Source organism: Choloepus didactylus, chromosome 2 (assembly GCF_015220235.1).
Source record: "Choloepus didactylus isolate mChoDid1 chromosome 2, mChoDid1.pri, whole genome shotgun sequence".
Lineage (NCBI taxonomy): Eukaryota > Metazoa > Chordata > Mammalia > Pilosa > Megalonychidae > Choloepus > Choloepus didactylus.
The window spans coordinates 115,382,108-115,622,281 of NC_051308.1; the positions used below are offsets into that span (position 1 = coordinate 115,382,108).

Below are 240,174 nucleotides of genomic sequence, written 5' to 3' on the forward strand. Positions count from 1 at the left end.
ATTATTGTCCACAAACAAGCTGCACCAGGACATGGACTGCAGTCCCCACAGGTGCTTGCTATGTGGTTGCGGGATGATAACTGCTATACAGAAGGAAGGTGAAATTCACAATACTTTTCATCCCAGCTCTCCCTGGATGCTGCAAGTGTTCCTCTAGTCTCTAGAGTTTCAAAATTCTTGTATCTCAGGATAATATCTCTACTGAGGAATCTTGATAATGAAAATGCTGATTCCTTCTCTCTATGCTGCCCTTATATACCACCTGATGTTTTCTGTTCTGATAGTGAAGAGCCAGTTATTCCTTCTGATATAAAAGCATATTCAACAGAACTTTCACCTAAAAACACTGAAGTACAATTTCCAAATGATAAAAAGTAGAAAAGCCTTACTATAATAACAGGGACAGATGATTCATATCCTTCAAGCCCCATATTAGAAGATTATACTGAAGAAGCTAAACAGTTAAAAAAGCTGTGAATATTTTTAAGAAAGCATAAAAGTCCTCTAGATCTTCTTAGATATAGATAACATGTAATCACCTGGTCCTCTGTAAAAACAGGATGGGGCTGCAGCTGTTACTTTAATCATAGAGAAGTCATAAATAATGTAGCAAGGTTGAATATAGTCCTAATCAAATGTATGTTTATCAATATGATGTAATGGCTAATCATAGAATAAAATAAGAAAATTATATTAACAAGTTAGAGAACAAGTAATAGTAATCTCTAATTTTTAGACTTTATACAAGTAAAATTATGTTACATTGCTTATAGAAATCATAGCTTAACTGGTAAAAATATTATCAGTCGAGTTTTACAGACATTCAAGGCCAAGTCTCTGATAATGTGGATACCCTCCTTTGATCTTGAACCACTCGTGGATCAAGACACTCTGCTTCATGAGTCATTCGTGTTCATGAAGCATCATTTAATGCAAAAATAGAATATGACTTAATTAAAGGTACGCTAAAACAAGGGGCTATAAATTTTCTGTAACTCAAACAAGGGGGAGCTCTCTAATCTCATATCCAGCTGCATCTGGAAGAGTGGGGGGTGGGGCTCCCAGGCTTGGTAATGTATCAATTAATTTTTACATTGTAAATTTGTTCCTTTTACCTTAAGTTCTCCTTTAGTAAAAGTGTGTTAAAGTTGAATTCTTATCTTAAGTGCTCTTTACTTTTAAACTATTGTCTGTCCCTATACTCTTAATTGAGTGGGAGGTTACCTGATGAACCCCAAACCCATCGAATCACGACCTGATAAGGCTCAGGCCTTTTCACTAACAGAGATCATAGGTTTGAGGTGTAAAGAGACGAACCCGGAACACTTGATTCAGACAGCTCCTACCAGTTCAACAGTACTTTGGTGGAGGGACTGATTCCTGGAGCTTCCTACTCCTTCATTTTCCCACAATCCCTGCCTCTTACACCTGAATTACTAGTTTAAGCAATCTGGTTTTTCTTTTTCTATCCACTCTAATATTTCTTCAACAGATTAGTTTCTGAATTATTTTGTTTTGATCATATCCTACTTAGAAGTTGCCTATAGTTTAAAATAAAAATTCCTCAACCTAGCACTCTGGGTTTCCAATGTTGTCTTTATCTTTACCTATTTCAATATTCACACTAACTCTCCCTCCACAAATGCTTTCACCATGATCTCTTCCTTATTCTCTAAAACATACTATTCTTAGGCCTGCAGGCCCTTGTTTGGATGTGAAACTTTCCTCAACACTTCCACCCACAGTAACCTCTAACCTCTAATTTTCCTCAACCTTTATGTTCTGTACCACTCTTTTGGAGAACTTATATCCTTAACTGCGTCACATCTAACATGCTACTTTTGTGTAGGGGGTGTGTGTGTGTGTATTCCCCATACACTGTAAATTCTTGAAGAGCAATTACTTCTTTTGAAATCCAGCTGCTGCAGAAATATCTACAGAATTATCTTAACTGGAATGGGGGGTAAATGTATAGAAAGAAACAATGCTTAAATTGCTTCTCTCCAATGCCCCACCGCACCCCACATGCCTTGGAACAAGCCCACCTTGTCTACTTTCCCACCACAGTAAAACAGCCTTAAACTCAACCTCTTAAAAGGGAAAACAGAACTGAAGGAAGCAGTCTCTATGCTTCTATGTTTTTCTAAGAGTAATACTCTACAGTCAGGTCAGAGAAAGGAAATAAAGAGAATCCTAGGAGCAAGCTACCTAAAGACGGCTTCTCCCACTATCCTCCTTAAACCTGAGTAAAATTTTGACCTTCGGATCCCTAAATCCGAGTTACACTGGATTACAACTTGGCAAGGGACCTAAAGTAATTCCCCTCATATTCAATCACAACTTTTCTTTGCAAGTTCATCTTGCTAAGATGGTGGGGGTGGATGGCTGGGAGGCAGGTGATAAAGCCATTTCTCTCATCTGAGTTTCACTGAAACTGGAAAGGATTCAGCTTTTGTTCAGGGCAACGTGAACAAAACTGAGTCTGGAGGCATCAGGGAGGCAGGTGGGGCAATAGCATATGAAAAAAAAAAAAAAGAAAGAAAAAGAAAGAAACAAGAGATCTAAATAACCGATAAAAGTTTAATACATTAAATCCAGATATTTTTCACTTTTGTACTGCATTTGCCACTTCTGAACAATACAAAGTAGAGGCAAATAGTGACACTTCATAAAAATGCTAATTCCTCATTCTCTTTGCTAAGACCCAGCCCTCCCTCAAATACCACCCCCCAGAACTCTGTCCTGAATAAAACACTTAAATACATCATAAATAGTAAATTATGAAAAAAAAAAATAGCAAGAACTGTTTCTTTCATTCTTGTAAAAAAGAACATGGCAGCAAAGACAGGCAGCCAAAAACTGGCTTGGGGTGTCTAATATAGACAGTTACTTGGGGTATGGACTAACCTACTATTAAGGTAGGGTGGGACGGAGAGGGCAAAGTATGGAAATTCAACAATATGCCCGAGACACCAGGCCCTCTTCTCTCCCTGACAAGAGTGGAAAGATGAGATTGAGAACCACAGTCCTTGGAGAAGAGGGCTTAGGTTGCCTCTATTTCCCACTTCTCTGCATAGAAAGAGAGGAAGGGCATGTGGTACAGCAATGACTTCACCAAGGCAAATATCTGCTGGCTCCTCATGAGTTTAAGAGAATATTCTCTAGCCTCACAGATATGGACTGCCTGTTAAATAGTCACTACAAACAGCAAAACACCATTGGGAAAGGTAAGAAGAACAAAGAGGAAATCTCCTTTGGAGGATCCATTTGATAAGCCTTCATATTTAGAAAAACAACCAAAATACGTATCAAATTGCAAAACAGTAATAATCATTATGGCCTGGCAGGAAGGAGGGTCCTGTCTAGGAGGGGCTCTGTTTTAAGCCCCATGGTTGCCCTTTTTTTTTTTTCAACAAAAGGGTAAGGATTACCCAATGTCCCGCTCTCTCTATTCCTTCAGCCTTAAGAAATTCATCAAGAGAGGAGGAATTAAAAAGGAGCTGCTCCTGGCAGAGCAATCACCACACTTCTGCTTCATGAACACCAGGGCTCTTCTGAGGGAAACCTATGAATAGGCACCTCTCCACCACTTCTGAAGGTTTGATGTGAAATTGTCTGACTTGAAATTGTGTGCTGTGCACTGTTTCTTTTCCTTTTTTAAAGGAAAAGAAAAAAAAAAGAAGAAGGTTGGCAGGTGGTTAAATACACTTACTCCCTGAAAAACCTTTACAGAAGTTACGGGGTCTTCTTCCAGGGACTGGAGAGAAAGAGCTTAGGCAGGGATACTGTGCCAGCAAGTATGTCCTGAGGGAAGCGAGTCCAGCTCCTGTTCAAGGTAGATGAGGGGGGAGAAAACCACCAAGTCCAGCAACCCGACTTCAGCATGGAGAGTAGAGGTTTGAAAAAACTCAATGGTGGAAGCCAAGGCTCACCAGCTGAAAAGTCATGCCACCCAACTCTGACATGGAGGGGATGCTGCTGTCCTGTCTGAGGCACAAATGCCCATTCATGAGGATGGGAAAGGAGAAGAGGGTCTTCTTCAGGAAGGAGACAGAGAGCTTCCCTAGCCTCCATTACACTCCTTTTCTGATGAGTAAGAAGGACATTCAGCATTGCTGGGTCAAAGACTGATGTCTTGAGATCACAGAGATGGCAGAATCTTGTTCCAGGTCTTCTGAGGTGTTCTGCTCACTGAAAAGGGAAAGGGTATAAAATTAAGGGATGTGGGGCTATAAGATAAGAAAGAAAGAATGGAACTCAAGTTAATTTCAACCTGGCTGGCAGAGTTCAGAAGTTTTCTTCTATTTCAGTATCAGTTTCCAAGTATAAAGGTCCCAAAAAACCCAAAATTTTTAAAAGGCAAGGTTTACGGGGGCAATGAATCCCCCTAATCTTGCCAATTAACTCTTTATTCCATTCCACCAGTGATCTTCTTTATACTCTTCAAAGCATTCACCTCCCCCACACCCAGATACACGTATGAGTGACCTCTGATTCTGCAACTTCAAGTGCTGAACTAACGGAGAGGAAAAAAAAAAATGGAGGCAGAGAGGTGAAAAATTAGAAGATCAAAAAGAAAGAGGACTCTCCTCTCAAGTCAAATATCTCATACTCTCTCCAAGTTTCATTTTAAAATCAATCAGGGGAGGCAGGGCAAGACGGCAGACTGGTGAGCTGTATGTTTTAGTTACTCCTACAGTAAAGCAGATAGAAAGCCAGGAACTGCGTGGACTGGACACCACAGAGCAATCTGACTTTGGGCATAATTCATACAACACTCATGAAAATGTGGAACTGCTGAGATCAGCGAAATCTCCATCAGTTCAGCAGACTGGGAGCCTCCCTACACAGCCCAACAGCCCAGAACCGCCCTGGGGGGACAGCACCCACATGTGACATAGCACAGTCATCCCTCAACAGAGGACCAGGGGGTTCACGGCCTGGAAGAGGAATCCACTTGCAAGTCTCAGGAGCCATACTCCAATACCAAGGACTTGTCGGTCAGTGGCAGAGACAAACTGTGGCAGGACTGAACTGAAGGATTAGACTATTGCAGCAGCTTTAAAACTCCAGGATCACCAGGGAGATTTGATTGTTAGAGCCACCCCCCTCCCTGACTGCCCAGAAACACGCCCCATATACAGGGCGGGCAACACCAACTACACACACAAGCTTGGTACAGCAATTGGACCCCACAAGACTCACTCCCCCACTCACCACAAAGGCAAAGCAGGGGAGAACTGGCTTGTGGAGAACAGGTGGCTCGTGGACGCCACCTGCTGGTTAGTTAGAGAAAGTGTACTCCACGAAGCTGTAGATCTGATAAATTAGAGATAAGGACTTCAATTGGTCTGCAAATCCTAAAAGAACCCTATCAAGTTCAGCAAATGCCACGAGGCCAAAAACAACAGAAAATTATAAAGCATATGAAAAAACCAGACGATATGGATAACCCAAGCCCAAGCACCCAAATCAAAATACCAGAAGAGACACAGCACCTAGAGCAGCTACTCAAAGAACTAAAGATGAACAATGAGACCATAGTACGGGATACACAGGATATCAAGAAGACCCTAGAAGATCATAAAGAAGACATTGCAAGACTGAATAAAAAAATGGATGATCTTATGGAAATTAAAGAAACTGTTGACCAAATTAAAAAGATTCTGGACACTCATAGTACAAGACTAGAGGAAGTTGAACAACGAATCAGTAACCTGGAAGATGACAGAATGGAAAATGAAAGCATAAAAGAAACAATGGGGAAAAAAATTGAAAAAATCAAAATGGACCTCAGGGATATGATGGATAATATAAAACGTCCTAATATAAGACTCACTGGTGTTCCAGAAGGGGAAGAAAAGGGTAAAGGTCTAGGAAGAGTATTCAAAGAAATTGTTGGGGAAAACTTCCCAAATGTTCTAAACAACGTAAATACACAAATCATAAATGCTCAGCGAACTCCAAATAGAATAAACCCAAATAAACCCGCCCCGAGACATATTCTGATCACACTATCAAACACGGAAGAGAAGGAGCAAGTTCTGAAAGCAGCAAGAGAAAAGCAATTCACCACATACAAAGGAAACAGCATAAGACTAAGTAGTGACTACTCAGCAGCCACCATGGAGGCGAGAAGGCAGTGGCACGATATATTTAAAATTCTGAGAGAGAGGAATTTCCAGCCAAGAATACTTTGTCTGTGAAAAATTTAAGCTCTCCCTCAAATTTGAAGGAGAGCTTAAATTTTTCACAGACAAAGAAATGCTGAGAGAATTTGCTAACAAGAGACCTGCCCTACTGGAGATACTAAAGGGAGCCCTACAGACAGAGAAACAAAGACAGGACAGAGAGACTTGGAGAAAGGTTCAGTACTAAAGAGATTCTGTATGGGTACAATAAAGGATATTAATAGAGAGAGGGAAAAATATGGCAAACATAATCCAAAGGATAAGATGGCCGATTCAAGAAATGCCTTCACGGTTTAACGTTGAATGTAAATGGATTAAACTCCCCAATTAAAAGATATAGATTCGCAGAATGGATCAAAAAAAATGAACCATCAATATGTTGCATACAAGAGACTCATCTTAGACACAGGGACACAAACAAATTGAAAGTGAAAGGATGGAAAAAAATATTTCATGCAAGCTACAGCCAAAAGAAAGCAGGTGTAGCAATATTAATCTCAGATAAAATAGACTTCAAATGCAGGGATGTTTTGAGAGACAAAGAAGGCCACTACATACTAATAAAAGGGGCAATTCAGCAAGAAGAAATAACAATCGTAAATGTCTATGCACCCAATCAAGGTGCCACAAAATACATGAGAGAAACATTGGCAAAACTAAAGGAAGCAATTGATGTTTCCACAATAATTGTGGGAGACTTCAACACATCACTCTCTCCTATAGATAGATCAACCAGACAGAAGACCAATAAGGAAATTGAAAACCTAAACAATCTGATAAATGAATTAGATTTAACAGACATCTACAGGACATTACATCCCAAATCACCAGGATACACATACTTTCTAGTGCTCACGGAACTTTCTCCAGAATAGATCATATGCTGGGACATAAAACAAGCCTCAATAAATTTAAAAAGATTGAAATTATTCAAAGCACATTCTCTGACCACAATGGAATACAATTAGAAGTCAATAACCATCAGAGACTTAGAAAATTCACAAATACCTGGAGGTTAAACAACACACTCCTAAACAATCAGTGGGTTAAAGAAGAAATAGCAAGAGAAATTGCTAAATATATAGAGACGAATGAAAATGAGAACACAACATACCAAAACCTATGGGATGCAGCAAAAGCAGTGCTAAGGGGGAAATTTATAGCACTAAACGCATATATTAAAAAGGAAGAAAGAGCCAAAATCAAAGAACTAATGGATCAACTGAAGAAGCTAGAAAATGAACAGCAAACCAATCCTAAACCAAGTAGAAGAAAAGAAATAACAAGGATTAAAGCAGAAATAAATGACATAGAGAACAAAAAAACAATAGAAAGGATAAATATCACCAAAAGTTGGTTCTTTGAGAAGATCAACAAGATTGACAAGCCCCTAGCTAGACTGACAAAATCAAAAAGAGAGAAGACCCATATAAACAAAATAATGAATGAAAAGGAAACAGCATAAGACTAAGTAGTGACTACTCAGCAGCCACCATGGAGGCGAGAAGGCAGTGGCACGATATATTTAAAATTCTGAGAGAAAAATTTCCAACCAAGAATTCTTTATCCAGCAAAGATCTCCTTCAAATTTGAGGGAGAGCTTAAATTTTTCACAGACAAACAAATGCTGAGAGAATTTGCTAACAAGAGACCTGCCCTACTGGAGATACTAAAGGGAGCCCTACAGACAGAGAAGCAAAGAAAGGACAGAGAGACTTGGAGAAAGGTTCAGTACTAAAGAGATTCGGTATGGGTACAATAAAGGATATTAATACAGGGGAAAAATATATATGACAAACATAAACCAAAGGATAAGATGGCTGATTCAAGAAATGCCTTCACGGTTATAACGTTGAATGTAAATGGATTAAACTCCCCAATTAAAAGATATAGATTCGCAGAATGGATCAAAAAAAATGAACCATCAATATGCTGCATACAAGAGACTCATCTTAGACACAGGGACACAAAGAAATTGAAAGTGAAAGGATGGAAAAAAATATTTCATGCAAGCTACAGCCAAAAGAAAGCAGGTGTACCAATATTAATCTCAGATAAAATAGACTTTAAATGCAGGGATGTTTTGAGAGACAAAGAAGGCCACTATATACTAATAAAAGGGGCAATTCAACAAGAAGAAATAACAATGATAAATGCCTATGCACCCAATCAACGTGCCACAAAATACATGAGAGAAACACTGGCAAAACTAAAGGAAGCAATTGATGTTTCCACAATAATTGTGGGAGACTTCAACACATCACTCTCTCCTATAGATAGATCAACCAGACAGAAGACCAATAAGGAAACTGAAAACCTAAACAATCTGATAAATGAATTAGATTTAACAGACATCTACAGGACATTACATCCCAAATCACCAGGATACACATACTTTTCTAGTGCTCACGGAACTTTCTCCAGAATAGATCATATGCTGGGACATAAAACAAGCCTCAATAAATTTAAAAAGATTGAAATTATTCAAAGCACATTCTCTGACCACAATGGAATACAATTAGAAGTCACTAACCATCAGAGACTTAGAAAATTCACAAATACCTGGAGGTTAAACAACACACTCCTAAACAATCAGTGGGTTAAAGAAGAAATAGCAAGAGAAATTGCTAAATATATAGAGATGAATGCAAATGAGAACACAACATACCAAAACTTATGGGATGCAGCAAAAGCAGTGCTGAGGGGGAAATTTATAGCACTAAACGCATATATTAAAAAGGAAGAAAGAGCCAAAATCAAAGAACTAATGGATCAACTGCAGAAGCTAGAAAATGAACAGCAAACCAATCCTAAACCATGTAGAAGAAAAGAAATAACAAGGATGAAAGCAGAAATAAATGACATAGAGAACAAAAAAATAGAGAGGATAAATATCACCAAAAGTTGGTTCTTTGAGAAGATCAACAAGATTGACAAGCCCCTAGCTAGACTGACAAAATCAAAATGAGAGAAGACCCATATAAACAAAATAATGAATGAAAAAGGTGACATAACTGCAGATCCTGAAGAAATTAAAAAAATTATAAGAGGATACTATGAACAACTGTATGGCAACAAACTGGATAATGTAGAGGAAATGGACAATTTCCTGGAAACATATAAACAACCTAGACTGACTAGAGAAGAAATAGAAGACCTCAATCAACCCATCACAAGCAAAGAGATCCAATCAGTCATCAAAAATCTTCCCACAAATAAATGCCCAGGGCCAGATGGCTTCACAGGGGAATTCTACCAAACTTTCCAGAAAGAACTGACACCAATCTTACTCAAACTCTTTCAAAACATTGAAGAAAATGGAACACTACCTAACTCATTTTATGAAGCTAACATCAATCTAATACCAAAACCAGGCAAAGACGCTACAAAAAAAGGAAAACTACCGGCCAATCTCCCTAATGAATATAGATGCAAAAATCCTCAACAAAATACTTGCAAATCGAATCCAAAGACACATTAAAAAAATCATACACCATGACCAAGTGGGGTTTATTCCAGGCATGCAAGGATGGTTCAACATAAGAAAAACAATCAATGTATTACCACACATTAAAAACTCGAAAGGGAAAAATCAATTGATCATCTCAATAGATGCTGAAAAAGCATTTGACAAAATCCAACATCCGTTTTTGATAAAAACACTTGAAAAGGTAGGAATTGAAGGAAACTTCCTCAACATGATAAAGAGCATATATGAAAAACCCACAGCCAGCATAGTACTCAATGGTGAGAGACTGAAAGCCTTCCCTCTAAGATCAGGCACAAGACAAGGATGCCCGCTGTCACCACTGTTATTCAACATTGTGCTGGCAGTGCTAGCCAGGGCAATCCGGCAGGACAAAGAAATAAAAGGCATCCAAATTGAAAAGAAGAAGTAAAACTGTCATTGTTTGCAGATGTTATGATCTTATATCTGGAAAACCCTGAGAAAACGACGATACAGCTACTAGAGCTAATCAACAAATTTAGCAAAGTAGGGGGATACAAGATTAATGCACATAAGTCAGTAATGTTTCTATATGCTAGAAATGAATGAACTGAAGAGACACTCAAGAAAAAGATACCATTTTCAATAGCAACTAAAAAATCAAGTACCTAGTAATAAACTTAACCAAAGATGTAAAAGACCTACACAAAGAAAACTACATAACTCTACTAAAAGAAATAGAAGGGGACCTTGAAAGATGGAAAAATATTCCATGTTCATGGATAGGAAGGCTACATGTCATTAAATGTCAATTCTACCCAAACTCATCTACAGATTCAATGCAATCCCAATCAAAATTCCAACAACCTACTTTGCAGACTTGGAAAAGCTAGTTATCAAATTTATTTGGAAAGGGAAGATGCCTCGAATTGCTAAAGACACTCTAAAAAAGAAAAACGAAGTGGGAGGACTTACACTCCCTGACTTTGAAGCTTATTATAAAACCACAGTTGTCAAAACAGCATGGTACTGGCACAAAGATAGACATATAGATCAATGGAATCGAATTGAGAATTCAGAGATAGACCCTCAGATCTATGGCCGACTCATCTTTGATAAGGCCCCCAAAGTCACCGAACTGAGTCATAATGGTCTTTTCAACAAATGGGGCTGGGAGAGTTGGATATCCATATCCAAAAGAATGGAAGAGGACCCCTACCTCACACCCTACACAAAAATTAACTCGAAATGGACGAAAGATCTCAATATAAAAGAAAGTACCATAAAACTCCTAGAAGATAATGTAGGAAAACATCTTCAAGACCTTGTATTAGGAGGCCACTTTCTAGACTTTACACCCAAAGCACAAGCAACAAAAGAAAAAATAGATAAATGGGAACTCCTCAAGCTTAGAAGTTTCTGTACCTCAAAGGAATTTCTCAAAAAAGGTAAAGAGGCAGCCAACTCAATGGGAAAAAATTTTTGGAAACTATGTATCTGACAAAAGACTGATATCTTGCATATATAAAGAAACCCTACAACTCAATGACAATAGTACAGACAGCCCAATTATAAAATGGGCAAAAGATATGAAAAGACGGTTCTCTGAAGAGGAAATACAAATGGCCAAGAAACACATGAAAAAATGTTCAGCTTCACTAGCTATTAGAGAGATGCAAATTAAGACCACAATGAGATACCATCTAACACCGGTTAGAATGGCTGCCATTAAACAAACAGGAAACTACAAATGCTGGAGGGGATGTGGAGAAATTGGAACTCTTATTCATTGTTGGTGGGACTGTATAATGGTTCAGCCACTCTGGAAGTCAGTCTGGCAGTTCCTTAGAAAACTAGATATAGAGTTACCATTCGATCCAGCGATTGCACTTCTCGGTATATACCCGGAAGATCGGAAAGCAGTGACACGAACAGATATCTGCACGCCAATGTTCACAGCAGCATTATTCACAATTGCCAAGAGATGGAAACAACCCAAATGTCCTTCAACAGATGAGTGGATAAATAAAATGTGGTATATACACACGATGAATACTACACGGCAGTAAGAAGGAACGATCTTGTGAAACATATGACAACATGGATGAACCTTGAAGACATAATGCTGAGCGAAATAAGCCAGGCACAAAAAGAGAAATATTATATGCTACCACTAATGTGAACTTTGAAAAATGTAAAACAAATGGTTTATAATGTAGAATGTAGGGGAATTAGCAATAGAGAGCAATTAAGGAAGGGGGAACAAAAATCCAAGAACAGATAAGCTATTTAACGTTCTGGGGATGCCCAGGAATGACTATGGTCTGTTCATTTCTGATGGATATAGTAGGAACAAGTTCACAGAAATGTTGTTATATTAGGTAAATTTCTTGGGGTAAAGTAGGAACAGGTTGGAGGTAAAGCAGTTATCTTAGGTTAGTTGTCTTTTTCTTACTCCCTTGTTATGGTCTCTTTGAAATGTTCTTTTATTGTATTTTTTTTTTTCATACAGTTGATTTAAAAAGGAAAAAAAAGTTAAAAAAAAAAAGAGGGGGGAAATATGTAGTGCCCCCTTGAGGAGCCTGTGGAGAATGCAGGGGTATTGGCCTACCCCACCTCAATGGTTGCTAATATGACCACAGACATATGGGACTGGTGGTTTGATGGGTTGAGCCCTCTACCATAGGTTTTACCCTTGGGAAGATGGTTGCTGTAAAGGAGAGGCTAGGCCTCCCTATATTTGTGCCTAAGAGCCTCCTCCCGAATGCCTCTTTGTTGCTCAGATGTGGCCCTCTCTCTCTAGCTAAGCCAACTTGAAAGGTGAAATCACTGCCCTCCCCACTACGTGGGATCAGACACCCAGTGGAGTGAATCTCCCTGGCAAAGTGGAATATGACTCCCGGGGAGGAATGTAGACCCGGCATCGTGGGATGGAGAACATCTTCTTGACCAAAAGGGGGATGTGAAAGGAAATGAAATGAGCTTGAGTGGCAGAGAGATTCCAAAAGGAGCCGAGAGGTCACTCTGGTGGGCACTCCTACGCACAATTTAGACAACCCTTTTTAGGTTCTAAAGAATTGGGGTAGCTTGTGGTGGATACCTGAAACTATCAAACTACAACCCAGAACCCATGAATCTCGAAGACAATTGTATAAAAATGTAGCTTATGAGGGGTGACAATGGGATTGGGAAAGCCATAAGGACCACACTCCACTTTGTCTAGTTTATGGATGGATGAGTAGAAAAATAGGGGAAGGAAACAAACAAACAGACAAAGGTACCCAGTGTTCTTTTTCACTTTGTTTTCATTTTAATTATTATTCTTGTTATTTTTGTGTGTGTGCCAATGAAAGTGTCAGGGATTGATTTAGGTGATGAATGTACAACTATGTAATGGTACTGTGAACAATCGAATGTACGATTTGTTTTGTATGACTGCGTGGTATGTGAATATATCTCAATAAAATAAAGAAATAAAATAAAATAAAATTAAATTAATCAGGGATCAGAAAAAGAATGACTGTGAAACAACTTATTAAAACCTGGGAAAGATCAAAGTTGGTGGCTGAGAATACCATTCAGTCATATAAAAGGCCATTCAAGGGTGTGTCAATTGAACAATAAGGCATCTAAAAAGCTTAGGATTCATCAAGAAGAGATTTGTGGGTGCAGCTTTTGTCTACTGGAGTTAATCTCAATGAGAATCACAGGTGGACCACAAAAATTTTCGAGAGAATTATATCAACAGAAACACTGCCAGACTGGACTGAAAGGGACAGAAACAGTACAAAATGAAAAAACTACTGCACCCCAAATTCTACTGGTAGGAAACAGGCTGAGAAAACTAATTAGCTACAAACACATTCTAGCTTTAATGAAAAAGGAAGATTCAGAGGGCAAAACCAAGAGCCCAGGGGGTAGAGTCAAGAGCCACTGGAGAATTATTCCCATGCTTTGAGACCTAACCAAAAAACTTCCAACATTTCCTGGATTTTGGAATAGCTATGGAGCAGTTTCCTTTGTGCCTCCTATTTCCCCCCCTTTGAATAGGAATGTATCTTACGCTTGTCCTACCATTGTATGTTGTGTGTCTGGGGAACTTAGATAACTTTTCTCTCCAGATTCACAGGTCCCTAGATGGAGAGGACCTGCACTTAAGGAGACGTGTTTAAGGAAATATACCTGGGTAGCCTCATCCACACCTGGACATGATTTAGATGACAAAATTCTGGACTTTAAGCTGATGCTGTAATGGGATAAGACTTTTGAGGGTGGGGGTGGGGGTGGGATCCAAGTGTATTTTGCATGTGGGAGGGATGTGAATCATTGGGACGAGAAGGCAGACTTTGAGATAAGCAATTTCTAAGATGCTCCCCAATGATCCTTGTCTCCTGGTATTCAGACCTGTGTATAATCCCTTCCCTTTGAGTGTGGGCTGGATTTAATGAATAGAATGCAACACAGTTGATATGATATCAATTCTGAGATTTGGTTACAAAAAAACTGTGGCTTCTGCTTAGGTACATGTTCTCTTGCCCATTATCTCTGAGGGAGGCCTCTAGCCAATAGCCAGCAAAGAACTAAGGTCTTCAGTCCAACAACCCACAGGAACTGAATTCTGTCAATAACCACAGAAGTGAACTTAGAAGCAAATCTGCCCTGAGTTGATCCTTCAGATACAACCTTAACCTCGGCCAACAATTTGATTGCAACCTCATGAAAGTCCTTGAGCCAGAGGACCTAACTAAACTGCACCCAGATTCCTGATCTACAAATATTATGCCATCATATGTTTGTTATTAAGCCACTAAGTTTTAGGGTGATTTATAATGTAGCAAGAGATAACTAACACACCAGGTAACAAAATTAAATCACAATTTTTAAATCAGACACTTTTGAAAGATTGACTGTTCAATGTCTTTACTATCTAAGGATCTTTCAAGACTTAAATCCTAAGCTGAGAATTCTCATTCAACTCACCAGAAGATGAAGGATTAACTGGGGCATTTTGGTTGAATACCAGAAAAGTCCACACACAAAGTTGCCCCTACCACCTAAAGATGTAGAGCTATTAACACACTTTTCCAAATAACTAAAGATGAGCTCTTGGGAAAGTGAACTTGTACACATCTAACAAAGAGCAAAAGACAATATCCCTTGGAAAAAACATTATAGAGGTGTCTTCCTGGAGAATGTTGACCCAAGGACCTGACAAAATGAGATTACATGGAGACAGGGGCCCAGGAACCAACCTTGTACTTAGTATTTGCAAAGTCTCTCCAACTACAGGTGTGAAGCTGGGATCAGAAGTGAGTGAGTCCTCACTAATTTCCTCAATAGGTGGAGTCTGAGGTAAAACATCAGGGCGACCAAGGTGGACACCTGGAAGGAAAAGGAAGGTACAAAATCAATGAATAGAAAAGAGAAGAACATGGGGTGAAGGGAATACATGTTAAAATATGTAGCAACTTGGCTTTTCCTGGACAGAAAAGGGTTCAGAATAAGGGAAGGCGTGCACAATCACATGGGGACCCCAGCCCTTGCGCTGACCTGGCTCCACTTCCGCCTTTGTTGTCACTTGTGCCTTGTGTTCCCCAGAGACCGATGGCTGGCCAACGTAGGCGTTGCTGCTGGGGCCTGCCCGCCGAGAGAAAGATGAGCCAGACCGAAACTTTTTGGAAGGAGAGGGCTTCACTTCAAAAGGGAAAGAAAGAGCCTACTTAGCTCCCACTTCAGAAACCATCACCAAGACATAGATAAAAATTGCTAGTGCCCACAACACACCCAAAGTTGTTGTTCTGCAAAGCAGGCAGAGAGTTAATGTCAATAGAGATGAGCTCTATGAGAGAAGAGAGTCTGAGTTCACTTTGGAAATAAGCAAGGGACCTAGAGGAAAGGGGACACATACATGTCTCCCACCTCCTACCCGCAACCTTGATGTAGCTTCCAACTGATGAAATGTCCTCTATTCTATAATTTCCTTCTTCTTTAATAGCATTCTCCAATAAAAACTGACAAAGATGACCCTTTTGATTTACATCTTCTTCGCACAGAGCAAGTACTATGATAGTAATTTACACTTGTTTATATATCATTCTGAAAAACTTTGAAAGGATTTTTCTATGTTTCTTAAGACTGCCAGGCAGGCCTAAGTCCTCTCGCCGCACTGAGGGACAACTTGTATCTATGAGGAGGGGATGGGAAGGAGGAGTTGGAATTTGCTAGCAGCAGCAGCTCGGAAACAATGGATAGAAGAAGAGCATGGGCACTTCCTAGAAGGTTGAGAGAAGAGACTTAAGAACACTTTGCTAAGCAGAAATCAGTAAATTCTTCACTACCCACTTGATCCTAGTCTGAGAACTCCTTGGTAACTTGGGAAAGACTCTGCCTACCTCATCCGGATCCTATATCCACAACTATACATTTTTTGCAATCCCATCAGTTCCCCAGAAATGCCCCCTCACCTCAATGACACATGTAGGGTGAGCCAGGGGAAAAGCAGCAACTCGGAAACAACTGGGATAGAAAAAGCGACTGACACAAGGATGCACGGCAGTTCTCACAGGATGTGGGTAGAACAGGAGACGCCACTGGCCTTGGCAGCTCCCTGACAGAGGTGTCCTGCCCCCCATTTCTTGGGGTAAGGGAGTCACTGAGGGGTCATCTGGTAGAAGCCACTTACAGGGGATCTTCTTGAACACTGTGCTACACATGAAGCGCTGGAACCGTTCAGCGTAGAAGCCTGGGCGATGCACCGATACGGTGTCCTGCAGAGCAGAAGGGATGGCTGCAGAGTTAGGATGAGGTCCAGCAAAGGGACCTCCTGTCCAAGGGACATTTTCCCTTAGGCCGAGACCCTAGCAAAAGGATAAAACCCACCAATGAAATAAGTAATAAATGGAAGAAACTGAGGGGGAAAACCAGAAATGAGGGAGACAGAAGGCAGGAGGACAGCCTCCAGTTGATTGCTACTCACTCCATCATGTACCAGAGCTTTCCATGAGTGTTCCAACTTCTTAATAAACCTGCCAAGAAAAAACATATTAAGCATTCAAGAGTTTTTGAATGAATGACCTTAATATATTTTTTTTATTTTAGGAGATAAAAGAGGCAATGGTAGTAGAAAAACTTAATAAACAGAAGCCGAGAAAGCTTTCCTACTAGGGTATGTTGGCTTTCCAAAAAAAGTTACGGTAGTATTTGTTCTGTATGGAGACCAATGCTGTTTTTCTAAGTAAGCTGAGTATCCCCTCATGGAAAAATGGCAGTCAATATGTCCTTGGCAAGTCAGGGACAAAAATAATTATTGTAAAAGGAGAGGCAGAGCGATCAAAAGTAAGGCAGGAAGATGGTGGAGGAAGGAGATCCAGGAATCACTCCTTCCTCCATAACGGCTAGTAAACAGGCAGGACCTGTCTGAAATAACTGTTCTGGGAATCCGGAGGCCAGGAGAACACTATACAGCATTCAGGGAAGAGTAGGAGGAAGAGGCAGATAAACTGCGAAAAAGAACTATGAGTAGCTCGCTCTGCAGCAGCTACCAGTGTCCACTCCCCACTCTTGAGGTAGGATGACAAGGGATCCAGCCCCCTGGCTACCTGCTGCTGTCAGAAAGGGACATAAAAATCCTCTTCCACAAGAAGAGGGGTGGGGTGAGGGAGGGGCACAGCTGAGCACTGATCATAGCTTTTGATAAGCAAATTTGAATTCTTGGGCCCTGGCTTTGAGTTACTGTTTCAATCCATCCTAGACAAAAGCAGCCAGCAGCCACCATTTCAACCCTGTACCCCAACAGGAGCAGAGGCCATGGAGACTTAAAGACACAGTGCCTCCTTAGGACTTCAGTTTGCTGAAGGGTGTCATCTCCTGGGCACCAGGAAGGTGCAGTTTTGGGGAGGTGCTTCAAAGGCTTTTTGGTGTCTTTCCTGACCCTCTCCCTAGGGCACTTCGGAGCTGGTCTGCACCCCCTTCGTGGGTCGCTGGCCCTGTTTTGGATAGGAAATACTGACTTGGGAAAGTCCTCTCCAGGGTGACTTTCCTCCCAGAATCTGCCCTCCAGGCAAAAGGAGTGTAAAAAAAACTACAGAGGCAAAACAAAAACAAACAGAACAGATCAAGATTCCCAGAAAAGGAACAAACTTTGGAACAATAATCAAAGATATTTAAACAAATCTCCTAAATCAATTCAAGGAAATGAAGGGAAATACGGTTAAAGAGATAAAGGATATTAAGAAGACACTGCGTGAGCATAAAGAAGATTTTGAAAGTGTAAACAGAAACGTAACAGAAAGTATGGAGATGAAAAGCACAACAAAGAGATTAAAAATACACTAGAGGCATACAACAGCACATTTAAATAGGCAGAAGAAAGAACCAGTGAACTAGAAGAGAGGACAATCAAAATCTTACAGAGAGAAGAACGGAGAAAACAAAGGGAAAAATGAGCAGGTTCTCAGGGATTTAGAATGACAGCACAAAGGGCACAAACATACATGTCATGGGTGTTCCAGAAGGAGAAGAAAAGGGAAAAGGGCCAGAAAGAATATGTGAGGAAATAATGGCTGAATAAATCCCAAGTCTTATGAAAGACATAAATATACATGTCCAAGAAGTGAAATGTACTTCTAACAGAATAAATCCTAATAGACCTACTCTAAGACATATGCTAATTAGAATGTCAAATGCCAAAGATAAAGAGAAAAATCTGAAAGCAACAAGAGAAAAGCAATTTGTTACATACAAGGGAACCACAATAAGACTAAGTGACAATTTCTCACCAGAAACCATGAAAGAAAGAAGGCAGTGGTATGATATATTTAAGGTATGGAGAGAAAAACTGCCAACTAAGAATTCATTATCTAGCAAAACTGCCCTTCAAAAATGAGGGAAGTTTAAAATAGTCACAGAAACTGAGAGAGTTCGTCAACAAGAAATTCTAAAAGGAGGTCAGTAAGCTGAAGGGAAAAGACAGAAGACAGAGACTTGGAGAAGAGTGTAGAAATGAAGATTATCAATAATGGTAACTAAAAGACTAAAAAGAAAGAAAGAAAAAAAAAATATATATATATATACATGAGAGCAACTAGCAAATAGCCAGGAACAACTACTAAATAGTCTGTAACAACTGCTGGGGGACAACCGTGATGGTCCACAGATCATACACCAGCCTGGAATGGGTGGAATGGCTGAGATCGCGGCATAAAAGCTGTAAGTAAAATCTGCAGAACCGCAGGCCTCTCCCCAATGGCAGGCTAAGCTGCAAAACTTCGCTGTGGGTGAAAGAAGCAGTCCCTGTTGGGAGCAAGTGAATATAGCTCACCCTAGCTCCAACTGGGGTTTTAATTAACAAATGTGGACTGCTGAATACAAGCTACAAACACAGACAAACCCCTAACAAGCAGCAAAGTACCGTGAGGTTGCTCTCAGTGGAGAGGAGGTGGGGATCACAGGAAAAAAAAAAAAATACAGAGGCTTTTAGAGATGGCTGAGCTTAGAATACTGGAAAATGGCTATGTCCCACAGCCATTAGAATACCGGAAAATGGCTATCTCTGGCTGACAGGTGAAACTGGGGGGCCAGGGACTGGCTATGAAAAGGGGCTTTCTTTCCCCTTTTTTTCTCTCTCAATCTGAGTGGCTCAGTGGAGAAAGCCTCAGGCATTTTCACTTCTCAGCACTCTGACCCAGGCAGGGGTGGAGTTAACAGAGTCAGAGAGACAAAAGGGTAATTCAAGTGCAGAAGATAACTCCCTGGGGGGTGTATCTTCCCTAAGAGGAGGGAGGTGGGGCCCAGCTCAACTGCCTGCTCTCCCTTCAGAACTCAGACCCCAGGGCCTGGGGAAAAACAATCAAACCAGAAACAACCTAGGCTGAGAATTAAAGGGACCACATCTCTTTACACCAGTGGGGAAGGACAGGCAGACAGGCTGACAGGCACCACCTGCTGGGCAGGTCAGGAAAAGCACAGTAGTTAGAGGCCTCACAGGTAAGTCTGTCAATCTTCTAAGACACACCCTCAGGGAAACCTGATACTGAACACTGCCCCCTTCTGAGACCTGAGCCCATTCTGGTCTGGGAAAACCTGATTGGGGTAATCAAGGAAACCAGATGCCTAGACAACAGAAAACTACAAATCACACTAGCAAAAATGAAGATTTGGCCCAGTTGAAGGAACAAACTTACACTTCAACTGAGATACAAGAACTGAAACAACTAATTAAAGATCTTCAAATAAATATGCTAAATCAATTCAACGAGTTGAGGGAAGATATGGCAAAAGAGATGAAGTATATAAAGAAAACACTGGGTGAACATAAGCAAGAACTCAAAAGCTTGAAAAAACTTGCAGAACATATGGAAATGAAAGGCAGAACACAACAGATGAAAAACACAATGGAGACATACAACAGCAGATTTCAAGAGGCAGAATAAAACATTCAGGAACTGGAGGACAAGACACTTGAAATCCTATACACAAAACAACAGATAGGGAAAAGAAAGGAAAAATATGCGCAAGGGCTCAGGGAATTGAGTGACAACATGAAGCACATGAATGTACATGTCATGGGTGTCCCGGAAGAAGAGAAGGGAAAAGGGGCAGAAGCAATAATAGAGGAAATAATCAATGAAAATTTCCCATTATGAAAGACAGAAAATTACAGATCCAAGAAGTGCAGCGTACCCCAAACAGAACAGATCTGAATAGACCTTCACCAAGACCATTAGTAATCAGATTATCAAATGTCAAAAGACAGAGAGAATCCTGAAAGGAGCAAGAGAAAAGTGATCTATCACATACAAGGATGATCAATAAAGACTGTGTGTGGACTTCCCAGTAGAAACAATGGAGGAAAGGAGGCAGTAGTGTGATACATTTAAGATACTGAAAGAGAAAAAATGCCAACCAAGAATTTTATATCTGGCAAAACTGTCCTTCAAATATGAGGGAGAGTTTAAAATATTCTCTGACAGACAATGAGCGAGTTTGTGAACAAGATACCTGCTCTACAGGAAATAATAAAGGAAGCACTATGGACAGAAAGGAAAAGACAGGAGTGAGAGGTGTGGAACATAATTTTGGGTGATGGCAGCACAATAGTGTAAGTATACTAAACAAAGATGATTGAGTATGGTTTAAAGAGGAAGGTTAGTGGCATGTAGTACAACAGAAGGAAAGAGGGAAGATAAAGACTGGACTGTACAACTTAGTGAAACCTGGAGTGGTCAACGATTGTGATAAAATGTACAAATATGTTTTTACAAGAGGGAGAACAAAGGAATGTCAACCTTGCAAGGTGTTAAGAATGGAGTGTGTATTGTATTAGGGAAAAAATACAATAAATGCAAACTAGAGTCTATAGTTAACAGAAACATTGTATTATGCTTCCGTTAATGTAACAAAGGCAATATACCAAAGCTAAATGCCCATAAGGGGGGGATATAAGGTAGGGATATGGAATTCTTGGCACTGGTGATGTTGTCTGACTTCTTTATTGTATTATATTTTAATTTTGTCTTTTCTTTTTGCTTTTTAGCTATAATTTTTTTTCTCTTTCTTTTGTGTTTCTACCTTTTTTTTTTCTTTTTTTGACTCTTCCTCTTTCTTTGTGGAAGAAATGGAAATGTCCTTATATAGATAGTGGTGGTGGTGGTGAATGCATAACTACAAGATTATACAAGGAACCACTGATTGTTTACTTAGGACAGAATGTATAGTGTGTGAATGAAACCATGTTAAAAAAAAAATGAGTTGATGGATGAACCTTGAGGACATAATGCTATGTGAAATAAGTCAGACAGAAAAGGACAAATATTGCATGATCTCACTAATCTGAACTAATTGTAATACATAAACTCAAAGACATGAAATATAGGTTACCAGGATATAGAATGGGGCTAAAGAATGGGAAGCGGTTACTTATCATGAGCAGCATGTTTAACTAGGTTGAACTTAAGTGTTAGAAAAATGGACAGAGGTGATGGTAGCATGTCATTGTGAAAATAACTAACAGTGCTGAATGGTGTGTGAATGTGGTAGAAAGGGGAAGCTTAGAGTCATGTATATCACCAGAAGGAAAGTTGGAGGTTAAAATATGGGACTGTATAAAACAGTGAATCTTGTGTTGGACAATGTCCGTGATTAACTGTACAAATATTAGAAATCTCTTTCATGAACTAGGACAAACATATGACACCATAACTAGAAGTTAATTGTAGAGGGGTATATAGGGAAAAGATATACCTATTGCACACTAGGTACTACAGTTAACAGTATTTTAACATTCTTTCATCAACAGTAACAAATGTACTATATCAATAATATAAGTCAATAATGGAGAGGGGGTGGTTAGGGGTATGGGAAGATTTCAGTTTTCTTTTTTGTCTTTATTTTCTGGAGTAATGAAAATATTCTAAAAATTGAAAAAAAAAATGTATTGTGGTGATGGATGCACAGCTGTATGATGATACTGTGGGCAATTGATTTAGCACTTTGGATCTTTGGATGATCATATAACATGTGAACAATCTCAATAAAATTAATTTTAAAAAATCAGTAGCATTTCTATACACTAGTAATGAGCAATCTGAGGAGGAAATCAAGAAAAAAATTCCATTTACAATAGTAAGTAAAAGAATCAAATATTGAGGAATAAATTTAACCAAGGATGTATAGGATTTACACACAGAAAACTACAAACATTCCTAAAAGAAATTAAAGAAGACCTAAATAAATGGAAGGATATTCCATGTTCATGGATTGGATGACTAAATATCATTAAGTTGTCAATTCCACCCAAATTGATTTACAGATTCAATGCAGTTTCAATCAAAATTTGATCAACCTACTTTGCAGAAATGGAAAAGTCAATTATCAAATTTACTTGGAAGTGTGGGTCCTGAATAGCCAAAAACATCTTGAAAAGAAGAATGAAGTCACACTTCCTGACTTTAAAGCATATTATAAAGCTACAGTAGTTAAAACAGCATGGTACTGGCATAAAAATAGATATACTGGCCAATGGAATCGAATTCAGAGTTCAGAAATAAACCTTCACATGTATGGCCAATTGATACGTGACAAGGCTGCCAAGTCCACTCAACTGGGAAAGAACAGTCTCTTCAACAAATAGTGCTAGGAGAACTGGATATCCACATGCAAAAGAATGAAAAGAGGTCTCCTATCTCATACCATGTACAAAAATTAACTCCAAATGGATCAAAGACCTGAATTTAACGAGGACCATAAAAGTCCTAGAAGAAAATGTAGGGAAGCACATTCAAGATCTTGTGGTAGGCAGTGCTTTCTTAGACTTTACACCCAAAGCACAAGCAACGAAAGAAAGAAAAGATAAATGGGACCTTCTCAAAATTAAAAACTTCTGCACATCAAAGGACTTTGTCAAGAACGTGAAAAGGCAGCCTATTCAATAGGAGCAAATCTTTGGTAACCACATATCTGATAAAGGTTTAATATCCAGTATACATAAAGAAACCCCACAACAACAATAAAAAGACAAACAACCCAATTTAAAAGTATGCAAAAGACTTCAATAGATATTTCTCCAAAGAGGAAATACAAATGCCTAAAACACACAAGAAAAGATCCTCAACATCACTTGCCATCAGGGAAATGCAAATCAAAACCACAATGAGGTATCATTTCACACCTACTAGAATGGAAACTATTAAAAAAACAGAAAACTACAAGTGTTGGAGAGGATATGGAGAAAAAGGAACACTCATGCATTCCTGGTGGGAATGTAAAATGATGCAGTTGCTGTGGAAAACAGTTTGGCAGTTTCTCAGGAAGCTAAGTATAGAATGACCATATGATCCGGCAATACCACTACTATGTAAATACCCAGAGGAACTGAAACAGGGATGCAAACAGACATCTGCACACTGATGTTCACAGTGGCATTTTCACAATTGCCAAAAGACGGAAGCAACCCAAGTGTCCATCAACTGATGAACGGATCAACAAAATGTGGCATATACATACACAATGGTATAATGTAGTATATACATAAAATACAATGGAATATTATTTAGCAGTAAGAAGGAATGAAGTCCTGAAGCATGCAACAACCTGGTTGAAACTTTAGGAAATTACATTGACTAAGTCAGACACAAAAGTACAAATATTATATGATCTCACTAAAAAGAATTATAATATGTAAACTCAGACATAGAATATAGAATATAGGGTGAAAGAATGAGGCTAGAGAATGGGGAGTGGTTGCTTAAGATGTGCAGAATTTTTAACTATGTTGAATTTAAATGTGCAGAAATGGATGGAGGTGATGGTAGCACTTTATTGTGAGTAAAATTAACAGTGCTGAATTTTGTGTGAATGTGGGTGATAGGGGAAGTTTAGAGTCATGTATGTCAACAGAAGGAAAAAAAGAGGTTAAAACATGGAACTGTATACCACAGTAAATCTTGTAGTAGATGATGACTGTGATTAACAGTACAAATACAAAATTTCTTCCACGGACCAGAGCAAATGTACAAAACCGTTACAAGGAGTTAATAATAAAATAGTACATGGGGAAAAACAAAACACACCTATTGCAAACTATGAATTAAAGTTAACAGTAATATCCCAATATTCTTTCACCAACAATAACAAATGTACCACACCAATGCTAGGGGGTCAGGGATAGGGCGGGGGAGGTATAAGGGGTATGGGATGTTATGGGTTTTTTCTTTTTTTGTGTGTATGTGGGTAATTTAAGTGTTCTAAAATTGTGCTGAATGCTTTGTGATGATACTGTGAACCACTGATTGCATACTTTGGATAGACAGTATGGTGTGTAAACGTATCTCAATAGAACTGCATTAAAAAGAAAAGGAATGAAGCCCTGATGCATTCTGATGCATGCAACAACAGGGATAAACCTTCAAGATATTATGCTGAGTGAAATAAGCCAGACACAACAGGAAAGATATTGTGTGATCTCACTGATACGAACTAATTCTTACAAGCAAACTCAATAGAGTTAGATCTAAAATACAGGTTACCAGGGGATAGACTGGGGGTAGAGAATGGGAGCTGATGCTTAATTTGTACAGAATTTTTATTTAGGTTTATTGTAAAGGTTTGGAAATGGATGGTGGTGATGGTAACACATTATTGTGAGTATAACTAACAGCACTGAATTAGGTATGTGAATGTGGTTAAAAAGAGAAGTTTTGCCTCTCTATGTTACTAGAATGAAAGTTAAAAGGTAAACATGGGACTGTATAACAGTCAACTCTATTGTGAATGACGGACTGGGGTTAATAGTACAAATATAAGAATGTTTTTCCACAAGTTATAACAAATGTACAAATTAAGACAAGGTGTTAATAATAGGGTAGTATATGGGGAAACATAAACCTTATGTAAACTATGGACTTTAGTTGACAACACTATTTTAAAATTCTTCTATCAATTGTAACAAAAGTATCACAGTAATACAAAGTGTCAACACTTGGGGGGGTATATGGGAAGGTTGTATTTTTTACATGACTTCGGTAAGCCTGCAACTTCTCTAATTAAAGAAAAATAATAATAATTAAAAAGAAACAAATACACATTAAGTTAAAGAAACCGACACAGAGTACTATATATTGTAGGATTCCATTTATATAAAATACAAATATAAATAAATCTATAGAGATAGAAATGGATGGGGAATGACTGAGAGGTGACTGCTAAGGGGTATGCAGCTTTCCGTTTTGGGGTAATGAAATATTCTAAAATTGATTGTGGTGGTGAATGCACAACTCTGTGAATATACAAAAAGCCAATGATTGCACACTTTGGATGGAGAGTATGGTATGTGACTATATCTCAATAAAACTGCTTAAAAAAAAAGAGAGAAAGAGAGGTGAAGGGATGGATGGGGCAAGCCTGAAAGTAGAAGTTAAAACTGGATGATAATAATCCAAATCAGTATATCATCAACCATACTCATTACTACCTGATACGTTACAGGAGCAGAACATTTCTAGGTTATCCCTAATCACCACTTCACTGCCTCTTTTCCATAGACAAATATTTTTTTACAGATCACAGTCACCCTCTAGTTTTTCCACCACAGAAAAGGAGAATATGTTTCCAGCTATATCCCAATGTGAAGTATGACTCATCTCACAAGTTTTTCACAAAGGAAGAGCCAGATAGATGGTGTATTTTACCCTGGCGCTTCTGGGGACTGACTCAGCTTTACATAGAAGGTATATATTGTTTGGGGAGATGGTGGGGTGAGGAAGCCAGGGAGAGAGACAAAAATGAGGAAATAAACCACCATTTGAAACCCAATGAGGTAAGCAGACAGACTGCAACTAAAGGTCCTTGCTTCAGGAAGAACTGGAGACAAACTCATTGAAAAGAGAAATGTGAGGGGCTACCTGCATCACCCTTTTCTCCTCCCAATCTGATATCCGTATGTTCCTTACCTGTAAGACTGCAGAATGTCAATAATGCCAATATAAAGCAGCAGCCTTTCCCCTTTAATATTCCGGGCAGGGATGCCACCCATACTGAAGAAAACAAGAAGGAAAGAGTAAGGAAATATTTTGATAAGCAGGTAGAGGCTACTTCTAATCTAAGTCTAATCAGGGAACAGAACTAAAACTCAAATACAACTGTTCCCATCTTCCATAAACCCAGAAGAGTGGGACCCTTTTCCCAATCCCAAGAACCATGCTGCGGTATATATTATAATCTCTTTCCCGTCAAATCTCATTTGACTGCCTCCTCCACCCCAATTCCACCAAACACAATCTAAAATCACCCTTACACAGCAATATTGGGAATGCTCTCCCCCAAATTAACTCTCAACTTTCTATTTTTGTATCTTATCTTAACTTAATCCCACTATCATGCCATGGCATACCTTAAAAATGAAACTACCTAAAAGATATCTGTGGTAATTCAGTAACTACATTTCCCTGGCAATCCATGATGGTCCTTCAATCAAGAAATCTATAGGAAATAGATTTGGTAAATAGGCTCTGAATATAAGCTTTTTTTTTTTTTTTTAAAGTCTTTTAATTTTAGATCTCTCTCCTTCCCAGATGTATGACAAACCCCAAATTTAAAACATTTCCCTTTCTTTTGTATTCCTAAGGAAGTTGTTTCCACAGTTCTGTAAGCATTAGTGTTGACTTTGCTGTTGAATCAATCCTACTTTTTTCTGGAAGCTAGGTCCCTTCCTCAAAAGAAAAGAGCTCTGAGCCAAAGCTCTCTTTCCTGTTGCCCGAGCCCACTCACTGGTCATCGGTCTCCATAGTGCCACCCCGCCGAGCCTCCCCTTGGATGGATTCCATGGCTGTGGAATAGAGAGCCTTTTGAGGGGCTGGTCTCCGACTGTCAACTGAGTATTGTGCTTCATTGCCTAAGGGTTCTCGTTGTGCATGATCTATGTTGTGGATTGACATCAAAAGGCTATAATCCATTATCTTGAAGCTCTGCAGCACCTAAGGAAGGAAAAAACATGATCTGAGCCTTGGGAAATATAAGGATTTTTTTTCCAGGATCTCACAGCTTTCATGATCTTGAACATGAATCTCCAGCACTAATTAAAGGATTAGTCTTTGTTCCTCCTACTCCTTGGAGAAGAGCATATTCATCTTCCATGGCCTTTCTTTCTTTACATCCTCCTAGCAATGTCTCATTTAAGGAAATACAAATTATTTTTTCAAGTCCCACTGCCTAGCCCACAAGACCCTCTTTATTTGTTCTTTCATCTTTTCAAAAAAATAGCAATATATTCTCAAGGAAACAAGGAATATTTATTTGTGCTGTATAGAATCCATAAGGAGGTTCTGAGAAAAGTACACTTCATGAAAGAGCAGTTGTTGCAGGATCTTATATTAGCAGCTTCAATTCAATATTTACTGAATCCCCATCCACTGAGCCCAGTTATGGGGAAGGAAAAAGTTTCTGTTTTCAAGGATATTATAATTTAGGAAGGGGAAACAAATATAAAATAAATACAGTACAGTCATATATGTAATGATGGAGGCATGTACATGAGAAAGGAATAATATAGAGGAAACCAGAAGGTATTACATAAACAGGTTAATGAAGGATAAATTGGAGAGAAAAGAAGTCCAGGTAAATTAAGGAAGTTAATAATACTGACCTGTAAGTGTGAAATGGCATGTCATGGGCAAGGAAATATAATTTGGTATTGCAGGAACATAAAATGTAAAGGGTAGGTAGATGTGGTAGATTAGAGAGGTTGGCAAGGGCAAGAAAATTACAGGCTTAATATGTCATGTTAAGGAACCTGGACTATACACTGTAGTTCAAGCAACCCTCTTCCCACTCCAAAACAGAGTACACTACCATTAACTTCAGTATCTCAATTTGGTGACACAGCTCAACCACAGGTATTTTGGTAGGGGGGTAGCACGGGGGATAAAGAAAGCACAGGACTGATTCTTGGGTACAGTTTGCTGAATATGGCTAGTTCTTGTAACCAAAGAAGCCAAACAAAAATAGGCATTATCCTGGAAGTAAATGTAAAGCGTGCAAGAAGGGGAGAGATTGACAACACTAAGGAAGGAGCAGACGAAGATGATCCTGTAAAAGTAGTCTGAGAAAGAACAAACAGAAATGCAGAGAAATCAGTAGGGAAAGGTGTCAAAAAACCCAAAAGAAGGTATGTTGAGAAGGAAACAGTCAACTGTCAAACACTTTAAAAAGTTCAAGGAAGGACTGAGACATACTCTCTATTTGGTATCTAGGTGGTCACGGGGAAGAGTAGTTTTATTGAAGTGGCAAGAAGAAAAGCCAGTAAACAGCAGGCTGAGGCAGGAATAGGAGTTGAGAAAGGAAAAGAAGAAATAGAGCTATCACTAGACAGAGGAATTCTTTTTAAAAAATCCTCTCCTAGATATACAAATGGCCAATAAACACATGAAGATGCTCAACATGATTATTCATTAGAAAACTGCAAATCAAAATATGAGATACCTACTTCATACCCACTAGGATGACTATTATTAACAAAACAGAAAGTAAGTGTTGGCAAGGATGTGGAGAAATAGGAATCCCACCCACTGTTGGTGTAAATGTAAAATGGTGCAGCCACTATGGAAAATTTTGGCAGTTCCTCAGAAAGTTAAACATAGAACTACCATATAACCTGGCAATCCCACTTCTAGGTATACACTGAAAAGAATTGAAAGCAGGACCCCAACAGGTATTTGTACACCAGTGTTCATAGCTGCATTATTCACAATTGCCAAAAGGTGGAAGCAACTCACATGTCCATCAATGGAAGAATGGATAAACAACATGTGGCATAAACATACAGTAGAATATCATTCAGCCAAAAAAAGGAATGAAGTTCTGATACATGCTATAACAACATCATGTTGCATGAAATAAGTCAAACACAAAAAAACAGATAACGTATGGTTTCACTTATATGAAATACTTAGAATAAGCAAATTCACAGAGACAAAAAAGTAGATTACAGGTTACCAGCAGCTAGACGGGGAGAGGGGAATGAGGAATTACTGCTTATTGATACAACTTCTGTTTGGGATGATCAAAAAGTTTTGGTAATGAACGGTGGTGACAGAATATTGTAAATGTAATCAAAGTCACTGAATTGTAATGAAAGGGATTAAAATAGGGAATTTTGTGTTGTATATATGTTACCACAATAAAAAGAATTCTTCCCTAATGCAAAGATAGAAGAGATAAGCTATTTGCATATAGAAAAAAAAAAGAGCTAGTAGAGGCCAGAGGAGGAAAAGGGAGAAAGTGATGGAACAGGGTCCTATGGAAACAGAAGGAAATGGATCCAGAGCACAAAAGGGATTGATCTTGAATAAGCCACCAAGTTGGGAAGAAAGGAGATTAGGGATAGCTTTTTTTAAAAGTGTAGATAAAATTATAGACTGTCAAGCAAAATGGGATGGGGACAGGATAGAAAGTTGAGGATATTTGCTGGGAAACAAAAGAATTAGATAGGAGTTGGATAATGGTTTGAAGAGAGTGACAAACATCTGAAATGCTGCTGAGAGAAATAGGAAATGGATTGTTGAACAATACTGAGGGCCTAGGTAGAGCAGGATATCATAATCTGTAAATTTATGCCAGTATACACAGTTATGTGATTTCTTCAGCAGCACTCAGTTCCTAAGACACAAGTCTGGAGAAGGCAAATAGGACCAACATCTGATGAATTATGGTGCTGGTACAAAAATAAGTAGGACATCTGACTTCAGGCCCAGGCTGGGTAGAGAAGGAAATGAAGTTAGGTTGGGGGAATGATGAACAGGAAGAAATTTAAAAGGTTAAGACATGGCAATGAACTAATGTAAAAGTTATTTAAAATGAGGACTGGGACATACGGAGCTAAAGAACAGACTTAATACCCAAGAACAACCAGGCTGTTTTAGTGATTGAGATTTTTGGTGTCTGAGAGGAGGGAAATATGACAAACTCACCAAACAGTCACGCTGCAGCGTCTTACATAGAGCATTGTACATGTCGGCATCCAAGAAAAGACCATCAGGGATGTCTTGTAAGAAGTCCAGGTCTTTAAATGTGGGAAGATGCTTCTCTCGCTCTTTTTGGGAAGCCCGTCGTTTGTAGGTTGAGCCCTTGAGGTCATATTTGACATGCATTTTAACTGATCGTGGTAAGAGATTGTTCATCACTACGATTCGAATGTTCTTACCACCTGCCTGCACACAGTACAGCCCATAAAATTTAGGCAACAAAGTCCGAGGATTCTGGTTGAGGTTCTGAGAGTACAAAAGTAAAAAGCAGATATTTTATGGTGTCATTATATGAAATATTTGGAATAAGCAAATTCATAGAAACAAAAGGTTAGTGGATTTTCAATGAAACTCAAGGGAAGAGTTACCCTTTAGGTTGCAAAGTCTAAGCCAAATAGCACTTAAAATAGAAAAGATAAACAAAATCCCTTTTAGCCATTGAGACAATAGAGATGGGACAAAAAGTACAAAAACAAATTATGTCCTCAAGACTCCTCCCCAGCATTGTTCCAGAAGCAGTCTGACCAGGCTTTTCTCTGCCTCACCATATAGTATCCTGGAAGTAGCTTCTGCAGAAACTCCGCCTCTTTATGCTGGACTGTCTTAATGATGAATTCGTCATCACTGGACACGTAGAAGAGGGAGCCACTCGCCCCAGAGCTGCAAAGTTCAATCAGCGGCTCACTGCAGAGAGAGTACTGGGGCCCAGAGAGAAGACAGTAGTAAGAGGTTCAGAGACACAAGCGCCTGCCCAACCAGAAATCAACTAGGGATATATTTCTTTCTAAAAAAAAAACTAGAGAGTATCCCTCTGATACTGGAGTTACAGGATCCTTAAATCCAGAAGCTCACCAAGTAATCATCAGGTCGGATTCCAAATAACTCCCGAAAATAGCGAAAGGCAACAGGTGCATAGGTCTTGAAACGAAAGTCACTGTAGTGATGAGCAGGGGTCAGGTTGCTCCCTTCGCTGTGGGATCAAATAGAAGTCATAATTGCCAGTTCCTAACATCCAGGGAGTCTATCACTGGCAAGATACTTAAGAGTCACCAGGCATCCACAGGCAGGCTAATACCTCCCTCCTGAGAGAACCAGAGGGATCAGATAAGTCAGTTACTTTGTGAGACAGGCACAATGTGGGGATTAAGACATGGGCACAGGAAACCCACATCACCCTGATTTGCCTCGCTGGATTAAAACCAGGATAAGGATGGAAAGGTGACCACATTAGTCAGTCCTGAACCCCTCAAACTGCCCTGGGACTGATGTGAAAAAAGCCACACTTTTCAGGACATTTCACTGAACATTAACCTCTGTACCTGGGGAAGAATATACTCTCCACAACGTAGAAGTCTTGCATGAGGACATCCCGTTCTGGTTTGGTACTCAGGCTCCCCACAGTGTGAGTGATGCCTAATTGGATGGCACCTTTCAAAGCCGATGAGGTTGTCTGAAAAACAGATGAGAAAGGAGAGGAAAGTTTCTAGTATTAAGTCTGACCATAAAAGCAAAAACCCAGGAGGAGCTAGAGGGAACACTTGAAAGCAACACTTCCTAGTTTAGACTAGGTTAGGGTCATCCAATTTCTCCATCTTAGTGCTTTACATGGCAGTTTACACCTGGTAAAGACTGGAAGGGCAGTGAAGATACAAAATGGCAAAGGTGAGACAGTCTGAGACAGCCTCAGCTAGGCAACGTGTTCCCTCCTAACAGCTTGCCTAAACAAGAGTTCCATATCTATACTTGGAGGGTACATTGTATTAACAGAAAAATCTCAGGTCTCACTCCTAAAGTGAGTCTCCAAATATTTTATTCATCTGACATAGAATGTCATGAAAATTAACCAATACTCTGACTGACTACCTGGCTACAGAAGTTTCAGTCCTCTAAGGCAAGACCTGATTAATGTCCCAAGGACAATGAAGTAGCAAAAAGAGCTCCTAACTAAGGAAGAAAGCATGAAAAACTCAAGTTATTTCTGAGAAAGAAAGATTTAGATTTAGAATTATCATATTAAGATCAAAACACAAATACAACAGCCCCACTTTCACAATCCATGGAAAAATAGCACATCATCTACAGCAGCCACCAGCCACATGTGGCTAGTTAAATATAAGTTAATTAAAATTAAATTGAATCAATTATAAAAAAAATTAAATTTTCCCTTCCTCAGTCTTACTAGCCACATTTCAAGTGTGGCCAGTGGTTACTACATGGGACAGCACAGATACAGCATATTTTAATCACTGTAGAAAGTTCTATTGGAAAGCTTTGCTCTAAATGATTTCCCTTATTCCCATTTAGACATGACTTATATTTCTACTTATTCCTCACTGGGCATTAAAATTATAACTCTCCAATAAAAATTCATCTGTTTTTTTCTCAATGTTCAGCATATAAAAAGAGCTCAATTAATGTCTGTTGAATTGACATGAGTCTCACAACCTATTCCAGAGGACAGTCAGGAACCTGACTGAGTACACTTCTGCTACTTGGGACAATGCAATGAAAGCAGAGAACAGACACAAGAAAAATCAATGTGGGCCAGAAACAGTACTCCAAGAACTCTTCAGGCTCTGTATCAGACAAGGTACAAATGCTAAATGGGAGGCTGGATACCATCCCTAGGGAAGCCTAGGTATCTCTAAATTTGTCCAGAACTGAAAAATCAGGATCACCCCAAGATACCTCTTCACTGTTTTTCCTTCACCAATTAAACTTTCTCTCCTTGGCTATTACTACTACTTTTCCACTCCATTTGATATCTATAGCTCAAAAAGTATTTCAGGCACTATTCAGCAGCTGAAACTGTACTCTTATTTAAAAAGAAAGAAATAGTGAGACAGAGACAAACAGAGAGAGATAGAAAGGAAGGGAGGAAGGGAGTAAGGAAGAAAGAAGAGGAAAAACCCTGACCTACTTCCTATCCCTGTATCACCAGTCTGGGATATGGCCTTACTTTCATGTACATTCAACTCCAGAAGATGAAAGACTTCAAGAGACATGGGTCTCTGTGGCAAAGTAAGCAAGGCCTCATGGGCCTAGTTACATGTTTATACTTAATAGGGAAACCTAGTTTACCTAGTTTCTTCAGTTCAGTAAGAAAGCACACAATACCAGATTTGTCCATTGAGAACATTCTCATTTAAATACACATACATAGATGGGAGATGACTCAATATTTGCAAAGTAAATTCTGAAGTTCAAGTTGTATGATGACTATTGTGCAAAGAAATGGGATAGAATGCGGGGAATAATACCAAGGGGATAGACAGAACTGTCCCTGCCGAGTTCCTGTAGTAAGATGAGAAGGTGCCACCCAGACACACCTTTTTATATGTTGTCTCTCCTGAGGAATCAACACTTCGGTGGCCTATTTTCTTGATGGGCATGCCAGAGGCATTAGACACCTAGAAGAAGAGTCAAGATTAGTATATAATTTCCACATAATACAACAAACAGCAACTGTGATGGTACAACATCAAAACAAAACAAATCAAACACAGCCTTTCTAGGTCAAGAACAGTTTATAAAATCTTCAACAGTTTATATAAAACCCAACCCATGCATGCACATAGCTATAGTGCTACTTCTTGACACATTAACTGGCTAAAAAAAAGAACACAGAAGGGACATGTGAAAAATGCCAAAGAAAATTAAAAATGAGTATCATTAAAGAAAAGCAGAAACTGAGGAAGTAGGGAATAACAGCTCCAGAAGAAAATGTATATATCAGCTTACAAAAGCAAGACTAGCTAGAAACAGCTCCACAGATGACTCCTTTCAGCTTCCTTTCAGAAATTACCACCCCTTTAGCCCTCAACCCAACTTGAATGCATCTGCTCAAACTGAATTCACCAACAGAAATTATCCAGCTGCTGGGAAATGCGAGTAATTCTATAGTCCAGGAGTCATAAGACTGAGGCAATAAGATGGCGCCTCTGAAATAGGGGCGACACTGCCTCGAAGAGATTCTTGACAACGTGACAACGCTTTGTCTTCCACCCACATAACCACCTCTGAAAAAAGGGAGGAGTAAGACTAGTAGAGCGGAGCCTAGAAGGCTATTTCCAAGAATCAAGATGCCAGAGCCATAGACATGAAAGCACTCTTCATGATGTCAATGCTCATTAAGTTAATAAACCAGAAGTCAAAAGGAATAGTGGAAATAGTATACTACAATTTTTTTAAACTTTTCTTGCCAAGGCCCTTAGTACCAGAAAACCTTCAGAATACCTGACAGATCTCCCAAGATCTGAAGCCCCAGGTCAAAAGGACCAGCAGTTTGAGGTCCTTGTTATAGAACCGAGGAGAGAGGCAAAAGGTGAGAAGAAGGTTGGGGAAATACTCCATGTGAAGAAAGTTAAGCAAACTAAAGGCGCTCTGCACAGAAAAGAGAAACTTGGGAAATTAACAACCTTTGTACAGTTCAAAGAATTTCTTCATATTCACTGGAGGTAGGTATCAGGAGGCAGTAAGAGCAAAACAGTTAAGAGAGTGGGCTTTGGTGTCAAACTGCCTGAGTTTGAATCCCAGCCTCACCATTTATTAATTGTGTGACCTTATGCACGTTGTAGACTTCCAAGCAAGCCTCACTTTCTTCATCCATACACAGGGATAACAACAGCAACTACCTCAGAGAGAAGGTTTTCAGGATTTAATAAGAATATCTAAACACGGCACTTAGCACAGTCTTTTGTACATTAAAAATGTACTAAATAATAATGTGAGATATTAATACTCATAATAAACTGCAACAGAGGTAGAGTTGTATAATTTCTAGCCTACCAAAGAGATACATGAATCCTGTCTAGCTTCCAAGACCCAAGCAGAGGCAAACAGATGTCATAATCAGGTATACTTCTACACCAGAATTAAAAGTTTTAATAACAATTGTATCAAAATGACACTCACCTCAGATGCCACAGGTCTCTTGATTCCAGATGCTGTTAAAAAAAAACAGACAAAATACAATTATTAATGTATACACACATGCCCACACAATCTCTATCCAGCATACTGAAATGACCTGGGTTTGAGACAAAGACAGTAAAGGGCATTTAAAATCCTTATTCAATGACATACATACATTTGGATAAGGATTTTAAATGCCCCTTCTTCCTCCTCCTCATACTCACAGAGCCCTTATGCATATTCCATTCTTGTTCTAGCCCCTTTTCTTATTAAAGTGTTCATATTTTCTCTGGGAACTATAAATCCGTTCTTTATACATTTAACAAACAGAGTTACAGGGTCTCATTTGACACCATGGCTGAAAGAGAAAGGGCATAAGAGATACTCAAGACTCATTGGAAAACTTGAGGCTCAATTAATAATCTTTTCTTTTAGAGCTAAAAGGGTAAGAAATTTTAGAACATATCTATGATGCTTCACCCTTATGTAAATTTTCAAATGAAACGTAAAGAGTTGGTCTATGGAGATAAGGAGACTAAAGATGAGAAAATACAATATCCAAATAATGAAAAAGCATTCAGTGCAGGCAGAAACTGATTCTATAACCCTGTATCCTCATCCTGATTTCTGCTGTCAACTTTATCTTCAAGGACTACTGAGATATCACTTCAACCTAGTTCTATTAAAAGGGAGTAAGTATTAGCCATATTAAGGAAAATTTTATAAAGGAGTCCAAAGGGGATGGATCTTCAATAATGTAAGTTAATATCTAAGTAGGACGATCCCAGTTCCAAAACATATGTATGAATTAATGGTGAGACAGTAACAGTATTACATGGGATTTATCCCAATCAGATCTTAATTATGATTAAGGCAAATAATCAAGGACTCTCTGAATTTCTGAATATAGCTAGGCATAGAAGAGAGGTTATGAGGCCCTTGGTAGTAGAAAGACCACAGATTAAGCATTTGTGGTAAAAATAAGTACAGCAGATAACAGAAACAGCTTGAGTCAGCCACACCCCTGGCAGAGACAGGATCCGCTGAGAATTAAAGGCACTACACCTCTTTTACATCTGTGGGGAGCTGTGTGCTGACAAGCGCCACCAGCTGGACAGAATAGGAAACGCAGTGTCTAGAAGTTTCACGGGAGGGTCTAACAACCTGCCCAGTCTCTTTTTCAGGGAAACTTTATATAGATTACAATCTCCTTCTGAGACCTGGGTCTGCCTGGACTGGGAAAATCTGATTGGGGACGATCATATCTGGGGAGACCCCCTCACAAAAAGGTAACATAGGGCAGGGCAAGGACCAGAAAAACAAGAGCTGAAAAATTCTGATCAACTAAACAGAGGTCTAGAATAAGGTGAACTGAACGCCAAAGAACAGACAGAGAATAAAGCCAACTGTGCCGGTTTGAATGTATTATGTCTCCCAAAACGCCATTATTTTTGATGTAATCTTGTGTGGGCAGATGTATTGGTGTTGATTAGATTGTAATCCTTTGAGTGTTTCCATGGAGGTGGGACCCACTCAACTGTGGGTGATAACTCTGATGGGATAGTTTCTGTGGAGGTGAGGCCCCGCCCATTCAGCATGGGCCTTGATTAGTTCACTGGAGTGCTATAAAAGCTCAGACAGGGGCGAGCTTGCTACAGCGAAGAGGGACACTTTGAAGAACACACAGAAGCTGAGAGTAGCTGCAGATGAGAAACAGTTTGAAGACGGCAGCTGAAAGCAGACTCTTGCTTCGGAAAAGCTGAGAGAAGGCAAACACCCCAAGAGCAACTAAGAGTGACATTTTTGAGGAACATCCTGGGAGAAAGCCATTTTGAAACCAGAACTTTGGAGCAGATGCCAGCCACGTGCCTTCCTAGCTAACAGGTTTTCGAGACGCCATTGGCCATCCTCCAGTGAAGTTACACAACTGTTGATGACTTACTTTGGACACTTTATGGCCTTAAGACTATAACTGTGTAACCAAATAAACCCCCTTTATAAAAGCCAATCCATTTCCAGTACTTTGCATCCCAGCAGCATTAGCAAACTAGAACACCAGCCAACAAGAAAACCCTGGTAAAACAGTGAAAATGAGCTCCAGAATAAACCAATAAAGAAAATCAGATGCCTAGACAGCTAAAAACAATGAGCCATAATAGCAAACACAAAAATATGGACCAGCCAAAGGAAAAAACTAACACTTCAATTGAGATACAGGAATTGAAACAACTAATTAAAGATGTTCAAACAAATCTTCTAAATCAAATCAACAAGCTGAAGGAAAATGTGGCAAAAGAGATGAAGGATAAAAAGAAGCCACTGGATAACCATAAAGAAGAATGTGTATGCTTGAAAAAACAAATGGCAGAACTTACGGGAATGAAAGGAACAATAGAAGAGATGAAAAACAGAATGGAGACATAGAACGGTAGGATTGAAAAGACAGAAGAATTGATCAGTGAACTGGAGACAGGACATCTGAAATTCTATGCAAAGAACAGACAGAGAAAAGAACAGAAAATTGAGCAGGGTCTTAGGGAATTGAATGACAACATGAAGTGCAAAAATACATGTGTTATGGGTGTCCCAGAAGGAGAAGAGAAGGGAAAAGGGGCAAAAAGAATAACAGAAGAAATAGTCACTGAAAATTTCCCAACTCTTATGAAAGACATAAAATTACAGATTCAAGAAGCACAGCATACCCCAAACAGAACAGATCCCAATAGACCTACTCCAAGACACTTACTGATCAGACTGTCCAATGTCAAAGAAAAAGAGAAAATTCTGAAAATGGCAAGAGAAGAAGCGACCCATCACATATAAGGGAAGCTTGCTAAGACTATGTATGAATTTCTCCACAGAAACCATGGAGGTAAGAAGGCAGTGGTATGATATATTTAAGATTCTGAAAGAGAAAAACTGCCAACCAAGAATTCTGCATCTGGCAAAACTGTCCTTCAAAAATGAGAGAGAGGTTAAAATATTTTCAGACAGACAGACACTGAGAGAGTTTGCAAGTAAGAGATCTGCACTTCAAGAAATACTAAAGGGAGTGCTACAGGCTGATAGGAAAAGGCAGGAGAAAGACATGTGGAAAAGAGTTTAGGAATGAAGGCTATTAGGAAGGGTAGAAGGAGAAAGAGAGAGAGAAAAAAAAGACATGCATATAAAATCCAAAAGACAAAATGGTAGAAGATAGTACCGCCGTTATAGTAATAACACTTAATGTTAATGGATCGAACTCCCCGATAAAAAGACATAGACTGGCAGAAGGGATTAAAAAAACAAGACCCATCTATATGCTGTCTACAAGAAACTCACTTTAGATGCAAGGACAAAAACAAGTTAAAAGTGGAAGGTTAATATAATCACAATTCATCAAGACATACAATCATAAATAGTTATGTACTGAGCCAGAGTGCCCCAAAACACGAGGCAAACACTGACAACACTGAAGGGAGAAGTAGATACCTCTATAACAATAGTTGGAGACTTCAATAGACCGCTCTCATCAATGGATAGAACATCTAGACAGAGGATCAATAAGGAAACAGAGATGTTGAATTGTACCATAAATGAACTAGACTTGACGGACATTTATAGAACACTACACCCCACAACATCAGGATACACATTTTTCTCAAGTGCTCATGGATCATTCTCTAGGATAGACCACGTGTTGGGTCACAAAGCAAGTCTCAATAAATTTAAAAATGTTGATATTACACAAACCACTTTCTAAAATCTTAATGGAATGAAGTTGGAAATCAATAACAGGCAGAAGGTCAGAAAATTCACAAATATATGGAGGCTAAACAACACACACTTAAACAACAAGTGGGTAAAGGAAGAAATTACAGGAGAAATTAGTAAATATCTCGAGGCAGATGAAAATGAAAACACAACATATCAAAACTTATGGGATGCTACAAGAAGAAAAAAAGTACAGCAGCAAAATCTCCTTACCCATAGTGAGGCAAGGTGCCAAAAAAGGGAAATAGATAGTTTTCATTCCTCTCTTCCCGAAAAGGAGGCAAAAGAAATAGTACAAAAAGATGCACTGCAAAAATTGACCAAAAAAAAAAAAAAAAATTGGAAAAAGACCAATTCTCATTCTTACCTCTCTCTAGCAGAGCCCAATAATTTATACCTTTTCATCTTCAAGCAGGTTTACTTCAGCTGGGTTAAAGACTAGGTAAGTTTAGGGCTGTCGCTTTAAACTAAGGCTTCTATGGAACAGTAAGCTGGGACAACTCAAGATTTATGATCAAAATTGCTACTGAAACAACAAAAAGACAAACAACTCAATTAAATGGGGGGGAAAAAAACTTAAGTAGACATTTCTCCAAAGATATACAAATGGTCAAATAAGCACATCAAAAGATGCTCAAACATGGTTGGCCATTAGAGAAACACAAGTCAAAACCACAATGAGGCTTATAAAATTGATACTCCTTTTCAACATGAACACTCAGGTTAGGATTGTTACTGCCTAGACATCCCTGAAGTTCAGGAAAGTGATTAAACTAGAGGAAGCGGTAGCAACAGACAAGACGAAATTTAACAAAGGATTATGAATAGTGAATCTTTATATAATTTTCTTTTTCTTAGTTGCTAGGGTATTAGAATAGCTAAAAGGAAAAAATGGAAGTGGTGGAACTCTAATGCATAGCATCCTTTGAAATTTGTTCTATAGCTACTTGTTAAAGTGTAATTTGAAAGCTATACCTTTTTGTATATATGTTAAATTTCACAGTAAGGAAATAACTGAAACTATGGTACTATAACTCATAATAACTTTGGAAATTTCCTATATATTTAATAAGTAAATATACTTTGAAAGATATTACCTTTTTGTATATATGTTATATTTCATAATAGGGAAATAACTGAAAGTATGGAATTGTAAACTAAAATATTCTTTGAAATTTGCTAACTACTTGTTAAATTGCACTTGGAAAGTTATCACTTTTACATATATATGTTATAGTCTACGATAAAAAAATGATTAAAAAATTAAAAAAAACAGAGATACCATTTCACACCCACTAAAATGGCCAATGACTTAAAAAATGGAAAAATAAGTGTTAGAGAGGATACAGGAACACTTGTACATTGTTGGTGGGAATGTGAAATGGTACAGCCACTATGGAAAACATTTTGGCAGTTCCTCAGAAAGTTAAGTATAGAATTGCCATATCAGCAGGCAATGCCACTTCTAGGTATACACGCAAAAGAACTGAAAGAAGGGACTTGTACAGATATTTGCACGCTGATGTTCACAGCAGCATTATTCACAATTGCCAAAAGGTGGAAGCAATCCATGTGTCCATCAATCAATGAGTGGATAAACAAAATGTGGTAAATATACACAGTGGAATATTATTCAGCTATAAAAAGGATGAAGTTCTGATGCATGCTACAACGTGGATGAACCCTGAAGACATTATGTTGAGTGAAATAAGTCAGACCCAAAAGGACAAATATTTCATGATCTCACGTATATGAAATAATTAGAATACACAAATTCATGAAGTCAGAAACTAGAATATAGTTACCAGAGGATGGGTGGGGTGGGAAATGGGGAGTTAATACTTAATTGGTATGGAGTTACTGTTTGTGGTGATGGAGAAGTTTTAGTCATAGATGGTGGTGACTGTGGCATAACATTGTGAATGTAATAACTTCACAAAATCCTAATTAGCTTCCCAAGGTACTGGCTCCTCCAAAACCTTTCATCCCCCCTTACCCGTCCCAAACATATTCACATACACAAGCAACTACAGATTCAGTGATTCGCAATGAGGAAAACAGAGTGCTTTCAATTGAGAAGACAAACTGATTCTGGACTCCTTGGTCAAGTCCTTGGCCCATCCTTTCCTCTCAAATCCCAGGTCAAGGAAGGGGTTTGAAGGGGATCAAGCATTCCAATCCTAGTCTGGCAGTACCACCTAGAAAATAACTTCCTCTGTTTGCAAGGAATCACTGGACAAGGTTAAGCAATGAACAGAAAAGCAGATAAGAATTTCAAGGCAGAGAGCAGGCGTGGGGCTTTCTTACTCCCTATAAAAAGTTCTATTTTACTATCTTTTGTGGTTGTATTATGCAGAACATGTAGCTCTAGGGTTGTTACACTCTTGCAAAGTACCAGAATGATGGTGGGAGGACGTCACTCAGTGGAATTTTGGAGCCAAGTCCTTAGCTATTTGCAACTGAAAAGCTGGGATTAATCCCAAGAGCACAACAAGAAAAGCCGGAAAAAAAATATTGGGGCCTAAAGAATAGCACACAGATCAAGTGGCAAACGGAGAAAAAATGGGTCACATGACTTACTCTCCTCCTCATCTGCTATTTCGGCCCTAGGGCACAGATCAGAGATCCGTCTGCTAAGGAAGACAGGAAGGGAAGATGGAAAAAAACCTAGAGAATTTTAGCAATGTTGCTGTTAACACCCAGCATGGTCCAGAAACTCAGTGAAGAGCAAAATGGCAGTACAGGGAACCAGGTACCATCTGCTAAGGCTTGACCACTTGGCCCAAGAAGGCTCTGTCAATGAGAAATTGTCTACTGAGGAAGTCCACGAGACTGAAAAGTCACCAGCACTGCACCTGTTCACCTCACAATCAAGCCTTCTCTTCTGTAAATACCTAAGCACTTTAAAACTGTGGGAAACAATGCCAAGAAAGAAAAAAAAAAAAAAAAGAAAGAAAAGGAATAGAAGGAAAAGGGGAAAAAAGAAAAATTCAAAACCAACTCAACATAGCAACCTAGTAATGCCAGCTAAGACAGTATTTAAGGGGAATGAGATTCATCCCTAAGGATGAGACCAGAATATTCTTCAAAATAAAAAACTGATTTTTAACATCTTTGTGAAAAATACTCTGAAAGGTTTATTATCCTACAATTTTCTCTTTTTGGATGAGTGGAGAAACTGAATATGGGGAAGAGTTCCAACATTAAAATTTACTCTTCCTCAAGGGAGAATCTTTCTCCTGAGCATTTTGACTTGCCTCTCCCCATCCAGGCCAAGACTCTGAAGGATCATCATAAAAATGTCTATATTATTACTGGTCCATACTAGGAAATATGACATATGCTACAAGAGAAGATAGCACATTACCCAAGGATGGGTATCTTCAAACCCAGCATATGGGCTGATAGGTTGGCTATAAATGCTATAGAGAAGATCGTAAACAAGCTTCTATTCATTGGCTCAATTTTAATACATCTCAGCACCAGTTTAATGCTGAATTATTTCTCCTTTTTTTTCCCCATCACTCAGGCAAATATTTACACCTTCTCCTATTTTTCCTTAATGCTGACTACAAGACTAAACTGGAACTCTGGTATATTTTTAGAAGGGTGATTTTTCTCCTCTGACCCAACAATTTATATTTGTATAGCACTTTAAAAACTTACAAATATATCTCATTTACCTTCAAGACAACACTTACAAGGAGTAGGAACTATTTTAATTAAGGCCTTAAGAGACATATCCACCAATATAATGTATGAAACTTGTTTGGATCCTGATTAAAGGAGAAAAACTGTAAAAAGACATTTCTGAGACAGAAATCTTGAAAGAAGAAATGAAATAATTATTGTTAACTCTGTAAATGTGACAATGCTATCGTGGTTATATTACAATCCCCATCCCCCTTAAGAAAAAAAAGAGTCCTTATCTGTAGAATTACATTCTGAAATACTTATGAAATGACACAAGTACTAGCAGGCTTTAAAATATTCCAGGGAGTGGAGGTGAGAGAATGGGGAAATGTAGATGCAACAAAATTGGCAAGGTGTTGCTGCTAAAGCCAGATAATGGTACATGGAGGTTCGTTATACTATTCGCTCTACTTTGTATATATCTGAAAATTTTCATAATAAAACCGAGAAAAAAAAATACAACAGAAGAAAAGAAAATGAGTCTAGATAATTAAACTTTTATCTGAACGGCTTTTTTCTAAAAGGTCTTCTCAGGGAAAAGTAAGCTTCAAGGTTGAAGTTCTAACAGTGAAACTGTTTTTATATTCCACTAACTTCCCAATTCATGTCCCTGACAATGGGACTCCTACTTCATTAATAGGCCCTGGACCAAGAAACATTCTAAACAACTAGCTAATTTGGCTTTATTGTAAGCAAAAAATAAAGCCAAGACAAACAGGCTCATCTGAAAACAAATAATAATAACCTATGCTGGAATGGGTCAGTAATAGCCAATCATGGCAATTTAGAGACCCAGTTCCCCTGCAGAAAGAAGAAAGAATGCAAAACGCCTGAAGGAGCAAGGGTACATTTATTTTGGGATTTTTTTTTTTTTTTCCATTTAAATTCTGACCTGGTCATTCTCAGTCTAGCTGAAATCTATGGCTATTAATGAAAGGTGATTTTTAAACAGACCAAGCTGAGAACTTAGCTCCTTCATAGACAAAGGAAGGTAGCTGTCATTTTCAAGGTGACAAATCAATATCCATTGATGTTAGAAAAAATCATTCAGAAAGGGCCTTTGACTCCCCCCTACGTGGGATCAGACACCCAGGGAAGTGAATCTCCCTGGCAACGTGGAATATGATTCCCAGGGAGGAATGTAGACCTGGCACCGTGGGACGGAGAACATCTTCTTGACCAAAAGGGGGATGTGAAAGGAAATGAAATAAGCTTCAGTGGCAGAGAGATTCCAAAAGGAGCCGAGAGGTCACTCTGGTGGGCACTCTTATGCACACTTTAGACAACCCTTTTTAGGTTCTAAAGAATTGGGGTAGCTGGTGGTGGATACCTGAAACTATCAAACTACAACCCAGAACCCATGAATCTCGAAGACAGTTGTATAAAAATGTAGCTTATGAGGGGTGACAATGGGATTGGGAAAGCCATAAGGACCAAACACCACTTTGTCTAGTTTATGGATGGATGTGTAGAAAAGTAGGGGATGGAAACAAACAGACAAAGGTACCCAGTGTTCTTTTTTACTTCAATTGCTCTTTTTCACTCTAATTATTATTCTTGTTATTTTTGTGTGTGTGCTAATGAAGGTGTCAGGGATTGATTTAGGTGATGAATGTACAACTATGTAATGGTACTGTAAACAATCGAAAGTACAATTTGTTTTGTATGACTGCGTGGTATGTGAATATATCTCAATAAAATGATGATTAAAAAAAAAAAAAAAAGAAAATAGATGATAGATGGTAGATAGATGATATCACAAATGTGGCAAATGTTAAAAATTGGTAAATCCAGGTATCTGAGTAGGTGGTATGTTGGAGATTTCTCTATTATTTTTGTATTATTTTGCAACTGCCCTGTAAGTTTGAAATACCACAAAATATGAAGTTTTATAAAAGCATTGAAAAGCAAAAAAAAAAAAAAAAAAAAATTATCTACAACTCAAAAAAAAAAAAAAAAAAAAAAAAGAAAGGGCCTTTGAACTTTTTAGTCTAATCCTCTTTTTTAATAAATAGGAACACAGAGGAAAAGGGATATGTTCAAAATCACAGAGCAAAGGTAGTGACAGAACCAGAATTGGAATCCACATTCCTAACCCCCAGTTCATCTCTCTTTCTTCTTCCGATTCAATTTCCTGGCTACCTAGGGTCTAGGTGGAACAAAACAAGCACCAAGGGAATTGAAATGTTCTAACAAACTAAATAAATCTCAGAACTACTAACGAACAATACAAGCACATATTTTCTTCCCTTGAGGTACCCCTTCCTTCCCATGGGACAAGGAAACCTATTTTTCCATTTTCATTGACAGAGAATTAAAAAACAGTCCTCTTCCCTAGATTCTAAGCTCTTACAGCAGTCAAATCTATTCCTGAATTGTAATGGCTATCTCCAAACTCTGAGATGCTGATCGTTTGTGTATAACCTGCTTAGTCTCTAGAACACTGGTATCTACATAACCCCTGAAACTCAGAGCTAGAACTCAGCAGATATGAATGTCAGTATTAGAACATATAGCAACTGTTAAAAAAGCTGTAAAAGAGTCCAGACTTCAACTAGAGATAAGAATGAAGTCGATGTAGTTAGGACTTGGGCAAATGGGGCCAAAGAGTAAATGACAATACTGACTGCGTTTTAAAACCTCAAACTCCGTGTGAAATCAAGGGAAGAGATGGCTAGTTGGTGCAAGAGCTTGATTTCCTAAACAATTCACTCATACAGTTTGTTCAAATACCATAATTACTTGGAACGTTTAATAGGTAGTGAGACCTGGTAGGTTTGCATAGGTTAGTGTGAAATAGCAACACACCCCAAAGTAATCTGGGCAGAGTATAAAAATATATATGCAGGACCCCCGTGAGGAGCCGGGAGAAAATGTAGAGGTGTTGGGCTTCCTCACTTGGATTGTTGCTGATGTTCTCACAAACATTGAGGACTGACAGTTTGATGTGCCGAGCCCTCTGTAACAGGACAGGTTAAAGGAGAGCTAAACCTGCTTATAACTGTACCTAAGAGTCTCCCCGAGTACCTCTTTGTTGCTCAGATGTGGCCTTCTCTCTCTAGCCAAGCCAACTCAGCGGGTGAACTCACTGCCCTCCCCCCCTATGTGGGATCTGACTCCCAAGGGTGTAAATCTCCCTGGTAACATGGAACATGACTCCAGGGGATGAATCTGGACCCAACACTACGGGATTGAGAACATCTTCTTGACCAAAAGGGGGATGCGAAATGAAATGAAACAAAGTCTCCATGGCTGAGATATTCTGATGGAGTCGAGACATCACTCTGGTGGGCACTCTTACGCACTATACAGGTAACTCTTTTTAGGTTTTACTGAGGTGAAATAGCTAGAAACAAATACCTGAAACTATCAAACTACAACCCAGTAGCCTTGACTCTTGAAGATGATTGTATAGTAACACAGTTTACAAGGGGTGACAGTGTGATCGTGAAAGCCTTGTGGTTCGCAGTCCTTTTATCCAGTGTATGAATGGATGAGTAGAAAAATGGCAACAAAAAACTAAATGAAAAATAGGATGGGGGGGTGATTTGGGTGTTCTTCCTTACTTTTATTTTCTATTCTTTTTTTTTCACTTTTTCTGGTACAGGGAAGATGTTCAAAAAGTAGATTGGGGAGATGAATGTACAACTATATGATGTTACTGTGAACAACTGATTGTATACTTTGGATGATTGTATGGTATGTGAATATATCTCAATAAAAATGAATTTAAAAAAATACAGTCCTTTAAGTTCTTGTCAATGAAATTAACAAAAAAGCAGTCACCAATGTCACTGGCAAGAATAGTGTGAAGGTACCTTTCACCTCTTTCAGTGAAGTTATCCTTGTTTTGAATTAGAGAATATCAGTATTCTAGAGAAGCAGAAACTGTTTCAATTCTGATAGTTGAGAAGAGTAGTTTTCACAGTTTTACAGATGTTTAGGACCTCGCCAGTAGTATAAAGTACTTTTTTGTTTCCATAAAAAAGTCCATCGATCTCTAATTCCATTGATCTCAGATTTGAGTTTTCATTTTGGTGTAGGTGGGACCATGATTTGCTCTGATTAAAAGCATAAGGCTTATGGACTACTGAATTTGTGTTGGATAAAATGAGCAAGTTTCATAGGCAAATTCTTTTGTCTGTTTTGTTTTGTCAATTCTTGGCATTGACCACAGAATCAGTTATCAATCCTTGGTGTAAGTCCACATTAAATTATAAAATATTTTCTGAAAGAATGATCAATAATTCCACATACTATGGACAGTGGAGCTAAGATTTTTGTTTCAAGTTCAGAAGGGGAAGTTCCCTTCTGTAGTATCCTTTTCTTCACCAAGGACTCTTCGTTCCAACAGTACCCATTCAACAACAAATATTAATCTGGTTTAAAACCAAGTTAGTTTACACACAGACTTTCAGATTAGTGAGGGGAGTAATAACAGAATAATGGGTAGGAAGTGGACTCTCATATCAGTTTGAATACTGGACCCATCATTTACTAACTAGGTAATCTTGGCAAGTTGGTTAAAACTTCTCTAGGCCTTGGTTACCTCATCTACAAAATGTGGAAACAGTAACATGTATCTCATAGGGTGTTAAGAGAATTAAATGAGAAAAATCATGTATAGCACTTAATATAAATACTCTATAAATAATGGCAATTATTATCATCATTGTGAATCATGAAACCCCATCTATAGTATGGGAAGCGTCAGGGGAAACGAGGTGTAGCAGAAAACAAAAAGGAAAAGGGCTGAGAATAGTTTACTGAAACAAAATGAACTGAAGTTACAGGAAGATTATGAGGGAGACAAAAGACTTATAATGGGAAACCATGAAAAAGATATGTTAAGATAGCTTTTTTTTTGGGGGGGGGGCAGGATAAGAGAAGTATAGTCAAATAATTGCTTGTAAAATATCTACAACCTTCCCAGAAGACTGCAGACACTATCACTACAAAAAGTTTGCAACTGTTACAGGGAAGAGGAGCTAGCTGCTAGTTACTGCCAGGAGCTCATGCACTCATGGGCACAAAACACACATCAGTTCTACCTCTCGGATGGTTGACCCCACAGCATAGAAAGTCGAAGCCTAAGTGAAGAAAGACAGAAAGTTATAGCCTACTTTTGGGGGTTCTACCTGCTTACAGTAGATAAGTATATTTTTAAAATAAAAATAATAAAAAACTCTAAAATTTTAAAATTTGAACATGATCTGGCCTGATCCTCAGCAGCAGTCAAATGCGAGATGATTTTTTTTTTGCAGTTCTAGGCAAATGTCCAAAAACGGGAAAAGGAGAAAAACTCTGGCAGAAAAATTCCAGAGGTGGTCACAAAACTTGGATCCAAACCATTTAGCCATAGAGTGATTTTCTAACCTTTTAAAGAAGGAATGCACATACATTTTAGTTTAGGGCCAGCCCTCGACTCTTTGGAGAACAATTTGGCAATATCTAGCAAAAAAAAAAAAACCCTTAAAAATAAATAAATGTTATTCTGGTTATTTTTGTGTGTGTGGTAATGAGGGCGTCTGGGATTGATTTTGGTGATGAATGTACAACTATGTTATGGTACTGTGAACAATCGAATGTACGATTTGTTTTCTATGGCTGCATGGTATGCGAATATATCTCAATAAAATGAATATTTAAAAAATAAATAAATGCAATTTGATTTAGTAGTCCACACTTACAGGAATTTATACTAAGGCAATAACAGGTCAGGTGGACAAAGATGCATATCCAAGGATGTTTACTGCAACACTGTATATAACAGGTATAATTAGAAAGGACCTCAACAAACAATAGGGGATTGATGACATAAATTATGGTGTAGCCACAAAATGGAGTATATGTAACCATATACACATATATATTTCACAATAAATTGTTGAGTGAAAAAAGATAAAAAATTATACATTATGATGTCACTTTAACAGAACATTTATCCATAAATTTACATATATTTGTACACATAGAAAAGGTCCAAAAGATTATATATCAAGATGTTAAAAAATCTCTGGATGGTGGGATTAGTTGATTTTTGTAACTTTAAGTTTCTATTTTTCTCTATCTGTATTTCTATAACAAATATTTTCAATGTGTATATTACATAGAAAATTTAACAACTGAAGAAAAGAAATGATTAAATCGTACAGTTTCTATTTGGAATAATGGAAAAGTTTTGGTAATAGATGGTGGTGACGGTAGCATAATATTGTGAATGTAATTAACAGCACTGAATTATATATTTGAATGGGTTAAAGGGGAAAATTTCAGGTTGTAAATATGTTACTAGAATAAAAATTTTAAATAAACAAACATGGGACTGTACAACACAAAGAGTGAACTCTAAGGTAAATCCTGGACTATAGTTAATAGTACAATTACAAAACTGTGCTTTAATCAATTGTAGCAAATGTACCATGCTAATGCAAGGTGTTACTAACAGGGTGGTATAGGGGAACCCTGTATTTTCTTATTTTATGCATGATTTTTCTGTAAACCCACAACTTCTCTAATAAAAAAAAAAAGAGGTTAAAAAAAAGGAAAATAGAAATGCAGGGATGGTTTACTGTCATTTTCTTTGTGTCATAATCCATTTTTTCCCAGTAAACCACTACTGAACAATCCCACATACAGTCTGCAATCAATCCCACCCTACCACATTAATTCAAACTCATGAATGCAGAGACAGGCTAGAAGGAAAAATATGACAATATGAAAAGAAAATGCCTAGAATGCTGCTGACAATCCCAAGCTACAAATAAATAAGCATTAACTCCTACCTACATATTTCTCAACTACATGTTATTTTGAGATGCATATACAATCAGAAACAAACTTATATCAGCACATGATAGGCTCTCTGAAAAGGCATATATTTCATCTCCCTCATATTATCAATATTCTCCTATAAAACAGGGACACCTAATTTCAGCATATCTCCTAAATGCAAGATTTGAAAAACTGAAAAGACCTAGCTTCTAAATTCTGAAAATAAGCCAGGAAATCTTTAATGTTATTAAAATAATTTTAGAACAGGTGAACCAGTCAAGTCAAGTGCCAAAGTGTAAACAACCCAGTCAATTCTTGCTAAAATACAAAGTTGAATCATCATGCTATGCCACAGCAAATTTTTCTGAGTAACTCAGTACTAGTTTTAAGGAAGCACCCCATTTTTGGCTTGGCCCCACTCTGGATTGCATTTGCAATGAAAAAGGTACTGGAGGGGGCTGGTTTTTGGTTACCTAGCAAAACACCACTATGATTCTCCATAAATTTGCCTCTGAGCCTCTGGAGACAAGATTCAGTATTGAGAAAAAGGAAAAAATGAAGAGGAATAGAAAAATATAAGTATAATTCTGAGAAATGTGAAAAAGCAAACTTCAGAGGGAGAAATGAGTTGGACCTTAAAAGAAGATATTTTAGACAGTGAATAGCTCTGAAGGAAGAGGTTTTTTCCACCAATGTGTAAAGAAAACAGAATTGGCCTTAATACCAGAGCCTCTCCCTGCAACTTCAGAGCAGAAGTATTTCCGTCAGAGACGAGATGACATCATCTACCACATGAGAAACTAAGAGACAATGTGTGACTGACTTCAGTATTTGAAGTACACATATAATGTGGAGATGCTAGAGACTGACCAGATGTGCATTCCTCAGACAACTGGAGTTTTGCCTGAACAAGTCACAGAAGCAGCAAGCCCAGAGACCCAGCTCAATAATGACCTACCAATACTGCTATGTAAATGTGCCAATAATTCCTACATAGAGCACAAACAGATAAGTAGACCTCTTAAAAACAAAATGCTTCTCTTGGTTGATAAGACTGAGAGCCAGAGATTTAAACAAACAAACAAACAAAAAACCCCACAAAACAAAACAAAAACGCACTCAGTTTGTGGCACCATCTGAAGCAATCTCTCTGGTCCTAGTTAACTTGGAATACTGAAAGACATTCTAGCTATACCACTGCAGGTGGGAGGCACAACCTGTTCTCTAAGTGAAAATACTCAGAAATGTGTCTGAAATGTCAGCCTGCCTCCTAAGAAGTATTTCTGAGCACACAGCTCTAAGAGATAGTAAAAAAAAAAAAAAAAAAATTGTATCAAAAGTGGTTAAAATGGGAAATGTTATACTGCATATATGTTACCATGGTAAAAGTTAATAACAAAAAAATTGTACCATCACTATACCCTCAAAAATGACTGAACCAAGCAAGTTAAGAACACCAAGCCACATCACGGAGAATAGCTAAGTTTTCTTTCCTAGCATGTGTCAATTTTTCCTGAGGATCTTCCAAGACAAAGTCAGAAAGGCAAAGGATGCTCCTAGAAGAGAAAGCTCAAAAGCAGTTTGTTCTACCAGTCCTGGGGTCACTTCAGCTGAGAATAAGGAATGGGCCACAAATTTGCTAAGACTCATCCAGAAGATATACAGCTCTTATGCAACATCTTTGCCACTAGTAACAATCTCTCTGAACCTCAGTTTCCTAATTTGGAAAATGAGGGGGTTAAACTAAAACATCTCCACATTTCCTTCTGGTGATACACTTTTGCATCTAGTTCTATAAGGGCAACTTAAACATTTTTTCAGGTCTCAAATGTGTATCCCTTGGCACAAAAACTTTGGTTAAAATTATGAAAAAAGTCAAAGTATTTCTTTAAAAGACCTGGGTCTTCTGGATAAGCAACTGTGGTGGTATGGAGCTATGTACCCTAGAAAAACATGTTCTTAGAGTTGGTCCATTCCTGTGAATGTGAACTCCTGTAAATGGGACCTTTTGATGAAGTTACTTCTGTTAAGATGTGGCCCACTGTGAGGCATACAACTAGGTGAATGAAACTTGAGGACAGTATGCTGAGTGAAACAAGCCAGAAACGACAAGACAAATATTATAAAGCCTCATTAATATGGACTAAATATAATGTGCAATCTCTGAGAATTGAATTCAAGAGAATAGTTATCAGGGGAAGGCTTATTGTAAAGATTCCTGATTGTAAGCTCTTACAGCAGTCACATTTATTCCTGAGTTGTTACAGTTATTTCTAAATTCTGAGACGCTGAGCTCTTTGTATATAACCTGGTTGTTCCCTGGACTTCAAGTACCTGTGTGACACCTGAGATTCAGAGTTAGAGTTCTGCACCCACGAAAGTCAGAATTACCCCATACAACAACTGTTCAAAAACCTGAAAAAAGAGATCAGTCTTCAATTAGACTTATGAATGAACCTGATTTGGTTAGGACTAAGGCAAATCAGACTAGAGGGTAAAGGACAATATTGACTGTGTTTTAAAATTTCAATTTCTGTGTGAGACCAAAGGAAAAGATGTTTATTTGGTGCAAAATCTATATTTTCTGTAGCACATGATATAATTTAACTTGTATGGTGAGTTTATTAGAACGCCATAATTACATGGAACCCTGAATAGGGAGTAAGATCTGGTGGGTTTTACAGGTTAGTGTGAAGCCTGGATACATCCCAGAGTAGTTTAGGCAGAGAATAAAAAGTATTTGCAGTAACAAGCTCTGAGTTTCAAGTGTCACACAGAAGTTCCAGCTCAATTCTCAGAGTTTGCACATTATATTTAGTCCATATTAGTGAGGTGTTATAATGTTTGTCTTTTCGTTTCTGGCTTATTTCACTCAACATACTATCTTCAAGGTCCATACACCTGGTTGCATACCTCACAACTTCATTCCTTCTTGCCACTGCTCAATGTTCCACACCACAGTTCACCATACCATTTATCAGTCGATGTACCCTTAGGCCACCTCCATCCATTGAAAATTGTGAATACTGCTGCCATAAACACTGGTGTGCAAATGTCCATTCATGTCAATAGCCTTGATTCTTGAAGATGACTGTATAACTATATAGCTTTTACAGTGTGACTATATAATTGTGAAAACCTTGTGACTGACAATCCCTTTATCCAGTGTATGGACAGATGAGTAAGAAAATAGACAAAAAATAAATAAATAATGCGGGGGGATAAGGGGGATGGGATGTTTTAGGTGTTCTTTTTTATTTTTATTCATATTTTATTTTTTTAAAGTAATGAAAATGTTCAAAAACTGATTGTGGTAATGAATGCACAACTATATGATGGTACTGTGAATGACTGACTGTACACTGTGGATGATTGTATGCTATGTGAATATATCCAATAAAACTGAATAAATTAAAAAAACTGACTGTGGTGATGAATGTACAACTATATGATGATACCGTAAACCACTGATTATATACTTTGAATGATTATCTGGTATGTGAATATATCTCAATAAAATTGCATGAAAAAGAAAAGATTTGGCCCAGCTAAGTTGGGATGGGTCTTAATCCTATTACTGAAGGCCTTATAGAGAAAGTCACAGAGAGAGAAAAAGCCAGAGGGAACAGTCTTAAGGTGAACTTCAAGGGAACCCAGAAGATAAGAGAAAAGCCAGGAGAGGCCCCCATGTGCAATGTCATGTGACAGAAAAGGCACAGATCAAAGATCATCCACAGCCAGCCCAGAATACCAGTCTTCTGGGAGAAATCAGTCTTGATGACACCTTGATTTTGGACTTATAGCCTCAAAACCATAAGCCAGTAAGTTTCTGTTGTTTAAGCCAACCCATCGCATGGTATTTGTTTTAGCAATGAGGAAACTAAATTAAAACAGTTTTTGGTACTGGGAAGTGGGGTGCTGCTTTTGCAAGTACCTGAAAATGTGGAAACAGTTTTGGAATTGGGTAATGGGTAGAGGCTAGGAGGCTTGAGAGAAAAAGCCTACACTGCTCTGAAGAGACTGTTGGTAGAAACATGGATGCTAAAGGTACTTCTGAAGAGGGCTTAGATGGAAATGATGAATGTCACTGGAAACTGGAGGAAAGGCAATCCTTGTTTTAAAGTGGCAAAGAACTTGGCGAAATTGAGTTCTGATGCTGCATAGAAGGCAGAACTTGAAAGCGATGAACTTAGATATTTAGCTGAGGAGATCTCCAAACTAAATGTGGAAGGTGCAGCCTGGTTTCTTGGCAGTTTATAGTAAAATGTGAGAGGAAAGGGATAAGCTGAGAACTGAACTCAAGCACAAAGAAATCAGAAGTTGATTGATTGGAAAATTCTGAGCCCATCCAGACAGTGAGCTTTGACACTAGGGCTAGATGTGGCTCTATCAGGGACCTCCCTGAGCTTCCAGAAAGTGAGTCCCAGGAGAACAGTGCTCCATGTGAGGCTTTAACTGAACATGGATCCAGTCAGCCATTTCAGAGAAGGTCAAGATTAGAAATGCAGTTAAGCAGGAAGACTCTGTAGGAAGCTCTGTCGTCTGATGGTTTAGAGCCCTGTGAACTGCATTCAAACCAACAAGGTTTTCGCTAAATGTGTATGAGTAGAAGCACTGCCAGAGTGGACTGAAAGGGACAAGAAAGGATGAATTGAAGAATTTCCATCTCCCCTTCAGCCAGCCAGCTTCTCCTAGGGAATTCATTGAAAATCTCACTGGAGTTCCAGCTTGCGGCCTGCCTTACAAAATTTGGACTTGCCAATTCCCCATTGTCATAGGAGCCAATTCCTATATTAAATCTCATAATATTTACATTGTAAGACTGTCTGTTTCCCAGGAGAACACTGACTAAGACAGCCACCTATGGCAAGAGGAATTTGGGATTTGGGGCAGACTGCCACCTTCCAATTCTATTTCCAAATCTAGTCCCATCTATCTTGAAAAAAGTAATGAATCCTACTAGATTACAATGTACATATTTCAGCAAGGAAAGCCTAATTTTAATGAGTGTCATAAAGAACACAAACTGCCCTAACAATGCCATTCAAGGCAACTAACTCCCAAGAAAATGAGAGATACGGTCAAGTTACTTCTCTGCCATCAGGCCCCTTTTAAATGGTTTCTTAAATGAGTACCTTGATGTTTACCAGATTTGTTTACCAATACCATGCACAAAAAAGGTAATACAGTCTACTCTAACCAATTATATATTCTAAAAAAAGCGCCTCTTCCCTACTTTCCTTGCCCACCTGCCCTTAGCCTACCCCTTTCAAAATCACTGATCCTCTGGGATAATGCTCATTCTGGTTTAAGTATATTGCTCAGTTAAGTATACAAAGCAAGTAAGCAGATTTTTTGAACTCCCTAAGTGGAAATTGACCTCCTCTTTTTTTTGACACAGGCTTCTTCAGATCCCAAAGACAAGGAGACTTTACAGGAACCAGATGTTTATAAGTTAATACATATTGTATATAGCCTTTAAAAATAAACAGACTGGAATTTCACAGGAGAAAGAAAAATGATTAGAGACAAAGTTAAAAAAAAAGAAATAGGAAAAAAAGTTCATGTCAAACAGAAAACAGTAAAAGAAACAATAGAGCCCATATGAGATATGAACAAAACAGGATCAACACCTATGAAGAAACTAAACAATGCTCTCTTTTGATGGGGAAAGGGTGGAGAAGTGAGGTAAAATAGGGGAAACGAGCTACGAAGGGGTTTCCTCTAGGAAACATCATTAGTCCAAACATTTACTCTTTGAGCCTGAATAGTGGACTGGGTTTGGAACACAAAAAGACAGAGATTCCTCTGCCAGGCTATCAGGAAACAGCATACTTCCTGAAGTACACTTTAATTCGTAGTCAAGAAAATGCACACAGTAAAAGAAGACAGAAGGAGAAACAGACAACTTTGGTCTTTTTGTTGCTTTCTTTATGCCAAGTAAGAATATCCCAAAATTCTAGGAAAGAAAATACCCAGCTTAAAGGATAAAATAACCACCTTCCCTCTCCCCAGTTCTGTCTCTGGCCCAGTGTTATCTCTGTTGTTCACCTTCACAGGCTAGTTTCCATTATATTATAAAACAAAAAAACAGACCAATAAAATAGTAAACAACTATTAGGTGAGTGAGATTTGAACAAAGGTATTAATCAAAAGAGTTTTATAAGAGCCCAGAAGAGCCCACAGAAACTAACAAGCAAAATATACTATTTTGATATTCAAAGCTAACTTGCAAGTACACATTACCAATTAGTATCAGATACTCTATACCTACAAGACTAATTATACTTCACAGTGGGCTTAAGCAGCCATGGCAGAAATGGTCACTCAAAAACAATGACGTTCTGTTGTCAAACTATAGAGAGTTTTCTGTAGAATCTACCAAACCAACAAAAGAAGAGGGGTCAAACCTTCCTGTGGAAAGAGTAAACAGAAAAATCTATTCCTACTTTTAAAGTATCAGCCAAAATGGGATCTGTTAAGATTCTGACTATATAACATTCTTTCCTTTACATGTCCAAATTTCAGTTTCTTGCTCCAGCAAAGTGGCTTAAGTAACACTATTTTTCACATGGGTACAAGAATAGAAGGGTTAAGAGATCAGCCTAGAAATGATTTATACAGTATACAAAAAACACAGACAAAAATCCCTCAACAAGAACCCCTACCATGCCAGGTTATCAGATTACAGCTGAGTTTACTGGTGAGGTACTGTTGGGAAGAACAAAGCCCCCAGAATCATGAACTAATGAGGCTGGCCCAATTATAAAGGTCCCAAGCAAAAATGCCTCAATCCTGTATTCTTTGGCATCTCCCTCAGCAGATATGTAAAAAAAAAAAAAAAAAAAAAAAGTCAGGAGAGGAGCTATAAAGTTATCGTCAAATCATTTGTGCTTATGATAAAATCGTATAGGTGAAGGGTGACAATTTCAGAAATGTTGTGATCTGAAGCAGAAAGAGCTGCAGTTTGTGATCATCTACGGTTTCAACTGCTTTTCCTTAGAGGAGTCACACATGATTTTATCACAAAGCTCTTATTTCAGGGGAGCAATGTTCACTTTAGCATTCAAACTTTCCTTGCTAATCCCTCCACTAACTTCAAAGCAGGTTTCAAAAACAGAAACTCTTTACTCTCATGGTAGTAAAAAGGGGACTCAGTGGTTGAATTTCAAGTTCTTGATGGACCAAAGGAAATTAAACTAGAGACAGGAAAAGCGGTTCTTGACACTGCTGTGACAGATGATCACACTGTCAACAGCATCTCATTAGGGATGATTTTATTAAGTGCTGCAACTGTCCAAATAATGAGGATTGGGGAGAAAAAGGAAGGGAAGGAATAAAATTCCTTTACACACACCAAAAAGCTGAGTCTACTTGGCAAACTAGGTCACCTTTATTAGCAACCAAAATGTAAGAACTAGCAATATGATGGTGGCTGCTATTAAATTGATACTCATTTATAATTGTACCCCTTCCCCCAAATGGTCATTAACTCCAATGGGAAAAGATGTTAAACATCTCTTAGAGTTTAGGATTTGCTCTATCCTCTGTACTTCACTTGTCAGTAGCATAAAAGACCAAGCATGGCTTGATGGTAAAACAATCTAGACAAGGGTTTAATACTAGCAGAGAAAAACTCTTGTAAATAACCGCACCTTCCTAATTCGAATGCCAAAAGATTCGGAGCCCCTAAAGGTTAGGAGTGGCTTCTCTAAGACTCTGTCAGTCAACCTGTCACTAAACTCTGACATTCTTATTTTGTTATCTATTTTCAGTACTGCCAGAGAACCTTGACTGTAGAATTTCAGAGTTTCATCAAAACTTAAGTGCTCACCTAAACATTTAAGAACAGTAAGTTGGTTTTAGGATGATTAAAACACACAAACACACATACATACACAAGGTATCTACAAGGTTAGACTTTTAGCCTTGAATAATTTAGGAAATCATGAACCAACTCTTATTCCTGCCAACTTCCTAATTCCCCAGGTACCATCCAGACAGAAAAGCACTCTCCTCTGATCACAAACAAAACCCTTTTTATCTTTTTTTTTAATATAAAATATTTTTACTAGAATACTTGTAGATTTACAGAAAAATCATGCATAAAATACAGAGTTCCCATGTATCACCCCCTCATTATTAAACCTTGAATTAGGGTAATACAAGGCCAAATCCAAGTGAACACAGATATACACACACAAAGAAAGACAACAATGTGTATCTGCACACAATAATCCCATAATGTTTTTAGGTATATTTATGAACAGAATTTTTTCTTAATTTAAACACAGTTGAATCCAATTGTTTAAATTATTTGCCAAAGTGGTAGCAAATGGAGGGTGTAAGGAAACAAAAGTGAAAAAAAGAATTTAGAGCTCTTAATTTTTTGACATTTTTTAAACCTTGAATTCACATATGAAAATAATAGAATCATTGAAACCTAACAGTTGACTTTCTGGTGAAAACACAATAGGAAAAAAAACATTTACATGGTCTATAATATTAACTGCAAGCCCCAAGGACCTGTCAGAAAACATAAAAATTTACAAAAATATCAAATAGAGACATCTAAAAAAAGAGTAGTACCATGTGCAATAGTACAGAATGAAGAGGAGGAAGATGTATCGATTAAGTGGCAAAGAACTATTTCTTTGTTACTCCTAAACCTTTCTACCTGGTCAAAACCTCCAAGAGATGGAGGCTGAAACAAATTTTGGAATATAAACACATGGTTCTTAAGATTAACCTGGTTTCTAACAGAGAAAACACCTGATTTGATGGTTAAGAAGTCTGCTTAAAGAACACAAACAACTATTCTTCTTTCTGGATTACTATGAGGGAGGAGGTTCAAATTAAGGAGCTGTTAAATAAAAACCTGTCACTTTTATTTTATCCTTCTTCAAGTTTAGAATGCAATGTGAGTTATTCTAACCTTCTAATGCTTGTATAGGAAAGGCAAAAATCACCTCTCAAGACACTAAAAATAGATATACATAAATAAAACTGCAGCTTAGGAAGAAAATATTTGTAACTAGGTATTCACTCATCTGAGCTAGCAATGTGAAAGGTGGAACCAATTCAAAATGGCAAGGAGGCAATACCAGGCCTAAAGAATTGTCAATATCTCAAGCAAAGCATCCAACATCTGGCAGTCTCTCCTGCTCACATTGCAGAGGGTACAGTCACTGTGGGACATTAAGACATTTCTGATAGAACCTCTAGAACGGTTTCTGACTCAAAGCTCCCTTCTCACCCCCCCTTCCCTCCTACACAGTCTGTTGCTTTTCTTGTTGGCTCCTCAATCCTCCCTCAAACTTCAATCGTTTCTAACTACTTTGAGCTCTCTATATTTTCTGGCTCCACTCTCCAAGTTTCAATTTCATGATACATCCTAAGCAATGTTCCAGTCCATTTCCTATTATGCAATATCCCCCCACAGCATTTAGAGCTACCCCACTCCACCCCATCTTTCTTCCTCAGGCCCAATTCCCAACATCACTTCCCTTAGTCTCTATTGCAATTCGAGTCTATTTCACCTTCCTCGTCGGTTTTTAGAGTCTTTTGACTCTAATATTCCACAATCTTCAAGCTCTCTCAAAAAATTTCCATTTCTTCCCCAAGTTGTGCAGTCTGGAGATGGGAGTCACCAAAGGAGAATATTAGCGACAGTGGGTATGTGTGCTCGTGCGTGTGTCTGTGTAAGGGGTTGAGGGCGGAGGGCGGTGAGAAGTAATGACGCATGGTGGGCATCTCTAAGGGAAAGGACGGGTTCAATAACTCCCACACAAGAAAATTCACGATTCCCTAACTCCCCAAGAATCCGAAGAGTCCCGTAACTCTTCAATACCTTTTCAGTTCCATGACCTGTCTTCCACACTGTTTATCCAATTAACCTCGCAATCAACTTCAATTCTGTCTCTCACACTAATTCCTCTCTACTTATCAGGCCTCCATTTACTTTCCATTTGGTTTCCCTCCTACCCCCACCTTCAATTCCATCCCTTCCTGACCTTCCCTCTCAAAGTGCTCAACCCGGTCTCCTCGAAGACAGACAACGTTTTCGACAGCTTCTCTTTTCTCAACCAAAACCACCCTTTCCTCAGACTCCCCTATCTGGCAGAAATTCCAGATATCTGAAAGCTCAGTTCACTGTCCTCCTGCCGGCAACCTCTTAAACACCCCACCTAAAGGTGCCCTCCCAGATCTCTTTCTTCCTCCCATCGCACAGCCGTCACCAGCCCCCTCCCCACGCCCTGCTTACCTGAGGACGTGGTGCAGGGAGGAACCCCGGAATCAGATGAAAACCCGACCGTCGACGGCCCACAGGAGGCCGTCGCCATTTTGGCAGCCCCCACCCCCTCGGCGCCCTCGTTTACTTTCAATCTGGCTCTTCCTCTTCTCGGAGTCGAATCTTCTCCACGTATCTTCACAGAACCCGCGTTCTGCGGGCCACCTCCCCGCCCCCTCCGGGGCCTCCCTCAAACACGTACGGCCGGCTCCCGAACCAGTTCAGGGCCACACCATTCGGCTGGCAACGGGGGAGAGCTCCCGTATCGCACGTCTTGTGCAACTTCAGCTGCTTTCCAAAGGAGGCTACTTTCCACCTCCACAAGGGACTAGGCTCAAGCCAGCTGCCCCGACCCCACGTTCAGACCAACCAATCCCAAAGGAATAAGAAAGTGTAATCAATTCGCCGGAGCGACCGCCCCTCCCCCCTCTTCTTTAGCCACAGCCTGTTAATCGCCCAACCCCAGGCCTCCACTTTGGGTGTCCAGGGAAATCCGGGCACTGCGCATGCGCCTGTTCTTGTTCTTCGCAGCGTTCCAGCCCTCTCGGTGAGGTGGATGGCAGCCCCTGAGAGCAGCGGAGCCAATCGAAAGGCTGCTACCGACCGTGTGCTGTGGATTGCTCACGCCCTAACGAATCCACCGGTGGAAGACTGGCGCGCTTCGGTTAGCTCCCCTTATCTCCCCTCCCCTACGGTGGCTCGGTGGGTCAATTTAGATTCCCCCTTTGCAGGCTCTGGGTTGAATTTTCTGAAGTTCAGTTAAGATTGTGTGGCTTCAGCCGTCTCAAATTCACAGTCCATGGAAGAACTCTGGAGAGACGCACTGGTGCAAAGTCAGAGACGTTTAACTGTTGCTTATCACAAAACATGACATGCCACCAAGAATCTTACCACCTTGTTTACTACTTAGTTTAACGTGCGTACATGTCTTCCGAATGACATTTTATACACATCTCCTACGTTTTGTTTGCTTTAAACACAATGCTGAGCACAGTGACGGCGTTCAATAAATATTTATTAAATGAATGAATGGGGACCTGTCGAAAAAAACCCACAGAAAGCAGTTAGACCATGTTACAATCTTCCCGCGATTCAAGCCTTTAGCCTCCAACTCTCGATTTTCTATGCTCCAAAGGGCATTGAGGCACAGAGAAATTCCCCCATTCCCATGGCCTAGTCTTCGTACTAATTCTACTCAGTTTTAACAAAGTACCCCGGAGGTTCTGAACTGTCTCTGAACATACTGTAAACTGCTAGAGAGCAGGGACTGTGTTTGGTTCACTCATATCTCCAGCTCCTCGCTGTGAATCTACATAGTAAGGACTCAAGAATTATTTGTAGAATGAATAAATGAAGAGGTATGGAAAATATCCAAGTTTTATAGCCCTCAAGATAGCCTAGTTATCCTCCATCCTGATGTCTTCTGAGTTCTAGAAAGGGAACCTAGAACCTGAAAGTCCATCAAATATCCCCACACACATCTGCCTTCTACCCCCTCCCCCCCACCACCAAAATCCAAGATAATTGTTTTCCTGCTGCCACCTGCTGGATTATTTTTCCTCCTTTGGGTACTGAAGGTAGAAAAACTTCAAATGATTGGACTGCCACTTCTAATTCCACTGTAGTGGAATTGTGTACTGCTGAAGTGTATTATGGTTGCCTATAACAATGCTAGCAGGGTGGGGACACACTGCCCAGCAAAAGATTTGATTCATAGTAGGTGTTCAATAAATACTTGTTGAATGAATTATCCTTGTTTCCATTTAGAGCAAGGGATTGTTACCATTTCCTGAATTACTTCTTTAGCAATCATCTGATGCAAAAGTAAAGCTGTTTCTGATTTAAAAATTGGTAACAGACCAATAAAGCCCTGACTGACCAAGGCAGTAGGTCAAACAGAGGGATCTTCTTCCTGGAATCTAATCTGTCACTTGGATAAAAAGGTGAATTCTATTTCAGCCCTCCTGAAAGAAGAGATCCCTCTTTTGTAGCTCCTTAGGAATCTTTGTTTCTCCTTTATGTACCAGAAAATGGTACTATTACACCTACCACCTTGTATTATATTTGTTTGTTTCCCTCATAAGACTGTGAACATTTCAGGGCAAAAATTATATCTTACCCATTTTCATTTCTCAAGCATCTAGAATAGTGCTTCGCAGAGAGTAGTTGCCCAAAATATGTGTTCTGAATATATGAATGAATGAACTCAAAATTCAAGAAGTGGAGATAGAGGTGTTTAAGAAGCAAATATCTCCCATCTTTTCCTCCTAAACCTTGTCTCTGCCCTCACTCACACTCCATTCCTGGGCACTCTCTGAGTCAGGGAGACACTCTTCCCCAGGAACATTCCTGGCATAGCTGAACTGGAGTGATGTGGCAGGGTGTGGAAGCAGGGGCAGTGCAGGACAAGTTGGCTTGGTGCCACCAAGGAAGTGGAAAAGGGAGTTCACCAATACATACTTTGGGGAAGAGGAGCAATCTGGTGACCTCAAAATAGAGTCAGGGAGACATGTGCACATACAAAGGGGAGCCTGTGCATGCATATGCACACATATGCACACAAAGGACTTTAGAAAAATTTCCTTAGTGATTTAGAACCATCCTAAGGTCAGAATGGAGGAGCAAGAGGCTAGCAAGAGCAAAGGAGAAGCAAGAATAAGAAGATGGGTGCCATATTCATTCGATTTGTCATTTGTAAATTCTTTCAAGGAACATTATTTAGCCCCACCTATGCCCCAGGCATTGTGGTGCCTTCCTAATATACACAGATGAAGATAAAGTCCCTGCCCTCAAGAAGATCACAGAAGAATAAAGCAGACAGACATGTAAATCATTACAACATGTAGAGGTGCCAACATAGAATATGTACAAGTGCTATAGTTTGACAACCATATTTTCAGAATACAAAATGGGAACAAAAATTGACACAGAGTCTCGACAATACCACATATGATTTGAAATTAGAAATATTCCAGAGAATCTAGAAGGCATGATCCCCATGGTTATGGGATCTGTGCCTAAAAAGAGAGGGATGGGTGTGAGGAAAGACTTCCTCATCATTTAGAATGAGTATTTTGCCAGGTAGACAAGAAAGGCAAGGGATTCAAAGGAGAATGAAAAGCATGAAGGCACACCAGAGTTGGGTGTTAGGGGAATGATGCTGGGATAGGATGAATGAGGTGAGGCAAGAAAGGCAGGGGAAAGCTAAATTATGAAGGATTTTGAATGGCATTTTAATAGTAGTTGTGGCCTACAAATATCTATTACATACCTACTAAACACTGTGCTAAGACGTTTACAAGGATTGTCTCAATCTTCAGAACAGCAGAGCCTTAATGGGTAGGTATTACAGGTATTTCTCATCTGTAAGATGAAAATACAGATTCAGAGAGGTAAAACAACTTGCCAAAGGTCACACGGCTAGAAGAACGTAGCTAAAATTCGAACTTAGGTTTATCTGGCTCTGAAGCTGTGCTCTAAACCACAATATTACTCTGGCTCGAGTTTGCACCTTTACTATGATGGTGGGGAGCCATTAAAGATTTTGGGGCAAAAGAATGACAGTCAAGTCTGGGTTTTCAGAAAGGTTCCTACTGGCAACAGAGTGGAAAACCAACTGGAACAGAGGGAAAATGACCTCTTCTAAAAGAAAACTGGATGACTCCCAAATTTAGGACTTATGGTAGTAGGTGGGGCGTCAGTATCACCAAGTCCAACCTTCCACACCTCGGCCCGCACTACGGCAGGGGGTGTGGAGTGTCTACTTCGGAGTGGGCGGGGATGAAGAGTCAAGCTAGGCCTAGGGGGCGGAGCTAGGAGCTCCTCGAAGCTCTACTGCTTCTGACTGTAAACGCTCCGTTTCCGCCGCCCGCGGCCAGCCGCAGGTAGTGGTGTCGAGCGCCGAGCTCCGAAAACCGAGCTGGGTGAGGAGATGCTGGTGGCGGCGCAGTCTCGGTGGGCAATATGAGTTTGGCTGGGGGCCGGGCCCCTCGGAAGACTGCGGGGAACCGGCTTTCTGGGCTCCTGGAGGCAGAGGAGGAAGATGAATTCTACCAGACGACTTATGGGGGTTTCACAGAGGCAAGAGCCGGGCCCAGGAAGAGGGAGGGGAGGAAGCGAAAAGTGGAGTCCTGAAGGGAGAAACCCCGGACAAAGAGGGGAGCGGGAAATAGAGAGAGAAGCCCTGGAAGCTTATACTCCTGTCGGGGTGGGGAAGTCGGGGGAGGGGGATTGGGGAATACCGTCGAATCCTAGAAGGGAGAACCCTGGAAGGGGTTGATGGGGTCAGGGACGGAGAGGCTCTTGGAGGGAGACCCTAGAGTATGGCAGAAACCAAGTGTGTACTTCTCTAGTTTCATCTCTCACCCCACTTCTGACGTCTAGCACACGCAACGCACATCGTAGTCACTCGATATATACTCCTTGGTCCACTGCCTGGTTATTCACCTGCAGTATAGAAAGGACCCTGCCTCATGATTAGCGGGGTTTAGCTCACTCCTTTTTCACCTTCAAAGTCTCAGTATCGCCTGAGATAGCCCTTCCTTGACTGTCGTAAAAGTATCCCCATTTGTTTCCATCATAGAACATATCTCAATTTGTAATTGGATTTGGTTTGCTTACATGTTTATGCTTTCCTATTAGATTGTAAACTCCGTGAGATGAGAGATGGTCTACGTTCGACAGTAAAAATCCAGTGGCTAGTCCAGTGTCTGGACTGGGTTGGCAATCATTAAATTTTTATTGACTGAATCTATCCATTCATTATGTACTGAGTACCCAGAACATGCCAAGCACTGTAATAAGCTCTAGAGAAATAGACAGTATTAAAAACACTGCTCTTTTCTTTCATATTCCATATCCCAGTGAGGGAACAGTTAAAATATTGTGTGATAAGTGCTGAAATAAGAGGTAAGCATAGAATGCTGTGGTATCACATAGAAGCCAGGATTGTTGTTTGGGATAGAGATCCCAGGGGGTCTGATGTTTAAGTTGAGGACAGTTTGAAAAGTAGGTCTTGACTGAATGAAGAGCAGTAGGGCTGGGAGGAAGGCATAGGGAATGGTTAGTCTCCGGAGGGCATGGAGTGGAGTATGTAAAGGCACTGAGATCCTGGTCTGGCCTGGAATCTGCAAGTCATTCTCCAGAGCATGAAGGAGAATGCAGATTGGTAAGGCTGGAGGGAGTAGGCATGGGTTAAATCATGTAGGACCTTGTGATCCATGGTAAGGAGTTTTGCTCTTCAACCAGAGGACTGAGAAGATTCATCAAAATTCCATGATCAAATTTGTACATTAAAAAGATCACTTTGTAATGAGGAGAATGGTTTGAAAGGGGCAAACAAGATTAGGTAGCAGGGAAACAAGATTAGGTAGAATCCAAGCAAGAAAGAGATGATGGTGGCCTGAACTGAGTTTGTAGCAGAGGAAATGGAGAAACATGGACTAGAAGATTCAATACAAATTAAAGAACTAAAATCCACAGTACTAGGTGACTGAGAATCATTACTTACACAACCCTAACCAAATGGCTTAAAATAGAACTGTCTCATCCCTCCTACAAAGCTAGTTCCCCCTCTCCATTTTCCTATTCCTGTCATTTTAGGAGTAGTTATTTAATATGTACCTATCATGCTTCCAAAAAGGGTTTAAGAAGGCTTACACTATAAACAAAAAGTAGAAACAGTAAAAATAGAGACAGATGAGAAGTAATTGTACCAGGAGCCTATGCTAAAATGGTAATAGCAATTGGTATTAAATTTAGCTGTGAGCTTCCTGGCAGCCAAACCCTGAATTTCTTTCTTTTTTTGTAAGAAAGAAGCATATGAGTTTATCAAGAGTGACAAACTTATTCGGCATTAAATCTTAGGAGGAATTTATCATTGCATTCATATATATGTGTGTGTGTGTATGTATATATGATATATAAAGTAACAGGAGTTTTGTAATGATGTGAAAACATTCTCTTGTCTAGTCATGTCTGTTTAGGACCCTCAAATAAAAGCCAAAGGAATGGTCTTAAACCCATAAGTTAGTGAAAGCGTTTCATTAAGCATTAAGCTAATGTGTAGTTGAATTACTACCCTCTAGTGATATGACTTAATATCAGGTTAGAGCTCAGAGGGTTAATGTGTTCCCAGGCTGTCTTTCACAAACATCACTTGGGAAGAAATGATGGTCATCAGTGCAAGATTGAACTCTCGCTAGCTTGGAGTGTTGTGCATCTATTGTTTGCTTGCTTTGGCAGCATGTGTACCAAGATTATCCCATTAGTCTGCATCAACTATTGAAAAGAGAGCCACATGTTTGAGGTGCTCCCCAGCCTTGTAGATTCTTCCCCAAAGTGCTTTTTGTTCCTTTCCATTGTGGCTGCCATTTTAACCGTAACCTGCATCACCTCAAGTCTAGGCTATACTTTAGGCTCTCTTTTCCAGCCCATCTAACCACCTCCAGAACTTTCTGAAACACCCTTTTGTACACAGTTTTCCCCTCCCCTAAATCTTCAGTGACTCTCTGTTACCCATTGTAGTAGTACCCAACTCTTTTACTGACCCAACACACCTGAGGAATGAGACATTTCTCTCAGTAACTTTACTAAATCAGTACTAATTTACTGATTGTGAGTGTTGGGACAAGTAAGGGGATGGAAGGGATTGAGAATCACTGGCCTGCAGGTTAAAAATCATAGGTTTATCAGCCTGAGATCTAAGCTTCGCCATAGACAGAATGCAGCCTCCTTTTCAAATCTTACAGTTCTGAAGAGTAATCAATTAATGTTGGAAGGAGGCTGTGCTGGAGCCAAAAGCAATCAGCTAGGAAAACTTCTTACCAGAGACAAACCCTTTGCTTTGCTTAGGTCAAACTCCTTATTCCATAAACATTCTATATTCATTCCTGCTTCTGCATCTTTGTTTCTGCCATTCCATCTGCCCATGATTTCTTCTTTGCTCTTAGCTGTGTAAATACTCCCAGAGTTTTAAACCATGGCTGAAATCCTCTTCATCCTTTAGAGTCTAAAGCAGGGTTCAGCAAACTATGGCCCACAGGCCATATCCAACCCACAACTAGTTTCTATATGGCCTGTTCCAGAAAAAGCTTGCCAACCCTGATCTAAAGGATTAAAGTCTAAAGTTCGACCTTCCCATACTGCCAACCCAAAGCAAGTATACCTTCCACTGAACTCTTCACATTTTATTGCCATTTGGTACTTTGTGTTTCCTTGTATTAAAACTTTTCTTTTTATGATTATGTCCTGTTCTCTACTAGACTGTGACCACCCCCACCCCCAAGGTAGAGATCAAACTATATCCCTTATTGCCTAGTACTTAACATAGGTGACCATACTGTAGATAAAGGGCAATCAATTAATGTTGGGAGTGGGTGGTACTGGAGCCAAAGGCCAGTTAGGAAGTCTTCTTGCCAGAGCTGGGATGGGTAGCAGGAAAATAAAGAGATTCTGTTCTTCCTGGTTGGGCACTGGTAATGCCAATGCCAGCCCTCATCTCCCTGTGTCCTCAGGAATCAGGAGATGATGAGTATCAAGGGGACCAGTCAGACACAGAAGACGAAGTGGACTCTGACTTTGACATTGATGAAGGGGATGAACCATCCAGTGATGGAGAAGCAGAAGAGCCAAGAAGGAAACGCCGAGTAGTCACCAAGGCCTATAAGGTACAGGGTGCATTCTGGTTTTCTTGGACCTTTTAATTCCTGTTCTCCCTTCATCAAATCCCCGTACTCCCCACACCACACTACTTCTTACAGTGCTAGTTTTCTGTTCTTAAGATCCTCACCTTCCTCCCTATCTCTTCTGTTCCTTGGTCTCTGATTCCAATCTGTTCCCAGGAGCCTCTCAAGAGCTTGAGGCCTCGAAAGGTCAGCACCCCAGCTGGTAGCTCTCAGAAGGCCCGAGAAGAGAAGGCACTGCTGCCGCTGGAACTACAAGATGATGGTTCTGACAGTGAGTAGGGATATTTGGGGGTATGGGGTAACCTGTCTTCCCACAGACTGACTTTGGAAAGAGGTAATACTATCTACTTCTAACACTAGAAGACAGATGATATGGGGACTAGGATCTGATAACTATCAGTACTAAAAGTACAGAATTTCCTCAGCACTCCTAGAATGCAAAGCCTTAATATTAAGGTTTAGTATCAGTAGGAAGAAGAGAGTTTTCCTAGAGGATTTATAGCCCGATTTGTGAGATGAGAAAAAAAACGTATGTATAGCCCATAGATATGCATAAAGGCACAGATTATCCAATTTGTTTATTTTTAATCCATTGAGATTAAAAAAACTTACCTGCTTACATTTATCTGAAACTAGTTTTCTTTTCTGTATTTTTTGACTGTTTTTTTTTTAATTTTATTGAGATGTATTCACATACCATACAGTCATCCAAAGTATACTATCAGTTGTTCACAGGATCATCATATAGTTGTGCATTCATCACCCCAATCTATTTTTTGTACATTTTCCTTGTACCAGAAAAAGTAAAAATAAGAATAAAAAATAAAAGTAAAAAAGTACTCAAATCACCCCCCCACCCTATTTTTCATTTAGTTTTTTGTTCCCATTTTTATACTCATCCATCCATACACTGAGTAAGGGGAGTGTGATCCACAAGGCGTTCACAGCCACAGCTGTCACCCCTTGTAAGCTACATTGCTATACAGTTATCTTCAAGAGTCAAGGCTACTGGGTTGCAGACAAACTAGTTTTCTTTTGCAACTCAGTTTAGTTTTGGAATGTTCTCAAATTGAAAGGTTACTAATTATTTTTAATATTAGTTTTGGCAAGTCACAGGAAGATAAATCTTTTGTCATTGAGAGAAAAAAATAAGCATTGGCAAGCTAGTAAAAATTACATTCGTAAGGTTTGTTGATCTGTTTCCTTCTATTAGTATAACTAATCAGACTTTTAGTGCAAAGTTTATTAAGGGAAAAGCCTCTTGACTAGTTATAAAGGAGGCAAGAGACTGCAACTATAATGAGTAGGCTTCCTTTGAAGGAGGTGGTTAGGGGTCAGTGTCATAAAAGACAAAGGCTTAGAAACTGTTTCAGATTAAATGAAACCAAAGAGATGTAATAACTAAATGCAATATATGATTCTGGACTAGATCCTGTAATGGAGAAAGTAAAAATGCTATAAGAGATATTAGAGTGTCAGTTGACAGAATTGAAATATGGATGATAAAGTACTGTATCAGTGTTATATTTACTGAAATTTATTTATTATGGTTTTGTAAGGAATATTATGATTATGAAAAGAATATTCTTATCCTTAGGAAATATACACTGAAGTATTTTAGGGGTAAAAGGCTATGATTTGTACAACTTAACCCTTTTTTTTCTGAAAAAAAAAACATACACACACTTGCAGAGAGTAAACGGGGCAAAATGTTAACAGTCTGTGATCTAGGTAAAGTATATATGGGTATTCTTTTTACTGTTCTTGCAACTTTTTGGTAAATTTGAAATCATTTCCAAAAAAAATAGTTTAAAAATTTAAAAAAGATATAAAAGTTCAAAGATTTCTTCCTATCTGATTTTCTTCCTAGGTCGGAAGTCCATGCGTCAGTCCACAGCTGAGCATACACGACAGACATTCCTCCGGGTACAGGAGAGGCAGGGCCAGTCACGGCGGCGAAAGGGTCCCCACTGTGAGCGACCACTGACCCAGGAGGAGCTGCTCAGGGAGGCCAAGATCACAGAGGAGCTCAATCTGCGTTCACTGGGTCAGTCTGTGGTTTCAGAAACAGTGGGTAGTAGGGCTAAGGAGCATGAGAAAGCTGTAAAACCTGGAGGACCAGAACTGGAGAGATGGGGATTTGAGACAAGGGAATCAGGAGAATGAAATAGAGAGAGTAGGTGATTGGGAGCAAGGGACAAGGTAGTTGTGAGGTGTTTGAAGAACAAGCTGTATTGAGGCATTTTGGTGTTAAAAGTTGTATAGAACTGAGTTCAAATTCTGGTTCTGCTGTTCACTTGCTATAAGACTGTAGGCAGATTACTTAACACATTTGCATCTTGCTTTCCTTGTTTACAAAATGGGGTGATAATAACCTGATTTTAATGATAATCATGAGAATTGGAAATTCAGTGGTCAGTCATTTCTTATGATAAATTGCTTTAAAGTAAAAATTATTCTTGAAAATCTCTTCCGTTTATATGCTATTGGGTGTACAACCGTGGAGGAGTGGCCAGGGAGTTGGAGAAATCCAGGAGAGTTTGTGTTAAGGATGCCAAGGAAAGAGAATATTTCAAGAAAGAGTAAGGTTGTTGAATGCAGTCAAGATGCTGATTAAGAGGAGAACTGAGAAGTGTCTATTGATTTTGGTGACATGAAGGTCAGAAATGAACTTAGCGACACTTTTTGTGGTCCATGCCCTATTGAAGTGGTTTGAAGAGCTGTGAAGGGTAGGAGAGAGAAGAGAAGCTGTCGTTGGACCCGGGATCAAGGTAGAGTTGTTTTTGTTTTGTTTTATTTTATTTTAAATATCTTTGGTGAGAAGCAGCTTCAAGAGTTTTTGACAGAGAAGAAAGAAGGAATAATGAATAGTGTAGGTTTTTAGAGAAAATAGAAGGCAGGAGTGAGAGTTAGAGCACGGGTGGGTGAATTGGCCTAAGATGAGAGGGGAGGGGAGAAAGGATGAATGACTTGTAGTCGTAGCTTTGTAAATCCAGAGCAGGACGTCATAGTGGTTCTCATCTAGTGGGAAGAAGATACTATCATCTGTGAAATGTTGGGAGTAGGGTTGGAAGTTTGGGAGAGTAAAGGGTGTTTGAAATATGTGTTGAGCTAGGATTATCTGGCAATGTTAGGGGACCTGTTGAAGTTTGTGACCATGAATTTATAATGGTACAAGTCATTTTTCTCCAGTAGCACTCAGCAGTCCAGATCTGGGCAAGGGAGTTTAGATTATTGACAAGAGAATGACTGAAATGATAGATTGAGGAATAATCTAAGCTGGACTGAAAAAGGAAAATAAAGGCTGGAGGGGGCTGATGGATAGGGAGAATGAGGAAGGATCCATGCACTAGGGATACTGAAAAGTAGAAGAACACAGGGATATCAAGAGGAGTGGAGCAAATAGACCAGAAAAATAGAATGTTGTGGTCAGAGGCTGGGACATATGATTTTAATATTTTGAGTTGGCACACTTTAAAGCAATGACAAAGTCTAGATTGTAGCTGTAATAGAATGGAGTAACTAACTGAAGAGTAGTGCGTAAGAAGGTTGTTAGAGATGAGGCGGCAAAGAAACCGGGGATGGGATGTCAAAGAGGCTGCCCATGTGGACTTGGTAGTCACCAGGGTGACCTAGGATGATGGGAGTTGGAGTGGAGAGGAAGAGTGGAAACTAGTACCAAAGCCTTCAGGGAGTGAAGGAGTGACTATGACTGGTGACTAGGAGGATGGGAATGTAAGCTGGACTGTTGGCACAAGTCTCAGAAGGGAATTTGCAGGTGGATGGAGGAGTAGTGATCTAAAAGCTCCGGGATAGAGCTCAATAGGACACAGGCATATCCTGTGTGGGATGTGAAAAACGAGCAGCCTCTACCAGAGGGCAGTGGGGAGAGTGGTGGCCTCAGCAGGTAGTCAGGTATCAGGTAAGACAAGCTGTGGAAGGAATGCTGAGTGAGGAGCCTGAAGATACAGGTGAGTTTTCTGATTATACAGCCAGAATTCCAGAAGGTACAGGAAAGTTTTCTTGAAAAGAGGAGGGGTTGGAGATTGAGTCAGGAGAGAGAAAGCAACATTACCCACCAGAATTGAAGTACCAAAGAGGTTAAATCCCTGGAACGGTTTACAAAGGAAATCTTCTGGTCAGACTTTATCTAGAGGATTGTGTTCACATATACACTCTCCCACATTTAAGAAGGACCAGAAATTTGGAGTTCATTCACAGGAAAGGGACCAGGAATATATATATATATTTTTTTTTTATCATCATTTTATTGAGATATATTCACATACCACGCAGTCATACAAAACAAATTGTACTTTCGATTGTTTACAGTACCATTACATAGTTGTACATTCATCACCTAAATCAATCCCTGACACCTTCATTAGCACACACACAAAAATAACAAGAATAATAATTAAAGTGAAAAAGAGCAATTGAAGTAAAAAAGAACACTGGGTACCTTTGTCTGTTTGTTTCCTTCCCCTACTTTTCTACACATCCATCCATAAACTAGACAAAGTGGAGTTTGGTCCTTATGGCTTTCCCAATCCCATTGTCACCCCTCATAAGCTACATTTTTATACAACTGTCTTCAAGATTCATGGGTTCTGGGTTGTAGTTTGATAGTTTCAGGTATCCACCACCAGCTACCCCAATTCTTTAGAACCTAAAAAGGGTTGTCTAAAGTGTGCGTAAGAGTGCCCACCAGAGTGATCTCTCGGCTCGTTTTGGAATCTCTCTGCCACTGAAGCTTATTTCATTTCCTTTCACATCCCCCTTTTGGTCAAGAAGATGTTCTCCGTCCCACGATGCCGGGTCTACATTCCTCCCCGGGAGTCATATTCCACGTTGCCAGGGAGATTCACTCCCCTGGGTGTCTGATCCCACGTAGGGGGGAGGGCAGTGATTTCACCTTTCAAGTTGGCTTAGCCAGAGAGAGAGGGACCAGGAATATTTTGATCTAATTATTCCTTAACAAATATTTATTGAATGCCTATAATGTGCTAGAACACTACATGACTCTGATAATAGGTAGGTACTATGAGTTGCAGTCACTGCCCTTAAAGAAGAAACATATCAGCAATAAATTGCGGTATAGCAAGTCAGAGTCCAGGCCAGGTAACATCAATAGTGCAGTCAGCCAGAAGGACTGTGATGAATTGGAGAGGAGTGTCTGAAAGGAGGAGCAATTGCTTAGGTCTAGCCAATTGTCGCCATGTGAGAATGTAGACCCAGGGTTGCCAGATGTTCTTATTTTTCAAGAGGGTCCAGAAGTCTTCATATTTAAATGCAGTTTCCTAATTTTTAAATATCAGCAATTAATTCATATTTTTCTTTAAAACACTATTTGAGTCAATCAAAACATGTAAGTGGGCTCCCAGGTTGCAACCTCTGCTGTAGACTGCAATAAGTACAGTAATAGGAGTGTATACTGGGTACGTTGGAGGGAAGTAGACTGAAAACCATGTCATATGAGGAGTGGTTCAATGAAATAAATGTTGTGATCAACCTGAAGAGGACTCAGTGAAGACACAGACACTAAGTTCAACTGTTGAGAGGACTGTCATGTGGAAGGCAGATCAGACTCATGTCCTTTATGACGTTAAAAGGTAAAACAATATCATTAGGAAATATATTTCAGCTCAAAATAAGCAAAAACTCTAATGAAATAGAGATGCCTAAAGTTGTAATGAGCTGCCTTGGAAGGGAATGAGTTAACATGGCCTTTGTAGAAGAGATTCCAGTATATCTGTGGGAGAATGAACAGGTTCACCATCAAAAGAGGTCCTACAGTTCTTAGTGGGTGAGGAACTAAGTATACTTACGAAATAAGGGGTAGAGAGAATGTATCAGTTATCAAACTTATAAAATTGGAGGTGTTCAAAGGCCTAAGGGACTTTCCATAGTCTGTTTGGATAGATAGTGACTAGATGGCTAGGGAGATAATTGAGAGATTATGGGAGAAAATGGGGATGGGCAGAAGGGAATCTGACCATTCCTTCATTCCTTCCTTTTGACCCTGAAGAGACATATGAGCGGCTCGAGGCTGACAAAAAGAAGCAGGTTCATAAGAAGCGGAAGTGCCCTGGGCCCATAATCACCTATCATTCTGTGACAGTGCCACTTGTTGGGGAGGCAGGCCCCAAGGAAGAGAATGTCGATGTAGAAGGGTGAGTGAATCTCCGGGGGACCAAAGAAGAGAAGTTTCTTCCTTCCATATTCAGCTTGTGTCTTCTCAGCCCTGTTTCACTTGTTTTCCTTACACAAGATCTCCCTAATACTTGGATATCTTTCAAATTCCTTTCGTCTTTCAGCTCCTTATTTCTTTGTCTTTTAGCCCCTCACTTCTCCCTTTCTTTCCTGATTTTCCTTCTAGCTCAGCTTTCTTTTCCCCTATCACTTTGTAGATTCTCTCTGACTGTTCCCTATCATTTGCCTCCTTTTTCTCTTTCCTCACTTCTTTGATCTTTCTTTTTGCATCTGTTGACTTCTCAGCTCTTTGTGTTTTTCTCTGTGTTTTGCCCTCAGACTAGATCCTGCTCCCACAGCATCTACATTGACTCCTCATGCCGGGACTGGACAGGTCATTCCCCCAGCTCGCTGCTCACGTACCTTCATCACTTTTAGTGATGATGCAACATTTGAGGAATGGTTCCCCCAAGGACGGCCCCCAAAGGTCCCTATTCGGGAGGTCTGTCCTGTGACCCATCGCCCGGCCCTATACCGGGATCCTGTTACAGACATACCATATGCCACTGCTCGAGCCTTCAAGATCATCCGTGAAGCCTACAAGAAGTATATCACTGCCCATGGACTGCCGCCCACTGCCTCAGCCTTGGGCCCTGGCCCACCACCTCCCGAGCCCCTCCCTGGCCCTGGGCCCCGAGCCTTGCGCCAGAAAATCGTCATCAAATGAAAAAATGTCTAGTCCTTAGAAATCAATTTCCTGCCCTGATTTGGGGCTCTTGATGTTACCTCTTCTCTCCATGTTTCTCCCCTCTGTCACCTCTGATCATTGCCCAACACTCTTCTTTATTTCTTTTCCCATCTTCCCTTCTAGTTCCTGCTGGTTTTGTGAGTTTTAATCTAACAAAATAGAAAGGTCCCTTTTGTCTTGTGTCTTCTATAGGGTTGGGAGCAAGAAGTATTTGTTTGTGAATGCCTAAGTATATATGGGTCTTTATTTTTGATAGCATTTATGATGATTCTTTTATGATTCATGGTTTCTTTTTATTATATATTTCAAGTAGATTAAAAATGCCATAAAAACAGACACCAAAACAAAATCCTAATATTTACCTTTTCATCCCAGAAAACTGCTTTGGATACAGCAGGTACTAAATAAGTAGTAACTATCTGATTCTCTTAGGACCAGTGTCTGGGACTGGGGCTTGTATGAAGAGAATGGGAGGAGATGCCATGGCTGTTAGTGGCCACTAGAGGCTCTCAGGGTTGGGCAGGGTATGGGGGTTGTGTTTATGTGATCTCCCACTACCCCCCACCTGGCCAGATCTAAAATAATAAAATGCTGAGCTCACTGTTCCTCCACCCTCTCCCCGGCACCAGGCTCCTCCTGCTGCTGGGACAGTGCTCCACCAGAACAGACAGACCGACAAAAAGGGAGGTGAGAAGGGAAGTGGCCACCAGGACTGGTAGGTGGGGAAGGCAGGGGGTTTATGGATGAGAGCCTTGTGGGATGGGAGGAGAGAGTGGCTCCTATTGGGAACGATATGGAGCGTGCCTCTTTCACACTGTGTATGTTTCTGATACTGTCCGTCTTGTCCCTTAACTGTATAGGGTATATATTATCACTGTAAGTGTCTCACACTTTGTGGATGATTCATATTCAGCATGGTGTGTATGTGCAGCTTATGTGTATTTTTCATATTGTAAAAGATTGTGCAAGTTTAATCCTCTCACTGTTTTTAGAGAAACTTTATCTCATTTATAAGGCATTTCCCACCCATTAGTCTGGTATCACCTTCTCCAAAGTCAGGAACAAATAATGGGTGATAAGGCCTTCTGAGGCTGTATCACCCTGCCCCTAACCTCAAAGATCCCTAGACTCTGAACCTTTGCTTTCCCTTAGGGTTTAGAATTTTAGCAAACATAAGAATCAAGTCTTGATCCCCCTACAATAAAAGATGAAATGGGGATAGGGCAAAAGAACTGTCCCCTCCCCCCCCAATCCTTTTTCTGCTTAACCAGTTTTGGAGAAAGGTAGGATTATGGGGAAGAGAGGAGGAATTTCCCTGAAGCTCCCTGCCTTCCCCCCTTTCCTTTCAATGGGAATCAGGCATAGGGCCAGCTGTTCTGGCAGGGCCCCCCCAACAGCTGTGCTAGAGCAAAAGGTACTGACCGGCGAGGTTATAGGGGACAGTTGCTGCCAAGAGATCTGTCATGCAGTGAGAGGGCAAACTCAACCTGGATGCCTTGGATCCCCATCCAGTGACTGGAATCTAGGGAAGTCGGAAGAAGGAGGTCTGGTTCTGGCTCCAAACCACCTAACTTTCTTCCCCCATTCTCCCATCCCAACTAGATTTCTAAGCTCCAAGGCATCCAGGTCCTTGTTCTGCCTCCTTGGCTGGTCTCTTTGTGTCCCTACTGTGTGTATGTATTTCTTCCACTGTTCAACCACTTTCCTCATATCCCCAGGCTCTGTGAGCTCCACACTGTGGGGAGGGGGTGGGGGCCACCATGTCATCGTATCAGAAGGAACTGGAGAAATACAGAGACATAGATGAAGATGAAATCCTAAGGACCTTGAGCCCTGAGGAACTAGAGCAGCTGGACTGCGAGCTGCAAGAGATGGACCCCGAGGTAGAGGTTCCAGCGGAGAGTCCAGACCATCCACAGGGAACCAGGGGTGGTCCCCAGGCATTTGGGAAGGGTACTGGGTCCTGGGTGGCTGAGTCCAGGGCTACGAAGAGGGTCTGGAGTCCCAAGAGAGTCAGGGAAGTGGTGTCTGGAGATGTTTTAGGGAACCCTAGAGGTGCCCCAGGTCAGAAAGGAGGTCTGACTTGCTCCCCAAAACTCATCCCTAAGAACCTGCTCCTGCCAGCTGGACTAAGACAACGTGACCAGACAAAGAAGAGCCCTACCGGGCCACTGGACCGAGATGCCCTTTTGCAATACCTGGAGCAACAGGCACTAGAGGTCAAAGAGCGTGATGACTTGGTGCCCTTCACAGGCGAGAAGAAGGGTATGGGTTCCAAGCCTCCCAGAACCCAAATGACTATCTTTCACACGTCCACCCTCCAGCTTCCTTCTTACCTTCCAGCTCCTAGTTGCCCAGGGACCCTGGTGCCCTGATGCCTATATGCTAGGCTTGCACTCTTCTTACGAGAGAGCAGGGAACCCAGGGGTAGTGATTACTGAGCTTGTAGAGGACCCAGGCTTTCCATTATTCCCTAGTGACCCCAGCATTCCAACTCCCAGAGAAGGAAAGGAAGCTAGAGGCCAGGACCTTGGGAGAAATGGCCTCTTCCTGAACCATTCTTCATCTCCCCATCAGGGAAACCCTATATTCAGCCCAAGAGGGAAATCCCAGCAGAGGAGCAGATCACCCTGGAACCTGAGCTGGAGGAGGCATTGGCCAATGCCACAGACGCTGAAATGTGTGATATTGCAGGTGGGCAGCTGTGGGAGGATGAGGAGGATGGGAAGACCAGGGACAGGGGCATCCTAGCCATGGCATGGGCCTGTTGGAGAAGGCCCTGAACCAGGATGTGGAGGTCTGAAAAAGTCTCTAAAGCAGTGGTTTTTAAAATTTTTCTTGTTTTATTTTTTTATGTAGTAATGCCTTTGTTTTTTACCTGAATAAGTTAATACCCCAAGGACAATTTTAACAGGGATTATAAAAGCAAATAAAAGTGGAACTATTCTAGCTGAAATCAAAATCAGGAAAGGGTTCTGGCAGACTCCCTCACCCTCTGGTGGCTTTGTAGGGACCTTCCCTTAGTCCTATCTCAATGTTTTAAAAACCACTGCCTTGGGCATTTATGGAAGGAAACCCTGGAGCCCCGGGAAGGTGGAAAACCTCTTTGGAGGCATGGAAGGGTCAGACTTTAAAAATGCTGCCCCAGATTCAGAATAACTAGGGTGGGGAGCTGCTTGGACTGGTCCCTTCTCCTCATTCCTTGTGGCCCCTCTGCTTTACCTTCTCTAGCAATTCTGGGCATGTACACACTGATGAGCAACAAGCAATATTACGATGCCATCTGCAGTGGAGAAATCTGCAACACCGAAGGCATTAGCAGTGAGTGTGTTTGGGGAGTGTGGCCCCCCAAGGGATCTTGGCAAGCAGGCCCAGAGTCTGAGGAAAGGTAGCAAAGGGCATGAGTGCATGAGTGATAAGAGAACCAATGGGGAGCTAGGGGGACATGTTGGGGTTCCCTTCCTGCCCTAAACCACCAGGTGTGGTACAGCCTGACAAGTATAAGCCAGTACCAGATGAGCCCCCAAATCCCACAAACATTGAAGAGATTCTAAGGAAGATTCAAAGCAATGACAAAGAGCTGGAGGAGGTGAATCTCAATAATATACAGGTAAGTAGAATCCTCCAAACCATACTAGGATAACTGCTGAAATCCCAGTCCTCCAGCCCACAATTTCCCATTCTCCTGTTGATAGGACATCCCAATACACATGCTAACTGAGCTGTGTGAAGCAATGAAGACAAATACCTACATCCGGAGCTTCAGTCTGGTGGCCACAAGGAGTGGTGACCCCATTGCCAATGTAAGGCTGTTGACATCCCCAGCGCTTTCCCCATATCTTGACAGTAGGGCTGTCATAAAGCGATGAGCTGGGGGTTGCTATTTCTATCCTGCTCTCTTCGTCAGCCCTCCAGTTCACAACTCTGCAATGCTCAGATCATTTTCCCAAAGAGCCACATCCTCTGTTCAAACACCCCAACTCCACCGCACACTTAATCCTCTTGCTTTCCCCTAAAACCTACCCTCACTTCTATCCTCTTCTAGCCCCACTTACAGCTCCTCAAGGACTATTCTCAGAGCTGTTTCCCTCCTGCTCCTATTCTCTCCTCAGTCATCTGTGAAACTGTTCCCTAATTCTAACTCAAGTCCGTACTACCCAGGCAGTGGCTGGCATGTTGCGTGAGAATCGTAGCCTCCAAAGCCTCAACATCGAGTCCAACTTCATTAGCAGCACAGGGCTCATGGCTGTGCTGAAGGCAGTTCGGGAAAATGCTACACTCACTGAGCTCCGTGTAGACAACCAGGTCAGTATCTTCTTCCCCTGGTCTTTGCATTCAGTTGACTCTCACTGAGCTCCCTCCCTGAGCCAGCCACTGGGTAGCTATCTCATTTAATCTTATTTGAATTCTCTTCTTCATCATCTCTGAGGGGGGCCAAATCAGAAAGTCCAGTCACCCATTCTGGAAAACCAAGCCCCTTTGACCTCCCAGAGGGGTCTGTGGTTTGGAACAGCATATAGCCCAGAGAGGATGGCTGACAGCTTCTGCCTCTCCCTCCCTCAGCGCCAGTGGCCTGGTGATGCAGTGGAGATGGAGATGGCCACCATGCTAGAGCAGTGTCCCTCTATTGTCCGCTTTGGCTACCACTTCACACAGCAGGGGCCACGAGCTCGGGCAGCCCAAGCCATGACCCGGAACAATGAACTACGTGAGTGACTGCAAATGTGACACATGGGGGAGAGAGTAAGGAGGTACAGAAGCTGGTGGATCCGCCTGAAAGCAGGCTTACTGAGTGTCAAACAGCCTGGGGTGCTACAAAGAGATATTCAAAATTCAAATCCCATGAGTGATCAGAAAGTAGATGGAAAAGTCCCCTGCCCCAAATATATACCAGGGGAGAGGTGGAAAGAAAGCTAGAGATATTTGCATGGAGGCATGGTATTGTTATTTGTGGTGTGGTTTCTTGTTTTCTTATTGTGAGGTGGGCCTATCAGGTGGCTCAAGACACTACCTTTATGAATCTAGCTAAAGAACTGGGAAAGGAGAAGGGTGCCTCTGCAGAAGGCAAGAGATGGAACGAAGACTTGTGCTTACTCTTCTTTCTTTTCAGGTCGCCAGCAAAAGAAGAGATAACACTGCCTTTCTCTTTTCCAACTAGAGCTGGAAATCTTGGACTTAAATCCTCATCTATCCCTTTCCTGTAAATAAAGGCCCTTCTGTCCACTCTGCCTGCCTCCTTCCTTGGGCTATGGGGTGGGAATCTTGGCGCTAACTCCCAAGGGTTACTGCCAGTTCATCAGGGGATTATTTATACTCTAGGGATCAGCAGGCAGGGAGGTTCAGGTTACTAGGAAGAGGTGGGGGAGCTCCCTCCCTTGGTGTTCCCCCAAACCCTGCCAATGCCTTTAATGTCTTCTACTTTCACAAGGTACCTAGCCTCAACCCTGTTTCCAGATGTGGCCAGGTCCCCCAGTGCCTACCCTATACCTCATGTGATGTGAAGGGGGAAAGGACTTACTTGGAGGTAGGAAAAGAGACAGACAACATGAAGGGCAAAGACCTTCTTCCGACAGACTTATTAATAGGGCACCAGGCTGCTTGCAGCTGACGCTTGGCATGACTTTGATAGAAAGGTGGGGGAAGGGTTAGAAGTATGGGGAGCTGTGTACATTGCAGGGAAGGAGTGGCCAGATCTGAAATCCTGAGATAGGACAAGGAACCAGACTCAAGGAAAGTTAGGCTCCCAGCACCTGCTGTAGTTTATTTGTGAATTAAATGGGGAAACAGAGTGTTAGTCCAAGGGGAAATCAGGGGGTTCTTCCTCATCAGAGTCAAACTCAACATTCTCATCTTTTACCCATCGACCTTGTCCGTCTGGGATCCATCCAGAGCTGAAAAACATCAGAGAAAATAGAATTGGTCAGAATGAGGAAAGGAAGTTTAAGTAGTAAGTGGGGATAAGAAAAAAACAGTTGAGTATATTTGCAAAAAGGAGAGTCAGAAAGAAAAGAGAAAATCTGAGGAAAGCGATTTCACATACTCACCTTCGAAGAGTGAGATAATGATCCAGGGCTCGTCTTCTTGTGGGGCTCATGGGTGGAGGGGCTGAGACAGTTGCTGACTCCTTGGCCTGTGGACCAGCCCCAGGCTCAGGTTCCTGGCTGATCTTCCCACTATGGAGTTCAACCTCTGGGGGTGGCAAAGGGGAGCAGGAGACAGAAGGACTAGGGGCTTCTGGTCTAGGGAGAGAAGGATCGAACCATGTATATGCCATAAAGGAAAGGACCAAGACTCCTATGACTCCCAACTCCTAAAAGCAGTGTTTCCTAAACTGTTTCTCAAGATATTAATAAGTGTTCTGCATATGAAGAATTCTGTAATCAAATGAATTTTGAAAAGCCTATATTAAAATTTTTAAAGTTTTTTTTAAATTTCAAGACTTTGTAGAGCCCTTAAAATATGTTAATATTACTATTTTTCAAGGAGGATTACAAAGCACCATTTCTCAAACTTTATTTAAAGTCACCAAGTTCTATTTTTCCTGGAATACCAATTAACATCTCCAGAACTCTCATATTCCTCAGAAAATAACTTGGAAAACAATACTTTCACAGCCATCTATCTCCTTCTGTCCCTCCCTGCCTTAAGACTGAGTCCCATACCACAGTTTTTTTCCTATCCACTGTCTCCATCTAACCAATGTGAAATAACTTTTCACAGTTATTCTCCAATTCTTAATTCCTCCTAATGCTGTAATGCTCAGTGGAGAAAGAATAGTCTTTTCAACAAATAATGCTGAGACAACTAAATAACCCATATGCAAAAGAATAAACTGGACCCCTACCTCATGCCATACACAAAAAGTAACCCAAAATGGATTATGGACCTAAATGTAAGAACTAATAGCAATGTTACTCTTTCCCTATCTCCCATTCTCAAATCACCATATCTTCCTCTGGCTTTCCCATCCCACAGACCTGCACTTCCGGCGGCAGCAACTGTTATAGTGGGGAGTTCTGTGCAGTGCACTCTGGGTGATAAATCGAGTCTGAGCCAGCAAAGGAGCCTGGCATGAAAATGGGAGACAGAGTCAGTGCCTTCGGAGTTACAGAGAAGCAAAAGCCTTTCAAATCTGGGTGTGTGGCAGGGTCCTGCCTGGGACACATCTTCCCCTCTCTGATTACCTCAGATTTGGTCTCCTCCCTCCTCAACTCATTCTGCTGTTTTGGATTCTGCTCCATTCTCCTTCCTGGCTGCTTTCTGCCATAGAAAAGCTGCAGGCCTGAGGAGCAAGGGAAAAGGAATTAACAACAGTGTAACAAGAATGATCTGCAGAGATTTTGAGGGTCTACTCTACATCTCCTCTCTTCCCCCAAACTTACTGGACAGATGTTTCTTGCCTGCACGGTGGGCAGTCAACATGGCCAGGGTGTCCAGTACAGGTCGGTGGGGGCAGATGGCACAAGCAAAGCTGGAGAGGTGGAGAGAGGAGGATAACTGGTCCAAAAGGGTCCCTACCATTGGTCCCACCCTGTCCTACCAGTCCTTTTCAAAGACCAACTCCCAGGTCTCCCGTTCTCCATCATCCATATCCCTGTCTCTTCCAGTCCCTCATTCCCCGCCAAAGAGTCGTAAGTAATCTCCTCCTTAATAACAGTTTATTGAGCCTCTAACCGTAGAAATCTCGGACTTGAGCTACTTACCGTCCATCCCGCAGCATCAGTGCCTCATCCTCCGGGATATAACTGGCCAACAGGTCACCGACTCTTCGTTTCTGCAGGCAGTGGGGGAAGAAATTCGGCCAATCTCAGCGAAATATGAAGGATGGAAGGAAAATTAGAGGGACAAGGAGTCAAAGGTAATAAGGACCATGGAGAGAACAGTGTTCATAGAGTGAAAAAGGAGTCACCAACCAACTCTAGTCTCCCGGCTCCCTCCCGCCCCCGAGCTGTTGCCAGAGCAACGAAACAAAGCTCCTTCACAACTTTCAGAGAGCTGCTGAAGCTGCTCCAGACCTTCTTCTCTAGCGCTTACTTTGAGCACATTGAGTTGACTCCAATCGTCCCCTTCCCTCTTGAAAGACATCCCTACTGTGAGTCCCAGAAGTGATAAACGCGCTAGCAACGCATTAACTACTCCTTTCGGGCCACCTTAGAAAGTAGGGGCGTCTCCTTTCCCTCTTCTCGTCTCTTTCCGGTTGGCCTCCTTACTTCCGGGTATGCGCTTCCCCTCATGCACTGCGGATGGCGAAAGCCGGCCACTCCCGGGAAGGGAACTGTGTTGCCGATGGTTCCCTGAGCCCCCGCGGGCGCGGGGCCTGTTGGGAAATGAAGTCTTTTCTCAAAGGGCTGGAATCAGGCCCTTGTATCTTGGTAGATTCGAGGCCTTTGGAGGCACAAGAACCTAGATGTGGAGCTGATGATTGAGTCCGGATCTGAGAGTGTGACCGATCTGAAGCCGAGGAGGCATCTTAGAGTCCTGAGTGGAAAGTGGACTACAAACGTTCGCAGTCTTTAAGTGCTTCGTCTGTAGCGACAGCCTACCTGGAGTGGGCCAGATTTGTTCTTGATCCTAACGGACCAGCCCCTGGACGGGACGGAGTCAGAATGAGGGGGTACCTGGAGGCCGGGCTGCCCGGCTGAGGGGACAAAGTGAGAAAAAAGTGTTGAGGAGAGTATCTAGAGTTGAAAGGTCAGAGGTCAGCGTAGCGAGGAGTTGTGGGAGGTCGAAGGTCGGTAGGTTGTTAAAGGGAGACTGGTGGAGACTGAATAGTCAAGGACTAAGACTGTGGGCAGGAAGGGGGCGGAGTGACGGGGTGGGAAGAGGTTTGAGGAGTAAAAGGGAGCTGAGGGCGAGGGGTGGGGAGTGGGAAAGATTTAGGAGAGAAGACGAAAGGAATTCCTGGATTTAGCCGAGCTTTCTCAGACGCAAACCCTGCTGTTGTCAGGGTGTGGAGATGGCCTCTCCCTCTAGACAGGCTCCCCTTGGGGGATCGGGACTGCTTCGGGGAAGCCGGACTCGTTCTTATGGTAGCTTGGTGCAGTCTGCCTGCTCCCCGGTGAGGGAAAGACGCCTGGAGCATCAGTTGGAGCCCGGAGACACCCTGGCTGGACTAGCACTCAAATACGGGGTAACGGTGAGTTTCCCAAGGTTGAAACCAATTAGTAGTGTTTATTCCTCAGAAGAATATATTGGCCCTAGTAGACAATTTCCCCTGAATTTTTCCTAACTGGGCTGTGTCGTGGTCTGTTCATACCTATATCCTTTTGTTTGTTTAACTATCTCAGCGTTGCATTGTCTGGTTGGGATTATCCTGTCCCACTGTCCCAATGGAGAGGAGCAGCTATTATTTATTGCAGCCTACTATATGCCAGACACTATGCTAGTTGCTTTATATACTATCGGCTCATTTGATCCTCACGTCCCTATCAAGTGTACTACTATTGTCCTCTTTTTGCAGATGAAAAAACTGAGGCAGATTGGTTAACCAGTTTGACCGGAGTCAAATGACTAATGAGTGCTGGAGTTGGAATTCAAACAGGTCTGACTCTGAAGCCTTAATAGCCTATGTGGCTATTAACCACAGAGAAACTTTTTAATTGAGAGTGATTAAATATTTACAGCATATAATGGAGAGCTAGTTTTTAGTTCTAAGTTCCTGGGTGCCTATTGTTTCTTCTATTCCCCCACCTCAGTGCTCTCTCCACTAAGTATTTCAGGTCATGCGTAGGGTATTTTTTATAAGTGTAAAAATATAATGCATGAAAGTTGGTGAGGTTTTTTTTTCCCCCATATCCTTTTCAATCTCACAAACAAATGTTGGATTTAGCCAACATTTTTTATGCTTCCTATATTTAAAGCACTTTGGTAACCATCTTGGGAGATAAAAAACAAACAAAATATGTGGTTGTTGCACTCAGGTAATTTACGGTCTAATAAGAAGTGGACAGGGACAGAAATAGTGACTGTAAGGTGGCAGACTGTGGTGAATTGGTAGAGATATTAATAAAGGGCAGAAGTCAGAAAAGGAGGTTAATATTTACTTAGAAGGGGACAAGGGTAGAACATCAGTGCAGGTTTTGAGGGAGCCATCACCATGGATCTTGGAAGACTTAGAAGCTCCTTCCTCTGTAGTCCCCTCTACAAACCTAGGTAATATAGTTATTTGCAAGCTTTGTCTTTCCAATAGGCTATACTCTCCTTAAGGGTAGAAACTATTTCCTTTCAATTTTATATACCTAAAGTCTGGCATAGCCCTGAACATAGAAGCTTAACAGATGTTTTTTTGAATGTCTGAATGGATATGGCTAAGATTTCCACACATAGAGTATAGGAAAGAAAACGTTTCAAGTAGAGGGAATGGCCTAAGCAAATGAATTTGGTATGAAAGTAAAACGCAGCCCCTGGGTCTCAGCAGGGGCTCAGAAGCCATGCATAGATGGCATCTGGGCTACCAGTGAATCATTTAGTATTTGATATTTACAGTAAGTATCAGAGAAGTTCTCCACACACACTCCCTTCCCTCTTCCCTTCCCCACACTTTCATGCACCCACAAACTTGATTCTGTACCCCAGCAGTTCTCCTTTAGAGGCAGGTACCCTCTACCCCCACCAGGGGGCATTGCGGAATGTATGCCAGTGGGAGTTGTCACCACTTAGTGGGCAGTGGCCGGGGGTGTCAAAATCACAGAACTGCCTGGGGCAGCCCCCACAATGAACTGCCCTGCCTAGAATGCCACTAGAACCCTGCCAAGTTTTGCCAAATTGAATTTTCTCTCCGTTTATTCACCTCTGAAAATTATTCATGCTTGTATACATGCTGGAAATTATAATTGCTATCTTTCACCTCTTCTTCACCTGGCTAATTCTCACTCAGTCTTGGGTATCTGCTTAAATGTTACTTTAAAAAAAATTTTTTTTTTATTAGAGAACTTGTGAGTTTAGGAAAAATCAAATACAGGGTTCCCATATACCTCCGTATTATTAACACCTTGCCTTAGTGTGGTATATTGTTACAAATGATGAAAGCACAGTTTTATAATTGTACTATTAACTATAGTCCATGGTTTAACTTCGGGTTCACTGTGTTGTGCAGTGCCATGGATTTTTTAAAAGTTTTATTTTAGTGTCATATATACAACCTAAAATTTCCCTTTTTAATCACATTCAAATATATAATTCATTGCTATTAATTATGTTCACAATGTTACGAACCATTACCATCCTCTATCAAAACTTTTCCACCATCCCAAATAGAGTCTCTGTACATTTTAAGCCTTTAACTCCCTATTCCCTACCCCTACTCCATCCCCTGGTAACCTACATTCTAGATTCTGACTCGGTGAGTTTTTGTATCAATGAGATCATACAATATTTGTCCTTTTGTTTCTGACCTATTTCACTCAACATGATGTCTTCAAGGTTCATCCATGTTGTCACATGTATCAGAACTTCATTCCTTTTTACAGCTGAGTAATATTTTATTGTGTATACCACATTTTGTTTATCTAGTCTTCTGTTGATGGACACTTGGGTTGCTTCCATCTTTTGGCGGTTCATGAAAATGTCACTTTGAACACTGGTGTGCAAATATCTGTAGTCTAATGAAGAAGAGTTCTAGGTTCTAGACCCATTCTGCTGTTTGCTAGCTGAGTGTATATGTCACCCCCTTTTCTGGGGCCTCAGTTTCCTCACCATTTGTGAAATGAGGAAAATGTATTAAATAATGTTGCATAATTACATAATATGTAATAATGATAAAAAGTTATTATCTACTTATCATTTACTTGCTGTGTGCCAAACTCCATACATATATTATCTCATTATCTTCATAAGACTCTATCAGGTAGGTGTAACTATCCCATTTAAAGTTGAGGAAACTAAGACTTAGGGAGATAAGATAACTTGCCATATATCATGCGACTAGTGTAATTGGTAGAGCTAGGATTCAGACCAGGTTTCTCATTCTGAAACCCTCATTTTTTAACTGCTCTGTTATAAGAACTAGATTCAAAGGGGCTTTATAGCTCTTAGCACTGTGACTGTGGCTAGGACCCCTCTGAATTTTGGCCTTGATTACATCCTTTTTTCTTAAAATTGTGGTAACATATATAACACAAGGTTACATTTCTAGGAAATAATAAAAGCAAAAGAAAATCCACAGATTAACTCATAGCATTTTGGAGCTGGAAGGGACCTAGGATATTATCTAGGCAAAATAAAATTAATAGCATGGAAGTACTTAGCAAAGTACAAGTACAAAAGTTCAAGCCAGTTTTACTTTTTTTAATTGTTCAGATTAATCCAGTTTTATTTTTAAACACTTTATAATAGTATAAGATTTTATTGGTCATGTTTATTATAGTAGTCTTCTCTCTAGTGTAATGTTTTATTTGTCATGTTTATTATAGTAGTCTTCCCTCAGGGTGTAAACCGCTTTGATATTTGACACATACATGAAATATGCTTTCCATACTAGTGCCAATATGAGATGAGTTTTCAGTAAAACTAGCAACCTGACTTTCTGATGATAAAATACTGATAAGGTTATACATGTGGTTTCTATATTTATCATCTAGTTTACTTACTATAAAGCAGTCATGAGCCCCTGGTATATGCCAAGCATTGTGGAGCATTGAGAAGCACCATGGGATACAGAGACAGCAAGTTACCATCCCTACCCTTAAAGGACACACAGGGTAGCAGGCAAAGCAAAATGCAAAGAGGTAAATAACAATATAATAGGATAGGTATTATTAAAGAAATATTTATGGTATGCTTTGGGAGCCGTGAAGAAGGACTATCACAAAGACAATGACAGTTATGAGTAGAAGTTTTCCAGGCAGAGAAGGAGCTACCGAGGAGGGATTTCAAGCTGAAGGAGAAGCATGAGAAAGGCACAAAAATGTGAAAGAATATGAAGTGTTCAAAGCAAAGTGAAAAGTTGAGAATGCAAAATATATAGTTGGCAGAAGAAGAGAGATGAGGGTTGACATTTCCTTTGGGGGCTAGATTGAGAAAGCCCTTGAATGCTGATTTGGATTTATATTTTAGCAGTTAGGAAACCATAGGAGGTTTATAAGCATGGTTAGGTAGTAGTTTGATCTGATTTATTTTTTTTTTAGAAAGATAGATGTCAGCAGGGTGGATGATGAGTAGAAATGGAGAGAGGAAGACCAGTTAAAAAACTGTTGCAGAAATATTAAGGGTCTGTTCTGAGGCAATGGCAATTTACCTGAAGATATACCAAATGTGAAAGAGATTTTTTTAAACACTTTTGTTGACCATTTGGGTATGGGTGGTGGAAAAAAAATATGAATTGAGGATGACATTGATTTTTCTACTTTGGGGAGACCAGTTGGAGAGTGATACTAATCATTATGTTTAATGATGAATAAACAGTTAACTTAATAAATATTTGATTGATGAAATTAATATTGTAGGTGGAAAAACATTCCCAGAAGGCATAAAGAGGCCGAAGAGTCTAGTTCCAGCCCTGTCATTAGCTTGCTAGGTAATCTTAGGCAAGTAACTTTAACCTCTCTAAACCTCAGTTCCTTCATCTTTAACAGTGGTTCTCAAAGTGAGTTCCAAGGACCCCCTAAGGGTCCCTGAGACTCTTTCAGGGGTCAACAAGGTCAAAACTGTTTTCATAGTATTAATATAAGACATTATTTGTTTTTTTATTCTCATTCTCTTATGAGTATATGGTAGAATATTCAAAAGACTAAAAGACGTGATATTGCCACAGATTGAATGTAGAAGCAAATACGAGAATTGTTATCTTCTATCAAGTTAGACATTAAAGGGATTTGTAAAAATGTAAAACAATGCCTGTCTTCTCGTTACATTTTTTTGTTTTGCTTTGGAAAATATAGTTATTTTTCATTAAAATATTTATGATAACATATGATGAGTTTGTTATTTTTAAATAATCATGTGTTTTGTATTTCTCAGTTTTAATTTACAATGCATTAAGTACTGATAGCTATAGTCCACATAAACAAAAGCTCTTTGGAGTCCTCAATAATTTTTTTGAATAATTTTTTTTATTAGAAAAGTTGTAAGTTTACAGAAAAATCATGCAGAAAATACAGAGTTCCCATACCTCCTTCCCCCATTATTAACACTTTGCATTAGTGTGGTACCTTCGTTACACAAGAAAAGAATATTATAATTGTACTATTAACTATAATACATAGTTGACCTAGGGTGTATTTTCCCCCATATACCACCCTATTATTAATACCTTGCATTATGTGGTACATTGTTATTATTCATGAAAGAACATTTTTATAGCTGTACTATTAACTATAGTCCATCATTTGCCATAGGGTTCACTGTGTTGTACAGTCCTATGTTTTTTCTTTTAATTTTTATTCTAGTAACATGTATATAAGCTAAAATTTCTCCTTTTAAAAACATACACACATATAGTACAATGCTGTTAATTACATTTACAATGTTGTACTACCATCACCACCACCCATTTCCAAAATTTACAATCAACCCAAATAGAAATTCTGTACAATTGAAGCATTAATTCCCCATTCCCTATCCCCAACTCAACCCCTGGTAACCAATATTCAAGATTCTTGGAGTCCTCAATAATTTTTAAAAATGTAAAGGGGCCCTGAGACCAAAAGTATGAAAAGTGCTGATCTATAAATAGGAATAATATCAGCCCTTTGCATTTTGGCTTGGTTGCTATAGAGTCAGATGAGACTGTGCAATCACTTTAAAAACATGAAATGCTATACAAATGTAAGATTAATTGATATTACATTGTTAATTTTGGTGACTTTTCTTTTAAGATGGAACAGATTAAGCGTGTAAACCGCCTTTATACTAATGACTCCATCTTCCTGAAGAAAACCCTCTACATCCCCATCCTGACAGAGCCAAGAGACCTATTTAATGGTTTGGATTCTGAGGAAGAAAAAGATGGAGAGGAAGAGGTACAGTTAAGTAAGGATAAAGCTGGGCCACATTCGGCTGAGAGGAAGAAGCAACAGACGGGTTCAGGACATGCCAGTGGTGAAGTCCTCCCCATACCTGGCCAGGAAATCCCTACACCCATTCATGACCTCTCTGCCTCTGACTTCCTCAAGAAGCTTGATTCACAGATCAGCCTGTCAAAGAAAGCTGCAGCCCAGAAGCTGAAAAAAGGAGAAAGCAGGTAATCTTGAGTGGTTCCATATAAGCCCCTCCATGAACTCCTCTGTTCTTCTAACCTTATCTTACCACACACACATGTAAGCACAGTGCTAGCAGAAGCTAGGTGATTCCTTTCCCCCAGGTGGCCCCAAGACAATGAGCATAGCCAGTGGCTGATGGAATGGGCAGAGGTAGTGGGAAACCAGGTTCTGTGTTCTCACTGGAATAAAACAGTTGACTGTTCTTACTGCTCTGATTATCCATGAAGGAACATTAGGGTTAAGGTTCATCCAGAAGGTATTGAGACTCTGTCTTCAAGTAACCAGATCATGTATTAAGGGAGGACAACTTCCCATGTACCTCTTCACTTGGTCCATTCTCAGGTTCTTCCCTTGATCTGTGATTCTTCCCTCCTCCTTACCTGCAGGGCACCTGGGGAGGATGCATGTCCCCATCTGAGCTCCCCTCGGATGCAGCAACGAGCAGTCCTAGGTCCTCTGCCACTCACCCAGACCTCTCGGACCCAGACACTACGGGACCAGGAGGATGAAATCTTCAAACTCTGATATCCCCAGAACTGACTGAGACAAGCAAGATGTTGAAGGAGCAACTTGATGGGGAGAGGAGCCTGAGGTGAGGCTCGAAAACATGGCTTCCCAGCCTGCCTCCCTCCACTCCTGCCGTCTTCCCCAGTTTCCCTGTCCATCCAAGGGTTGCTTGACCTGGGGAAGTTTTACTATTGACAAGAGTAAGGAATGGGGACTTGATCCCTTCTCAGTTTTTTGGCTGAATCTAAAGTTTTTATTTAGATTCAAAAGGCTCTTTTTATATCCCTGCCTCCTTTCCCATCCCTTTTACAATTCCTTGGCCTTAGAGCAGGGAGGCAGGAACTCTCCCAGCCCCAAACTTCCTCCCCATCCCCAACTATGTTACAACTATGTTATCTAATTTATTTGGTGCTATATTGAAATAATATTTATTTGCTATATCTTATTCCTTCCCACGTTTAGCTGGAAAATAGGATTTCTATAGCCTCTGGGTGAGGGGAACCAAGAAACAGTGAGCCAGTGACTGCTGTTTCCCCACCTACTTAGCTGAGCATGTTACTGGTGATGGTCTAGTCCTACTGCAGAGAATGGGGGACTAAGCCAGGCCTTTCTCCCAATCTGAAAGTAAAGGATTTAGGCTCAGCTTTGACTAACCAATCCTCTATAACTTCTCCACAACTCTTGTCTGAGAAAAAGCAATGATTTAGGGACCTGAACTCTCCATCCACCACTTCACCCTTCTAATCTGCTCCTCTGCTCAGCCTGTGGTGGGGCTGAGGAGATGGAAGAGGACAGACTCCCCTTTTGTGGGGGGTCTCTTGTGATACCCTCTCCCTACCACCCTACCAGAGCCTATCTCTCTATGGCTTGCTTCTCACTGCATATTTATTTGTAATTTGTAGCACTGATCTGTGGTACATTTTTTTGGTGTTTTTTTTTTTTTTTTAGTTTCTTAAACAGAAGAAGTAGGTAAAACAACCACGTTGATACTGAATATATGCCGCAATCTCCTGTATGAAAATGGTGAGAGGTGAGATAAGTGGTGTTTATATACCTCCTTTCCCTTGTGATGATCATAAGGTATGAGAAGCTGGAGAGATTAAACACTGAGCCCTGTGAATGTTTTAGTAGTTTTATTTCCCCTATGAGAATCTCCCCTGCCCTAGCCCTTTCTTCCTGCACTCTGGTATCTGTCCAGCCTCTGCCTAGAGATGGCGATCTAGAATGTTTCTAAGGGTCTCTTTCCGCTCTTCTTTAGTGTCCTCCAAGAGCTTAGATGGGCTATGCCCCCTTCCCTTGGTTCATAGGAGAGGGGCTTCCCTGTTTCAAACTTCCCTCATGGGAGAAACAGAGATCCAAATTTCACTTCGTATTTTTCAGGCAGCTTTGTTTCCTGTCCTGGGTCTGGAGTGAGAGAGAGGCCTCACCCCTCAGCATTGCTCCTTCCCCACCAACAGTTTGGGGGCAGGGTGGTTTCAGAGCCAAAAGCACTGAAAGGGACTGAAGCCTGAGGATTGAAAAGCATTGGCGCAGATGAGCAGGGTTAGAAAGCCCAGTGTCTGTTGTTTTCTCAGCCAGCCATTGTCCCAAGGTGAAATATGCTGGGTTCAGGGCTCTCAGAGCTTCCCCTCATCCAGCATCTTCCTGAGACCATCACAGATCTTGCGAAGGTGCTGAGTGAAGTCAGGCCCATAGAGGGCCGTGAGCAGGCCTGGGTCAGAGAAGTGATCGAACACATGGCGTATACGGCCATGCGACTTGGGAGTGAGGTGGTGCTCCACCAGCTCCAGCAGCATATCTCGGCACTCGGTCAGCAGGCTGGCCAGCACGGCAGCCTCGAAGGTGAAGTCCACCTCGCCAAAGCTAAGAGCCGTCATTGCACCCTGCCGCAGCTTCTGGCGAAAGCGGGTAGCCAGCGCCAGCTCACTGGGGCCAAAGCAGCCACTGCGGTGCAGCACTGCCACCTTGACAGCCACCTTGATCAGGTCCTTGATAACCCGCTGTGCCTGGGGCCGGCTGTGTGTGTATTCCTTGGACACACGGTAGAGCTCATCCAGTACCTCGCTGCTTGTCTCATCAATAAAGAGATGAGCCACAGACCGGCCTGCCATCTTGCTCAGTAGCTTCTTTTCCGCTTGCAGTGCCAGACTCTTTGAGCTGAAGGACTCCATGGTTCCTGGGGGGTTGGGGTGGGGTGGTCAGTCACTAGAAGAAAGGCCACAGGCTTCCTTAGAAAGAGAAATGGCTTTTCACCCTTCTGTCTCTTCTTTGGTTTCTCTCTTATCATCATCTTTGTTATCTTTTTCCCCCTGGGCTGCCTCATTCCTGGGTCTTGCCCCCACTTTTCTCCTCTAGTGCCATAGGAAACCTCGATCTCCAAAATAGCACAGGGGGGCAGTGATATGTTTGGCTGGAGGAATGTGGGCTACAGAGGCCATCCCACCACAAATTAAGTCTTAAGGGGAAATAGGCTGATGCTGCTATAATGGAGAAGATAGGGACTACCTGGCAGATAATAGACAATTGTCACAGCTACATTTTAAATACTCTATACCATACATCTCTGAGGTGTGGGTACTATGTCATAGTTTCCCCAATGTCAAACACAACTTTTTCTGACTCTAGAAGCCCATTTTAGCTAGTGCACTGTGTTGCCTTTAAAGAAGTAAGAAATATAGAGGTCTCAAGAATTCTAGTAAGAATAACTAACATTTTTGAGAACCTACTATGTGCCAAGTGCTTTAATCTCAGTCTTCCCAACATTCTATAAGATAGGTATCCCCATTATTTAATGAGAAAACTCTCTTAAGAGAGATTAAGCAACGTGGCCAAAGTCACTAGTAAATGACAAAAATGGCCTTCAACCTAAATAATCCAAAGAAACCTCCTTCCCTGGCTCTCGCTGAGGCTGAAGCACACCAAAGAAGCTTGAGAAACAAGCACCTCAGGAGGGACAGGCAGTACTAGAGGCTTGTGGTCTTCTCCTGGGGTTGGATTGAGGACCCTTCTGGTGGCACATCAGCTGCATGTGTCCAAGGTTCTCTCCCCATGATCTTTGCCTATGGTTCTTCTGGTTGTTTTGCTTCTAACTTCCCCCTCCCCTGCTCTGCAGGATGTGGTTGTGACCGCAGTGAGGAGCAGCCTCACCCTCTCCCCCAAACCAAACTGGGAGTCTGAAGAGGCAAGGGAGATGGGTCACTGCAGGGGTTTCTTCCCCAGCTGAATCAGTCCAATGGGAACCTGGAACCTTGCTTTGCTCCCGGCTCGGCCTGGGGCTTTCTGGGCCATTCTCCACAACCGGAAAAGAACATTGCTCCATGTGAGCCTTCCTTCCTCCTTGGCCTTCCTGTTACCCAGCTTTCCATTGCCCCCGTTGCCGTCCAGTCCATGTTTGATCCACTGTTCTCTCCCTCTCTCCCTGTTTCAGCCTCTGTTTTCTTGTTTGGGTTCTGCCCTGTGAGCCTCTCGCCATGTTCTCCCTCTGGCCCTTACCCATCTACCTCCATGGCTCCTGAGATATCTTTGCATGACTCAATGCTTTGTTGCACACCCGTATCCATCCCCAGCCCTCAGCCTTTCCTGACCCACTCCATCCCCAACCATGTCTTTCTTTCTGAGGCTGTCTTGCTCCAGGGAAAGCTGAGCTGGATATCTCCACTGGAGAACTGAGAATTCTCTCTATAAAATGAGAGTCTCCATATGGAAAGCTAAGGTTGAAAGAACTGGCGTCTCTCCTGCCACCATCACCCCTAAAGCCTACCCTTCTATTGTTGCCGGTTTCTCACCTGCCCTGTGCTGGTGCCAATCTTGCCTTGAATGTTCCCGGAGATCTGACAGAATGGAGAAGCTCCTAAGTCAGAGGCCTTGTGGCCTGGCCCCACCCCTCAAGCCCCGCCCATCTACTGTCTGCTCAATCTCCGGTTCATCACCACTATCACTGAGGTCTACGGCCCAAGAGCCTCCTAGAAATAAGACAAAGTCCAAAAGGAATAGAACTCTGTGGGAAACAGTCTTGATTCTTTGAGGGGGTGAGAAGAGGGATTGCACACCACTCATGCTCCAGGTGTTTGTCTGCTTCTTTCCTTCATGCTCAGTTCCTTAAGAAACTATTCTTATGTTTCTGTGGTACTGAGGAGGAAGAGAAGTTCAAATTGCTGGAACTGGGGTCAATGGGGAAAGTTCTGAAGGCCAAAGAAAGTGGGGAAAGGCTGGAGACTCCAGGGACAAAACAGGGACCAGCTGTCTGAGTGTGTCTCTGGAGGCTCCAGGGAGAGGTGATGCTATGGGGCAATGTTACCACAACCATATACATCCTGTGCCTGGCTGGGTAAGGGTGGTACAAACTGTTACAACCCTTAATACTGGAGGGAGGAAGGTGCTAGGGCCAGGGCTGCTAGACCATTTGAGACCATCAGGTGTCAGCACAGCACTGAACCACTATAGGGAACAAGCCTTCTGAACACTGTAGCTGCTAAAAGGATACAAAAATAAGGGTAAGTCACAGTTCTTGAAGGAGGCAAAAGTATTTACCATCAAAAGAATCTTACAGCCTAGTCAGAGGGATAAACTTAAGCATGGATAATTATGCAAGCAGATGATGCCATTTGCATGATCGAGGTTTACAGAATTATGAGAATAAAGGAAAGCATAGAGTAATTCTGATAGGAGGGCTCCAAGAAGCTTTTCTGAAGAGGTAGACTTGGAAGAATGGATTCAGCTATTTAATAGCCAGAGATGGGAAAGAAGTGCTTCCCAAATGATGGGACAGCATAAGCAAATGCCAAGAATAAAAATAATACAGGGCATACTCAGGAAGTGGTGATTTATTTTGTATGGCTGGAGTAAGATTGTTTGAGAGATAGTGAGAAAGGAAAAAGACTAGATCATGGTAGGCTCTAAAGGAGTTGCTCAAGAGTTCAGACTTCCTGTAAGCAGTGGGAAGCCATTGAAGACTTTCGATTAGAGGAATGAAAGAAATCATTAGCTCAGTATTTATGTTGTGTTATATATTTCAGTAAATTTTTAGCTGAGGAAGGGGCATGCTTAGGAAGAAAGTGAATGTTGAAGTTCTGAAGTGGGGACAGGCAGCGTGCCACTCTCTTCAAAACCACTAGCTCTCCTCCCTAGAGACAGTTGGGTCTTGGCTCCTTTCTTACTCCCACCTCTCTTTTCATCACTCCCAGGGCCCAAAGTTGAGGGTCCACGGTACAGCTTGGATTGGGAAATGCTGACAACTCTTAAGAAGCATGGCGGTATATAGGAATGTAGAGAAACAGGAAAATAGCTTAAGAGGATGGGGAACTGGATTGAGAGAGAGGTTATTTTTAGCTTGGGGTTTAAGCACATTTGTAGACTGAAAGGAAGTAGCCAGTGGAGAGGGAGGCTTAGAAGATGCAAAGGATAGGGGGCGATTATGGAATAAAGTGTGGGGCAGATGGAAATGAATGAGACTAAGTTCAGAAGAGGGAAGTGTGAAGAGAGAAAGGGATCCAGCATTTGTCAAATGCATTCTGCTAGATGTTATATACATACTACATTTCATCCTCCTGGTACTCTTATGAATTAAATGTCACTTATATCCTTTTTGCTAATGAAGAAACTGAGGTTTCAATGGCAGAGTCAAGAACTTGCGTGATTCCCAAGATTATGCTTTTTTTCTGATAATTACGTTACAAGCTTATGAGGTAATAACTTCAACCTCATAATGAATATGGCAGCATTCTACCTCTATACCAATACACTCATTACACACTCTGGGTATGATACTGGTGGCACTATCAAAATTACAGGAAAAGAAAGTCCTTTTTTCAAGAAAGGTACAATCTAGTTGGAAAATAAGAATAAGGGAAGTGAAATAAAAGAAGATGCAAATACAGTAACACCTTCTGAATCCAGAATCCTTACCAGCTACCTTATCTGTTTACTTCAGCTTCGCCCGTTCTCTGTCTCTTCTCGTAGTCTGCTCTAGCCATGTAGGAATTCTCTTAGTTCCTCCACTACTCACCATAGTCAGTTTCTTCCTCTCCCTCTCCTTTTGTTCTAGACCTTCCTACTTCTTGTCTTCTCTTTCCTTGCATACTTGTTCCCTGCCATATTAATGCCTATTCATTTTTCAGGTCTCAGCTCGAAAGTCACATGTGTAACACTGTCGATGACTCTCTAACATACAAGAGACCTCTGTTACATAAGTCCTGTAGAACCATGTACCTTCCCTATTGTAATAATCATTCTTCACTATAATCTGTGGTTTTGTTAACTGCCTTCCCCACTAGACTGTAAGCTCCATGAGGGCAGGGATTGTTTTAGTCCTTTCACAGTGCCTGGCATATATTGTGCTCAGTAAATATTTGCTGCAAGAATAAATTTAAAACACACCCAAGAACCAGGAGACGAGGAGAATAGTAGCAACATAAAAGTCACATGTAATAGTGTTCATTTACTTCACTCATGGAGAAATCATTCTAATATTTTCTCGTAATCTATATCTATTCTAGTACTCTCCAAACCCACAGCATATAATTAGTAGTATATTAAAACAGGCAGAGCAAGATAGCAATAAGAATTAACATAAAAGAGAATACTAGGAAAACAAAAAAGCAGACAATTAAAAATTACAACATTCTTAGCCATGTAGAGAAGGAACAAATAAACAGTATTGACTACATATATTCTAGGCTTTGGGGTCCTGTTTTCCTGTTTCACAGAGCTGCCTCTGAGTAAGGAAAGAGAAAAAATAAAAATAAAAAGGTTCCAGGCCTTCCATTATTTTCCTCCCTCTTCCCTTTCCCCTTCTTCTAACTAGTGCTTTTCCTACATATCAGCCACATAGGACCTTTTGCTATTCATGCTTCAGTTTCCATGCTCACGAAGTAAAAGCCTTTGCTTAAGCTAGGTCCCTCTTTGGCAAAAAAAGAAAAATACAGAGAGAGAGAGAGAGAGAGAGAGGAAGGAAGGAAAAAAGGAAGGAAGGGAGGGAGGGAGGGAGGAAGAAATGTTATATATCTTAGATGGGTGAAGTACTTTAGAATTTACAAAACTTTCACCTACATCATCTTAACTGATTCTTTGAGGTAGGCAGGAAGGTAATATATGTCCATTCACAGATGATAGACTCAGCCTTAGAAAGGCCATAGTAACGGAAGTGAAGCCATTCTTTTTCATCTTAAAAAATATTATATTAAGTCCGTAGTTTATGTCAAGAGAAAAGAGGGCCACAGGAGCCAAAAGAGCAAAGTATTTCAAGGAGAGGGGGGGCAACAAGGTCAAAAGTCTCAAAGTATGCAAAAGGGTAAAGACTGAAGAGATGTTTATTGAATGTGATAGGATCGTCACTGGTAGCCTTGCTGAGCACAATATCTGTGGATTGATGGGAAAAAACTAGAATGCAACTGATTGAGAAGTGAATGAAAGTTGAGAAAATGGATGCAACAAATATAGGTGACTTTCTAGAAGCTCCCCTGTGATGGGAAGAGAAATTGAGTGATAGCTAAATACAGACAAGAATCAAGAGCAAGTCTGAAATTTAAAAATTTTAATCATGGGAACTACTTGTATATATGCTGAGAGAAAAGGGAAAGTTAAAAAAAAAGGGAGGAAAGGCAGGCAGGAAAAGGGATTTGTAGATGTGGAGTAAAGCCCCTAAGTTACACCTACCACTTTGTGCTAGGCACTGTGATAAACGCGAAGGATACAAGTGTTGAGTAAGACAGGCATGTCCAGGCCTTGTCTGCATGGAGGTTGCAGTAAAGTGGAAAGGCACACCATGGGCAAGAGGTATGGACACCTCAACCAATGGGATGAGAGAAATGTGAGGATGCTGTTAAGTATGTATGTGAGAAGCAAAAATTTGGGGGAATCCTCACTACCTGTTTTCTCTGAAGATGGATTTCTGCTGAGATGAGAAAGAAAGTGGTGAAGTAAGGAATATGCAAAGAGAGGTCAAAGTTTGAAATAGCAACTTACAGAGTTTGGGAAAGAGTGATTTTTCCAAGTCTGGAGATCCCCACACTTGGAATCTGATGTACAAGACTGTGATTTGTTCCAGAAGTCCTGGGGATTAGTGGGAACAGAGTTTTGTTTTATTTTTTAATTTTTTATTGTGGCAACATATGCAACATAAAATTTCCTGTTTTAACCACTTGTAAGTATACAATTCAGTGGTACTAATTACATTCACAATATTCTGCTACCATCACCATCATACATTACCAAAACTGATCCATCACCCCAGAAACAGAGGCATTTTGATTTGTCCTTTGAAATAACACATTCATCCATTTGTTTCCATACCCAACGCCACAATCCTTGACTGAATGCCCCTCTCTCCTCATCCTTGAACTTCTATATCTTCTTGCTAAAACATCAATTTTGACAAGTGACACATTTATTCAAGAGCTTAAAATGGCCTTCTGTTCCTATCAGATTATTTTAACCTACTCACCAAGCATTCCAGGCCTTCCATAATTTGTATCTCTCCTCCGCTTTCCTCCCCTTTATTACATATCAGCCACATAGAACCTTTGCTATCCATGCTTCAGATTCCACACTCACCAAGTAAAAGCCTTTGCTTAAGCTGCGTCCCTCTTTGGAACATATTCTTCTTTCCTTTGCACCAAACCAATCCCCACCAAAATTCTCCTGTCCTCCATGATAAACTGTATTCAACATCTTTGCCATGAAGAACATTTATTCTCTTTTCCTTACATTTGGGAATTTATGTTCAATTTAGCTTTTAAAAAAAGTCGTTTAATATATCTAAGTCTTGCTTTAATTCAAATAGACGGTCATTTATTTATAGAGTGTGACCACATCCCACAGTGTATTGGGGCTGAAGTAAGTACTTAATGCTTACTGGATTGAACTGAGATTTGAGCTGGACCCTAAAACTTCAAATAAATAACTGACTTAAACCTCATTCACTAATCTAGTCAATAAGCTCATATTGAGTACCTATTGTATTTTAGGCACTGTGTTCGGAGCTGGGGAGATTTCTTTCAACCTCTGATTGCTTCTATATTTTGAGGTCTTTCTTCCAAAACCTCTCTCCACCCTTTAAAACAGCCCCAGCTGTCCACTGAATTGTCGTAGACCCCCCCCTGAGGTTACTCTTTCGGAGGTGGTTCTGACTGGATCACACTGGTTCACCTGGCTTTCCATATCTATCTCTGTGTCTCTCTGTGTGTGTGCATGCACATGCATCTTGCTTACTCATTGGGTAGCTTAACTTAATTGGTGGTGCTACCCATCCTGATCCCCAGTCCGGAGTCCAAAGACCAGGATGTGGGGGGAAGTGCCCACTCAGATAAAACTATCCAAGAATGCCAGTGTCTCCCAGGCCACCCACTTTTCTGGGAATTTTGAGAATGCCTTTTGTCCCAGCCCTTCCCCACGCAGGGAAGAATCCTAGCATACACCACCAAGGTGGAGCCAAGCAGTGCTGTCTGAGGTAGCCTCATTCTTCCTCCAAGCTGACGTTCCCAGAATCAAAGATCAAAGAGACTTTGTGGAGGGTAGGGATGGAGAGGGATTATTTTGCTGTTTGGAGGGATGGCTGGGGTGCTCTAAATAAATATGGGACATCACCAGTCCTGTGTCTATGGAGCAGAAAAACTCGGTGAAGTTGGGGGCAATCTCTCTCTCTCTCTTTCTGTTTCTCTCTCTCTCTCTCTCCAATCCCCTTCAATGTTACTCCTGTTTTTGTGTGATTCTCTAAGTTTGTCTATCTCCACATCTCTTTCTTGGTTTCAGCCCCTCTCACCTGTCCTCCATCAACCAACAACCCACCTGCCAGCTACCCTGGCTTCTCGGTTCCTTAGCTCCTGGCCTAGTGGCCTAAGCCCACCCTGCTTTGACTGTGTGTATGTGTGTCTGTGTCCAAGGGGTGCATCCTAGGCTTCCTTATTGGGAACAGGATGCACCAGAGGACGCACATGGGTAATTAAAGGACTTAGGTAGTAGAAAGGAAGGAACAGAGGGTTGGGCTGAGTCCGAAAGAGACAGTAGACTCCCCAGGGAGCAGGGTCACCATTGGGGAGGAGAAGGGATGTAGGGTTGCTCTGGCTTTGACAATCCAGCCCAGCCCAATCCAGGCTCCCAGGTTTCCTGTCTCTCCTCCCAGCTTCTCCTCCTTCCTCCTTATTAATGCTTGTGACCCCTCCTCTATCAGCCTGTCTCAACTTCGGTGTTTGTCCTTCCTTCTGTCCGAGTCTCTTCGACCGCCGGTGGGTCTCTGTCCATCTCGCCCGTCTCGGGTCTAGCTCACGCTCCCAGCAGGGCCACCTCAGTGGGCGGTGCTCCCAGGGCCCCGCCCCCGAGCAGTACTATTGGTGGAGAGGGGTAGAGAAGGCGGTGTCTAGCCGGTCTCCGAGGGTGGGATTAGTTGCAGCGACTCAGAGGCGGGCTGGAGGCGGGGCCCGTCCTGAGGCGGGAGGGGCGGCTGGGGCCCGGTCCTGAGCTCCAGGCGGTCGCATTGTTTTCCTCCGCGGAGCCGCGGCGGGAGTGGGGGCTGCGACTCGGACGTAGGTCCTGCCGACCCGACAGCGTCCTGGAGCCCGGATCCAAGCTCCATCCAATTCGAACGTTCATCACATCCCGCCACAGCCCCAACCACGGATTACGAACTCCGCGCGGCGCGGGGCCCTTGCCCGCCCACTGCGATCTTGATCCCGCTGACTCGAATCTCGGAGCAAGTACCCCAGGGCAGCGATGGGGCTGCAGGGAAGCGGGAAGGGATGGGGGGCGCTGCCTGGGGCAAGCCCTCGAAGTGCGAGAGGTTGTGGTGAGGGTGCCGCCGAGCGGTGCGCCTGGCTGGCGGAGAGGGTTGGCGGAGTTGGGGTGCACAAGAGGGAGGAGGGGACCGTGGCCGAGCCCCGACACTGTACTGTTGGGCGCAGAGTCTGGGCGCTTCGGACTGGGCTTCCTCCGGGTCGAGTCACCCTGGATTGGGGAGCGTGAAAAAGGATTATTTGAGGCGCGCACCGTACTAAGGGTGGAAAACCTGGCCTCTTACTTCCCCGGCAGGGAAACTAAGGTTTCGAAACTGGCCGAGAAACCGACACTCTTGACGCCCCTGCAGGGGTGGGAAGGGGACGGGTCATTCCGGACCCTGGTGTTACGGCTGCTCCTCTCTCCTTGTGCAAGCGGGAGTCTGAACACCCCCAGGAGGTTCACTGGATGCGGCGTAGTGTCAAGGAATGGGGTCCCGGAGATACATCGGTCCCAGCGCTTATCTCTTTCCTTCATCCCACTCGTCCCGAGGCTTTGTTAGACGAAGGTCTCCCAAGGAGGAAAGCCGAGCTGGCGACCCCATCCTGAGAAGGCGAATCCCGCTTAGCGCTGGCCCCCGGCCCGCCCTCGTCAGTTCCCAGCCTCTGGCCCTGTTTCCCTGGCCTCGGAGACCCGCCTCCGCTCCCCCACCCGCGCTCCCATCCCCACAGTCTGCGCCTGCAGGCCCCTCCAGCCCCTCCTCCCGCTAACGTGGCTCTGGGACCCGGTCCCGGCCCAGTCTCCACTACCCGCCCCTCCTTGGGGCCCCAGATCCAGTGAGGGGGAGACACGTCGAGCCCAAGGCCCATCTCATGCGAGGCTCTAGACACCTGGATATTGTTGGGGTATTGGATGTGAGGGAAGCTAAGGGCCGATTCAGGGATTGAGAGTTAGGGGTGGGGGAAATGTCTTCGAGAAGGGAATGCGCCTGTTCGGCGAGGTCCTTGGCTCCCCTCCCCCACCCTACCCCCCAGGGAGGTGGACTGGGGCGGACAGGCGACCCGCCGGAGGGCTTCCTACTATTGTCCCCAGCCCTGTCTCCCCTTCTCCATCCCTTCCCCAGCCCTTGCCAGACTCTGGCTATGACCCCAGCCTCTCCCCCAGAGGCGGCTGCGGGGCCGGGAGGAGAGAGAAGGGGTGTTTCCTCTTCCTACCTAGAGGAAGATATAGAAAGAGGAAAAAGAGCTGACCAGGTCTTCCCATTTGCTTCAGATGGGGAGTATGAAAGCTGGGATTGGTCCCAGGGAAGAGTTAGCCTTTCTCTAGGTCATGGATGGGTTGGGAGCGACGCAGATGCAGCTCCCCCAAAACAGCTATGGAAGCCCTCTTCAGGATGTATCATAGTAGTCTGGGGGCAAGGCAAAGGCCAACCAAGTGGTTTTAGGGACTGGACTAATCCAGCCTAAGGTGGTGACTGGAGTGAGGCTGGGAGGGAAGGAGGCAGGGCCTGCTCTCTCAGGAAAGAAGGAAAGGGTTGGGGTTCTGTTATCAGAGCATTTTGCCTGATGAAATGAAGAGCATGTAAATGAGATGCAAATTAGCCTCCATTGTCCCCAGCCAGGGTGCTTTTGCTAAGAAGACTGCTTAAGGATTCTGAGGGTTTTAATGTGGGAGTGGTTGTCATGTCCCCACAAACTCTCCCAGTCACCCCCTTCCCCAGGGCTGGTCCTGCAGCTCCAGGAGTATCTGGCTAGGGGGCATGCCCATCCCTGAGCATGAAGTGGCCCCACGAGGCTAGCACCTTTGTAACTGAACTTCAGTATCAATGACACCCCTACTTTCAAGGCAGAATCTCCCACACTGCAAACTCAGCAGACTATTCCTGAATTTTCACATTTACTTCCAAGAGAATGTGGCAAAGGAGGTGTAACAGTCCTTTCACTCCTTCTGTCATCAGGTCAGGGCTCTTCTGTTCCCCTGAAACACCTCCCCCTCCCCCCACAAGTCACCACCCTGGGTAAGGAAAGGGCAGCATCTCCTGAGGGCAGGGGCTGGAACAAGGCATGGTTAGGAAGCCAGAGGAGGGTCTGGCTGCTCTCCCCATTTGCTAAAGACCAAAGTTGTTTCCAGGGTGAAGATACTAGTTGCCCAGGGCAACTTGGGGGAGGGGGGACAAGAGAGGGAGGATAGGAGACAAGCTGTGTCCCTTTCTCTTCCTCTGGGAGCACCAGCATCCGGAAACATGAGGGCGGGGTGAGGGAGGGAGGCTCAGGCTCAGCCTTTAACACGGGAGGGTCATTAGCTGGCTGCCCTGCCCCTGGGGAAAGGGGTCATCATTAGGCGTTCCTACCCCTTCCCCTCCTCCAGCTCTCTTGGGGCCCCACCTGACGTCAGCCTCCCCACCAGTGACGCTGGATTGAGGGCGGGGTGGGGGGGCTGGGTTCTGGCTCCAAGACTGGAATTGTTGGGGAGATGCGAGGGGGTCCTGGAAGCCCAGGGTATCTCCTTTAGTGATCACGGTGGAATAAGTAACTAAAGACTGGTGAAGCAGAGCTGCCTGTTCACAGAAGAAAGGATACTCATCCTTCCTGACCTGATTTCCAGAGCCTACTCAGCCCCTCACTTCAATTTCAGGGGAAGGCAGGAAGCTGGTATATACCTCCCACTGTGCATCCAGGGTCAGTTGGCTTGGGAAGCTGATGGGTGGAAAGGAGGCCTGTCTCACTGTCCCTTCCACCATATCCATCTTTTCCTGGACTTTGGGCTACAATTGCCTGCCTGTCATTGAATTATTTATATTTCAATTTCAGAGGCAGACTGATGAGGGAAGGAAGGGAAAGAGGGGCATGGTCAGCCATTTCCCCTCACCAGGATAGCCCCTTCTATCCCTGGCTCCTCGTAAGGGGTGGATCCGCTCTTCACCCCACCAAGTACATGCATTGGTTCTTAGGAGCCAGGGAGGGAACAGGGGGCTAGAGAGGCTAGAAGGGGGCACAGTGGTCAGAGAAACAGCTGCAGCCAGAGCTAAATTTAGCTTCTGATCTGGCTTTGATGCAGATTCATTTTTGGCTAAGACGGTCCCCCCACCCCCCACCTCCCCTCTCTATCCAGCTTCTCCCAGCCCTGAGAAGGGTCCATGGAGCAGGAACTGAGACCAGGACTATGACCCCCCAGGCTGTCCCCCCTCTTGAGGAAGATTCTGTTCTTTCTCAATCCTAGAGAGGAGGGTGACTGCCTCACAGCTGTCTCTGCCTGGGCATAGTGCCTGCCTTGCTCCCAGGGTGCTGTGAGGGTCTGCAAGGGAGGGGGAAGCAGACATGGTGCCCTCTTCCTCCTCTCAGTGCCAAGGAGTCACTATTTTTAATTTTAAGGCTTTAGTGTCTAATATTAGCTGAGAAGGGGTTAGCAAGAGGGAGGCCAGGAGGTGTCACCTACCGAATGTCCCAGACCCAGTCAGGAGAGAGGTGGAAAAGCTGAGTGAGAAGGCTGGGAGGGGGAGCCCGTGTCCTGTCCTTACCTGGGGTCATCGTCAGCTATCCTGACACCAGCCAGTTTGGGCCAGTTGGAGAGGGAAGAGCCTTAAGTGACAGTGACAGCTGACTGGGACTGGGACAGTGCCAGACAGGGTTCTTTCCTCCACCCCACAGGGTCTTCTGGGGATAGACCAGAGGAGGAGCCCTGCCCTCATCAGAGGTGGGGGTAACTTGGCCTCCTCCCTCACGTCTCTCTGTCCTCCTTTCAGGGCCAGCATATGGGTGAGGGGGCACCCCCTGGGGCGTGAGCTGCCCCGCACAGGATGCCCCGTGCCCCCCACTTCATGCCCTTGCTGCTACTGCTGCTACTGTTCTCACTTCCTCATACCCAGGCCGCCTTTCCCCAGGACCCCCTCCCTCTGCTGATCTCTGACCTTCAAGGTGAGTGCCCTGGGACAGTGCCCCACTCTGCATGAGCTCATCGCTCAGTCAGCAAGTGGAGACTGAGACCTCCTGTGTGGGAGGCCAGGTGCAGCAAGGCTCCCAGCCTCAAAGAAGCTAAGAGTCCGAGCAGCAACAGGGAACAGACAGGTAGAAGGAGCTGGCACCTCAGGCCATTCACGTCTCATCCCTGAGCCTGGTTCTTCACTTAGAAGTAGTGTTGTCTGGCCTTTAAGACTCTCAGCCAGACCAAACCTGAGCAAGTGTGAATCTCTGCTAAGCTGCTCATTAGCTGTGTGAGCTTGGCCGAGTTATTGAACCTCTCTTTGCCTCAGTCTCCTCATCTGCAAAATGAGAATAATAATAGTATTCTATGTCACAGAGTTATTTAGGGATTAAATGAGGTAATACATGGAAAGTGCTGAGAACACTTGTCTAGCACCAAGTAGATGCTTTATATGTGTTTGCTATTATTATTAGCTGCAAAATGAAGGCCTGTGATTTGTCTCCTCTCCACCAGTTGTACTACCACCATCAAGCCTAGGTCTCACCATGACAGGAACAATAAACCCACTGTTTTGAAACTTTATCTATTTACAGGTCCCTGTTAAATACATAGGATTTAGAACAATTTTAAGGACAGAGAAACTGCAGTTAGGTTATTGGGGGTAACTGTTGGGGGACAGAGATAAGAATAACAAACACTTATATGTACCAGATACAGTTCTAAGTGTCAAACAAATGTTAAATCATCTATCCCTGAACTCTGGGCTCCTTTTGGGCTCTGATGACTGTGATTACGTCAGGTGGATGCTAGAGTTGGTCAGAAGAGGCTGAAACCTTGGAGGACTGTGAAGGGCCTTGAGGGGAGGGTACAGAGAGAGGACTGGGAGGAATGGGGTGAGGAAATGCTCCAAGATGAGACAGTGTACAAAGTGGGAGAGAAAGGGAATTGCTGGCCCTACAGCTGTTCGGAGAAGGAGTTGGGGTCAGGTCTGAAGTCAAACAGACCTGTATCTGAATCCCGAAGACTGCCACCTCCAAGCTCAAAGAGCTTATGCAAGTTCCTTAATGGCTTTGAGATCAGGCTCATGCAGAAAATGGTGCCGATGTTAGTTCCTACCTCGTGGTGCTGTTGTATTAAGTGAAACTGCATCTGAAGCGTTAACAGTGCTTGCAGAGGTTAAGTGCTCAATGTAAGCTATTATTATTTTTATTAATAGCTTTAGGGCACCTCATACCTTACCTCACATAGCCATTATGTCCATGGCTGGGTAGCTCTCTCCTACTTTCACCTGGTTGGGGAGGGAGGGTGTTGGGGGAATATGTGGTGTGGTATCCTGACCAGCCCTCAGCACCCCACTTCTCTATGCCTCTAGGTGCTTCCCCATTATCCTGGTTCCAGGGCCTGGATGATGATACTGTGGCTGCTGAACTTGGGCTGGACTTTCAGAAATTCCTAATCTTGAACCGGACTTTGCTGGTGGCTGCACGGTAAATGCTATGGCACAGTTGTAGGGCAGACATGCATGCCCCTAGGCAGACATGGGACCTGCATGGCCACTGCAGCATCTTGCAGGGGACACATGCAGGTGCACAAGCCACGGGACATGGACATGTTTGGATCCAGAGCACAAATGGCAAGGCGTGGAATAAGGAAGGGGATGGGGGGATGGTGAGGGGCAGGAGATCTGTGCTCTTTGTCCCCCAGTAGCTGAATGAAGCTAAAGAGCTTGGGTGGGGTGCCTTGGTTGGGCTCTGATCCCTCCTTACCTGCCCCTTCAGGGATCACGTTTTCTCCTTTGATCTTCAAGCACAAGAAGAAAGGGAGGGGCTGATGCCCAATAAGGTGAGGGGCTGGGTGGGAGGAGGTAAAGGCAGGGCTTTGACGCTGGGGGAGGTCTAATGGGGGTCCACTGGGTGGGAAGAAGGATCCAAAAGGAGCCATAATATGAGGTGGGGTCCAGGTTGCCCCATGATTTTCTCTTTTCTACTTCTCCCTTCAGTACCTAACGTGGAGGAGCCAAGATGTGGAGAACTGTGCTGTGAGGGGGAAGCTGACGGTGAGGAATGGGATGAGAATTTCAATGGAAGGGGAGAGTTACCCCACCTCTAGGCTCTGTCCAAGCAGTCCTCCACCATGCCCCATTTCCCATGCACCTCTCCCATACCAGACTAGAGGAAAATAGGAAGGAAAGGGAAGTAATGATTCTAGCTTTCTTTACACACCTCACACAAAAAAAAGAAAAGTGAGGCTCAGAGAAGTCAGAAAAGACTTGCCCAAGCCACAGAGCTAGCAAATGGCCTAATTGGGCCACTACCCCTCACTCGTCTGCCTGGATCAAGGGGAGCAACCTTATTCCCTGTGACCCCCTAGTCCCATTCCCATTCCCTGGGGATTCTACCTTCTATTCTGATGTCCTACAGGCCTTGACTGGGCCTGTGAACCTACATGGCCACTGCCACTGACCTGGAATTTTGGATTCTCTAGGACGAGTGCTACAACTACATTCGTGTTCTTGTTCCCTGGGACTCCCAGACGCTCCTTGCCTGTGGAACAAACTCATTCAGCCCCGTGTGCCGCAGCTATGGGGTACAAAGGAGAGGATGGGGGCCAGGATGGGAGTGGAGGGGGGAACCCAAGGTGGGAATAAGTTTGTTGGGGTGGGACCAGCAACTGGGGTGGAGGGAAGGGAGTACCCAGAGGTTAGGGGTCCAGAAAGAGATGGGAGAAGAAGGCATAGCCCACAAGGGTTCCAAGAAACTGCTCCCTCTGTCCCCAGATAACTTCACTGCAGCAGGAGGGTGAGGAGCTGAGTGGGCAGGCTCGATGCCCCTTTGACACCACCCAGTCCAATGTGGCTGTCTTTGCAGGTATGGACCTGGGCATGTAGGAAGGAGGCATGTGGCTGGAGGGAACTCTCAACTTAGCCCCTCTCCCAACTTGGTCTCTCCCCTAATCCCTTGAGGGAGGGTTAGAGGACGTGGCCAGGGCCAGGCTAAGGTAGGGGTTTGGGAGGCCCAGAATGAGCAAGAATAGATTCCTGAACTCTCCCCTGATCTCACCCTACCCGCCCCTCCAGAGGGCAGCCTGTACTCAGCCACAGCTGCGGATTTCCAGGCCAGTGATGCCGTGGTTTATAGAAGCCTTGGTTCTCAGCCTCCACTCCGCTCCGCCAAGTACGACTCCAAGTGGCTCCGAGGTCAGGGCGGGCCTGGGGGAGGGAGGCTGCTCCTGGGGAGGAGGTGCAGGTTGAGGACTGTAGTAGGGAAAAGGCACAAGGTGGTGGTAGTGTGAATGTAAGTAAGGGGGCAAGGCTGTGTGAGGCCAGGAGTCTCTGAGCAGGTATAGATACTGTTCCATACCGTTTGCTGTCACCCCCTCCTCAGAGCCACACTTTGTCCAGGCCTTGGAGCATGGAGACCACGTCTACTTCTTCTTCCGAGAGGTCTCTGTGGAGGATGCCCGGCTGGGGAGGGTAAGGAAGAGGGTACCAGGGGTGGGTAGCTTGAGGGTTCTGCTGGATCCTGAGGAGCTGGTCTGAATCAGGGGAGAGTTCCTGACCCCAATCTCCTCAACACAATCTCCTGGACTCTGGGCTGTCAATTTGGAATAGTGCTCAGTCCTCTGCCTCCGTATCCTGGGTTCCTCACCCTTGGCCCAGATTGACCCTTCACACTGTACCCTTTCTTTATTGTGACCCCCAACATTTGTCTCTTGGTACTCTTAACTCACCCACATTCCTTTTACCCAGTTGGCCCTATGGCTCTCTCACTGTTCTCCTTTTCTCTCAACTTTCCTCCCCCAGGTGCAGTTCTCCCGTGTAGCCCGTGTATGTAAGCGTGACATGGGTGGCTCACCTAGGGCCTTAGACCGTCATTGGACATCCTTCCTGAAGCTGCGGCTCAATTGCTCTGTCCCTGGGGATTCTACCTTCTATTTTGATGTCCTACAGGCCTTGACTGGGCCTGTGAACCTACATGGCCGCTCTGCTCTCTTTGGGGTCTTCACCACCCAGACCAATAGGTGAGTATTAGGTTGACCGGTATGGCCCAGTCTGTCCCCATGCCCCACTAATGTCTAAGTTCCCCTCTCAAAGACTACTAATGGGGAGAGTGGAAGGAATCTCCATTCAGTTTGCTGTCCTGCCTACCCTTTTTTCCTAGCCTGGCTCCCACTGGCTTTCCATCCTCTAAGTCTCCACCTTCTAACATGGTGCATGAAGGTAGCACCACTTTGTAGCTGGGAGGAGCTGTGCTGTCCCTTCTAACACCTAGCCCACTGTCCTTTTCTGGCTCCCCCAGCATCCCAGGCTCTGCAGTGTGCGCCTTCTACATGGATGATATTGAGCGTGGGTTTGAGGGCAAGTTCAAGGAGCAGAGGAGTCCAGATGGGGCCTGGACCCCTGTGTCTGAGGACAGGGTCCCCTCACCCAGGTACCCAGGATGGGGATGGGTTTTATAGGGGCAGAAACAAGCAGAATCTGCTCCCAAGATGGGATGGTGAGGAGGGAGTAAGGTGTCCAAAGCCTGGGGGAGGTGACTGTAGTGGTTTGACAGTAGGAGAGACCCCAGGTCAGAGGCCCTAAACCCAGGTCCCAAGAAGAGTGGGCAGTGTAACTGAAGGGCTGCAACAGGGAAGGGGAGCAGTGGTGTGACTATCTGTGTGTAGGGGGAGCAAGGGTTGCCATCATGTTTGTGGGGGTTTGGGGGTGGAATGGAGCCTAACCAAGCCTGGGCTCCCTGCCCTAAGGTTGTCCCTTCCCATGTACCCTTTAGGCCAGGGTCCTGTGCAGGAGTAGGTGGAGCTGCCTCGTTCTCCTCATCTCGAGACCTCCCTGATGATGTCCTGACCTTCATCAAAGCTCACCCACTGCTAGACCCCGCTGTACCACCTGCTACCCATCAGCCACTGCTCACCCTTACTAGCAGGTATGACCCCCCAGATCCCTCCTCCTTCTCTGATCCTACATGCTAAATCGCATTGGTGGGAGGAAAAGTAAGGGAAAAAACTAAAAAGGAAACCCTGAAGTATGGGGGAGGATGGGTGGGTGGGTGGGTGCCAGGATACTTGGGCTTTCTTTTAAATACTCAAGCTTCTGTACAGTCTTCAAGTTGCCTTGACCTTAGGCCTATCCTTCCAGGGCCCTGCTGACTCAGGTAGCTGTGGATGGGACGGCTGGTCCCTATGGTAACACCACAGTCCTGTTCCTTGGCTCCAATGATGGGACAGTGCTGAAGGTGCTGCCTGCAGGTGGGCGATCCAGGAGACCTGAGCCCATCCTGTTGGAAGAGATCAATGCCTACAGCCCCTCCCGGTGAGGCCTTGAGAGAGCAGGCCCTCCACAGAGCAGGGATGGAATGGGAGGTGGCCGATGGGAGGTGGGTATGGGTTGGGAAACTCCAACACTGGCTCCTGCTTGGCAGGAGGTGTGGGTGGAGAAAGGGGCTTCACAAGAAGACTGGACAATTAGGTGAGGCAGGGTGACCACTGGGGAGCCCCAGCCCTGTGGGTTGTGCTCAACTGCTTGTGTGCCTCCCCACCACCTCTTATTCGTCAACTCACCCAGGAAAAAGGGACTCTTCAGCTGCCCCATTTCTGATTCCTTCTGGCCTCACCCCAGGTGCAGTGGGAAGCGGGCAGATCATACAGCACGACGGGTCATGGGGCTGGAGCTGGACACTGAAGGTCATAGGCTCTTTGTGGCTTTTTCTGGCTGCATCATCTACCTCCCTCTCAGTCGCTGTAGCCGGCATGGGGCCTGTCGGAGGTGAGAAGTGCTTTTGAAGTCAGGCCCTGACTGGGTAAGCTTTCTGGGGAGGAGTGGGGAGGTGCCTCAAGTATTTTGAAAGTGTACAGCAACCAGGGTCTGGAATAGGATTTGGGGCTAGAGGCTTCCTGTAGGTCAGAAAGAAGAAGAGGCAAGGAGTGGTAGGTGATTGGAGCCTCATAGACTCAATTTTCTCCAGGAGTTGCCTGGCTTCTCAGGACCCATACTGTGCATGGCATAGCTCCAGAGGCTGTATGGATATCAGGGGACCTGGTGGGTAAGTGAGGGACACCTGGATCTCCTGAGAAGAAAGTTCCCCACCATTAAGAGAGGGCCAGGGTGGGGGCTGACAGCAAGGTGTAGAACTGCAATGAACCACCTCCTTTTTCTCTTAGGACTGATGTGGATCAGGCTGGGGACTGGGAATCCATGGAGGATGGTGACTGCCAAGGTAAACAGAAGGAGGGGCTACAGCCATAGGCAGAGCTGCACATGGCTCTGATGGCCTAAGGTGCCACCCCAGGCATGGGTTCTCATCTTTCCCTCCTTCTGTATAGTCCCCCCATCAGTTCTTCATGAAGCTTCCCCCCACCTCCATCTTCCCCCCACCGTCTTTCTCCTTTCTTCATAGATGGAGCTACTGGGAGTCAGTCTGGCCCAGGGGATTCCACTTATGGTGAGTCCTCTTGTCCCAACTTCTCCTTCCCTTGCTCAGCCTCCACTCACCCAAGTCTTTGCCCCATGGCAGCAGCAGTTCACTCAGCTGAACACCCTGAGACAGTCCCAGAAAAGGGTCAACATCCTCCGAATACCCATCATCTAGCTCAGTGCCTGGCACATAGTGGGGTGCTTAATAAATAGTTTTTGAACAAATAAATGAATGAAATCTCCTGCATGGTGAGCCCTTCCCGACTCCCACAGGAAAGTGGAGGCTGGAGTTCTGGACCCCTGGGTTCCAAAGGGTGGGAGACCCCTGGATGGCTGTCAGAGGTGGAGAGCAGGAACCTCACTGGCTCTGACCTGGTCTCTGTCACCAGTGCTTCTGGGTCCTGGCCCTTCCCCTGAGACCCCCAGCCCCCCCAGTGATGCCCACCCCTGGCCCCAGTCTTCCACTCTTGGAGCTCAAACTCAGGGTAAGGGGGCTGGCTGGGAGGGATAAGAGTGATGTGTGGGGCTGCTGGTTCTTGGAGAATTCTAAGCCCCTCACTGACTCATGTTTGGTGCTCATTATGCTTGTTCCGAGACTCCCCTCCCCAGAGCTGGGCATCCCAGCCCGCCCTCCTTTTGCACTGGCAAGTTTGGCAGTTGCTCTTGGCATGGCTATAGGCGCCAGAACTGGGATGGGGGAGTGTGATGGGCTGTGTGTGTTGGGGGGAAGGGAAGGTGACTCCTGGGAAAGGTCAAGACTGTGTGGAGCGAAGCTGAGCAAACAGCAGGAGAGACGAGGTTAGACCTCACAAGCTGCCATCGTGCCTTCTACGCCCAGAACCATTCTACGCCCTGGGCCTACCCTCCGCTGAGCCTCCCTCCTCCCTCTCGGTCGGCAGGCGTGCGCCGGGACCTCCCCCCAGCCTCGGCCTCCCGCGCTGTCCCAATCCCTCTCCTCCTGGCCAGTGTGGCCGCAGCCTTCGCCCTGGGCGCCTCCATCTCTGGCCTTCTGGTATCCTGCGCCTGTCGCCGCACTCACCGACATCGGAGTAAGGACGTCGAGACTCCCGGGCTTCCGCGCCCTCTCTCCCTCCGCAGCTTAGCTCGGCTGCATGGTGGGGGCCCAGACCCCCCACCACCGTCCAAGGACGGAGACGCCGAACAGACACCCCAGCTCTACACCACTTTTCTGCCTCCCCACGAGGGCGTGCCCCCGCCGGAGCTGGCCTGCCTGCCCACTCCGGAGTCCACGCCGGAGCTGCCGGTCAAGCACCTCTGCGCCGCCGGGGGCCCCTGGGAGTGGAACCAGAATGGCAACAACGCCAAGGAGGGCCTGGGCCGTGCGCGGGGCGGGAACCCGACGGGCGGCCCCGCGCCGCGCGTGCTGGTGAGGCCGCCGCCCCCCGACTGCCCAGGGCAGGCCGTGGAAGTCACTACCCTGGAGGAACTGTTGCGCTACCTTCACGGCCCACAGCTTCCCCGGAAGGGGGCCGAGCCCCAGCCCCCGGCCCCTTTTACCTCGCGGGCGCTTCCACCAGAGCCTGCTCCCACCCCTACTCTCTTTGCTGACTCCTGCCCCCTCCCCCGAGAATGTGCCCCGCCCCTGAGGCTGGACGTGCCCCCCGAGGGGAAGTGCCCGGCACCCACCACCCGGCCTGTGCTCTCAGCACCTGCTCCCCGGCTAGGAGTCGGGGGAACGCGCAGGTTGCCCTTCTCCCCTCACCGTGCACCCCCTGCTCTGCTCACTCGAGTCCCTTCGGGGGGTCCCTCCAGGTACTCTGGAGGTCCCGGGAGGCACCTCCTGTACCTGGGCCGGCCCGAGGGATATCGGGGCCGCGCCCTGAAGAGGGTGGACGTCGAGAAGCCCCACTTAGCCCCGAAGCCTCTCTTTGTCGGGCACTCCTCCCAGCTATTTTAACTTTTAAAGGATGCCGCTCCACGGCCTTAAATTGGGCCCCCGAGGGGCTCCGTGCCCTCAAAGGTCGTATGTGTGGACGCTTCTCAAAGGACAAACCATCTCCCTCCCCCCTTGTTCCACACCTCCAGCCTTCCTGGACTCTGGGTCTCCCGGGGTCCCCTCGCCGCCTCCGGTTTATTTATTGACTGTTGTCTGTCTTTCCCTGTCCTCGAGAGAGGACTGGGAGGTGAAAAGCCCGTCCCCTCAGTGAGCCAACTTTTGGGGGGAACTGGCAAACTCCCACTTCCCCCTCCCTTCCAGCCGAGCTGCCTTAATTCGCCCCTCCGGGCATCCTCCATAAACTGGGCCCCGGGCGGGCCGCACGGCGGAAGGACGGGGCGGGGACTACGCACGTAGTGTACGGAGTTCTCGGCCTCCAGGGACGTCCCTCCTCCTACTGTGTAGGAGCCTCCGCTTCCAATACAGCTGTGTCCCCGAGCCGCTGCCTGACTTGACTCGCGAGAGGGAGGGGCGCGTCGGGAGTCGGTCCGCCCTCGCTCCGGGCGCTTTTGCCCCTGAATCGCTGCCTGCTCCTTGGTCTTGAGCGCTCTCCCGAGTAATTGGGATGGCTGGAGTCCCACCGGGGTTAATCAGGAAAGGTTTCCTGAAGGAGACAAGCGAAGAAATGGTGTGTGGAGATGAGCCAGGGCCCAAGAGACCCACGGTAGAGTTTAAGTGAGTTTGGGAAGGGCACTTGGAGGCATAGCACATTTCTGGACCGAAGAAGGAAGGATTTTTTTTTTCTCTTTTCGTAGTCTGTGTGTGTGTATGTGGTGGTGGGGGGGTTATTTTAGGGGAAATAATATGAAGCTGCAGTGCAAGGGACAGAAGATACGCATCAGGAAATCTTGTCGTAAGGAAAATTTGGCCGGAAAACTAAAAGTTACATAAAACGTATGAGCAGCTTGTGGGCTGCACAAGCAGCAACAGCATCCAGCCTTGTTGGGACAAGGGTTTGCCCTAGCAGTTCGCTCGGGAACGTTTCCGGGTCAGATAGCGGGAAGGGATGACAAGAGAGCGTACTTCATCGCACGCATGCGTAGCTCCCGCTCGTCGGGCCTCAGCTGGCGTGTGGCAGGCGTGATGTTCCCTTACTCCGGCTGGGGTTGGCTGCAGACGGCCGTCCATTACCCTGGGAGCCAATGGGTGGGACCAACAGCATCTCCTGTTCCGCCCACCATCCCTAGCGCTAAAGGACTCTTAAGGCCTCGCGCGGGCGGTGGTTGCATTTGAGGATTTACAAGTGAGGTGTTTTTGGCTGGCGCGTGGCGAGAGTATCCGCCCAGTTAGAGCGGCTGCAGCTGCCGCCTGGAGGCTGGCTCAAACCCTGCGCTGAGGAAGTCGTGCTAGTCTTCCCGGTTCGCTGCCTAAACGTCCTCGGCAGGAAACCTTTGAGAACACTTCGGCTAAGAACCTTGAGGTTGTTTCTAGCTCCATCCTTTACTACTCTGCCCTAAGCCTCCATTTTCAAATCTGTAAAATGGGATTGTTGAGAGACTCGGGTACGATATAATGTACGTGAAAACTTTCTAAAGCATGGTACTTTGTGAGATAGTAAATCCTTCAAACTCCTGACTTTGCTGGGTATTAGAAGGAAAATGCTTTTACTGAGCAATTCGTTTTCCTTTACATCTTTATAACCTTCGTTTATAGATTTTATCTCAAGGTTTTCCAATACTCCCCGAACACTCCTCACACCCTAATTAGTTGTTTGCCCATATTTGGTTGTCCTCCAGAGTCTGTGTTCTCTCTGCCTGGAGCTTGTTTCTCCGAGTTGGAGTGGTCCTTGAGATCTCCCAGGTTAAACCAAGATGCTTTGAGGGCAAGGCTAATTTCCTAGGTAGTGGAGGAGATCAGGGAAGGAGTGAAGAAGCTTTCTCCTCACGTGACTTCATTATGTTCTTCAAACCAAGGTGTTAATGCAAGGTAAAGCAAAATTTTGAGGATGCAGACCTTCACAGCCCTCTGAGGCACAAATCTAACAAATACAGTTCTTGCCCTAAAAGTGGTCAAAAGCAAAAGGGGTAAATGATCTTCAGGTTGAAATATAGACCCCAAACAGAGGTACATGCAATTGAAACTTAACCTTGTTACCCTTTGCAGGCGCCAGCAAAGTCCTGCTTGTAGTTTAAGTGTGAAGGATGTTCATTTGTTAGTATTTTTGAAAAGACGGAGACCTCTCTAGCCAAGAGTGAAGTGGATTCTCAGACTTTTCAGGGTTAGTGCAAGTATGTTACAGTGAGAACAACAGTCCCTGGACTCGGCCACTTACTAGTTTGTGTCTGTGACCTCAGACAATTCAACTAACCTCTCTGAACCTGTTTCTTTTGTAAAGAATGGACAGGACATATAGAAAAAGGGGGTTGTAAATCACAATACAAATATAGGTTTCAAGCTTTGTGAGAAACTGTGTGCCCAAAATAAAGTAGAATGCAATTCTTAAAAACTCATTAAATACCTCTTCTTGACAGAGTAATGAATAATAAATTAACAGGATGAGTTCAAAGAAATAGTATTATTACTGACAATAGAGGGGTAGATTTGACCCCAATTAAGGAATCTTCAGATAGTCTTTTGATTAAAAACTCAGAATATTAGCTCAAACTTTGTCTTTAGAAAAACCAGAATGTGCCAGTAGGAGTATAGTTGTTATCCTCAGGGATTTCTAAGCTGATTTCTCAGAGGCATCCTGGGAGGTTATGGAGAAACCAGGGCCCCAGCAGGCAGAGTCCATCAGCTTGTATAAGGCTTTGGGGATCTGAAACACAGAAGGTTCCACTGTCACAAAGCTTGAAAAGCTGTTGAGCATGTTTGGCTCTTTGGGGGCTAAGTCACAGGGGCCTGAGCTATTATTGTCTCTCAGATTTATGTCTCCTTGATGCTACCACCACCCTTGGGAATGGGTATGAGTCATTCTCTGCTACTTAATCCAGGATTTGACCCTTCAGAACTATCGACTCAAGAAATTAAGGTTACATGTATAAGAATAAGGTTCAAGTACATATGTAAAACACAAAGCCTATGAATCCAAAAGATCATCTACCTTTACCAGGTGTATTGGACAAGGTCCCAACAAAATAGACGGTATGCTCAAAGTAATGAGGGTCTATTTTTTAAAAAGTAAGGGCAATTAATAGTTCAGTAACTAGAGAACTAGTAACAGCCTTAGGACAGAAGGACAAAGGGAATCATTTCAATATCGTTGGTTCCTGGGACCTAGAAGAGGAGAGTTGCCTTGAGAAGAGCAGTGAACTTCAGTCAAGCAGCACAGCTAGGCCAAGGTGACCCCAAGGGAGGGAGCCTTGGAAATCAATACACTGATCTCACTCTTCCTTTCTTCCAGTCTCCTGCCTGACAAGGCTCCCTGTTGGCTGAATCCAACTGGAAGCCAAAGCACAAGTAGCCCGGTGGTGCAGTTCATACAGGTCAGCCTCCCCAGATAAACTCTCCTTGCTCAAGTACTGCTGGCCAGCACCTCTATGAAGGTATCCCTGGAATTAGTTTTAGAGCAAAATTTACTTTGGGAGTTTCCAAGAAAGGCTGCTTGGAGAAGTCTCTTCTCCCTATTTCTTAACTGCAACCTGAGATGAATAAACTGCCCGAAGCCAAGTGAATAAGACAGTGCTCTGATTAAAAGACAAATTATAGCAGAAAGCATACTTGGAACTCAGTGTAGAAACTGTAGCTTTAGAAAAGATGAGAACAACTTTTGTAAGTTGTGCAACTCTGGGCAAAGTCAATGTGGTTTTTTGTTTTTTTTTTTTCCTATTTGAGAAATTAACATTTTATCCATATTTCCTCTGGTCATTTACCTGGAATTCACATCATTTTCTTCCAGTTATTGGCTATGGCTATTCCAGGGCATTTTTTTTAAATTCAGTTTTATTGAGATATATTCACATACCATACAGTCATCCGTGGTGTACAATCAGCTGTTCACTGTACCATCATATAGTGTACATTCACCACCCCAATCTATTTTTTGAACATTTTCCTTATACCAGAAAAAGTAAAAATAAAAAAAAAATAAAATAAAATAAAACATAATACCCAAATCACCCCCCACCCTATTTTTCATTTAGTTTTTGTCCCCATTTTTCTACTCATCCATCCATACAATGGATAAAGGAAGTGCAATCCACAAGGCTTTCACAATCACACTGTCACCACTTGTAAACTACATTGTTATACAATTGTCTTCAAGAGTCAAGGCTATTGGGTTGCAGTTTGATAGCTTCAGGTATTTACTTCTAGCTATTCCAACACATTAAAACCTAAAAAAGGGTTATCTATATGATGTGTAAGACTGCCCACCAGAGTGACCTCTCACTACATTTGAAATCTCTCAGCCACTGAAACTTCGTTTTGTTTCATTTCACATCCCCCTTGTGGTCAAGAAGATGTTCTCAATCCCAGATTCATCCTTGGGGGTCATATCTTGGGTTGTCCAGGGCATTTTTTGTTTTTCTTTTGTGTCCAGCTCACAGAACAAACAGTAGGAGCACAGATTCACAAGAACAAGCTCACATGCACTGAAAAAGATAACAATGCTTAAACAAAAATGTCCCTTCCAAACAATTCATTAAAATGTTTGGTTTTTTTTTTAAGTCATTTTGGAAAAATAAAACAAAAAACTCTGATACCAAAGCGTCTAGTAAAGTAGTTAAGGCGCTCGGATCAGTATGTTCTTTATTCTTTTTTTTTTTTTTGCCTTAAAATTTTTGGTTTAATGTTCTTTATTCTCTTGTGTGGATTTATGCCATAAGGCTATGGTGCTGAGGCAAGGCTGTCATGCCCCTGCTTTCTTTCTCAGCTCTCTCACTTCCTGACTGCTGAAGGCCACTGAGGAAACCTTGTGAAATATAGATTCAGGACACTTCACTCTGCTGGCTTTTGTCCATGTGCTGGGGTGACGGGATGCGTTGTCATTCCTTTCCCAAGAGCTGCCAGGCTCCAATAGAAGTGGTGCCCAGGACGGGATGGGCGAGCCTCTTGCTAGGCAACTCTGGCGGGTCTTGCCCGAAGGCTGCCGAGCTCTCCTGGTCAGGGTGGCCCTGAGACGCCTGGTCCTTGGGGCCAGCGACGGGAGTGGCTTTAGGGGCGCCCTTGCCGGACTCGGTCTGACAAGATGCCAGCGGTCCGAGCTGCTGCCGCCTTCTCCTCCCTGGGGCTGGACTCCTTGGCCGCGCTGGCCAGGCCCTCCCTCACAACCTGTTTTTGTAATGATATAATGAGGATAATACCCACCATGCAAGATCGGTATGTATATGTGTATGCAAAGTGTGTGGCTTGTTGCCAGACATATAGCAATGGCTTAGAACGTGGTAGCTATTGTTTTTATTTCTAATATTGGCTCCTTTTCCAGGCTCCTTTTCCTTTTCTTTAGAAAGTTGCCATAATTCATGCTTTTTCCCCCATCATTCCTTCACAATGAAGAACTCTTAAATTTTCGGACTGGTTATGGGAGCAATATGCAACCCCACACTTTTGCTCAGGAGTCTCCTATAGTCTGAACTAACTTACCTTGTTACCTACCAAACAGCTCTCACAAACCCTACACAGGTGTAATCACTAGATGGCTTCTACCTTTTTTTTTTTTTTTAATTTTTTAATTAAAATTTTTTTTTAATAATTCAATTTTATTGAGATACAGTCACACACCATACAGTCATACAAAGCACACAATCAGTTGTTCACAGCATCACCATACAGCTGTGTGTTAGACGGCTTCTACTTTAACCCTCTCATGTGTTTTCTACCTACTGATCTCCCTGGTGTAGTGCTCACTGTCACAGAGAGAAAAATCTTTAGAAAGTTGCCATAATTCATGCTTTTTCCCCCATCACTTAAGAATCTTACCCTTCAGAGAACATAGGTTCCCATCCCTTCAGTTCCTTTCCATCCTTCCATAGCCTGATGATTTCTCTTACCAGGATTTTAATTCAATAAGACTCTTTATCTTTTTGCTTCTTAAAGCTCCTCAAGTCTCTGCTCTTTTTTCTCTCAGCACAGCAAAGACCATATGTACAATTATGAGGTACCTGCCAGAAGTACCTTGTACTTAAAATGTGTTTAGTATTTGTTGACTATATGTGAATATTTACCAACAAGCAATTATCCACATGCAGCCTAGTACATGGTAGGTGTTCAGTTTCCTAAAATTGACTTTGAGAGCTTGCCTGGAGATTCTAGTTGCTGAGCACAGATGCTCACAGTCCTTGAACTTTTTGAAATAAAGACATCCTTACTGCCAACTGAGCAGCTTTTGAGAACACTACACACTAGATAGGGACATCAATTTAGCCAACCAGATTGGTCTACTCAACCCAGGCTCTCAGTGGTGATTATGCCACAATCCTGCTACTTACATTTGCTTAATAAATGTGTGGTGAACTGAACTAAGACAGAAGGAAGCACCTTATTAAGAATAACTGAAAAGTCAGCAAAACAAATCCGCTATTTCCAGGCCTCCCTGATGCCTCCCCCTCCCCCCCCATCTCTGGATTGACTTTGTTCCCACATGAGGGCACAGAATCATTTCCTTCACCTACTGTTTTCCCTTGGATATTTGCTTTTAGGGAAAGGAGGAGGGGTGGTGATGAGAGAAAGGAGATAGACACATGTAAATTTAACAAGACAGTCAAAATCTCTCTTCATTCTCACCTCAGTTCTTACCTCAACTTTCTCTGCCTGACCAGAATACCAGGCTGAGATGGGTAGCTAGATGAAGAAAAGGCATAGAGTATGAAGGGATAAAAAGAGATCCCCACAGGGAAAAAAAGGAACCTTCCCCACTGCTCACCTCGGTTGGATAGGGAAAGCTTGCTATTGAGATTTATCTGTGATCAGGAGATGAAAAAAATTTGATGACATGCTGAAATGGTAAGACTTTGACATTTTATTAAGAAACATCTTTATTTTAAATGATAGTACAAAAACTGTATATATAAGATAGATCTGTATAGGTATATACACACAAATGCTCACTCGCACATACATACACATGAACTTGCTCATCAGAGTCACTTTCATTTCATTATAATCCTAAATTTAAAAAGAACATTTAAGTTTTTCTAAAAACATACTGTACATAAAGCTGTCAGACAACCTGAAAACTGAGGGCAATAGAAGAATCTAGGCATTTCCCTCACCCCAACTTTCACAAATGGCCTTGGAGGCGAGTACACAGGACAAAGCCAGAAAAAGGAGTTGCTATCATTATTGTTGAAAGAGCAAGAGGCCTGAAACCAACAGGGAAGCACAGGGTATAGGGTGTGGCCTAGATTAATTCTCTGAAACAAATCACTTCAGAATAAACAAATAATATGTGGTGGGAAAGGAGAGGCATAGAGAGGGAAAAGACAAGGCCCTATGATTAGAAGTGACCTACTAATTAAATTCCAGTGCCTGGAAGAGACTCAATGAGATAAGAACAATGGGGTCACAGTAGCAGAAGTTGTTGGGGGGAAAGGGGAGGAGAGAGATAGGGAATCACAATTTCCTGCCATTAACAAGCCAAATTACTACTGTAGAATCTAAGAATGTCACCCACCCCATAATCCTAGTCAGACTCAGAAAAAAGGCAGCATGAGGGGCTCAAACCTACTTGATTGTAATTCACACCCTTCCTGCTCTTGGTCTCTTGTTAAGTAAACTGGCATAGGTAAAAGTACTAACTCAGAGAGGAGAAACATTCATCATGTAAAACGGAGAGACGTTAAGAGCCTAGAGCAGCATATAGGTGGCCCTGACGTATATTCCATTCTAAAACTCCTTTTCTGGTCCTACAGAGACAGGTCTGCCCACAGGAGTAGGGAAAGGGGACCATTCTCCAATAAATTAGGACCAAAAATGCTTCCCACTTCTGGGAAGAGTTCACTTTATGCCCCCAATCTTCCAGCTCTAGAGGCCCCATTAATGTTAGGAGACAGCCACACAAGTTTTCTCCCCAAAATGATATTTCTAAACTAGGAAAGTAGATGTAGAGAATGTATGTTCCTTCTGCCACGGCCCTGTTTTGGGGATTCCTTCCTGTTCGAGGTGTAAAAGATTTACAAATGCCAGTCAAAATAGCTGCCATGGGAATGGAAAGGAGGCTTGCCCTATAGAGGGGCAGCTCCATCTCTACCTCAGACACTGCTCTGTCTTCTAGCATACATAGTGTCATCACACTATATACCTTTAAAGCCAGGTACTGGCTCTCCTGGAGCCTCACTCCTCAGCTTTCTCATTACTGCTTGTTAGAGCACTCTCCAACAGACACATCTCTCAGAGGGAACCCAAGCGATGCTCTTTGTTCTTCCATGCACTATACTGGCACATTTTCAGTGAATCCTAAGAAATTCACTCTGTGTGTTTAATGAAATAAAAATATTTAGAGCTGAACCTGAAAGAATGAAGTGGGAAAATCCGTATGTGTTTATAAAAGCACACACTAACATAAACCAGGAAAGGGTATTAAAAAAAGCCCTGGTCACACAAAACCTAGCTTTAACTGGAAAGTCCTCTAGTAAATCCATTTTTTTTACATCAATAGAAAGTCATTTTATATGCCATGAATATCTAATGTTACTAAGTGCACAGAAAAAAATTATGAAAGCAATGGTTAGGCTGAAGAAGGGGGAAAGGCAAAAAAAAAAAAAAAAAAAAAAAAAAAAACTAAACAAAAAAATAACCAAACAGAGATTTGACAGAGAAAAAGACCACCTTTTAAGGCACTGAGCTCAAAAACATGGAAAACCTAAAGCCAAGTTCTACCATATTTCAACTAAGAGAACCCCAACTCTGGCAAGACAATTATGAGACCCCACAGAGGTAGTGATAGGAAGGGAATGCACTATTATAATTAATTTCCCTGAAGCTAGGAACAAAAATAATTACAAGATTTACTTCTTCCTTCTTTTGGGGGAAGGCTTAAGACCAAAACGCAAACTAGAGTCACAAAATTCCTGACATTAATACTGATATTGTTAAAGCAGCTTTATCTTAAAGTAGGCAACCATCCTAAGCTCCAAATTTATCCTGCTCAAGTACCAACTCTGCACCACTTGTCTGGGAAATGTGAACTGTATTTGATTCTCTGTAATCCAACTTTGCCAAAAAATCAGTTGGAATCCACTAACCCAGAAGATCGAAGCAACGTTTTTCCAACTTCCATGGCTGATTCAGAAAGCTATGCAAAATCATGAAATTGTATTGCCATTGATACATTTAATATTTAACTTGAACAACTTCAAGCATCCTGATGTACCATTCTTTCCATGGCAATACAATTGGAGATCAGATCATATTTTTCTTCTCTGGGATGTTAAAAGGTCTATTCCAAGTAAATAAAAATAAATACCTTTTTGCCATCCATCCCTTTCCAGACATTTCCCTTCTTTCCCTCCCTACTCCAGACTCCCCTCTAACAAACTCTCCTATCTCAGAGACTCTATCATCAAAAATGACTTGGGCTGTACTAAAGGGGTAGGAATGATAGCCTTCTAGAGAAAGAGAAAAATAAGAAGTCCTAAATAGTTCCCCCCAGAAGAAGGGACTCTGTATGCTCAGAACAGAGCTTTAAATGGACACTCCCAGCCCCCAGTCACAAGCTACCTCAAAGAAAGGCGATGGGCCTCAATACTGTCTATAGAGTTAACCTCCACCCACTTAAAAAAAAAAGAAATTAAAGTCAACATATGAATCAAGAACATAAATAAAAGACATCTGAAATGATACTTGGTCCCTCTAGTTAAGCTAAGGCTCTGCAATCGAGCACATAGCAGCTTACTGTTAGCACCTGGTCCCCAAAGGGAAGCAGAAAAAAAAGAAAAACATCACAAACAAGAACAGGACAATCTGACAGTAGATACCACAATTTCATCCTCACGCTTACCTAGGTCCCTGTGCTGCATTCCTGCATCCCCATCCTCCCCAAGAGTCCAGAGTAATCTCTGATCATCTGGAAAGTGTTCAGTACCTAAACCTGTGTAGAAAACCTAGCTAAGGTGGCCAGCAGCCTAGACCAATTTCAAAACTGATTTTTCCCCCTCTTTTTGGTGCTGAAACCTGGGACAAAACTGACTTTTTGCCTATAAACCTTTATTAGCCATTCTGTTTGTTAAATTTGGTTTGGGAGTTATGTTTTCAATCTATTTTGGGCCCAAAATTATTCTGCACCTCTGGAAAACTGCAGCAAATAAATTACTTCACTAATCAGGGTAAGTGGAGCCATGTTAACTGTCAAATTTTTTTCCAAATTAAAAATGCATATTTGCCCCATGATCACTAATTAACAAAACCGTATTCTAAACAGTCATTCAAATGTTTACTTGGCAATGTCCTTCTGGTTTTTTCTTCTAATTTACAACAAAGCAAGCAAGTCTAGAACGATGAGGTCCTGATTTCAAAGGCAATAACCTCTGAAATGTAACCTCCCCTCAACCTCTCTCACTCAATCCATATTCCCTTGCTTTTGAAAAAACTTCATGCTGACATGGAAAGAAAAGCCAGTAATGAAAACACTTTTCAAAAGTCTCTGGGTAGAGGGGACAGGCATAGTGGGACAGAAGGGAAGAAAGCAGACAAAATACTTGGCCAGAATCTTTGGTTCTTTATGGCACTAATGGTTCTTACTCCTTTTGCCAACAAGCACGGAGCCCTATAAGACACAGAGCTCTATATTACACCTGTGCTTAAGGAAATAGGACAATTTACTCATCCCAAATCAAATGGGAACAAAGCTACACAACATCCTCAGCATTCATCTCTCTCGCTCTCTCTCTCCCTCTCCCTTTTGCATTTAAGAACATACCATCTAAGCTCCAGAGAAAGGCATGCATGTGTCCTGAATGACACTTAGAAAATTCAACAAAATTTTATAAATTAAAGAGTTTGAGCTTGATACTACATAAAGAAATGTCTGGAAGCAAGTTGTTCTGACAAAAGACTACCCTCTGATTGCTATTTTACAAAATCCAGCCAGAGAAAAGTTTATATCTTAAGACCAGATTGTTTCATAACCTCAAGCCTCTTCTTGGCCACTTTCCAGCATTGTGGAAGCAGAGCCTGGAGGATTTTGGTTTTAAATACACTTCTCCTACATAAACAAGATTTCTTTCCTTTCCAGTTTTTAAAAGACTCTATTTCAGTTTCTTAAACTGGTATCTGAGCTATGACACACAATAGGTGCAAATTTGTCAGGCAATTGCATAAATTACTTCTCAGTGAAATTAACTCAGGATAGTTGGGAGCACCTCCTCCTCTGGAGTGGAGTATTTTCCTTCTCTCTTCACCAAAGCTTGCTTCTAAACTCCCTCCCAATTAGGTTTTTTTCCTTCTTTTTCTTTTCTCAACAGACACAAATCATAAACCCAAAGCAAATTTTCAGGTCACTTGCTGGTACAATTATTAAAGGCTCTGGGTGTGTATGTACTAGGAATGTTATCTTAAAATCTTTCAATAGAAAGTTATTTAAAAAACAATCAACCCACAACATCCAGCATTGTATTACCTCTGTGTTTAAAGCAATGATGTGAACTGAGAAATCTGGTCCTTATTCTTTTGGCTCTTCAGAAGAAGTATCCTCTAAGGAAATACGGTTTTGAATTTTCCAGTTGCATAGAGAGCCTTCCTGAGTCCAAGCACGTACCCTGCTTTAGTTTTCTTCTGAAGGACATTCTTAATTTTTATACAATGTATGCCCCCCCGTATTTTCTTTTTAAAAGAGGAAAAAGATGGACACAGTACGTTATGGCTGTTGCATGTTAAGATGAAACGGTTTCCATGGAAACTCCTGTATGAAGCTCTGTGGTCTCTGCTGCCCCAATCACTTCTGTTCCTCTCCTTTCCATCTCCCCCTCTGTCACCACCACAGCATCTACCTCAGCTACCTCTTCAACCAAGGTGATATCAACTCCATTGGGTTGTTGCCGAGCTATAGCCTCCAACTTGAGGCGGTACTGTTCTGCCTCCTGCTCTTTCTTTAGGAGCTGGTGTCGGTATTCCTGGGCTCTTCGATTGGCTTCCTGGAGCTGCTGCTGAAGCAGCTCTCTTTCACTCTCTTCCTGTAAAAGTAAACAATGTCACTACCAGGTAAAAATTTCTGATTATAGAATATCTAGAGAGTAGACAAAAGGTTGAAGAAGAGTACAGGCATAAAGACTATGGCTTTTGATTCCCTTCTCTTCCCTTCACTACCGCTAAAACCATTACCTTGCTTTCCTCTGCACTGTTCGTTATCTCTTCTATCCTCGGTTTCTTAGTCAGTGGCAACTTCTCTGCTTCTTCCTCATCTTCCTCTTCAATTACAGTCTCCTCTGCAACCTGACCAGCAGGTACAGTTAGAACTACAAGCCAAAGGATACCAATTGGAGGTAATGAATACACAATAAAACAAAGACATTTTGTTTGCTTTTAGTTAGAAAACAAACTATGTTCTCTGAGATCTTAGTTTTTGTATCTCTTTGAATTTTAGAATCAGCAGGTAAGTCATGCCCTAGAGAGAAACAGAAAGGATTAGAGAGGCAATAGGGAGGCCTCAGAAAGGAAGGGTATGGATTTGTAGGTTTGGAAGCCTTACATATAAATCCCAGGTCTGAAGCTCATATAAAAATGTCTGACTCTGGGGTCAGTAGTTATGACCAATCAGCTTATCTATTCTGCAGGAATAACCTGTCCAAAGAAGGCTTGAAGTCTTTCCGTAAGATTTTTGAGACACCTAATGAAAGTCATTTGCCACTGGCTTAATTATTTGTTTTCATAGATGAGTGAGAGAAGAGTTTACACAAACACACATACACACAACACACATATAATGCATTATACACCTATCAGAATAGCTAAAATAAAAAGTAGTAATAACAGTAAATGCTGGTGAGGATGCAGCGAAACTGCATTATTCATCCGTTGCTAATAGGTATGTAAAATGGCATAACCACTCTAGAAAATAAGAGTTTCTTACAAAACTAAACATTCACTTACATATGATCCAGCAATTAAACTCTTAGGTATTTATCCCAGAGAAATGAAAACTTATGTTCACATAAAAACCTACACATGACTGTTCATAGCTGCTTTATTCATAATAGTAAAAAACTGGAAATAACTCAAACGTCCCTCAGTGAGTGAATGGCTAAATAAACTATGATACATCCATAACATGGAATAACACTCAGCAATAAAAAGGAATGAGCTCTTGATACAACAACTTAAGTAGATCTCAAGGGAATTATGCTGAGTGAAAAAGCTGGTCTCAAAAGGTTACGTACTGTATGATGCCATTTGTATATAACAATTTTTGTAATAACCGAAGTATAGAACTGCAGAAAGATTAGATCAGTGGTTGCCAGGGGTTAAGAGGCAGTAGGCTGTGGATATAAAAGGGTAGCACAAGGAATCCTTGTGATGGAACTGTTCTATATCTTCACTGCAGCGGTGCTCATACAAATCTACACATGTATTAAATTGGATAGACCTAAGTACACAAACACACACACACACACACACAAAATGAGTGCATGTTCAACTGGGGAAAAATCCCAATAAGTTCAATAGATTGTGTCAGTGATAATTTTCTGGTTGTGATATTGTACTACAGTTACACAAAATGTTACCGTTGGGGGGAACCAAGTGATGGGAATAAAAAATCTCTGTATTATTTCTTACAACTATAAATGAGCCTATAATTATCTCAAAATAAAAGGATAAAATGATATTTTAGGTTTTAGGATGCATTATAATTTTTCTTAAACAGAAGATTTTACCTGATTATTTGGTTTAGCTGACTTAAAAATTAGCTTGTATTTCTTGAGTAATCATCAATTGATGGCAGTGGAAAGCAGCTCAGTTATATGTTGAGTAAAAATGGAAGTTCAGTTTGTGATTTAAAATTTGCTGCAGATAATTTATAAAAAAATCTCAGTTTTCCTTCTTTAGGCAAGGTTAAATACATTTGTAAAAAATAGTGTAAATAGTTTATCTAGGCAAAACATCAAACTCTATTCTTTTTCTCCAAAATAACTCTGTTCTCATTTATCTGCATTATAAGCCAAGTCCCTCAGCTACCCAAGGAGCCTTAAAAGACTTAAAATGAGAACCATCTTCACCATCTTCAGCAGTGTATTTCCAAACTGGACTAATGAATTTACCACACCAAAGCTGGGATTATAAAGGTTTAATTCCTATTTTCTCTTCCCATACTGCAGAGACCCATCTCTTCAAATAATTTTAAAATTATAAAATCCCTGTAATCATTTAGGTCAAGCCAAAATTTTGGTAAAACAGAGAAAGATGATTATACCAACCCTCCTCTTTCAACCTCAAATATTTAAAAAAATATTTTTATTCAATTTTATTGATATATTCACATACCATAAAATCATCCAAAGGTTACAGTCATTCACAGTACTAACATATAGTTGTGCATTCATCACCACAATCAATTTTTGAACATTTTCATTACTCCAAAAAAATTAAAATAAAAATAGAAGTAAAAAAGAATACCCCAAAATACCCCATCTCCTCCATCCCCCCATATTATTCAATTTTTCCCCTATTTTTCTACTCATCTGTCCATACACTGGATAAAGGGAGTGTGAGTCACAAGGTTTTCACAACCACATAATCACACTGTGTAAGCTACATAATTATACAATCATCTTCAAGAATCAAGGCTACTGGGTTACAGTTCAATAGTTTCAGGTTTTTCCTTCTAGCTATTCCAATACAGTAAAAACTACAAAGGGATATCTATATAACACATAAGAATAACCTCCAGAATGACCTCTAGACTCCACTCGAAATCTCTCAGCCACTGAAACTTCTTGTTTCATTTCTCTTCCACCTTTTGGTCAAGAAGGCTTTCTTGATCCCAGGTTATCACCAGGAGTCATGTCCCACATTGCGAGGGAGATTTACACCCCTGGGCATCATGTCCCACATGGCAGGGGATGGGGGATGGGTAGGAAGCAAGTCCACCTGCTGAGATGGCTTAGAGAGAGAGGCCACATCAGAGCAACAAAAGTTGTTCTCTGGGGTTGAACCTCAGGCAAAATTATAAGCAGGCTTAGCTTCTCCTTTGCAGTAACAAGCTTCATATGGGCAAGACCCAAGATTGAGAGCTCAGCCTTTTAAATTGGTAGTGCCCAATACTTGTGAGAATATCAGTAATTCCCCAGGTGGGGAAGTTTAATATTTCCACATTTTTCACCAGTTCCTCAAGGGGGCTTTGCAAATACATTTTTATGCTCTACCCAAATACTTGGGATGTACTGGGGCTTCACACTTAACCTGCACAAACCCACCAGGTCTCACTCCATATTCAAAGTTTCATGTAATTATGGTGTTTGAATAAACTGACCATACACGTTAAATTATATAGTGTGCTACAGAAAATATAGATTTTGCACCAAATAAATATATCTTTCTTTGGTCTCACACAGAAGATGAAGTTTTCAAACACTGTCAATATCATAGTTTAATCTTCAGTCTTATTTGCCTTAATCCTAACTAGATCAGCTTCATTCATATCTCTAATTGAAATCTGAACTCTTCAGCTTTTTTTAACAGTTGCTCTACGGGGTACTACTGACCTTTCATAGCTTCAGAACTCTAGCTCCAAGTCTCAGGTGTCACACAGATACCCAAAGTTCCAGGGACTGACCAGGTTATGCACAAAGAGCTCAGCATCTCAGAATTTAGAGTTAACCATTACAGCTCAGGAATAGCTGTGACTGCTGTAAGAGCTTACAATCTAGGAACTTTCACTATAAGCCTTTCCCTGAAAATCTGTGTTCTCACATTCAATTTTCAGAGTTGGCACATTATAGTTAGTCCATATTGGTCAGGCATTAGAACGTCTGTCTTTTCATTTCTGGTTTATTTCACTCATCATACTATCCTCAATGTCTAGTCACCTAGTTGCATACCTCAACTTCATTCCTTCTTGTAGCCACTCAATATTCCATTGTATGTATAGTATAGACCAGAGTTCACCATTCCATCCATTAATCAACATACCCTTACAACACCTCCATCCATTGCAAATCTGAATATTTCCACCATAAACACCAGTGTGCAAATGTCCATTCATGTCCTGGCTCTCAGTTCTTCCAAGTATCTACCCAACAACAGGGTTTCAGGACCATATGTCCACCCCATACTTAAATTCCTGTGAAACTAACACACTGCCCTCCATATGGTAGGGAAGTAAAATGGTGTGGCCCAAAAGTGATTAGGTACATCCCTCTCTCCATGTTTTCTCCAGCACTTGTATCCCTCTGTTTTTCAGACAGGTTTATTCACCCACCATACATTCCCTCCTAAGTAAAACAATCCAGTATGCATACTTATGCATTCAACTCCACAGTCTATATGGGACATTTCCATTTCTTCCACAAAGAAAGAGGAAGAAGAGAAAAAAATGAATTAAAAAGAAAAATAAAATAAAATACAATTAAAAGGTCAGACAGCACCACCACTGCCAAGAATCCCATACTCTTCCTTATATACCTCCTTATAGACATTTTTCTTTGGTATATCATCTTTGTTACAATTAATGGAATCATATTACAATGTTACGGCTAACTATAGACTCTAGTTTGCATTGATGGTATTTTTTTCCCCAATACTATCCCATTTTTAACTTAACCTTGAAAAGTTGACAGTCATTTGTTCTCCCTCATGTAAAAACATTCTTATATTTGTACATTTAATTACCCTCATTAACAACTCTGTTTCACTAAGTTATACAGTCTTGGTCTTTATCTTCTATCTTTCCTTCTGGTGTCATATATGCTCCTAGCCTCCTTCTTTCAATTGTACTCAGTTATCTTTATTCAGTTTATTTAGAATATATTGCACTATCATCAGAGTTTTGTGCTATCCATTTCTGGATCTATACAATCAGTTCTGTTGAACATTCTATACTCCTTCAGAATTGAATGCCTGATCACTTCTCTCTTTCTATTTCCTGATAACCTGTGTTCTCAGCTCTAACTCTCAAAGTTTGCTCATTGTTAGTTCATATAGTGAGACCAAAGAGTACTTTTCTTTTTGTTTCTGGCTAATTTTGCTCAACATAACATCCTCAAGACTCATCCACATCGTTACATGTTCCATGACTTTAGTCTGTCTCACAGCTGTGTAATAATCCATCATATGTATACACCAGTTGGTTTATCCACTTATCTGTTGATGGACATTTGGGCTGTTTCCATCTCTTGGCACTCATGAATAATGCTGCTGCAAACATCATTTTATACATGTTCATTTGTGTCCTAGCTTTCAGTTCCTCTGTGTATATACCTAGTAATGGGATTGCCAGATCATATGGCAATTCTATACTTAGCTTTCTGAGTAACCACCACACTGCTTTCCAGAGTGGCTGTACCATTCTACATTCCCACCAATAGTTAATTAAGTTTGCCTCTTTCTCCACACTTTTTCCTGCACCTGGAATTTTTGTTTTTTGTGTTTTTTTTTTTTTTTGATAATTGTTATTATAGTACGTTTGAGATACTTGATTTTTTTTTATTAAGATTGTTCACATACCATACAATTATCCAAAGATCCAAAGTGTACAATCAATTGCCCATGGTACCATCATACAGCTGTGCATCCATCACCACAATTTCTTTTCAATTTTTAGAACATTTTCATTACCCTAGAAAAGAAATAATGGAAACTCAAATCCTCCTATACCCCTAACCACCCCCCCTTCATTATTGATTCATAGTATTGGTATAGTACATTTGTTACTGTTGATGAAAGAATATTAAAATACTACTAACTGTAGTATATAGTTTGCAATAGGTATATTTTTTCCCTATATGCATCTCTATTATTAACTTCTAGTTATAGTGTCATACATTTCAACCTCAAATATTTTTAAGGAATAAAATTGTGATAGATTGGTTTCTTTCTCTTTTTAAAAATACTTTACTTATTTTTAAAATAAGTAATACATTCATACAGTTCAAAAATCAAAATCTATAAAGTATATATAGTGAAAAGCCGCCTATCCATCCCTAGCTACCAAATGGCCCTCCCTGAATGCGACCAGTTATCACTTTCTTGTATGTTCTTCCAGAGGTAGTCTTAAGTTTATGAATATATCAGCAAATATACATACATTTCCCCTCTTTCAAATACAAATGAAGTATACTATATACATTGTCCTGTATTTTGCTCTTGTAATATTTTGGAGACTGGATCATACCAAGATTTTCCTCATTTTTTTTTTATATAGCTGCAAAGTATTCCATTGTATTGGTTTTGCCTAATTTATTTATCTAGTGTCCGACCGACATATATTTAGGTTCTTTTCAATTTTGACTATTATAAATAATGCCGTAGTGAATAACTTCCTACACATGTCATTTTTGTATGAACATAAATTCATAGAAAAATAACTTTTTAGCCAAAGCTATGTGCATTTTTAACTGATACTGCCAATTTGCTCTTTTTTTTTTTTTTTTTTTTTTTTTGGCTTTTATAAAGGGGGTTTATTTGGTTACACAGTTACAGTCTTTTTTTTTTTTTTTTTTTGAGAACTGTATTTTTATTTTCAGGCTTTCAAAACAAAAAAAGATGCATTTATTTTACATGTAAATTTGCTGATTTATCAATTACAGAAACTTACCAATTTCTATATTCAGATTTTTCTTTTAGCCTCCCTCTCATCCTCCACCCCCATTATAGAAATTACCTTTGCTCTTGACTTCCTCTGGATTCACTTATCTTCTTGCAGAGGTATATCATTTAATAATTTTTAAGCAAGGGTCTTCATTAAACTCTCTCATGTCTAAAAATGTTTAAATTTTTCTTCATTTTTTAGGTGTATATAAAGTTCTAAGTTGACATATTTTCCCCTACCATTTTATTTTGTTTTTTTGTTTTTGTTTTTTTTTAATCATCATTTTATTGAGATATATTCACATACCACGCAGTCATACAAAACAAATTGTACTTTCGATTGTTTACAGTACCATTACATAGTTGTACATTCATCACCTAAATCAATCCCTGACACCTTCATTAGCACACACACAAAAATAACAAGAATAATAATTAGAGTGAAAAAGAGCAATTGAAGTAAAAAAGAACACTAGGTACCTTTGTCTGTTTGTTTGCTTCCCCTACTTTTCTACACATCCATCCATAAACTAGACAAAGTGGAGTTTGGTCCTTATGGCATTCCCAATCCCACTGTCACCCCTCATAAGCTACATTTTTATACAACTGTCTTCGAGATTCATGGGTTCTGGGTTGTAGTTTAATAGTTTCAGGTATCCACCACCAGCTACCCCAATTCTTTAGAACCTAAAAAAGGTTGTCTAAAGTGTGCGTAAGAGTGCCCACCAGAGTGATCTCTCGGCTCGTTTTGGAATCTCTCTGCCACTGAAGCTTATTTCATTTCCTTTCACATCCCCCTTTTGGTCAAGAAGATGTTCTCCATCCCACGATGCCGGGTCTACATTCCTCCCCAGGAGTCATATTCCACGTTGCCAGGGAGATTCACTTCCCTGGGTGTCTGATCCCACGTAGGGGGGAGGGCAGTGATTTCACCTTTCAAGTTGGCTTAGCCAGAGAGAGAGGGCCACATCTGAGCAACAAAGAGGCATTCAGGAGGAGACTCTTAGGCACAAATACAGGGAGGCCTAGCCTCTCCTTTGCAGCACAATTTGCTCTTTAGAAGTTGCATTAACTTACACTCTCATCAGTGATTTGTAACAGTGCCTATTTCTCCACACCCTTGATAACACACTGTGTTATAACGCTATCTCAGTACAGTATTTTTTTTTTCTCTAACTCCCTCCATTTTATTTGAATATACTGAGTCGGTTGAGATGTTGGAATAACTGTTATTGGTTATGAGACAATCAGCACAGATGTGGCACCAATTCTTTAAGTGTGTGTGTGTGTGTGTGTTTGTTTTTTTAGTATAGTATTTTTTTAATGTTTTATTTTGAAATAATTTCAAACTTACAGAACAATTTAAACAAACAAGCAAACAAACCCCATACAGAGAAATATAACAAACCCTCACACCCCTAGATAACCAGATTCATCACTTATAACATTTTACCCCCTTTGCAAACATTTCTATCTATCTACCTACCTACCTACCTACCTATCCCCTTAACATTTGAGGGCAGGTTGTATATATCATACTCCTTGAACACATAATACTTCCATGTATATTTCCTATGAACAAGGATATTCACTTATGTAATCACCTTAAGTGCAGTTACCAAGTTCAAGAAATTTAACATTAATATATAGTTTATATTATATATACGAATTTTTTTCTTATGTTCCAGTAATGTCCTTTTGAGCCTTTTCTCCTACATTCTTAGATCCCATCCAGTATTATGTATTGCATTTAATTGTCATTGTCCCTTCAGTTTTTCTCTATATTTCTTTTTTAATTGTGGAAACATATATACAACATAAATTTTCCCATCCCAACCCCTCCCAAGCATATTATCCAGTGGGATTAATCACATTCACAATGTAACCATACCCTTTCCCGTACCCATTACTAGAAATTTCTCTTGACCCCAAACAGAAACCGTACACTCAGTTTGCATTATCTCTCCATTGCTCCTGTTGTCAACCCCCTGGCAACCTGTACTCTACTTTTTGTCTCTATGAATCTGCATATTCTGATATTTTCTTTGTGGTACCATAGGGCTTAAATTTAACATCCTAAATCTATAATTATCTCATTTGCTTCAATATGATCTTAACTTCAATAGCATACACAAACAATGTTCCCATACCCCTCCATTCTCCCATCTTTATGTAGGTCTTGTCACAAATTATCTATTTATATATTATGAGTCCTAAACCATTGATATATTATTGCATTTTATACATTTGCCTTTTAGATCCTACAGGAAGTAAAAAGTGGAGTTACAAAACACAATAATACTGGTATTTGTATTCACCCATGTCATTATCTTTACTAGAGATCTTTATTTTTTCATGTAGTTTCAGTCAATTGTCAAGTATGCTTTCCTTTCAACCTACAGAACTCCCTTTAGCATTTCCTGTAGGGCTGGTCTAGTGGTGACAAATTCTTATCTGGGAATGTCTTGACCTCCCCCTCCTTGGTTTTTTTGTTTTTTTGTGTGTTTTTTTTGGATTTTTATTAGGTTTTTTTTTTTTTTTTTTTCATTTTTATTGAGATTGTTCAGATACCATACAATTATCCAAAGATCCAAAGTGTACAATCACTTGCCCCTAGGTACCCTCATACAGCTGTGCATCCATCACACTTAATTTTTGTTCAATTTTTAGAAACTTTTCATTACTCCAGACAAGAAATAAAGTGAAAGATGAAAAAAGAAAAAAAGAAAAGGAAACTCTAAACCTCCCCATCCCTAACCAATCCCCCTCAATTGTTGACTCCTAGTATTGATAAAGTACGTTTGTTACTGTTTATGAAAAAATGTTGAAATACTACTAACTGTAGTATATAGTTTTTAATAGGTATATAGTTCTTCCCTATATGCCCCTCTATTATTAACTTCTAGTTGTATTGTCATACATTTGTTCTGGTTCATGAAGTGATTTCTAGTATTTGTACAGTTGATCATCGACATTGCCCAGCATAGGATTCAGTTTTATACATTTCCATCTTTTGACCTCCAACTTTCCTTCTGGTGACATATATGACTCTGAGCTTCCCCTTTCCACCTCATTCACACACCATTCGGCACTGTTAGTTATTCTCACATCTTGCTACCAACACCCCTGTTCATTTCCAAACATTTAAGTTCATCCTAATTGAGCATTCTGCTCATACTAAGCAAGAGCATCTACATTTCTTCCACAAGGCAGGAAGGAGAGGCAAAGAAGGTAGAGAGGCAAAAGAAAGAGGAAACAAAAAAATGACAGCTAGGAAGCAGCAAAAGGAAAAATAACCTTAAATCAAAGTAGAATAAACAATCAGACAATACCACCAATGTCAAGTGTCTAACATGCCTCCCCTATCCCCCCTCTTATCTGCATTCACCTTGGTATATCACCTTTGTTACATTAAAGGAAGCATAATACAATGATTCTATTAGTTACAGTCTCTAGTTTATGCTGATTGCATCCCTCCCCCAATGCCTCCCCATTTTTAACACCTTGCAAAAGTTGACATTTGCTTGTTCTCCCTCGTAAAAGAACAAATATGTACATTTTATCACAATTGTTGAATACTCTAGATTTCACCAAGTTACACAGTCCCAGTCGTTATCTTTCCTCCTTTCTTGTGGTGTCTCACATGCTCCCCACCTTCCTCTCTCAACCGTATTCATAGTTACCTTTGTTTAGTGTACTTACATTGTTGTGCTACCATCTCCCAAAATTGTGTCCCAAACCACATACTCCTGTCTTCTATCACCCTGTAGTGCTCCCTTTAGTATTTCCTGTAGGGCAGGTGTCTTGTTCACAAAGTCTCTCATTGTCTGTTTGTCAGAAAATATTTTGAGCTCTCCCTCATATTTGAAGGACAGCTCTGCTGGATACAAGATTCTTGGTTGGTGGTTTTTCTCTTTCAGTATCTTAAATATATCACACCACTTCCTTCTTGCCTCCATGGTTTCTGCTGAGAGATCCGCACATAGTCTTATGAAGCTTCCTTTGTATGTAATGGATCGCTTTTCTCTTGCTGCTTTCAGGATTCTCTCTTTGTCTTTGACATTTGATAATCTGATTATTAAGTGTCTTGGCGTAGGCCTATTCATATCTCTTCTGTTTGGAGTACGCTGCACTTCTTGGATCTGTAATTTTATGTCTTTCATAAGAGACGGGAAATTTTCATTAATTATTTCCTCTATTATTGCTTCTGCCCCCTTTCCCTTCTCTTCTCCTTCTGGGACACCAATGATACGTACATTATTGTACTTTGTTTCATCCTTGAGTTCCCGGAGACGTTGCTCATATTTTTTCATTCTTTTCTCCATCTGCTCCTTTGCATGTAGACTTTCAGGTGTTTTGTTCTCCAGTTCCTGAGTGTTTTCTTCTGCCTCTTGAGATCTGCTGTTGTATGTTTCCATTGTGTCTTTCATCTCTTGTGTTGTGCCTTTCATTTCCATAGTTTCTACTAGCAGGTTTTTTGAACTTTTGATTTCTGCCGTATACATGTCCAGTGCTTCCTTTACAGCCTCTATCTCTTTTGCAATATCTTCTCTAAACTTTTTGAATTGATTTAGCATTAGTTGTTTAAATTCCTGTATCTCAGCTGAAGTGTACATTTGTTCCTTTGACTGGGCCATAACTTTGTTTTTCTTAGTGTAGGTTGTAATTTTCTGTTGTCTAGGCATGGTTTCCCTGGATATCCAAATCAGGTTTTCCAAGACCAGAACAGGCTCAGGTCCCAGAGGGAAGAAATATTCAGTATCTGGTTTCCCTGCAGGTGTGTCTTAGAAAATTGCTCCACCCTTTGATGCCTCGGGTCACTGTGCTTTTCTGCCCAGCAGGTGACGCCTGTTAGCCTATAATTCTTGACTGGTGTGAGGAAGTATGGCCCTGTTCCCCCAGGCTCTGGGGTCTGGTTCTGAATGGAAAGGGCCCCACCCCTTTCCTCCTAGAGAAGACAGACCCCTCAGGTGGAGGTCATTAGCATTTCAATGGTCTCGCTCTTTGCTTGTGGTGTCTCCACCCTTCCCAGAGTCACAGCCCTGGAAACTGAAAATGACTGGGGCTTTCTCCACTGAGTCAAAAAAGAAACAGTCTCTTCAGACCCAGTCCAAGGCGACCCTCCGGCTCTCCCAGGTCAGTGGTCACCCAAAGCCTCTGTCTGTTTTTTGGGGCTGCGTACCTGTAGTGAGCAGTTCACTCGCTACTTAAAACCCCAGTTGGAGCTCAGCTGAGCTGTATTCACTTGCTGGGAGAGAGCTTCTCTGTGGCACCACGCGGCTCCGCAGCTCGGGCTATGGGGGAGGGGGTCTCCCGACCTGGTTCCGCAGGTTTTACTTACAGATTTTATGCTGTGTTCTTGGGCATTCCTCCCAATTCGGGTTGGTGTATGATGAATGGATGGTCTCGTTTGTCCCCCCACAGTTATTCTGGATTATTTGCTAGTTGTTTCTGGTTTTTTGTAGTTGTTCCAGGGGGACTACTTAGCTTCCACTCCTCTCTATGCCGCCATCTTGCCCGAGCATCCCTCCTTGGTTTTTAAAGACAGTTTTGCTGGATATAGAATTCTTGGGTGGCAATTTTTTACTTTCAGCACTTTAAATGTGTCCTCCCAATGCCTTCTTGCCTCCATGGTTTCCAGTGAGAAATCAGCACTTATTCTCATTTAGGGTCCCTTGTATGTGACACATTACTTCTGTCTTGTGGCTTTCAGAATTCTTTGTCTTTGGCATTTGACAGTTTGATAATGACATGGCATGGTATGGGTCTATTTGAGTTTATCCTGTTTGGAGTTTGTTGAGCATCTTGGATGTATATTCATGTCTTTCATTAAATTTGGTAGGTTTGCAGCCATTATTTGTTTGAATATTCTTTCTGCCCCTTTCTTCTCCTTTTGGGACTCCAACAATGCATATACTGGTATGCTTTATGGTGTCCCACATGTTCCTCAGGCACTCTTCACTCTTCTTCATTCCTCCTCTTTCTGCTCCCCAGACTGGATGATTTCAATTCTCTTACTTTCAAGTTCACTGCTGATCCCTTCTAGGGAATTTTTAATTTTTGTTACTGTGGTCTTCATCTCTTGTTTGCTTCCTTTTCATAATTTCCATCTCTGTATTGAATAGGCCAGGCATTCATGCTCCCAATAAGTGCAAAGGGATTTACTCTGCTCCCTCCAGAACAAGGACCAGAGACCCATGCCACTCCAAGCCACTGAGATCCTACTGCTCTTAAGTGGTTTTCTGCTTGATTTGGCACTTGCCCTGTTACTGCAATCCTTTAGCTGTTTTCTGGAACTTTGAGAAAGATGTTTCTGCCAGTTCTTGATAGTTGTTCAAAGCTTCTGTTGGGGGATGGAGCCCTAAAGCTTCTTACTCTACTATCTTGAGAGCAGCAGGGCTAAGTACAGTATTTATTTGTAATTCTTTTGCTATGAATGAAGTAGGTTGAACATATTTTCATATTTTAAGAGCCATCATTATTTTTTTCCTGTGAACTATTGGTTCATATTATTTATAATATCTGCTCTTTTTTTCTACTGAATTATTGGTTTTCACTCACAAATTTTATATGTATTAGGGAAATCAACTTTTGCCAGTCTGGTTTCTTTTTGTTTTTCAGACTTTCTTTGCCCCATCTTACACCTGCATTCCCTCACTCCCACAACTTGCCTTAATGCCTCATTTTTAGGGGATTTGGGGTGTCTAAAATATCTTCTAATAAATAATTGTCTAAATGGGACAACTCACCTTGCTGTCCATCTTGCATTGTTACAATAAATTGCTGGCCAATGCCTCCAGTAGGAATTGCAGTTTGGAGATTACCCAGAGGGACTCCATCGGTCACTATGGTGATGACCCTCTGGCCTCCACTCCCCATCATTTGCTGGATTGATGGCTCAACAGAATTTCCCTCTATGATTTCCTCTGAATTGGCTAGAGATGACAAAAAGTAAATTTAAAATTTCAGTGTTTTTTTTTTTAAAAACAGGAGTACAGCGATTTCAGCCTCCTTGAATTGACAAGATTCAGGGACAGAAGACCTTGAAAAAAAAGTTAGATTCAACAGTTCACAAAAGCAAGCTCTTGTGAACTATGCTAAGTCCAAAGAGAAAATAAAATAGGGAATGCATTAGAGCAGTATTTTCTATAATGTCTTCAGTGATGTTAGATTTCACTAAGAATTGAGTTCTATATACAAATAAATTATCAAAATGTACATTTAAATATGCTTGAACTTTTAGGCTTGTGTGTTTACTTTTTAAGAATTATTAGAGACTTTAATAGGTTAATGAGCATTGTGATTCTCCAATAGGGGATAAGATATATTGAGCTTCCCAAACATATTTTGTCTTAGAGCTCTTTTTTCAGGGAGCATCTTGAAAGCCTAAATAAATCAGTGGACCTTAGAAAAATAACTATAAATTAGAGTTGATGTATTTTAAAAAGAAAAGGAGAGATTTAATAGTGAATTAACAAAATATGTCAAGTAGTCAAAGTATTGAAGAGGTTAGATAGACAAAAGTAGTACATGGCATCTCCCATCTGATAGGTCAACAGCAATACTCATAGCAGCTACCACTTTCTGTTTACTGTGTGTCAGGTACCTTTCTAAGAGCTTTACACATATCATGTTGAATCAAGATTTTCAGTTTGGTTAGTCAGTATACCAATAAAGCAAGCAATATTAGGGGAAACAGTTCCTACCACTATGGAATTTATCTAAAGAGTCATAGGTAGAACTTTACAAGTGGGATACGGACTATCTGTATCACACATGCAGGTAGTTCACTGGAGACAGAGCATTCAAACAAAATCAGGAAATGTGACAGCTGAAAGGACCTTGATAGATAATCTAATCAAACCATCATGCTAGAAATGAGGAAACAGACCTGGAGAAGTTAAGTGATTTATCCAAGATCAAAGAGCAAATCAATTAAGATAGCAAGGTCTATATAATTTTCTTTTTCTTAGTTGCCAGGATATTAGAATAGCTAGAAGGAAAGAATTGAAATGGTGGAACTCTAACCCATAGCATCCTTTGAAATTAATTCTATAGCTACTTGTTAAATTGTAATTTGAAAGCTATCACCTTTTTGTAAATATGTTATATTTCACAATAAGGAAATAACTGAAACTATGGTATTGTAACTCAATAACTATGTAACTACTTATTAAATCATACTTTGAAAGATAGTATCTTTTGTATAAATGGTATGTTACACAATAAGGAAATAACTGAAACTGTGGAACTGAAACCCGTAATAGTCTTTGAAATTTGCTCTCTACTTATTAAATTGCAGTTGGAAACTTACTACCTCTGTGCATATATGTTTAGAATTAAATAAATAAATAAAAAGTAGCAAGGTCAAGTTTAATCCATTGCTTTCCTCTCTGTCATGCCCACTTATACACATCTCAGTAGATACCTTTATGATTGTGGCTAGTAAGAAAAATGGGATTGCAGGAATATTCTCACCCAAATGTTAATGGCAGAAAGAAATCAGAACAATTTGCTTTCAATTATGATGGAACAGACTTCTAGAGGGTCCCAGAAAGATTCCCAGATGACTATTGAGGCTTTTATCCCTATCAATGTGAAGACTTTTTCCGATAGACCATTGCCTTCTGGCTAAGTGTCTTGAAATCTTTTTGTTTTAAATATCAGAAGGGCACTATGCAGCATGCATCTGCCCAACTCCATTGGAAATGTCAAAATAATATCTCCAGTAGAAATAAAAGCAAGCCAACCTGAAGCACACAGAATATGACAATGAGAGAGGCAGCAGTCCCACATATTTTGATACTTTAATGCAAAATATCTAGGCTGCTATTTTGAGTCATTCTACAATAGCATCAGTCAAAGCATAACATAGAATATCTCCAAAATACCTGCTAATATAAGACTAAACATTTTAATATGAAGCAACTGAGTCAGGGCAAACAAATTTGAAACTGTAAAAATACAAAGGAATAACCCAGTCATTTTCCGATATTATTCAGCTATCTGATTATATCACTCAGCAACTTTTTTTCTGATGCTCAATGACTCTACATCCCTGTTTCTTAGCCGCCTCTAATTAATCACAATTCTTTAATATTTCATGCAAATTAAATCTGCTGGAGACTTAAAAATAAAAGAAGAAAATAGTGATTCACCTAGCAGATATCCCTTACCTACCTGTGGCTCTGTATGAGTTGGAGAGGGGTGCTGATGCCTCAGCAAGAGCTGCAAGGGTGGCCAGCACTGAAGTGGTATAATTTGAGAACTGTACTGACGAGGCATGGGGGTCACCTATTTCAGTAAAAAAGGCAAATGAGGTCCAATGGAGAGAGTAAATTGAGACAAACTAAAAATGGCTTATTAAATCAAAACCCCACCTTTTCTCTCTAATGTCCTTAAGCTTGTTCTTTAATCCAAACTGATATAAACCAATTATTGTGTTGCTAAAGAACAAACAAACAAAAAACAATTCTTTTAGGGTTTAAAAAGTTTTCCCTTCAAGTTGATTAAATTAATATGCTTGGTACAGAGCCACTACATTCCCCTCATTTGATCATTCTACTGGCACTGCCAATGTTGAGCAATAGCAGCTGACCAAGAATGCTGCCCACTCCCTAGGCTGCCTATACAGAGTTCTCCTCGGCAACAGGCAATAAACGTCTAAGGCATGTCTCACTCCAAGCTAAACAGTGGTGAAGGAATAGGTCCTACTTGGCATGCCTACTTCATGAACAGAAATTTATTCAACAGGTTTACATAAATATAACTTTTATAAAATGAATTAATTTCCCTATGTCTTTAACTATAGTTTCAGAGACATATATTTTATCACTTATCAATTTATTGCCTCTCAACTCCAAATCCATCCTTCTTTGCCTTGCCCTGTGATATTGGGGCTGGACCCTATAAATCTTTCTTTTTTGTCAACTGGCATGTGATTAAGCTTTGTCCAGACAGAAGTAAGTGCTGCTCCATATATCCGCAACTCCTATATTCTTTAGAGTTTTCCTCACCCTTAGTAGTTAATCTACTGTTACTAGTTAATAATTCTTTATAAATTATATATAAAAATTTATAAATTATACATTTATAAAATTTAGAAACTACATATAATTTTTAATAATTTAAGTATATAAGTTACTGTATAATTTTGTCTCCTGACTGGACTCTGACTGGTAAACTTATATCCTTTTTATATGTACTCTTAATTTTTAAGTTCTCCCACCACCTATGCTTAAAGATTTTTTCAATCTTTTTTCTATTAAGAAGTCAGCTATTTGTAAAATACTTAAGGAAACTCCTATTTAGCATTCTTTATAGTGAATCCTTCCACAGAGCAGAGTCTGTTTCTGATATGACTAACGTAGATAAACTAACTGGCTTATGGATTGAAATTTCAGAATATTTTCCTTAAAAGGGTAGACTACTGTGTAGTACCCCTCACAGAGCTAACCCAGCTTATTCAAAGCTTTTGGATGATGAATGTGGGAGTGGGGATGAGGATGGAGATAGTGATGATATCCCAATTCTATTCTAATTTTCTCATAAAATAACTAGGGAACCAAATGGTCTGAGTGGAACAAAGTGTTTGACCTCCAGAAGGAGTCTCTAATGACTCTATGCAAAGCAAGATTCAGTTACAGCTTGTTCCCTAATTTTCTTGCTTGATGCATGCTTTTCTCATTACTCAGCCTGTCATACCAAATGCTGACATAAGAACCCACAAATTCTTCCTAAAATGAAACAAACAAAGAACAAGCAATTTTTAGATATATGTCTCTAATGGAGGCTGGAATAATGTAACTGTTAAGTCACTGGCAATTAAAAAATAAAGCTGTTATGATTAAAGTTCAAGTAGGCAAGGCATCAGGTAAGGCATAGGGCCGAGGGAGAGAGAGCTAGGTAGAAGTGCTTCATGAGAAAGGCATTATGTGATTGTTAGCATATGATGATTTCAACCTAAGGGCACGCACCCTTTGATTCAAACATGGTAACTCACTCAACTTAACCAATAGCAAAATGAAGAAAGAACATTTGTGAAAAATCACATTTACTATTCTGACATACACAGTTGAAACTGGTAAGAGACAATGCAAATTACCTCTTTAAACTTATCCCAGTGAATTCCAGGAAAATAAAGTACATTGATTAGTCAAGAATGTTTATTGATTCCTTCTCTTCAATAAAAGACCCAACATCAAATAAAGTAAAATGTGTGTGGGTACCATTACTTTTGGAAGGGAGGAGGTATTATCAGTAATGACTGTGTGACCTATTTGGAATGTGGCTTTTATAAATAAGTTCTTCAGGCCAGGATTTAGGAAAACAAAGTGTACTATGAGAGGCGAGACAATCTCAATGAGTTGGTGAAAACTAAACTCTGAGAAGCTAAGTAACTTGCCCAAGGTCATATAGCTAGTTAGTGTCAGAGTCCAGATCCGAACCTCATTAATCTGGTTACCTTTATGAACCAACATAAAGCTATTTACATTTGACTTTGGAATTCATCTTATGATTCTACAGGAACAGAAAATTCATCTTCATAACTGTGTCTTGCCTTGATTAACATTTAAATTAGTCTGCTTTCCCAAACGGCTGCAGTTTGATGGTAACATTGATGATGACTGATACCTTTAGTCACACATGGAAAATTGAAAGCAAACTTTACAATCTGGAGTTTAGTATCAGAAGTATCCACCAAAATGAAAATCCTAAAATACTTTCAGTTATTTTTTAAAATATTCTTTTTTAAGAATGAGATGATGAGAAACAAGAAGCCTGCTTACCAGGCAGGAAAAGAAAATCCTTAACCTGGTTGAATAATACCAACTGAATTTGTCCTATAACTTTTTTCCTTTCTTTCATCAGCACTAATTAAGCATCAGTAGGTTACCCAGCTAAAGGGGCATGGCTGGGTAGAACTGCTTCAGCTCTATCTTGTGATAGTCTAGCAATTTCAATTTGCAGTTGACAACATAAGAGGAGAGAAAAACGAATAGGTCTGCAGAAAACAATATGATAAACATGTTACTGGCCCATGGAAATCAAGGCAAAGATTCTCTATCCTGAATGTGTTCAACTTGGTTTATCATTCCAGATCACAATCTGGAGAATTTCAGTAATTAGACTAAAGACCAACTCTAGCTCTTTTCACATGTTTGTGAATACATAACTTTATTAGCTTCTTAAGATTTTTGAATTATAAGGGCACCTATTCTAATACATATGGGTCTGAACCACTACAAATCCAAAGGGTTGTGAACATCGTGTTCACATGTCTATGTATATTTAAGCCAAAATTTTTGAATCATCCAGCTGAAAGAAAATCAAAGTGGTTAATTTCTAATGTTGACAGTCTACAAAATGAAGGTCAGTATTGCCACCTTGTGGTCATGACAGAGTCAACCTTCACTGAGAAGGTGTATTTTCATTTAACAATAGTTATTCATGAAGCTCTGCTATGAAATAGGTACTGAACTACAAAATCTCAAAGTCTCATTACAGCCTTATAAAGTAGGCATTATTATATCCCAATTTTACAGATAGGTAATCAAGTCTTAGACACTAACAGTTCTTCCAAGGTCAAGCAGCTAGTCAATCAATAAACCAGTATTTAAAGCCAGTTCTGAATCTAAAATTCTATGCCATATATATATATATACACACACACACACACACACACTCTATTTCACCACACTGCCTCTCAATAATAATACTTCATTCATGATCCTTCTTTTGCTATTATATAAACTTAACCAGAAACATAGTTTTTCTTGTTAAATGAAAATCAGAAATAGAAAAAGAAACCAAGAATCAATGGGAAAAATTATTTAATTGAGGATACAAGTTCTTCTATTAAAAATCTATTTGTAAAAGAAGATTTTTTATTGCACTTTTATTGAGCTTAAAGGGAAATTTTAAAAATAAACTCATTTGCTCCTTTTTAGAGAGAAGCTTTTGTTAAAAACACATGGGTCTCAAAAGATCAAGCCTACACACTTTTCCTTGCTCTTTTGTTTGTTTTTATATATGCTCCCAAGGACAAACCAAGACTTTAATAATCACATGTACCTCTTTTATGACTGCAATCCATCAACGACTTGTGGGGTTTTTTTGCTTTTTTTTTCTTTACTTGCTTTACACTATGAACATTTAACTATTTTCTTTAGTGATACCCTACTGAAACACCCTTATGTTTTCATTTGGGGGTCAGGCATAACCTTGCAACAAATTGATCTGTAAAACATTTTATCAGAGTAAGTATCCATGTATAATCCCTATGTCTGTTCTTCTTTCTTTAAGTAGTATTTCTTCCCAGAAAGAATAAGTATATTAGCTTTAGATCTACTAGAAATCTTCTGTTTGGGGAAATATTATAATAAAGGAGTGAGTCTCAGACAGGTTGTCTATTCATCTCACAGGAAAATCTCGGTTTCTGTTAATTTTTAAGTCTAAAATAAATGCCACATTATCATAACATTACCTGAGGTTGTTTTGGTGTTGGCTGAAGAAACAAGGCTAGCAAGATTGACAACTTCTCCCGATGACGTGACGATAAATGGAGCAGCCATACTCACAGGGTTAGTCACAGGGTTGGCTCTCTCAGGATTAGCATTCACCTGATTCTGCATTGCTTCCTGCCAAACAAGGCAGGATATTTCAAAGTCAGAATACGTATTAGCCTTAGTTATACAGTCTTTCCCATCCCACCTCCAATCCTTGACAATGCTCTATCAAGTAGAACTAGTTCCGGTGGCACACAATGTCCCAGGGAGCTCAAAGTTCTCATTAATTAAGACTTGTTTTTTTTCAGTTCAGGGCAAGAGAGATATTAGGTTGCTTTCCCAAACTTGTTTCTACTATAGAAAAGCAAAGGTGTATTTTTTGAAAAAAGTTCTAAACAATTCACGTAACCTCTCTGGATCTTGGTTTTACACTCAAAAAAATGAGGAAGTTGGCTTAAATAGTCTAGAAAATAATTTCTATCACTAATATTTCATGATCAATTATCTACAAATTAACATGCTGAGAGGAAAGCCCCTACTCCTTGCAGAGAATATTCTCCAGAGTTTTGTCCAACTATTTGTTCCATTCTGCCACTGAAGAAATTCCTAAGAGAATATATAACAAGCAAACAAATGAGTGCCAGATTTTAAAGTCTAGTTCCATATACACTTTTGTGTCCAGGGATATTTGTTCAATTTTGGCAAAAAGATGCTTATCTTTAATATATATAATTTTTTTTTAACTGAAAGAGGCAGTTTTCTACAAACATTATCACTGCTAAAATAGTCCACTTGTGAAAGGGACTCTAAACAAGGAACTGAAAGTTGAAGAAGATAACCTATGTACAGGGAACCATCTGTCAGGAAAAACAAACACTGCAAATGCAGCAGAAATGGCTATTTTATAAATCTCTTTATCTTAGTTTTTAACCTTTTTATTCTGAAATATATCATGAATACATGAGGGTATATAATGTACAAAGATTTTAAAAATAATAACAAAATAAACATCCATTTTCCCCTAATCCATGTGAATTAGTACATCATCATTAGTACATTTCTCTTGGGTGCCTCTCCAAATTGCACTCTCCTCCAACCTCTTTCAAAGATAACCACAATACATATTTATGTGATACTTTCCCTTCCCCTTCTTTTAAGTTTCCACCTCCATATGTTTTTTATTAATTTTTAAAAACTTTAGGGTGATAACATATACAACACAAAATTTCCCATCTTAACCCTTTCATGTGTACAATTCAATGATATTAATTAGATTCGCAACACTGCTACCATCACCACCATCCAATACTAAAACCTTTTCATCAGTGCAAACAGAAACTCTGTACCCATTAAACTATCACTCCCCATTTCCCCCCGGCAACCTATAACCTAATTTCTGTCTGTATAAATTTTCATATTGTACTTATTTCATATAAGTGGAATCATACAATATTTGTCCTTTTGTGTCTTGCTTACTTCGCTCAACATAATGTCTTCAAGGGTCACCCATGAAGGTCATCCATCTATTTTTTAATTAAATCATATCATGAAATATTTATTTTGATTGTAATTAATGCTCATCTTATAAAAGGTTAAATATGGTCTACCTTCTATGTTTTTTTTCATGTATGTCTTGATTTTCTTACTCATCTACCCTACACTGGATAAAGGGAGTGTCAGTCACAAGGTTTTTACAATCACATGGTCACATGATGAAAGCTATGTAGTTATACAATCATTATCGAAGATAAAGGCTACTGGATTACAGTTCAACAATTTCAGGTATTTCCTTCTGGCTATTCTAATACACTAGAAACTAAAAGAAATATCTATATAATGAGTGAGGAGTCATAATCATTTGTTAAATCCTAATTTCTCAGTTATACCTCCTCCCTTTCATTTGAATATTCATTTGAACCTTCAGGGATATCTGGGAAATGACCATTTTAACTTCTTGCTGGAAAGGGGTGTAGACCTTATGGGGTAGAGGAATGAAACTGGTTTATGTTCTTGGAGATACTGGTACCTCTGAGTTTCAGGGCTTATCTGGCATAGGAACAATCTGGAGGCCTTAAGTTTCTGAAAAAATAAACTTACTAAGTAAAACTTTAATAGAGTCTTAGACAGAGCCCAGGGTATCCTTTAGAATTTTCAGGAATACTGTTGGTTGGGGCTTGGCATACTGCGGCAAATTGCAAAATCTGGCTGAAGCTTGCATTAAGAGTAACTTCCAGAATGACCTCTCGACTCATTTGAAATCTTTTAGCCACTGAAACTTTCTTTTATATCATTTCTTTTCCCCCTTTTTGTCAAGAAGGCATTCTCAATCCCCGGATGCCAGGGCCAGGCTCATTCCTGGTAGTCATGTCCCACATGGCCAGGGAAACTTACACCTCGCAGCGGGGAGGGTAGTGAGTTTATTTGTAGTTAGCTTAGAGAGAGGCCATATCTAAGCAACAAAAGAGGTTCTCTGGGGGTGACTCTTAGGCATTATATGTATGCTTAGCTTTGCCACTGCAGAAATAAGTTTCATAAGGGCAAGCCTCAAGATTGAGGGCTTGGCTTATTAAATTGGGAGTCCCTAATGCTTGAGAGAATATCAAGAATTCCCCAGGTGGAGATGGCTACCTATTTTCCATATATTATTGTCCCCTTTGCCACTGCAGAAATAAGTTTCATAAGGGCAAGCCTCAAGATTGAGGGCTTGGCTTATTAAATTGGGAGTCCCTAATGCTTGAGAGAATATCAAGAATTCCCCAGGTGGAGATGGCTACCTATTTTCCATATATTATTGTCCCCTTGACTAAGAGCTTTAGTTGAAACAGATTACGCATTCTCTGATTACTGTTAAATTCCTTCTTGTATCTGCCCCTTCTTCTATCCTCTATTATTATTTCCTTAGTTCAAGATTTCATTGGCTCTTGCCTGCATTAATGCAAGTCACTAAATGGTTCTTCAGCCCTGTCTCCTCTTTTTAGCCTGTGTGCCACATGCCAATATTTTTCTAAAACAAATCTATTCACATCAGTTCTCTATGTAAAAGCTTTTATTGGATCCCCATTGCCCACAAAATAATCCAAACTCCATAGCATGCCATGCCACACCTCTACATTCAGTGTCCAGCCCAACTCTCAAGCCTTACTTCCTGCCCCCTCCAAACTTTACTTCCTTTGCCTCTTCTCTTGTCACAGAATTATTTACTCTTTCCTGAATATTTTCTGAACATTCCATGTCACCAAGACACCTCTCTTTGATTTATTCTCCTCCTAGCGTAGAATATCATTTTCTCACTTCTCTGCCTACTTGTCCTCCAAGACTTCAGGCCAAATTTTAAGTACAGTTTAAGCCTCTCCTTAAGCATCATTAATATTCCCTCCACTGTGCTGCTGTAACACCTGCTACATATCTACTTATCTTGTAGTACTGTAATGCTTTATTTCCTGTCTTTTTGTGCCATCATGCTGTGAACACTCTGAGGGCAGGGCTATGTTTATTAATCTTTTTATCCCTCATCCTGTTGTCCCCAACCTAGAACAGTGCCTGATATACAATTGCCTGCTTAAAAAATGAATGAATGAAATACTTGAAGCCAATTTTTAATTCTGGGTTGGCTTCCTTATGACCCAATGTGCTTTAGAGCTATGTACAGTCTCATATCTGTTGATGTATATTCAGAAAACATAAAGTTGCTTTTTATACTGTCCCAAGTCAACCTTTGACAGGGAAATTTTCATAGATTGGCCATAACATTGTTCTTTATGAACAATGACTATTTCAGGGCTTCATAGAATATTATTGTTATTATTATTTTAAATGGCACTGAGTCAAAAAATTGAGACATATTAGAAATACTACTTTGATAAGATATGGAAAATTCAGTTTTGATTCAACTCCTACAGAAATACTTTAATTTCAACTGAAGTATACTCTGGGGAGTATAAAAAGAACCACACCTGGAGGATGACCAGAATCTCAGCATTGTTCTTCTCCAGGGCTATGTCAAAGGCAGATTTATCAAATTTGCTGAAAGCATGGACATCAGCTCCATACTTGATAAGTAGCTCTACAACATCTCGATGGTGGTGCTCAGTGGCCCAATGCAAAGCTGTCATCTTCAGCATATCTTTGGCATTCACATCTGCACCATTCTGTCATAGAAAAAGTAATTTTTCCAATAGACACTGGTTATAGTAGCACAGGTACAAAATCCCATCACCAAATACAGAAGATTTCCATAAAGATTACACATATTCAAATTTAGACCATGTTTAAGGAATATCAAAGGAAAAATATTTCTCAAATTCTCCTGACAAAATGCTTTCAAAGAGTGGGTCTTCTAAGGACATTACTTGGAAACTATAACAGATGGGAGAGGAAGGGGAAAAGAACAGATTTTTGTTGCATTAATTAACAGAGAGCTGAGTGCCTGAAAAAAACAGGCATAAGTGAAGAGAACACCTGCAAAAAGGGAATGAAGAAGAATCAATAAAGTCTGTTCAGCCTTTTAAAGACTAGAAAACAAATTCCTCATAGCCATGCTGACTCTTGAAAGAGATGCAACTCAATGCTATAAACTGTTAACTTATTCCTTCCTGACCCAGTTTACTACCACCCATTCAAGTAAGAAAACAGCAAGGTAAATGTCCTTCTTTCAACAGAGCCCACCACTCTTTTTGCTTTACCCTAACAAGGAGTTCCACGATGTGTGCATGTCCGTCAGCTGCAGCCATGTGCAAGGGGGTCCTGTCCACTTTGGTCCGGGCATCCCTGCTAACTCCTGCTCGAAGGAGCACTTCTGCTGTGGAATAATGACCATACTGGGCTGCAAGGTGGAGGGGTGATGTTCCAAGCTGTGGGAAGACAATACTCATTGAATATTCACTGTGGGCAGAGCCCTAGATTATTACTGGAAAGATACAAATGAACAAGAGGTGAATCCTATTGTACCTGTCCCTGAAGAGAGAATCTGGTTGGGCAGATAGGACTCAAGAAATGATTTAATTAAAAAAATCAACAATATACTAAAGGGAAAATAAATAAACCAATAATTAAATAAGTCAGGTGGATTTATGAGGTAAGATTCCCTACAGAACATGATTATTTTAAGCAGAGCTTAGAAGAGGGTAAAAAAAAAAAAATGGATTGACAGAGCATTCTAAGTCAGGCATAATGGGAAGAGAAGTAGGTTCAAAACAATTCTTAGGAAAAAGGCAAAGACTAGAAAGTTACATGTGGAATTTGGGATACAACTTTGGTTGGAATAGAAGTGTGTTGCTACAGTAAAGCAAAGCAAAAAAGACTGATGAGATGAAAAGGTAATAAAAATTTAGCAGTGGTGTGCCAACAGCAGTCAGTCAGTCTGTGTCATTTCAACTTAAATCTTCTAAGAGTCATATATTGGCATCTACTTTGGCCAGAAATCTATACCTTTCTTTGTGTTATGCTCTCTATTTTAAGCCTATTTAGTTTATTCTTTGCTTTTCATATATTCAGCCTCTCCACCTGACTAGATTTAATTCACATTGCTCTTTTCAGGTCTATTTATAGAAATGCTCATCTCATGGGTTTCCTTTCTTTCTTTTCTGAAGTGCTAAAAACCTGCTGTCCTCTAAAGTTATGAATTAATCACCCCAGAATAGATGATGCTCTCTCACCAAATTGTTAAAAGTAGGCAATGCTTACAAAACATTTATGAATGTCAAGAAATCCTCATAACCTGGATGTGGATCTACTGAAAGTCTCTGCTCTCCTAGTTGGCTCTGTAGGCTCTTGATATTATATCCTCTTCTTTAAAGTTTTTTAAGAATAGTAAAGGAAATAAAATCACTGGACTATTTCTTATTAATCTGGATATATTAAAGAAAGGAACTTAAGAATTTATTAGTTTAGAATATACTCATTATGCTGATTTTGTTGAATTTCTAACTAATTACAGAAGCCTATAACCCAAGTACGCTCCATAAAGAATTAAACCTTTAAAAAATACTATTGAAATAATAGGAGAGAGACCAAGAAGATGGCAGCATAGACAGGAGTAGAAGTTAGTTAATTCCCCTAGAACAACTAATAAACAACCAGGAACAACTAGTAAATAATCTGGAATAACTGCTGGGGGACAATCGTGACTATCCACACATCGTACACTAACCTGGATTGGGAGGAATGCCTGAGATTGCAGCATAAAATCTGTAAGTAAAAACTGTGGACACTAGCCGGGAGCCCCTTCCACCTATGGCAGCCCAAACTACAAAACCTCACTGTTGTAGAAATTAGCACTCTCTGAACAAGTGAATATACCTCAGTCCAGTTCCAACTGGAGATTTAATTAACAAATGTGGACTGCTCAATACAAGCTACAAATCCCCAACAAGCAGACAGAGGCTTTTAGAGACGACTGACCTTAAAGAGCCGGAGGACTTCTCTGTCCTGGGAAGTGGAGCCCAGAGAACCACGTGCTATCTCTGGCCAGTGGGTGAAGCTGGGGGAGCCGCAGACTGGCCCTGAAGGGGGGCTTCCTGTCCCTTTTTTTCTCTCTCAACCTGGGAGCCCCAGTGGAGAAAGCTGCAGCCATTTTCAGTTCACAGGGCTCGGACCCATACAACAGTGGAGATAGCAGAGTCAGAGAGACAAAGAACCTATTTAAATGCAAACGATAACTCCCTAGGGGGTGTATTTTCCCTAAGAGGAAAGAGGTGGTGCCCAGCTCTACTACTGGCCTCCCATTCAGAACCAGATCCCAGAGCCTGGGGGAAAACAGCCAAAACAGAAACTAAGCGGGCCACACCTCCTTACACCAGTCAGGAGTGACAGGCTGACAGACACCACCTACTGGGCAGGTTATGAAAAGCACAGCAGCTAGAGGCCTCACCAGGTGTGTCAATCTTCTAAGACATACCCTCAGGGAAACCTGATACTGAATATTGCCCCCTTCTGAGATCTGAGCCTGTTCTGGTCTGGGAAAACCTGATTGGGGTAACCAAGGAAACCAGATGCCTAAACAACAGAAAACTACAACCTACACTAACAAAAATGAAATTATGGCCCAGTCAAAGGAACAAACTTACACTTACACTTCAAATGAGATGCAGGAATTTCAACAACTAATGCTAAATCAATTTAAAAAGTTTTAGGAAGATATGGCAAAAAAAATGAAGCATATAATGAAAACACTGGGCGAACATAAGGTAGAAATCGAAAGTTCGAAAAAACAACTGGCAGAATCTATGGAAATGAAAGGCACAACACAAGAGATGAAAGACACAATGGAGACATACAAAAGGATAGGTAAGGAAAAGAATGGAAAAATATGAACAATGTCTCAGGGAACTGAATGACAACATGAAATGCATGAATGTATGTGTCATGGGTGTCTCAGAAGAAGAAGAGAAGGGAAAAGGGACAGAAGCAACAATAGAGGAAATAATAAATGAAAATTTTCCATCTCTTATGAAAGACATAAAATTACAGATCCAAGAAGCGCAGCGTACCCCAAACAGACTAGATCGGAATAGGCCTATGCCAGAACACTTAATAATCAGATTATCAAACATCAAAGACAAAGAGAGAATCGTGAAAGCAGCAAGAGAAAAGCAATTCATCACACTCAAAGGAAGTTTGATAAAATTATGTGTACATTTCTCAGCAGAAACCATGGAGGTGAGAAGGAAGTGGTGTGATATATTTAAGATACTGAAAGAGAAAAACCACCAACCAAGAATCCTATATCTGGCAAAACTGTCCTTCAAATATAAGGGAAAATTTAAATATTCTGAGACCAACAGACAATGAGAGAGTTTGTGAACAAGATACCTGCTCTACAGGAACTACTAAAGGGAGCCCTACAGACAGATAGGAAAAGATAGGACTGAGAGGTTTGGAACACAGTTTTGGGTGATGGTAGCACAGCAATGTAAGTACACTGAACAAAGATAAGACTGTGAGTAAGCTTGAAAGAGGAAGGTTAGGAGCATATGGGACATCAGAAGGAAAGAGGAAAGATAAAGACTGGGACTGCATAACTCAGTGAAACCAAGAGTATTCAACAATTGTGATAAAATGTACAAATATGTTTTTACATGAGGAAGAACAAATGAATGTCAACCTTGCAAGGTGTTAAAAACAGGGTGGTATTGGGGGAAAAATACAATCAATGCAAACTAGAGACTGTAACTAACAGGAAAAAAATACTATTAAAGCCATTAAAGAAAATCACAAGTACCTAATACCTTATAATTGCCACCTATATATCCAAAGGAGACTCTATCAAATTGGAAAATGAAAAGAAAAAGAAACCATATTCAGATGAGACAAATGAAAATAAAAATCTTGTGTGGGAAATGAGGCAAAAAAGAAATTAAGAAAAATCAACAAAGTTTGTTTAGCCTTTAAGAAGGCTGGTAAAATCACACATTGGGAATAATGAAGAGCCCTTTCCACTAAGCTTACCCAGTCTGTGGTAAATGGGGCGCCGTTTGCCATCAATGTTCTCACTTCATCATCTTGGCCTTTTCTTGCTGCTTCTAGTAACCTCTTCCCCAAGTCCACCAAAGACATCTTTATGCATAGGAACAAAAGTTTTCAGGAAGCTATAACCCAAACACAAGGAAGGCTGCAGGTAAAATGTGACTTCTTGTATGTGAATGTACATAAGATATTTCTCAAGCTGACAGGCTGGTAGGGTCACTTCCTTTCTACCCCATCTAACAGAAGCAATCAGATATCTGGGAAAGTTTCAGGTCTTAAAAGATGACTCCCTCATTTTCAATCTCCAGAAAAATACTTGCAAAATATGTGCAGCGCTCCCCAAACAATTCTAATTCCACCTTTCTAGCCTCAGGAATCAATAAAATAGCATTTCATCCTTATTAAATTCAATGGGTAGAACATTATTTTGAGGAACACATTACAAAGCAAGAGGACACACACCCTGATCTTCAAAGAGGGAGCCAGAAGGATGACCAACTGTGAAACTGCAATTTGAGGGAAATTACAGGAGCCCTTCTAAGCAACTACTCTTTCTGAAGGTTTGTGGGTCTTTGGATAGCACAACAAATACTAGACATACAAGGCTTCTAAATCAAATTATTTTGTTAACTTCGTTTTTATCTTCTGACTGTGGCATAAAGATATAATAAACTCAAAGTTTAAGGAGAGCAAACTCTTGCTGCCCAAATACTTATCTGCTTAGGCTAGCAGTTCATAAAGTATGATTCATGGACCCCCCAGTGTTCCCTGATACCTTTCAGGGGTCCACTAAATCAAAACTATTTTTATTATAATACTAAGACATTATTTGCCTCTTTCACTATGTTAACATTTACACTGATGATGCAAATGTAAGGGTAGGTATCATATGTGTACACTACAGTGTGTTTCCACGGAGCTTAAGCTTCTATGTGATAATGTGTCAAGCAGAATTTAAAGGCAAGATACCTTAGGTAATGCAAAAGTGTTATAAATAGAAATAATTTGTACTTTGGGGGCATTTATAGAAATTATTTCATTTTAAATAGAAGAGTAGACATTAATATCACATACCAAAAATTGTTGAGAGTTAAGTAAAAATCTTTTGGTGAACTTGGGGAAATTAATAATGTAATTCTTAGTATAAATATTTACATATTTGTGTTTTAAAATTTTTATGTTACATTTGCATTAGATAGAAAGAGCTTCGACCCTGAATGCTATATGTTCTCCCAGTTTAAAACCATTTACTTCCAGATAAGTATTTTCATTTTAACGTAACATGTAGTATCTCAAAGTGTAAAAAGTGAACTGTTTGATGAAGTAAGGTATACACTGATGCAAAAGGTAGTAAAATAACGGAAACATATTGTAGAGATCCACCCTGTAATTGCAACATATTATCAAGTAGGTAGATCCGTATGTGTTTATTTTCTCTCCTTGGACTATGTAGAATTAAATGGACATGAGGTACAATATAAGCAAGAAATGTTTAAAAAAAATGAGTGTGATTAGTGCAAATCAAACCGTACTACTTACTACTCATTGTATTCTTCACTGCCATATACCTGTTCCACTTAAGAATGTCCTTGATCAAGCAGTAAAAATTATTAATTTTATCAAATGTTAACCTCTGATTACGTCTTTATGAATTCTGCATAATAAAATAAGAAATATGCATAAAGCATTTCTGCTGCATACTGAAATACAATAGTTTTCTTGAGGAAAAATTGCAAATTGTAATAATTAAATTTTCATGGAATACCACTTTTACATGAAAGAATGATGAACAGACAAACCAAGGATATTGGGACTCAGGTATATGGCATACATTTTCCTGAAAATGAATAAAATGAGCCTGCTACTTCAAAGAAAACAACTAACAGTATTTATTGTTAATTATCAATTACAATTTGAGCTTTCAAGAAAAAAGAAAATTGTTGAAAACCTATCTCCACCACATCAGCTTGACAGCTTACTAAAACTTAAAGACTTTTCTGATGAAATTAGGGGTGATATTAATTAATGTAATTTTTGATATTGTATAATAAAATACAGTAACATTTGGAAGAACTACAAAATTTGGTGGCCAATATTCTCCAAATGACTAATGTATGTGTTACAAAATCATGAATGGGTAAAAAGATTCATTCAAAGTGAAAGATAGACCAATGGGTTTTAAGGTAACAGAGTACAAAAACTTCATTGATATGGTTTCGTATTCGTCACTGCAGCTAACTTTTAAGAAACAGTAATTTGATGAGTTTTTGTGTAGCATCAAAGAATATCCCCAATTATCTGAAAAAGCTATTAAAATACTCCTCCTCTTTCCAAATACAAACTGCAACAGACTGAATGCAGTATATTTGAAAATCCAGCTATCTTCTACTAAGCTAGACGTTAAAGAAACATGGAAAAATATAAAATAATGCCTTTCTTATTTTTACTTTTCATATATATGTGCTATTATGTTAACATGTAATGAGTTCATTATTGCTATTTTAAGCTAATTAATAACTAATTTTGAAAATTAATTTCTAAAATAGTGTCAATAGATAACAGTGGAGTCTTCAATGATTTTTAAAAGAGTTTAAAGAGGTCCTGAAATCAGAAACTTTGAGAACCACTGGCTTGGCAAATCATTCTGCCACTCTGATTTAATTTTCCTATTTATATCATAGAGCTTTATGCTCAAAACTGGGTGTCCAAGAGACCATAAGGAGAGTTTGTTCAAAATTAACGTACCCAAGGCTCCAGTCTAGACCCTCTGAATCAGTATGTTCGGGGGCAGAATGTAAACTTTCATAGTTGACCCAAGTATAAGGTTTTGGAACTCAGGAAAACATGCTAGAGAAAAAATTACAGTGAACCTTCTTAAGAACACCGATGCATCACATTTCTCCATGGTTATCTTTCTTTTAAAATATCAAATCTTTTCAATTTAATTATCTTACTACAAAGAGTTAAAAACAAGAACAATTTTTTAAGTGGTTCATTAGTCAGAAATGACTACTTCACATTTTTCAAATTGAACTATATATAGAAGTCTTAAACACTCTACAACTACTGATCACAAAGGGAAAGAATGCTTTATACAAGAATGCTCAGAAATGCTGACACCATGCAGGATTTTAATCTGTCCTGATACTAAAATTTCAACCTTAATCCCTACTACACACATACACAAAATATTCAGTAGGGAGTTGGGATATCTGCTTAAGGCGAAATGGTAGGCTTTACCTTCCTGCTGGAACGTAAACAAGATTCTTTAAACAAGTTGATTTAATCACACTGCAACTGGTGTCTTCAGCACCTGAACTCTTGCAAAATATTTTTGGGCAATCACCTCTTCCCACTATAGTCTGCCTCCATACATGTTTTTATCACTTTTCTTTAATCATATATGTGAGTAGTATATCATCAGTACCACTGAATGGCAACTGACCCAAATAGGTCATCCCATTCTTCAACTAGGCCATGAAAAGTCTGATTTCCTATTCTACAAAGATTTAGTTAAATTTTGTATTAGAAAGTAAATAGGATACTCTATTCATTACTTGATATAAAACAGGTCTCCTAGAAATGTGTTCTTCAAGGCTCTTTTCTCCCCTACCCTTAGTTATTTAAGTTAACCTAAAGCATCTATTTCAAATAAAAGTAACATGTATTTTTTAAATAAAAGCAATTTGGGGGACTACATGCCATTTTCCCAGTATCCTATGTCAATGCTGGAAGTACCACCAGATATGAGATGGATGAGGCCTGATAGACAAGAGGACAGTCTAGCTCCCTGATTACTAACAAAGGGAAAACATTTTCCCTTACTGTATGGAGCTCCACTTTCCCTATACATAAAACGAGGAAACAAAACTCAGTCTTACTTGCCTCCTAGGCTTTCCGAAACGAATAAAATAACACAAAACGCCCCCTCCCATCCCAAACAAAAACATGAGAACTTTCAATAAGTGTGTTTTAATAATTTATGAAGGGCTCCCACTCTTGACTATAAAGTATTCTAATAACATAGAGTAATTACTTTGTTTATAGAAGAATTTGGGTGGGGCAGTTCTCCCATTGTTATCAAAGCATGTATAAAAACAGATGCTTAAGAACATTTTACTGGAGTTGGAAGGTCAAATGGCACGATGCAAATATGGTCCCAAACGGTCAAAAATGTTAAATTGTTGAAGGTAAGCCATAGAATCTCCTTTTTCATAGACGATAAAATAAAATAAAATTAAATTAAATTAAAATAATAAAATAAAATAAAATAGACCCTAGAGAGCAGTCCTTCTGGCAAAGAAGGATGATCTCTGCAGGGTACCACTGGCTCAAGGAAATCTGTAAGAATAAGAGAAAGCTAACGGGAAAGAGAATTGGAATTGAAGAATCCAATTTTTTTTTTTCTTATTGCATTGCACGCGTCCCCACTGGGCCGCCAGCTGTACAAACAACTGTGCAAGAACAGGAGGCGGGCCCTCCTTACTGCTCAAATTCAGATTACCGAGCTCACTAATAACCCTTACGTTATTACTGAGGTCAGAGAATTCGAGTCTCCGATTCCCCCTCTGTCATAAACCCCCCGACTCCTTACACCAATCTCTCTGGAACAGGAGAGTTAATCAGGGGTAGGGAGGCAAGGTCTCAGCCTGAGGGCAGCCCCCTAGTGGTCACCTCTGTGACCCTGGCTCCCCTTGGTCCAGCTCCCCAGCCTGCGGTCTTACACCCACGTCCTTCACCTACTCCCAGTCCCCTCCCCTTCCTCCCGACAGCGTCCCCTTCCTTTCCGTCCCCCTCCCCCGCTGCCCCCGTTCTGGTGAGGGGGCGTCGCTGTGTCCGCACCCAAAAATCCAGAACTGGGAAGGGGTGCGATCTCCCTTCCAGTCCTGACCGCACCCCTGCCGCCACCAGAGTTCACGCATCTCTTCTTCCCCCTCACCTCCTCGTCCGGAACGCTGCCGGCTGCGCTTTCACCGAGCCCGCCAGTTTGGTCCCGTTCCCTTCTCTAGCTAAGAGTCCCTGTCAGTGACGGTAACTTTTTGGCCTTTTCACATATGCATATTTTGGGGGCCTTTAACCCCCCCTCGTGGAGAAATGGAGGCAACAAAATGGCGGACCCGGAAGTGAGATCTCAGCGAGCGTGCTTTATGGCGGAGGAATCCATGAAGGAAAAATGATTAGAAACTTCTACTTCCACACTAACAGAAGGGTAATACACTTCCGAGGTTCACTTCCTTTTTTTCAAAGGTCTTTTGAGGTGAAAAAGTATGTATCCAAAACAACCTAGGCAGAACTACCTAGCGAGGCGGAGGATTATTTTATTACGCATCATATAGTTCCGGTAGGGGACGAGCTTCGATGTTTTGTTTTGGCGCCAAGAGCCAGGGAACCTTCTTAGGAGAAAGCAAATTTTGTGCGGTTTTGCAGTTTGCATCCTCCTTGGCTGCTGCTCAGATGGGCCTGCCTAGGGTTGACGGGAAAAAAACATGCTTCTCTGTCCAGGTCGGGTGAAGCTGTTTGGGACGTTCCTGATTTTGCACATGAGCTGGGCTCTGGTGCCTGGCACATTATTTCCACAGCCAGGTCATTTGGGCGAACAGTGACTCAACTAGATCATTTCTTTTTTGGGGGGACTGGAAAAGGATGAAGTATACAGTTTGCAAATCTACCAAGCAGTTGATCCTCGCCCTCCACACACTAAATACCATGAATAAAGGACAGTGAGAAGTTTGGAAAGAAACTCTTAAAAAATCAGTAAAAAGAGAAAAGGACACAACATTCTTTATCGGCTTTTGTCGTTGATGGTGGGCCTCTTAAAGCCAGGGAGGAAGATTTACATGTCTCCATCCTTGAAGTTTTCTGGATTTTGTTCACATTTTTAGTAAGGCCTATTTACTGCCCACCATTATCCATATTGGTATTTACAGCTTCTCTTTTTAAGTTTGAGAGTAGGAGTCTTTTCTCATTCCTGTTTATATCCTCTTGTACTGTCAAGTTCAGTGCCTTCCATGTAGTAGGTATACAAACCATTTGTAAGTTTCAAATAGTTTTTTTGGATGAGGTGAGTTACAAATATAATGTGGGTAGTCAGTGGGCAAGCAGATGGGCCTTAGAAGAGTGGTTGGTTGCAGCTTTTTTCTCCCTAAATACTTTTCTAATTTTAAGTTGATTTCACCTTTCCTGTTACCTGCAACCTGAAGTTCACCATTTTTATGTATATATGCTATTCAAATCATTCTTCCTTAAAGTTAAATATTAGAATTATAAAATGTATGAGCTGAACATGAAAGCAAGGCTAATTTCTGAGATCTAGACTGCTTCCCTGTGAAGAGAGAAAAATTAGAATTCAGTCCTGGGATTGAATGTCTTTATTAAATAAATGAGTAAATTGCAGCACAGATTAGCAGCAATAAATTTGGGAGGGGTGGGGACAAGGTTTAGGGTCAAAATATGATGGTTCATTTCATAGCCTCAAAGTAGCTGAAGAACTGTGCCCGAGGCCCACTGATCAGTATTATACATTGAAAATACAACAGGAGGACAAGACTAAAATACTAAGGATGAAACACTGTACCTTTTAGAAGGTTGAATCAAAACCTTACAAATTATCGTAATAAATAGGAAGAATGCATCTTGAGACTTGAAATCTGAGTGATCTTCAACTTGATTTTTCAAAACACAATTAGGAGCAAAGTTATAAAGTGAATATAGAAGGAATACCCTTTTGAGGAAGGACTTTTCTATTTCTGAAATGATCCAACGCTTTCCCCTGTTTTCATTTTCCATGATGTGTTATTTCTTCTTATTTTACACCTTTGACTAACCCCAATTTATCTGAGGAAAAGAGTATATTACAAGTGCAGGGATCAAAAAAGCAAGTCTTATTACCTTAGCTTTTTAGAAATCCTACTGTTTCAAAGCAAATAATCCCAAATTAAAACTCCCAAGGCTTTTATAAACCCTTGAAGAGATGATTTTTACTGGCCTGGAACAGTCCACTAGGAAGGTTTGGGCAATCTGTGAAGTTAATAAAATGGAGTAAAAAAATCAGCCCTCCATTTGGCACTACTGTACTACCCTTTGGTGCCCCCATCAAGTCTGTGTTTTAGAATTAATATCTGGAAAAAAGGGGAATCCCTGTAACCCAATATTATATTGCTTGAACCCTTTACTTTGTGTCTTGAAGGCTGGAGAGAAACAGAGAAGGAAGATAATAAATAAATAAATAAATAAATAAGCAAGCAAGCAAACACAACTCTGGCAGATTCATCAGCATCACCTTGACACAATGGAGGGGAGAGAGCAAGATTAAAATTGGAAAGGGGAGGAAAGGAAGGGGCTGAAAGGGAAGACAATGAGAGCAAGGTGGTGGTAGAGAAAAATTTTGGCCTTAGAGCAAGTCCAGCTCGAAGGAGTGGATGCTGGCAATGGGAGCTCTCCAGAAGTTGAAGGTGCTGTACTGGAGGAGGGCATCATCGCCTTCAGGGGTTTTCTCCTGCTCTGCTTCAGTTGCTGGCCCGGTCATTTTGCCAGCGCTGCTGCCCTTGATCTTGTAGGTGGCTGTACCTGACAGACCCAGGCCTTCTAGCTCCGACAGATCCAGTTCTGGGATGGGCATCCTCCAAAAGAGAAAGGAGCTGTACTGGCTACTCACAGGATCCCTCATGGCTCCCTGGAAAGAAACCACTTGTCAATCTTCATGCTGTAGCAACCTCCTTGTGGCTTTTAGAAACTTCAAACATCATGCCTGGGCTGGGAATTTCCCCAAGGATAAAAGCCAGTGTACTTTCTCTGTACCTTGTCCACAAGTGCTGGGTTCTGCACACACACACACACACACACACACCCATTCAGGCTGCTAATTTTCCCTCACTACTTAATACAATGAATGCCTTGTCACTCCCATCTATTAGCCCATAGATATGCTTTATCAGCCTATCGATGTCTCCCCAGCCTAACACTCCTTCAGGGCAAAATCCAGATGTTTCAATATCCAGAAGAATTTTCCTATGCTATACCAGAGTCTCTTTTTTTCTAATCCCAATGCTAAAATACACCTGACGGTAGTGAGAGCAAATGGATTGGAAATTCCAGGTAAGGAGAATAGTTTAGATTGGAAGGGTAAAGTCCCTTAACAGAATCAGACACTTTCCTATGCTTTAATGAGTCTTGCTATCACCTTTTCTGCTCATCCCAGCCACACCCTGATGTTATATAGCTAGGATACCTTCTGCCCCCACCCTGTTGCTACCTAGCCAAGGGAAGGGGCAAGGAACATTACTTACCATGTTCTCAAAGTAGCAGAAAAAATATTCCCGTGTTTAGAAATAGAAACCCTTCCCTCTAATACACTCCATTGCTCTCATCAGGCCTGAGACTCCTAAATAGTGGCCTTAAGTTCTAAAATGCCCAACCTAATATTAAATGTCTCTATTAAGACAGAAAAAGAAAGATTTAATCTAGAACAGGGTTATGTGTGAATGTGTGTAGGGCATTATGAGTGGTGAGTGGATAGACTAGGATGTTTTTAAAGTTACAAGCAAATTCTAAGTTGTTCTTTTTCTTCTTAGTCAGATTCAAGCTCCAAAATAAACCCTGGAAACTGAGCATTACTCAGTAGAGAAGCTGCTTAGAAGAAGGGTGATGTGGGGAGGAATGGAGCAGGGTGGGGAAGCATGTTGGAAAGGTGAGATCATCATCCTACAATATTTAGCCCTGATCATCTCCACAGTCATTTGCAGGGACATGTGCGCAGAAAGAGAGATAAAAAGAAAATGGCTGTAACTATTAACCAACCCTCCTTGGGTCTGGGACTATAACGATCCTAGGAGTTGATAGTTGTATTGATTTCTGCCTACAGGGATTTTTTTTTCCCCCTGTAATATTATAAGTATTTCCCTAGCTTCTTTTATATCCTCTCCCTTAAGAGTGCACCCCCACCTCCACCCCCAGAGCTTAGCATAATGCTGGACATGTAATAGGCCCTTAAAAAAATAGAATCATAGTGGGGGTGGGGGTAGGAATCATAAAATTGTAAAAGTAGAAGGCATCTTAGAAATTGTCTAGTGACTTGCAAAGCCTTCCAGCAAGTTCGGATAGAACCCAGATCTCATAATTCCGAATCTGATCCCTCTTTGATGTATTGATCATAGATTGCTGCCTACAGCTGTATATAATCCTATACCCATATTCTCAAAACTTGAAAAATTCCTCATTCTTGAAGATTAGATATTCAGTAGGTTAGATGTTGATAGTTTGTGATTCTAATCTGAAGGGTGAAAATGCAAAACAAAGTAGAGAGCAAGCTAGAATCTGAGAATGGGACAAAGCTCTTGGAGAGACTGACTCATATTTTTAATAACCAGAGTACAAAAACTGCCCAAACAGTCCCTGAGTGTCTGGTAGAGCTTATCCTACAACTAAAAGAGCTAAAGGAATTTTTACAAAATATTAAACACCCATAATCTCTAGCTATGACACTGATCCAGAGAAATGTACAGTGTAGCAAATGCATTCCAGCAGATGTGGCATTTAAATTCATGTCAGGCATAGAAGGTAAGATTATACAGAAAATTGAAGGTAAAATATTCATTATATCAGTAATGAAATTTCTCATTTAATATAGTATGGATTTAATTTCAAAATTTTCCAAATTTTGCAAAAGATCCCTTTTCAGCTACCTTCCCCTCCTGTTCCTCCAGTGAGCTCCACCCATACCTCACTGTGGCATGGGCACTTCACATCTATCTTTTACTTATCTTAAGGGGCTTAGACAGTATCTTGTACAGCAATGTATACTCAATAAAAGCTTCCCACTATCTTTCACTTAAAATTATCCAAATATTTTAGGCAAAGGTAATTTCTAAATATCACTCTGTATATTCTCAGAGATGTCTGAGGAGAGAATATACAGATTGAAAAGACACACCCTCTCTAAACCAGGCAGCCACACCCTACCTCCAGACCCTCTAAGGGCCTTCATCAGCCTCAGGGCCTACCCAGCAGGGCCTTGCTGTGTCATGCAGCCACGGTGGGGAGTGGTGTTGGGGGCGGGGGGGAGAGGTGTGGTAGAGGGGAATGGAAGCTCTCGGGCATCTCCTTCTGTGTGCCTCACCCTGAGTTTGGATTTTCCTATTAGCCATGTCCTTCCCCAACCTATTCTACTGAGCTGCAAATAAACAATCTTTTTCCAGAATCTGTCCCCATACTTAGTTCCCGTGGGCTGTACTGATTTTAATATGGGATCAGGCAGTTCTCCGACATGGGGGCCCACCTTTCCTAGCTCAAGCTATCTCTTTCTTTGGAATAAAATTTGAGATAGAAGGAAACCACTGAGGTCAGGATTATTCTCAATATTATGCCATACCCCTCCCCCAAACTCCCTCCTACGGAAACAGATAAATTTGGGGGTGAGCATAGAAACAGCAATGAAACACTAAGAGAAAAACTGAGAAATATAGAGAAGAGGCTAGAGAAAAACAGTAGGTCTAAAGATTCATCAAGAAACAAGTAGATCAAATAATAGCTTGAAAAGGAAAATACAGACTAAAGATGTTAAAATACACAGGACAATAAATTATAGGAAAATAGAGACTTAAAATGAGGTAAATGCTGAGAGATAATAAAATTGCAAAATTGTTAGATAATAATGTCAATGTAAAAGGACAGCAAGGCACGGATGGACATCTTAAAAAAAAGATGCAAAACCTTATCAAATAACTACCCATCGTTCAGAGCGCCCTCTTCTCTCCTCTTGAACTATTCTCCTACCTCATCCTCATTTGGGGTCCTCAACCTAAACATAAAGAAGCTGCTCTTCTACCTTTGCTGTCCCCTGGCCCCCATCCCCACTCTTTTCCCTCAGTTTTTTTTACCTGTTATCAGTGAATTACTAGTGTGTTCCAAAGGTTGAGGTAGTGCCTCTGGGGCTCCGGAGTGTGCTCTGGGCTGGAGAAAAAGAAAGCAGTTGGGTCTTTGACGGCTTTGTCTCCTCACTCCCTCTCCCTCATCAGTGACTGAGTCCGTCCGCTCAGTCTCCCCCTGCAATGCAGCCCCTCCTAAGAGCGGAAGGACTCCCCGCCCCCCACTCCCTCGCCGCCTGACTCGGCTAATGCAAATGATAGGTTCCAGACACTTTAGGGAGGGAGAGAGGAATAAAGCATCTCCACAGGCTTATTGGTCTGGACAATTACATTATTCCCAATTTCTTCCAGCACCCCCAAGCTGACCGGGGGTGCAACTGAATGAGCAGTTAATTGTCCTTTGCTTTTATTTTAGGTTTATGGATTTAAAATCTTAATCCTAAATCAACAATGGAAAGAAGGACTGTCCCTTTCTTTCCCAATTCAAGGTCTTCAGGTGATGAAGTGTTTTTGAAAATCAGAAAAATTTTCACCCCTTCCTCTAACCCCTCCCAACTCGTCTCCCCATCCTCACAAAACAGAAAATAAAACTAGCCCTATTCCATTTCGGGTAGAACACAAGAAGATTGGGGTATCGGGAGGTTCACAAGTCTCTGAACTTGGTTAGGTCCAGGGGTTTGAGGAGCAGGCGGGGCTCAGCTTCGTTTTGCCCCCGCAGCGTCTGATGCGTAAAAGGAACGTGAAATTCCCGGGTGTCCTCCTTGGGGTGCCAAGCCCTCACTGAGGTGTCCACACTTTCCGGTTCTCCCCGAGGGGGCGGCGATCTTCCGGGGTCTCCGCGGCCCTATCGCACGTCCCTCCGCCATGCAGGGCCCTAACCGTCCGGCGGGGGAGCTGTGCGCCCGGCTCGGAGCCGGACGGGTTTCGTAATCGCGTCGCTGCCGTTTCCGCCCTCTGCCAGCCCCACCTCTGCCGGCCCGCTCTCGGCTTCCCCCACCGCGCGGGGGAGCGAACCTGGGAACCCCACACCGGCCGGCACCGACGTGAGAGTGCCCCCCCCAGCTGTAGCCAGACGCCTCGATGTCCGAGAAGAGCAGGTGAGACCGTGGAGTGAGTCTCCCGGGCCCGTCCGCCCCACCGGCGCGGCCGGGCGGAGACGCACCGGATGCTGCGGGTGGGGGAGGGAGGGTGTCCAGGGCTGTCGAGATGCTGGGTCCGTGGGAAAAGCGGTGAGCTCCCTGAATGAGGAATGAACAGCCCCCGTCCGCGCTCGTGCGGTGCGCAGGCACAGGGAGGGAAGAGTGGAAGGGAAAGAAGAGACTGGAGTGTCGGGGGAAATGAGAGGGGAAGAGGTTCCCCCTGAGCCTCACCAACCTCAGTGGTGGAGTGTGCCAGAGAAAGTGAAGGAGAGCTGGGTCCTGGAAGGTCTAAATCTGAGACTGAGGCAGCCACAGAAAACGGTGAGAGAGTCCAAAAGATCCACAGAGATATCCCAATGCGAGTTAGGTGTTGGGATGTGCAGAGACTTTCTAGATAGATTTGTTGGGTGGGGGAAGGGCAGAAATGGAGGCTGTGTGACTGAATATATTGGGGGGGGTGTGAGGATTTAAAAGCCTAGTCCTCTTTCCCCTTAAGCTCCGCAAGACCGTTCCTGGGGAAGGGCAGGGTTGGTGCTGGGCCCAAATGCCTGTCACTTTGCTGAAACGTGGGGTCCAAACCCCCTTCTCCAGAGCCCCTCAGGCAGCCCTTCTTGTGTGGGAGAGTGGTCTCCACATTGAGGATCAGCTGCATCCCCGGGCTTATACCCAGAATTGTCCACTCCATTCTCTCAACCGTCTCTTTTTCTTTCTCTTTCTCTCCAGCTGCTTCTTGTGAAGGCTTGTCAGGCAGCGGGTTGGAGGCCTTGGGGTGGAGGCAGCAGGGACCGGGAAAACCGGTTTGGGGCTAGAACAGGACCAGGGAAGTAAGGAGGTAGAACTCTTTACATCCCTTTCCCTGCTCTTTCCCAACACCTTAGAGGAAAGGTGGGGAAGCAGGAGGGAGGCAGGCAGCATCACCTTGAGAGGTTAAAGCCTTGCTACCTAGTTTTTCTTTTTCTCACATGGAAGGAGGAAAGAGAAACTTTGTCCTGGGCTGGAAGCCAGGGCCTGAGTCCTCCTCTTAAGTTCCAGTGTGACCTTGGTGGTGGTGGGGTATCTTTCTCAGCTCCGTATTTCACTTCCTATTTGGAACTCAGAGAAACCGAGTTCTCAGTGTTATTTGACTGTCAGGATGTGGCTTTATGCAGTCTAATCCTGATCCCTCCTGTTGTTTTCCCAGCCCCTTCTCTCTCACTGTGGGATTGAAATAGAGGGCCATGGGTTTGAGTGCCATTTCCTCCTGAGCTCACCAGCTAAGGACTTCATTTTTCCTCAACCCACCCTTCTCTGGCTGCTTTAAACGAGAGTGGCAGCCAATCACTCTTACTTCCTTTTCTGGCCTTGCTCCCCTCCACCCCCACGCCACTTACCCTGCCCTTTGTTCTCCACACTCCCACCCCACTCCCAAATTTCAGAGACCCTAATGTCCTAGGGAATGGAATTTCCTGGTCACTTAGCATCATCATTGGTCGTTTCATGCCAAATCCCACACACACACTTTCCCTCTACCCAGCTCTGGCCAAGTCCCTGGAATAGGAACAGAAACGTCCTTGTTTCTCCCCTGCGCCTTTCCCTCTCTCCTCCTCCTCCTGCCTCTCTCCTCTCCCCTCCCAGCACCATCCACTTCTGTCTATTCAAATTTGAAGAGGGTTGGGGGTGGTATCCGGGGAGAGTCCAGTATCAGTAAAGCATGTCAGCTGGTGGAGGGGGGGTTTCCTCTAATTCTTCATTGTTTTCTCCATTCCTACCCTACCCCCCGTCCGCCAGCTCTTACAACCCGTCACCACCACCATCAGGACAAACCTTGTGACTGACTGACTTCCCCACTGACCATAGCTCCCCTTTCTGACAGCTGTGTTCTGACTTCTACCCTATCTACTTACTCCTCCCCTCCAGTGGTAGGAAAAGAAGTAAGAGAAAGCCCAGGCTTCAGGGTCCTGCCCTCTCCTGGAAGCTGTGTCTTGAAGTTTGTGTGATATCACCTCAAGGGTGTTAAAAAATATCTCTCAGTTCTTAGATGAATCTAAGGTGCCATAGCACGAAAGTTCCAGGCCTGGAAGGAAGGGAAATTCCTGTTCATGCCATCATGTAATATTCATGAAACTGCTCTGTTTGGAGTATCTGTGGTTCCCTGAACCAAATGACTGGAAAAGGCAGTGAATATAGATGAAACCCAAATGTGTCCTGCCCTGACTGGGCAGTAGTGGGAAGGGGAGGAAGTTCTTCCTTGGACACTAGAACCATTGGAAAGTTACTTGTGTCTGGTTGGCTGATGAAGTTTAGGGTGGAGGTGGTAAGGAGGGAGGAGAGAACAGGTCATGGCATGAGGGGAGGAGGGAGGCTCAGACCCTATGGGTTGTGAGAGAGAGCAGAGTTGGGCATGACAGGACATGTAAAGAGGGTGGGGAGGCTGGAAAAAGATTCCTTATGGCACGGAAGACACTAGGCATATGTACCTACAATTTATACACAGATCTATACCCGACACATGGAGATACGGCCGTGCCACATATGTGCAAACAGAGGCGCCCACACAGGAGTACAGTGAGACAGAACACAGACACACAGAGTGCACACCACTTTCACCAGGGATCTCAAGGTCCAGGAATAAAGGAACTGCTAAATGGCTTTGGGAGGAGTTGGATCTCAGTTGAGGGCAATGAACAAGAACAGTGAACAGAAAGAAGGAAGAAATTCTTCACTGTAGAAAGTCTTTCTTGAGGTCTTCTGACCTGTTCCAGGGTAGTCTCCTAGGACCTAGATGGTCAAGGCCTCTCTTGTTCTTAAAGAAAATCTTGGTGTTCAGGGCCAGGTAAGGTAAACGGAAGGGACAGGGGTGGAGGCCTTGTTTGTGAGAATGAAAACCACCATTTCCTCTTCAAAATGCCCCTCCCCTTCTGCTCTAAACCCAGGGAGAAGGGAGCTCGAACTTGTAGCATCCCCAAACTTTGCTGGTTTCTACCACTCTCCCTTGGTCTCCTCCCATTCTCTTATCCTAGCCCCTTTCTTCTCCCTTGGTTACTGCTCCTTAACCCTTTGGTGTCCTTCTGGTTTTGTTCCTTCCTCTGAGAGTCAAACCGAGATCCTTATGTTTGAAGATTAGTGTTGTGGTACAGGACTAGGGCCTTTAAGGGAGAGCCAGGAAAATGTAAGCACATCAGGATTTTCAAAAGGAGCAGGGGAATCTCTCATTAACCTTTCTTTTCTCTTTTCTTTCTGCTAATCCAGGATTCCAAACCTGAGGAAGATATAACCTTGTGCCTGCCTGTTCCATCCTGTACTCTGGCCCCCTTAGTCTCTCAGGTTCAACCTTCTCTGATCAGCTAAGGGTTCCAGGGACTCCACTTTCTCTAGACCCATCCAGCTGAATAATACCTGGGTGTTGTCATACCTGGGGGCAGTGAGGAGTGGCATCAAGGCACCAGAGCAAGAGCCCTTTGGGGCCTCAGGCAGAGGAGTGAAACTGGAACCATCAGGGAACATGAGTGAATTTTGGCACAAACTGGGCTGCTGCGTGGTAGAGAAACCCCAGCCGGTGAGTCTCCCTACCCCCACCCCAACAAGCAGAAATCAGTTACCGTATATTGTGAAGTAGACATACCATGCAGGATCTGCTGTCTAAAATGCACACTCCTTGCTTTCCTTTCTGTCAGGATAGTTTCTATGGCCAAGCAGGTGTATACACGTAATAAAGGGGACTGGGTGATGGAAAAAGTTCTAGCTATCACTTCCTGTTCCCATCCATTCTGAGTTGGGCAGGGGTTGCAGGTAGAGATTGATGCCTGTCAGTTTTCCCCATTGTTTCCTCATCAGCCAGAGGTGTCTTTGACTTGTCCTTTCTTTGTCCAGTATTCACTCTGGAGGCCCCTGCCCTCACCAGCCTAGTCCCGTGTCTTCTTGGTGTTTGCGGTTGTTCCAGCCTTGCCTTTCACACCCCAGTGATTTCCCTATTTTAATGCCTTGTCCCCTTTTCCTACCAGGCACTTAGCTCTTCCCCTAGTGGCTTTCAAGACTCTTTTCCCTTCCTCCACTGTGAGTGTTGGAGGGGGATTCAAATATGACTCTCCTATCTTCTCCAAGCAGAAGAAGAAGAGGAGAAGGATTGATCGGACCATGATTGGGGAACCAATGAATTTCGTCCACCTGACTCACATTGGCTCTGGGGAGATGGGTGCTGGAGATGGACTTGCCATGGTAACAAGGGAATGGAGAGAGGCCAATAAGGGGGTGTGATCTAGAACTGTTCTCCTTTTTGAAATTTCCAGCAAGGGACATAAAAAATACTTGATGATATATGTGAATATATCTTCATAAACCTGCTAAAAAAAAAATACTTGATGGAAAGCAAGAATCTGAGATTCTAGTTCTGGTTAATAACTGTATAACCTGAGACCTGGCATTTCAGGTCTCTGGGCCTGGTTTCCTTCATCTTTTCAATTGGCAGGTTATTCTTGGGGTGTAGGGTGGTGTATATGTGTCTTAGAGTTAGTTGGGGTTTTTTTTTCTGAAAACAATAATCCTCCTAATTAACAACTGCTATCTGGGTATCACGGTAAATCATATGGTAGTTAGGGGGTGTTGGGGCAGGAAAAGGCTGACCACTGCTATCCTAACTAATGTCTTAAGATGTCATTGAGGTAGGGTCAACCCCTCCCCTGGAGGGCACAAGAGAGGTCTCTTACCATGGGATATGGAGGCCTAGGAGAGTGTCTGACATGTGTTTTTTCACAGACAGGTGCAGTTCAGGAGCAGATGAGATCTAAGGGAAATCGGGACAGGCCGTGGAGCAATTCTAGGGGCTTGTAGCTCCAATAGGAATGGTGAGTGTCTAGAGAAACCCATCCAACACCCCCAGCTCCCTACCAACACATCCTAATCCACTGCCTCAGAACCCTGATTCTCTGGTGCAAGAATGGGACATGAAGGAGCATGAGAAAATTAGAATGAAGATTCAAGAATGTAAAATCCAAAAAGGCAGAGAGAGGGAGTCGTGCAGATTGGTAGAAACACAGAAAAGAACACACCATGGAAATAGTTGAGAGCCTGCACTAGGTGATACCTTCTCCCTAAGGCCTCTGTTTTCTTGGAAGCAGATAATTTTTTTTTTTTTTTTTAAATTCAGGTTCTACCGTCTTGCAGTCCCTACTCTGTTTCCAGCCCAGAAGAGATGCTGTCCCCACTAAACCCTTCCTAGAACCATTGACCCACGGCCCTTCTTTCCTCTGTCTGCCTAACAGTGCCTCAAAAGGCTTGGGGGCTGGACTCCCTCTACTCCCTCTGGCTATAGCCCCTCCTGGAGATGGGGTTTGAGGCAGCAGGACTGACCAAGTGACTACTGGTTGGCCAGAGGAGCTCAGCTGAAGCACTGGACAATCCCAGATCTGAGAAGGGAGTTCTCTGGAAACCTGGAATGAGTTCTGGTCTCCTGAATGATGGTCTGGGTGCCAGCTGTTTTTAAACTCTTAATCTGGAACTCTTAGATGGGGTAGGTGGGTGAGATTACCAAAGCTGAAGGTGGCTTTGCTGAGAAGCTCCCTGCCTCCCTGCCCTTCTCTGCCCTTCCCCTCTCCCCTCCTGAAATGAACTGAAGCAGATTTCATGCAGGGACTGAGTGACTACTGCCGAGTACATTTTTTCTCCTTGGATTGCAGACCTTAAGCTCATATCCCCTCAGTGTCTCTGCCAGTACCAGGATCTTTCTCTAATTACACCTATAACCCTATGTTTCTGTAGCATTACTAGTTCCCCAGTAACTTTTTTTTTTCTTAATTAAAAGATTAATTTAAGATGAGTTCTTTTAATCACTTCCATCTTACTACTACCTCTGCCCTTAACCCCCATCCCTGTTAGGATCCTTATTGCTTCCCATTGAATAAGAGTTAAGAGGTGGATCTTTGCCTGATGACAACTCCTTTCACCCATTTAAGTCCTGGGGACCTGGCCTGCCCTCTGCCAACCTCTCTGCTGGCCCAGGTGAAGAGAAGAAAAGGAGTCTGGAGAAAAACCCAGAATGCAGCAAAACTAGGAGTTATGTCTCAGGGAGGACTTCCTGAACATTGAGGATGGGAGTGGTAAAGAGATAAGCATGTTGAAAACAAGCACCTGTGAGTTTAGGGGCCTAAAGCTCCTCACAGCAGGGGAGCAGAGAGGCTCTAGAGCAAGGTTTTCCAATCTAGGCACTTGTGACATTTGGGGCTGTATAATTTTTTGCAGTGGGGGGGCTGTCCTGTGCATTGCAGGATGTTTAGTAACATGCCTGGCACACCCTAGTTGTGACAACAGAAAGTTTCCAGATATTGCCAAATGTCCCCTAGGAGACAAAATCTCCCCTAGTTGAGAACCACAGTTCTAGAATCAAGGTATTTTTCTCTTATGTGATTTCTATCCCGCACCCCCACTTCCGTCCCAATATTCATTGTAAGACTGAGTATGAACTAGGAGCCCTTGTAAAGAGGGTGGGTAAGAGCTGCACGTATCTGCAAGCAATTCTTTTTTTTTTTTTTTTTTTTTCCAGTGTGTTGCATGTGCTTGCGTGGGTTCATGTCTCTGGTCATGTACCATGCTTCTTCATTCTTGCTGTCTGGAGGAGGGGTTCCTACAGTGGAGACGTAACGGATTGGGGATGGGGAGTATGGTGGGATTAGGGGAGATAGAGAGGAAAGCACTAGTGCTGGAGACACCCCAGCTTTTCCTCCCCAAATTTTAAGCTATATTTCTGTGCCCAAGTCCTAGAACCAGACACAGATAAAACTCAGGGAGTTTTGTCTGAAGACCGGGTCCCACTTCCCATGTGGCTGAAGAGTCTGCTTTAGGTGGGAAAGCAACATGGAACAAGTCTTTAGGCACCTTCCGTTTTCTCAGGTGTTCTTTGTTCTGGCCTCTTACAGGGTGATTGGGAAGGCAGAACAAGACAAATGAGCTCTTGCCTACTCTGAGATGAGAAGGCTGGGGTCTTTCATTAGCTTTGTAATAAGAAACATCCTGTTCTTTGTTAGTGGGGGTAAAGAACATGGAAGTGGCTCCACTCTTAATTCCATTGTCTACCTAGTTTGTCTCCACCTACAGTGACTGAGGTTCTAATTTTTCCAAATGCCAATATATTTCCTGCAGTTTTTCAGGGTCTAAGATTGGCCATAGAGATACATTCCCAATTTATTCTCAGTTTCAGTCAAACTAGTTGCTTGGAATATTGCTAATCTTGTTACTTCAAGTAATTCAGTAACCTAAGGGTTTTATCAGATCTGAAGGGTTAACAGCATAGGGTAGAAAGGTGGGGGAACTCCCAGATTTCCTGTTCTCCCTGATCTTCAGCCTCATTCAGCTTCATATCTGTTCTTTGGACACAATTTTTTCTCTCCTTTGGTGCTCTCTTACCTTTAGCTTCCCTCTCTAATGTGTATTGCTACCATCACTTGGGAATGGGTTTGAAAGTCATAATTTATATTAAAAAATTGTTAGACCTTTAAATGCATTTTTTCAAATAAAAGTTTTTTAAGCAAAATAATTGCAGAGTAATCACTACAGGTGTGTGTTGGGTTAAAGGATAGATAGGGCTGATGAACTGGCTGCGAAGGAGTTTTGTACCAACATTGCCCTTTCTGAGGAGAGGGCCAAGTATTGTGAAGGCAAGGAGAAGACCACCACCACCACCTTTGAAGGGCTCCACTCATTCTTCCTATTCCCTTAGTGTTTATCTGGGATTTTTCGTCTTTAAAGGTGTACTTGTTTTGAAAACAACTTGAGAAATTTAAGGAAAATGACAACATCAACATTTGATCCTGGGGGGGTCAAGGAGTAGGGCACTAAGCCAGATGCTGCTAGCTATTCCAGTTCACTTTTGGAGTTCAAGAGATTTATGTTTTCTCTTCTCTCAGATACCTCTGTAAAAAAGACACAAGACCAAACAATTTTTTTTTTCAGTTTTGTTTTTCTGTACTAAAAATATCCAGTGGGTGCTGGGATTGAAAGAGGAGGAGAGGTTGAGATGCTGGCACCTGTGGATGACGTGGCCATTATCTCTGCTTTTGCTCTGTCTGGGGAAGGAAGAAAAATAGAGAAAAGGGGAAATTACAACCACATCTATATTTTTTCCCTTCCTTGCTTCATCCCCCTCTCGCCACACACTCATTCCTTCAAACCTCCCCTCATGTATGCTCCTTTTTTTATATTCAGTAATGATATTGGACACACAAGGAGGATAAAAACAAACTGGCAAAATGACCCAACATACCACATTTTATTGCCCTTCCTCCCAAAGGTCCTGTTATCTCTATCAATCTAGAATACTTTATCAGGTCAATCGAACTTTTGTTAACTCTTGCTAAAGCAGAGGACTGCCCTTCCTTGAGAATTCTTAGGTTGCTGAGAAGAATCCCCAAAGGACAGTTAGTGCTTTGGGATGCATTATAGGGTGATGGTTGGGGTCATGGGTTTTGGTGTTAAACCTGGATTTGAATCCCACTTGTGGCTTTGCCACTTAATCCTATGTAAACCCCAGTTCCTTCATCTGTAAAGTGGAGATAGGATAATATCTCATAGAATTGGTGTGAGGATTGATCCAGTTAAAGTAAATGCATACAGTAATACCTCAAATATTGGTGATGTTATTGTTCTGCATTAAGCTGAAAATTAAGTGATTAATAAAATAATTGATTCCTCTATTATCCATTATCTGTGCATCAAGATTCTTTATGTATCTACAATCTTCACTATTTGGTCAATAACCATCTAATGACCAATAAAACAAGCAGCCGAATAACCAACCAGCAGTGCTCAAGAAATACGATGGAATCAATGGCCAACAACAAAACATCAATAACCAATGCATGCTATGAACTGATAACCAAACAGCAGAAAAGTCAGTAACAGCTCATGCAAGCACACTGTCTGACTTAGCAAGAGGGTTTTGGATATCAGGAATTTGAAGATCCATCAACAAAGATCCTGGCTTATTACCAAACACTTACTGGTTGCATCTCTGTGAACACTGAAGAGAGGCTGTTCCAAATTTCCTCCAGTCCAATCCTGACCCGTTTCCAAAAAGCAAGAGCGGGACTGGGGGTGGGTCTGGGGCTGAATATGTAACTGGGCTGTTCTCTAGTTTTGCAGTCAGGACAGAGATCTGCATCCAGGGGGCACTCCTCACGTTCCCGGTTGCACGGACATTGCTGGTAGGTGCAAGGCCGGTGCTCGGTGCGGATTTGGCTTAACGCCCCAGCTCGAAGGCGCCCGGACAGGCCCTGCAACTTCCCCGCCCGGGTCCGGCTCATGGTGCCCGACTTGCAGTGGCAGTGCCACGGACCCCAGGGCAGCAGCACCAGCCGCAACTCTTCGGCAGGCGGCATGGCTGTCCCGGAGGTTGATGACCACCGGTTCGGGGTGGCCCCGGCTGTCGACCACCGGTTCAGGCTGACGTCAGTGACCAACCGGTCCGTGGTAGACTTCGATGAGGCAGGAGGCAGGCCTGTTGTCAGCCTGATTTCCGGCGGCCGAGTATTCGCTGGAAACCCCGAATGACCCTCCACCATACCGGTCATTTTGTGAGACTCCTCGTCGGAGTTATTCTTCCTGGCGTTAATCTCAACCTCATGTTCCAAAGCCCCTTCCTCCTCCCCGGACTCCGGCTGGTGGGTGACGCCTTTGGCCACAGAGGCGGCCAAGAGCTCGGCGGCGGCTGGGACTGCCGGACTGTCAGCGGTGGCCGCGTCTTCGTCGGCCATGGGGTCTTCCTCGTCCACCTCCTCCAGAGTTACCCTCGATTTCGGGAACCTACTGGTTCGGGAGGTGGACCGGGAGCTGCTGGCCATAGGGCCCCCAGAGCGGAAACTGACCCGCTGTAGCCCGGCCGGAGTCGGGGTCTGGTCTTCGGCCCCCGCCGCCCGGGACCCGAGACTCAGCAGCAGGGCCCAGAGCAGCGCGCCGGCGGCGGGGACCATGGGGCTGGGCGGCTTGGGGTTGGGAGAGAGGCCAGTTAGGGAGGCCCGGGCTCCTACCTTCCCTCCCTCCCTTCCGCTCTTGACCCGGAGGGTCGTTTGAACCGAGGCACGCGGGGTGGGGGTGGGGGCCTCCAACTCGCGCGCCCCGCCCCTCCCCCACGTCCCCTCCCCGAGGGGCGCTCCCGCAGCCCCAGGGGCCGAGCTAAAACATCCCAGGGAACATCTCCAGCAAGAACCCCGCGCCAGAACCAGGAGATGGATTGTGATGTAAGCGGGTGAGGACAGAGTCGTTCACTTCCGCGACGCAGGGCTTAAATTTCTCATCAGTTTATTAAACCGCTATACACCTGAATTTACTGAAGAGAGTAAAGATACGGGTTTGAAGGCACTCCTTTCCAGGTTCATAGGCGGCAGTCATGCCTAAGATTTCAAGATTTGGTGGGGACAGCAAGGGGCTCAATATGAGCTGCCTCCTGAACCCCAGCAGGCAGGCTGGCCCTGCCCTTCTCGTCCATCCCTCACCTTCACAGACTGCTACTATACCCAAGGTGGAAAGGATTTCCACCCTTTCATTTACAGAGGGGGAAAATGAGACCCAAAGAGATGAAGAAACAAACCCAAGGCTCTACAATTAAAGCAGAACTAAAACCCAAAGCTCCATACTCTCCATACAAAATGCTTTTGCCACTGCCCTCAGCCTTCCTCCCCGATAGATGAAATGAAAGTCACCCAGCAGATCTGGTCACAGCCAAAGGCAGGGTCATGGAAGGGATGACACCTGTTGAAAGGTGAAGATCCAGTGCCAATGGGATTGAAAATGAGACAATTTACAAAACAGTTCAGATGCTTCAGGGGCTGGGGGTAGGAAGATCAGTATCTTTGCTTGGTTCTAAGGCCCTTTACCCAGTCCTGTGCAGCGTCCTTCCTGAGCCATGGAGCTCCTGGTCCAACCTAGGACAGAGAGAGGGCATGGGGAGGGGAGTGGTAGATGGACAGGATGGTCTGGGTCTTACTGGTTTGGGGAGAGAAGCCAGGTGAATTGAAAGCTAGACAATGGGATACTTGAGTCATCATTTAGGATACTTTGCTGCCTTGCACCCCTCCCCCACTGGATACTGTCTTATTCACTGACAACATATCCCTTCCTAATTTCTAGAGCAGGTCTGAATCTCCTCTAACCCCTGTGCTGTGATTTTTCCTTTACTCTTTGATGCCTCAGCATTTATATGTGCCGTTTTTTCATATGTTCTTGGTGGATGCAGTAGTGACCTTAATTTCTACTTGGCATGTGTTGTAGTTTGTTTTCCCAGATACACTGAAGCATTGAAAGCAGGGCCTCCATCTTCTAGTTCTTTTGTTATCTCCCCCAAAGCATTAAGAAAGTGGGGTTTGGCTTTACACATCCCACCCCAAACCTCCATTCTTAAGCTCAGGACTCACTGTCTGACAGCTTCAGGGATGTGGACCTGATCCAGGGAGATGAGTTGGGCCAGCTCCCCTAGGCTGTCCAGATAACGGATCTTTCGTGTGAACTTGGAACTGGAAAGAGAAGATAAACCAAGTGTGTTTGTACTGGGAAGAGGGCTCTTGGATTTACAAAGAGAGATGCAGTGGTTAAGGCTGGAAAGGGTCAGAGTGGGGCAAGATCTTCTTCATCCTGAGTTTGAAATTGGGGAAAAGGGGAAGGGGACCTTGTCCCCAAAGCTAATACCTGATGAAGGGCCGAAGCAGTGCCAGAAATGCCTTCACATACCACGTAGCGTGGACAACCACCAAGGCTCGCAAGTTTTTCCGGAGCCTGAAGAATATGATATTATCCTATTACTTCCACTTTCATGCCTGAAGATCAGATGGAGCTATCTGATGGATATCTGGTGGAGTACTTAAACTTCCTTCACTTATTTCTAGATTTCTCTGACAGCTAGGTCTAAATTCCATTCCTTTAGCTACAATCTCAGTCCCACCCATCTTGTTTATTAGTCCTCCATGCTCCTTATTCTTAGGAAACTCTCCTTTCAGAGTTTCTACCTCCTGGTCTTCTCTACCCTACTTCCCTCCTGTGCCCTTTCCTCACATAAGTTCCTTGTTCCCTTCCACATTCTCGTGCCTTTTTCACTTTCTTTCCATCCCTCCATGATCAGGACTATTTACAAAACTCCAAGTGGAAAAAGACCAGTAAGGAGGAAAAAGAGGGAAGGGGCAAGAAGAAAGAAAAAAGTAAGCAAAGGGAAGATGTTGTGGAAACAAAGAAAAAAAAAAAAAAAGGAACATCGGGGGGAAAAAAGGACACTTGGCTCAGGGATGAAGGCAAAGATGAAAAGAAGACAATGGAGATATGGAAAGCAAAATAAAGAGCAAAACTGGGAGGAAAAGGAAGAGTGCTTTCTATGTGCCAGACAAATTGCCACAGTTATTTACTTGATTTTCACAAATACCCAGGGGCAAAGCTATGGTATTATCATTTCCATTTTACAGATATGGAAACTGAGGTCCAAAAAGGTTAAGTGACTTGTCCAAGGTCATAAATGGTAAAGGTAAGATTTGAAACCAGATTTCTCTGATTCCAAGAGAGGATAAAAGACAGGAGAGTGTTAGAAAGGTGTGTAGAGTAATAGTGAAAGAGTGGAAGGGACTAAATGGAAGAAGAAAGAATGAAAAGATGGAAAACTGTTATTATAGAGTTGCAGCCCTTTTGTCCTGGGGTCTCACCGCCGATCCAGGGTAAGGTAACATTGGCGTATCCAGCTCAGAGTTGGAACTTGGGCCCTGCTTGTGCTTCCACTCAAGTGAACAAGCAGATAATTTTCAGCTACCAGCAGCTCCAGAGTTCCCACTATATACCTGTGGGGGATGAAATTAACAAGGAACATGTGTGTTTGGGGTTATGGGGAATGAGAGGGACATATTACAGACTCTGAATCAGCTACTGATCTTGGAAGAAGTTGTTTTTTGCTTTTCCTTCCCTAACACACTCTATCTTCAGGACTTCAACCTCACCTAAACAAATGTTCCATGACATAGGTGTAGTTGGGGATGCTGCTTCTGGGTAGGTAACAGGAAGCAAAGAGGATGACAGCATTGAGGCCATCACCATGGTAACCTGGGGTGGATACAGGGAAAATTCATTATCAACAAACACAGTCAAGTGCATCTGTAGAGACTGAGGGACTCTGGGGGTCTCTGGTAGTTACAGGAAGGCTCTGGAACCCAATAACTGAGTTTCCAGATTATGCATTTTTTTCAAGAGTCTACAGTTCTTACCCTTCCACTTATGCCAGCCATTACCTCCATGAGATAGGACTTTCTTATAGGGTTCAATGACAGTCATGTCCACTCGCTGCTCCCGCTGTCCTGTTCGGAACACCCTCCAACGGCGACCATCTTCTCCAGCCACATCCCACATACAACCCCGGCCCAGGCTTTCGGCTGCCTCAATGGCCCCCATGCTCTCTGTTTGGGGCAGCTCATCTAAAAGAGAGGGATGGAGAATGATCATCAAGGCAGAATTCCCACCTTATGTATCTTGAGTCTTTCCCAGATTCCTAAGAGTTTATTACTCCAACCTTTCATTCCTCAACTTTTTCCTTAACTCTAGGCCTAGTTTGTCCAATCAACCCAATTCCTTGCTGGTTTCTCTTTCCTATATCTCATTATCCTGACTTTTTCACTGAACTATGGCTCTGGGATGATTTGCACTATGGCAGGTCTATGGCTGTTGCTAGTAACAGTTTTTTTTTTTTTTACTTTCTTTCTTTCTTTACCTTCTTTTCCCTGAGTGAGCTCACCTATTCCCATGTCTTTAATAACCACCAGTAAGATGATGATTCCAAAATTTGCATCTCTAATCCAGAGTTCTCTCCTAACTCCAGAAGCATATCCCTAAATGCCTAGAGCAGACATCTCCACGCCATGTCTCCCTGTCATCTCCAATTCATTAGGCCCAAAGTGGAATTCAAACACATTCTCTTCTTCCCCTCTCCCATGGTTCCTTCTTGATGAATTATCCCACCATTCATCTAGCTGCCTGAGAGAGAAAATTGTGTGTTACCTGAGACTCTTCTCTGTCAGCCCTGAAACCAACTGAATCCTACATCCTCTTCCATCTATCTCCATTCTTTTCTTTCATCATTGTCTCCACTACTATAGTCCTGGTTCATGATATTAATATTTCTCACCTGGCCCTAGTACTAGCCTCCTCTAGTACTAGCCTCCTAACTGGTATCCATGCTTCTAGTCTTGCTCTCCTTCAATCCACTCCCTTCACCACATCCAGAGCAGGCTTTCTTTTCTCTCCTACTGTATATCCACCATTCTGTACAATCTTTCTATAGCAATAGAAAGAGCTTCCTCATTTTAAAAAAAAAAAAAAAAAAGTTGCATACTATTCCATTGTATGGATGTACCATAATAGAATACCCTACTGATGGAACTTTAGGTTATTTCTGATCTTTTCAGAGCCATCAACTTTGATCACATTACTCCCCTAACACCTTATAATGATTGTCCATTGCTTCCAGACAAAATCTAAACTCCTCAGCATGATAGCAAGTTCTTCCATGCTTTGACCCTTGCCTACTTACCCCAGCATTATCTTTTGTTATTCTCTCTTTACCTCCCAACCCTTCACAGCTAAATGGCCATGCTATAGGCATGTTGCTTCTTCTACCTAGAACGCACTCTCTCTACCTACCTGACGGACATCAACTTTAGCTTTCGATGCTCATCTCAGAATCACCTCCTCTGTGAAGCCTCTCCTGATACCTCAGGCAGAACTGATCTTTTCCTTCTCTATGCCTACACTGTACCGTATACACATGTAGATCATAACCCTTAAATGCACTTAATTGTACATACATTTATTTCCTACTGAACAGAATTCCCTGAGGGTAGGGACTGTCTTATTCATCTTATAACCCCAATCCTAGCTCAGTGATAGCATGGAACAGTCATTCAATAAAGTTTTCCTCAAAAAACAAAGGATCCCGTCCTCTACTGACTATTCTCACATTGGATCTATAAGTTCCACCTTTCCATTCTGAGGAAATTGATTTTGTTGGCCTTACCTCATGGTCCCCACCTTAATAGTTCTAATTTCAGTCCCATTAGATCCATTCAGAGCTTCTATAACACTGACCTCTACTTCTACCAGCTTAGTCCCCAGGTTTGTTTCTCACCTTCCCATTCAAACTCATGTCCGCTGTCCAACTGCTCTGAGTCTGAAGGTGTCTCCAATTCGTCTATCTCCAGGTCAGAACTGCCATCAGGAGAGGAAGGTGCAGAAAGGGTGGAAGAAGTTTCATTATCTCCAGTCCCCTCAGTCAGATTCAGTTGCAATTCTGGGGCAGAGAGACGCTTACGCATGGGGCGCTGGCCACACAGGGCTAAGGTGGTGGGAGTACCTGGTGTTAGAGAAGGAGGTAAAAAAAGAATAGAAAGATGTGTGTGTGTTGGGAGGGAGGGGACCTGATTAGAATTCCTTTATTTGGAATAATATGGGGTAAACGCTGAAGGACACAGGACATTTGGAAAAGCAGAAGCAGAACTGCCAAGGGATAGAGGTGGCTTAGCCCTTCACTAGACTAGAAATAGGAACTTGAGGCCTAACTTCTACTTTACCTACCTGCCTCTGAGCCTTCTTTGGAGTCTTCAGGTTCTTCAGAAGGGCCAGCCTCCTCAGGAAGCAATCTAGAGGGGAAGTGATTAAAATGCCTTGACTGAAGGCATCAAGCCAGATGTCAATTTATCAGTTCTCTCTCCCTGCCACAATTTTATTGCCTCAGATTTCTTTTTCCCTTTTCTTTCCTTCAAGTCCTAATTTATCATCCCTATCCTCCATTTCTGACCATTCCTCCCTTGTTCTAACCTCCTCCATACTTCCTTACCGGGGGAATTCTTCATCCTGCCATTCTTCCTTCAACTCCAGCTCCCCAAGTCTCAGGGCTGCTCCTGATTCTGCTGCTTCTGTGTTCTCCCTAAGATAGTCCCCAAGAAGAAAGGATTCTCATGAGACAATCTAGGCAGTGTCTTAAGGGAACTGGTAGAAGAGACTGGAATGAAGAATTAATGTACAGAGCAGAGGACAGACCTTAAGCACTCAGATCTCTTATCTCCTAGACAGATGTTTCTCCCACCTTCACCACTTGCTGGAAGCAGATTACTCCTACCTTTGGGTTTATGAGCAGAAGAAAGATGTACTGTGAAGCTAATCATATTTACTTCTAAGGCAATTGCTCCACCTATCAAGTAGGGGTTCAGAGGTGTCCCACATTACAATTGGCTGGAACCCAGAGAGATACACCCAGCTGTCAAGGGGCCAAGTCGTGGAAGGTGGCACCTAGTCAAGTCTGCCTTTCCTCCACCATGCTTGGGAGTGGCTAGAAGAAACCATGGCATAAGAGGAAGGGTGGGGGAAGGTAAGGAGGAAAAGAGTTTAGCTGGGAAGGGGAACCTGGACCTAAACTCAGTTCTGGGTTAGTTTCCTGATGGCCATTCTGGAGGGAGGGGGGTAGAAAATAAAGAACATGGGTAGATTTATCAGACAAAATATAGAAGCTTCCTTTTTTTTTTTTTTTTAAACCAGGGAATTATTCTGGAATCCCATCCATCCTCCATTTCCCCTACCATACTAATATTTCTTACTTAAAGCCACCCGCATCCCTCCTCTGCAAATTAATTTTCTTATGGCTTCATCTCCTCTAGGAACCCCTGAGATCTGACCTGTTAAGAGCTGGATGGTGGGAAAGTCCCTCAGACTATTCACTATTTCCAATCAAGCAAGCCAATACTTACCCAAGATCTAGTGTCTTTTCCCCTGCCTCTTGTATAGTTCCCATCTTCTCAAGTCTTCCTGTCTCCTTCTTTAAACACTTGGAGTTGTCGGGGAGCTGGTCACCCCAGCTCCCCAACACTTCTTTGCCCTTTTTTTGTCTCAGCTGCTGTTGTTATTGCCTCTAAGGAGGCAGGAGGTGTGAAAGGGAGGTAAACTCATCTTCAAACAGGTTTTACCACCTCTTCTCCCAAGGAGCAGGTTTGTCCAAAGGAAAAACCCTGCCTCCTGGGTGGGGGCGAGTTTTGGGGAGAAGAGTGTGACTAGTCTTGGGTGAGTCCAGGAAGGTAATTTTGTACTCCTTTCCAGACCCTTATAACCTTCTGGAGGCAGCTTTTTTAAAAAAGGATCTGTGGAAACAATTTTGGTTATAAAACTCTCTTGGGTCTACTTTGCAAGCATAAACAAAATTGGGGAGAGAGAAGTATGTTATAAGGAGAGTTCTGGTAGAAGAAACAAATTAAAGGAAAGGCTGAGAATGAGGGTAGATGGAAGCCTGTAGCTCCTTATTCCCAAAAAAGGTCATCAGAAGGAAGACAACAAGTATAACAGGAAGAAGGGATATGAATCTTTAAGAGGCTGAAACAATTATCACAAGGAAAGACCTGATTATAGTTGCAAAAGGAGACAATAAGATCCCAAACAGGAAAAGAATGTTTAATACTTTAACAAAATGCAAAATAAAGTACCCAAGTTACAAAGCATAAATTCCTTTGGTTCAGAGATCACACTACTATTTTTACCTTCCAAATAGCTACAGACATCCTCTCAAAGTGAAGTCAGACTGTCCCCTCATACTGGAAGACATCATATCAAAACCATCACATACCCCACTGTTCAGTGAAGCTGTTTGGCAACCTACATGGAATAGAGCTGTGGGGTAGGAAGAGGGGGGACGGGTTGGTCAGAAGGAAAAGGGGAGACTGACTCTCCACATGCAGAACTACGAGTCAGTGGGAGGGACCTCTTTGCCGGGTCACTATGGTATGAATCATACCCTTGTACATGCTACATTAGGCTGAGTCCCTTGGCACCATCATATACAAATACAGACAATCCAGTAACCCTGAGCATTCCCAGGGAAAACAGTAGAAAAATTCGAGAAGCAGAGGAAAGAAAGGATGGCAGTAAGAGGCTGATCACAGAATATCAGAGAATATCTAGTATAAACTGTTAATTTTACAGATGGGGTAAATGAGACCCAGAGAAGTGAGGTGTCATGTCAAACGACACAGTTCAAGGCAGTCAGTATTAGAATCCAGCTAGTTAGTCCATGCTTCCTTTTAATATGAGCAAGGACAGAAAGAGATGGACAAGACAGTGATAATTCTGCTCAGGCAGGGGACAGAGCCAGGGCTCTCATCCCAGTTCTGCTGTCTTATGGCAGGAGTGCCTATGAGGCCTAAAGGCCTCCCTGGGTGCCTCCTGAACTCTCAAGAACCAGGGGTCTTCAGGGTCTCTTCAGGGTCTCTCTAGCTCTGGGACGAGGGAGCCAAAGAACCTCACAGTCAGGCCACCTGATCAGGACAGAAGATACACTCCAATCTGCTCCCAAACAAGACCTGAAATAGTCACAATAAGTTCAGAATCAAAATTTAGCCATCTCCGAATCAAGCATTATTACCTAACTGAGGACAAAAAGAGGAAACATGGATCTGGAAATCTGCTAAAGCTGAACACTGAAGCAAGAATTTCCAGAGCACACTCTACAATGTATCTAGCTTTAACTAGGTACTCAATAAATACGTGAATGAATAAGCAAATAAAAAAATACGTGGAAACAATCAAAGAATGCATAGTTCCATAACAGACATTAGCTCTGTTCGAGATCCTTGCCAAGGGCACTTTGGGGGTACATGTTTTTTGTCCCACTTTGTTGGGACTGTAGATGTATTGCATTGTGCCCTGGCAAATGAAAGTCAGTGTAGATCTAAAGAATAAAATTAAATAATAACATTTTTATGATTGGTAGATTAGGGAGAAAAGGTAGAAAACTATTCAAAAGCAGCTGCTTTTTTTCACTTCTTTCTCCTTCCAAGTTTATAAGAACAGTACACCAGATTCTGGAGCACTGAGGACAAAATTGCTGAAATTTCCAAACATCTCAAAACATGCATTGGGGGTGGGTCAAACAGCCTCTCCCACTATCCCTTCCCCCTCCCAAGAGTCACTTCTTTGATAGGGAGGCATTGGTAGACTGTGACAGTGAGATCTGGCTGCACTTCTCAAAGATGGCTTCAGCTAAGAGCTTAGGCAGTCCCTGATCCAGAGGGCACTCATCCACCAAGCTGTTCATGGGCGTGGGGGGCAGCAGAGGGTCCTCCTCATCTTGACTCATTCCAGTGATCAGAGAGTTACTTGCCCTGTCCACTTCCTTGTCCACCTGCTCCCTAGACACACCCACTGTCTCAGGCTGCCCTGAAGGGATCTTCATGGAGTCAAAATATGCTGACAGAGCTTCCTGGAGCAGAGGTAGAAGTTTCTTCCGAGAGACCTGGGTGTTGCCTTGATGATAGGCTTGGAGGTTAGGGTGGGTGCTTGGGGCAGGGGTCAGCTTTAGGGAAGGAGAATGGGAGTGTTCCAGGACTTGGCATATCTGAAGAGGAGACAAGAATGGGGGCATGATGGATCAGCTGGAGTAGCAAAGAGCTGAGACTTCTAAATTAGAGAGGAGAAAAGCTTTTTTAAACTAGGTCATCCAAAGTTCACTTTTATTGCTTCCAACAAAAGGAACTTCAGCTAACATACACTGTATTTTAGAAACATTTGAGATTATATATTTCATTTTATAGATGAGGAAACCAAAGCTTAGAGAGACTAAGTGCCTTAAGCAAATCATGTAGAAAATGGCAGAGTCTGAACCAGAACTCAGGTCCCCCAGCTCCTAATATGGTGTTGTTTTCAAGTGTATTTCTGTACTTAAAAACTTGAGCCCTATTCTTAGCTAGGAAGGGACTATCATCTTTCTTGAGGTCAGGTGGAAGACAGAGGCAGAAAGAAAGAATGAATAAACAAAAGTAGGGGTGGGAGATATAAAACATTGAGAATTTACTTGGCATGGTGCCATGTCTGGTCATTTACAAATTTTATCTCATTTATTCCTCATGACAAACTTATAATATTGGTACTACTATTACCCTTCTTTGCAGGTGGGGAAACTGAAAACTGAGGCTTAGAGAGGTTACGTACCTTGCCTAAGATCATGGTTAGTATGGAGCAAAGCTGAGACATGAAACGAGGTCTGCACCAAAGCCTGCGTTCTAAATCACTATATAATGTTACCCCTAACATAGGAGGAAGAGAGGGGATGGTAGGGCAGACCATGAAAAGGGGACTCCCATTTCCCAGCACAGAAACAGCCTGGGCAATGGTGGAGTCACCTGAGATCCATACAGCTTCAGAAGAGCAGCACTGTGGGGACTAGATTCAGGAAGGTGGGGAGAGGCACTTCTTGTAGCCAAAGCTCCCTTTCCTTCATGACATGATTAGGAATAGCCACTGTTTACTGGGTGCTTACTGTGTATCCAGCAATGTACTTCACATATATTATGTTTAATTATCACATCAGACCATTGAGGTAGGTACCACTATGCCATTTACAGATGAGGAAACAGACTCAGAGAATTTAACTGACTTGCTTTAGTCCAAAGAGCTAGTAAGTGGCAAATCTGGGCCAGAAAAGCATGTCTACCTGATTTTTCAAACAACAGTTCTTTCTGCAGTGTTATACTACCTTCCACTGAATGGAATTACATTTGCTTCCTGGGAGAAAAGACAAAGGAAAAGAGCAGTGGAAAAGGGCAGACATACATTTTAAGAGTAAAATGGATTATTTGGCTGCCTTCAGCAATCTCATATAGCCCAAGCAAACCAAAGAGTTCCTGGACTGCCTTAAGTCCACTTTTAAATCCTTCCCTGGGTTTTTCAATAACCAAAAGAAGGTGAGGAGGTGGGGAAAGGTGGCCAAACTGAAGATCAGGAAAGAAAACAAACCTGCTCTCAGATCACCGCTCTACAGAGTTCTCACTATATGAGTGAGTAATCCCTGCACGCTAAAGAGTAGAAAAGGTTTCTCTAGTGTTTCCAATTTTCAAGGCAATAGGATAAAAAGAAAGGAATTGATTTTCAGTGGTGAGGAATTTATGAATAAACCAAGAATTGAATTCTGACTCCAGATTTATAACATTTGCTTCTAACTAGATTTCAAGTTCCTTCTATGTAGGAAATGTGTTTCTAATCCTCTTTGGAATCTCCCTTTCTCAGTAACATTCTGAGTAAGCGTATTCACACATATGTGGGATGGAAAAAGGGGGGGAGGGGAAATTCTCATAATAGGACAGGGACCTCTGTGTAAATATAAGAACCAAGAAGAAGGGCTTACAGCACAGAGCAGTACTTGGAGGTGGAGCTCTGCGGGGCCCTCAGGTTGAACAGAGACTCACCATCATTCGGAGCTCCACAAGGGGACAGAAAATAGCCAGCTGCCGCACTGGCTCATTATGAGTGTTGAAAAAGATAGTCATGGCGACCAGGACATCATAGCTGTGCACCTGGCAGAAAGCATGGAGATCTGCAATGAGGCCGGACCTCTGTAGAAAGGCCTGAAAGAGAAGAAATAGAAGAGGAATGAAGATTACAGCTGAATCCTCCTTGTTACCATCAACAAAAAGTCCTTTATAGTTTTCTGCATGTTAACCCGGGACTTGTGCTCCATACAAGAAGTACCTATGTGCTCGAAGACTGTGTGGTAGAATGAGGGGAGGCTTTGGATTCAGACAGAACTGGTTTGAAAATCAGCTTTATGACCCATTAACTATATGAACAAGGAGTTATATTTACTCCCCTAGACTATAGGTTTTTCATCTGTAAAATAAGGATAAAACACTTATAAAACATGATTGTTTTAAGAATCAAAAAATGGTAATGTACATAAAGTGCCTGGCACGTACAAGTCTTTCCTGCCCTTGCAATCTAACAGGCAAGGTCTTTGCCATGTAGGTATTTTTATTCTAAAAAAAAACAGAACAATGGTACATACAAATAAGAACAGACATATGACAACTGCATCCTTAACTCCTCCTTTGCCAATCTATACTCTGCTGCAAAATCTAGTACAGTATTTCCTCCAATGAATAATACTATCACCTGTTTTGATGGCTCTTCTCTATCCCTAATGTATCAATTCACACTGTGGTTATGGCACTTGGCAAGTCTTTTATGTACTTATGTTTGTTTCCTAAACTAGAATATAAAAGTTTCAAGGGAAGAGGCCATGCTATTTTGTTCATTCTATTTGTTCTTTCTTTCTATCTATCTATCTATCTATCTATCTATCTATCTATCTATCTATCTATCTATCTATCTATCTATCTACCTATCTACCTAGTATTTTTACATAGTATTTAGTGGAAAGCCATGCAGAGTATCTATCTATCTATCTACCTATCTATCTAGTATTTTTACATAGTATTTAGTGGAAAGCCATGCAGAGTATGAGAGTATGTGCTTACATCAGGTTGTTGAATGATATAAACCAGTATGATATAGACCCAGGTATTAAAACATCACTATCAGACAAAGATAGTGGTATAAGACGCTCCAGGGTAGGTGTTCCCCTACAGAATTTATGAACAACTAGCAAAAGCTGGCAGAGTCATCTTTCTCAAAACTCTGGAAAACAGTTAAAGGGTTGTAGTAACTGGGAGAGTTTGAATCAATAAAAGGCAGCTTTAAAAGCAGGAGGAAATGTACAACTATGTGATGATACTGGAGCCACTGATTCTATACTTTGGTAGGACTGTATGGTGTGTAAATATATTGGAATAAAATTGTTTTTAAAAAGGAAAAACATATATACAAAGGGCAGCAGGGCTTTATTTTTCCAAATCTGTGTGAAGAGAAGTAAAACACTGAATGATGAAAGCTAAAGATGTCAGAAACTGTAGAGTGATTTCAATTACCAATGCATAATGCCATTTTTATTAAGGGGAGATATTAATGTAAACATGGTTCCATAGTGTGTTGGTTAAACTTGCATTGTTTAGAAACAGAGCAACAAAAATTCCTTTGAATTCTGCTACAATTTCACTGGTTTATGAACAAGAGGTGATGGTAGCAACTTACGGTGAGTGTAATTCTCAGTGCTGAATTATGTGTGTGACTGTGGTGGAACGGGGAAGTTTAAGGTCGTGTGTGTCACTAGAGGGGAGGCTGGAGGATAGAACATGAGACTGTGTGACACAGTGAACTCTGTGGTGGACGATGACTGTGATGGCTAATACAATACAAAGGTGTTCTTTCATGAACAGGAATAAATTTATGTCACTATTACAAGCAGTTAATTATTGAGTGGTATATGGGAAAAAATCCACATAATGCGATCTATGGACTATAGTTAACAATACTTCAATATTCTTTCATCAACAGTGACAAATGTACCACACCAATGATAAGGGGGGGATAATGGGTATGGGCTTTTTTTTCTTGTTTATTTGGAGTAATGAAAATGCTCTAAAATTGATTGTGGTGATAAATGCACAACTCTGATTATAATGTGAACCACTGATTGTATACTTTGCATGGATTGTATGGTGAGTGACTGTATCAATAAAACTGCTTAAAAAGAAAAAAAAAAAGAGAAAAGAAAAAAAAAAGCAGTAGGAGAAGCTCACAGAGACTTTGCTATTGCCTCCTCACTCCCTCCCTGGGGTAATGTGGAGCCAACCTGTGCTCCCATTGTAGGTCCCCGGTCCTGTTCCAGAGGGAGCAGGGTAAGCCCTACCCACATGCTGGGGTGCCTGAGTCGGTGCCAGTCAATTGGGTGACAACCTGAAGGTCTGAACTAGGAAACTCATCTCCGGTTCACTCTCCCAGAACTTGTCCAGCAGGCAGAACAGCTTGCTGACAGCTCAAGTAGTATAAGAAACATCAGGTCGAAGTGGCCTTAAACAATTACCTGCTTTAAGTTACACAATAGAGTACCCAGGTCAGGGAGAAAGTCTATTTCATAGGGAGCAGAAGGGACATTTGAATTCCCATAAATGGGGGAATTCCTAACGGCAAGAACAAACACAAGCACAGGACAAGATACACACGGAACAGAGGGAGAGGAGCCTGGACTTCGCATTCACCTATGGCTGATCTTCTTGATAGGAGGGCTAAACCCTGAAGGAGAGCACTGGCCAACACAGAGCCAATTTGCCACAAAGGTGTTTTCTGTGTTGGTTTATTTTTGTTAGCTCCTAGAACTCAAAGAATTGGAAAAGCCAATCATCAAATTTATATGGAGAGGCGGGGCAAGATGGCAGACTGGTGAGCTGTATGTTTTGGTTACTCCTCCAGGAAAGTAGGTAGAAAGCCAGGAACTGCGTGGACTGGACACCACAGAGCAATCTGTCTTTGGGCATACTTCATACAACACTCATGAAAATGTGGAACTGCTGAGATCAGCGAAATCTGTAAGTTTTTGCGGCCAGGGGACCCGCGCCGCTCCCTGCCAGGCTCAGTCCCGTGGGGGGAGGGGCTGCCAGCTCCGGGAAGGAGAAGGGAGAACTGCAGTGGCAGCCCTTATCGGAAGCTCATTCTACTGATCCAAACTCCAACCATAGATAGACTGAGACCAGACACCAGAGAATCTGAGAGCAGCCAGCCCAGCAGAGAGGAGACAGGCATAGAGAAAAAAAAACAACACGAAAAACTCCAAAATAAAAGCAGAGGATTTTTGGAGTTCTGGTGAACACAGAAAGGGGAAGGGCGGAGCTCAGGCCTTGAGGCGCATATGCAAATCCCGAAGAAAAGCTGATCTCTCTGCCCTGTGGATCTTTCCTTAATGGCCCTGGTTGCTTTGTCTATTAGCATTTCAATAACCCATTAGGTCTCTGAGGAGGGCCCTTTTTTTTTTTTTTTTTTAATCCTTTTTTCTTTTTCTAAAACAATTACTCTAAGAAGCCCAATACAGAAAGCTTCAAAGACTTTCAATTTGGGCACGTCAAGTCAAGAGCAGAACTAAGAGAGCTCTGAGACAAAAGGCAATAATCCAGTGGCTGAGAAAATTCACTAAACACCACAACTTCCCAAGAAAAGGGGGGTGTCCGCTCACAGCCACCATCCTGGTGGACAGGAAACACTCCTGCCCATCGCCAGCCCCATAGCCCAGAGCTGCCCCAGACAACCCAATGTGACGGAAGTGCTTCAAATAACAGGCACACACCACAAAACTGGGTGTGGACATTAGCCTTCCCTGCAACCTCAGCTGATTGTCCCAGAGTTGGGAAGGTGGAGCAGTGTGAATTAACAAAGCCCCACTCAGCCATCATTTGAGCACACTGGGAGCCTCCCTACACAGCCCAGCAGCCCAGAACTGCCCTGGGGGGACGGCACTCACCTGTGACATAGCACAGTCATCCCTCAACAGAGGACCTGGGGTGCACAGCCTGGAAGAGGGGCCCACTTGCAAGTCTCAGGAGCCATACGCCAATACCAAAGACTTGTGGGTCAGTGGCAGAGACAAACTGTGGCAGGACTGAACTGAAGGATTAGACTATTGCAGCAGCTTTAAAACTCTAGGATCATCAGGGAGATTTGATTGTTAGGGCCACCCCCCCTCCCCGACTGCCCAGAAACACGCCCCACATACAGGGCAGGCAACACCAACTACACACGCAAGCTTGGTACACCAATTGGGCCCCACAAGACTCACTCCCCCACTCACCAAAAAGGCTAAGCAGGGGAGAACTGGCTTGTGGAGAACAGGTGGCTCGTGGACGCCACCTGCTGGTTAGTTAGAGAAAGTGTACTCCACGAAGCTGTAGATCTGATAAATTAGAGATAAGGACTTCAATAGGTCTACAAACCCTAAAAGAACCCTATCAAGTTCAGCAAATGCCACGAGGCCAAAAACAACAGAAAATTATAAAGCATATGAAAAAACCAGACGATATGGATAACCCAAGCCCAAGCACCCAAATCAAAAGACCAGAAGACACACAGCACCTAGAGCAGCTACTCAAAGAACTAAAGATGAACAATGAGACCACAGTACGGGATATAAAGGAAATCAAGAAGACTCTAGAAGAGCATAAAGAAGACATTGCAAGACTAAATAAAAAAATGGATGACCTTATGGAAATTAAAGAAACTGTTGACCAAATTAAAAAGACTCTGGACACTCATAGTACAAGACTAGAGGAAGCTGAACAACGAATCAGTGACCTGGAAGATGACAGAATGGAAAATGAAAGCATAAAAGAAAGAATGGGGAAAAAAATTGAAAAAATCGAAATGGACCTCAGGGATATGATAGATAATATGAAACGTCCAAATATAAGACTCATTGGTGTCCCAGAAGGGGAAGAAAAGGGTAAAGGTTTAGGAAGAGTATTCAAAGAAATTGTTGGGGAAAACATCCCAAATCTTCTAAACAACATAAATACACAAATCATAAATGCTCAGCGAACTCCAAATAGAATAAATCCAAATAAACCCACTCCGAGACATATACTGATCACACTGTCAAACACAGAAGAGAAGGATCAAGTTCTGAAAGCAGCAAGAGAAAAGCAATTCACCACATACAAAGGAAACAGCATAAGACTAAGTAGTGACTACTCAGCAGCCACCATGGAGGTGAGAAGGCAGTGGCACGATATATTTAAAATTCTGAGTGAGAAAAATTTCCAGCCAAGAATACTTTATCCAGCAAAGCTCTCCTTCAAATTTGAGGGAGAGCTTAAATTTTTCACAGACAAACAAATGCAGAGAGAATTTGCTAACAAGAGACCTGCCCTACTGGAGATACTCAAGGGAGCCCTACAGACAGAGAAACAAAGAAAGGACAGAGAGACTTGGAGAAAGGTTCAGTACTAAAGAGATTCGGTATGGATACAATAAAGGATATTAATAGAGAGAGGGAAAAATATGGCAAACATAAACCAAAGGATAAGATGGCCGATTCAAGAAATGCCTTCACGGTTATAACGTTGAATGTAAATGGATTAAACTCCCCAATTAAAAGATATAGATTCGCAGAATGGATCAAAAAAAATGAACCATCAATATGTTGCATACAAGAGACTCATCTTAGACACAGGGACACAAAGAAACTGAAAGTGAAAGGATGGAAAAAAATATTTCATGCAAGCTACAGCCAAAAGAAAGCAGGTGTAGCAAATATTAATCTCAGATAAAATAGACTTCAAATGCAGGGATGTTTTGAGAGACAAAGAAGGCCACTACATACTAATAAAAGGGGCAATTCAGCAAGAAGAAATAACAATCGTAAATGTCTATGCACCCAATCAAGGTGCCACAAAATACATGAGAGAAACACTGGCAAAACTAAAGGAAGCAATTGATGTTTCCACAATAATTGTGGGAGACTTCAACACATCACTCTCTCCTATAGATAGATCAACCGGACAGAAGATCAATAAGGAAATTGAAAACCTAAACAAGCTGATAAATGAATTAGATTTAACAGACATATACAGGACATTACATCCCAAATCACCAGGATACACATACTTTTCTAGTGCTCACGGAACTTTCTCCAGAATAGATCATATGCTGGGACATAAAACAAGCCTCAATAAATTTAAAAAGATTGAAATTATTCAAAGCACATTCTCTGACCACAATGGAATACAATTAGAAGTCAATAACCATCAGAGACTTAGAAAATTCACAAATACCTGGAGGTTAAACAACACACTCCTAAACAATCAGTGGGTTAAAGAAGAAATAGCAAGAGAAATTGCTAAATATATAGAGACGAATGAAAATGAGAACACAACATACCAAAACCTATGGGATGCAGCAAAAGCAGTGCTAAGGGGGAAATTTATAGCACTAAACGCATATATTAAAAAGGAAGAAAGAGCCAAAATCAAAGAACTAACGGATCAACTGAAGAAGCTAGAAAATGAACAGCAAACCAATCCTAAACCAAGTACAAGAAAAGAAATAACAAGGATTAAAGCAGAAATAAATGACATAGAGAACAAAAAAACAATAGAAAGGATAAATATCACCAAAAGTTGGTTCTTTGAGAAGATCAACAAGATTGACAAGCCCCTAGCTAGACTGACAAAATCAAAAAGAGAGAAGACACATATAAACAAAATAATGAATGAAAAAGGTGACATAACTGCAGATCCTGAAGAAATTAAAAAAATTATAAGAGGATATTATGAACAACTGTATGGCAACAAACTGGACAATGTAGAAGAAATGGACAATTTCCTGGAAACATATGAACAACCTAGACTGACCAGAGAAGAAATAGAAGACCTCAACCAATCCATCACAAGCAAAGAGATCCAATCAGTCATCAAAAATCTTCCCACAAATAAATGCCCAGGGCCAGATGGCTTCACAGGGAAATTCTACCAAACTTTCCAGAAAGAACTGACACCAATCTTACTCAAACTCTTTCAAAACATTGAAGAAAAGGGAACACTACCTAACTCATTTTATGAAGCTAACATCAATCTAATACCAAAACCAGGCAAAGATGCTACAAAAAAGGAAAACTACCGGCCAATCTCCCTAATGAATATAGATGCAAAAATCCTCAACAAAATACTTGCAAATCGAATCCAAAGACACATTAAAAAAATCATACACCATGACCAAGTGGGGTTCATTCCAGGCATGCAAGGATGGTTCAACATAAGAAAAACAATCAATGTATTACAACACATTAAAAACTCGAAAGGGAAAAATCAATTGATCATCTCAACAGATGCTGAAAAAGCATTTGACAAAATCCAACATCCCTTTTTGATAAAAACACTTCAAAAGGTAGGAATTGAAGGAAACTTCCTCAACATGATAAAGAGCATATATGAAAAACCCACAGCCAGCATAGTACTCAACGGTGAGAGACTGAAAGCCTTCCCTCTAAGATCAGGAACAAGACAAGGATGCCCGCTGTCACCACTGTTATTCAACATTGTGCTGGAAGTGCTAGCTAGGGTAATCCGGCAAGACAAAGAAATAAAAGGCATCCAAATTGGAAAAGAAGAAGTAAAACTGTCATTGTTTCCAGATGATATGATCTTATATCTAGAAAACCCTGAGAAATCGACGATACAGCTACTAGAGCTAATAAACAAATTTAGCAAAGTAGCGGGATACAAGATTAATGCACATAAGTCAGTAATGTTTCTATATGCTAGAAATGAACAAACTGAAGAGACACTCAAGAAAAAGATACCATTTTCAATAGCAACTAAAAAAATCAAGTACCTAGGAATAAACTTAACCAAAGATGTAAAAGACCTATACAAAGAAAACTACATAACTCTACTAAAAGAAATAGAAGGGGACCTTAAAAGATGGAAAAATATTCCATGTTCATGGATAGGAAGGCTAAATGTCATTAAGATGTCAATTCTACCCAAACTCATCTACAGATTCAATGCAATCCCAATCAAAATTCCAACAACCTACTTTGCAGACTTGGAAAAGCTAGTTATCAAATTTATTTGGAAAGGGAAGATGCCTCGAATTGCTAAAGACACTCTAAAAAAGAAAAACGAAGTGGGAGGACTTACACTCCCTGACTTTGAAGCTTATTATAAAGCCACAGTGGCCAAAACAGCATGGTACTGGCACAAAGATAGACATATAGATCAATGGAATCGAATTGAGAATTCAGAGATAGACCCTCAGATCTATGGCCGACTCATCTTTGATAAGGCCCCCAAAGTCACTGAACTGAGTCATAATGGTCTTTTCAACAAATGGGGCTGGGAGAGTTGGATATCCATATCCAAAAGAATGAAAGAAGACCCCTACCTCACCCCCTACACAAAAATTAACTCAAAATGGACCAAAGATCTCAATATAAAAGAAAGTACCATAAAACTCCTAGAAGATAATGTAGGAAAACATCTTCAAGACCTTGTATTAGGAGGCCACTTCCTAGACTTTACACCCAAAGCACAAGCAACAAAAGAGAAAATAGATAAACGGGAACTCCTCAAGCTTAGAAGTTTCTGCACCTCAAAGGAATTTCTCAAAAAGGTAAAGAGGCAGCCAACTCAATGGGAAAAAATTTTTGGAAACCATGTATCTGACAAAAGACTGATATCTTGCATATACAAAGAAATCCTACAACTCAATGACAATAGTACAGACAGCCCAATTATAAAATGGGCAAAAGATATGAAAAGACAGTTCTCTGAAGAGGAAATACAAATGGCCAAGAAACACATGAAAAAATGTTCAGCTTCACTAGCTATTAGAGAGATGCAAATTAAAACCACAATGAGATACCATCTAACACCGGTTAGAATGGCTGCCATTAAACAAACAGGAAACTACAAATGCTGGAGGGGATGTGGAGAAATTGGAACTCTTATTCATTGTTGGTGGGACTGTATAATGGTTCAGCCACTCTGGAAGTCAGTCTGGCAGTTCCTTAGAAAACTAGATATAGAGCTACCATTCGATCCAGCGATTGCACTTCTCGGTATATACCCGGAAGATTGGAAAGCAGTGACATGAACAGATATCTGCACGCCAATGTTCATAGCAGCATTATTCACAATTGCCAAGAGATGGAAACAACCCAAATGTCCTTCAACAGATGAGTGGATAAATAAAATGTGGTATATACACACGATGGAATACTACGCGGCAGTAAGAAGGAACGATCTGGTGAAACATATGACAACATGGATGAACCTTGAAGACATAATGCTGAGCGAAATAAGCCAGGCACAAAAAGAGAAATATTATATGCTACCACTAATGTGAACTTTGAAAAATGTAAAACAAATGGTTTATAATGTAGAATGTAGGGGAACTAGCAGTAGAGAGCAATTAAGGAAGGGGGAACAATAATCCAAGAAGAACAGATAAGCTATTTAACGTTCTGGGGACGCCCAGAAATGACTATGGTCTGTTAATTTCTGATGGATGTAGTAGGAACAAGTTCACTGAAATGTTGCTATATTATGTAACTTTCTTGGGGTAAAGTAGGAACATGTTGGAAGTTAAGCAGTTATCTTAGGTTAGTTGTCTTTTTCTTACTCCCTTGCTATGGTCTCTTTGAAATGTTCTTTTATTGTATGTTTGTTTTCTTTTTAACTTTTTTTTTCATACAGTTGATTTGAAAAAAGAAGGGAAAGTTAAAAAAAAAAAAAGAAAAGAAAAAAGACAAACAAGGAAAAAAAAAAAAAAAGATGTAGTGCCCCCTTGAGGAGCCTGTGGACAATGCAGGGGTATTCGCCTACCCCACCTCCATGGTTGCTAACATGACCACAGACATAGGGGACTGGTGGTTTGATGGGTTGAGCCCTCTACCATAAGTTTTACCCTTGGGAAGACGGTTGCTTCAAAGGAGAGGCTAGGCGTCCCTGTATTTGTGCCTAAGAGTCTCCTCCTGAATGCCTCTTTGTTGCTCAGATGTGGCCCTCTCTCTCTGGCTAAGCCAACTTGAAAGGTGAAATCACTGCCCTCCCCCCTACGTGGGATCAGACACCCAGGGAAGTGAATCTCCCTGGCAACGTGGAATATGACTCCCGGGGAGGAATGTAGACCCGGCATCGTGGGATGGAGAACATCTTCTTGACCAAAAGGGGGATGTGAAAGGAAATGAAATAAGCTTCAGTGGCAGAGAGATTCCAAAACGAGCCGAGAGATCACTCTGGTGGGCACTCTTACGCACACTTTAGACAACCTTTTTTAGGTTCTAAAGAATTGGGGTAGCTGGTGGTGGATACCTGAAACTATTAAACTACAACCCAGAACCCATGAATCTCGAAGACAGTTGTATAAAAATGTAGCTTATGAGGGGTGACAGTGGGATTGGGAATGCCATAAGGACCAAACTCCACTTTGTCTAGTTTATGGATGGATGTGTAGAAAAGTAGGGGAAGCAAACAAACAGACAAAGGTACCTAGTGTTCTTTTTTACTTCAATTGCTCTTTTTCACTCTAATTATTATTCTTGTTATTTTTGTGTGTGTGCTAATGAAGGTGTCAGGGATTGATTTAGGTGATGAATGTACAACTATGTAATGGTACTGTAAACAATCGAAAGTACAATTTGTTTTGTATGACTCCGTGGTATGTGAATATATCTCAATAAAATGATGATTAAAAAAAAAAAAAAAAAAAAAAAGAATAGGTAGAAGGAAAGAACTGAAATGGTGGCACTGTAACCCACAGCATCCTTTGGAATTTGCTCTATAGCTACTTGTTAAATTGTAATTTGAAAGTTATATCTTTGTGTATATATATGTTCTATTTCACAACAAGGAAATGATTGAAACTATGGTACTACAACTCATAACAACTTTGGAAATTTCCTATGTATCTACTTGTTAAGGCATACCTTGAAACTCTGAAAGATATCACCTTTTTGTACACTTGTTATATTTCCTAATAAGGAAATAACTGAAACTGTGGAATTGTAACCTATAATATTTTTTGAAATTTACTACTTGTTAAATTTCACTCCGAAAGCTATTGCCTTTATGTATATATGCTGTATTCAACAATAAAACATGATTACAAAAAAAAAAAAAAAAAAAAAAAAAAAAAAATCATACACCATGACCAAGTGGGGTTCATTCCAGGCATGCAAGGATGGTTCAACATAAGAAAAACAATCAATGTATTACAACACATTAAAAACTCGAAAGGGAAAAATCAATTGATCATCTCAACAGATGCTGAAAAAGCATTTGACAAAATCCAACATCCCTTTTTGATAAAAACACTTCAAAAGGTAGGAATTGAAGGAAACTTCCTCAACATGATAAAGAGCATATATGAAAAACCCACAGCCAGCATAGTACTCAACGGTGAGAGACTGAAAGCCTTCCCTCTAAGATCAGGAACAAGACAAGGATGCCCGCTGTCACCACTGTTATTCAACATTGTGCTGGAAGTGCTAGCCAGGGTAATCTGGCAAGACAAAGAAATAAAAGGCATCCAAATTGGAAAAGAAGAAGTAAAACTGTCATTGTTTCCAGATGATATGATCTTATATCTAGAAAACCCTGAGAAATCGACGATACAGCTACTAGAGCTAATAAACAAATTTAGCAAAGTAGCGGGATACAAGATTAATGCACATAAGTCAGTAATGTTTCTATATGCTAGAAATGAACAAACTGAAGAGACACTCAAGAAAAAGATACCATTTTCAATAGCAACTAAAAAAATCAAGTACCTAGGAATAAACTTAACCAAAGATGTAAAAGACCTATACAAAGAAAACTACATAACTCTACTAAAAGAAATAGAAGGGGACCTTAAAAGATGGAAAAATATTCCATGTTCATGGATAGGAAGGCTAAATGTCATTAAGATGTCAATTCTACCCAAACTCATCTACAGATTCAATGCAATCCCAATCAAAATTCCAACAACCTACTTTGCAGACTTGGAAAAGCTAGTTATCAAATTTATTTGGAAAGGGAAGATGCCTCGAATTGCTAAAGACACTCTAAAAAAGAAAAACGAAGTGGGAGGACTTACACTCCCTGACTTTGAAGCTTATTATAAAGCCACAGTGGCCAAAACAGCATGGTACTGGCACAAAGATAGACATATAGATCAATGGAATCGAATTGAGAATTCAGAGATAGACCCTCAGATCTATGGCCGACTCATCTTTGATAAGGCCCCCAAAGTCACTGAACTGAGTCATAATGGTCTTTTCAACAAATGGGGCTGGGAGAGTTGGATATCCATATCCAAAAGAATGAAAGAAGACCCCTACCTCACCCCCTACACAAAAATTAACTCAAAATGGACCAAAGATCTCAATATAAAAGAAAGTACCATAAAACTCCTAGAAGATAATGTAGGAAAACATCTTCAAGACCTTGTATTAGGAGGCCACTTCCTAGACTTTACACCCAAAGCACAAGCAACAAAAGAGAAAATAGATAAATGGGAACTCCTCAAGCTTAGAAGTTTCTGCACCTCAAAGGAATTTCTCAAAAAGGTAAAGAGGCAGCCAACTCAATGGGAAAAAATTTTTGGAAACCATGTATCTGACAAAAGACTGATATCTTGCATATACAAAGAAATCCTACAACTCAATGACAATAGTACAGACAGCCCATTTTATAATTGGGCAAAAGATATGAAAAGACAGTTCTCTGAAGAGGAAATACAAATGGCCAAGAAACACATGAAAAAATGTTCAGCTTCACTAGCTATTAGAGAGATGCAAATTAAAACCACAATGAGATACCATCTAACACCGGTTAGAATGGCTGCCATTAAACAAACAGGAAACTACAAATGCTGGAGGGGATGTGGAGAAATTGGAACTCTTATTCATTGTTGGTGGGACTGTATAATGGTTCAGCCACTCTGGAAGTCAGTCTGGCAGTTCCTTAGAAAACTAGATATAGAGCTACCATTCGATCCAGCGATTGCACTTCTCGGTATATACCCGGAAGATCGGAAAGCAGTGACACGAACAGATATCTGCACGCCAATGTTCATAGCAGCATTATTCACAATTGCCAAGAGATGGAAACAACCCAAATGTCCTTCAACAGATGAGTGGATAAATAAAATGTGGTATATACACACGATGGAATACTACGCGGCAGTAAGAAGGAACGATCTCGTGAAACATATGACAACATGGATGAACGTTGAAGACATAATGCTGAGTGAAATAAGGCACAAAAAGAGAAATATTATATGCTACCACTAATGTGAACTTTGAAAAATGTAAAACAAATGGTTTATAATGTAGAATGTAGGGGAACTAGCAGTAGAGAGCAATTAAGGAAGGGGGAACAATAATCCAAGAAGAACAGATAAGCTATTTAATGTTCTGGGGATGCCCAGAAATGACTATGGTCTGTTAAATTCTGATGGATATAGTAGGAACAAGTTCACTGAAATGTTGCTATATTAGGTAACTTTCTTGGGGTAAAGTAGGAACATGTTGGAAGTTAAGCAGTTATCTTAGGTTAGTTGTCTTTTTCTTACTCCCTTGTTATGGTCTCTTTGAAATGTTCTTTTATTGTATGTTTGTTTTCTTTTTAACTTTTTTTTTCATACAGTTGATTTAAAAAAGAAGGGAAAGTTAAAAAAAAAAAAAAGAAAGAAAGAAAAACAAGGAAAAAAAAAAAAGATGTAGTGCCCCCTTGAGGAGCCTGTGGAGAGTGCAGGGGTATTCGCCTAACCCACCTCCATGGTTGCTAACATGACCACAGACATAGGGGACTGGTGGTTTGATGGGTTGAGCCCTCTACCATAAGTTTTACCCTTGGGAAGACGGTTGCTGCAAAGGAGAGGCTAGGCCTCCCTATATTTGTGCCTAAGAGTCTCCTCCTGAATGCCTCTTTGTTGCTCAGATGTGGCCGTCTCTCTCTGGCTAAGCCAACTTGAAAGGTGAAATCACTGCCCTCCCCCCTGCATGGGATCAGACACCCAGGGGAGTGAATCTCCCTGGCAACGTAGAATATGACTCCCGGGGAGGAATGTAGACCCGGCATCGTGGGACGGAGAACATCTTCTTGACCAAAAGGGGGATGTGAAAGAAATGAAATAAGCTTCAGTGGCAGAGAGATTCCAAAACAAGCTGAGAGGTCACTCTGGAGGGCACTCTTACGCACACTTTAGACAACCCTTTTTAGGTTCTAAAGAATTGGGGTAGCTGGTGGTAGATACCTGAAACTATCAAACTACAACCCAGAACCCATGAATCTTGAAGACAGTTGTATAAAAATGTAGCTTATGAGGGGTGACAATGGGATTGGGAAAGCCATAAGGACCACACTCCACTTTGTCTAGTTTATGGATGGATGAGTAGAAAAATAGGGGAAGGAAACAAACAGACAAAGGTATCCAGTGTTCTTTTTTACTTCAATTGCTCTTTTTCACTCTAATTATTATTCTTGTTATTTTGTGTGTGTGCTAATGAAGGTGTCAGGGATTGATTTAGGTAATGAATGTACAACTATGTAATGGTACTGTAAACAATCGAAAGTACGATTTGTTTTGTATGACTGCGTGGTATGTGAATATATCTCAATAAAATGATGATTAAAAAAAAAATTTATATGGAAGGGTAAGGGGCCCCAAATAACTAAAAACATCTTGAAAAAGAAGTTGAAGGACACTCATTTCCCATTTTTAACACTTATTAATAAGCTTCAGTAGTCAAAACAGCATGGTACAGGCACAAGGACAGACATAAAGACCAACGGAATCAAACTGAGGGCTCAGGAATAGACCTTCACATCTATGGCCAACTGATTTTTGACAAGGTTGCCAAGTCCACTCAATCTCAGCAAGTAGGTCTGGGAAAACTGAATTTCCATATGCAAAAAAAGGAAGGAGAAATGCAGAAATTATGTGCCCCATTCTTGGGTTTGAAGCTGACAGACATGCTTTTATTTTATCATCACTCTTAACTCCTTTGGCACTGAATTGAGCAGAGAGGACTGGGAGTCCCTTTACCCAACCTGTGGCAAGCTCTATCCTGAGAGATTGCACCTTTGGCCCAAGCAGAAGACTTTGAACAGATGAAGAGAGCAGTGGATCTTTATGGAGTATACAAGCCTCTTTGAGGCCATAGTTGATGGCAATGAGGAAAAGACGTTGGAGGATGTGTTTTATGAGCATGAGGTACAAATGAACATGATGGCATTCAACAATCAATTCCACTATGGCATGTTTTATGCATACATAAAGCTGAAGGAATAAGAAATGAGAAATACTGTATGGAGAAAAGAATGCATTTTACAGAAATATTGAACTAAATTCAACAATTACATTCCAATTTTATAACCCAACTGGGAGGTCCCAAAGGCAGAAAATCACAAATGTTAAAAGCAAGTTATATTTAGGAAATTACCTCCTTCCCCTTATATACACATTAAAATGATGATAATAATAATAATAATAATAATATTAAAGCAAGTTACAGAGGAAAATAAAAGAAATTGTGTTTTATTATTTCGGTTAAACAAAAGTAAACCAGACCGATATTGAGGACAGCATTTTGAATGAATTATGCCAGAAATGAAAAGACAAACCTAATAATGCCTTACTGATATGGACTAACTGTAATGTGCAAACTCTGAGAATTGAATCTTAGAGCACAGCTTATCAGGGGAACACTTACTGTAATGGTCCCTAGATTGTAAGCTCTTACAGCATTCACATCTATTCCTGAGTTGTAATGGTTATCTTTAAATTCCAAGATGCTGAGCTCCTTGTGTATAACCTGGTCAGTCTCCGGAACTTTGGGTATCTGTGTGACACCTGAGACTCAGAGCTAGAGCTCGGCATCTGTGAATGTCAGGATTACCCCATTCAGCAACTGTTAAGCTGAAAGAGTTCAGACTTCAATTAGAGATACAAATGAAGTGGATCTGGTTAGGACTAAGGCAAATCAGGCCAAAGGGTAAAGGATGATACTGATGTGTTTTAAAACTTAAACCTCTGTGTGAGACCAAGGGAAGAGATGTTCATTTGGTGCAGGATCTGTATTTTCTGTAGCACACTAAATAATTTAACTTGTATGGTCAGTTTATTCAAACACCATAATTACATGGAACTATGAATAGGAAGTGAGATCTGGTAGGTTTGTACAGGTTAGGGTGAAATCCCGATATATACCAAAGTAATTTTAGCAGAGAATAAAAATATATTTGCAGGGCCCCCCTGAGGAACCAGGGGAAAATGCAGAAATGTTGTACTTCCCAACCTAGGTTATTACTGATACTCTCACAAACATAGAAGACTAACAATTTAGGAGGATGAGCCCTCAATCTTGGGATTTGCCCTTATAAAGCTTGTTACTGCAAAGGAGAGTCTAAGACTACTTATAATTGTGCCTAAGAGTCTCCCCCTGAGAACCTCTTTGTTGCTCAGATGTGCCCACCTCCTCTCTCTAAGCCCACACAGCAGTGAACTCACTGCCCTCCCTGCTACATGGGACTTGATTCCCAGGAATGGAAATCTCCCTGGCAATGTGGGACGTGACTCCCAGGGATGAGCCTGGACTTGGCATGGTGGGACTGAGAAAATCTTCTTGACCAAAATGGGGAAGAGAAATGAAAGTTTCAGGGGCTGAGAGATTTCAAATGGAGTCAAGAGGTCACTCTGGAGGGCATTCTTATATGCTATATAGATATCCCTCTTTAGTTTCTAGTGTATTGGAATAACTAGAAGGAAATACCCGAAAGTGTCAAACTGCAACCCAACAAACTTGATTCCTGAATGTGATTGCATAACTATGTAGCTTACGCGGTGTGACTACGTGACTGTGAAAACCTGGTGGGTCACACTCCCTTTATCCAGTGTATGGACAGATGAGTTGAAAAATGGGGACAAAACCTAAATGAAAAATAGGGTGGGATTGGGGGGACGGAATGTTTTAAGTGTTCTTATTTTACTTTTATTTCTTTTGGAATAAGGAAAATGTTCAAAAATTCATTCTGGTGATGAATGCACAACTATATGATGGTAGTGTGAATAACTGACTGTACACTGTAGATGATTATACGGTATGTGAATATATCTCAATAAAACTGTATTTAAAAAAAAACAGGCTGCACATTCATAATTTGCAGACCCATTGGAAACACAGTAAACAAAGCATTTCTTTTTTTCCAGCAGCCTAAAATCTTGTTTCCTCATTTATATCTCATTGTTTACTGTGTCTTAGACATTAATTTTAATTATTCCTATTATACTTTTCCTATTCTTGTTTGGTTGTGCTAAAAATTAGATCTACTGAACGTATTTTACTCTTTAAAAAAAAAAACAAAAAAAACTCATGCCATATAGAAAAATTAACTCAAAATGGATCCAAGACCTAAATATAAGAATAAGGACTATAATGGGGTGGGATGGGGGGATGACTTGGGTGTTCTTTTTTCACTTTTATTTTTTATTCTTGTTCTGGTTCTTTCTGATGTAAGGAAAATGTTCAGAGATAGATTGTGGTGATGAACGCATAATTATGTTATCATACTGTGGACAGTGGATTGTATACCATGGATGATTGTATGGTGTGCAAATGTATTTCAATAATACTGAATTTAATTTAAAAAAAAAAAGAATAAGGACTATAAAACTCCTAGAAGAAAACATAGGGAAGCATCTTCAGGACCTTGTGCTAGGCAATGGTTTCTTAGACTTTACACCAAAAGCACAAGCATCAAAAGAAAAATAAAAAAATAAATGGGACCTCATCAAAATTAAAAACTTTCATCCATCAAAGGACTTCATCATTAAAGTAAAAAAGCAACCTACAGAAAGAGAGAAAATTATTTGGAAATGATGTATCAGATAAGGGTTACTATTCAGAATATATAGAGAAATCCTACAATTCAACAAAAAACAAACAAGCCAATTAAAAAACAGGCAAAAGACTTAACCGACATTTCTCCAGAAAAGACAGACAAATGCCCAAAAGTACGTGAAAAGATGCTCAACATCATTAGCCATTAGGGAAATGTAAATCAAAACCACAATGAGATACCAGTTCATATCCACTAGTATGGCTACTATTTAAAAAAGAAAAAAAGGAAAATAAGTGTTGGAGAGGATTAGGAGAAATAGGAACACTAGTTCATGGTTGGTGGGATTGTAAAATGGCGCAACCACTGTGGAAAAGAGTTTGGTAGTTTCTCAGAAAGTCAAGTATAGAATTACCATATGACCCAGCAATCCCACTTCTAGATATATATGAAAAGAACTGAAAGCAGGGACTTGAACAGGTACTTGCACACCGATGTTCACAGCAGGATTATTCACAATTGCCGAAAGACGGAAGCAACCTAAGTGACCATCGACAGATGAATGGATAAGGAAAATGTGGTAAATATATACAATGGAAGATCATTACACCAAGAAAAGGAATGAAGTTCTGATACATGTAACAACATGGATGAACCCTAAAGATATCATGCTGTGTGAAATAAGCCAGATACAAAAGGACAAATATTGTATGATCTCAGTAACACTAAATCATTTAGAATAAGCAAATTCCTAGTCAGAAACTAGAATATAGTTTACCAGGGATCATAGCGGCAGAGGGGAATCGGGAGTTATTGCCTAATTGGGACAGAATGGGGTGATGGAAAAGTTTTAGTACTGATGTTGGTGACGGTAACACAACATTGTGAACATAATTAACAACACTGAATTATATATTTGAATGTGGTTAAAAAGGAAAATTTTCAATTATATATGTTACTAAAATAAAAGTTTTCAAAAAGAATATAGGACTGTATAATACAAAGTGTGAAACTTTATATAAACAATGGACCACACTTAATAGTACAATTATAATAATATTCTTTCATCAACTGCAGTAAAGGTACCACACTAATTCAAAGTATTGTAATGGGGGCTGGGGAGTATGGGAACTCTGTATTTTCTGCATGATTTTTCTATAAACCTACAACTTCTCTAATAGAAAAAAAAGTTTTTTTAAACCATCATTATCAAAGTAATATTCATTTACACTTTCAACAAAATTTACTGAGCATCCACTATGTGCCCAGCACTGTCAAAGGTGCTGGAGATACAGCAGAAACAAAAGAAACAGGAATCCTGCTCTGGTGGAGCTGATAAACTAGTAGAGGGACACAGACAACAAACAAGGAAACCATGAAACTGGATAATTTCAGTGTTTAGTGCTAGGATGAAAACAAAACAAGCTAACTGCTAGAGATTTTTGAGCACAGGGGACAAGACTTCAGTTATTGTGGTCAGGAAAAGCCTATCAAAATTGGAGACAACTGAGCTGAGACCTGAATGATAAGGAGGAACCAGTTTTGCAAAGACAAAGGCAACTGCAAAGGCACTGAGTTGGGGATGAGCTTAGTGGTTCAAGAAACAGAAAGAAGGCTACTATGGCTTCAGTATTGTGAGTAGGAGTGGAATGAGCTGAAGTCAGAAAGACTATGGCCAGATCAAGTAGGGACCCGTAAACCAGGGTAAGGCATTTAGATTTCAACAGGATTGCAATAAAAAGGCAATGAAAGGAGGGAGCTGATATGTTCTAATTTACATCTTAAAAAGATCACTCTGTCTGCTGCGGGAAGAACTGTTTGTAGGGGTACAAAAGTGGAGGCAGGGAAACTAGTATGGAGGCTATTACAGGTGAGAGATGATGGACTGTGGTGGTTACAGCAGAGATGGAGAAAAGCAGACATACAGGTATATTTTGGATGTGAGCCAGCAGGCCTGTTTAATAGATTAGGTATAACTGGGTATAATTTAGAGTAGAAGACAAGGTTACATACACAACTAGAGGTTTTCTCTTCCCATCCATGCCCACATCTTGCAATTACCTCCAAATCCATATATATTGCACTAATGGCCACCTTGGTGCCTTGTCTGTAGATGGTTTTCTGGTCCTTTCTCAGCATCTGCTCGGTGGTCAGTCCTAGAAAACGGATGTGAGACTAGGGGTCAACAGGAGAGCCTAGGGTCCGAGACCAGGAAGCTGAGGACACCAAGATGGATCAAGGAAAAAGAAAAACACAGCATCTCTTTGGGACAATGAAGAGGGGAGATAACTGAAAATGCAACTATAAAATCAAAAATGTCTTTAAATTACTGGGTCACAATAGTTACCTTTGGAGCAAGGGACTTTGGAGAGAAGGGTTAAAGGAAAAAGAGAGGCTTTTACTTTTGATTTTGCCCCTTTCTGTACTGTTTAACTTTCTATCCCTACACATGTGGTACTTTCTCTCTTTTTTTTAAAGTTAACAGGATAGCTGGTTACCTGATTACTGTAGATCTTTTGTTTGCTTCTTTTGACCTTTTAATGCTTACCCTAAAAATGTTTCTTCTGACTCCTAACCAATTACCTAGCTCTCTAATTCAATATCCCCTCAGCATATTTTATTTATAAGTTCTATATTCTCTGATTAGACTGGAAACCTCTGAGATTCTTAATAGATTCCTCCTCATCCTATCTAAGACCGAAGATAGAACAATCCAATAAATGATTAATTAGTTCATGAGCAGACTCACATGCTATCTAGTTTCTCTCTGGTTTATATTTAGTTATAAAATTTAAATCATTATCCATGCTCTGAAATTGTTTCAAAGGTGTTTACAAATATAATGAACAAGGCTGTTCACCTGTTTCCTCACATGGCAGGGAGGGAAGTCAGTTTAACACCTTATACCTGATACATCAAATTTTGCCTTCTGCAGGGAATCAAAGATATCATTTCTATTGGGAAGATCTGGGAAGAGGGCCTCCAGTTTCTCCACATATTTCTTGTCCTTTAGGGTTGCCTTTCCAACTTGAAGGTCCATGTTGACACAGTCTAGGATGATGGTACCTGTTGAGAAGGGAGATGGCAGAACTTGAAATCTTGTGGCTCTCCACTCACAACCACTACAACACATATAACCCTCAAATTAAAAGGACCCAATACAGAGAAGACCATGTGGCAAACTCATTGAAAACAAAACAAAACAAAATACTGGAACTGATTATGTCCTGAATGAGATCTCCCAAATCCAAACTAAAATGCAGGCAGGGGAGTGGGGAAAAGAAAGGAAACCTGAACATCCTAGTCCTTGGAGATTTTACAATCCAGTAAGAGAGAGATGGCCTTTTTCAGCAGGCCAAATTCCATCCAAGACTCATATGAGCTGTAAGAGATAGTCTAGCCCAGCTCTCCTTTTCCCCACAGTCCTTTCAACAAATGCCTAATTGCCTTTGGAAGGAATCTCATTCTCTGGTTTGTGCTGAATGGCTTTGAGAGGGTATGGTTAGGCTAGAAGTGTCGAGACTTTCTACTATCCCTTCTCTGGGATGGGAATTGAGGAACTAGCCAGATCAAAAACCCCAGCAGCACCTTACCATGCAGAAGGGCTGCAGTTTGCCTGTCCAAGATCTCTGGTGCCTCCTGCAGAATCCTCTCTGCCACCAGGGTAGCGCAGGATCCCACCAGCTCTACTGAAACATGGCAGGGAGGACAGTGTCTCTGTTCGATGGGACGATGGTCTAGCACCTCTGCTACTGCCTCTTCTAGGGCTGTATCACTTCTGTGCGAGTGAGGAGAACAGGGAAAGGAGAAAGAAAGGAGGATAGGGGAACTCCAGGAGCTTCTAACCGATCTCCACCTTAATATGAAGGATACAGGATGTCTTGGGCAAATGCTTAGTAGTTGTCAGACCTTTGCCCAAGACAAAGATCTTCTACCTCTGCCTCATTCTCTCAATTTTTTTCTTAAATGTTACAACTGAAATCATCTTTAAATAGGGTATAAGTGAATTTGGTAAAGTATCTGCTGCAAATATCTTATCCCAAATTGCATTCCCTTCATACCCAACATTCTGAATCTCTCCTGTTCTCTCAACCCACTCATTTCCCAAATTCCATACAGGTACTAAGTACTGTGGCTTCTATCTCATTATTAATTCCTATCTAATACTTCCTTTCCAACCCTCTGCTATTGACTTACTCCAGCCCTCATTACCTCTCATCTGGACTGTTCCAACAGTCTCTCTCTCTCTTTATTTTATTATTATTATTATTTTTTATACAGCTCAACAAGCAGTCATATAGGTAATTTCAAAAACTGTTATGTGTTACAGTTCCACAATTTCAGTTCCTTCCTTATCATGCAATACAAGGTATGTACAGAAAGGTGAAGACCTTCAAGGCACAATTCAATAAGCAGCTATGGAGCAAGTCCCAAGGGATACTATAGGCTACAGTTCCACCATGTCATTTATCCAACAGTCTCTTAACCAATCACCTGCTACCAGTCCTGGGACAGTCTAAGATGAGTGATCATTTGAAAATGCAAATTTGAATCTAACAGGACTCTGAATAAATAAAAATTAATAACAGCTTCCCACTGCCTAGAGTAAAGTCCATTTTCCTTAACAAGGCCTCTATGATCTGCCCCGTCTACCACTCTAGCTTTATCTTTTTCCATGTCCTACTTCTCCCTCACATTTAATGCTCCAGCTGTACAAAACAAACCCAGTTGCCCTAACTCACCATGCTATTTCACGCCTGCCTGCCTTTGCTTATATTAATTACTCCCGCTGCCTGGAATGCCTTTCCTAACTATTTTTCCTTCCCATTCACTGAACGAACACCTAGTCCTCTTTCAAGACTTAGATCAAGGGTCAATTCTGCTCGGAAACCTTTCCTGATGCTCTTCACTCTCCTCTAGTAAAATTAACCACTCCATCCCTTGTGTATCTACTTTCCCCAAGAGGGACAGTTAACACTCACCTCTAACACTCATTACAATGACCCGTCTGCCTAGCTTTCACTTCCTGAAACTTTCTTGAGGATAGGGACTCTGCCTCCCCTTCATCCTCCAATAGCTTAATGGGTTGCATTAATCCTTAGTCTACCCTCTGCCAATGTCCTGCTACAATCACAGTGTACTCAAGAAAAAAAAATATGCCTTTTAATATTAGCAGGGGGCAGACACACTTGGTGTTATAATAGTGTTGCTTTCCCAGTTTTTCCCAATCCTAAATTAAGGATGGAATTATGATAGGTGTGCATATTTGTTAAACTGACACTAATGAGGTATTTAGACTACCCAAAGTACATTATTCTAAAGTCACCAAGAGTTTATATAGGAAATACTTTAACTAACTTTTTAAAAATTAGAGTTGCAACCATTATCCAAAAGATTCTATTACAGTAAACCTGCCCCAAAATCTCAAACAATGTTTTCTGTTGATTTTCTGTATCTTATATGACCTAGCAATTACAATCAATCTGTGAGATCCCCAAAAGCAAAAATTCTTTCTTCCTCCCTTTATATCTTGCTCATCAGAGCCCCAGCATGACACATGATAAGTATCAACTTAACTTCCTTCCACTTACTTGGGTAAGACATGATGGTCAACAAGGATGAGGGTGACTTGGCCAGCCTGGTGCAGTGCGTGGAGGTCAATCTCATCCCGGAAGATCAAGACAGACTCTGGAATGTGAACCTTCTGAAGGAAGAAGACGTTGTCACTTCGCAGAGGTAGCTCAGAACGTTTTATGTTTAAAACCGGCACAAAGACCTTGTCAGCCTCAGTTGTCTGGATAGGAAAGTGAGAAGAAAGTATTGCAATGTTTTGGAATAGACAGGAAAAAGTAACAACCACTGGGACCAAGGGAGACATAATCTTGGGCAAGTTACTGCCTTTCTCAAAGTCATAATCAACTCATCTACAAAAATGAACATACCATTCTTGCCTTCCCTCCTTCTTAGCAACAACATGAAGGTCAACAGGGTAACAGATGGAAAAGACCTATTCTAAATGCTGCAGAAAAGGGATAACCAGTCCTCAAGAGCTGACATGGACAAGAGGATTATGTACTAGATCTCTAACACCCAGAAGGAAGTCAATAAACTGAATACTGCTTTATGGTCTACAAATACAAAATACACTCACTTATTTGATCCTCACAGCAACACTGCAAAATATTATCACTTTAAGTTGATAGACGGTGACAGGAAACTTAGCAAAATTAAGGGATTTAACTTACCCAAGGCTAAATGCTGGTAAATGGCAGAGCTGGAACTTGAATACAAATCTTTTTATTCTAAGGGACTTTTGTTTCTAGGTACTCACCTTTGCCAGGTAAAAAGCCAGGGTGAGAGCAGACACCATGGAGTCCAAATCACAGGCTTCATTTCCCAACACAACGTGTAGAGGTTGGGACTCCTGGAAAGAAAGAAGAATGGGACACTAACTAAAGAATCTCTATTCATTTCCATTTAACTTAAATTCATACAAGGTTTCACATATATCCTCTCACTGATCTTCACAGGGGGCGCAAATCAGATTATCTTATAGGTCCTCATTTTATGGAAGAGGATATTAGCATTCAGGGCATAAGCAGTTTGGCTAAGTCATACATCCAGTTAGTTGAAAAGTGCTCTTTCCTCTCTCTCACAGTCTCCTCAAATGCTAACTTACAGAAGAACAACAGTAAATAATTCTCCGATTTCTTTTGCTTCTTTGGGCACTACAGAGGAAGTCAAAGGTAGAGCACTGGATAGCTAACGTATCAAAGTTATGCTTCTTGTGCGTATCAACCCTAATTTTTTCCATTTTCAAATTAGGGAAAAGAATGTAAATCATGAGAATAAAACAGTCTATTATCCAGTTATCTATGAAAACTCTCCCTACCCTGGGAAGCTCCAACAATAACCAGACATAATCAACACCTCTCACAACTTAAGAAACAGACACGGCCCAGCATGTTCAGATTAAAGGGCAGAGGCAAGAACAGCTGCTGCTGCTGCTGCTTTAACTTTTATTTTTAAAGCTCTGAAAAGTCCGGCTGCTGATAAGAACTCTGAAGAGGGAGGGACATCTGCTGTTATTAATAGCCTTGTTCCCTTGCGTCTCCTTGGCTACCAGAGTTTTAAAAAATAAAACATATTAAAATCTGCAGTGTCCACAGCAGCAGATACAGGGTTTTGTTTTGCTTTGCTTTTAAACATTTATTGAGCGTGCCAGGCACTGTTCTAACATTTTTACAGGCATTAACTAAGCATTTAATCCTCAAAACAATCCAATAAGTTTAGGTAGGTAAGTACTTTAAGAATTATTATTTTATTTCAGGTAAAAAAATATTCTGTTGGGTAGAATAAAATCATAAAGCCTATATAACTCAGCTTACAACATAGGAATTCTCTCTTGCTAGTTTACTTTTGAATTTCTGTCTCAGCCTGCTTCTGAGAGAGGATGGGATAAGGCGAGACAAAACGAGACACACCAGTTATAGCAGGGTTTCTCAACTGCAGCACTATTGGCATTTTGGACTGGATAATTCTTTGTTGTGGGAGCTGCCCTGTGCACTGTTGGATGTTTAGTAGCATCCCTGGCCTTTACCCACTAGACACCAGTAGCACCTTCAATTGTGACAATTAAAAATGTCTCCAGACTTGCCACATGTTCCCTGATGGACAAGAACTGCACTGGTTGTGAACTACTGGGATATAGGAAGGTGAAAATTCTATATACTCTGGCTTTTTCAACAGGGAAGATTTGCTAGATGGAAGAGTTTAGAAAAGCTGGAAGGGGGTTCAGGGGAGTAAAACATAGCAAGCAACGGTTCTCAAGTAATATAACTTTAGGAAAAAAGAGAATCTAGGGAAATATGGAACCATCTCCCTTTGTAGGTTATCTACCCTACCCTTACCCTCAGGCTCCCCTTGAACACCCAAAGCCAGAAAGGCGCAATTTTAGAAGACTTCTGGTGGTAAAATTGTCCTATCTAGTTATTAGACAGGTTTTTGTTTTTAAAGGACCATTTTCGCCATCTCTTACTCCCACCCCTAGAGAGAAGTATTAAAGGCAGAAGGTTTTGGACAAAGGGCCCGTGGGGAAAGTTTGCCCTCAGGTTCTTCCCTGCACCCATTTCTCTAGGCCTGTTTCAAGAATGGAGCAGCTGGGGCCCATCAGTACTGAACAGCACAGGGAAGATTCTCTTCTGACATTAAACTTTCCCAACACAATAAGAGAATTCTGTACCCAAGACCCTAGTTCTACAGTAACCCCTCTCACTTGCAATTCCTCCTCCCCATACCAGAGAAGGCACCCTCTGTTTCCTGGATACCAAGAACTGCCCAGATGGCTGTGGACCAAAGTGACAACAAGGGACTTGAGATAAGTGGCTGCAGACATAACTTGCTCGCTGAAGCAGTAAGTGGGGGCACTACGTGGGGCACTATGTTCTCTAGAAAGGCAACTAAATAAATACTGAGAAGCCACATAGCCCTGACTTCGGGGAAAAAAGGTAAAAGTGACAAAGAGTAGAGTAAGGGGGAGAGACCTATTGCTGGACACAAAGAACCCATCAGAAAACATTTCCAAAACTCATTTAGATTAGTGCTGCTTCGTTCTAAGCAGCAGCTGAATCAGCATCAGTCAGATCCCCAGCATCAAGAGAAAACTAAGCAGAAAGTAGCGACCAAATACAACTTCATGGCTGAAGTGAGGAGAAATCATCTCTAGAGGAAGGTTAACAACTAACTGGTTTTCCCCTTGTGCTCAGTGAAGCCCAGAGAGCAACCAAAAGCAGTCCAATAGGAATACTCTGGAACTCATAACAAATCTTGGAACATGGGTGACCAAGGAAGACAGTGGCATTCCCCCCACCCCCTGCCACCCTCCCCCCCATCCTGTCAGCACCCGCAAATACCCCAGCCTGATTGGTCAATTCACCATCCCCAACACATGACATGCATATTCCAGGCTCTGACCTTTTGCATTATTTTTTCTTCCCTGCCTGAAGGCAGCAGAGATTTTTTTTTTTTTTTTTCCCTAGAGATGCCATTTTAAAAGATCACAGACTTTGGAATTGAATCTCAGCTCTGCTTCTTATTTGTTGGAATTTGGCCTAAGCCTCCTTTTCCTCATATGAGAATGAGGATAATACTGTAACCAATTCCATGGAGTTATGAGGATTATATCAAATGGCACAGAAGTGCCTTCTCCACTGCTTCCTTCCAAACTCTCCTTTCTCTACCTGCCCACCCTCCACCCGTTCAAGCACTACCTAAAGCCCCCTTTCTTTGTGAAGGCTTCCCTTTCCACCTAGGCCAGAGTAACCCTCTTCCTCTAACGTCTGGCTTCCATCACTTGTGTCTTTCATATGGAACTCCCACCTTAAGGAGTTCACTATCTTTTTATGGGCTTGTATCACAAGTCCTTAACATGGCTTATGAGTTCAGGTGTTTACAAACTTTGATGTTCAAATTAGAAAACTTTTGAGACTGAAAAGGGGTGCTAATAATGATTATGCCATTATTCCCCCACCAGCTGAAAGCATAAGCCAAACAGCTTCAGTTTTCTGCCACTGGAGAAAGAGTTCAGGGCAAATACAGCTATACTTAGCAGCATGAGGAAACCTGAACTGCAGATGGAAGAAATACAACCTGAGAGCTACACATAAATATAAGCTTCCTTTGTCTTTAAAAAAAAAGGACCCACTAGTCACACTAGTCAAATGGACTCTTGTCCTGGTGTTTTCTTTGTCTGTGGCTTCAAGTGGTAGTCAGGAGGGGGTTCTAGGGCTGGCAGACTAAACCACTTCCCTTCTGAAGCTGAACATGGTCTGATGCCTGTTTTTCAAAATAGTGAATGAGGGAGGAAAAAATGAGGTAAGAAGCCAGAGATAAAGAAGACTTCCCAGCTGAGAAAATGGGACTGATGCCAGGACTGACAAATTCCAAGGACAGCTGGCCACTCCTGATTCCTGCCTCATGCTTAAAAAAAAGAACAGAAAACACAGATTATCCAGAGGCGCCTGGGTGAACAACTAAACTTGAATGCAGCCCCACCCTGAAGTGAATATTCTTCCACACTAGAAATGAAAGATGAGTCACCACGAATAGGACATTTAGTTAGACAGGATTTCTTTTAAATGGAACATCCTATTATCACTGCAGCAGAGGCTGCAGAAAATTTCTCTGGTATCAAATGCTAAAAATATGGTATCAATAGGAGATGGCTAGATTATCAGCTGTCTTCACCCACCAACCCTCCTAAAGACTAATTCTCTCATTTCTCCTGGCCTTGGCTAGACTATGTGATGATAACTCTAAGATACAATCTCACCTTCAGAAGTTCATGAGTTTAGAAAAAGGAAGACCTAGATCTTGCTCTCAGGAGTATGAATACAAGGAGAGAAAGGTCGGGATACCAGCAACCCAAGTATTTTTCAGCTTCCTACTGAAGAGCCTGCTGTAGAGGACATACTGTTAACCAGGGGGCCTCTGGACCTACGCTTTTGGAGAGATGCATGCAAAGAAATACTATTTGGTGAGGTTTCAGGCCCAAGAGTTCTTTACCAAATGATGCAAAAGAGACCAGCCATTTGGGAGGGCAGCTACAACTGCCTAGCACTTAGAATAGAGCCGCAAAGACTCTACATTAGTCCTCCAATGAGCACCCAGTGGTGGAATCAGAGGTAAGCAAAATGAACTGGTTCCAAATTGCCTTATGCATTGAAGCAACTTTCCTAAAATGCCAATTTCATAAAGAAAAAACTGGTGTAAAAGCTAAACTTCACTCTATTCTTCAAGTAAGGACATTCATTTATTCCAGCAGTTGGGTCTCCTGCAGCAATTACGTGACTTTTACCATTTTTTAAAGACCAGAATCTATCGCCCAGGGGAATTTATACAGTTTCAGCCGTCTGTCTAGCTTTCTTCAGGGGCGGTATAACTTTCAATAATGGGGGGAAGTGACTTCTGGGAGCTGCTCTCTGGCCAGTTTTTTGCTGCTAACTGGGCATAGCAGCTTAATCTGCAGGCCCAATCAGCATGGCTGGGTGAGTCCAACTGGCTCAGAGAGTACCAAAAATAAGCCACAAAGCATTCAGGAGTTGGGTTTATAGTTTTGATTGCAAACACACTTTGTGCTTACCCATTACAAACAGGGGATTTTTATGTAATTTGTGTGTTAAAGCCAAGGGAGAAACCTGGAGGCAAAGGAAGGAATGCAGGTTGTGGGTCAACAGATACGTCTGGAGGATTGTATATATTTAGATAAAAACAGAGATTTAAAAGTAAAACACCCTTACCACCTCTTATCTAGAATGCATTCAGCCCGCCAGAGAGAAACCGCCACTCAAGAGGTATTAAAGCCGTGGGCACAGTGGTTCCCTCCGTACCCCCGGGGTTCACTTGGAGGCCAGTGGGCCAAAAGCGGGCAACTGAAAAGGAGTGGGGAGAAACGAATAAACACAACTCCCGGGGCACGGCTGGCAGCGGCACGGCTTTCGTCCTTTAGCGGAACTGGTCCAGGCTACGAGCGCAGAGGCAAAACCCAGACCCGCGCGGCTTCTCCTCCCCGCTCTCGGCAGACCCCAAAAGGTTGGAGCCAAGAACCGGGACACTGAGCAGCATTCTCAACCTCATAAGCCACGTTCTCGGTCATCAGGCCTTAAGCCCCATCAGACGCCAAGCCTCCTCCCCACGACTCGGCGTTCCCTCCACACGGACCCTCGGGGCACCCCAGATCCCACATCTCCGTCCTTCCTGGACCCCATGTTCCATCCCTTACGGTCACAAGCAGGGATCCGTTACCTGCAAAGCAGCTCGACAACCCTGCAGGTAAACCTCCATGGTGAAGCCCAAGGTGTGCCGCCGCCACCCCTCGCCGAGGAGAGGTTACCCGGCGAAGGCGCCCCGCCCCAGACTCAGGGGTAAGAGGCGAGAGTCAGGAGGCGGGACTCGAACCCACCACAAGCCGATATGGCCCTGGCCCCGGGAGGAAGTGCGTAATCAGACACTCCCGGAGTCGGTCGTCGCATCTCTCCCAGGCGGCGACGCGGCGTTTTGGGCCCAGAGACTCATGGGACGTCTTTCAGAGGAGATTAGCGCGTGGCGCGGGGCATCCTGGGAGATGTAGTCCAGAAGCTTCGAAATCCCCAGGAATTGAGGGAAGGAGAATTTTCTGAGATCACTTATTTGACACACCAATATGCATGTATCACAGTAACCTACATTTGTGGAGTCTTAACCTTCCGTCTCAGGACAGGCTGGTAGTATAGCATGTTTCCATATGTTACACGGAGCGTCGTGTTGACATCTTAAATTTTACGTGGGGAAAAACAGCTTTTCATCTTCCTTTCTCACAATTTCTTCTTTACCAAATAGACTCATTGCCACCAACTTTGTGGTTGTCCATGCGAGAAGAACATTAGCGTAATCTTTGACCCTCTTCTTAATACCTACAGTCTATTGCAAACTCCTGCTGCTAGTTCCTTTACAAATCTGTAGCCCCGTTTTTTCTACAGCTTCTGCAAACCTCTCGTCATTCCTTTTCTGGACTTATATAACTGTTTTTTTTGTTTGTTTGTTTTTTGTTGTTGTTGTTTTTGCTCCCTGCCCCCTAATTGTTCCAACTGCCCTTGCCCTTTGTCCTTCAGATTTGCTTGAAACTTCATCTTGTGGCAGTCCTGTAGGTAGAGTTTGGAGAGCCCTTCGGAATGTAGAGTCCAGTTCCAATCTCCCTTAACTGCCACCTTCCGGTCCCAGGGTAGTACAGAGTACTGCCAATAAATGTGCTCCGATGTTCCCCATTTACAAATCCGTCCCTTTAATCCCCACCGCCAGCCTCACACCAGCTTTTCCAGCTCCCAGAGCTGGGAATTAAGAGGAGGTGACTGATGAGAAGCTGAGATCTGTAGTGGGAACAAGGATCAGAGCATAGGGGCGAGCTCAGCTCAGGGGTCTCTTTGCTTCCTCTCTTCTCAGAGCTTGGGGCTTCTTCTACACCTTCTTCTGCACTACCAGGGGTACAGCTCAACCAGTTTCATTTCTAGATAATAAATCTGGACTTGGAAAGGAGGACTTGAAAAGGATCAGGATTTTTTTTTTAAACATTAAATGAGTGAATGTGCAAATATCGTGCTCTTGGCCCTTCCGTAGGTTCAGAGCAAATCGCAGCCACACAGAAGAATGGAGCCCAGATCAGATGCGCTGCTGCTGTCCAGCCCTGCTCCTCCCCACTCAGCAAGGGCACTTGCTCTTCCCTCTTCTCACCAGAGAGGCACAAGCGCTCCGTCCCTTCCAGCGGCAGGCAGAGGAAAGAGAAAAGGTCTGTTGTTTTTCTCTCCTTGCTTCTTTCTCTCTCTCCCTCTGTTGATCAGCAAGCTGCTGACCGGGTCAGAAAGCCCTGATGGAAACCTTCCAGGGCTGGGCTGGCCACCTCTGCTCCAGGGAGTGTGTCTTTGACTAATTTTTCTTTGTCCCAGTGGGAAATAAAGAGAGAGGGAAGGAAGAAGAAAGAAAAACCACAAACTTCCTTTGAAAACCAGCTTGTAGGGCCTGGAGCACACGCTTAGACCCAGCAACTGAGGAATCCTGAAGACGCTCGGAGGAGTGGGGGGAGCCTCTGGCCTGCGCCCCTGTTTGCTCCGTCCAGTCTCCGACGCCCCCAGTTGTAGGTCTGAGTCCGGAAGCAGCGGCAGCCCAGCCAGAACCAGAACTGCTGCTGGCTCCTAAACCTGTGTAAGCTCGCGTTGACAGCTGGAAGGCAGCTGGGACTGTGGTGGCAGCCCTCATTGTTGCCCCACCTTCCCCCACCGAATTGCCAGAGCTGAATCCTCCTTGTGAGTCCTGGAACAGCACCCACTTCTGAAAGGTAAAACTTGGTTTTAACCATTTTCTTCACCTCCTCACCCACCCCCAGCTTTCTTTTTCCTCTCCAACTCTGGGGAGTTGACACTGACTGTCCCAGCTTTGGTTCTGTGAATCTGGATTGCTAGAGAAACTGAGGCAAGGTGAATGTGTAAGTGAGATGCTGCTTAGTATCTTCATTTCCTCTTTTTAAGGCGACCCTCACCTTCCTCCTTGTGAACAAGTAGACAGGGCACTGTTGTGTTTGACATATTCTGAGGGGGAAATCCAAGCTATTTATTGCATGAGGATTTGGGTCAGACTGAGGAGGAGAGAGGGGTGGGGCAGTACAGGACTTGGCGGGAGAAGAAGTTTCCTAGTGGTCTTCTTGAAGCCACATGCCCATTTTATCGGCTTCTCCCCTTCTGATTTTTGACTATTTTCTGCCACTAGATAGGGAGTGGCCTGGGCTATTTTAACTCCTTCACCCGCTACCAGAGGATAATTCCAGCTGGAGAGAAAGTGTAGGATTTGAGAATCTGAGCAAGAGGAGGAAAAGAATGAAATCCTGTTTTGTTCGAGAACGCTCCCCCCTCAGCCCTTCCTACTCTGAAATCCTCAAGATACTTACTAGGGATGTATCTTGAAGGGTGGAAACCCTCCATTGCATTTCCGGTCCCTGCCTCCTAAGACTCAACCCACTTAGCTATGCCCAGTCTCTCTGAGATCCAGCTCCCTGGGTGTCCAGCTTCTGGTTTCTTTTGGCTCATACCCCTAGCCAGCTGGCTGCCCAACCCCATTTAATTATTGCTCATTTCTGGCACTGAACAGAAAAGATAAGAAATGAGTTCCACTTTTCTCCAAGCTTTTATATGCTTCTCAGGCCCTGTTATCTGCTTCTCAGGCTCACCCTAAGTGCCATTTGGGAGGGGGAGAAGAAAGAAGAAACAGAGAAAAAAACAAGAAGAAAAGGTGTAAGGCCTGCAGGCAATTTTTGGCTACTCTGATTCTAAATTAACAGCATGTAAATGAGATTCAGCTAGCATAAATTATATGAATCAGGAGGATGATCAATTTGGGTGACTAGGCTTATTTCATTAATTTTCGTGTGCCTCAACTTCATCTCTGAGGCTTTCCCCTACACCTAAATTTTTGCCTGTTTCCAAAAGGGAAGCATTGTCTCAGGTTAGGAGGGAAGATGGAGAAAAAAGATGATTTCTGACAAGTCTGATTTCCCCCCCTTTCTCATCCTGAGTAAGGGGGGAGGGAGTGAGGAAGTTCAAGGAGGATGTTTTCCAAAGGGCGGAGTTTGTGGCTTTTTATTGTTTACCATCCGCGGCATTAAATAAATGCCTGTCTGCTTGACTCGAAGCTTTGTGCTGATAGAGAGCAGGTTGAACAGGTCTAGCACTTACATTGAAAGTGACCGAAATGAGGGGAATAGACTTAAAGAACATTCATGCCAGTAGATGAATGTAGAGGAAAGTATTTGTTCAATGCAAATCAATGATCAATGTTTTCGTATTTCATGAAAAATAGTGAGAAAGAGAGTGTCTCTGGGTTTAGGCAGTTCTTGGAACAAAGGAGACTGAGAGGTTGTTCTCTCAATTCCAGCTGTCAGGAGAAGCTTCGTGTAGAAATCTGAGGGGAGTGTTTTCTGTGCTCCTAATCTGGTTACACATCGGAACAGCCTCTGTTTCAAGTCCCTGTGGCCTACATTTCCCCTCTAGTCTGCAGGAAGCCCCTCCCTAGATCTTTTCATTGTGGTTTGGGATTGTGTAAGGTTCACTAGAGTCTTTTGAGGAGAAAGACTTTTCCTTCCTCACCAGGGTTTCATCTTTAGGGGCCTGATACTGACTGCATCTCCACATCCTTTGCCCCAAGCACTATGTGGCTATTAATCTTTTTGCACCTTGAGATGAGGCCAAGAGAAGGTATCCCTAAGGATGAAGGACACTTGTGTGTGCTCAGGATGTTCTGTGAGCAGTCAAGGGACAGGGTTTGGTGTGGGGCAGAGGAATTACCCTCTCCTGGCCTTAGAGGGGTTGCTGATGTGATGCTCATTCTAGGGTGAGCTAAAGATCACCATATTAATAACCACAAGTGTAGTTTTAACATTTCTTTCTCTATCTCTTTCCTTCCTGTCTTCCTCCTTTTTACTATCCCTACCTCTCTGTCTCTTCTTCATTCCCTGTTGTGTGTTTCAGGGAAGCTGACTGTCCGATGTCTTTAGTCCCAGTGGAATCATCCCTCCCAAGCCTAAAAACCCTGTGCTCTCGTTGGTTCCATCTGATCACTGCAAGTTAGAAGTGGAAAAAGCTCAGCCTGGGGCCCTCTTGTTTACGCAGACTGAGAAAGACATGTGCTACCCATAGCCAGGAGTGAGAGTGCAGATGCTATCCAGCCCTCCACGCTGCATTTCTTTTCCAAGGTTCTCCTAGGTCCATTTCCACCCCAATGGTTTCCTTTTTCCGGGACTGTTCCCTTTGTTGCATACAAAACCTGGCTTAAGTAAGTCCTTGAGGTGGGAAAAATTCCTTTAGTGCCCTCCATTGACTCCCTTCTGGCCATGGAACACCACCAGTCTGAGCAGCCAGCTCCTGGTAAGGCCAGGACCGCAGAGGCAGTCACCCCTGAAAATCACGAAGTCCTGTCAGAACAAGATGAGCACCTTCAGGACAAAGAAGACGGAGATGCTGAGGGGGTGGCTGGAGAACAAGAGCCAGAAGACAAAGTTTTGCTGCCTCCCCAGGGCCAGGATAACCTCGAGTCCCCTCCACCTGGAGGTAGCCCAAGCCAACCAGAGCCACAGCCTGAGGTGGAGACAGCAGGGGTGTGCTCCAGCCCCCAGGAGCTTCCCCAGACCCCGAGGGCCCGACAGCCTGAGCCAGATTTCTACTGTGTAAAGTGGATTCCCTGGAAGGGAGAACGGACACCCATCATCACCCAGAGCAGTAATGGCCCTTGCCCTCTCCTTGCCATCATGAATATCCTCTTTCTCCAGTGGAAGGTAAGAGAGAGTTTGGATGGGAACTCAGAAAATATTGGGGAAGAGTACTCTTCCCTGACCCACCTCCTTGATTATCTTGATTTTATCAGACCAGTTAAAACTTTCCAGATTATTCTTCTTATTTCTCCATCTTGAACAAATGAGACAAGATGTTCTTAAAAACAAAGCAAAATATTTCTCCCTCCTAATCCTGTCTCTGCTACTCTCTAGCTGATGGGAACACCGGCACATTCGTTCCTCTTGCTCCAGTTGCCAGCCTTCTCTTCCCTACCCCATTCTGCCCCATTTCTGTGGGTCCCTCCTCCAGTGCTCAGAGAGCACACACATGGCTAACCCTTTGGTCACCCCTTCTGCCCCCAGGTGAAGCTGCCCCCTCAGAAGGAAGTGATCACATCAGATGAGCTCATGGCCCATCTTGGTGAGTGACTGGACCTTGAGGAGGAATTACCCATCCGAGGGGTTCCAGAGCTATCCAGTCAGCCAGAAATCCAGAATATAATGAGAAACTCTTTATTTGGGGGACGTGATGTGGCAGAGAGGGTGAGGGACTGTGGGGCTTCTCTGCAAAGGTGGAGAATGAAAAGCAGTCGAGTTGCCAGGAGTCCTGGGTTGTAGTGCCAGTTCTGCCCATAGCTTTCGTCTGTGATGGTGGGTGGGCCCTTCACCTCTACATGTCTGTTTCTTCCTCTGAGAAATGAGGGGGCTGGATTGGACTCTAAGATCCTTTCCAGCTCTTAAAGTCTGTGGTCCTATGACAGTACCCCCATTCTCCAGGAGAAGAGAAAGCTGAGCTTTTGGAACCGTTGGTGGGGTAAACTGATAAGGGATCCTGTCTTGTAGGAGACTGCCTCCTGTCTATCAAGCCCCAGGAGAAGTCAGAAGGACTTCAGCTTAATTTTCAGCAGGTGAGGCAAAAGCCCTGCGACATAAGGGTTTGCAGGTTTATAAGTGGACACTCAGGTCTTGTAAGAGCTGCCTTTCTGCTTTTTCTCGAGGGTTTCTCGAACCATTATTTCATTCTGCAGGAGGAGGAGGAGGGTATATCTCCGTCCTAGAAAATATGTTCATTTATATAAGATGAAGAACGGTTGGGGCAAGAGAGGAATGGAATTACTCGCAAGAAGAATGAGGGAAGAAAAGTAAAAGAACTCACTTTTTAGTTCTGGAAGTGAGAGTGGAGGCAAAGGAGGGAGGGGAGACTAGAACATCCATCATTTTCTTTTCTACCCCTAGAATGTGGACGATGCAATGACAGTGCTGCCTAAACTGGCCACAGGTCTGGATGTCAATGTGCGATTCACAGGTGTCTCTGACTTTGAGTATACGCCCGAGTGCAGTGTCTTTGACCTCCTAGGCATACCTCTGTACCATGGCTGGCTTGTTGACCCACAGGTGAGGACAAGAGGGCCCCAATGATATTCTCATCCAGCTCAAGCTGATAAGAGAGAGGCAAAATTTTCTGGGGTAGGGGTTAGATAGGCCTAGGAGAGGAATAAGGTTTAGAGACAAGACCCAATGCAGAATTCCTTGAATTTTAATTTTTTTTTTTTTTTTTTTGACATTCAAATACAAGCAAACCATACACAAATAGGGTCAGTTCTTTAGTCATCAAAAGTTCAGGGTCTGTTGGTTATATGGTTACAGTCCTGGTGAGTTTGGTTAATTGGTTAATTTCCTTCCTGAAAAGATTTCAAATTTTTTGTATTACTCCACCCTGCCACCTCTGCAGAGTCCCGAGGCTGTGAGCGCAGTTGGGAAACTGAGTTACAACCAGCTAGTAGAGAAGATCATTACCTGCAAACACTCCAGCGACACCAACCTTGTGACAGAAGGTAATGTCCCTTCCACCCCATGGAACTTATGCCCTCGCTGTATGTGGAGGAAATGATGGCTACTTAGGTTTCTCATTTATTATCTCTTTCTCTCCTTACCCCCACCCCCTCCCACTAGAATGTAAGCTTCCAGTAGGGAATTTGTAAGTTTTGTTCACTGAGGTTTCCTCTAATGCCTAGTGCAGTGCCTGGCACAAAGGTGAGTATTCGATAAGTATTTGTTGAATGAATGAGTGAATACAGCCCAGCTGCAAGGAAGGGATTTCTGAAGGTGGGACTGACCACCAGGGCTTTTGACGGGCTCCCTGGATGATTATGGACTTTGGAGTTAAGTCAAGTTGCACCCCCGCTTTTGCCTTCTGGCAGGCCTGATTGCAGAGCAGTTCCTGGAGACCACCGCTGCACAGCTGACCTATCATGGACTGTGTGAGCTAACAGCAGCTGCCAAGGAGGGCGAACTTAGTGTCTTTTTCCGAAACAACCACTTTAGCACTATGACAAAGCACAAGGTGATGAGGGTTTGGAGGTGAGGGTGGGCGAGTTATCATTTCCTCATGCCTTTCTCTCCTGGCTCAGTGTTTCAGTCAGGAGAGGCTAGATTAAGCTGCGATAACAAATGACCCCTAAAATCCCAGAGGTTTACTACAATGAAGCTTTATTTCTCACTCATGCTGCATGTCCGTTGTGAATTGGCTGCAGTTCTGCTCCACACCATCTTTACTCTGGAACCCAGGCTGACACAACCTTTATCTGGAATATATGGGGTGGGGGGGTGGGGAAGAGGGACACCACGCACCAGCCCTTAATGCTCCCGCCTGGAAGTGACAAGTGTCATTTCTGCTCTCCCCTCATTGGCCAGTGCAAGCCATAGAACTAAGCCTGCCATCAATGGGGCAGGAAACTATAATCCTTCCCCAGGAAGGGGCAGTAGAACTTTTGAACAGGACTATAGTCTTCCAAAGTTAGAACTGCCTGAGCTCTCTAGGAATTGAGTAGAAGAGGGAGAGGTATTTGGCTCCAGCGATTTATCCTCACAGCCATCAGGAAAACCGTGGGAAGTAGGTGGGAAGCAGGGTCTTGTGTGGCACCCCAGCCCTGAGGACTCCGTGCTTGACTACAGTGACCACCATATACGCACTCAACTGGACGCACACTCAGAAGGCCCTTCCCTCTTCCCATGGCCAAGCATATTTAGAAAAGCTCCACACATGTTCTTGCTGACATGTTCTAGCTAGCACATCAATTGATTCAGATGGTCTCCAACTACGTAGCTCAGATGATTTCTGGCAGGAAACGTCCTCCATATCACCTCTCCCACCAATTAGCTCTGTTCTCCTCTTTACAGAGTCACCTGTACCTACTGGTCACCGACCAGGGCTTTCTACAGGAGGAGCAAGTGGTATGGGAGAGCCTGCACAATGTGGATGGAGACAGCTGCTTTTGTGACTCTGACTTTCACCTAAGTCACTCTCTGGGCAAGGGACCTGGAGCAGAAGGTGGGAGTGGCTCCCCAGAAAAGCAGAGGCAGGTAGACCAGGTGTGTGGGACCATTGGGGAAAGTGCAGAGGTTCCATTTGCCTTGGAGAGCCTTTTGCCATAGACAGGCTGTGTGCATTTTATCATTTAGAGACTGTGACATATGACATCCATGGCCTTTCATTCTCTTGTTACCTTCAGGCCATCTCCTCGCTTGTTGTGTATTCTCTGGCACCACCGATACTATACTTGGCTGTGTGTTTTGTTCTGGAGGGAGAAGGAGCTTGAGAGTTTGATGGATGGGAAAAGTCTGTTTTGGAAATCTGGCTTGAATATCCTCCCAGACCTTGGCCCACTGCACAACTCTTTTTCTTTTCCCCCACTCTCTAGGACTACCTGATCGCCTTGTCACTGCAGCAGCAGCAACCACAAGCCACGTTGGGTCTTAGTGACTTGGAGCTGGCCCAGCAACTTCAGCAAGAAGAGTATCAGCAGCAAGTGGTCCAGCCTGCACAAAGCCGGGCCCCATTGCCACAGGTGAGCCTGCTATGCTCTTCCCTTAGCTCCCACGTTCCAGTGTCTCAGCCCTTGCTTCACCTGCGCCAGGACTCCCGTAGTTCCTGCATTTGTCTCTTCGAGGTTTCCCCCAGGGCTCTTCTCCTGCCTGTCCTCCCTGGTGCCCATCCTATTCTCTCCCCACTGCCCCTCCCGATCCCTCCCCATCCCCACTTTTAGGATCTCTGTCCCTGTGCTCCTCCAGGGTTGATGGGTGATTAAACAATTGTTAAATCTGATACAGGGGAGAGGAGCCACATCTGGACGCCCAGCCGGGGAGCGTCGGCAGAGGCCGAAGCAGGAGTCAGACTGTGTTCTCCTATAGCTCTGCCCCAATACCAGGCTGACCTGTCCCTTCTTCCAGAGGTTATCACTGTGGCTGTTTGGTTTGCTCACCCACCTCCACCCCTGAGATATGCAGGGAAACTTAACTGTGGACTGTTGGGGATCCGAGCAGGCAGTAAATGCCAAGGTCAGACTTGGTAAGGTCCTTGCCCTCATGTGCTGCTGCTTTTTCTTTCTCTCAATCATCCAGGGCAACCTTGGGGTTGCTGAGATGAGGATTTCTGATCCCCAACTCTCTTTCCCCAGAAAGTCACACTAATATTCCAACTTGGGCTCAAGGGTGAGGTCCCTGTCCAGAATGCATCTCTCTTACTTACCATCCCTGACCAGTTGGGTCCTCCTGGCTCTCCAGCAGGCTTGTCTCCATTTGTTTCAGGGTTTGATTTGGGTTTCTAGCTCTGTTATTTGTAATGCCTTCCTAGGGGTTTGGAAATAAAACTTCTTTCCTGAGATCTGTTGTTTGCCTTACCCTGCAGGAGTGGGGTTAAGTGTTTGAGGAATGCAAAAAGAGGTCTAAGGGGATGCCTGTCATTTCTAATAGTACCAGGAGGGGGAGCCACCACAGGCCTTTTTTCTTTTGTTTTTGTTTATCTGATTTTAATAGGTCTTCTATGGAAAACAGGGCTCTAATGTTGGGGGTGGGTTTCCAAGTCCCTGCTTTGGACAGATGGATTTGGGAGTTGTACTGCCTACTAACCCAAGACTTCTCAGGCTGGCAGAGCAGTTTGACCTTCCGCTTGCTTCCCTGGTCATACAGATGGTCCTTTGCCACCTCTGACCTCCCTCTCATCCTAGCCATTTTCTTCATTTTTGACCTCTTCCTGGTGCCTGCTTGAAAATTATTTTGCCTGAAATTTCCTGGGGAAGAGAGAATAATGAGGTTGGGGAGGGGGAAAACGGGAGTAGTACTGCTAACTGGAGCACATCAGAGCCAAAAACAAGATTCTTGTTCAATATCCAAGTGCACAACAAAGGCACCTCCTGCTCTAAGGCCCCTCCCAGCCCATGTCCTGCTCCACCCAAACTTCAGTCAGGAACACAAGCCATAGTGAGGTTTGCCAAAAGAATTAAAGTTCCAGTGAGATGTTCTAGTCCAAAAGGGTATGAGAAGAAAAATGAGTAGGGCAGAAACCATCAAAGAGATCCCATACCCGTTATCCAAGACAGAGCTAGAGGACCCAGGTGCAGACATCACTTTGGGATGAAGGATTAGGGGATTTAAAAAAAAAAATTGGGAGTTCCAGCTCCAACAAGAAGCTGGAGCCTGTGGTGCTCAGGGAAGGGTTGACTTGTTTGGAGGCCCAGCTGGTCTCCTGCAGGCTCAGCCAAACTTGGGATTCTCAGATCCTTGAAATGCCATGTGGGGGGTTGGGGGCAGGGAGGTCTCAAATGTCTTCAGCCCTGCACAGGGCTAGTAGGGCTGACTGGCAATCCCCTTTCACTGCATCCTGCAGACAAGGGAGTCAAATGTTAGAAGGAGCCACCTCTGCCAGGGCCAAAGTACTCTGTCCCCTCCTTTGTCCTGGTCCGTAACTCATCTGGTCGGGAAAGATCCTCCCTGCTGCCAGGAGGCCTACACTAAATTAACCACAGACTCATGAGTTCTACAGGGCATGGATACACTCAGCTGGGTGCAGAGGATCCCGGGGTGGGGATTAAGTGTGGAGGCTCTGGAGCTCCAGGCCATGAACTAGCCAAGTCTCACCTGGAGAGAAGAGTAGAGGGACTTCCCAAATTTCTTCTTGAACTCGGCTCGGATGCTTAGGAGGTCAGTCTCGCTTCGGGAAACGAGGATGCGCATCAGAACGTGGTAACTGGGCTCAGTTTCCTGGCAGAGGAAGAAACAGATTGCAGGCTAAGTAGGAAGAGTCTCACTAAGTATGGGGACTGGACCACATAGAAGTGGAGGTGAGGTGAGAATGAAAGGAAAAGAGATGTATACTGATTGAGGAGCAAAAGTTCTTTGTTCGTACTCATGGAGGATGATGCAGGAGGAAAGCTCTTGTCTCCTGTGGGAGCAGCTGGAGTGTATCTCTTGTTCCTTCCACATGTGTCCCTGCCACTAGCTTAGTGCCTTGCTCCCTCAGAGCTCAGTAGTGGGCAACTCCAAAGCAGGTATACCAACAAGACTAGAAGAGACTTGCTATTTATAAAGACTTCCAGCATGAAAACCAGGAAGACTTTTTAAACTTCCAAACCAGTGAATGTCCACAGAGGATATACCCACCTTACACACAAACTGAGTCAATAGGGCTCTGATAGGTATTAGGGATTTGAGATTTTGATACTGATCCTGACCTATCAGGGCTGTGTCATGTGCCCTTCTCTACACGTCACTTTCCTTGGTTGGACCCTTGGGGTTCTACATCATTGTGTTCCTCCTATACCTCTACCAGGCCTCCTGCCTTTTGGTCCAAGTAATGACGGGTCCGGTTTGGAAAAATAGAGGTACAATAAATCATCAAATCATAAATTACAATCAATAATAAATGTGTTATGAAAAATTCCTGAATAAAAGCTTTTGTTTACAAAAATCCTTTTGTGTCAAGAGATATGCACTGGTGCTGTCACCATTTCCTAATATCCTCTCTTTCAGAGCTTTCTGAGTCACTTGACTCATGAGAACTTTCCCAGCACTGCCTGCAACCCACCCTTACGGCATCCCCACAGATCATAAACTCCTAAGAAGAAACAAAAGAAAGTGATGAAGTAAAAACAGAATGGTGTATTTCACTTGGACTCATTACCTAATTGTCGGTAGGCCTAATGGCACTTTATTTTAAATCTCACATGTCATCAGTTTTGTATTGTGATAGAGATCACCAATTGCTCCCCAGTATCCATCCTCCCCCTCTTCCTACTCATGTTATTCCAAAGTTGTATAGTTGGGGAGAGAGTCACTCATTAACTGAGTACTTTCATTGGTGTACTTCTCATCTATACCATCTACAGGAAATCCATTTTTAAAGAATTTGAATATAACATAAACTTTACCCCAAAGCTAGTAAACATAATTCTAGTCTTCGTGATACTTCAGAATGTATTTGGCATCTCATCAACCCCAGGATCTTCATAATGAACATTCATTATATGGTTCAGATTGGTCCGAATATGTTCTGAATCTTCATCGTTCACTGAAGGTTATTTTTCTGAATAAATATTCTACACAGTCTATGTTTTCACATGTCTCTCATAAAAAAAAAAGTATAGAAATATCCTGATTGGGTTTTTTTCCTCTTTTTAAAATTCCAGATAAATGGACCTATCTTATTATTCTGACTCCTACTTCTAGGATAAATCTGGCATTTGAGAGTGTGGGTCCTGTAATCTAAACACGTTTTAATAATTTATTGCAGGTATACTAGTTTGTTTTTATGACAGAAATTTAAACAGATAACCACAACTCTTCAGATGAAACTTAGTGTTGACTCATTATAACAGTACATGCTTTATTGAGCAAATACAATAATTACTGTCAAGCGGGAGGTGTCTGGATGACAGAACACGAGTTTACATGCACTACTGCCTTTGAATAGCTGTCAACAAGGCATAATGGTTTCTCAACCAGTATACAGAAAGCTTTTCCATCTGCCAAGATGATAACTACCTTTGTCTTCTTCAAATTTTACATTTTCTCTATCTTGGTGAATTTTGTTTGTTTTTTAATCTGTAGTTTTCAGGAACAGTTCTACTAATATGAGATCTTGTTCAATGAGCAGAATGTCTGGATCCTCTTGGTGAAATTACTCAAACTGAGGTTGCCAATTGAGGGATCGCTAATATGAAACAAAGTCTGACCACAGTGTGGAGAGAGGTGGCTGGGTGCTAAGAACACTTATGGCACAGCAGACCTGGAGTTGACACATGGCAGTTAAATGTCTTATAGGACAGCATGTGTTTTGCAGGAAGATGGCATGACTGACTAGCTCTGTGACCTTGGACAAAATACTAAACCTCTCTGTGCTTCAGTGTTTTTATTTATAAAACAAGGGTAATACTGTTACCTGTGGGAGTGTGGCTGTGAAGATTAACTGCAAGGCATGTTATGTCCTCAGCACAGGCCTTGGTACATAATAAGCACCCAAGAAGTTCCAGCTTGTTACTATTCTTGCTACTGTTAACCATCATCATCATTCTGGCAACAACTGAAATTGGACAAGGCTCTGTCTTACAGAGCAAATCCATATCTACAATTGGCCACCTAGATATTAACGAGGCCAAAATTTAGGCTTAGTTCCAGTATGGGTCAACAGCTTTAACCACAGCTCACTCCTCCATCCTTGAACAAGACAGTTGGTAAACCCCAGGAAAGAGAGCTACTATAAGTTTATAAAGTATATATGACATTGTTACTTTAGTAGCAGCCTGAAAATTCCCCCCTCCTGCCCAGGAGGTGCCTCCCAGTTTTCTTTCCAAAGGGAGGGGAAAGGAGTGTCCCTCTCACCTGAAGGGCTTGGTGAAGTTTGTCAGCAAAATACAGCGGTGTGTTCCTGATCACTGAGGCTGGAAGCAAAGAGGGACAGATGGAGAGAAGTAGTCGGGGCTGCAATTTCCCACCCCAGGAGAGACCCCTGCCCCACATATCCTGAGCAGGCCCCTACCTAGGCTGAGGAGAGCTGCCTGGGCCTCTCCATTGAAACGGTTCCGGACAGCCTCCTCCAACTCTTGCCCAGTGTACCTCTGGTATTGATCAAACACTGGTGATGCATGTGGGAGGTAGGTAGAGCGAGAAATCGGGGGAGGAGGTTAATTGTCATAAAGAAGAAGGAGACTTCCCCACCATCCTTATCTTTAGAGCAAGCTGGGGGACAGAGGGCTTGTGTGTACCTCGGATGAGGTGTTCAGGACTTCGCTGGGTGAAGATTAGGACCCACATCCCTTCTGTGTTGGGTTCTTCAGCCCCCTGTAATGCCTGGGAGGAAGGAGGGAATCAGGAAGCGGGTGGGGGACAAGTACCCCAGGACAGAGTCTCACACTGCCTGCGTGGACACTGCAGTAAAGTCTTGATGAACCTCTCATTCATATTGTGGCTCCTTCCAACCTGCCCCTGGCCTGGAGAGGAGCAGAGACCGCCAGTGCTGGGTCTGTACCCTCAGATGAGAGCCTCAGAGCTCTGCCCCAACCGCGGACAGTCCAGGGCCCTTATTTGCCCCTTCCCCACTTCTCCTGACCTCCCAGACCAGGGAGACCACTCCCCTCTGTCCCACTACCCCTTCCTCCACCAAACCCTGATGTAGGCTAAATCCTTGCTGAGGCAGAGGGGCTGGAGTAGGAAGGAGGCAGCAGCTCTAGCTGGTGGTGAAGACACTGAAGTTCATGTCAGATAGACTTGGGGATTTGGGGGACATTGGTGACCTAGTGCCTCCCTGCCCTAACCAAGTAGGTAAAAGAAGCAATGGTTTATTTTCCTATGTGAATGCCTAGTTCTGCCGACAGACTCCTCCCTAAACCATATCTGGGGAATGTTTGATTCATAGTCATTATTGGTCAGATAATTCATTGGTCAGGAGCTGGGGAGACATAGTTTTGATATTCCCAGGATCTATCAATCTATCAACATAAAGCAATAGAAGTAGAATGGGATTAAAGGGTAGAGAAGGTTATTTGAATATAAATTGGTTAGCTTGTGTGTGTATATGTGTATGAGTGTGTGTGTGTGTGTGTGTGTGTGTGTGTGTGTGTGTGTGTGTGTGACTTTCATAAAAGGAACAGGACTTAGGGACTCTACCCTCACAACTCTGTTCCCCAATTTGGAACATCCTGATACCGAAGGAGTTAAACAATCTGTAAGGGAGGGTCTGAGAGAGGTTCCCCCACCCAGCTGCCAAGGAGAGGAGAATCTATCTGTTGAGCTCACTTGGGTTCATGAGTCAGAGGATGGAGGCGTGAAAAGGCTTCAGGTATGATGCAAACTGATGCCCCCACTCCCCACCTCCAGTCATTAAGGACTTCTTTCTCAATGCTGAGACAGGTTTGCAGGCAGTATGGGTATTCAGGTCACTGGCTTTGCGATATGGTGGGGCTGGGTGTCCTATGCATGGCTGTGCAAATTACCAAGCTCCCTGCTCACCTGGACATCCTGTTCTGCCAAGTTGTAGTCAATGATTCCAGAGTAGCTCTCACGGTGCCCCTAGGAAGAGAAATTGTTCTCAGAAGAACTTTTTGAGGGTCAGCCTGGCAAACCAATCCCAAAGCCCTCTCATCCATTATTCCACAGCAGTGCTCCCAATTCTCTCTCATCCTCTTATCTTGTGAGTGTAACTCCCTCTGCTGCGGCACATCCTTCTCACCTTGGCCAAGGCCAAAAGCAGGTCCTGCAAGATGCCACTGGTTTCACATTTGATGTTCTTCTCAGCCTCCACCTGGAAATCTGGGGTGGAGTCGGTAGCTCTCTGATTCCTCCGGATTTTTCCCAGTGTGGATATACACAGCGTCTGTCAAATTGCCACTATACCCTGCCAGCCATCTCCTGCTTGGAGTAGCTTGGTGGCTGCTGCCTCCGGGATATAAGGCAGAAGGACTACCACTGCCATCCCTGAAAACCCCTAAGCTGTGAGTAACCCATGCACAGTGGACATTGAGGTAGGTGGTCTCATTTCAGTGTACCAACATGCCAGGGGTAGGAGACATCTGTTATTAAAGTGGTGACCAGGTAGTGTAGAGGGATTGGGGAAACCCACATTATGAGGCAAGATGGCTAGGACCTGGGCTTCTCATTGGAGGTAAGGAAAAATGATCTGAGAGGTAGGATGTGAAGAAGGGAAAGAGCAGGAAGGGGAGAAAAGGAGGGGAAAAGAGAAAAACAGAAGCAAGAAAGGAGAGGTAGAAGAGAGAGTAAGATAGGACAAAGTTAGATATCAAAGGAAAATCAGGGGCAGCAAGAAAAAAGGGGAGTGGTGGTAAGATAAGAATGAGAAAAAGCTAGTTACAAAGTGGTGGGTGAGGCATGTGGCAGCCAGGCAGGACCATCAGGAGCCAGGGGCCTGACAGTGACACCCAAAATTTAAGGAGCAGTCGCCCACCCCCAGGCTGCAGCAAGGCTCCATTCAGCCTGGGATGTGATGTGATGGCATTGTCATTACTTGGGAATCTGCCCTGGAGCCCCAGACTATGATGGTTAATCATTGCCTCTCTTTACTTTATGATCACATCTGGTTCTCTCCCCTGGGGAGACTGAGGCACTGGTAGGGGTGTGGGGAGAGACTCCAAAGGAAAGGAAATTAGAGTCAGGCTCTCAGGTGGCTCGCCTGCAGGGAGTGCCAGAGAGGAGTGGACCGTGCTCTGGATCCCTTTCCAGCTCTTGAGGCCCCTTCCCTGTGTGCTTTTACCATGTTTGTAGACTGCCAGGCACTCCTGCAGCTGGGGTGGGGTTCGGGTGGCAAGAATTTCCACGGCCACATCCTCAGCAGAAACTGAGCCCTACAAGAAATTGAGAGGCCACTCTAAGACTTGGTCAGTGTAATTAGGATGGCAGACCTATGGGTGGAGAGCAGATGCTGACCACTTCTCCTTCTAAGGGCATGGTCCAGACCCTTTGAGACAATATGGGATGGTTAGAGGCCTCTGCCAAGTCCACCCTCTGGAGTGGGCACAGGTAAGGCAGTCACCTTGTCCTTCCCTCAGTGTACACCACTGGGAAGTGGACACTCCTTTCCCAGACACCCCAGCAAGTCTTCTCTCTTGGTACCTTCAAAGCTGCCCTCAATTCCTGGGCATCGAACTGGGCTGCAGGCTGTAGCAGAGCTACTACAGTCCTCTCGAGGTTGCCAGAGAGTGCTGCCTGCAGGGACTTCAACAGGTCCTGCAATAAATGGCCCCCATGGCAGGGGCTCAGGCATGAGGGCGAAGGCCCCAGAAGGGTGTGGCGCACTGCAGGGGGAAGCAGCAGCTGCATTTAGCCAGGGGGCAGGGGCTGGCCACAATGGCTATTGCTATACCCCAAAGTCCTCCAGGGGGCTTCTCACCTCAACCACTGTTTCTGGGAAGTCCGAGCACTCTCACCTGTTGGGTGCGCTCCCGGAAGGCTCGAGAGATGAGCTGCCTTTGCCCTCTGCTCCGATTGGTCAGCACATCCACAATGGTGCTGTGGTCCACACCTGAACCAAGATGAAGGCTGGGTTATAAGCTGGGCAGAGCCCAGCCAGGGTCTTCCCAGGGTTTGGATCCCTTATTCCATCGACTTGGAGCCTCCAGAGGAAGAGAGAACAAGGTCTAGGAAAGGGCTGGGAGGGGAAGGAACCGAGTCCCTTCCAGTTGGTCCTAAAAGGAGATGCAAATAAAATGCCAAAATGGCATGCAAATGTGACTCAAATTTAGGGAAAGGTGGCCTGGTGTGGTAGAAAAAAGAAAAGGCTTTTTGGAGTTGGCAGACTTAGATTAGAATCCCGGCTCTGCCATTATGAGCCGTGTGAACTTGAGGATCCCTCTTCACCTGTCTGAGCCCCAGTTTCCACATCTGTACAATGGAAATAATAAGACTTACCTCACAGGGGTATTGTGAGACTGGATGTGACACACCTACCACGTTACCTGACATATGGAAATGAAGGCATTCAGCAAACATGTATTGAGCAATAATAGTTCCTCCTTCCTGGCTGCTCCTTGGTCTACAGGTCTGCTTCTAACAGGTAGACCCCAAAGGCAAGAGTGTTGGGGCTCACCTTGGCCTGCGATAGCCCTCAGCAGCCTCTGCACATCCTTATCCACACTGAAGCTCAAGAAGGTCCTGAGGGTGCCCAAGGTCCCCCAAGCTGCAGTCTGTAAAAGCACAGGGTGACCAGGAGTGGAGAGGGGTCATCGCAGGTCTGCCCATGCCCCTCCCCAGTGCTCAGCCTTGGCACAACCTCAGGGCCTGCTCTCCTCTTCTCTGTCCCCTCCTCACCCTCTCACAATCTACAACCCCCTGAGTCCAGATATTTAAAACGATCCCCCAAATCCCAACAAGCCCTGACCTTGTTGGCATGGCTCAGATTGCCGAGGATCTCCTGGGTCAGGGATGGGACCGTCTTCCCCCTGGTCACAGACATGGCACAACTGTCTGCCCTGGGAAAGAAAACAAGAGCTAACCGAGGTTGAATTTTCCAGCCCTCCTGGACCTCCATATGGCCCCCAGACCCTGGAGTCTGGGCTAGCGTTGCCTGGTTCTTTCTCTTGTTGCAGGAAAAAAAAAGTAGCATCAACCTGCTTAGCAGGTTTGGGAGCCAGAACTGGAGCTGAAGTGGAGAGTTAAGAAGAAAGCCCACACTTTCCCTATCTCTTCAGGAAGTAAGGATGATCAGCGACACTGCTAGAACTAGCACCAACCAAACCCTCCCCAACTCCAGATTGGTCCCAAGGCCCCCCAACCCTTGGTCATCCCTTCTTTCCATGGCCTGGCTGGGCTCTCACCTGAGGGGAACCCTGGGCAGTGTAGGGGAGTTGAGGTGAGGTAGGGGGATTAGTGTGCTTGGGGAGAGAGAACGACTCTTCAAGCCACCTCCCTCCACATGCAGCCCTAGCCTACAAGCAAACCCAAACCCCTGCCCACAGAACCACCAACTGCTTTTCTGCCTTTCACCCGCTGAGTCTCAGGCTGGAATCTTTAGGTCAGCAGGTGCAATCTCTGAGCCAAGTTAAGTATGCGTTTCTGTGGGTACATGGGTGCCTGGGCAAGGGAGCAGGCACTCCTGCTGGAAAAGGAAAACTCAATCCTCCCTCCTCAAGGGGTCAACAACGTGCCCCCAGCATGAGGGCCCAGGTTCAGTGCTTACTCAGAGGTTCTGGGGGTGAAGTGGATGTCGTCAAGGCCTGGTGGCGTGGCTATATGGGCACCAGCTCCTGTGTAGCCTGGTAGAAGAGGGGTGTGTGCAGCCCTAGCTGAGCAGCCAGTCAGATGACCTCCCTTGCAGACCAGCCCAGCTGTTGTCTCTGGCTCTGGCCCCTCCCAGACGTGGGAAAGGACCAGGCTGTACTGTGTCCCACATACAATCACCTCCCCACCTAGCATCTCTCCTCCTAGGAATTGGGTCCTAACCCACAAAAGCAAACGCCAATCAGCCTCTCAGCAGCTCAGCCCCAGACACTGGAGGCTTTGTGCATTGCTTTCTCTGTGTGGCCAGGTGGGATCACAGAGGCCCCGTCTCTAAGCCCAGCTTCTGACCTGGCTCCGCCTCTGACTCCCTGGGGGTGGTCGGGGGGGAGGGGAGGTGGGGTGGGGTCAGACAGGCTCCAGGCTGATCTTGAGGCTGATAGAGAAAAACCTGTTGGGGCACAGATCAGCACAGCACCCTAGCCTGCACCCCAGAGGTGGTCCTAGCTCAGAAACTGCCTTGATTACTACTTTATTAGAGTCAGCCAGGACTCTGGGTGACAGGACTGCAAGGAAGGAAGGGCACAGGTATTTGGGAGCAGGAGCAAACCTGCAGAATCAAGAGAGAAAAATGCAAAGGGTGTTCCCTGAGGAGGGAAGCACCATCCTCCCAAAAGGTGGCAGGAAGTTGGGAGAGCTTCCCTGGGCCCAGGTATATTGATTGCTGCTATTGCCATTTTGGCTGCCAAGGCTCTTGGGCCATTTTAGCTGCAGGTGATGCAATATCAGCAGCTGGGTTAGAGACTGTCAGTGCACAGAGTGTCAGGCCCCAGAAAAAGAGTCTAACATATAGAAGAAATGTCTGATCCACAGGCCCTGCTGCTTATCTCATAAATACCAGGTGTGCCATAAACTAAGGGTTGAAGGCTGTTTTAGGAATCCCAGTCACAGTGGCACCTAGACTCCAGGGGGCAGACAAGGCAAGATCAGATATCCCCATAAAGATGAATGACCGCAAACAAGCCAAAAGGCCTGCTTCCTCCACATAGATAATACAGTGCTGCAGTGCACATCAAAGAAGAGTAGTGTGTTAAAACCCTAGTAACCAGTCAGCAGAAACTGATAAGCACTCACCCAATCGAGGAGGCCCAGAACACACTCAGCAGGACCTTCCCCCCCAACACCCAACGTAGGTTTTTCCTTTAAAAAATGCTGCTCTCAGATAGAGGGCCGGAGCCATTTTTCCTTTCTTTCTTTTCTGATGGCTCCCACCTGCTTTCTTCTGCTTTCTTCCTCTAATAAACCTTAAATTCTCTACTTAAACCATGACTTGCTGCGTTTGTGTGGATTCTTGAACGGCTCTGAACCTAACACAGAGCAGCAGGTGAACAGTCCTGGGGAGCCTTGCTGGCTCTTAAGGGAGTTGTTCAAACTTCACAGCCCGCACTCCCTTGAATCTGGGAGCAGATTCTTTCCTGCCTCCCTGGAGTGGTCAGCCTGGGCACAGAAGCTAGATAGCCGTCTCCTCTCCTCTGCCACACCTTCGACCCAGGACGGCCCTCAAGTGTGCCTACAACTCAGGAGGGAACTGCTGTGTTTCCAGAGCAGACCAGGACTGAGGAGCTGGCCATTAAGACAGATTTCTGTGGTGGCAATCATTGCTTCTAGCTCTTCTCTCCCATTAAAATGGAAAACATCTGATGGTTTTAGAATTGGAGAACTTCAATCTCCAACCCTGTCACTTGTTAGCTAGTCATTTCATCTCTCTGTGCCTCAATTTCTTCACTTGAAAAAATGGCAATATTGGAGAGGACTAGGGGGGTGAGGATGGGCAACCAGGGTCATCTGAGGATAGGTTTCTTGGGAGGATTAAATGAAGTAATGTGTGATGGCACTTGGAAGAAAAAAGTGCCTGTAAATTAGGGTTGCCAGATTTAGCAAATAAAAATGCAGGACACCCAGTTAAATTAGAATTTCAAATAAACAATGAATAATTTGTTGATATAAGTATGACCCAAATATTTCATGTGATATGCTTATGCTAACAAATTATGTTTTTATCTGAAATCCTAATCTAACTCGCATCCTGTATTTTACCTAGCAACTCGAAAAATGGTTCTGAGTCTGTGCATGACAGTCAAAAGTAAAGGTTGTGGAGCCATGCTCCTTGGAATCAGAATTCCAAGTTAGTGGCCTTGGACAACTAACTTAACCTTTCTCTGCTAAATTTCTTCATTGTCTAAACAGAGATAATAGTGTTTATATTACGGGTTGTGCGAATTAAATAAAATAATAAGCATAAAACACAGACGAGTGCTGGACAAATAGGAGTGAGTACACATGGTCAAAATGTTAAGTAATATATAATAATAAACATTGTTATAATATTATTTTATAATGGTAATTGTTGTAACAAAAATTATTGTTACTCGTCTCTTGATTGTTATAATATTATTTTATAATGGTAACTGTGTTAACAAAAATATTGTTACTCATCAGCCGTCTCCCTTTTCTTTTCTGTAGCTTCTTTCTTGCCAACACCCAATGTGGCCACAAGAGGGCATGAGCATCCACTGAACCCCTGGAGTCCTCTAGTGGCCACCTGAGGTCTCAGAGACTCTGGCTCCACCCCCCAGACATCAAAGAGTCCTATTCCCCAATTTTTGATAGGTGTACTCTCCTGAGAAATTAGGTTCCTGGGTGGACTTGGTGGGCAGGTAGGAGCGGAGGAAGAGCCTCAGATAAAATCTACTCAGGAGACCCAGTTGAGACAGACCTCTGGACACCTGCAGGAGACTTCCTGGGCTGTGTTGCTGCTGACAGCGGCTCCACAGCCAGGGTCCCCATGCCCCTGGCTTTCTAGGCCTTTCAGAGTCTCTTATTGCCACATATGCCAAGCAGGTTTAGGGAGAAATGAAGGGAGGGTGAGGATTCTTGTTTTCCCAGTCCAATCTTCTACAAGGGATTCCTGACAGAACTGCAGGGCTGAACTTTGAAATGGGAGGAGACAGATAAAACCCCTGGTCACGGTCATGGTCATGGCAGAAGCCTAGTCCTCGATGCCTGAGGGTGAGGATTGGGTATAATGCATTTGCAATTGCTCCAGTGAAACCTGGTGGAATCTCATTCCTTTTAGCCTCGAGTTTTGTTTTGTTCATCTCCAGGACCAGGCTGCGATTGTTTTCTGATTTATTAATCAGCTTCCACTCCCATGCTCTAAATTATAGAAGCCGAGGGACTTCTGAAGGCCATAGAGTTGTGACCAGAATCCAGGCCTCCTAACTCTTCCTGAATATTTTCTTCATCACTCAGATGCGGGCAAGGCTGATTTGGGGTTCCTCTTAGTGGCGTACAAGGGAATAAGCAGTAATATATAGTACCTTGGCTGTTGACTCATGAACACTTCTTCAACCCCAAGCCCCATATTGCTTTTCTGAGAATAGTTTGCATTGCATGATTTCAGAATACAAAGAAATTCCTCTTAGCTGTTTTTCCTCTTGTTAGGAAACGTTTTCTTCCCAGAACTTCTGGCATCTGAATCCCTTCTGCTTAGGTACTAGTCAGGCTCTATTCCTTTATCCAAATGGGCTTTTGTGTTGCAGGGGCTGGCCTGACCTGGGAAGACTCACCTTCCACAGCTGGGCTCTGTTTCTTTGCCTATATCCCAGAAATCTGCTTAGCATCTTAAGCCATGGCTTAAAGGCCCGGGGGTGGCCTGTCCTCTGCCTCTGGACACCTCCGCAGCCCATGCAGAGGAAATGAGTCACCACAAGGCAGGCAGCATTTGGGGCACTGTGGGTGTAGCCATACCAGCCCGTTGGTGGGGGATGGGCCAGAGGGCAGTGATCATAAATCCCCTGGTCTGATCAAGGCAGGGTGTTGTGTATGTGTGTTCAAAATATGTCGACAGAACTAGTAGCATCATCCTATTGCTGGCTGAGTCCTGGTTTCCCCTTCTCCACCCACATTCTCCTTTGTCTCCTGGGGAAGTAGTAAGTGACCATGTGTACTTACTACTACTCCTCTTATCTTTATTTCTCAGGCTCTAGCGGTCTAACTTGTGCCCCAAAGCTTCCCCACCCCACTGCTATCTTAAAAAAAAGAAAAAAGAAAAACAAAAAAAGAGGTAGTCTGCAGTCCTACTGAGGAAGCATTTAAAAGGTCTAGTAGGAACCAACACAGTTATGGAAAAGCTTGGCATCTAGGAAATCTGCCCAAGAAAAGGGTTCAGAAGCTAGAGGGGAGCCAAATAGGGCAGAGGTGTGTGTCGTGTGGTGATGGGGAAGTTTGAGAGGAATTTAAAGGTAAGATGGAGCCCACAAAGGATACCCTGGAACCCTGCTGGGAAAGGGTATGTGGGTGTGTAGCAGGTAGGGAATCTAAAGAAAGGTAGAGGCAGCTTTGGAATTGGAAGGCTGCAGGAGGGGAAGCTGCATGGAGTAGAAAGATATACGATATACTAATAAAGGAAGAGTTCAGACTCGGGCAGAGGAAGGCAGGAAAATCAGGCAGGCCTAGGTCTAGAAAAGGCTGGAGAGGCCCTTGGGGGTTGGTACAGGGGAGATGGGTCAAGGAGTAGGCCAGCATTCATTTCTCTAGGGGGCAGGTCTGGGTTTGGGGTGTCCCACTGCAGAGAGCAAATGAACAAACGTTTGGAAATTAGTCAGCTCCTGCCTCTCTGCCCGTCCAGGAAGTCTTAGTTGAGGGCCAAACTCTCAAAGTGGGTTAGTGGATCACACTCTTTCCTAAGAGAATTGTCAAAGCACCTGAACTTTACTTGGGTAAACTATGAAACAAGCCAGGGTCACAGGTTCTAAATATGACAGTGTAAAAACGCCAAA

The 240,174-nt window shown here is 42.3% G+C and overlaps 15 protein-coding genes across 38 annotated transcripts; 6 read left to right on the plus strand and 9 right to left on the minus strand.

Annotated features, from left to right (window-relative positions):
• Positions 1-2,560: 2,560 nt before the first annotated feature.
• On the minus strand, positions 2,561-60,065 carry PIP5K1A (phosphatidylinositol-4-phosphate 5-kinase type 1 alpha). Its single transcript, XM_037826014.1, has 14 exons — positions 59,551-60,065; positions 35,067-35,098; positions 33,482-33,562; positions 31,472-31,602; positions 31,005-31,122; positions 30,698-30,850; positions 30,099-30,398; positions 26,902-27,107; positions 26,085-26,168; positions 16,616-16,664; positions 16,322-16,496; positions 15,190-15,333; positions 14,892-15,021; positions 2,561-4,191 (listed from the first exon to the last, which is right to left on the minus strand). Exons 1-14 carry the CDS (start codon positions 59,627-59,629, stop codon positions 4,107-4,109), a joined length of 1,767 nt encoding a protein of 588 aa, XP_037681942.1. The 5' UTR covers positions 59,630-60,065; the 3' UTR covers positions 2,561-4,106.
• Positions 60,066-63,475: 3,410 nt separating this feature from the next.
• Positions 63,476-74,538, plus strand: VPS72 (vacuolar protein sorting 72 homolog). 2 transcript variants are annotated; one of them, XR_005215236.1, is made up of 6 exons: positions 63,476-63,657; positions 67,092-67,244; positions 67,419-67,533; positions 69,133-69,309; positions 69,922-70,033; positions 73,291-73,425. XR_005215236.1 is itself a non-coding variant. In XM_037826016.1 (6 exons), the coding sequence occupies exons 1-6, from the start codon at positions 63,541-63,543 to the stop codon at positions 74,179-74,181; spliced, it is 1,095 nt and encodes a 364-aa protein (XP_037681944.1). In that variant the 5' UTR covers positions 63,476-63,540; the 3' UTR covers positions 74,182-74,538. The 2 variants fall into 2 exon arrangements, 1 of the variants encoding a protein (XP_037681944.1); XM_037826016.1 differs by lacking the exon at positions 69,922-70,033 and adding an exon at positions 73,794-74,538 and having other exon boundaries at positions 73,291-73,435.
• Positions 74,539-74,685: 147 nt separating this feature from the next.
• TMOD4 (tropomodulin 4) lies at positions 74,686-79,425 on the plus strand. The gene is made up of 9 exons (XM_037826019.1): positions 74,686-76,085; positions 76,311-76,467; positions 76,780-76,896; positions 77,434-77,523; positions 77,682-77,812; positions 77,898-78,005; positions 78,364-78,507; positions 78,766-78,910; positions 79,313-79,425. The coding sequence occupies exons 1-9, from the start codon at positions 75,963-75,965 to the stop codon at positions 79,333-79,335; spliced, it is 1,038 nt and encodes a 345-aa protein (XP_037681947.1). The 5' UTR covers positions 74,686-75,962; the 3' UTR covers positions 79,336-79,425.
• Positions 79,426-79,937: 512 nt separating this feature from the next.
• LOC119517765 (sodium channel modifier 1) lies at positions 79,938-82,820 on the minus strand. Of its 2 annotated transcripts, none has more exons than XM_037814746.1 (7): positions 82,353-82,820; positions 81,906-81,976; positions 81,585-81,673; positions 81,387-81,484; positions 81,180-81,268; positions 80,247-80,441; positions 79,938-80,093 (listed from the first exon to the last, which is right to left on the minus strand). In XM_037814746.1, the coding sequence occupies exons 1-7, from the start codon at positions 82,434-82,436 to the stop codon at positions 79,994-79,996; spliced, it is 726 nt and encodes a 241-aa protein (XP_037670674.1). In that variant the 5' UTR covers positions 82,437-82,820; the 3' UTR covers positions 79,938-79,993. The 2 variants fall into 2 exon arrangements, with proteins under 2 accessions (XP_037670674.1, XP_037670684.1); XM_037814756.1 differs by having other exon boundaries at positions 82,237-82,413.
• Positions 82,821-83,045: 225 nt separating this feature from the next.
• LYSMD1 (LysM domain containing 1) lies at positions 83,046-91,026 on the plus strand. 2 transcript variants are annotated; one of them, XR_005215237.1, is made up of 4 exons: positions 83,046-83,338; positions 89,016-89,380; positions 89,786-89,991; positions 90,855-91,026. XR_005215237.1 is itself a non-coding variant. In XM_037826020.1 (3 exons), exons 1-3 carry the CDS (start codon positions 83,159-83,161, stop codon positions 89,922-89,924), a joined length of 684 nt encoding a protein of 227 aa, XP_037681948.1. In that variant the 5' UTR covers positions 83,046-83,158; the 3' UTR covers positions 89,925-90,830. The 2 variants fall into 2 exon arrangements, 1 of the variants encoding a protein (XP_037681948.1); XM_037826020.1 differs by lacking the exon at positions 90,855-91,026 and having other exon boundaries at positions 89,786-90,830.
• TNFAIP8L2 (TNF alpha induced protein 8 like 2) lies at positions 90,788-93,750 on the minus strand. Of its 3 annotated transcripts, none has more exons than XM_037826021.1 (2): positions 93,692-93,750; positions 90,788-92,111 (listed from the first exon to the last, which is right to left on the minus strand). In XM_037826021.1, the coding sequence occupies exon 2, from the start codon at positions 92,075-92,077 to the stop codon at positions 91,523-91,525; it is 555 nt and encodes a 184-aa protein (XP_037681949.1). In that variant the 5' UTR covers positions 92,078-92,111; positions 93,692-93,750; the 3' UTR covers positions 90,788-91,522. The 3 variants fall into 3 exon arrangements, with proteins under 3 accessions (XP_037681949.1, XP_037681950.1, XP_037681951.1); XM_037826022.1 differs by having other exon boundaries at positions 90,788-92,134; positions 93,692-93,737; XM_037826023.1 differs by having other exon boundaries at positions 90,788-92,082; positions 93,692-93,727.
• Positions 93,751-100,340: 6,590 nt separating this feature from the next.
• SEMA6C (semaphorin 6C) lies at positions 100,341-113,338 on the plus strand. 6 transcript variants are annotated; one of them, XM_037826024.1, is made up of 18 exons: positions 100,341-100,604; positions 104,353-104,524; positions 105,904-106,018; positions 106,310-106,373; positions 106,531-106,587; positions 107,016-107,117; positions 107,308-107,398; positions 107,608-107,727; positions 107,915-108,003; positions 108,334-108,551; positions 108,830-108,961; positions 109,304-109,456; positions 109,669-109,842; positions 110,149-110,295; positions 110,495-110,572; positions 110,691-110,746; positions 110,927-110,971; positions 111,843-113,338. In XM_037826024.1, exons 2-18 carry the CDS (start codon positions 104,407-104,409, stop codon positions 112,859-112,861), a joined length of 2,778 nt encoding a protein of 925 aa, XP_037681952.1. In that variant the 5' UTR covers positions 100,341-100,604; positions 104,353-104,406; the 3' UTR covers positions 112,862-113,338. The 6 variants fall into 6 exon arrangements, with proteins under 6 accessions (XP_037681952.1, XP_037681953.1, XP_037681957.1 ...); XM_037826025.1 differs by having other exon boundaries at positions 100,341-100,590; XM_037826029.1 differs by lacking the exon at positions 100,341-100,604 and adding an exon at positions 111,333-111,428 and having other exon boundaries at positions 102,874-104,524.
• A 6,445-nt stretch (positions 113,339-119,783) lies between these two features.
• On the minus strand, positions 119,784-158,577 carry GABPB2 (GA binding protein transcription factor subunit beta 2). Of its 4 annotated transcripts, none has more exons than XM_037826030.1 (9): positions 158,426-158,577; positions 153,469-153,608; positions 149,706-149,873; positions 148,977-149,171; positions 145,002-145,155; positions 140,696-140,809; positions 138,265-138,450; positions 125,096-125,229; positions 119,784-124,947 (listed from the first exon to the last, which is right to left on the minus strand). In XM_037826030.1, exons 2-9 carry the CDS (start codon positions 153,574-153,576, stop codon positions 124,648-124,650), a joined length of 1,359 nt encoding a protein of 452 aa, XP_037681958.1. In that variant the 5' UTR covers positions 153,577-153,608; positions 158,426-158,577; the 3' UTR covers positions 119,784-124,647. The 4 variants fall into 4 exon arrangements, with proteins under 4 accessions (XP_037681958.1, XP_037681960.1, XP_037681961.1 ...); XM_037826032.1 differs by lacking the exon at positions 158,426-158,577 and adding an exon at positions 157,607-158,150; XM_037826033.1 differs by lacking the exon at positions 140,696-140,809.
• Positions 158,578-159,839: 1,262 nt separating this feature from the next.
• Positions 159,840-165,468, minus strand: MLLT11 (MLLT11 transcription factor 7 cofactor). 4 transcript variants are annotated; one of them, XM_037826043.1, is made up of 3 exons: positions 165,363-165,468; positions 164,361-164,433; positions 159,840-161,158 (listed from the first exon to the last, which is right to left on the minus strand). In XM_037826043.1, exon 3 carries the CDS (start codon positions 161,150-161,152, stop codon positions 160,877-160,879), a length of 276 nt encoding a protein of 91 aa, XP_037681971.1. In that variant the 5' UTR covers positions 161,153-161,158; positions 164,361-164,433; positions 165,363-165,468; the 3' UTR covers positions 159,840-160,876. The 4 variants fall into 4 exon arrangements, with proteins under 4 accessions (XP_037681971.1, XP_037681969.1, XP_037681970.1 ...); XM_037826041.1 differs by lacking the exon at positions 165,363-165,468 and adding an exon at positions 165,008-165,245; XM_037826042.1 differs by lacking the exon at positions 165,363-165,468 and adding an exon at positions 164,944-164,994.
• CDC42SE1 (CDC42 small effector 1) lies at positions 165,273-171,273 on the plus strand. The gene is made up of 5 exons (XM_037826044.1): positions 165,273-165,445; positions 168,716-169,022; positions 169,571-169,681; positions 170,219-170,307; positions 170,610-171,273. The coding sequence occupies exons 2-4, from the start codon at positions 168,969-168,971 to the stop codon at positions 170,291-170,293; spliced, it is 240 nt and encodes a 79-aa protein (XP_037681972.1). The 5' UTR covers positions 165,273-165,445; positions 168,716-168,968; the 3' UTR covers positions 170,294-170,307; positions 170,610-171,273.
• A 2,047-nt stretch (positions 171,274-173,320) lies between these two features.
• Positions 173,321-175,578, minus strand: C2H1orf56 (chromosome 2 C1orf56 homolog). The gene is made up of 2 exons (XM_037826039.1): positions 174,454-175,578; positions 173,321-173,520 (listed from the first exon to the last, which is right to left on the minus strand). Exons 1-2 carry the CDS (start codon positions 175,420-175,422, stop codon positions 173,500-173,502), a joined length of 990 nt encoding a protein of 329 aa, XP_037681967.1. The 5' UTR covers positions 175,423-175,578; the 3' UTR covers positions 173,321-173,499.
• Positions 175,579-175,733: 155 nt separating this feature from the next.
• BNIPL (BCL2 interacting protein like) lies at positions 175,734-182,341 on the minus strand. Its single transcript, XM_037826038.1, has 10 exons — positions 182,212-182,341; positions 181,305-181,394; positions 181,043-181,107; positions 180,597-180,821; positions 178,708-178,890; positions 178,420-178,522; positions 178,132-178,263; positions 177,134-177,220; positions 176,863-176,961; positions 175,734-176,373 (listed from the first exon to the last, which is right to left on the minus strand). The coding sequence occupies exons 1-10, from the start codon at positions 182,253-182,255 to the stop codon at positions 176,322-176,324; spliced, it is 1,080 nt and encodes a 359-aa protein (XP_037681966.1). The 5' UTR covers positions 182,256-182,341; the 3' UTR covers positions 175,734-176,321.
• On the minus strand, positions 181,948-216,534 carry PRUNE1 (prune exopolyphosphatase 1). Of its 3 annotated transcripts, XM_037826036.1 has the most exons (9): positions 216,292-216,534; positions 210,821-210,913; positions 210,081-210,283; positions 208,083-208,267; positions 207,397-207,555; positions 206,551-206,645; positions 186,691-186,849; positions 184,611-184,844; positions 181,948-183,810 (listed from the first exon to the last, which is right to left on the minus strand). In XM_037826036.1, exons 1-9 carry the CDS (start codon positions 216,328-216,330, stop codon positions 183,757-183,759), a joined length of 1,221 nt encoding a protein of 406 aa, XP_037681964.1. In that variant the 5' UTR covers positions 216,331-216,534; the 3' UTR covers positions 181,948-183,756. The 3 variants fall into 3 exon arrangements, with proteins under 3 accessions (XP_037681964.1, XP_037681963.1, XP_037681965.1); XM_037826035.1 differs by having other exon boundaries at positions 181,948-184,844; positions 216,292-216,533; XM_037826037.1 differs by lacking the exons at positions 207,397-207,555; positions 208,083-208,267; positions 210,821-210,913; positions 216,292-216,534 and having other exon boundaries at positions 182,890-184,844; positions 210,081-210,156.
• Positions 216,535-217,655: 1,121 nt separating this feature from the next.
• MINDY1 (MINDY lysine 48 deubiquitinase 1) lies at positions 217,656-228,718 on the plus strand. Of its 5 annotated transcripts, XM_037826046.1 has the most exons (11): positions 217,656-217,807; positions 217,965-218,353; positions 220,536-221,338; positions 221,699-221,756; positions 222,179-222,243; positions 222,572-222,730; positions 223,068-223,170; positions 223,537-223,679; positions 224,516-224,707; positions 225,037-225,183; positions 225,446-225,998. In XM_037826046.1, exons 3-11 carry the CDS (start codon positions 220,898-220,900, stop codon positions 225,524-225,526), a joined length of 1,389 nt encoding a protein of 462 aa, XP_037681974.1. In that variant the 5' UTR covers positions 217,656-217,807; positions 217,965-218,353; positions 220,536-220,897; the 3' UTR covers positions 225,527-225,998. The 5 variants fall into 5 exon arrangements, with proteins under 5 accessions (XP_037681974.1, XP_037681975.1, XP_037681973.1 ...); XM_037826047.1 differs by lacking the exon at positions 225,446-225,998 and adding an exon at positions 228,143-228,718 and having other exon boundaries at positions 217,750-218,353; XM_037826045.1 differs by having other exon boundaries at positions 217,752-218,353.
• Positions 225,387-235,363, minus strand: ANXA9 (annexin A9). 2 transcript variants are annotated; one of them, XM_037826050.1, is made up of 13 exons: positions 235,296-235,363; positions 234,498-234,588; positions 234,207-234,303; positions 233,548-233,642; positions 233,234-233,347; positions 232,875-232,965; positions 231,837-231,916; positions 231,617-231,676; positions 230,374-230,458; positions 230,148-230,243; positions 229,991-230,049; positions 227,252-227,374; positions 225,387-226,994 (listed from the first exon to the last, which is right to left on the minus strand). In XM_037826050.1, the coding sequence occupies exons 2-13, from the start codon at positions 234,570-234,572 to the stop codon at positions 226,932-226,934; spliced, it is 1,038 nt and encodes a 345-aa protein (XP_037681978.1). In that variant the 5' UTR covers positions 234,573-234,588; positions 235,296-235,363; the 3' UTR covers positions 225,387-226,931. The 2 variants fall into 2 exon arrangements, with proteins under 2 accessions (XP_037681978.1, XP_037681979.1); XM_037826051.1 differs by lacking the exon at positions 233,234-233,347.
• Positions 235,364-240,174: the final 4,811 nt, after the last annotated feature.

What these genes read in the sequence shown, in the direction of transcription:
- PIP5K1A (XM_037826014.1), bottom strand. Translation starts at nt 59,629, where the DNA reads ATGGCGACGGCCTCCTGTGGGCCGTCGACGGTCGGGTTTTCATCTGAT. An exon ending in GAGAGTATATTCTTCCCCAG is followed by an intron (nt 31,123 to 31,471) that starts GTACAGAGGTTA and finishes TTGATCCCACAG; the next exon opens with CGAAGGGAGCAACCTGACCC. An exon ending in GACATTCTGCAGTCTTACAG is followed by an intron (nt 16,665 to 26,084) that starts GTAAGGAACATA and finishes TTTTCTTGGCAG; the next exon opens with GTTTATTAAGAAGTTGGAAC.
- VPS72 (XM_037826016.1), top strand. Translation starts at nt 63,541, where the DNA reads ATGAGTTTGGCTGGGGGCCGGGCCCCTCGGAAGACTGCGGGGAACCGG. An exon ending in TAGTCACCAAGGCCTATAAG is followed by an intron (nt 67,245 to 67,418) that starts GTACAGGGTGCA and finishes ATCTGTTCCCAG; the next exon opens with GAGCCTCTCAAGAGCTTGAG. An exon ending in ACAAGATGATGGTTCTGACA is followed by an intron (nt 67,534 to 69,132) that starts GTGAGTAGGGAT and finishes TTTTCTTCCTAG; the next exon opens with GTCGGAAGTCCATGCGTCAG.
- TMOD4 (XM_037826019.1), top strand. Translation starts at nt 75,963, where the DNA reads ATGTCATCGTATCAGAAGGAACTGGAGAAATACAGAGACATAGATGAA. An exon ending in TGAAATGTGTGATATTGCAG is followed by an intron (nt 76,897 to 77,433) that starts GTGGGCAGCTGT and finishes TACCTTCTCTAG; the next exon opens with CAATTCTGGGCATGTACACA. An exon ending in TGAATCTCAATAATATACAG is followed by an intron (nt 77,813 to 77,897) that starts GTAAGTAGAATC and finishes TCCTGTTGATAG; the next exon opens with GACATCCCAATACACATGCT.
- LOC119517765 (XM_037814746.1), bottom strand. Translation starts at nt 82,436, where the DNA reads ATGAGGGGAAGCGCATACCCGGAAGTAAGGAGGCCAACCGGAAAGAGA. An exon ending in CTGATGCTGCGGGATGGACG is followed by an intron (nt 81,674 to 81,905) that starts GTAAGTAGCTCA and finishes CCACCTCTCCAG; the next exon opens with CTTTGCTTGTGCCATCTGCC. An exon ending in CATTATCTCACTCTTCGAAG is followed by an intron (nt 80,094 to 80,246) that starts GTGAGTATGTGA and finishes GATGTTTTTCAG; the next exon opens with CTCTGGATGGATCCCAGACG.
- LYSMD1 (XM_037826020.1), top strand. Translation starts at nt 83,159, where the DNA reads ATGGCCTCTCCCTCTAGACAGGCTCCCCTTGGGGGATCGGGACTGCTT. An exon ending in CACTCAAATACGGGGTAACG is followed by an intron (nt 83,339 to 89,015) that starts GTGAGTTTCCCA and finishes TTTTCTTTTAAG; the next exon opens with ATGGAACAGATTAAGCGTGT. An exon ending in CTGAAAAAAGGAGAAAGCAG is followed by an intron (nt 89,381 to 89,785) that starts GTAATCTTGAGT and finishes CCTTACCTGCAG; the next exon opens with GGCACCTGGGGAGGATGCAT.
- TNFAIP8L2 (XM_037826021.1), bottom strand. Translation starts at nt 92,077, where the DNA reads ATGGAGTCCTTCAGCTCAAAGAGTCTGGCACTGCAAGCGGAAAAGAAG.
- SEMA6C (XM_037826029.1), top strand. Translation starts at nt 104,407, where the DNA reads ATGCCCCGTGCCCCCCACTTCATGCCCTTGCTGCTACTGCTGCTACTG. An exon ending in AGGATGCCCGGCTGGGGAGG is followed by an intron (nt 108,004 to 108,333) that starts GTAAGGAAGAGG and finishes TTCCTCCCCCAG; the next exon opens with GTGCAGTTCTCCCGTGTAGC. An exon ending in CTGCTCACCCTTACTAGCAG is followed by an intron (nt 109,457 to 109,668) that starts GTATGACCCCCC and finishes CTATCCTTCCAG; the next exon opens with GGCCCTGCTGACTCAGGTAG.
- GABPB2 (XM_037826030.1), bottom strand. Translation starts at nt 153,576, where the DNA reads ATGTCTTTGGTGGACTTGGGGAAGAGGTTACTAGAAGCAGCAAGAAAA. An exon ending in TCGTGGAACTCCTTGTTAGG is followed by an intron (nt 149,172 to 149,705) that starts GTAAAGCAAAAA and finishes TTTCTATGACAG; the next exon opens with AATGGTGCAGATGTGAATGC. An exon ending in AGATTCTGGTCATCCTCCAG is followed by an intron (nt 145,156 to 148,976) that starts GTGTGGTTCTTT and finishes CTTGTTTGGCAG; the next exon opens with GAAGCAATGCAGAATCAGGT.
- MLLT11 (XM_037826043.1), bottom strand. Translation starts at nt 161,152, where the DNA reads ATGAGGGATCCTGTGAGTAGCCAGTACAGCTCCTTTCTCTTTTGGAGG.
- CDC42SE1 (XM_037826044.1), top strand. Translation starts at nt 168,969, where the DNA reads ATGAGTGAATTTTGGCACAAACTGGGCTGCTGCGTGGTAGAGAAACCC. An exon ending in TGGTAGAGAAACCCCAGCCG is followed by an intron (nt 169,023 to 169,570) that starts GTGAGTCTCCCT and finishes TTCTCCAAGCAG; the next exon opens with AAGAAGAAGAGGAGAAGGAT. An exon ending in CTGGAGATGGACTTGCCATG is followed by an intron (nt 169,682 to 170,218) that starts GTAACAAGGGAA and finishes GTTTTTTCACAG; the next exon opens with ACAGGTGCAGTTCAGGAGCA.
- C2H1orf56 (XM_037826039.1), bottom strand. Translation starts at nt 175,422, where the DNA reads ATGGTCCCCGCCGCCGGCGCGCTGCTCTGGGCCCTGCTGCTGAGTCTC. An exon ending in TGTTCACAGAGATGCAACCA is followed by an intron (nt 173,521 to 174,453) that starts GTAAGTGTTTGG and finishes TTCCTTCCCCAG; the next exon opens with ACAGAGCAAAAGCAGAGATA.
- BNIPL (XM_037826038.1), bottom strand. Translation starts at nt 182,255, where the DNA reads ATGGGAACTATACAAGAGGCAGGGGAAAAGACACTAGATCTTGG. An exon ending in ACATGAGTTTGAATGGGAAG is followed by an intron (nt 178,891 to 180,596) that starts GTGAGAAACAAA and finishes CCTCTCTTTTAG; the next exon opens with ATGAGCTGCCCCAAACAGAG. An exon ending in TACCTTACCCTGGATCGGCG is followed by an intron (nt 177,221 to 178,131) that starts GTGAGACCCCAG and finishes CATATTCTTCAG; the next exon opens with GCTCCGGAAAAACTTGCGAG.
- PRUNE1 (XM_037826035.1), bottom strand. Translation starts at nt 216,330, where the DNA reads ATGGAGGTTTACCTGCAGGGTTGTCGAGCTGCTTTGCAG. An exon ending in TGGCTTTTTACCTGGCAAAG is followed by an intron (nt 210,284 to 210,820) that starts GTGAGTACCTAG and finishes TTTCCTATCCAG; the next exon opens with ACAACTGAGGCTGACAAGGT. An exon ending in GGCAAAATTTGATGTATCAG is followed by an intron (nt 206,646 to 207,396) that starts GTATAAGGTGTT and finishes TCCGTTTTCTAG; the next exon opens with GACTGACCACCGAGCAGATG.
- MINDY1 (XM_037826046.1), top strand. Translation starts at nt 220,898, where the DNA reads ATGGAACACCACCAGTCTGAGCAGCCAGCTCCTGGTAAGGCCAGGACC. An exon ending in CACCAACCTTGTGACAGAAG is followed by an intron (nt 223,171 to 223,536) that starts GTAATGTCCCTT and finishes GCCTTCTGGCAG; the next exon opens with GCCTGATTGCAGAGCAGTTC. An exon ending in GCACTATGACAAAGCACAAG is followed by an intron (nt 223,680 to 224,515) that starts GTGATGAGGGTT and finishes TCCTCTTTACAG; the next exon opens with AGTCACCTGTACCTACTGGT.
- ANXA9 (XM_037826050.1), bottom strand. Translation starts at nt 234,572, where the DNA reads ATGTCTGTGACCAGGGGGAAGACGGTCCCATCCCTGACCCAGGAGATC. An exon ending in CCTGGCAGTCTACAAACATG is followed by an intron (nt 231,917 to 232,874) that starts GTAAAAGCACAC and finishes ACTCCACCCCAG; the next exon opens with ATTTCCAGGTGGAGGCTGAG. An exon ending in AACTTCACCAAGCCCTTCAG is followed by an intron (nt 227,375 to 229,990) that starts GTGAGAGGGACA and finishes TTCCTCTGCCAG; the next exon opens with GAAACTGAGCCCAGTTACCA.